The following is a 288,358-nucleotide window of genomic DNA, read 5'->3' as shown; positions in this document are numbered from 1 at the left end:
TTTATTAAATAATTAATGAATACATTAGCACAAAGTATAATACAAGAACAGGGTAAGGGTAGTCACAGGTACCCGGCTCATACTGATAAAGTGCATAGTGCTCATAATCTACATGAGAAGCTCATCTCCCATTCATATCACATATAGCATCACAAGTATCCACACTGTGGTGGCATATCAATATGCAGTTAAATGCTAATATTTATTAGGGGGCTTACCCATAACAGCGTGGAGTGCCGGGCCCGGCACTCCACGCTGTTATGGGTAAGCCCCCTAATAAATATTAGCATTTAACTGCATATTGATATGCCACCACAGTGTGGATACTTGTGATGCTATATGTGATATGAATGGGAGATGAGCTTCTCATGTAGATTATGAGCACTATGCACTTTATCAGTATGAGCCGGGTACCTGTGACTACCCTTACCCTGTTCTTGTATTATACTTTGTGCTAATGTATTCATTAATTATTTAATAAAGTACTTTACATGTTTTGAAAAAAGGAAGATTTGTTTGGACTGAGTACTCCATTGATTTATTTGGTTGTATATGGATATGAAACGTACCTGATCCTCTTTTTCACTAGTGTCCCGTCGATTATGGGGTCCGTATAGCAGTTGATCCCGTGGAGTTCTTTTGGCCATAAAATAACCTCTCTTGATCATTTTCTTGCTATAGCCTCTTTGGGTAAATCTTTCCATCAAATCCAATGATTGTTTTTCAAAGTTTTGTTCACTTGAGCAGATTCTTTTTACTCTTAGGAATTGTCCGATGGGTATCCCTCTTATCGTAGATTTGGGATGTGATGAGTCAGCCCTAAGGAAGGAGTTAGTGGCTGTCGGTTTTCTGTATACATCCGTTACAATTCTACCCGAGATGTCCGTTTCAATTTTAATGTCCAAAAAATCGATGTGCCTACCAGAAACAAATGTAAGTTTAATGTTCAAGTTGTTGTTGTTCAATTTGGACATCAGACACTGCAGACCATCCATATCGCCTTCCCAGATGAACAAAATGTCATCGATGTACCTCATCCAGTTATGAACATCGTTCAGTTCCTGGATGAGGCCATCTTGAAAAATCCCCCTTTCCCATGCCCCCAAAAAAAGGTTGGCATAGGCTGGGGCACATGAGGCCCCCATTGCCGTACCTTGTTTTTGCACAAAAATTTGTGAATTAAAAACAAAGGCATTATGATGCAACAAAAATTCTAACAAGGTGAGTATAAAGGCGGCCAGGGGTCCATCCAAATTGCTAGTCTGGAGGAAAAATTTCACAGCAACCAAACCATCCCGATGTCTAATGGAGGTGTATAGGGACTCCACGTCGGCCGTGACTATAACCATGCCATCTTCTAAGGATAGCTGATCTAGTCTTTGTAGGGCCGACGTGGTGTCCCTAATATACGAGGGGAGAGAGACTATAAAAGGTCTCAAGAAGTAGTCCACCACATCTGAGATAAGTTCACATAAACCCCCATTACCTGCAACAATCGGGCGTCCAGGAGGGTCCTCCGGGTTTTTATGCAGCTTAGGTATTAAGTAAAATGTCGGCAATTTAGGCTTCAATTTCCTCATATTGTCCAAAAGGCCTTTGATATGATATTCTGGTCAAATGCTTGTTCCATTATCTCTATTAATTCCGCCTGAAAAGAAGACAGTGGGTTGTAATGCAGCTTATGGTAACAATTCCTATCCTCCAGTAATTTATTGGCCTGTTTTTCATACAATTCCTTTGGCCATACTACTAGATTGCCCCCTTTGTCCGCTGGCTTATAGATAACGTCATCCCATGTCTTCAGTTCTTCTATTGCCTCTCTTTCCAATCTAGTAAGATTGGAGCCTCCCTTTTGTGAGTTAGCTAGGGACTCTATATCCGCCGTGACAAGTTTAGTAAAAATGTCTATGGCAGGACATAGTCCCAAAGGTGGAAATTTCATGGATTTCGACCCCAAATGTAAGGGTATTGCACTGACCTCTGATGTAGAGCCCAAATTCTCTTCTTCCAATGATAGTAGTGCCTCTAGGGCCTCCTGTTCATCCTTAGAAATTTGTTGATCCGGCATCCCATTTCTAGCATGCAGTTTCTTTAAGATGAGTTTTCTAGCAAATAAATGCGTATCTTTTATGCATGTAAATGCGTCTATAGGGCGAGATGGAGAAAATGTCAAACCTCTTTCTAAAACATTTAATTGTGCTGCTGAGAGTTCATGTTGTGATAGGTTTATTACCTGAAAACGATCTTTCATCCTCTTGCCTTTTTGGTTTTTATTGAACATATCCGGTAATCTTTTTTGACTGCCGCTCCTTAACTGAAAATCCCGTGTGGGTTCACTTTCACTTGCAGATGTATTGCTATCCATGTCTGATGTGCTTGGTGTAATAGATTCATCATGTTTCCTAATTCTTGATTGTGATTTTTTCCCCCTCCTGGGATTTTGCCATCTAAAAATATTGTTAGACTCGTAATCTGCAATGTCTCTTTGAAATTTCTTCAGCTTCTCTTTGCTTACATTATCCTCCCATTTTGTAATATCAATATCCAAATCCTTCGACCACTTTTCAAATTGTTCTTTTGGCATATCCTTTTGGAGGGTTTTTTGTAATTCCTCCAATTTATTGTCCACCTCCTCAAGGGATGCAGTATTGTGGTCTATTAGTATTTGGATGAATTCAAGGGAACACGTAGAGGCTGCTGCTATTTGGTTAGACAATGTAGTTTATACATGATGAGAACAGGGCAGGGGCCTTTATGGTGATTATTAGTGATGAGCGAGTGTACTCGTTGCTCGGGTTTTCCCGAGCATGCTCAGGTGGTCTCCAAGTATTTATGACTGCTCGGAGATTAAGTTTTCATCACCTCAGCAGCATGATTTACAGCTATAAGCCAGCTTGATTTCATGTGGGGATTACCTAGCAACCAGGCAACTCCCACATGTACTCAACCTGGCTAACAGCTGTAAATCATTCAGCTGCCATGATGAAAACTAAATCTCCGAACACTAGCAAATACTCGGAGGTCACCGGATCGTGCTTGGGAAAACCCAAGCCACGAGTACACTTGCTCATCACTAGTGATTATCCTTTCAGGTGTCTCTATCTGACCTATCAACTTTGTACGTTGTTTTCTGTAGCTGCCATGGTGACCAGACATAGAATCATGGTCTGATTCCTGGTTTGATTGCAATTCACTAAAGCAGTGAGGTATTGACAACAGCCTTATGTTCCCAGACCTTAGAAAGGGTCCAATCATTTACAGATGCACAGAATGGTGTATTACCTTGCCTTGTTTCGGTAGTACAGAATTGCAACGCCTGACATTTGATGTAGATCACATACAGTACATCAACTATGAAGCACTATAGACCAGCCTTTTGTGTCCAATTCTGCACAGGGGTCCAATCCTGCATAGAGGTCTATCAGGATAATTAATTCCAGTCAATGTTCATAAACTTCTTGGTTTCATCCAAAATGATAAAAGTGGTAAAGAAAATACCTAGGTGAGGGAACACAGGGCCAAGCAGAGCAAACTTCTGGCACCCCACAGTGTGATACGGTGGTGCAGCTGCACTCGGCAAGCGGATGCACTTATGGACTGTTGTGTTTCCTGGCTGCGATCCAGAGGATACTGTGTGCTGTGCACTGTGTGAGTTTGAACATTAAACACGTTTTTGGTTTGAACTTTGCTGGGTCACTGCCTCATCACTGCACAGTGTGGATACCGCTGCATTACATATGGTGGAGAATGCGGGCAGTGTGAACTGAGGCATACCCAAAGCATTCTGCATGTCAATAATTAAGCCGGGAATGCTACAGCTCAAGCCTGCTGACAAGATGGAGGAGCTGTTAAAGCAGTTGGTCCTTGCTCAGCAGTGGCAACATGAGCAACACCAGCAACACCTGCAGTGTCTGTGGCAGCAGCAGGAGCAGCAGCAATGGCAGCAGGAGATATATAATCAGCAACAGCAGTAGACAAAAAAACCTGTTGATGCAGCAGATTGAAGCTATACAAGATGTCTTTTCTGCTCGGCTATTTATGCCTGCTCTTTCCTTCAGCCAGTGCCACTTGTAAATGGTTCCTGGTTGGATTCACATCTCTTTGGATTTCCCTGTTATCCTGACCAGTTCAGCAAAGCTAAGTTCTTGCTTGCTCTTTTCTGTCCACAGATTGTGGACTTATCCGTTCTGTGCTTTCTATGATTGCCCAGCTTATCAGTATGAATTATCTCTGTGTTGCTGGAAGCTCTGGGAAGCAGATTTACCCTCCACACCTTTAATCAGGTGTGAAGATTTTTGTAATCTCTGCGTGGATTTTTGTAGTGTTTTATACTGACTGCACAGTATTCCATCCTGTCCTATCTATCTAGCTAGACTGGCCTCCTGTGCTCATCCTGGTTTCATTCTGTGTATGTCTTTTCCCTCTCCACTCACAGTCATTATTTGTGGGGGGCTAATCTATCCTTTGGGGATTTTCTCTGAGGCAAGATAGTTTTCCTGCTTCTATCTTTAGGGGTAGTTAGCTCTTAGGCTGTGACGAGGTGCCTAGGGAGAGTTAGGAGCATCCCACGGCTACTTCTAGTGTTGTGTTGAGCTTAGGGACTGCGGTCAGTACAGATACAATTTCCTTCAGAGCTCGTTCCATGTTGCTCCTAAACCACCAGATCATAACAGTACAAGTGGCCATAAATCAATTAAATGCATCTCAAAAAGAAGGAAAAAATTCTGAGCCATTTTTTTTCTGTGCTCTCTTTTTGTCTTTTTTTTTCCTCTTGACCTTTGGGTGGTGCAAGATTTGTGCTCTGGCATGGATGTTCAGGGTTTGTTTTCTCGTGTGGATCAACTTGCTGCAAGAGTACAGAGTATCCAATATTATGTTGTCCAGACTCCGGCTTTGGAGCCTAAAATTCCTACTCCTGATTTGTTTTTTTGGAGACAGATCCAAGTTTTTGAACTTTAAAAATAACTGCAAATTGTTTTTTGCTTTGAAACCCCGTTATTCTGGCAATCCCATTCAGCAAGTAAAAATCATCATATCCTTGCTGCGTGGTGACCCTCAGGACTGGGCATTCTCCCTTGAATCAGGGGATCCGGCATTGCTGAATGTAGACACATTTTTTCAAGCGCTCGGATTATTGTATGATGAACCTAACTCTGTGGATCATGCAGAAAAAACCCTGTTGGCCTTGTGTCAAGGTCAGGAAGCGGCAGAATTATACTGCCAGAAATTTAGGAAATGGTCTGTGCTTACTAAATGGAATGAGGATGCTCTGGCTGCTATTTTCAGAAAGGGTCTTTCTGAAGCCCTTAAAGATGTTATAGTGGGCTTCCCTACGCCTACTGGTTTGAGCGAGTCTATGTCTCTAGCCATTCAGATTGATCGGCGTTTGCGCGAGCGCAAAGCTGTGCACCATATGGCAGTATCCTCTGAGCAGAGTCCTGAATCTATGCAATGTGATAGGATTTTGACTAAAACAGGACGGCAGGAATTCAGACGTCAGAATAGGCTGTGTTTTTACTGTGGTGATTCTGCTCATGTTATTTCTGATTGCCCTAAACGTACTAGGAGGGTCGCTAGGTCTGTTACCATCAGTACTGTACAGCCTAAATTTCTTTTATCTGTGACCCTGATTTGCTCATTGTCGTCCATTTCTGTCATGGCATTTGTGGATTCAGGCGCTCCCCTGAACCTAATGGACTTAGAATTCGCCAGGCGCTGTGGTTTTTCCTTGCAGCCTTTACAGAGCCCTATTCCTTTGAGGGGCAATGATGCTACTCTATTGGCCAAGGATAAACCTCAGTACTGGACGCAGATGACCATGTACATGGCTCCTGCACATCAGGAAAATTGCCGTTTTCTGGTGTTGCATAACCTGCATGATGTTGTTGTACTGGGTTTTCCATGGTTACAGGAACATAATCCGGTGCTGGATTGGAAAACTATGTCTGTGACTAGTTGGGGTTGTCAAGGGGTACATAGTGACGTTCCTTTGATGTCAATTTCCTCTTCCCCCCTCTTCTGAGGTCCCTGAGTTTTTGTCGGATTTCCAGGATGTATTTGATGAGCCCAAGTCCAGTTCCCTTCCTCCACATAGGGACTGTGATTGTGCTATTAACTTGATTCCAGGTTGTAAGTTCCCTAAAGGCCGACTTTTCAATCTGTCTGTGCCAGAGCATGCCGCCATGCGGAGCTATGTTAAGGAATCTTTGGAGAAAGGGCATATTCGGCCGTCTTCGTCACCATTGGGAGCAGGTTTCTTTTTTGTTGCTAAGAAGGATGGCTCCTTGAGACCCTGTATAGATTATCGTCTTCTTAATAAGATCACGGTCAAATTCCAATACCCCTTGCCTTTGCTTACTGATTTGTTTGCTCAGATTAAGGGGGCTAGTTGGTTTACTAAGATTGACCTCCGAGGGGTATATAATCTTGTTCGTATTAAACAGGGTGAGGAATGGAAAACTGCATTTAATACGCCCGAAGGCCATTTTGAATACCTTGTGATGCCATTTGGGCTCTCTAATGCTCCATCTGTGTTCCAGTCCTTCATGCATGATATTTTCCGCAATTATCTTGATAAATTCATGGTTGTATATTTGGATGATATTTTGATTTTTTCCGATGATTGGGAGTCTCATGTGAAGCAGGTCAGGATGGTGTTCCAGATCCTTCGTGATAATGCTTTGTTTGTGAAGGGGTCTAAGTGCCTATTCGGAGTTCAGAAGGTCTCTTTTTTGGGTTTTATTTTTTCTCCCTCGTCTATAGAAATGGATCCTGTTAAGGTCCAAGCTATTCATGACTGGATTCAACCCACATCTGTGAAGGGCCTTCAAAAAATTTTGGGCTTGGCTAATTTCTATCGCCGTTTCATTGCCAACTTTTCCAGTGTGGTTAAGCCCCTTACTGATTTGACGAAGAAAGGCGCTGATGTGACAAATTGGTCCTCTGCAGCTGTTGAGGCCTTTCAGGAGCTTAAACGCCGATTTACTTCTGCCCCAGTGTTGCGTCAGCCGGATGTTTCTCTTCCTTTTCAGGTTGAGGTCAACGCTTCTGAGATTGGGGCAGGGGTCGTTTTGTCTCAGAGGGAATCTGATGATTCTTTGATGAAACCGTGTGCTTTTTTTTCCAGAAAGTTTTCGCCTGCGGAACGCAATTATGATGTCGGCAATCGGGAGTTGTTGTCTATGAAGTGGGCGTTTGAGGAGTGGCGACATTGGCTTGAGGGAGCTAAGCACCGCGTTGTGGTCCTGACTGATCATAAGAATCTGATTTACCTCGAGTCGGCCAAGAGGCTGAATCCTAGACAGGCTCGATGGTCCCTATTTTTCTCCCGTTTTGATTTTGTGGTCTCGTATCTTCCGGGATCTAAGAATGTTAAGGTTGATGCCCTCTCTAGGAGTTTTTCGCCTGATTCTCCTGGAGTCCTTGAGCCGGTTGGCATTCTTAAGGAAGGGGTGATTCTTTCTGCCATCTCCCCTGATTTGCGGCGGGTGCTTCAGGAATTTCAGGCTGATAGGCCTGACCGCTGTCCTGTGGGGAAGCTGTTTGTTCCTGATGGATGGACAAGTAAGGTGATTTCTGAGGTTCATTGTTCAGTGTTGGCTGGTCATCCTGGGATTTTTGGTACCAGAGATTTGGTTGCTAGGTCCTTTTGGTGGCCTTCCTTGTCCGTGCTTTTGTGCAGTCCTGTGGGACTTGCGCCCGAGCCAAGCCTTGCTGTTCCCGCGCTAGTGGGTTGCTTTTGCCTTTGCCGGTCCCTGAGAGGCCCTGGACGCATATTTCCATGGATTTTATTTAGGATCTTCCTGTTTCCCAGAAGATGTCTGTTATCTGGGTTGTTTGTGACCGGTTCTCTAAAATGGTCCATCTGGTAACTTTGCCTAAGTTGCCTTCCTCCTCAGATCTGGTTCCATTGTTTTTTCAGCATGTGGTTCGTTTGCATGGCATTCCGGAGAATATTGTGTCTGACAGAGGTTCTCAGTTTGTCTCTAGGTTTTGGCGGGCCTTTTGTGCTAGGATGGGCATTGATTTGTCTTTTTCTTCGGCGTTTCATCCTCAGACTAATGGCCAAACTGAGCGAACTAATCAGACTTTGGAGACCTATTTGAGATGCTTTGTGTCTGCTGATCAGGATGATTGGGTGTCTTTCTTGCCGTTGGCCGAGTTTGCCCTTAATAATCGGGCTAGTTCTGCCACTTTGGTTTCACCTTTCTTTTGTAATTTTGGTTTTCATCCTCGTTTTTCTTCTGGGCAGGTTGAGCCTTCTGATTGTCCTGGTGTTGATTCTGTGGTGGACAGGCTGCAGCAGATTTGGACTCATGTGGTGGACAATTTTACGTTGTCTCAGGAAAGGGCTCAACGTTTTGCTTACCGCCGTCGGTGTGTTGGCCCCTGGCTTCGTGTGGGGGATTTGGTTTGGTTGTCTTCTCGTCATGTTCCTATGAAGGTTTCTTCCCCTAAGTTTAAGCCCCGGTTTTTTGGTCCTTATAAAATTTCTGAAATTTTTAATCCGGTGTCTTTTCGTTTGGCTCTTCCAGCCTCTTTTGCCATTCATAATGTTTTCCATAGATCTTTGTTGCGGAGATATGTGGTCCCCGTTGTTCCCTCGGTTGACCCTCCTGCCCCGGTGTTGGTTGAGGGAGAGTTGGAATATGAGGTTGAGAAGATTTTGGATTCTCGTTTTTCGAGGCGGAGGCTTCAGTATCTTGTCATGTGGAAGGGTTATGGCCAGGAAGATAATTCTTGGGTTGTTGCCTCCGATGTTCATGCCACCGATTTGGTTTGTGCTTTTCACTTGGCTCGTCCTGATCAGCCTGGGGGCTCTGGTGAGGGTTCGGTGACCCCTCCTCAAGGGGGGGGGGTACTGTTGTGAATTCCGCTCTTGGGCTCCCTCCGGTGGTTGTAAGTGGCACTTTTGTGAGTTCTGCTCTTGGGCTCCCTCTTGTGGTTTCAAGTGGTATGGCTGCTCCTTGGATTTAGCTGTCAGCAGCTGCTTCTACTGATTGTCTTTTCTGCTCGGCTATTTATGCCTGGCTCTTTCCTTCAGCCAGTGTCACTTGTAAATGGTTCCTGGTTGGATTCACATCTCTTTGGATTTCCCTGTTATCCTGACCAGTTCAGCAAAGCTAAGTTCTTGCTTGCTTTTTTCTGTACACAGATTGTGGACTTTTCCGTTCTGTGCTTTCTATGTTTGTCCAGCTTATCAGTATGAATTATCTCTGTGTTGCTGGAAGCTCTGGGAAGCAGATTTACCCTCCACACCTTTAGTCAGGTGTGGAGATTTTTGTAATCTCTGCGTGGATTTTTGTAGTGTTTTATACTGACCGCACAGTATTCCATCCTGTCCTATCTATCTAGCTAGACTGGCCTCCTGTGCTCATCCTGGTTTAATTCTGTGTATGTCTTTTCCCTCTCCACTCACAGTCATTATTTGTGGGGGGCTAATCTATCCTTTGGGGATTTTCTCTGAGGCAAGATAGTTTTCCTGTTTCTATATTTAGGGGTAGTTATCTCTTAGGCTGTGACGAGGTGCCTAGGGAGAGTTAGGAGCATCCCACGGCTACTTCTAGTGTTGTGTTGAGCTTAGGACTGCGGTCAGCACAGATACCACTTCCTTCAGAGCTCGTTCCATGTTGCTCCTAAACCACCAGATCATAACAGAGAGCTTGCTGGGGACCCAACGAGCAGAAGTGGTGGCCCACTTCCTGACAGGAGATGCAAAGAAGGCCTACCTGGACCTCAGTCGGGATGATGCTTTGGACTACGAGAAGCTGAGAGGTGAGATCCTTTCCAGACTGGGGGTTAATACCTATGCACAGGCTCAGCCGGTGTACCAGTGGTCCTTTGCTGAGTCTCATCCCCCCCCAGGTCTCAGGCATATTACTTAATGCTGATGGTTAAAAATGGCTCCAACCTGAAACCTTAACCCCATTCGATAGTAGAGAGGGTGGTGGTCGACTGGCTGGTGAGGGCTCTGCCAGCAGCCATACAGCATTGGGTGGGGCAAGGGGACCCGGGCACTCTGGACCAGGTGGTAGGACCAATTGAACCACACAGGACTTTATACGGGACACTGCTCCATTTCAGCTGTCACATAAGGCCCTGCCAGCTCAGGAGCCTGGGAAAAGTCCATAACCCTCCACAGGGGCCAATCCGGACTGAGTTCGTACTGAGGGGTTTGTTATGGACCTGGTGGTTAGGAGCACCCGGAACGACCTGATGGTTAAACTCACACAGGACAAGCTCTGGGAAGTGGGAGCTCTGCCGACCGCAACCCCTAATCCTATCACACAACTAGAAATAGCCGTGGAGCGTACCTAACAAGACCTAGATGCCTCTTCACAGCCTAAGAGCTAACTAGCCCTAAAGATAGAAAATAAAGCCTACCTTGCCTCAGAGAAATTCCCCAAAGGAAAAGGCAGCCCCCCACATATATTGACTGTGAGTTAAGATGAAAGTCACAAACACAGAAATGAAACAGGTTTCAGCAAAGGGAGGCCAGACTTACTAAACAGACTGAGGATAGGAAAGGTATCTTTACGGTCAGCACAAAAAACTACAAAAGACCACGCAGAGTGTGCAAAAAGACCTCCGCACCGACTCACGGTGCGGAGGTGCCACTCTGCATCCCAGAGCTTCCAGCTAGCAAGGCAAAATCATGATAGCCAACTGGACAAGGAAACAATGAACAAATAATAACTAGCAGGGACTTAGCTTCTGCTGGAGTAGACAGGTCACCAGAAAGATCCAAGAGCGAACTGAACCAGTACAAGTACATTGACAGCTGGCATGGAATAACGATCTGAGTGGAGTTAAATAGAACAGCCAGCCAAAGAATAAACTACGTCACCTGTGGAAGGAACCTCAGAAGCAGCAGCTCCACTCACAGCCACCAGAGGGAGTCCATGGACAGAACTCACCAAAGTACCAATTATGACCACAGGAGGGAGTTCGAAAACAGAATTCACAACACTACCCCCCCTTGAGGAGGGGTCACCGAACCCTCACCAGAGCCCCCAGGCCGATCAGGATGAGCCAAATGAAAGGCACGAACTAGATCGGCAGCATGAACATCAGAGGCAAAAACCCAGGAATTATCTTCCTGATCATAACCCTTCCTCTTGACCAGGTACTGGAGTTTCCGTCTCGAAATACGAGAATCCAAAATCTTCTCCACCACATACTCCAACTCCCCCTCGACCAACACCGGGGCAGGAGGATCAACGGAGGGAACCATAGGCGCCACGTATCTCCGCAATAACGACCTATGGAACACATTATGGATGGCAAAAGAAGCTGGAAGGGCCAAACGAAATGACACAGGATTGAGAACCTCAGAAATCTTATACGGACGAATGAAACGAGGCTTAAACTTAGGAGAGGAAACCTTCATAGGAACATGACGAGATGACAACCAAACCAAATCCCCAACACGAAGTCGGGGACCAACTCAGCGCCGGCGGTTAGCGAAACGTTGAGCCTTCTCCTGGGACAATGTCAAACATGAGTCCAAATCTGCTGCAACCTGTCCACCACCGCATTCATACCAGGACAGTCCGAAGGCTCAACCTGCCCTGAAGAGAAACGAGGATGGAAACCAGAATTACAGAAAAAAGGCGAAACCAAAGTAGCCGAGCTGGCCCAATTTTTAAGGTCGAACTCAGCCAAAGGCAAGAAGGACACCCAATCATCCTGATCAGCAGAAACAAAGCATCTCAGATATGTCTCCAAAGTCTGAGTAGTTCGTTCGGTTTGGCCATTTGTCTGAGGATGGAAAGCCAAACAAAAAGACAAATCAATGCCCATCTTAGCACAAAAGGACCGCCAAAACCTCGAAACAAACTGGGAACCTCTGTCCGAGACGACGTTCTCCGGAATGCCATGCTAACGAACCACATGCTGGAAAAACAATGGCACCAAATCAGAGGAGGAAGGCAATTTAGACAAGGGTACCAAATGAACCATCTTAGAGAAGTGATCACAAACCACCCAAATGACCGACATCCTTTGAGAGACAGGGAGATCTGAAATAAAATCCATGGAAATGTGCGTCCAGGGCCTCTTCGGGACCGGCAAGGGCAAAAGCAACCCACTGGCACGAGAACAGCAGGGCTTAGCCTGAGCACAAGTTCCACAGGACTGCACAAAAGAACGCACATCCCGTGACAAAGAAGGCCACCAAAAGGATCTAGCCACCAAATCTCTGGTACCAAAGATTCCAGGATGTCCCGCCAACACCGAACAATGAACCTCAGAGATAACTCTACTAGTCCATCTATCAGGGACAAACAGTTTCTCCGCTGGACAACGGTCAGGTCTATCAGCCTGAAACTTCTGCAGCACACGTCGCAAATCAGGGGAGATGGCAGACAAAATTACCCCCTCTTTGAGAATACCCGCCGGCTCAGGAACACCCGGAGAGTCAGGCACAAAACTCCTTGACAGGGCATCAGCCTTCACATTCTTAGAGCCCGGAAGGTACGAAACCACAAAATCAAAACGGGAGAAAAACAGCGACCATCGAGCCTGTCTAGGATTCAACCGTCTGGCAGACTCGAGATAAGTCAAATTCTTGTGATCTGTCAAGACCACCACACGATGCTTGGCTCCTTCAAGCCAATGTCGCCACTCCTCGAATGCCCACTTCATGGCCAACAACTCTCGATTGCCAACATCATAATTGCGCTCAGCAGGCGAGAATTTTCTAGAAAAGAAGGCACATGGTTTCATCACCGAGCCATCAGAACTTCTTTGCGACAAAACAGCCCCTGCTCCAATCTCAGAAGCATCAACCTCAACCTGAAACGGGAGCGAAACATCTGGCTGGCACAACACAGGGGCAGAAGAAAAACGGCGCTTCAACTCCTGAAAAGCCTCTACAGCCGCCGAGGACCAATTGACCACATCAGCACCTTTCTTGGTCAAATCAGTCAACGGTTTAGCAACACTAGAAAAATTAGCGATGAAGCGACGGTAAAAATTAGCAAAGCCCAGGAACTTCTGCAGGCTCTTCACAGATGTCGGCTGAGTCCAATCATAAATGGCCTGAACTTTAACAGGGTCCATCTCGATAGTAGAAGGGGAAAAAATGAAACCCAAAAATGAAACCTTCTGAACCCCAAAGAGACATTTCGACCCCTTCACAAACAAGGAATTCGCGCGAAGGACCTGGAACACCATTCTGACCTGCTTCACATGAGACTCCCAATCATCCGAAAAGACCAAAATATCATCCAAATATACAATCATGAATCTATCCAGGTACTCTCGGAAGATGTCATGCATAAAGGACTGAAACACAGATGGAGCATTAGAAAGCCCGAATGGCATAACCAGGTACTCAAAATGGCCCTCGGGCGTATTAAATGCTGTTTTCCATTCATCGCCCTGTTTAATTCGCACAAGATTATACGCCCCTCGAAGATCTATCTTGGTGAACCAACTAGCCCCCTTAATCCGAGCAAACAAATCAGACAGCAGCGGCAAAGGGTACTGAAATTTGACTGTGATCTTATTAAGAAGGCGGTAATCAATACAAGGTCTCAAAGAGCCATCCTTCTTGGCCACAAAAAAGAACCCTGCTCCCAACGGTGATAACGACGGGCGAATATGACCTTTCTCCAAGGATTCCTTTATATAACTCCGCATAGCGGCGTGCTCTGGCACAGATAAATTGAACAGTCGGCCCTTAGGAAACTTACTACCAGGAATCAAATTAATAGCACAATTGCAATCCCTATGAGGAGGTAAGGCACCGGATTTGGGCTCTTCAAATACATCCCGGTAATCTGACAAAAACTCAGGGACTTCAGAAGGAGTAGAAGGCGAAATTGACAGCAATGGAACATCACCATGTACCCCCTGACAACCCCAGCCGGACACAGACATAGATTTCCAATTCAATACTGGATTATGGACCTGTAGCCATGGCAACCCCAAAACGACCACATCATGCAGATTATGCAACACCAAAAAGCGAATATCCTCCTGATGTGCAGGAGCCATGCACATGGTCAATTGAGTCCAGTACTGAGGCTTATTCTTGGCCAAAGGAGTAGCATCAATTCCTCTCAATGGAATAGGATACTGCAAGGGCTCCAAGAAAAAACCACAGCGCCTGGCAAACTCCAAGTCCATCAAATTCAGGGCAGCGCCTGAATCCACAAATGCCATAACAGAATAGGATGACAGAGAGCAAATCAGAGTAACGGACAAAAGAAATTTAGACTGTACCGTACCAATGGTGGCAGACCTAGCGAACCGCCTAGGACAATCGGAGATAGCATGAGTGGAATCACCACAGTAAAAACACAGCCCATTCCGACGTCTGTGTTTTTGCCGTTCAGCTCTGGTCAAAGTCCTATCACATTGCATAGGCTTAGGCCTATGCTCAGAGAATACCGCCAAATGGTGCACAGCTTTGCGCTCACGCAAGCGCCGATCGATCTGAATGGCCAAGGACATAGACTCATTCAGACCAGCAGGCGTGGGAAATCCCACCAAGACATCATTAAGGGCTTCAGAAAGACCCTTTCTGAAAATTGCCGCCAGGGCCCACTCATTCCACTGAGTAAGCACAGACCACTTTCTAAACTTCTGACAGTACACCTCCGCTTCATCCTGACCCTGACACAAAGCCAGCAAGATTTTCTCTGCCTGATCCACTGAATTTGGTTCATCATAAAGCAATCCAAGCGCCAGAAAAAAACGCATCTACATCACGCAATGCAGGATCTCCTGGCGCAAGCGAAAATGCCCAGTCTTGAGGGTCACCACGCAACAAAGAAATAATGATTTTTACTTGTTGAACAGGGTCACCAGAGGAGCGGGGTTTCAAAACTAGAAACAGTTTACAATTATTTTTGAAATTCAGGAATTTAGATCTATCCCCAGAAAACAAATCAGGAATTCGAATTCTAGGCTCTAACATCGGATTCTGAACCACAAAATCTTGAATGTTTTGTACCCTTGCAGTGAGATGATCCACACAAGAGGACAGACCTTGAATGTCCATATCTACACCTGTGTCCTGAACCACCCAGATGTTAAGGGGAAAAGAAAGACAAAAAACACTGCAGAGAAAAAAAAATGGTCTCAGAACTTCTCTTATCCCTCTATTGAGATGCATTAATACTTTGGGCCAGCTGTACTGTTATGGACCTGGTGGTTAGGAGCACCCGGAACGACCTGATGGTTAAACTCACACAGGACAAGCTCTGGGAAGTGGGAGCTCTGCCGACCGCAACCCCTAATCCTATCACACAACTAGAAATAGCCGTGGAGCGTACCTAACAAGACCTAGATGCCTCTTCACAGCCTAAGAGCTAACTAGCCCTAAAGATAGAAAATAAAGCCTACCTTGCCTCAGAGAAATTCCCCAAAGGAAAAGGCAGCCCCCCACATATATTGACTGTGAATTAAGATGAAAGTCACAAACACAGAAATGAAACAGGTTTCAGCAAAGGGAGGCCAGACTTACTAAACAGACTGAGGATAGGAAAGGTATCTTTACGGTCAGCACAAAAAACTACAAAAGACCACGCAGAGTGTGCAAAAAGACCTCCGCACCGACTCACGATGCGGAGGTGCCACTCTGCATCCCAGAGCTTCCAGCTAGCAAGGCAAAATCATGATAGCCAACTGGACAAGGAAACAATGAACAAATAATAACTAGCAGGGACTTAGCTTCTGCTGGAGTAGACAGGTCACCAGAAAGATCCAAGAGCGAACTGAACCAGTACAAGAACATTGACAGCTGGCATGGAGTAACGATCTGAGTGGAGTTAAATAGAACAGCCAGCCAAAGAATAAACTACGTCACCTGTGGAAGGAACCTCAGAAGCAGCAGCTCCACTCACAGCCACCAGAGGGAGTCCATGGACAGAACTCACCGAAGTATCATTCATGACCACAGGAGGGAGTTCGAAAACAGAATTCACAACAGGGGTTATCTGAAAGAAAAGTGACAACAGACCCGTGTCCCCTAAATTGGCACCAAGGTTCCCTCGTGTCGCAGCTATTAAGTGTTGGTGGTGCCAAGGGCCCGGACATGTGGTTGCCAACTGCCCCTAACCACTGAACCCATAGACTACGGGTATACTTGTCGAATGTCTATGTACACCCAGCCCATCTGCACCGCCACCACAGGCACCGCCAGCAGTGAGCCCAAACTGGGCCAGGTACTCGTCAACGGGTACCAAATGGAGGCTCTATTGGACTAGGGAAGCTTAGTGACTCTGGTTCATGGGTCCCTTGTTGCCAGGGACAACCCCAATGGATGTAAAATAGGGGTGATTTGTATCCATGGGGAACTCAGAGAATACCCGACCGCAGACGTTACTTTTTTAACACCATGTGGAGAAATCAAACATGTGGTGGGAGTGGTGAAAACCCTTTCATATGGGACTGTGTTGGGAAGAGACTTGCCCCTATTCTGGTCCCTGTGGGAGACCAGGGTTAACCCTCCCAAAGTAAATGTTATTCCAGGCGCGGAACCCAAAGATCCCGAGTCATGGATACCTGCCATAGGGGTCGCCAACATAGGGACATAGTGTAAACCCTATAGGATTCCCCTAGAGGTATTGGCAGGAGAGGTCGAGGAGACCCCTTCGATCCCCGAGTTGGAGGTGTCCCCTGGTAAGTTTGAGACAGCTCAGCTCCAGGATCCCACCCTGGCCCAGGCCCAAGCCCAAGAACGGGTGGCAGAGATTAATTTAGTGGCTCAGCTACCAGATGCTGAGACAATGTGCCTGCCTTGTTATACACCAGGAGTTGTTATACAGGGTGGATAAAATCCAAGATGAGGTGGTGGAACAGCAGGTGGTGCCTCAATCTTACCGTCGGGCGGTGCTCAACATGGCTCACACTCACATGATGGGAGGGCACTTAGGGGCCAAAAAGATGCAAGAGCGCATACTGTGAGAGAGAGGTCCAGAGGTACTGTGACACATGTCCGGAGTGCCAACTATCCTCACCCACCACGAACTACCGGAGTCCTCTGGTGTGATGTTATGGCCAGGCCCGGATTTAGGGGTGGGCCCAAGGGGCCCGGGCCCTGGGCCACCCACCAAACAGGGCATCCCATCAATATAGGGATAAATATTTCAAAACATGTAAAATACACATCTATTTGCTGTGAACCATTTCTAATGATAAGGAACATTTAACAAAAGAGAAACTATTGAAAGTGTAGAGACCTGGCTACGGTCCTGCATCTGAGTGGCTGGCGCAGAGCGGCAGAGTCATGGCACCTGACCTGCGTCAGCATCCACTGACCTGGCTAGCCTAGCCAGACTTCCTTATTACCCTCCCTGTACCTAATGCTTAGCTTATGGCATGCGGCAGCCTTGTCCGATCCCAACAGAAGCTTCTAGGCGCTACCTATTCACCAAGATCAGATGAGAGTTTGTTCAGCTACTTTCGAGGAGGGAGGCGGAGCCACGATGTTGGCGCTAGAAGAGGATTCTCCATCACGGAGAGTGGCAAGACTTCACTCTGGAATGGATCTTCAGTCACTGAAGAGGTGAAGTGGTTCAGTTTTCACAGTGTTGCGGTGGGTGAGTATGATCTCTGTCTATCTGTGTGTCTATCTGTGTATCTTTCTTACAGCTCCTGTCCTACACAGTACCATACTGTATATACAAGTCCACACTATATCCTGCATTACAGTGTGTCTCTGTATACTGTATGTATATAGTGTGGACCTGTTTACAGTATAGTGCTGTGTATACACTTTATACAGCTCCTCAGCCTCTATTCTATATACAGCCAGCACAGCAACAGCCTCTGATATATACAGGTAAACAACCTCTGATATATACAGCCCTCCTGAAAAATATAGAACAGAAACTTTCTTGCCTATCATTGATCAGTTTATCGCTTCTCTTGACCAACGTCTTCAAGCATATAAAGGTATATCATGCAAATTTAGCTTTTTTAGCCATCTGAAAGAACTGTCTTCAGACGAGCTTAAGGCCGCAGAAGAGCAACTCGTCAGGTCTTATTCAGATGACTTGGACATTACATTTATCTAAGAACTGTGTCAGTTTGTAACATTTGCCAATTTATTCACAGACGAGGAGCCAAAAGATATCAGCATTGAACTTTTCATGTACAAGCTTATCATGGAAAAGGGTGTGCAGGACACTTTCCCAAATATTGAGATAGCTCTAAGGATATATCTAATTTTGATGGTAACAAACTGCAGTGGTGAGTGTTCCTTCTCAAAACTCAAACTAGTTGAAAACCTATTAAGGACATCCATGAAGCAGGAACAACTTGTAAATTTGGCTATCATGAGCATCGAGTCAGATATACTGCATGAATTGGCCTTTAGTGACATCATTAGTGATTTTGCAGCACGAAAATCAAGGAAAGTGCCTGGATTGTAAAAAATGAATGATTTTACCTGAATTAATCTGCGTAAATGATTTTTGTAAATAAACTTGCGTTTGTTTCATTTTGTGTTTTTGCATTACATATTGCAACACCTTGAAAAATGGGATAGAACACATGACTTGAAGCATAGAAATCACAAAAAAGGTACTAAACAAAAAGGTATATTTTATTTACCATAGAAAATTACCATAAAATACAATTAAATGACAATCAAAATCCAAGTATCATGAACAGAGCTATTTGAATATACGGTACAGGTGCACCCATGAAAAAATGTGTTGCACCACAGAAACAGGGTATGGGCACAGAGGTAATAAAGCAGAGGAAGATTTTTTCAATATTACCAGAAATATTAGGATAACAAAGTGCCAGTGCATAATATCCAGAGTGGCTACAGTCCCCTACTAACACATGGGTATGGGGAAACACATATCCCTCAATTCAAAATCAGTCTCGGACCGCAGAGTAAGAAACCCACCATGTAAAAGAACAAGTGTTCCAATTATATATTCTTACCCATATCCTTTTCCATAGGTGTACACACGTGCCCTGACGCGCGTTTTGTTTTCGGCTTCCCCGGGGGGCCAGTTAATACTGCTTGGGCATTGGTGCAGCGGAATACGGATGTATTCTCAGAGCTGCCGAGGCAGACCTCTGTGATACAACATGACACTGTCACCAAGCCCCGGCCAAGGGTACGGATGAAACCGTACCGAGGGCCAGTAGCCCGAAGGCAAGCCATTGCGGCCGAGGTGAAGCAAATGCTCCAGTTGGGAGTCATTGAGGAGTCCTGAAGTGAGTGGGCCAGTCCTATTGTCCTAATTCCAAAACAAAACGGGTCAGTACGCTTCTGTAATGACTTCAGGAATTAAATACGGTGTCAAAATTTGACCTCCATCATGCCAAAGGTGGACGAGCTAATTGAGAGATTGGGGGAGGCCCAATACCTCACCATGCTTTACCTCACAAAAGGTTACAGTCAGGTCCCATTAACAAAGTCAGCAAAAGAAAAGACCATTTTTTTTAACACCAGAGAGTCTCTATCAATATGTTGTCTTGCCTTTTGGGTTACATAGGGCTCCGGCTATATTCTAGAGACTGATGGACATAGTATTAGAACCCCATCGGAAATACGCTTCGGCATATTTAGATGACATAGTCATGTTTAGTGCAGATTGGAACACTCACGTGTCCCAGGTACAAGCAGTACTGGAGTCTCTCCGGATCGCGGGGTAAATAGCGAACCCAAAGAAATGCGCGATAGGACTCACAGAAGCCCTGTACTTAGGTTATGTGATCAGCCGTGGGGTTATCAATCCCCAGGTAAACAAGATCGAGGCCATCCAAAACTGGCCCAAGCTGCTGAGTACCAAACAGGTGAGGGCATTTCTCGTCATCATTGGGTACTATCGCCGGTTTATAACCAATTTTGCGGGGAAATCGGCACCCCTAACTGACCCATTAAAAGGTAAGAAGTCAGTTAACCCTGCTGTTTTGTTTGCATTTACTATACACTTGTAGTGTTCCGGGTCAGTATGACCCGGCTTATTAAACCTTGATTTTAGACACTCTAACTCCATTTTTTTTATACTTTTTGCTTACTAGACTGTTTGTGAACATGTTTGGTAGTAAAAAAGAAAAGAAAAATGAACTAGAAATCTTTTTTTTTGTTTTTATTCTGAAAAAACAGATCCATCCAATGAGCAAAACGAAAATAGAAAACTACACATATTTTGTAAAAAAAACAAAAACAATCAAATCAAACATTTTGTGATAAAAAATTAAAGATAATAAACATTACAATGTGAATATATTTACATGATCATATAAATTGACGGATTCTTGCATGAAAAACAATACACATGATTTTTGCATAGAAATGTTTTACAGCCAGAACATGTTATACTCGTCTTGTTGTCACAAGTAGAAGGGCAATAGCTGCATCTTTTTCTTTTGATGCCGGAAGGGGCCATGGGGGTAGAAGCACACAGCTGCTCTCCAAAGAAACTGAAAGGTAACATGTCTGGGCTAGCATATGTGTACTGATAAGAGCAGAGAAGATAAGAACTCTTCTGAAAACAAGCAGATAAGCCAGGAAGTCGGGGAGAGATTCCGACGCTAGCGTTTGCTGCATTGCACAATGGGTGCAGCAGATGCATTTTTCCAGCGCATCCGCTGCCCCATTGTAAGGTGCGGGGAGGTGGGGGCGGTCCGTCAGGAGAATAAAATGTTACATGTAGCGTTTTTTGCTCCCAACGGTCCGCAAAAGCACGACGCATCCGTCGCTCGACGGATGCGACGTGTGGCAATCCGTCGTAAATGCGTCGTCAATGCAAGTCTATGGGGAAAAAACGCATCATGCAAGCACTTTTGCAGGATGCGTTTTTTCTGCAAAACGACGTATTGTGACGGATTGCAGAAAACGCTAGTGTGAAAGAAGCCTTACTTAGCAAAAAAAAATTATTTGCAAGACTTTACAGCTCAGCTTTACAAAAAAAAACGTCTTAGACAGCGCGTTCTGAGCAGTCCGTCCTGCGCATAATATACACGTGTAGTGCGCACCTAGTGATCTCTCCGGATGCACTCTACATTTTAGAATAGACTGCACACCAAAAATAATCAATATAAAGCCATTTTTATGGTGCGCAGATCTCAATGCATACCCCCGGTAGAGCGCGTGTACGACCCCATTGAAATAATTTAGGAAATAAATCAATTGATATACAATAGTAGATGCAATAAATAGACCCAACTGAGGTTATAACTCCTTTATTTCACTGAAAATATGGCCTCACAGCTGTAAAAAACGATGTCAGGTCACTATGACCCGAACACAACAAGTGTAACTTTTTGCGTGTAACAAAAAGTAAACGAAAAAAAAAAAATACTCATAGGTAGGTCCCCCCAAATGAGGAAAAGTCAAGGAGTCTCAAGTTTTAGAGACTTACAGAAAAAAATCTACATGGCCGCAAAAAGTCTGTTCGGGTCACTATGACCCGAACAGAACAGCAGGGTTAAGGTCCGCTGGAATCCTCAAGCGGTGGAAGCATTCCAGTCTTTAAAGTCGGCATTGTGTGGACAGCCTGTCCTCATCAGCCCCAACTTCAAGGAAACGTTTATCGTGCAGACAGATGCCTCAGAGATAGGTCTGGGAGCGGTGCTGTTGCAAGAGGTGAATGGGGATGAGCATCTAGTCACCTACTTGAGCAGAAAAATTATAGCATAGTGGAGAAGGAGTGCTTGGCGATGAAATGAGCCTTGGAGTCCCTACACTACTGTTTGCTTGGGCGTCAGTTTCGTTTGGTAACGGACCATTCACCCCTCGTCTGGATGAGAAACGCAAAAAAGAGAAATACTCAGGTCACCAGATGGTTCCTGTCCCTACAAAACTTTCTCAGTAAAACATCGGGCGGGGAAGTCACAGGGAAATGCAGATGTCCTATCACAGGCCCACTATATCATAACAAATGTTCAAGCCAACACATTTGAACAGGGGGTAATGTGAGGCAGTGACCGGTGTTATATGCGAGAGTCGCTATGTGTTCCCCAGGATGTGCAAAGAAGCATACGGAGGCTGTGGGAGTGCATTGCAGTTACAGGCATAACTGTGATTGCAATGCAAAATAAGAGTGAGTATTAGTCTTGGGCATGCTATGTGTCTAGGGCAGATATAAGAAAACCTGTTCTGGGCTTTTTTAAATGGACTACAGGACGGCATTGGGGCAGTCCATTTTTTCCCCAGCCCCGGGTTTTCCATGTGGCTGATGGCCACAGGTTCTTTTGATAAAAACCCCTGCAGCAGAGGATTGGGTGTGTCAGTGTGGAGTTTGCGGCAAGAAGAGCAGATGGCTCTGCAAAAGCTCAGCCTGGGTGAGGAAACACAAAGCCAAGCAGAGCAAACTTCTGGCACCCCGCAGTGTGATACGGTGGTGCAGCCATCCTTGGCAACCGGACACACTTATGGACTGTTGTGTTTCCCGACTGCGATCCAGAGGATACCGTGTGCTGTGCACTCTGTGAACTTTGCTGGGTCACTGCTTCATCAATGCACAGCGTGGATACCGCTGCACTATAACACCTAGTTGAGGCAAGTGGCAAAATGATCAATGTGGTGTCTGATTGGTTCCATATTTGCAGCAGGATGACAAGCCCAAACATACTGCCAATACCATTAAAGGGGTTGTCCAGACTTGGAACAAGAGTCTGCATTCACTGTATGTGACTGCTGCACTGTGACAGCTTGGTGGTGTGCACGCTGTTATGATTCCCTGATGCAAGAAAGCGGTCACGTGACCTCATCCATGCAATTTGCATATTCGTGGTCACATGCCAACTTGATATATTTGGCTTCTCTCAATAAAATTGATTTGATTGCATTTGTTGCTTAGTGATAAACTTGAATAAAAACGTGACCTACCAAGGGTTTTGTATTTGCTTAGACGTGAGAGCACCTCTTCAGTGAAAAAAATGGAAGGAAAAAAAATTGAAGGAACTAGAATGACAGATGAGAAAAAAATCTGTCCATTCCTCTCAGATTGTTACACACAGATGTGTGAATCCAGCATCATATTGTCAGCCGAGCACGTTGAGATTGCGGGTCTGGCCGACCTTACCCTAATGCGTATGGGGGACCTTAACATCCAAAGGGAATGGGCACTTTTAGTCATCATTCACACGTCCATGTTTAAACACGTACATATAAAATGGTTTCCTTTTCAGTGTGCGGTCCGTGTGTCCGTTTTTACCATCAACTATCGTCAGTGGTTTTCACAGATGGATAAATAAATGACAAAGCTTCTCCTATATCTTGCATTGTTAATCACGGACAGCAGACGGACGGCACATGGACTGTATACTGATACTATGCGTGTGCTATATGTGTTTTGTCTGGACCCATTGATTTGTGGTATCACTTTTCATATGTTATTCTGGAAAAAATAGACATATCTTCATGTGTTTGGCACACAAAAAAAACACAATTATGTGAACTGCCTCATAGACTATAATGGTTACCCGTTGTAGCTGTGAAAAATACGGATAGAATGTGTGCGTTCAACACTGATGGCTGCATGAAGCCTTTGTCTGACTTACCAACAGGGGCATGACCACTTACAGCGTCTTGGGCAGCATGAATGCAAAATACGGCCCTGCTCATCTATAGTAACAAGCCTTTATAGCTGCTTTCTATTCTGGCTAAATGATGACATTCTTCTAAATAATGGGGTCCTTTCTATTAACTTAAAAGGTATGCTATAAAATGTTATTGGAATGGAGTTACCCAGTTAGGACAATCTCTATTTGTTGAAAGAGTCTTGAATTTTTCTGCAGTGCCATTACAGCGCAAATTAAGCATAACACAATGCTCACTCAAATCAAATGGTTGTCAGTGTAAGGGCTCGCTCACTCGAGCATATAACTCAAACAAGTGCTATCCGATGTTTTATCAGATGGCCCTTGGCCATTGTGATACTATGGGGCAGTACGCATCTTCTATTTTTTCTCATGCCGATTTGACAAAATTTTCAGCATGCTGCAAGTGGCTCCCCAAATTGAAGCACGTGCATCCATACAAGTCTAGGGGTGCGTGTAAAACATCAGAATGTACGCAGACAGTGGAGAAGTTGGATAATGTCACGGGTTTATCGCAACAGAGAGGAGCCCAAAGACCACAGTGCCTGATTTCTACTACTCCTACACTGATTAGAAGCACTTCATCTTCATATTAAACATTGCAGATTTCTTTTAGCAGTGCAGGGGTTAATCTGCTCAGTTGAGAGCTCTTGGAAGCTTTCCTGCATTTAGGCACTCAGCTGGTCACTGTTAGCCACGCCCCTCTCCTATATATTCTGAGCCCTGGCAAGCACTCATTGCCAGAGCTGGCTTCATGAAGCATGGTTTAGGAGATGGTAGTTTGCTGTTGTTGCTTGAGAAGGCATTTAGTGGATTTTTCTGAGACTGTTGCAAGGATTTGGTTTTGTGCAGTAACATAGCTACTGGGGGGCATATGGGGCCGTTGCCCTGGGCTCCATCACATGCAGAGGCCCACTGGGAGCCACAGCCACTTTTAGCATGAGGCCGCGTCTGAGGTGTCAGGGAGAGAGCAGCACAATGCCGGCTCCCCTGCCTGACTGAATCTGCACAGTGGCAGGCTGCAGAGCCTCAGTTTGTGCAGTGCACAATGCTATCTCACCCGAGGAGCTACTTCCAGGCTGGCGGCAGCAGCTGCAGTTAGAGCCTGCACAATAGAAACTGATTGGAAACTCAGGCACTCTGGGTCCTAGTGCCCTCCTTGCATTTAACTGGATGCTTCCTGGTCCTGCCTCAGTGCCTGCAAACTTCATCGGTAAGTGGGGATGAAATTTATTAGATTGATTCAATTTAGGCATGTCATTGTCACTGTCGAATGAATGTGAGAGGATGGGGTATTGTGGGGGCTGAAGTGGAGGTAGGAGACAGGGCACGGGGGGTGAATGTGAGAGGATGGGGGTATTGTGGGGGAAGAGGACAGGGCACTGGGGGTGAATGTGAGAGGATGGAGGTGTTGGGGTGTATTGTGAGTGTTGGGGTGGGAAGGAGGACAGGGCATTGGGGGCTGATTATTATACTGTTTAATGTTATGAGATTTTATGCACTCCATCACATGTAATAGTTGCTATATGTGGGCTGGAGATGGGGAGGTCGTGGGCTTTTTATACTTGTGAGCTGGGTCTTTTATAAGTATTAGTATAACAAGCATAACAATACATGCTAGTAGCGTTAATATTAGGTTAATATTTAAGTATTAGTTTAACAAGGATAATTATTAGGATAAGGGCACAGATAGACAGCCGTATATCTCATGCGAGGATCGCATCGCAATCCTCGGACTGGCCCGACACCTCTCCTGACATGAGCATGACAGCGTGATGGATTACTATGCAGCCCTCATGCTCAGGTCAGGAGAGCCGCCGGTTAGTCCGAGGATTGCGATGCGATCCTCGCATGAGATATACATCCGTCTGTCTGCCCCCTAACAAATATAACAATACAGTAACCACAAGCTGCATTATATTTAATAATTTTATAATAAGCAATTTATGATAAAGTTATAAAAGGCTTGGGATAAATGTCTTCAGTCACTCTGAGACTACAGATTTCCAAGTCATGATAGGGTGCACCTGCTGTCATGAGACCCCAATACCACTGGTGCGGTTAGGTGGTCACGCGACCACGTTTGCTATCTGCAAGTGTCAACTAGATATGGTTGACTTCTCTCAATAGAAGATAATTGGGAGAAGCCGAGAGAGTCATCACACGACCCCCTGCTCATATTTGTGATGCTGGGACCATTATTACTGTACATACGGGGACTCATTGTTAAATATTAAGTAGGCACTAAAGAAGCATTATTATTTGTAGGGTGCTACTGGGTGGCAGGCGGTGCTGAGCTGGCTGTCAGTCAGTGTCAGGGTGCTGTTACAGCCGCCACTCTCTATACACAGAGTGGTGACTGAAAACATTCCGGCGCCACCCTTATGACTGGAAGAGCAAGGCTGCCCAGAGGAATAGAGTTAATTTCCTCCTGGCAGTGGGGCTCTCAGTGCGTGCGCCGCACGGTGTCAACACGCTATTAACCTGCAGATTAACCCCATATCTGCAAATAGCATTATTTTGTATGAGAGGTTCACTTTAAGCTCTGCAGTAGAGCAGCGAGACATTATGTCACTGCACTACTGCTCTCCATTTTCTAGATGACCACAGGTCACTTTAAGCCTGCGGTCCACAAAATGGCAGGGTGATGCACTGGCTAAGTCACCAGTGCATGTAAAGAATGTCATCGTGGGAGCTAACGAGAGGGTCACTATACAGTTTGGGGGCCATCATACTTTGTGGGAGCCCATAGATAGTGTGGGGACAACTGTAGGGGGCCATCATAAAGTGCAGGGACTATTGTGAAGGCCATTACACAGTGTAGGAGCTAATGCGAGGACCATTATACAGTGTGTGGACTATTGTGCATGGCCCTCATAATGTGTGGGGACTACTGTGGCAGCTATTATGAAGTGTGAGATACATTATACAGTATGGGGTCTACTGTGAGGACCAATAAACATTGTCGAGGCTACTGTGGGGGCCAATATACAGTGTGCGAGCCATCATAAAGTGTCAGGACTGCTGTGGGAATCATTATACTGTGTTTTGGGTGAGCAGTGGGGACATAATTCTATGTATAGAGGAACTCTAGGGGACATCATACTATATGAAGGGGAGCTGTGGGCCCATCATACTGTGTATAGGGAAGCTGTGAGCCCATCATACCATGTATGAGGGGGCTGTGGACCCACCATACTGTGTATGAGGAAGCTGTGGAGGCCTTATACTCTATATAGGGCAGTTGTGAGCCCATAATGCTGTGTATATAGGAAAGCTGTGGGCCCATCATACTGTTTATAAGGAAGCTGTGGGGGCATTTTACTGTGTATAGGGGAGCTGTGGGCCCATCATACTGTGTATAGGGGATCTGTGGGATCATCATACTGTGTATAGTGGAGTTGTACATAGGGAACTCAGGGGGCATTACTAAATGTTAAGAGGACACTTAAACATTATTATAAAGAAGGACACTCAGTATTGTTATCATCAAAGTTGCACATGGATTATTACTTTCTAGGGATAAAATGTGGAGGGCACATGCACAGGAATTTAATATTTTCTATGGGGCAATTTTACCATTTGGGGGGCACAAAGGAGGCATTATTACTATGTAAGGGGCACAGTGGGGTGTTACTATGTGGGGCACTAAGAGGAGCTCTGTTTTTGTACCACACAGCAAGTGCAGTAATAGGGACACATATGGCAGATGCGGCTCAGTATTGGGGTATTAGCAGGATGAGGAGGCTGTGCAGGTTGGGAATAGATGGAGAGGGGGCTGGAAGTATGAGAAGTCAGCTGTGTTGTTGTTGTAATCTCTGCAAATGAGTCCTGGCTGGAGAAGTCGACATGTCGGTGTGGGCCAGATGGAAAAAACGGGAAAAGTGAACAACTTTATCAGCAAGAACGTCACCTGTAAGTCACTATCTGTAACTGTACTGTAATCTCTATATGTCCTGTAAGCACCTGTTCAGACCTGATTTATGTTTGGATGTGACGGTCAGTTTTTTAAAATATTTTTTTTAAAAATATTTAAGAAAAAAAAACCCTGGCGGTCCTGAACTCCTCTGGACGCAGACCTGACCCCAAGCCCCATCAGGAAATGGGGCAATTCCGAACATAGGAACGTCCAATTTGTTTTAAGTGCAGGGACAGTGGACATTATGCCCGAGGATGCGCAAGGCGGGGAAGGCCATTTACCCATCGACCGTTAAACTAGTGGGCTCCGTGGCTGGGGACGCTGCCCGGAGCCTGAGCAGCCAAGAAGGAGAGAAGTTAGTCCAACAAGTTTGATTTTCCTGAGTCCTATCGTATGGGCTGAAATGGATGGTCAGGCAGTCCGCTGCCTAGTTGATACAGGTTCCCAAGTGACCACCATGCCAGAGACTTATTTCAGACATTATTTTTCTGAGGCAATGTGGCCTGAATGGGGCCTCGTGATTAAGTTAACAGCAGCCAATCAATTGCCCATCCCGGTCACAGCGGTGATCTGGATGCAAATCACTATGCTCTGCAAAGATGTGGGCCGGAAAGGAGTGGTGCTGACTGCCGGAGACCTTCGCATTGGCCCCACTGTGATGTTGGGGATGAACGTGTTGAAAGAACTCGAGACCATCCTGGTCAGTGAGTCACCAGATGCTTTCCTCAATCAATGGAGCCTCCGCACCCCCCAGAGGAAGATGTTCCAACAGTTGATACGGGTGGCCAAGGCTCAAGAAACGTCAAGTGAAGGAAAAGTCCTGGGGAAGGTGGTAATTCTAGCCAATGCCAAATTCGTCTTACCGCCTGGTCAGACTGTGCTCATGCTGCCCATGCGAGCTTGTACACCCCTAGAAGGAGTGGAAGTCCATATAGAGCCAGCCCTAATGGATCAATTACCTTCAGGGTTCCTCATTGCTCAGACTCTAGCCACCGTTCACGGCGGTACTGTAGTGGTGCGATGTGTCAACCTTGGGAAAGACGATCTCACACTCTCGCCCAATAGTGAAGTGGCGCAAATACAGGGTATGCCAAAAGAAATGGTGCAACCAGAGACCGATCATTTAGTGGTGAAACACGGAGATCCCTGTAGTCACGGAGATCCCTGGACTGTAGCCGTTACCGTGTCCTCAGAGCCTCCATCCAGCAACATGAAGGAGGGGCGCTGAATCCTAAAACAGATGGGGACTGAACTCACGGGACTCTCAGCACAACAGGTGCAGCAGGTGGAAGCAGTGCTGGAGTGTTACCGGGACATCTTTGCCCGTCATGACAATGATTTCTGGTGCACTACAGCCATAACCACCGAGATTCCCACAGGAAGTACCGCACCAATCCGGGAACAATATCGACAGATTTCACCACAAATATACCAAGAAGTGAAAGAAATGTTGGCACACATGCTGCAGAGTGGAGTCATATGGGAGAGTCAGAGCCTGTGAGAAGCACCCATCATTTTAGTTTGGAAAAAAGATGGAACCCTGCACTTTTGTGTTGACTACTGGCGACTGAATGCCTGTACAGTATGGGACTCATCCCCTACCGAGAATTGAAGAGTCTTTGTCCGCCTTGGGAAAAGCAAAGTACTTCTTGTCACTGGATCTGGCCAGTGGATATTGGCAAGTAACCATGGCTGAGCATGACCGGCCGAAGACAGCATTCATATTGCCTATGGGATTGTTTGAATTTAACCGGATGCCCTTCAGCCTTACCAATGCCCCTGGAACCTTTCAGCGACTGATGGAGAGATGTCTAGGAGACCTGAAGAGACAGCATTCAAGGCCGGAGACCGGGTGATAGTCCGAGACAAGCGACTATGAAGCAAGTTAGAGCATCGATGGGAAAAAACTCCATATCAGGTGAAATGCCAAATTGGATCCAATGGTCCCATCTATGAAGTTCAGCCTGAAGGGGAAGAAGGGGACCCTACCCAAGAAGTTCACCATAGTATACTGTGTCCTTGCTTGTCATGAGATCCCAAGACGGAAGAGAGAGCGTCGAGTGTCCCCAAAATTACCACTACAGCGACCTTCGACTGCGGTGAAGAAAAACCATCTGCCTCATCATCTGACCTGGACGGCGCGCTACCCACCGGCACAGGGGAAGTGCGAAAACCTGAAACTCCCAAAATAGCTGCTCCATTGAACTTGGACGCGTCTCCGTCCTCGACTACCCAGTCTGACTCGACCACTCAACATGACGTACGCTGCACTGAACGAAAGACAGATGGAATACCTCCCAAACGTTATGAACAAGACCAATTTATTTGGCAGCAGATTATGCAAGAGATGGAGGAATTTCAACGCCTACTGCAAGAACTCTCGCCCATGGAATGGCGAGCTAAAGGAGTGTAAAGAGGAAGACTGGGCTGCGGGTACCTGTGCCACGCTGGGTCTGGAACTGTCGAGGCTGCGTCCCAGGTTGTCCTGGGGAAAGAACAGAGAACCGGACAGACCCGGTGACTCGGAAGCAGGGGGTGTGGCAAAGAGGAAGCATGCGTGGCAGCAGTCAGTTTTGGCGCGAACAAGCAGCGTGCAGCAGGGTGAGTGGCGTGCTCTGTCCCCTGAGGAATGGTGCTGCGTCGGGTTGTGTTTGCTGGCTCCCATCACCACAAGCGGGACCGGAAGAGAGAGGGGTGCCGTGCGCTCAGTGACCGTGAGTACCGCGCACGGGCAGAGTAGAGAAAGCCGAGTACCGGACACTTTGGAAGTGCTGCGGCCTTGCTTGATTTGGCCGCACAGGTTTATGGACTAGGGGCTCAGCGGAAGGTACCGGAGACTGACCGCTGCCACCAGAAGACGGACCCTCGTTTAAAGGACCCCATTTGAGGACATCTTGCCGGCATTGCAATCCCTGCGGGATCATCTGCGGAGGAGGACCATAAAGGATACAATAAATTTGAGAATTGGACTACTGTTATTCTGCATTTGTTGCTCATTTCATTTCGCTTTTAACCATTCATCTCCCTGCGAGCAGTTTAGTACTCTTAGATTAAACTGTTACATTTGTTAACTCTTGCTCTGCCTCCTGTCCATCACTGCATCCCGCAACCTGCTTACAGTAATACACTACTTCTCCCCTCTTCCCTGGGTGGGGGAAGGGTATAGACTGAGGGCTGATTCATTAGCTAAAGGTACCGTCACACATAACGATATCGTTAACGATATCTTTGCTTTTTGTGATGTAGCAATGATATCGTTAACGAAATCGTTATGCGTGACAGCGACCAACGATCAGGACCCTGCTGGAAGATCGTTGCTCGCTGGGGATAGTCCAGGACTTTATTTCGTCGCTGAATCTCCCGCTGACATCGCTGAATCGGCGTGTGTGACGCCGATTCAGCGATGTCTTCACTGGTAACCAGGGTAAACATCGGGTTACTAAGCGCAGGGCCGCGCTAAGTAACCCGATGTTTACCTTGGTTACCATTGTAAATGTAAAAAAAAAAACACTACATACTTACATTCCGGTGTCTGGTCATGTCCCTCGCCTTCAGCTTCCGGCACTGACTATGGGCGCCGGCCGGCCGTAAAGCAAAGCACAGCGGTGACGTCACTGTGCTTTACTGCCGGCGCTCAGTCAGTGCGGGAAGCTGGAGGCGAGGGACGTGACCAGACACCGGAATGTAAGTATGTAGTGTTTTTTTTTTACATTTACAATGGTAACCAGGGTAAACATCGGGTTACTAAGCGCGGCCCTGCGTTTAGTAACCCGATGTTTACCCTGGTTACCCGGGGACTTCGGGATCGTTGGTCGCTAGAGAGCTGTCTGTGTGACAGCTCTCCAGCGACCAAACAGCGACGCTGCAGCGATTGACATCGTTGTCTAGATCGCTGCAGCGTCGCTTAATGTGACGGTACCTTAAGGCAAGGTATGTGGCTCCGGCATCTTCACCATCAGAAATAATCCGGGGAACAGGGAAAGCTAGGGCGCCCCCAGTGTTAGGGATAGGAAGGAGCCCCTGGTCCCAGGATACCTGAGAACAGAGTCAAGACAGATAAATTATGTTCTCTTCTCCACACCTTTGAGAGAATCGGATCACAGTCAACTGACACTTGGCATAATCAGTCCCATTCTCGCATGTTCTTTATGACTGCTCCATGCCAGAAAAGAGATGGGGTTCCTGAACAGAAGATCCCTCTATACTCACTTAATTAATAGAATTTCTAAAAATGGGCTTTTGGATAATTGGACATTTTTATTTTCTGAAAGAATACAACAAAAGTCCTGTAAAAACTATTCTAAATGTGAAACATTGTATTCTCAGGCATTAAATTTATTTTTCTGGATATTTTTATTCTGAAGCCAAACAGATTAGAAATTATTTGGTGCAGTAATTTACTTAGTTCCAGTAAAGAAACATGTGGTATTCCTGAGCTCTTACAACACTGAGCAGAGATAAGACCTGTAGCTTATCTATGTGCCAGGCTGGGGACAAACTGGCTGTGTCCTTGTTAGATTTCTTCTCAGGACTATACATTGTAAATCTTCTCACTAATGTTTATTTTACTTTTTACAGCCATCAGCATGAGATGAGAATGCTGTAAAGTTTTATGGAAATAGTCTCGCCACAGGAAATAATTGCTGACGCCACCTCTCTACGCACTCAGCTCAGAGTCGTGTGTGACATTATACTTCACTGGGTGTCGGAGAAACAGGGAGGCCTAGGAGCATTGCCTTGTAAAGTCCTTGATAATTTGAAAGAGGCAATATTGAGAATTTATATTGACAATCGATGCATAGGTGTTATTATACTGTGAGATCTATTGTCTAATAATTCAGCCACAACTTCCTTATTACATCAATCTACAAAAAAAAAGTTTAGCAGTACTTTCAAAAAAGTGCAGAATTTACTGGAGATCATCATGCAGCAAACACCGGGTATCAGTGTGCAAAAAGGACTTTGCATCCATGAATGGTGTCTCTTGACAAAGCTCCAAGAAACTTATTTTTATACATACAGTACTTTGATGATTGGTATCTGGATGGGAAATCCGGACTGTTCGGCCATTGTATCAGTACATATTTTATATCTGTTAGTGATGGTGTTTTTTTGCTTTGTAGCATAGTGCCCTTATCCAGCCCAAAATGCCAATAAAGGACAAGATACTTCAAGAAACTTTAAAAGTGCCCTACAACTTAGATAGCGAAAGACTGATAGCTCCTGAGTCCTAACCACTTTATATACATAAAAGTTCAAACAGACATTCATTTTATCTGTTCTCTATGGTAACAACTGAATTAGCAGCTGCCAGATGAGTTTATTAGTTGCTTGCAGTATCTTTTTGGAGAAAAAAAAGGATGCTTAAAAAAGCACTACTCCTCCCATCAAAGTTTTTATTCTCTTAAACCCAGCCTATTTTGACCTTAAAGACCTTGCCGTTTTTTTGCAATTCTGACCAGTGTCCCTTTATGAGGTAATAACTCAGGAACGCTTCAACGGATCCTAACGGTTCTGAGAATGTTTTTTCGTGACATATTGGGCTTCATGTTAGTGGTAAATTTAGGTCAATAATTTTTGCGTTTATTTGTGAAAAAAATGGAAATTTGGCTAAAATTTTGAAAATTTCGCAATTTTCACATTTTGAATTTTTATTCTGTTAAACCAGAGAGTTATGTGACACAAAATAGTTAATAAATAACATTTTTCGAAATGTCTACTTTACATCAGCACAATTTTGGAAACAAAATTTTTTTTGCTAGGAAGTTATAAGGGTTAAAATTTGACCAGTGATTTCTCATTTTTACAACGAAATTTACAAAATCATTTTTTTTAGGGACCACCTCACATTTGAAGTCAGTTTGAGAAGTCTGTATGGCTGAAAATACCCAAAAGTGACACCATTCTAAAAACTGCACCCCTCAAGGTACTCAAAACCACATTCAAGAAGTTTATTAACCCTTCAGGTACTTCACAGCAGCAGAAGCAACATGGAAGGAAAAAATGAACATTTAACTTTTTAGTCACAAAAATGATGTTTTAGCAACAATATTTTTATTTTTCCTAAGGTAAAAACAGAAACTGGACCCCAAAAGTTATTGTACAATTTGTCCTGAGTACGCCAATACCCCATATGTGGGGGAAAACCACTGTCTGGACGCACGACAGGGCTCGGAAGGGAAGGAGTGCCATTTGACTTTTTGAATGAAAAATTGGCTCCAATCTTTAGCGGACACCATGTCGTGTTTGGAGAGCCCCTGCATGCCTAAACATTGGAACTCCCCCACAAGTGACTCCATTTTGGAAACTAGACCCCCCAAGGAGCTTATCTAGATGCATAGTGAGCACTTTGAACCCCCAGGTGTTTCACAAATTGATCTGTAAAAATGAAAAGGTACTTTTGTTCACAAAAAAATTCTTTTAGCCTCAATTTTTTCATTTTCACATGGGCAACAGGATAAAATGGATCCTAAAATGTGTTGGGAAATTTCTCCTGGGTACACTGATACCTCATATGTGGTTACAAACCACTTTGTGCACACAGCAAGGCTCGGAAGGGAAGGAGCGCCATTTGACTTTTGAATGAAAAATTAGCTCCAATCGTTAGCGGACACCATGTCGCGTTTGGAGAGCTTCTGTGTGCCTAAACATTGGAGCTCCCCCACATGTGACCCCATTTTCGAAACTAGACCCCCCAAGGAACTTATCTAGATGCATAGTGAGCACTTTGAACCCCCAGGTGCTTCACAAATTGATCCGAAAAAATGAAAAAGTACTTTTTTTTCACAAAAAATTTCATTTAGCCTCAATTTGTTCATTTCCACATGGGCAACAGGATAAAGTGGATCCTAAAATTTATTGGGAAATTTCTCCTGAGTACACTGATATCTCACATGTGGGGGTAAACCACCGTTTGGGCACGCGGCAGGACTCGGAAGGGAAGGAGCGCCATTTGACTTTTTGAATGAAGAATAGCTCCAATCGTTAGCGGACACCATGTCGCGTTTGGAGAGCCCCTGTGTGCCTAAACATTGGAGCTCCCCCACATGTGACCCCATTTTGGAAACTAGACCTCCAATGGAACTAATCTAGATGTGCGGTGACCACTTTAACCCCCCAAGTGCTTCACAGAAGTTTATAACGCAGAGCCGTGAAAATAAAAAATCATTTTTCTTTCCTCAAAAATATTTTTTTAGCCTGCAATTTTTTATTTTCACAAGAGTAACAGGAGAAATTGGACCCCAAAAGTTGTTGTCCATTTTGTCCTGAGTACTGTGATGCCCCATATGTGGGGCGGAACCACTGTTTGGGCACACGTCGGGGCTCGGAAGGGAAGTAGTGACTTTTGAAATGCAGACTTTGATGACATGGTCTGCGGGCGTCACGTTGCGTTTGCAGAGCCCCTGATGTGCCTAAACCGTAGAAACCCCCCATAAGTGACCCCATTTTGGAAACTCGACCCCCCCAAGGAACTTATCTACAGTCATGGCCAAAAGTATTGACACCCCTGCAATTCTGTCAGATAATACTCATTTTCTTCCTGAAAATGATTGCAAACACAAATTATGTGGTATTATTATCTTCATTTAATTTGTCTTAAATGAAAAAAAACACAAAAAGAATTGTTCTAAAGCCAAATTGGATATAATTCCACACCAAACATGAAAAAGGGGGTGGACAAAAGTATTCACACTGTTCAAAAAATCATGTGATGCTTCTCTAATTTGTGCAATTAACAGCACCTGTAACTTACCTGTGGCACCTTACAGGTGTTGGCAATAACTAAATCACACTTGCAGCCAGTTGACATGGATTAAAGTTGACTCAACCTCTGTCCTGTGTCCTTGTGTGTACCACATTGAGCATGGAGAAAAGAAAGAAGACCAAAGAACTGTCTGAGGACTTGAGAAACCAAATTGTGAGGAAGCATGAGCAATCTCAAGGCTACAAGTCCATCTCCAAAGACCTGAATGTTCCTGTGTCTACCGTGCACAGTGTCATTAAGAAGTTTAAAGCCCATGGCACTGTGGCTAACATCCCTAGATGTGGACGGAAAAGAAAAATTGACAAGAGATTTCAACGCAAGATTGTGCGGATGTTGGATAAAGAACCTCGACTAACATCCAAACAAGTTCAAGCTGCCCTGCAGTCCGAGGGTACAACAGTGTCAATCCGTACTATCCATCGGCGTTTGAATGAAAAGGGACTGTATGGTAGGAGACCCCGGAACACCCCACTTCTTACCCCAAGACATAAAAAAGCCAGGCTGGAGTTTGCCAAAACTTACCTGAAAAAGCCTAAAACGTTTTGGAAGAATGTTCTCTGGTCAGATGAGACAAAAGTAGAGCTTTTTGGGCAAAGGTATCAACATAGGGTTTACAGGAGATAAAAAAAGAGGCATTCAAAGAAAAGAACACGGTCCCTACAGTCAAACATGGTGGAGGTTCCCTGATGTTTTGGGGTTGCTTTGCTTCCTCTGGCAATGGACTGCTTGACCGTGTGCATGGCATTATGAAGTCTGAAAACTACCAACAAATTTTGCAGCATAATGGAGGGCCCAGTGTGAGAAAGCTGGGTCTCCCTCAGAGGTCATGGGTCTTCCAGCAGGACAATGACCCAAAACACACTTCAAAAAGCACTAGAAAATGGATTGAGAGAAAGCACTGGAGACTTCTAAGGTGGCCAGCAATGATTCCAGACCTAAATCCCATAGAACACATGTGGAGAGATCTAAAAAATGGCAGTTTGGAGAAGGCACCCTTCAAATATCAGGGACCTGGAGCAGTTTGCCAAAGAAGAGTGGTCTAAAATTCCAGCAGAGCATTGTAAGAAACTCATTGATGGTTACCGGAAGTGGTTGGTCGCAGTTATTTTGGCTAAAGGTTGTGCAACCAAGTATTAGGCTGAGGGTGCCAATACTTTTGTCTGGCCCATTTTTGGAGTTTTGTGTGAAATGATCAATGTTTTGCTTTTTGCTTCATTCTCTTTTGTGTTTTTTCATTTAAGACAAATTAAATGAAGATAATACCAAAGAATTTGTGTTTGCAATCATTTTCAGGAAGAAAATGAGTATTATCTGACAGAATTGCAGGGGTGTCAATACTTTTGGCCATGACTGTAGATATGTGGTGAGCACTTTGAACCCCCAAGTGCTTCACAGACGTTTACAACGCAGAGCCATGAAAATAAAAACTCATTTTTCTTTCCTCAAAAATTATGTTTTAGCAAGCAATTTTTTATTTTCACAAGGGTAACAGGAGAAATTGGACCCCAATATTTGTTGCGCAGTTTGTCCTGAGTACGTTGATACCCCATATGTGGGGGGAACCACTGTTTGGGCACACGTCGGGGCTCGGAAGGGAAGTAGTGACGTTTTGAAATGCAGACTTTGATGGAAAGGTCTGCGGGCGTCACGTTGCATTTGCAGAGCCCCTGATGGTCCTAAACAGAAGAAACTCCCCACAATTGACCCCATTTTGGAAACTAGACCCCCCAAGGAACTTATCTAGATGTGTGGTGAACACTTTCAACCCCCAAGTTCTTCACAGAAGTTTATAACGCAGAGCCATGAAAATAAAAAATATTTTTTCTTTCCTCAAAAATTATGTTTTAGCAAGCAATTTTTTTATTTTCACAAGGGCAACAGGAGAAATTGGACCCCAATAGTTGTTGCCCAGTTTGTCCTGAGGACACTGGTACCCCATATGTGGGGGTAAACCACTGTTTGGGCGCACGTCAGGGCTCGGAAGGGAGGGAGTACCATTTGACTTTTTGAACGCAAGATTGGCTGGAATCAATGGTGGCGCCATGTTGCGTTTGGAGACCCCTGATGTGCCTAAACAGTGGAAACCCCTCAATTCTAACTTCAACACTAACCCCAACACTCCCCTAACCCTAATCCCAACTGTAGCCATAACCCCAATCCCAACCCTAACCCTAATCCTAACCCTAATCCCAACCCTAACCACAACTTTAACCCCAACACACCCCTAACCATAACCCTAACCACAAGCCTAATCTTAACCCTATTTCCAATCCTAGCCCTTATTCCAACCCTAGCCCTTATTCCAACCCTATCTCTAATTCCAACCCTAACCCTAAGGCTATGAGCCCACGTTGCGGATTAGTGTGAGATTTTTCCGCACGATTTTTGAAAAATTCGAAGGGAAAAGGCACTGTGTTTTACCTGCGGATTTTACTTGCGGATTCCTATTGAGTAACAGGTGTAAACGCTGCGGAACCCATACAAAGAATTGACATGCTATGGAAAATACAACGCAGCGGTATTTTCCGCACCATGGGCACAGCGGATTTGGTTTTCCATAGGTCTACATGGTCCTGTAAACCTGATGGAAAACTGCTACGAATCCGCAGCAGCCAAATCCGCACCATGTGCACATAGCCTAATTCTAACCCTAATCCTAGTACTAACCCTATCCCTAGCCCTAACCCTAACCCTAACCCTAGCCCTAACCCTAACCCTAGTTCTAACCCTAACCCTAGTGGAAAAAAAAATGTTTTCTTTATTTTATTATTTTCCCTACCTATAAAGGGAGGGGGGTCATTTACTATTTTTTTTATTTTGATCACTGTGATAGGTTTTATCACAGTGCTCAAAATATACCTGGAACGAATCTGCCGGCCGGCAGATTCGGCGGGCGCACTACGCATGCGCCCTCCATTTTGGAAGATGGCGGCGCCCATGAAGAAGACGGACGGACGGACGGACACCGGGAGGCTCGGTAAGTATGAGGGGGGATCGGAGCACGGGGGGGATCGGAGGATGGGGGGTGGCATCAGAGCACGGGGGAGCTGGCAGGAGGACGGGGGAGCAGACAGGATGATGGAGGGGAGCGGAGCACCGGATGGAGGACTGGGGAGAAGATCGGTGGCGGTGTGGGGGGGGCAAACCAGTGTTTCCAGCCATGGCCAATGATATTGCAGCATGGCTGGATTGTGATATTTCACCAATTTTCATAGGTGAAATATTACAAATCGCTCTGACTTGGAGTTTCACTTTCAACAGCCCATCAGAGCGATCGTAGCCACGAGGGGTGAAGCCACGCCCCCTGGGCTGAAGTACCACTCCCCCTGTCCCTGCAGATTGGGTGAAATTGGAGTTAACCCTTTCACTCGATCTGCAGGGACGTGATCCCTTCATGACACCACATAGGCGTCACAGGTCGGATTGGCACCGACTTTCATGACGCCTATGTGGCATCAAAGGTCGGGAAGGGGTTGATATATTGCAGCCATCACATTATATAGCACTGTGTACTTACAATTGCTCATTTTGCCTTTCTACCCAGCTAATTCTTCTCTTTCCTGTTTTATGTATAAACAGGAAGTCTCTGGTCCCTGCACTTATGATTCCCCTCATCAACTCCTGACCCAGCTGCCTCTTCCACCTTCACCAGGGACTTTTGCAGTGATTCATGGGGCATGCAGGGAAAATTGACCTCCTGTTTCTACATAGAACTTAGAAAGAATCAGCTAGTCAGTTTTTAATCACTTGATATTAGAGACCTAATGGAAAAGAGAAGAATTAACTATGCAGAAGTGCAAAATGAGCAACTGTAAGTGCACAGTGCCATATAATTATAATATGATGATTGCAATATATTAAGAGCATAAACTTTTTTGCTGGGAGGAGGCGTACTTCTTTAACTCCCTCTAAATCATCTGTTGGGTTAGACCCCATACATATTAGACAGTTTGATAGTCTCATTGAGATTGGTTGGTTCGGCCAACTTTAATGTGTATGGGATGTTATGAAAAAATTACGGTTGCTAAGCACTTACCTCTATGTCATCTGGTCCAACCATGTGAAGAGGCCACTAGCTGCTGCACCCATGGAGTCCGAATGCAGAGTTGGCTATCATCTTTCACTAATCAAGTCTATGGGAGTTATGGAAATAGGGTTCAGCTGAAAATGGAAATTCCTGTTTATGCAACTAGACAGGAATTAGCTAAACTAAAACAGCATATACCAGTATATACAGTGATTTACATAGACTACTATGTGCTGAGCGAAAGCCTCTAGGTGGTAGTACACCGGACATACTTTGTTGGTAAATATGTCAGTTTTTGATCTGTCCCGAAATTTATAAATGAAAACAGGTCTGGTGACATTCCTCCCCATCCCCTCCACCAAATGGATCATACAATTTTCTGAAGATATAAAGTCTTTATGAATACTAGAACTGACTGAGCAATACAAAAGAATTGTGGCACTACGTCAATATGATTTATGATGTGGTTACAATGTGCATTGAAGCTCAGCTTTCCTGATAACAGGTGAGCACATGACATATAGTAGTCTGCACTCATAGAAAAGAAAAAGAACACATTGTGATTTTCAGCCTCATAGAAAATATTGAACTGGAAGGGAATATGGAGAAATGTTGACTGTTAAGGTGCCTGTATACTTTCATTCAATCAACAGCTGTTCCTCCTGATCCCTCCTCTTCCCCCATTCCGTTTCCAAACTTGGTTCAGTACAGTGTGTTCGTGTCTTCAGTGAGGTGTAAGCCAATATCGGACATTTATCCTTTTATCCTGCAAATAATAGGATGGAAATTTGAAATTCATCTTGCTTAATACTTATTTTTCCCTTCATCTGTCTAGGGAGAGTCAGAAGGCCCCCGGAGAATGGGTCAGTGCTTTCAAAATCAACCAGTTTGGCCAACTTCGCTCTAATGTCATTTACTCTACATAAGAAAATGATTTGGGTTTGTGCCATTTTAGTAGTATTTTGAGAGTCAATGGTGTGGTGTTTTTTTTTTTGTTTGTTTTTTTTTTTTTTTACTTAACTTTTTTTTTCTTTTCCAACAGGCTACCCCATAAGACTTGTAAAGTGTGATAAAAATGCATATATATACTATAGTGAAAAAAAACCTATGAAATAGCAAATTAAATATAATTCTTCCACTACCTCAGGAAAACCTAATAGGACAATTTTTGACCGATGTAGTGCAGCGGTAGCACACTTATGCAGGGATGAGGCAGTAACCCTGCAAAGTTCAAAGCAAAACGTCTCTTTAACATTCAACTGAAAAAAAACACAGCACAAGATATCCTGCGGATCACAGCTGGAAACCATATCCTCTAGATTACAGTCACTAAACACACCAGCCCACCTCTGACCATTGCCGTGGGTGACTGCACTGCCGTGTAAATGTCTCTTTACTCACAGCATTACACAGTACACAATATCCTCCGGGTCACAGCCGGGAACCATATCCTCCAGTTTACAGTCACTAAACACGCCAGTCTACCTCCTGAGACCAGTTGCCATGAGCGACTGCACCGATGTGTATGCTGTGAGGTGCCAGGCTTTTCAGCTGCCTAGGCTGTTTGGCTCTGCTGGCCTGTGTTGCCTCACACGTGGAGCACTGCAGAGCCTTCTGCTGTGTACTCCTTCAAACACCAGACTGATACTGACTCTGAAGCTGACGCACCCAAACCCTATACTGCAGGTTTTTTTTAACTTGAATCTGTGGCCTTGAGCCACATGGAAAACCCAGCCCTGAATGAAATGGACTGCACGACTACCATCCTGCAGTCTGTTTCAAAACACAACAACCTAGCAGGATTTCCCTAAATCTGCTTTGGACAACCAACATATCCAAGACCTATACTCACTTTAGTCTGCATTGCAACCCCAGCTACGCCTGTGACTGCAATGCACTCTCATGGCCTTAATATGCCTCCGTGCGCATCCTGGGGGGAACATATAGTGACCCTCACATGTAACATCAGTCACTGCCTCACACCAGTTTCACAGTACCATGAAAAACGGACCATTCTCGTATCAGGAGACCTGACAGATGTGAGTCCCATGCGAGAATTTGAAACCAGAGGTTGTCTATATTGAATCAAAAAGTGAGCCTTCAGCTACATTTGTGGCTTCCATTTAAAATGCTGCAAAGTTAGAATGCTTTATAGAATAGAAGTGTTAATGGTTTATTTTTATCAATTAAAAAGATACAAAGTGAATGAACAAAAAAGAAGTCTAAATCAAATCAATGTTTGATGTGACAGCCCTTAGTCTTCAAAATAGCATCGATTCTCCTAGGTACACTTGCACACAGTTTTTGAAGTAACTCGACAGAGAGGTTGTTCCAAACATCTTGGAGAACTAACTGTAACCATGCCCCAGCACTGACTGACAGCAGACTCAGCATTAGGGCCAACTGTCAATCAGTGTCGGGGTCGCGGTTACCTACCCTTCTCACTATACACAGAGCGGTGATTGAACCCGTACCGACGCCACCCCCGTGACTGAATAAAGTTAATTTCCTCCCGGCAGTTGGGCTCAAAGTGTCAGTACCGAACAGATTCAGAATGCTGTTAACCTACAGAATAACCCTATATCTGCAGGTTAATAGTGTTTTTTTCTTGTGACAGGCTCCCCTTAATTTGGAATTTCTATGTAAACCAAACTCGAGCAACAAATATGTGGCACCCTAGGAGTTCAGGTACCACAGTAGTATTGCCTTCCTCTCGGGGAGGGTAATGCCATGCCTGGAGACAGGAGGAATCCCTTTGGCAGGTAACCTTACATGCAACACATTCTGACTCCAGGCTAGAAGGGGGAGCTCTACACCCAACTTGAGGGGAGCTGCTCTCTCTGGTCGGGAGAATGAGTCAGTTGCTAGGCAGTTGCAAGGCAGACAAGCAGACAGTTGACAGTTGGTAGCAGACAGTGAAGGAGCACAGAGGTACTTAGGAGCTAGAGAAAGACTGCTACTGGGCCTCTCTAAGCTGATCACAGAAACCGGGTACCGAGAGCCCGAGGCTGAGGGGGACTGCAAGCCCCACGGTAGAGCCGGAGGGCAGGAAACTAAAAGGGACTTGCCCACATAATACCTGAGGTATAGCAGAAATCAGAGTCAAGAGTCACCATGAACAGAGACCCAAAAGAGACGGCTCAAGTTGCCTACCATGCATGTACTGTCCCTGGACAGGGAAGAAAGAGGGCTTTGCTAGAGAGCTACAGGCAGCAAGGGACCACAGACCAGCGCATAGTGGAAGGCTCCCAAACTGACCTGTCAAGGGGATTTCCACCTGTCTTCAGGCTACCTGGACTCCAGCTACACCTGTTACCAGTACCCTGGACTGAGGCTGAATACCATCTCAGTAAACCAGGTAAAGACTGCTACGCTGTGTCCTCCAATTATTTGCGGCATTCACCATCCCTGCCAAATACACCAGGAGCCCTGGGGACCCCGCTTCACCTGTGGGAAGCGACACCATCTTAGCTGCAGCATTATCGCCACCAGAGGACCCCTTTAAGCAGCATCGGTCACCTCTGACTGAGAACCACAGGTAGCGTCACAAAGTTTCCTTGTTTCCACAACCTCTTTAAAGACCATCCCTTTTACTTGGTCGCCCAGGGCCACGGACCAGGTCACTGCCATCGTGACCACCCCTTTAATTGCGACCGGACCTGGTACCGAGTACCCCACGGCCCTGACGGGCGACTCATTTTGGCATCACGAACAGGATGGACCGACCCAGAAAACGGGTCTTGTGCGCCTAAGAGACTGTGCTTAAAAGAGAGACTTTAGTAAGTTGTATGCCAGATACTTTAATGGGTTTCTAAAACATCCCCATCAAGACATCGCTGTAACTGCGTCACACCATAACTGCCACCATCACTGCATCACACAGTGCGCGCACCTTGTTTTCAAAATAACCGCCAATAGCTGCCAGAAGGAGCGCCGCGAGGAGCGCAGGAAAAGAGGGTTGTGCTATTGTGGGCAGAGCCTGAAGTGAGAGACGCAAGTGAAGATGCTGCAAAGTCCTGGACAGAGGACCGGAAAGAGTGACTAAGCGCACACAGGATGAACCGCTGCAGACTCCGGAGGAGAGACGTCAGCCAAACTGAAGGTTAGCACAGGGGAATGGAAATGTTGGACCTGGGAGGAGAACTAGCGGCGGTCATAGCCGCAGATCCCATAATGACACCAGGCCCGCAGTACCCGCAGCTCCTGCCAGTTGGCCGGACTCCACCGCAGTAACTGCTCCCATAATGCCGCTATCCATGCCCTATATACCAGGGGCAGCCTGGCTTCCACAATATTCTGGGGAGTCCCATACACTCAGTGACTTTAACCCCTTCATGACCCAGCCTATTTTGACCTTAAAGACCTTGCCGTTTTTTGCAATTCTGACCAGTGTCCCTTTATGAGGTAATAACTCAGGAACGCTTCAATGGATCCTAGCGGTTCTGAGATTGTTTTTTCGTGACATATTGGGCTTCATGTTAGTGGTAAATTTAGGTCAATAAATTCTGTGTTTATTTGTGATAAAAACGGAAATTTGGCGAAAATTTTGAACATTTCGCAATTTTCACATTTTGAATTTTTATTCTGTTAAACCAGAGAGTTATGTGACACAAAATAGTTAATAAATAACATTTCCCACACGTCTACTTTACATCAGCACAATTTTGGAAACAACATTTTTTTTGCTAGGAAGTTATAAGGGTTAAAATTTGAACAGCGATTTCTCATTTTTACAACGAAATTTACAAAACCATTTTTTTAGGGACCACCTCACATTTGAAGTCAGTTTGATTGGTCTATATGCCTGAAAATACCCAAAAGTGACACCATTCTAAAAACTGCACCACTCAAGGTGCACAAAACCACATTCAAGAAGTTTATTAACCCTTCAGGTGCTTCACAGCAGCAGAAGCAACATGGAAGGAAAAAATGAACATTTAACTTTTTAGTCACAAGAATTATCTTTTAGCAACAATTTTTTTTATTTTCCCAATGGTAAAAGGAGAAACTGAACCACGAAAGTTGTTGTCCAATTTGTCCTGAGTACGCTGATACCTCATATATGGGGGTAAACCACTGTTTGGGCGCACGGCAGGGCTTGGAAGGGAAGGAGCGCCATTTGACTTTTTGAATGAAAAATTGGCTCCACTCTTTAGCGGACACCATGTCACGTTTGGAGAGCCCCCGTGTGCCTAAAAATTGGAGTTCCCCCACAAGTGACCCCATTTTGGAAACTAGACGCCCCAAGGAACTTATCTAGATGCATAGTAAGCACTTTGAACCCCCAGGTGCTTCACAAATTGATCCGTAAAAAGGAAAAAGTACTTTTTTTCACAAAAAAATTCTTTTAGCCTCAATTTTTTCATTTTTACATGGGCAACAGGATAAAATGGATCCTAAAATTTGTTGGGCAATTTCTCCTGAGTACACCAATACCTCACATGTGGGGGTAAACCACTGTTTGGGCACATGGTAAGGCTCGGAAGGGAAGGAGCGCCATTTGACTGAAAAATTATCTCCATCGTTAGCGGACACCATGTCGCGTTTGGAGAGCCCCTGTGTGCCTAAACATTGGCGCTCCCCCACAAGTGACCCCATTTTGGAAACTAGACCCCCCAAGGAACTTATCTAGATGCCTAGTGAGCACTTTAAACAGGTGCTTCACAAATTGATCTGTAAAAATGAAAAAGTACTTTTTTTTCACAAAAAAATTCTTTTCGCCTCAATTTTTTCATTTTCAAATGGGCAATAGAATAAAATGGATCATAAAATTTGTTGGGCAATTTCTCCCGAGTACGCCGATACCTCATATGTGGGGGTAAACCACTGTTTGGGCACACGGCAGGGCTTGGAAGGGAAGGCGCGCCATTTAACTTTTTGAATGAAAAATTAGCTCCAATTGTTAGCGGACACCATGTCGCGTTTGGAGAGCCCCTGTGTTCCTAAACATTGGAGCTCCCCCACAAGTGACCCCATTTTGGAAACTAGACCCCCCCAAGGAACTTATCTAGATGCATATTGAGCACTTTAGACCCCCAGGTGCTTCACAGAAGTTTATAACGCAGAGCCATGAAAATAAAAAATAATTTTTCTTTCCTCAAAAATGATTTTTTTAGCCTGGAATTTCCTATTTTGCCAAGGGTAATAGGAGAAATTGGACCCCAAATGTTGTTGTCCAGTTTGTCTTGAGTATGCTGATACCCCATATGTGGGGGTAAACCACTGTTTGGGCGCACGGCAGGGCTCGGAAGGGAAGGCACGCCATTTGGCTTTTTAAATGGAAAATTAGCTCCAATCATTAGCGGACACCATGTCACGTTTGGAGAGCCCCTGTGTGCCTAAACATTGGAGATCCCCACAAATGACCCCATTTTGGAAACTAGACCCCCAAAGGAACTAAACTAGATTTGTGGTGAAGACTTTGAACCACCAAGTGCTTCACAGAAGTTTATAACGCAGAGCCATGAAAATAAAAAATAAAAATAATTTTCTCAAAAATGATCTTTTAGCCTGCAATTTTTTATTTTCCCAAGGGTAACAGGAGAAATTGGACCCCAAAAGTTGTTGTCCAGTTTCTCCTGAGTACGCTGATACCCCATGTGTGGGGGTAAACCACTGTTTGGGCACACGTCGGGGCTCAGAAGGGAAGTAGTGACTTTTGAAATGCAGACTTTGATGGAATGCTCTGTGGGCGTAACGTTGGGTTTGCAGAGCCCCTGATGTGGCTAAACAGTAGAAACCCCCCACAAGTGACCCCATTTTGGAAACTAGACCCCAAAAGGAACTTATCTAGATGTGTGGTGAGCACTTTGAACCCCCAAGTGCTTCACAGAAGTTTATAATGCAGAGCCGTGAAAATAATAAATACATTTTCTTTCCTCAAAAATAATTATTTAGCCCAGAATTTTTTAATTTTCCCAAGGGTAACAGGAGAAATTTGACCCCAATATTTGTTGTCCAGTTTCTCCTGAGTACGGTGATACCCCATATGTGGGGGTAAACTACTGTTTGGGCACATGCCGGGGCTCGGAATTGAAGTAGTGACGTTTTGAAATGCAGACTTTGATGGAATGCTCTGTGGGCGTCACGTTGCGTTTGCAGAGCCCTGATGTGGCTAAACAGTAGAAACCCCCCACAAGTGACCCCATTTTGGAAACTAGACCCCGAAACGAACTTATCTAGATGTGTGGTGAGCACTTTGAACCCCCAAGTGCTTCATAGAAGTTTATAATGCAGAGCCGAGAAAAGAATAAATACATTTTCTTTCCTCAAAAATAATTATTTAGCCCAGAATTTTTTATTTTACCAAGGGTTACAGGAGAAATTAGACCCCAAAAGTTGTTGTCCAGTTTCTCCTGAGTACGCTGATACCCCATGTGTGGGGGTAAACCACTGTTTGGGCACACGTCGGGGCTCAGAAGGGAAGTAGTGACTTTTGAAATGCAGACTTTGATGGAATGGTCTGCGGGCGTCACGTTGCGTTTGCAGAGCCCCTGGTGTGCCTAAACAGTAGAAACCCCCCACAAGTGACCCCATTTTAGAAACTAGACCCCCAAAGGAACGTATCTAGATATGTGGTGAGCACTTTGAACCTCCAAGTGCTTCACAGACGTTTACAACGCAGAGCCGTGAAAATAAAAAATCATTTTTCTTTCCTCAAAAATTATGTTTTAGCAAGCATTTTTTTATTTTCACAAGGGTAACAGGAGAAATTGGACCACAGTAATTGTTGCGCAGTTTGTCCTGAGTATGCTGGTACCCCATATGTGGGGGTAAACCACTGTTTGGGCGCACGTCGGGGCTCGGAAGTGAGGGAGCACCATTTGACTTTTTGAATACAAGATTGGCTGGAATCAATGGTGGCGCCATGTTGCGTTTGGAGACCCCTGATGTGCCTAAACAGTGGAAACCCCTCAATTCTACCTCCAACACTAACCCCCCCCCCCACACCCCTAACCCTAATCCCAACTGTAGCCATAACCCTAATTCCAACCCTAACCCTAAGGCTATGTGCCCACGTTGCAATTTCGTGTGAGATTTTTCAGCATCATTTTTGAAAAATCCGCGGGTAAAAGGCACTGCGTTTTACTGGATTTCCAGTATTTTTTGTGCGGATTTCACCTGCGGATTCCTATTGAGGAACAGGTGTAAAACGCTGCGGAATCCGCACAAAGAATTGACATGCTGCGGAAAATACAACGCAGCGTTTCCGCGCGGTATTTTCCGCACGATGGGCACAGCGGATTTGGTTTTCCATAGGTTTACATGGTACTGTAAACCTGATGGAACACTGCTGCGAATCCGCAGCGGCCAATCCACTGCAGATCTGCAGCCAAATCCGCACCGTGTGCACATAGCCTAATTCTAAAGGTATGTGCACACGCTGCGGAAAACGCTGCGGATCCGCAGCACTTTCCCATGAGTTTACAGTTCAATGTAAACCTATGGGAAACAAAAATCGCTGTACACATGCTGCAGAAAAACTGCACGGAAACGCAGTGGTTTACATTCCGCAGCATGTCACTTCTTTCTGCGGATTCCGCAGCGGTTTTACAACTGCTCCAATAGAAAATCGCAGTTGTAAAACCGCAGTGAAATGCGCAGAAAAAATGCGGTAAATCCGCCATAAATCCGCAGCGGTTTAGCACTGCGGATTTATCAAATCCGCAGCGGAAAAATCCGCAGAGGACCAGAATACGTGTGCACATACCGAAACCCTAGCCCTAACCCTAGCCCTAACCCTAGCCCTAACCCTAACCTAGCCCTAACCCTGACCCTATTCTAACATTAGTGGAAAAAAAAAATTCTTTATTTTTTTATTGTCCCTACCTATGGGGGTGACAAAGGGGGGGGGTCATTTATTATTTTTTTTATTTTGATCACTGTGATAGATTATATCTCATTGATCAAAATGCACTTCGGATGAATCTGCCGGCCGGCAGATTCGGCGGGTGCACTGCGCATGCGCCCGCCATTTTGGAAGATGGCGGCGCCCAGGGAGAAGACGGACAGACCCCGGCAGGATCGGTAAGTATGATGGGGTGGGGGGGAGCATGGGGGGGGGATCGGAGCATGGGGGGGTGGATCGGAGCGCGGGGGGTGGAACGGAGCACGGGGGGGTGGAACAGAGCACGGGGGTAGAACAGAGCACGGGGGGTGGAACGGAGCATGGGGGGGTGGATCGGAGTGCAGGGGGGGTGATTGGAGCACGGGGGAGCGGACAAGAGCACGGGGGGAGCGGAGCACAGGATGGAGGGGAGCCGGAGCAGTGTACCGGACAGATCGGAGGGCTGGGGGGCGATCGGTTGGGTGGGGTGGGGGCACATTAGTGTTTCCAGCCATGGCCGATGATATTGCAGCATCGGACATGGCTGGATTGTAATATTTCACCAGTTTTAATAGGTGAAATATTACAAATCGCCCTGATTGGCAGTTTCACTTTCAACAGCCAATCAGAGCGATCGTAGCCACGGGGGGGGTGAAGCCACCCCCCCGGGCTAAACTACCACTCCCCCTGTCCCTGCAGATCGGGTGAAATGGGAGTTAACCCTTTCACCCGATCTTCAGGGACGCGATCTTTCCATGACGCCACATAGGCGTCATGGGTCGGATTGGCACCGACTTTCATGACGCCTACGTGGCGTCATGGGTCGGGAAGGGGTTAAGGAAAGGCTCTGCAGCCTATCTGAAGTTTATCCTCTGACAGAGAATCAAAAGGTCAGCATTCTAATTGGCCAACTAATTGGCGCAGCCCTAAAAGAGGTAAAATCCTGGTCAGATATAGAAAAAGGCACTGTCAGCAAATCTTTGCCAAACTTAAAATCACCTTTGACACCCGCACCATTGCAGAAATCAAAATGAAGTTTTTCGGGTTCAAGCAGAGAACACAGGATAGCATACGGGACTATGCCCTTAATCTACAGGAGGCACTGCAGGCCATCAAACAAGTTGACCCTAACAGCGTACAGGATGGAGACAAGCTCTTAAAGGGAACCTGTCACCTGAATTTGGCGGGACCAGTTCAGGTGACAGGTTCCCTTTAAAGGAGCAGTTCATTGAGGAATTCCTGTCCAGCACCCACAGGACCCAGCTACGCATCCTGGCCTTGCAAAACCCTAACCTGGACTTTGCGCAATTTAAAGACAGGGCCATCCGGGTGTTGCACGAAAATCAGCCCAGCCGCACAGTGCCCCCTAGGTGTTCAGCCCTCACGTACCACCAGGAGGTGGCATCATATCCTCAGGTCCCCGTTGAGGCCGACGCACAGATCCTGGATGATGATCCTTCCACAGGACTGCGCCTCCAGGTACAGGAACTGACAAAAAGCGTAGCTGCACTAGCCAGGACTATGCAGTCCCTGCAGGAATCTCCGAAAGAAAAGATCAAGCTGGCTGCCAGCCCTGAGGATGTCCTCTGTCGAAGACCAAAGAGGATTCTGCCGACCAGAGGAAGAGATAACGACCGCTATCATCAGGACGGATGACCTATCTGCTGCCGCTGCAACCAGGCAGGACATTATTATTATTATTATTATTATACATTTTTATAGCGCATATTATTATAGGACATATTGCAAGGTACTGTTATTTAAGCAAGTGACCCCTGGGGCAGAGGGCCAACCCCCCAGGAATAAGACGAACAGGTCCACAAAGTTGGCGAGCCAAGTAGGTCGGAGGACGACCGGTCCGTCCCATTGTGATCGACGGCATCCCGATGAATGCTTTATTGGACATTGGTTCTCAGGTGACGACTATGCCTGACATCCTATATAAATGGTACTGGGCTAACACAGACATTACCCATGGCCCAGATAGTGATTTAACAATAGTTGCCAGTAACGGTCAGCCTTTGCCACAGGTGAGGTACAAAGAGGTCACCTTTAAGATGGGGCAGGTAGAATTGAAGGCCCAAGGAATGGTGATTGTTGATATTGATCGACGTGAATGTAACCCTATGATGACCATTGGAACTAATGTCATTGAAAATTGTCTTGCCGAGGTTATTGTCTTGTTACAACAGGTGGCTGAAACTGCTGGTTCCAGTGAGCAACGAGTCCTACAGAAAGAAATCAGAGCTCTGGTGCAAACTCTGAGACAACAGGTAGAGTTATCTGGTGGAGAAATTGGATGTGTCACAGTGAGTGATCCGATCCCCATTGCAATACCACCCAGGAGTGAAATGTTAATATGGTGTTGGGCAGCAATAGGCCTCAGAGGTAAAGACTTCCAGGCCCTGGTGGAACCTGTGTATTCAGATAGTAGGCCCACAATCCTGACAGCCAGAGGGGTGGTTGATGTCCGCAAGAGGAGGGTACCAGTGCCTGTCCTTAACTGTGGAGAGAAAGAGGTCCACTTAACCAGATATGCCACACTTGCCAAACTGTTTGCTGTTGATAATAATGCAATACAGGCAACAGAACCCTTGGTCCCATCCAACCAGGTGGAGGACAATGGCTCTGCAGGACAATTAGATGATTGGTGTCAGAAATTACACGTGGGCACTGACTCTACCCCATCACACCAAAAACAAGGGGCTTACCGGGTGGTTCATGAGTATGAGCGGGTATTCAGCAAACACCCACTAGATTTTGGGCAGGTAAAAGGGGTTTAACATCATATCCCCATGGGAATTCATCTGCCCATTAAAGAGAGGTACCAGCCTGTACCTCCAGCTCACTACCAATGTGGCAAAAGTATGTTACGAGAGATGAAGTTGATTTTCATTATTGTGATGGCTAAACCAAGTAAAATGAGTATATTCCATGTTGAAATTCCAATTCCAAAGTACAGCGATCAAATCTAATGCTTCTTAAACCTAGCCATTAGGCAGCACTTATTTTTGCTCATCTAAGGAATTAATGGAATTAAATTTCTATGAGCTCTCAATATATTACCTGTCTTAAAGGGTAACTTTCAAGTACCTTTTCAGAATAAACTGTCCTGTGTGTTTGCATGAAGAATAACACAATATCTGGCTATTGTATGACTTATATACCATGAATTTTCTATCTTTCTGCAGACTCTACCTCTTAATTTCCAATTCAGCAGCATCTGGAGTTGTGTGGCTGAGGCTCAGCATGATCTGTCTGTTTTTCCCACTGCTTGTTCTATCACTGTGCTCCTCACTTCTCCCCCCCTTCTCTCCATAGATTAAAATGCACTGTGTCACATGACACCCCATGGAGCTGGCAGTCGCCTTGGCTGAGCATGACAGATCTGAGCTGTTTTTCAAAATGGATAATAAATTCAAGATGAAGAAGTGTCGTATAAGTGTGGAAGGAAGCAGACAGCTCTGAAAACATATATTACAAAGGTTATAAGAACTATTGATTTATGCAAAGTTTGTTGAAAGTGCTGTTCCATTTTAAGCATCTTTTGGGGCTCTACATTATACTGGAAACACACATACAGTGTTTACTAAGTCTTTTGATACTGGTAATAAGTCATGTGAATCCATCAGCATCAGCCTAAAGCTGCCCAAAGAGATAAATTAGTTTTCAGTAGTCTTTGCCAATTTCTGTCTGCCTTCCCGAAATAGCTAATATTGAAGTAAAAATAATTTAGACTACTTGAATATTTTCTAATTACCAATACTGAATTCTCTCCAAGGTGTCTGGAATACATCGCACACTAATTGTTATTTGTTTGATGAAACCTGTTTAAAATTGTAGCTATAATACATATACAGCGGGCAAACATACCATCCTGCACATTTCTGAGAACGCCAACAGATGGAGTGCTTTAGGTACCAGTCGCTCTTATAGTGTAAATCTGTAAATTACCTGCACAGTGGACTATCTCATGAGTTAATCTGGCTTTCAAAATCCATGCAAATGAAGAAGAAGAAAAAACGATCCGGCGCAGATTGTGAAAAACGGATGCGACGGATCTGGGTTTTTTTACGGATCCGGCTAGCCTATCTAGATTATTTGATTAAAAAAAAAATTGGAGCATGCTCAGTTTAAAAAACTGGATCAGGCCGCCGGGGCCGGCTTTTTCTGGATCCGACACCTCCCGGCTCCCATAGGGTTCCATTCTGGCAAACAGCAGGAAGCGCCGGATCCGGCGCTTCAGGCTTTTTTCGCCGGAGACAAAAAACATTACAGTAGATGTTTTTTCCAGACGCGGGAATCGAATGTTCGCTAAATCAGGAAAAAAACGGAAGAAACGCTGGGCCATCCGGCGCAATCCGGCGCTAATACAAGTCAATGGGGGAAAAAACGGTTCCGGTTTTTATTTTTTCCGGTTCTGGTTTTTCTCCAAAGAGCCGGATTTAGCCTGAAACAAAAAACCTGTTGTGTTAAAGTAGCCCAAGTTCTGCCGGGGCACGTCTCCACACTGCCTCTCTAGCTGCGGAGTGTGCTACACACCTCTCTCTGTGCTCACCACCGGCGGGAAACTGAGGCCTCTTTCCCACGCTTACTGCTCACCGCCCGGCTTAGCCACGCCCCCTCTCCCCGGGTCATGGGACTTGTCCGGTTCCCCATTCTTTCCCCCCAGCAACACTGGATGCAGCTTTGACAGTTCTGGACCCGGCATAACGCAGGTACCCGCAGCCCGGTCTTCCTCCTGCCCTCCTTTAACTCGCCATTCCACGGGTGAGAGATCCTGCATCAGACATTCACACTCTTCCATTTCTTGAATAATTTGTTGCCAAATAAACCGGTCTTGTTCATAATGAGTGGGAGGTATTCCAGCTGTTGTCAGCTCCGTACAGCATAGTTCAGGTTGAGTGGTAGAAGACGGGAACATATCTTGATCCGATGAATTGGCCATCTCTGGGGTTTCAGGCCTACGCACTTCCCTGGGACAGGTGGCGGACTATCCAAGTTTGAGAACGAGGCGAGTGTCTCTTCCTTATCACAGTCGAGAACCATTAGGGTGAGCATTTTGGTGGTGTTCAGCATGCTCTCCTTCAGGACCCTGTAACAAGCAAGGACACAACATGCTGCGGTGGACTATTCAAGTAGGGGCTCCTTCTTCCCGTTCGAGTTGAACTTCATACACTGGCCCATCGGACCTAACTCAGCGTTTCACTTGACACAGGGTTTTTCCCAACTTGCCCCGGGGCCGCTTGTCTTGGACCAACACTCGGTCTCCGGCCTTGAGAGCTGTCCCTCGAATAGGCATCGTTTCATGGTGTTGAAGATCCCGAAACTTAGCCTGCACCAACCGGTGAAGAGTCTACAGCTGATGTCGATGTTCTGGGACCCAGGAAGACACCCTCGTCCGTGGATAGTCTTCTTCCGGATCCAACTCCAGCTCTGTAATTTCATGTCCTTTTCGCCTAAACAGCAGGGTATACGAAGTGTATCCTGTTATACTGTGCACTCGATTGTTGTACACCCAGACCAATTCAGCCATGTACTTAGGCCACCATATTTTTCGATCTTCCTCCAATGTTCAGAGCATTTGAATTAGCGTCTGATTGAAGCGTTCACAGGCTTCATTCCCCTGAGAATGATAGGGCCTCATCTTTGACTTCTCAATCCGGTACCGACGATGTAACTCCTCCATCACTCGACCTTGGAAACAAGCGCCTTGATCGGAATGGATCCTCTTTGGGCAACCATACACCCAGATGAAGTCTCAACAAATGGCCTGCACAGCTGACTCAGCAGTCTGATCCTGAGTTGGAGTCACCACATCAAACTTGGTAAAGTGGTCAGTCATCACCAGACAATGTTCATATCCAAGATGAGCCGGGCCCATGGTTAAGTAATCGATCATCAATAACTTTAAGGGGGAAGAAGTCATGATGGTCTGCGTCAGGGTTTTCTGCTCCGGAGGTTTGGCTAGTTCACAGCTCTGACATCGCAGACCGGTCTCCTCTACTGCAGCATTCAATCGGGGGTGATATACCGGCTTCAGTAACCACTGGAACATCTTCTCCGGACCAAAGTGAGCTCCTCTCTCATGGGACTTCGCAGCTACTACCCGGATCAACTTCTCTGGGAGCACCACTTGCCAGGTGACCCCCAACTCCCGCACCAACTGCACTTTTCTATACAGCAAGCCATCCTCCAACTGGAGTCTCCCACTGCCTTAGAATCTGCAGAGTCCCTGGGGACGGAGCATCTCTTTCGCACCAGCTGGGAAGTCGCTTCAGTGCCACATACTGTCTCAACTGGACAAGTTCTTTATCTTCTTGCTGGAGTTGTACCCAGTCATCCCAAGGTCACCCCAGCACCTGTTCTCCAGACACCTCTCCGATCTGTCCCTGCTTCACCACCAATGACCTAGTGAGGTCCCAAAAACCAGGAATCTCTTCTGCCTCTAACTCTTCATCTTTGTTGTGTCCAGGCCGCTCATGGGTCACTCTTGACAGAGCATCAGCATGTGTGTTCTCGGCTCCGGCTCGATACGCGATCTTGTACCAATACTTCACCATACGGGCCAACCATTGTTGTTCCAATGCCCCCAATTTTGCATTTTCCAGGTGGGCTAGGGGATTATTATCGGTGCGCACCAAGACTTTGGAGCCTGACAAATATTCGGGGAACTTTTCGGTCATCGCCCACACTAACGCTAGCAATTCCAACTTGAAGAAGCTGTAATTGTCCAGGTTCCATTCCGAGTTGTGGAGAGACTGGCTCGCATAGGCAATCACCCGTTCCTTCATTTCCTGCATTTGCCATAGCACGGCCCCCAGACCATGTAGACTTCCATTGGTATGATGAATGAAGGGCTGTGAGAAGTCCACATAGGTGAGTATTGGGGCCTCAGTCAAGGCCATCTTCAGGCTTGGAAGGCTTCTTCCTGGCTACCTCCCCATTGGAGAGTCCGATTCTTTAAACCAGATTCCCTTTAGTAGTTCCAGCATCGGATTAGCGATGTGGGTGAAATTCTTCACGAACCTACGGTAGTACCTAGTAAGCCCCAGAGAGGCCCGAACGTCTTTTATGGTCTTCGGGGTGGGCCAGTCCTGTACTGCCGCTATCTTCTCACGTGCAGGTCTCACTCCTTCAGCGGATACAATGTGCCCCAGGTACTCGAATTACTTACACAAAAGGTGACATTTTTGGGGCATTCAATTAAATTCAAACAATCCCATGGGCAGTATGAACGCTGTCTCCAGCCGATCGTGTTCAGCCATGGGCACCTGCCAGTATCCGCTGCCCAGATTCAGGGATGAGAAATACTTTGCCTTTCCCAGGGCAGCTAACGAGTCCTGGATTGGGGGTAACGGATAGGAGTCCAACACCATACAGGCATTCAGTCGTCGGTAATTGACACAAAAGTGCAGGGCTCCGTCCTTTTTCCAGATTAAAACAATGTCCACGGGCTCTGATTCTCTCATATGACTCCACTCTGCAGCATGTGAGCCAGCATCTCCTTTACCTCTTTGTACATCTGAGGTGGTATCTGCCAATATCTCTCCTGAACTGAGGCAGCAGTTACTGTAGGGATTTCATGGGCTATAGCCTTAGTGCACCCAAAGTCATCTTCATGACGAGCAAAGACCTCCTGGTAGCGCTTCAAGACAGCTTCCACCTGTTGCACCTGTTGAGGGGAGAGTCCCATCAGTTCAGCCCGCATCTGTTCCAGAATTCAGTAGCCGTCCTTCAGGCCTCCAGGTGGATGTTCCTTTGTCCTCATGACAGCTAGGGTCCAGGGGGTCTCCTTGCATGGCTGCCAATTGCACGGCCTCTGGTTGTATCAGCTCTTCCGGAATTCCCAGCCACTTCACTCTTAGGCGAGAGGGTGAGATCTTCTTCCCCCAGGTTGACGAACCGCATTACTATGTTACCATAATTGACTTTAGCTAATGTCCAAGCGACGAGGAGCCCTGAAGGTATCTGATCCATTATTCTTGGCTTGATCTGCACTTCCACCCCTTTAAGAGCTGTACAAGCTCATACTGGCAACGTGAGCACGGTCTGACCAGGCGGTAGAATGAGTTTAAAAGCTCAAGGGACTATCACCATTTTTAGAACTTTCCCGTCACTTGACGTTTCCTGGGCCTGGGCAACCCGTATCAGTTGTTGAAACACCTTCCTCTGGGGGGCTGCGTGAGCTTCATCAGTCTAGAAAAGCATCTTGTGGTTCGCTGATCAAAAGGGTTCCAAGTTCCTTCAGCACATTCATCCCCAGAGTCACCGCAGAACTATTGCCAGCATCTCCGGCGACTAACACGACTCCTTTCCGGCCCACACCGTAATCTGCATCCAGACCATCCCTGCGACTGGGATGGGCAACTGATTGACCGCCATCAGCTTGATTACTGGGCCCCATTCTGGCCACATCACCTCAGGGAAATAACGTTTGAGATATGTTTCCAGCATGGTGGTTACCTGCGATCCGGTATCGACTAGACAGCGAACGGCTCATCCATTCATCTCAGCCCATACAAGGGGAATCATAGAAATTAAACCTTCGGGACTGCCTTCTCTCCTCCTTGGCCTCTCAGACTCCGGGAGGCATCCCCCAGGCACGGAGCCCATAGTTTAATGGCTGCCGAGCTAGGGGCTGCCCCATCTCACTCACCTTTGGGCATAGTGTCCGGTGTCCCTGCACTGACAAACAAGTCGGATTCCTCTCTGTGTGGAGCTGTCCCATTCCTTGGCGCTTTTCAACTAGCAAGCGGGGCTTGGAGTCACTCCTGTCTCTAGGCACATTTGGAGCTGCAGTCGGGACTCTTCTGAGACTGGATCACTCTTCTCGCATGTCCCATATTTCCTTCCTGATCTCTTGGGCCCACTCTGGTTCTGCAGCAGACGAGGCGGGTACCCCAATGCTCCGGACGATCCCTGCCAAGGCTGCTGTCCACTGCTCCTGCTCTCTATCGCACGCTTCTGCCACAGCTTCGAAGAAGGTCATACGCGGCCTAGCACGCAGGTGCTCCAGCAAAGTTTGCTTAAGCAATGTGTCTCTGAGGCCCACCACATAGTAACATAGTAACATAGTTATTAAGGTTGAAGGAAGACTTTAAGTCCATCTAGTTCAACCCATAGCCTAACCTAACATGCCCTAACATGTTGATCCAGAGGAAAGCAAAAAAAACCCATGTGGCAAAGAGTAAGAGTAAGCTCCACATTCCTTCCCGACTCCACATACGGCAATCAGACTAGTTCCCTGGATCAATGGCCTATCAAGGAATCTAGTATATATAACCTGTAACATTTTACTTTTCAAAAAAGGCATCCAGTCCCCTCTTAAATTTTAGTAATGAATCACTCATTACAACATCATATGGCAGAGAGTTCCATAGTCTCACTGCTCTTACAGTAAAGAATCCACGTCTGTTAGGCTACGTTCACACTAGCGTTGCGCCGCCCTGCGTCGGCGACGCAACGCGCGACGCACGAAAAAACGCGCACAAACGCACGCAAAAACGCGCGCGTTTTGCGACGCGTGCGTCGTTTTTTGACGAGAATCGGACGCACAGAAAATGCAACTTGTTGCATTTTCTTGCGTCCGACGCTAGCGTCGTAAACGACGCAAGTGTCAAAAAACGCCACCCAAAAAACGCACGCGTCCCCTATGTTAAACATAGGGGCGCGTCGCCGCTGCGTCGCCGCTGCATCGCCGCTGCGTCGCCGGCGCAACAGCGACGCACATTGGCGGAACGCCAATGTGAACGTAGCCTTATTATGCTTAAACCTTCTTTCCTCCAGACATAGAGGATGCCCCCTTGTCCCTGTCTCAGGTCTATGATTAAAAAGATCATCAGAAAGGTCTTTGTACTGTCCCCTCATATATTTATACATTAAAATAAGATCACCCCTTTGCCTTCGTTTTTCCAAACTAAATATCCCCAAGTGTAATAACCTATCTTGGTATTGCAGACCCCCCAGTCCTCTAATAACCTTGGTCGCTCTTCTCTGCGCCCGCTCTAGTTCAGCTATGTCTTTCATATAAACCGGAGACTAGAACTGTTCACAGTATTCTAAGTGGTCGAACTAGTGACTTGTATAGAGGTAAAATTATGTTCTCCTCATGAGCATCTATGCCTCTTTTAATGCATCCCATTATTTTATTTGCCTTTGTAGCAGCTGCCTGACACTGGCCACTAAATGTGAGTTTGTCATCCACCCATTCTCCCAGGTCTTTTTCATTGACGGTTTTGCCCAGAATTTTAGAATTAAGCAAATAGTTATGCATCTTATTATTTCTGCCCAAGTGCATGACCTTACATTTATCCCCATTAAAGCTCATTTGCCATTTATCAGCCCAAGCTTCTAGTTTACATAAATAATCCTGTAATATAAAATTGTCCTCCTCTGTATTGATTACCCTGCAGAGTTTAGTGTCATCTGCAAATATTGAAATTCTGCTTTGCATGCCCCCTACAAGGTCATTAATATGTTAAAAAGAAGAGGACCCAATACTGACCCCTGTGGTACCCCATTGCTAACCGCGGCCCAGTCCGAGTGTGCTCCATTAATAACCACCCTTTGTTTCCTATCCCTGAGCCAGCTCTTAACCCACTTACACATATTTTCCCCTATCCCCATTATTCTAATTTTATGTATCAACCTTTTGTGTGGCACCGTATCAAAAGCATTGGAAAAGTCCATATACACTACGTCCACTGGGTTCCCTTGGTCCAGTCCGGAACTTACCTCTTCATACAAATTGATCAGATTTGTCTGACATGAACGATCCCTAGTAAACCCATGCTGATACTGAGTCATGAGGTTATTCCTCTTCAGATACTCCAGCATAGCATCTCTTAGAATGCCCTCCAGGATTTTACCCACAGTAGAGGTTAAACTTACTGGCCTATAATTTCCGAGTTTAGTTTTTGTTCCCTTTTTGAATATTGGCACCACATTTGCTATACGCCAGTCCTGTGGTACAGACCCTGTTATTATGGAGTCTTTAAAGATTAAAAATAATGGTCTATCAATGACTGTACTTTATTCCTGCAGTACTCGGGGGTGTATCCGATCCGGGCCCAGAGATTTGTCAATTTTAGTGATTTTTAGACGCCGCCGTACTTCCTGCTGGGTTAAGCAGGTGACATTTAATTCTCTAAATGCTTTCTTTTTGTCACTTATTGCGCCCCTTACAGCTCTATTTAGCCATATTGGTTTCCTCCTATTTCTAGTATGTTTATTCTCAAACGGTATATATTGTGCACAGGTGCTATCCAGGATGCTAATAAACGTTTCCCATTTTCTTTGTGCATTTTTATGTCTCAGGATATCGTCCCAGTTAATTGCACCAAGATCCTCTCTCATCCGTTGGAAATTTGCCCTCCTGAAATTTAGTGTCCTTGTAACCCCTCTACTACACATCTTATTAAAGGATACATGAAAACTTATTATTTTGTGATCACTATTCCCCAAGTGACCCCCAACCCTTATATTTGCTATACGGTCTGGCCTGTTGGTTAGTATTAGGTCTAGCTGTGCCCCATCTTGTTGGGTCCTTAACCAGTTGTAATAGATAATTGTCTCTCATAGTTGTCAAAAACGGATTACCTTTGCTGAAACTGCAGGTTTCTATTCCCCAATCTATTTCAGGGTAGTTTAAGTCCCCCATAATAATGACTTCTCCTTGAGTCGCAGCTTCATCTATTTGCTTTATGAGGATATTCTCCGTTGCTTCCATTATTTTTGGAGACCTATAACTAACCTCTATCAGTAATTTATCATTTTTTCCTCCTCCCCTTATCTCCACCCACAGGGACTCCACATTTTCATTAGATTCACCTATATTATCACGCAGGATGGGTTTTAAGGATGATTTTACTTATATACACACCCCTCCCCCTCGCTTATCCGTTCGGTCATTTCTGAACAGACTATAGCCCTGCAAGTTAACAGCCAAGTCATGGCTCTCATCCAGCCATGTTTCAGATATCACCACCATGTCATAATTATGATCCAACAACATTAATTCTAATTCATCCATTTTGTTGGCAAGGCTTCTGGCATTGGTATACATGCACTTTATGTATCTCTCTGTACCTCTATTCTTTCTTAAATTATTAATTGTTCTAACCCCACCCCCATGCCACCGCCACCCTCAACTTCCTTATTTTTGCCCAGGTCTCTATCTGCACTATCTTCCCTGTTGTGAATTCTGTGGTCAAGCTCCCTCCTGTGGTCATGAGTGGTACTTCGGCTGGTTCTGTCTATGAGCTTCCTCTGGTAGATGTGAGTGGGGCTGCGGCTTCTGAGTTTCCTTCCTCAGGTGACGAGGTTAAGTCGTTAGGTGCTGCTCTATTTAACTCCACCTAGTTCTTTGTTCCTGGCCTCCAGTCAATGTTCCAGTATTGGTCTTGCTCTCTCCTGGATCGTTCTTGTGGCCTGTCTGCCCTGCATAAGCTAAGTTCTGCTTGTGTTACTTTTGTTTGCTATTTTTTCTGTCCAGCTTGCTATATTGGTTTGTCTTGCTTGCTGGAAGCTCTGGGACGCAGAGGGAGCACCTCTGTACCGTTAGTCGGTGCGGAGGGTCTTTTTGCGCCCTCTGCGTGGTTGTTTGTAGGTTTTTGTGCTGACCGCAAAGCTATCTTTCCTATCCTCGGTCTATTCAGTAAGTCGGGCCTCACTTTGCTAAAATCTATTTAATCTCTGTGTTTGTATTTTCATCTTTACTCACAGTCATTATATGTGGGGGGCTGCCTTTTCCTTTGGGGAATTTCTCTGAGGCAAGGTAGGCTTATTCTTCTATCTTCAGGGCTAGCTAGTTTCTCAGGCTGTGCCCGAGGCGCCTAGGTCTGGTCAGGAGCGCTCCACGGCTACCTCTAGTGTGGTGTGATAGGATTAGGGATTGCGGTCAGCAGAGTTCCCACGTCTCAGAGCTCGTCCTATGTTATTAGTAACTATCAGGTCACTTTGTGTGCTCTTAACCACCAGGTCCATTGTGTTTCTGAACCACCAGTTCATAACAGTACTGGAGGCCCAAAGTACTAATGCTTCTCAATAGAGGGAAAAGAGAAGTTCTGAGACCATTTTTTTTTCTTTGCACTGTGTTTTGTCTTTCTTTTCCCCTAGACATTTGGGTGGTTCAGGACACAGATGTAGTGATGGACATTAAAGGTCTGTCTTCTTGTGTGGATAATCTCACTGCAAGAGTACAAAAAATTCAAGACATTATGGTTCAGAAATCTATGTTAGAACCTAGAATTCCTATTCCTGAGTTATTTTCTGGAGATAGAGCTAAGTTTCTGAATTTCAAAAATAATTGCAAACTGTTTCTGGCTTTGAAACCCCGCTCCTCTGGTGACCCAGAACAACAAGTTAAGATCATTATTTCTTTATTACGTGGTGACCCTCAAGACTGGGCATTTTCCCTTGCGCCAGGAGATCCTGCATTATGTAATATTGATGCGTTTTTTCTGGCGCTCGGATTGCTTTATGATGAACCTAATTCAGTGGATCAGGCAGAGAAAAATTTGCTGGCTCTGTGTCAGGGTCAGGATGAGGTAGAGATATATTGTCAGAAGTTTAGGAAGTGGTCTGTGCTCACTCAATGGAATGAATGTGCGCTGGCAGCAATTTTCAGAAAGGGTCTCTCTGAAGCCCTTAAGGATGTCATGGTGGGATTTCCTATGCCTGCTGGTCTGAATGAGTCTATGTCTTTGGCCATTCAGATCGATCGACGCTTACGTGAGCGTAAAACTGTGCACCATTTGACGGTATTATCTGAGTATAAACCTGAGCCTATGCAGTGCGATAGGACTTTGACCAGAGCTGAACGGCAAGAACACAGACGTCAGAATGGGCTGTGTTTTTACTGTGGTGATTCCACTCATGCTATCTCCGATTGTCCTAAGCGCACTAAGCGGTTCGCTAGGTCTGCCACCATTGGTACTGTACAGTCGAAATTTCTTTTGTCCGTTACTTTGATCTGCTCTTTGTCATCCTATTCTGTCATGGCATTTGTGGATTCAGGCGCTGCCCTGAATTTGATGGACTTGGAGATTGCTAGGCGCTGTGGGTTTTTCTTGGAGCCCTTGCAGTATCCTATTCCATTGAGAGGAATTGATGCTACGCCTTTGGCCAAGAATAAGCCTCAGTACTGGACCCAGCTGACCATGTGCATGGCTCCTGCGCATCAGGAGGATATTCGCTTTTTGGTGTTGCATAATCTGCATGATGTGGTCGTGTTGGGGTTGCCATGGCTACAAGTCCATAACCCAGTATTGGATTGGAAATCAATGTCTGTGTCCAGCTGGGGTTGTCAGAGGGTACATGGTGATGTTCCATTTCTGTCTATTTCATTTTCCACCCCTTCTGAGGTCCCAGAGTTCTTGTCGGATTACCGGGATGTATTTGATGAGCCCAAGTCCAGTGCTCTACCTCGGTATAGGGATTGCGATTGTGCTATCGATTTGATTCCTGGTAGTAAGTTTCCTAAAGGTTGACTGTTTAATTTGTCTGTGCCTGAGCACGCCGCTATGTGGAGTTACGTAAAGGAATCCTTGGAGAAGGGTCATATTCGCCCGTCGTCGTCGCCATTGGGAGCAGGGTTCTTTTATGTGGCCAAGATGGATGGTTCGCTGAGACCTTGTATTAATTACCGCCTTCTAAATAAAGTCACGGTCAAATTTCAGTACCCCTTGCCGCTGCTGTCTGATTTGTTTGCTCGGATTAAGGGGGCTAGTTGGTTCACCAAGATAGATCTTCGTGGTGCGTATAATCTTGTGCGTATTAAACAGGGCGATGAATGGAAAACAGCATTTAATACGCCCGAGGGCCATTTTGAATACCTGGTTATGCCATTCGGGCTTTCCAATGCTCCATCTGTATTTCAGTCCTTTATGCATGACATCTTCCGAGAGTACCTGGATAAATTCCTGATTGTATACTTGGATGATATTTTGGTCTTCTCGGATGATTGGGAGTCTCACGTGAAGCAGGTTAGAATGGTGTTCCAGGTCCTGCGTGCGAATTCTTTGTTTGTGAAGGGGTCAAAGTGTCTCTTTGGTGTTCAGAAGGTTTCATTTTTGGGTTTCATTTTTTCCCCTTCTACTATCGAGATGGACCCTGTTAAAGTCCAGGCCATTTATGATTGGACTCAGCCGACATCTCTGAAGAGTCTGCAAAAGTTCCTGGGCTTTGCTAATTTTTATCGTCGCTTCATCAATAATTTTTCTAGTATTGCTAAACCGTTGACTGATTTAACCAAGAAGGGTGCTGATGTGGTCAATTGGTCTTCTGCTGCTGTGGAAGCTTTTCAAGAGTTGAAGCGTCGTTTTTCTTCTGCCCCTGTGTTGTGCCAACCAGATGTTTCGCTCCCGTTCCAGGTCGAGGTTGATGCTTCTGAGATTGGAGCAGGGGCTGTTTTGTCGCAAAGAAGTTCTGATGGCTCGGTGATGAAACCATGCGCCTTCTTTTCCAGGAAGTTCTCGCCTGCTGAGCGTAATTATGATGTTGGCAATCGAGAGTTGCTGGCCATGAAGTGGGCATTCGAGAAGTGGCGTCATTGGCTTGAAGGAGCTAAGCATCGCGTGGTGGTCTTGACTGATCACAAGAACTTGACTTATCTCGAGTCTGCCAAACGGTTGAATCCTAGACAGGCTCGTTGGTCGCTGTTTTTCTCCCGTTTTGACTTTGTGGTTTTGTACCTTCCGGGCTCTAAAAATGTTAAGGCGGATGCCCTGTCTAGGAGTTTCGTGCCCGACTCTCCGGGTTTGCCTGAGCCGGCGGGTATTCTCAAAGAGGGGGTAATTTTGTCTGCCATCTCCCCTGATTTGCGGCGGGTGCTGCAAAAATTTCAGGCTAATAGACCTGACCGTTGCCCAGCGGAGAAACTGTTTGTCCCTGATAAATGGACGAGTAGAGTTATCTCTGAGGTTCATTGTTTGGTGTTGGCTGGTCATCCTGGAATCTTTGGTACCAGAGATTTGGTGGCTAGATCCTTTTGGTGGCCGTCTCTGTCGCGGGATGTGCATTCGTTTGTGCAGTCCTGTGGGATTTGTGCTCGGGCTAAGCCCTGCTGTTCTCGTGCCAGTGGGTTGCTTTTGCCCTTGCAAGTCCCGAAGAGGCCCTGGACACATATCTCTATGGATTTTATTTCGGATCTCCCCGTCTCTCAAAAAATGTCGGTCATTTGGGTGGTTTGTGATCGCTTCTCTAAGATGGTCCATTTGGTACCCTTGTCTAAATTGCCTTCCTCCTCTGATTTGGTGCCATTGTTCTTCCAGCATGTGGTTCGTTTACATGGCATTCCGGAGAACATCGTTTCTGACAGAGGTTCCCAGTTTGTTTCGAGGTTTTGGCGAGCCTTTTGTGCTAGGATGGGCATTGATTTGTCTTTTTCCTCGGCTTTCCATCCTCAGACAAATGGCCAGACTGAACGAACCAATCAGACCTTGGAGACATATCTGAGATGTTTTGTTTCTGCTGATCAGGATGATTGGGTGTCCTTTTTGCCTTTGGCTGAGTTCGCCCTTAATAATCGGGCCAGCTCGGCTACTTTGGTTTCGCCGTTTTTCTGCAATTCTGGTTTCCATCCTCGTTTCTCTTCAGGGCAGGTTGAGTCTTCTGACTGTCCTGGTGTGGATACTGTGGTGGATAGGTTGCAGCAGATTTGGACTCATGTAGTGGACAATTTGACATTGTCCCAGGAGAAGGCTCAACGTTTCGCTAACCGCAGGCGCTGTGTGGGTCCCCGACTTCGTGTTGGGGATTTGGTTTGGTTGTCATCTCGTTATATTCCTATGAAAGTTTCCTCTCCTAAGTTTAAGCCTCGTTTCATTGGTCCGTATAGGATTTCTGAGGTTCTTAATCCTGTGTCTTTTCGTTTGACCCTTCCGGCTTCTTTTTCCATCCATAACGTATTCCATAGGTCATTGTTGCGGAGATACGTGGTACCTGTGGTTCCATCCGTTGATCCTCCTGCCCCGGTTTTGGTTGAGGGGGAGTTGGAGTATATGGAGTATATAGTGGAGAAGATTTTGGATTCTCGTATTTCAAGACAGAAACTCCAGTACCTGGTTAAGTGGAAGGGTTATGGTCAGGAAGATAATTCCTGGGTCTTTGCCTCTGATGTTCATGCTGCCGATCTGGTTTGTGCCTTTCATTTGGCTCATCCTGGTCGGCCTGGGGGCTCTGGTGAGGGTTCGGTGACCCCTCCTCAAGGGGGGGTACTGTTGTGAATTCTGTGGTCAAGCTCCCTCCTGTGGTCATGAGTGGTACTTCGGCTGGTTCTGTCTATGAGCTTCCTCTGGTGGATGTGAGTGGGGCTGCGGCTTCTGAGTTTCCTTCCTCAGGTGACGAGGTTAAGTCGTTAGGTGCTGCTCTATTTAACTCCACCTAGTTCTTTGTTCCTGGCCTCCAGTCAATGTTCCAGTATTGGTCTTGCTCTCTCCTGGATCGTTCTTGTGGCCTGTCTGCCCTGCATAAGCTAAGTTCTGCTTGTGTTACTTTTGTTTGCTATTTTTTCTGTCCAGCTTGCTATATTGGTTTTTCTTGCTTGCTGGAAGCTCTGGGACGCAGAGGGAGCACCTCCGTGCCGTTAGTCGGTACGGAGGGTCTTTTTGCGCCCTCTGCGTGGTTGTTAGTAGGTTTTTGTGCTGACCGCAAAGCTATCTTTCCTATCCTCGGTCTATTCAGTAAGTCGGGCCTCACTTTGCTAAAACCTATTTCATCTCTGTGTTTGTGTTTTCATCTTTACTCACAGTCATTATATGTGGGGGGCTGCCTTTTCCTTTGGGGAATTTCTCTGAGGCAAGGTAGGGTTATTTTTCTATCTTCAGGGCTAGCTAGTTTCTCAGGCTGTGCCCGAGGCGCCTAGGTCTGGTCAGGAGCGCTCCACGGCTACCTCTAGTGTGGTGTGATAGGATTAGGGATTGCGGTCAGCAGAGTTCCCACGTCTCAGAGCTTGTTCTATGTTATTTGTAAACTATCAGGTCACTTGTGTGCTCTTAACCACCAGGTCCATTGTGTTTCTGAATCACCAGTTCATAACACTTCCCCTCCTATAAAATGAATACCCTCCCCCCATTCCCTAGTTTAAACACTCCTCCAACCTTCTAGTCATTCTCTCCCCCAGCACAGCTGCACCTTCCCCATTGAGGTGCAGCTCGTCCCTAGCGTAGAGCCTGTAGCCAACTGAGAAGTCGGCCCAGTTCTGCAGGAACCAAAACCCCTCCTTCCTAAACCAATTCTTGAGCCACTTATTAACCTCCCTAGTCTCCCATTGCCTCTCTGGCGTGGCACATGATACAGGCAGTATTTCGAAAAAAAAATACCACGTTGGAGGTCCTTGCTTTCAGCTTGCGGCCTAATTCCCTCAAATCGTTTTTAAGGACCTTCCACCTTCCTCTAACTTTGCCATTTGTGCCAATGTGCACCATGACCGCGGGGTCCTTGCCAGCCCCTCCCAGTAATCTGTCAACCCGACCAGCGATGTGTCGGACTCAAGCACCAGGTAGGCAGCACACCTTTCGACGATCCCTGTCTCTGTGACAGATTGCCCTATCTGTTCCCCTAATAATTGAGTCCCCCACTACCAGCACCTGTCTGGCCTACCCTGCTCTCCTATTTCCCTCCTTACTGCAGCAGTCACTCCGTCGGCTTTCAGAGGACATGCCTGGCTGCAGCAGTTCTGCCCCTGTACTGGCACCCCCCTCATCTGCCAACTTAGCAAACTTATTGGGGTGTGGCAGATCAGGACTAGCCTCCCTGGCACTCTTCCCTCTACCAGGCCTTCTGTCACCCAGCTTGCTGCTCCACTGTCCTGCAACTCCATCCTACCATCCCCCCCTCATCTATCCCATTGTGCATCTGCTCAGTGAGCAGAAGACTCCTTTCCATATTGTCAATGGATTTCAGTGTTGCCAGCTGCACATTTAGATTCAGAATCTGGGCTTCCAAATGCACAACGTGCTCACATCTCGCACAGCAGTATGCACCCTCGACCGGCTGCTCAAGGACTGTATACATGTGGCAAGATGTACACTGGATGGCATTAACAATAGTGGAGCACATTTCCTAATGGGGATTGCACCAGACAGAAAAGTTAAATAAAAAATAAATGCAAAGTATTAATAAAAATACAGCTAGCAATTCAGTAATTCCTCCCTTGGAAACTCCCTGAATCCAAAGTCACTGAATCACAAGTCACACACTTACCGCCATTCACACTTATGCTCAGGTCACACTCAGCTCGTTCACACTCACTAAGCTGAAGATTTAAAGAGATTTTATTTTTTTTCTCTTTCCCCTCAGCAGCAATCCACCTTGCTGTTCAATGCACTTCTAAAAAAAAAAAGGATAAAAAAACAAACTGGTCCCTCAATATTACGTCAGGGGGCCCCACTCCTACTACCCCCACATCATCCCGTCAGGTGATATCCGCGTGTATCTCCTGTAGCACATTAATGTATTGCGTCACTGTCTCCCCCTCCCTTTGGACAAGGCTGAACAAGCGCATCTGCAGTTCTCCAACATTGGTGGGATCTCCATGCATCTCTTCCAGAACCTGTAACACCTTGGTTAGCATGTCCTGTTCATGAGGGGGGCGAAACATCGCAGAACATCTTTCCTCACCGTGTAGGGCCATCAGAGAAATTTCTGCCTGCATAGCAGGGGTTACGGGATGCATCCTTAACATGCTCTTAACCCACTCAGTCCAGTCCCACAGCATGATATTGCTCCCGGTAAATTTAGGGAGATTGCTGAGCATGGCCCCCAGAAGCAAGCTGAGCTTTGGGACACCCATGACAGCTTGGTCTGCCGCCTCTGCGCTTGTGGACTGCATCCTGCCGACTATGCCAAATGTAAGCAGGTGCGGGAATGCAGTAACGCAGGGGCTGCAGAACAAGGTTGTATAACAATATTATTTAATTTAATAACAAAAGGGATGGCAATGGTCTCTTGGCAGGAAGTTAATAAACAAAGAGCGAAGAGCAATAAACAAGGGGGTTAAAGGGTTAACTCGACAGTCTGATATTTAAATGGCACTTATCGTAGTCTTCTCTGGTCCTTATCCACATACAGTCTGATGGGAGTTGGAGTACCGGCAACGGACGGCGTGGTGTCCTCAGAAGAATTCCAACAAAGCACGGTCCAGCTTCTGGAAACTGGTTCTGCATGCTGAGCCCCTAGTCCATAAATCTGTGCAGCCTAAGAGGGGAGCGCTGCAGTAGTCTTTGTGCAACAGGTGTGCTGCCGCGCGTCTGTCAGCAATGGGGAATGCACCTCAGGGTCCTGCCACTGGCAGCCACTTCTCCGCGCAAGCACTGCACTCTGCTTGGCCGGGCGCGCGGCGCTCTGAACACTCACTAGCTCACCAGAGCGTTCGCCTAAGTTCTGCCGGGGCACGTCTCTGCACTGCCTCTCTAACTGCGGAGAGCGCCGCACACCTCTTTCTGCACTCACTGCCGGCGGGAAACTGAGACCTCTTTCCCGTGCTTCCTGCGCACTGCCCGGCTTAGCCACGTCCCCCCTCTCCCCAGGTTATGGGACCTGTCCGGTTCCACATTTTTTTTCCCCCCAGCAACACTGGACACAGCCTCGACAGTTGCGGACCCAGCATAACGCAGGTACCCGCAGCCCGGTCTTCCTCCTTACACTTGCACTATTCCATCAGAGGAAAGAGTGATTTTTTGATCCAACGGCATAGTGAAGGCTGTAGTTGTTCAATGGCCACTGTTTGGCTGCAGTGGTCACATGACTTGTTTATTTCAGGATACTGGAGGAGGGCAAAATAAGAATGAGATTGGAAGAACAACGCCCAACTTAAAACTAAGTATAGAGTTATTTTGTTCCTAAACCCTGTGGCTACTAAGCAGATGATGTCCAGTAGTAGACACCCCCTTTAAGATAAGAACAGGAAACCTTTTCTTAGTTTACTGCAATACGGCCTTTTGTAGAGGTTGCACCTTTAAGGTTATGTTTTCCTGCATAAATAGCAAGAATCATTTTATACTATGTACTATACATTCTTGACTATTTTTGAACAAAATACTCAACAAAATTGCTAAGAAGATCATTTTTACCCAACTGTAAAATATGTAGTGTGACCTCTGCAGCTTTTTGGGCCAAAACCAGCAGTAGAATCATGTGGAGTTTGAAATCTAAAATACTTTTCACTCCTGCTGGATCCACTTTAAGCTTCAGGTAACAAAAAAACCATAAAAGCTGTACCTCAAACTACTTAAAACTTCATGTGTGTGTTTCTAGTCTTTTCAGAGCTTCATTGTGACTTTTGTCACCCCTAGCTCAAAGTGACCACAATAAAGGCAACTTCTGTACTCATCACCAGCCCTTAATTCATTGCTGATGCTGACCACTACAGGTCCCATCATATTCTGCTGCTTTCCTACTACTAAACCCACTGATACCAATGATGTCAGTAAGAGCTTGTAGACTATATCCATTGGATATCAGCAGTTACTGGCACAGGAGTAAAGGGCGCAGAAACAATGACTATTTAGAAATTTAAAAAAGATGAATTGTGGGCTTCTAAAGAGTTGGTTCACTTTAAATTGCAGGGGAAGATTGTTTTCATCTTGAGTTGGTCTTATAGATTTCGGGCATTTTTACAGGTGCAACAAAAGTGCCTCGCAAATGCTGTATGGTACCCCCACAGCGAATTCCTCCACAGTACACTCCACATGCACAGTATGATGACCCTACTGTACCCCACCCCACCTCTGGCAAAGAATGGTGACCCCAACACAGTATGATCCCCAACTGTGACCCCCACACAGACTTCAATGCAGTATAAGGGCCCCCACAACTCTCTACACTGTATAGTGGCCCACACTAGCCCTCCAAAAAGTATAATGGCCCCCACATATGTCTCCACACAGTACGATAGACCTCACACAAACCTTCATACTGTATAACTGCTTGCATACAGTATAATGGCTTCACATAGCCCTCCAAATATTGTAATGGCCCCCACATAACCTCTAAATATTATAATGGCCCCCACATAGCCTTCCAAATAATTTAATGCACCTCACATAGCCCTCCATATAGTACAATGGTCACATTGCCTTCCATATAATGAAATGCACCCTATAGTCCTCCATTTAGTATTATGCACTTTATGCACTCCTCATAGTCCTCCATATAGTATAATGCACCCCACAATCCTCCATATAGTATAATGCACTTTCCACAGTCCCTTATAGAGTATAATGCACCCCATAGTACTCCATATAGTATAATTCAATAGTCCTCCATATACAATTGAGTGAAAAAAGTGTTTGTCACCTTCCTGATTTCCTATTCTTTTGCATGTTTGTCACACTTAAATGTTTCAGATCACCAAATTTAAATATTAGACAAACATAACACAAGTAAACACAAAATGCAGTTTTTAAATGAAGACCTTTATTATTAATTGAAAAAGAAAAGTGATTGCCCACTAAACCTAATAACTGGTTGGGCCACCCTTAGCAGCAACAACTGCAATCAAGCCTTTACAGTGCTCTGGAGGAATTTTGGCCCATTCATCTTTGCAGAATTGTTGAAATTACTCCACCTCTATAGTCCTCCATATAGTATACTGCACCCACCATAGTCCTCCATATAGTATAATGAACCCCCCATAGTCCGCCATAGACTATAATTCCCCCCCCCAGGATGCCGATACAGTTGAACATGCTATGACGGGCGAGAGGCCCGATGCTACTGCTGGTGCTGTGCCTCCCTGGGTCACAGACCCCACAGCAGCCGCATGGCCTGCCTCCTTTGGTGGTACGCCACTGCATCTTTGCATGTTTATGGTCGGGGTTAGACTACTTTTTTTCTATAATATTTTATACAGTATTTGGCTGCAATCAGAAACCTACACATAAACAATCTAGATATTTTCACTTCTTAGTGTTCCAGACACACTCTAGCTTTAGACTATAATACTGTCATATGATAGAACACCAAGGTCGGCTTCATACTTAACATTTTTTTTAATGCCACGGCAGCTTTTGATGTACCGTAGTTATTTTTAACCAAAATTAGAAGTGGATTCATAGTGATCTAATGACTTGTCTTTCTTGAAATCAACCCTCAGGGGGACACTGAGCATGCTTCATACGTATACAGTACAAATGTTAGCAGATCCCACCTGTCTGTTGGCACAAGGTAATGTGATTGCCAGCTTTATAAGGCGTACAATTAAGGCAGAACGTGCAGCTGCTCTGGGGCCCGGGTTGCACAGCACCACTTTAAATTTTGTCTACGTCCTCAGTTTTCAGATACTGCTTAATACAATGGAGGAGCAGGGAGCTGTCCATTCACTGTGTCACCATTTACTCTGTGGCCTGTGTGATGCTCTGAGGTCATCGTTCCTGTGTGCACTGAACCCTCAACTGTACAGGCCATAAGCCGCATTCTGAATGCTCCTCATTTCAACCTGGGAACGAGACTAGGTCAATGCAAAATGATTTTTAATATTTTAAGAGCCACTATTTCTGTGTGTTTATATGAATAATGGGGCATCATGCTATGAGGAGTCACGGACAGACTGACATGATGCTTTTTAGGGATGCACTAAGACGGACATCATGCTTGGTTAAGATGCTGGTAGGGCATTATACTTTGCAGAGAGCACAAAAGGAGCTATGTGGGGACTCTAAGGAGGCATTTTGCTTCATGAAAGCATTATACTACGTGGGGGATACAAAAAGGAAATCATACTTTGTGGAAGCACTAATAAGAAGTGATACTAAGTGGAGGCACTGACAGAGCATTGTACTCTGTGAGACATCATACTGTGTGGGGGAAACTAAGTTAGCATCATGCTGTATGTATAGGTAACAATTATGTTGGAGTATTAAAGGGACATTATTACTAAGAGGGGTCACCAAAGTAGCATAATAGCATAATCACTTTGTGGGGCACTACATTGGAAGGGCACCATAGAAGTGGTGGGCACAGCACTATTACTGTGTGCTGCACTAGGGTTGATTTGGGGGGGGGGGGGAGACAAAACAAAACAGTGGGCCCATAGCTAGGTAACCTTGATTACAGCTGGGTGACACACCCTAATAGTGGAGGAGAACCTCAGCAGATGACCGCGCTATTACTGAAGATAATCTCTATATAAAGACCAACAAAGATATTACCACCATATGGTCAGTGGTAGATACCAGTCCTACAGAACATATAAGAGGTTATAGCACAGTTACAGATAATGACTTACCGCTGACGTTCTTTCTGATGGAATCGGTCACTTTTCCCATCTTTTCCATCTGGCCCAGACCGACATGACAACTTCTCCAGCCAGGACTCTGCTGTAGAGAATGCAACAAAGACACGTTTCACTTCTCATATTCCAGCCCCATCACCAGCTATTCCCAACCTCCACAAACTCCTCATCCTACTGGTACCCCAATCCTGAGCAGCTGCTGCCGTATGTGTCCCTATTAGGCTACTTTCACACTAGCGTCGGTACGGGCCCGTCGCAGTGCGTCGGGCCGACGTACCGACGCATGCTGTGAAGTAAAAGCATAACGGGGGCAACGGATGCAGTTTTACAACGCATCCGCTGCCCCATTCTAAGGTCCGGGGAGGAGGGGGCGGAGTTCCGGCCACGCATGCGCAGTCGGAAAAAGCAGACCCGACGGACAAAAAAACGTTGCAAGCAACTTTTTTTTGTCTTGACGGACTGCAAAAACATGTCACATCCGTCGCACGACGGATGCAACGTGTGGCAATCCGTCGCAATGCGTCGCTAATGAAAGTCTATGGAGAAAAAACGCATCCTGCAGGCAACTTTGCAGGATGCGTTTTTTCTTCAAAACAGCGCATTGTGACGTGCGTCGAACGACGCTAGTGTGAAAGTAGCCTTACAAGTCTCCCCCTGTGCAGCTCCCCTATACACAGTATAATGACCCCTCGCTGTATAGTACCACCCACACAGTATACTGAACGCTTAGTAGCCCCGAAACTGTTTAATGGCTCCAACACTGTGTGATGGCCCCCTCACTGTAATCTCCACACTGTATGATGGCCCCCTAGATAGCCTCCATATAGTATAATGCACCAGATAGTTCTCAATATACCCTCTTTCCCCGAAAATAAGACACTGTCTTATATTAATTTTTGCTAAGAAAATTGCACCATGTCTTATTTTCGGTGGGGGGGTCGTCTTATTTTGCAGCCCCAAATATTCCCATCATCCCATTGCAGCCCTCATCATCCCTTTACAGTCCCCAATACAGCACCCCCATCATTCCATTACAGCCCCTATCATTCTACAGTACAGTATTGCAGCCTCCCATCATCCCACATCATCCCACTGCAGCCTCCCATTATCACAGTATCCCACTGCAGCGTCCCATGTGTGTACCGTACACACACACACACACAACACACACACACACCCATACACAGACACACACAAACTTTCACTTTCTTACTGGTTTCCTCTGCGGTGCTGCTTTCAGTGCTTTGGTGGTGCAGGAGCCCTGGGCCAATCAGAGCGCAGGAGCCCTGGGCCAATCACAACCCAGGAACAATCAGAGGCTATGGATGATGTCAGCTGGCCCGTGGTTCCTGCATTGTGATTGGCGCATGGCTCATGGGCAGAGATCGGCACACAGCTCCGTGGCTGTGATTAACTTCTGTGTACAGCGCGGCTGCAGGGGCGGGTACCGGACAGCGGGGACAGCGGGAGTGAGACACAACTGCATGCCCCATGCACAGAACAAGGTACTGTATACAGTTAGGGCCAGAAATATTTGGACAGTGACACAAGTTTTGTTATTTTAGCTGTTTACAAAAACATGTTCAGAAATACAATTATATATATAATATGGGCTGAAAGTGCACACTCCCAGCTGCAATATGATAGTTTCCACATCCAAATCGGAGAAAGGGTTTAGGAATCATAGCTCTGTAATGCATAGCGTCCTCTTTTTCAAGGGACCAAAAGTAATTGGACAATGGACTCTAAGGGCTGCAATTAACTCTGAAGGCATCTCCCTCGTTAACCTGTAATCAATGAAGTAGTTAAAAGGTCAGGGGTGGATTCCAGGTGTGTGGTTTTGCATTTGGAAGCTGTTGCTGTGAGCAGACAACATGCGGTCAAAGGAACTCTCAATTGAGGTGAAGCAGAACATCCTGAGGCTGAAAAAAAAGAAAAAATCCATCAGAGAGATAGCAGACATGCTTGGAGTAGCAAAATCAACAGTTGGGTACATTCTGAGAAAAAAGGAATTGACTGGTGAGCTTGGGAACTCAAAAAGGCCTGGGCGTCCACGAATGACAACAGTGGTGGATGATCGCCGCATACTTAATTTGGTGAAGAAGAATCCGTTCACAACATCAACTGAAGTCCAGAACACTCTCAGTGAAGTAGGTGTATCTGTCTCTAAGTCAACAGTAAAGAGAAGACTCCATGACAGTAAATACAAAGGGTTCACATCTAGATGCAAACCATTCATCAATAACAAAAATAGACAGGCCAGAGTTAAATTTGCAGAAAAACACCTCAAGAAGCCAGCTCAGTTCTGGAAAAGTATTCTATGGACAGATGAGACAAAGATCAACCTGTACCAGAATGATGGGAAGAAAAAAGTTTGGAGAAGAAAGGGAACGGCACATGATCCAAGGCACACCACATCCTCTGTAAAACATGGTGGAGGCAACGTGATGGCATGGGCATGCATGGCTTTCAATGGCACTGGGTCACTTGTGTTTATTGATGACATAAGAGCAAACAAGAGTAGCCGGATGAATTCTGAAGTGTACCGGGATATACTTTCAGCCCAGATTCAGCCAAATGCTGCAAAGTTGATTGGACGGCGCTTCATAGTACAGATGGACAATGACCCCAAGCATACAGCCAAAGCTACCCAGGAGTTCATGAGTGCCAAAAAGTGGAACATTCTGCAATGGCCAAGTCAATCTCCAGATCTAAACCCAATTGAGCATGCATTTCACTTGCTCAAATCCAGACTTAAGACAGAAAGACCCACAAACAAGCAAGACCTGAAGGCTGCGGCTGTAAAGGCCTGGCAAAGCATTAAGAAGGAGGAAACCCAGCGTTTGGTGATGTCCATGGGTTCCAGACTTAAGGCAGTGATTGCCTCCAAAGGATTTGCAACAAAATATTGAAAATAAAAATATTTTGTTTGGGTTATGTTTATTTGTCCAATTACTTTTGACCTCCTAAAATGTGGAGTGTTTGTAAAGAAATGTGTACAATTCCTACATTTTCTATCAGATATTTTTGTTCAACCCTTCAAATTAAACGTTACAATCTGCACTTGAATTCTGTTGTAGAGGTTTCATTTCAAATCCAATGTGGTGGCATGCAGAGCCCAACTCGCGAAAATTGTGTCACTGTCCAAATATTTCTGGCCCTAACTGTATACTCGAGTATAAGCTGACCCAAGTATAAGCTGACCCCCCCCCCCTAATTTTGCCACAAAAAACTGGGAAAACTTAATGACTCGGGTATAAGCCTAGGGTGGGAAATGCAGCAGCTACTGGTAAATGTCAAAAGTAAAAATAGATACCAAAAAGTAAAACTAATTGAGACATCAGTAGGTTAAGTGTTTTTGAATATCCATATTGAATCGGGAGCCCCATATAATGCTCCATAAAGTTTATGATGGCTCCATAAGATGCTCCATATTAAAGTATGTCCCATATAATCCTGCATGAAGGTTAATAATGGCCCCATAAGATGCTCCATAGACACAGTTGCCCAATATAATGCTGCACAAATGTTGATTATGGCCCCATAAGAATGATAAGATGCTCCATACAGACACTTGCCCCATATAATGCTCCACAAATGCTAATTATGGCCCCATAAGATGCTCCATAAAGATATTTGCGCCATATAGTGCTGCACAAACGTTGATTATGGCCCCATAAGATGCTCCATAAAGATATTTGCCCCATATAATCCTGCACAAATGTTGATTATGGCCCCATAAGATGCTCCATACAGACACTTGCCCCATTTGCTGTTGCTGCGATAAAAAAAAAATTCCCATACTCACCTCTCCGTCGCTCAGGCCCCCGGCACTTTCAATATTCACCTGACTTCGTTCTGGCGCGGCTCCATCTTCAGCATCTTCTGCACTGACGTTCAAGCAGAGAGTGCACACTAACCACATCATCACGCCCTCTGACCTGAGCGTCACTGCAGAAGACGCTGAAGACGGAGCGGCGCCGGAATGAGGAGCAGGTGAATATCGTGCTGCGCTCCCCTCCCCAATATACTCACCTGCTCCTGGCATGGTGCAGTCCTTGGTTCCCCGGTACCGCAGCTTCTTCCTGTATTGAGCGGTCCCCGTTACCGCTCATTAGAGTAATGAATTTGCGTCTCAACCCCTACGGGACGTGGAGCCGCATATTCATTACTGTAATGAGTGGTACCATATGACCACTCATGAAGAAGCTGCGGCGCCGGGGAAGCAGGGACCTGCAGGGACTGTGCCAGGAGTAGATGAGTATAATTAGACAGCCTCCACTCTCCCTCCCCTGCTGACCCCTGGGTATGACTCGAATATTAGCCGAGAGGGGGACTTTCAACCTAAAAAAGTGGGCTGAAAATCTCGGCTTATACTCGAGTATATACGGTATGCCTTATTTTCCGGAGGGTGCCTTATATTAGCAGGCACAGTGCTCCCACTAGCATGCCTTACTTTTGGGGGCGCCCTATTTCGCCCTATTTACGGGGAAACACGGTAGTATAATGCACTTCCCATAGGCCTCCATATAGTATAATGTACTCCCCATGGGCCTCCATATAGTATAATGCGCCACCATAGGCAGATCCTATAGTGTAATGAACCCCCCATAGGCAGACTCTATAGTATAATGCACTCCCCCATAGGCACTCTATATTATATAATGCATCCCCTCCCATAGGCAGACTCTATAGTCTAATGCACCCCCCACACACAGGCAGACTCTATAGCAGTGTTCCCCATCTCTGGTCCTCAAGATCCACCAACAGGTCATGTTTTAAGGATTTCCGCTTTTGAGGACCGGAGTTGGGGAACACTGCTCTATAGTGTAATGCACACCCCCATAGGCAGACTCTATAGTATAATGCACCCCCCATAGGCAGACTCTATAGTATAATGCACTCCCCCACACACACAGCAGACTCTATAGTATAATGCACTCCCCATAGGCAGACTCTATAGTATATTGCACCCCTCCCCACACACAGGCAGACTCTATAGTATTATGTTCCCCCCATAGGCAGACTCTATAGTATAATGCAGCCCCATAGGCAGACTCTACAGTATAATGCAGCCCCATAGGCAGACTCTATAGCATATTGCACTCCCCATATGGAGCCTCTATAGAATAGTACACGTCCCATAGGGAGCCTCTATAGTGTAATTCACTCCCCATAGGAAGCCTCTATAGTGTAATACACTCCCCATAGATAGCCTCTATAGTATAATACACTCCCCATAGGGAGCCTCTATGGTATAATACACTCCCCATAGGGAGCTTCTATAGTAAAATGCACTGGCCACCCAACAGTAATGCTCCTTCTTTCATCAATGCGGTCAGCTGTATCGGCTAGATGCCAGTACAGTTGAACCAGTGATGGCAGGCAGGGGGCCCACTGCTGGCACCTGGCCCCCCAACCACTTGCTCAGGGGCCCCATAGCGGCCGGGTGGCAGAGCAGGGAGATCGAGTCACCCTGCTCTGCCACAAAATGTAGCTGTAAAGGCGTGCTGTGCACGACAATACAGTTACAGTAGCGTAGCTCTAGGTGGGCCCCCTCAGAGCACGGAGCCCCTCTGAGACCCCCCCGCCCCCCGGTAGCTACGCTACTGGTGGCACTATTCTATTCCTGGGTTATTTTATTTAATGTACCGGTAACTTGGCAAGAAAGTATGTAGTCAGGTGGGGAGGGGGGTATTTAAAAGTTTACTATGTGACGAAGTCTTTTTTAGTTATACACCTGATGGTATGCAGATTATTATATACCGTACCTATTCCTATTTACATACCATTTTTTGCCCCCATGCTGACCCTCTCCCGCATTAATCAAAAGTTCAATCTTTCCTTCTAGTTATCGATACTTAGAAGTATTAATGATGTAAACCTATGCTTACTTGCGACCAGCCCTTTTATGCACATTTGTTTGTACCTAGTAGATATCTAATTTATTCTGTGCAAATATTTTATTTTGCACTCATGAAGACAGTTTAGAAATGTGCATTCTTATTTCACAATGGTTGTAACTTGGTCTTCTTCTTTTAATGTACCATAAAGCACACAGTGCAACATACAAGTGCAACCTTAAAGACACCCTCCCATGAAGGTTTCTTTTTACTAAATCTATGTATATAACATATGTATTCATTATAGTGTAATGTGAGGGTATTAATATACTCACCTACGGCCTCTTTCTCTGGTATCCAGCACCATTCTGCTCCTCTTCTCAGTGATGTCACTGCTCTTCACACTACAGTATCTAGATAACTAACTGAACCAGAAGTCTTTTTACAATGTAAGTCTGTGGAGCCTTGTTCTGACGTTCCATAGGCTTTCATTTGAAATGCAGAACGCAACATGACCCAGGGATTCTCTAGAGCACTGACATCACTGACAAGAGGATCAGAACGGTGCTGCATCCCAGAGAAGGCGGCGGTGGGTACTACAATACATACACATACTGTATACATAGACTTATTAAATTAAAAACTTGATCGGAGGACTGCTTCAATCTACTGCAAGTTCCCAAGGGCATAAATATATAGGGGGTGTAGGGGTGACAGTCACATCCCAGCCTTGGAGATTATGGGCGTGAAAAGATTTTGTTGGCACTTACGAGAAGACTAACGATATGAAAGACCTGCGATAGTTGTGGGGCATATTGGAGATTTTGCTTCAAGTGACTCCAAAACAAATTCCATTTCAGGCAGTTACAGCTCTGCTACTATTATTCTCCAATGTTTATGTGCGATGTAAGACGCACAGAGATATATAACTGTGCTGTGCTCCATGATGACGTCCTTATGCCAGGAATGTGCTCTATGTTCATGAGTAAATGATGCCATGTTCAGACACACATACAACGCAGTTATGGCTTCTCTCTTTGTATCGTTATAACGATGAGCGGTTACAAAGGGGAATGTTATATCATGTTTTCATGAAAGTGATTGATCAGTCATTAGGACAGGTGTAATGTAGTGTGATCGTACTATAATTTATAAGTGACTTGTGACATTGTGAAGAATACTAACAGTAAAGTGACTGGGTTAAAGAGATTTTCCCACTAAATACTGTACATATACATTTATCACCAATCCACCAGGCAGGTGATAATATTGTAATGTATAATCCCTGGGGGACACCAACAATCTAGAAAACAACAATCCCCAAGTTTCCTGTGTAAATGAAATGGTAGTAGGCATGCATGACCACCACTCCATTCACTTCAATACGACTGATGATAACAGTCGTTCTCTCAGTCCTATAGAAGTCAAGGAAGCGGCTGTCATGCCTGCACACTAAGGGTATGTTCCCACAGTCATAAACGCTGAGGTTTGGACGCTGGGTACAACTCCTGAGCATTCCAGTGGGACAGGGAGTGTGGAGAGTGCCGTGTGCCCAGTTAAACCTAGGACTGCGCTCGTGCAGAGAAACGTGGGCCAGCTACAGGACACTAAGTTGCGGTTCCCTCTGCTGGTCAGCACGCATGAGCCCCCGCTTGGTACTGGTAATTCTGCAGCCCTCTTTACTTTGGCTGCACAGGCTTATGGACTAGGGGCTTAATGGTCAAAAACGGAGATCGCCCGTTGCCACCAGAAGTTGGACCGTTAATTGTCGGACCCCATTTGAGGACACTACATCGGCCGTTACCGGACTACAACCCCCACCTGCATCTGAGGAACCTAAAGACGCAATAAGTTTAATAACTGGACTGTTGTTGCATTGTAATTTCTGTTCTCAAATTGTTAAATTATTATTAACAATAAAGGAGTTCCTTTATTGTTCCAATTAAATTGTTATACTGTTAAACCTTGCTCTGTCACTGCGTCTGCGACACCCGCTAGGGCCGTGGGGTACTCGGAACCATGTCGAACGATTCTTAAAGAGGTGGTCACGGCAGCAGTGACCCGGTCCATGGCCCTGGGCGCTCAACAGAAGTGATGAGGGAATGTTTGTAGGGGATTTCACGTGACACCACCTGTGGTGTTCAGATACAGATGGCTGACGCTGCTTAAGGGGATCGCTGGGGCAGGTGGTGTTGCAGCTGAGATATTTCGGCTCCCCACAGGTGGAGTGGGGCCCCAGGGCTACCAGAACAGTTTATGAGGCATGGTGGATGTTGGAGTGCAGGAATGAGGGTGCAGGAAATGATTGTAGGACACGAGGACTGTAGTTTCTTTACTTTTAATTGCAGACGCAGTCCGGGGCACTGGTGACAAATGATCATGGAGGTCAGGGCAGCCTGGAAGCATTTCAGGATCCACATAGCCAGGTGGATTTGGAGGCCTTTCCCTCTGCGCTGATCCCTAGGTCCTTGCCTTAAGCTCTCCACAAGTCCCTATTGCTGTCTGTCCATGAAATAAAACATTCCCTGCATGGCAGGCAGCTTGAGCCTGTTCCAGGTGTCACTCCCTCGTATGCTCCTGTGCCTCAGTGTGTGAGCTGGGGCCAGTAGACTTGCAATCTACTGCCCTTCAGTTTTAGTTGCTGGGCCTGCAGTTCCCACACAACCATGGACTCCGATTTCTGGTCTTTGGCGCTCAGTCCTGGGGTGAGCGCAGTCGCAGCTCCAATCCCTCAGGTTCTCCTCACTTGCATTCTCTTGCTTCCTCTCAGACTCACACACTCAGACTAACTAACTAACCCCACCTCCAGCCAGAACTTTTAGGGAAGCTCCCCTAAAACGGATGTTAGCGCTCCCCTTTCTGGTCTGGAGTCTGGAAAGGTGTTACATGCTTATGTACCTGGAAAGGGGATCTCTCCTTGCTTCCAGGGATGACATCACCCCCTGTGAGGCAGGCAATGCCACTGTGGCAACCAGACTCTTGGGGTACCACACATCCCGTAACCTGCTTATAACATCACTCACAACATTGCATCAGATGTGCGGAGCGTCAGTGCACACAGCCAGGACTGAACCAGAGCACCGGGGGAACGTTAGCGAGGTACTTGTTTTTGTTTTTTTTAATGTATGAATGTGTGTGGTACTCAGGGCCGGTTTTAGGCAAAGTGGGGCCCTAGGCAAAAGTTTAAAATGGGGCCCCAAATGCTAACATATTGCACACCACACAGAAGCATTTATGTTGTATTTACATGCGCTAAGTTCAGGCTGCTAAACAAGTGTGATCTACAATATTGAAGTTGTTCGCTTGTTTCCCGGCCTCTTTACACCAACTGAGAAAGAATGATGGGAACAGAACAATCACTGTTAGACCAATCTGTCTCCATACAGTATCTTGTTATCAGCAGCACATCTACAATTTACACCGGCGATGTGCTGCTGAGAACAATGATTTTTGTTCCGGCACAAACAATCCAATCACTTGATGAATATGCAGCATTTTGCTTGTTTAGTATAATACACCCCATAGTCCTCCACATAGTATAATGTGAACCACAGTCCTGCATATTTTAAAATACACACCCCATAGTCCTCCACATAGTATAATACTCTCCCCATAGCCCTCCATATAGTATAATACACTCCCTATAGTCCTCCATATATTAAAATACACTCCTCAGTCCTCCATATACAGTAATATTGTACACTACTCATAGTCCTCCATATAGTATAATACACTCCTCATAGTCCTCCATATATTAAAATACACTCCTCAGTCCTCCATATAGTATAATACACTCCTCATAGTGCTCCATATAGTATTATACACTTCCCATAGTCCTCCATATAGTATAATACACTCTTCATTCCTCCATATAGTATAATACACTCCTGAGTCCTCCATATAGTATAATACATTCACAGTCCTCCATATAGTATAATACACTCCTCATAGTCCTCCATATATTAAAATACACTCAGATGCAGCCAAGAGGCCCATGATCACTCTGGATGAACTGCAGAGATCTACAGCTTAGGTGGGACAGTCTGTCCATAGGACAACAATCAGTCATACACTGCACAAATCTGGCCTTTATGGAAGAGTGGCATGAAGAAAGCCATTTCTCAAAGATATCCATAAAAAGTGTTGATTAATGTTTGCAACAAGCCACCTGGGAGACACACCAAACATGTGGAAGAAGGTGCTCTGATCAGATGAAACCTAAATCAAACTTTTGGCAACAATGCCAAACAATATGTTTGATGTAAAGCTCATACACCCTGAACACACGATCCCCACTGTCAAACATGGTGGTGGCAGCATCATGGTTTGGGTCTGCTTTTCTTCAGCAGAGACAAGGAAGGTGGTTAAAATTGATGGGAAGATGGATGGAGCCAAATACAGGACCATTGAAGAAAACCTGTTGGAGTCTGCAAAAGACCTTGAGACTTAGACGAAGATTTGTCTTCCAACAAGACAATGATCCCAAACATAAATCAAAATCTATAATAGAATGGTTCACGAATAAACGTATCCAGATGTTAGAATGGCCAAGTCAAAGTCAAGACCTCAATCCAATCGAGAATCTGTGGAGAGAGCTGAAAACTGCTGTTCACAAACGATCTCCATCAAACCTCACTGAGCTCTGATAGAGACATACCCCAAGCGCCTTGCAGCTGTAATCGCAGCAAAAGGTGGCGCAACAAAGTATTAAGTTAAAGGGGCCGAATAATATTGCACGCCCCACTTTTCAGTTTTTGAACTTTCCACAAAAATTTAAAATAACCAATAAATTTTGTTCAACTTCACAATTGTGTTCCACTTGTTGTTGATTCTTCACCAAACATTTACATTTGGTATCTTTATGTTTGAAGCATGATATGTGGGAAAAGGTTGAAAAGTTCCGGGGTACCGAATACTTTTGCAAGGCACTGTATATAAAAACAAGTGTATGTGTGTATGTGTGTATATGTGTGTGTATCGACGATGATGTCATAATGGTTGCCATGGCCCTGGTGATACTATACTATATATAAGAAGTGGGAGACCTATGTGAGGGCTCATTCTGTATATAAGGGGGAGACCTGTGTGGGAGCTCACACTGTATATAGGGGACTCATGATTTATATAGGGCTTGTGTGTGGGCTCATTATATATAGGGGAGCCATACTGCATATGGGGCCTGTGTGTGAGCTCATACTGTATATAGAGGGGCTCATTCTTTATATATAGAGGACTGTTTGTGGGGATATACTGTAGATAGGGGGCTGTGTGTAAGATTAATATACTGTATACAGGACTTGAGTATGAGGGACCATATTGTATATAGAGGGCTGTGTGTGGACTCATACTGTATATAGAGATGGCTTTTTGTGGTATCATACTGTATATGGGGGCTGTGTATGGACTTATACTGTATACAGGGGTGCTGTGTATGAGATCATACTGTATATATTGGGCTATGTGTGGGCTCATACTCAGGGGCGGACATACCGCCGGTTCAACCGGTGCAACCGCACCGGGGCCCAGAGCGGGAGGGTGGCCCCGACGGCGACGGACATACATGGCATTGTTGTGATACACATACACTGCGTGGATCCTGTAATGAGCGCCGCGGTACCCAGTGACCGCTGGTGAAGAAGCTGCCGTGCCCGGAGTCTGCGGAGACCATCTGTCCACAGTCCGGGAGAAGGAGTCGGGAGCAGGTGAGTATCATATTTACCTGTCCACGTTCCACACGCCGGGTGCCGCTCCATCTTCCGCGTCCTCTGCTGTGACTGTTCAGGTCAGAGGGCTCGATGACGCATATAGTGTGTGCGCCGCCCTCTGCCTGAACAGTCAGTGCGGAGAGACGGGACGCTGAGGACCAGCTGGCAGAGACGAGAGGTGAGTATGTCATTTTTCTTTTTTTATTGCAGCAGCAGCACTTATATGTGGCACAGCGTTATATGGAGCATCTATGGGGCCATAATGAATTGTATGGAGCATTATGTGTGGCGGCACAGCTTTATATGGACTCCATATAAAGCTGTGCCGCCACATATAATGCTCCATACAATTCATTATTACCCCATAGATGCTCCATAGCATCTATGGGGTAATAATGAATTGTATGGAGCATTATATGTGGCGGCACAGCTTTATATGGAGCATCTATGGGGCAATATTCAATAATGAATTGTATGGAGCATTATATGTGGTGGCACAGCTTTATATGGAGCATCTATGGGGCAATATTCAATAATGAATTGTATGGAGCATTATATGTTGCGGTATGGGGGGGGCCCAGGAAGATTTCTTGCACAGGGGCCCTCTGCAGTCTGTGTCCGCCCCTGCTCATACTGTACATAAGAGAGCTGTGTGGGGGCTCATACTGTATATAGATGGGGCTGTTGGGGCTCATACTGTGGATAGGGGTGCTGCGTATGGGCTTGTACCATATATAAGGGGGCTACATGGGGGCTCACACAGTATAGAGAGGAGGTGGCAGCATAATTAATTCTGCTCAATATTAACCCCTCTGTGACCTTAGACGTACTATCCCGTCGAGGTGCCCTGGGCTTATCTGACCCTGGACGGGATAGTACGTCATAGCCGATCGGCCGCGCTCACGGGGGGAGCGCGGCCGATCGCGGCCGGGTGTCAGCTGCTTATCGCAGCTGACATCCGGCACTATGTGCCAGGAGCGGTCACGGACCGCCCCCGGCACATTAACCCCTGGCACACCGCGATCAAAGATGATCGCGATGTGCCGGCGGTGCAGGGAAGCACCGCGCAGGGAGGGGGCTCCCTGCGGGCTTCCCTGAGCCCCCCGCAGCAACGCGATGTGATCGCGTTGCTGCGAGGGTCTCCTCACCTCCCTCCCTGCTCGAGCCCCGGATCCAAGATGGCCGCGGATCCGGGTCCTGCAGGGAGGGAGGTGGCTTCACAGAGCCTGCTCAGAGCAGGCACTGTGAAGCCTGCAGCGCTGCATGTCAGATCAGTGATCTGACAGAGTGCTGTGCAAACTGTCAGATCACTGATCTGTGATGTCCCCCCCTGGGACAAAGTAAAAAAGTAAAAAAAAAATTTTCCAAATGTGTAAAAAAAATAAAAAAAAAATATTCCAAAATAATGAAAAAAAAAAAAAAATATTATTCCCATAAATACATTTCTTCATCTAAATAAAAAAAAAAAACCAATAAAAGTACACATATTTAGTATCGCCGCGTCCGTAACGACCCGACCTATAAAACTGTCCCACTAGTTAACCCCTTCAGTAAACACCGTAAGAAAAAAAAAAAAAAAAACGAGGCAAAAAACAACGCTTTATTATCATACCGCCGAACAAAAAGTGGAATAACACGCGATCAAAAGGACAGATATAAATAACCATGGTACCGCTGAAAGCGTCATATTGTCCCGCAAAAAAAGAGCTGCGATACAGCATCATCAGCAAAAAAATAAAAAAGTTATAGTCCTGAGAATAAAGCGATGCAAAAATAATTATTTTTTCTGTAAAATAGTTTTTATCGTATAAAAGCACCAAACCATAAAAAAATGATATAAATGAGGTATCGCTGTAATCGTACTGACCCGAAGAATAAAACTGATTTATCAATTTTACCAAACGCGGAACGGTATAAACGCCTCCCCCAATAGAAATTCATGAATAGCTGGCTTTTGGTCATTCTTCCTCACAAAAATTGGAATAAAAAGCGATAAAAAAATGTCACGTGCCCAAAAATGTTTTCAATAAAAACGTCAACTCGTCCCGCAAAAAACAAGACCTCACATGACTCTGTGGACCAAAATATGGAAAAATTATAGCTCTCAAAATGTGGTATTGCAAAAAATATTTTTTGCAATAAAAAGGGTCTTTCAGTGTGTGACGGCTGCCAATCATAAAAATCCGCTAAAAACTCGCTATAAAAGTAAATGAAACCCCCCTTCATCACCCCCTTAGTTAGGGAAAAATAAAAAAAAATGTATTTATTTCCATTTTCCCATTAGGGCTAGGGTTAGGGCTAGGGTTAGGGCTAGGGTTAGGGCTAGGGTTAGGGCTAGGGTTAGGGTTAGGGCTAGGGTTAGGGCTAGGGTTAGGGCTAGGGTTAGGGTTAGGGTTAGGGCTAGGGTTAGGGCTAGGGTTAGGGTTAGGGCTAGGGTTAGGGCTAGGGTTAGGGCTAGGGCTAGGATTAGGGTTAGGGTTAGGGCTAGGGTTAGGGCTAGGATTAGGGTTAGGGTTAGGGTTGGGGCTACAGTTAGGGTTGGGGCTAAAGTTAGGGTTAGGGTTTAGATTACATTTACAGTTGGGAATAGGGTTGGGATTAGGGTTAGGGGTGTGTCAGGGTTAGAGGTGTGGTTAGGGTTACCGTTGGAATTAGGGTTAGGGGTGTGTTTAGATTAGGGTTTCAGTTATAATTGGGGGGTTTCCACTGTTTCGGCACATCAGGGGCTCTCCAAACACGACATGGCGTCCGATCTCAATTCCAGCCAATTCTGCGTTGAAAAAGTAAAACAGTGCTCCTTCCCTTCCGAGCTCTCCTGTGTGCCCAAACAGGGGTTTACCCCAACATATGGGGTATCAGCGTACTCAGGACAAATTGGACAACAACTTTTGTGGACCAATTTCTCCTGTTACCCTTGGGAAAATACAAAACTGGGGGCTAAAAAATAATTTTTGTGGGAAAACAAAAAGATTTTTTATTTTCACGGCTCAGCGTTATAAACTGTAGTGAAACACTTGGGGGTTCAAAGTTCTCACAACACATCTAGATAAGTTCATTGAGGGGTCTAGTTTCCAATATGGGGTCACTTGTGGGGGGTTTCTACTGTTTAGGTACATTAGGGGCTCTGCAAACGCAATGTGACGCCTGCAGACCAATCCATCTAAGTCTGCATTCCAAATGATGCTCCTTCCCTTCCGAGCCCTCCCATGCGCCCAAACGGTGGTTCCCCCCCACATATCGGGTATCAGCGTACTCAGGACAAATTGGACAACAACATTTAGGGTCCAATTTCTCCTGCTAACCTTGGAAAAATACAAAACTGGGGGCTAAAATATAATTTTTGTGGAAAAAAAAATATTTTTTATTTGCATGGCTCTGCGTTATAAACTGTAGTGAAATACTTGGGGGTTCAAAGCTCTTACAACACATCAAGATGAGTTCCTTAGGGGGTCTACTTTCCAAAATGGTGTCACTTGTGGGGGGTTTCTAATGTTTAGGTACATTAGGGGCTCTGCAAACGCAATGTGACGCCTGCAGACCATTCCATCTAAGTCTGCATTCCAAATGGCGCTCCTTCCCTTCCGAACCCTCCCATGCGCCCAAACGGTGGTTCCCCCCCACATATGGGGTATCAGCGTACTCAGGACAAATTGGACAACAACTTTTGGGGTCCAATTTCTCCTGTTACCCTAGGGAAAATACAAAACTGGGGGCTAAAAAATAATTTTTGTGGGAAAAAAATTTTGTTTTATTTTTATGGCTCTGCATTATAAACTTCTGTGAAGCCCTTGGTGGGTCAAAGTGCTCACCACACATCCAGATAAGTTCCTTAGGGGGTCTACTTTCCAAAATGGTGTCACTTGTGGGGGGTTTCAATGTTTAGGCACATCAGTGGCTCTCCAAACGCAACATGGCGTCCCATCTCAATTCCTGTCAATTTAGCATTGAAAAGTCAAACGGCGCTCCTTCCCTTCCGAGCTCTCCCATGCGCCCAAACAGTGGTTTACTGCCACATATGGGGTATCAGCGTACTCGGGACAAATTGGACAACAACTTTTGAGGTCCAATTTCTTCTCTTACCCTTGGAAAAATAAAAAATTGGGGGCAAAAATATAATTTTTGTGAAAAAATATGATTTTTTATTTTTACGGTTCTGCATTATAAACTTCTGTGAAGCACTTGGTGGGTCAAAGTGCTCACCACACCTCTAGATAAGTTCCTTAGGGGGTCTACTTTCCAAACTGGTGTCACTTGTGGGGGGTTTCAATGTTTAGGCACATCAGTGGCTCTCCAAACGCAACATGGCGTCCCATCTCAATTTCTGTCAATTTTGCATTGAAAAGTCAAATAGCGCTCCTTCCCTTCCGAGCTCTCCCATGCGCCCAAACAGTGGTTTACTGCCACATATGGGGTATCAGCATACTCAGGACAAATTGGACAACAACTTTTTGGGTCCAATTTCTCCTGTTACCCTTGGTAAAATAAAACAAATTGGAGCTGAAGTAAATTTTTTGTGTAAAAAAGTTAAATGTTCATTTTTATTTAAACATTCAAAAAATTCCTATTAAACACCTGAAGGGTTAATAAACTTCTTGAATGTGGTTTTGAGCACCTTGAGGGGTGCAGTTTTTAGAATGGTGTCACACTTGGGCATTTTCTATCATATAGACCCCTCAAAATGACTTCAAATGAGACGTGGTCCCTAAAAAAAAATGGTGTTGTAAAAATGAGAAATTGCTGGTCAACTTTTAACCCTTATAACTCCCTAACAAAAAAAAAAATTGGTTCCAAAATTATGCTGATGTAAAGGAGACATGTGGGAAATGTTACTTATTAAGTATTTTGTGTGACATATCTCTGTGATTTAATTGCATAAAAATTCAAAGTTTGAAAATTGCGAAATTTTCAAAATTTTCGCCAAATTTCCGTTTTTTTCACAAATAAACGCAGGTACTATCAAAGAAATTTTACCACTATCATGAAGTACAATATGTCACGAGAAAACAATGTCAGAATCACCAGGATCCGTTGAAGCGTTTCGGAGTTATAACCTCATAAAGGGACAGTGGTCAGAATTGTAAAAATTGGCCTGGTCATTAACGTGCAAACCACCCTTGGGGGTAAAGGGGTTAAGAGATACAATTAATCTAAAATAAAAAATATAATTAATATGGTAATAATAGCATTGAGCAGAATTAATTTCAGCCTTTAGGTTCGGACCTCCATAAAAATCATGGTCTCTCATGAGACCTCGGGAAAATTAATTGCGATCCCCTACTATAAGGGCTCATTCAGAAGAATGTATTAAACATCAGTGTGCTGTCCATATGCAAAACTGATAGAATGCGGACATCACAAGGACCAAGGCAAGTCAATGTGCTACTTCACATGTACGTTTTTACATATGAGCTGATGGTTCACACAGCACGCAATACTTTGATCCATATTTGATTCAGACTCCCCCATTTTAAGTCAATGGGTGAGTAAAAGAACAGCTCACATACTGGTCACCATCCATATGTCGTGTGTTTATCACAAAGTGTAATTAGATAGAAAACTGTAATTGGCCTTTATTATTTATTCAATTGTTCATGCGAAAAACGAATGCCTTATGGATGGACAAAACGGATACACAGATTGTATATGGACATAAAACACGGACACGTGGATAGCATACAGATTACATACGGATGACAATAAGATTGAAAAATTGATATTTTATTCTGGACAAAGCCCAGATGAATTTGCACATACAGGTGTATCTCACAAAATTAGAATATCATCAAAAAGTTAATTTATTTCAGTTGTTCAATGCCAAAAGTGAAACCCATATATTATATAGAGTCATTACAAACAGAGTGATGTTTTTCAAGTGTTTATTTCTGTTAATGTTGATGATTATGGCTTACAGCCAATGAAAACCCAAAAGTCATTATCTCAGTAAATTGGAATACTTTATAACACCAGCTTCAAAAGATGATTTTAAAATCCGAAATGTTGGCCCACTGAAATATATATTCAGTAAATGCAGTCAGTACTTGGTCGGGGCTCCTTTGGCATCAATTCCTGCATCAATGTAGCGTGGCATGGAGGCGATCACCCTGTGGCACTGCTGAGCTGTTATGGAAACCCAGGTTGCTTTGATAGTAGCCTTCAGTTTGTCTGCATTGTTGGGTCTGGTGTCTCTCATATTCCTCTTGACAATACCCCATAGATTTTCTATGGGGTTCAGGTCAGGCGAGTTTGCTGGCCAATCGAGCACAGTGATACTGTTGTTTTGAAAACAGGTATTTGTACTTTTGGCAGTGTGGACAGGTGCTAAGTCCTGCTGGAGAATGAAATTTCCATCTCCAGAAAGCTTGTTGGCAGAGGTAAGCATGAAGTGCTCTAAAATTTCTTTGTAGACGACTGCGCTGACTTTGGTCTTGATAAAACACAGTGGACCTACACCAGCAGATGACATGGCTCCGCTAACCATCACTGATTGTGGAAATGTCACACCAGACCTCAAACAGCTTGGATTGTCTGTCTCTCCATTCTTCCTCCAGACTCTGGGACCTTGATTTCCAATGTGTAGTGTAAAGTATCCACAATTAATGATGTTTCGGGAGCCATGTCATCTGCTGGTGTAGGTCCACTGTGTTTTATCAAGACCAAAGTCAGCGCAACCATCTACCAAGAAGTTTTACAGCACTTCATGCTTCCCTCTGCCCACAAGCTTTTAGGAGATGGAAATTTCATTTTTCAGCGGGACTTGGCACCTGTGCATACTGCCAAAAGTACCAGTACCTGGTTTAGAATCAAAAGTATCAATGTGCTTGATTGGCCAGCAAACTCGCCTGACCTTAACCCCATACAGAATCTATGGAGTATTGCCAAGAGGAATATGAGAGACACCAGACCCAACAATGCAGGTGAGATGAAGGCTGCTATCAAAGCAACCTGGGCTTTCATAACACCTCAGCAGTGCCACAGGCTGATTATTATTATTTATTTATATAGCACCATTAATTCCATGGTGCTGTACATGAGAAAGGGGTTACATATAGAGTTATAGATATCGTTAACAGTAAACAAATTTGACAGAAAAACTAATCAATGACAGACTGGTACAGAGGGGAGAGGACCCTGTCCTTGCGGACTTACATTCTATAGGATAGTGGGAAAGAGACAGAAGGTAGGGGCGAGGCGGCGGCTCTGGCGATGGCGAGGCGGCAGAATGGTTATTGCAGGCTGTAGGCTTTCTTGAAGAGATGGGTTTTTTTTTCAGGTTCTGTCTGAAGGAGCTGAGGGTGGTGGATAGTCGGACGTGTTGAGGCATGGAATTCCAGAGGATGGGGGATATTCGGGAGAAATCTTGGAGGCGGTTGTGTGAAGAATGAATAAGTGTGGAGGAAGGAGGTCTTGGGAGGATCGGAGATTACGTGAGGGAAGATATTGGGAGATTAGTTCAGAGATATAGGGAGGGGACAGGTTGTGGATGGCTTTGTAGATCAGCATTAGTAGTTTGAACTGGATTTGTTGGGGAATTGGGAGCCAGTGGAGGGATTTGCAGAGGGGAGAAGCAGGGAGTAGCGAGGAGAGAGGTGGATTAGCCGGGCAGCAGAGTTGAGGACAGACTGGAGTGGTGCAAGAGAGTTAGCGGGGAGGCCACAGAGGAGGGTGTTGCAGTAGTCGAGGCGGGAGATGATGAGGGCATGCACAAGAGTTTTGGTAGATTGTGGGCTGAAGAAGGAACGGATTCTGGCAATATTTTTGAGTTGGAGGCGACAGGAGGTGGCAAGAGTTTGGACGTGCGGTTTGAAGGACAGGGCAGAGTCGAGAGTTACCCCGAGGCAGCGGATTTCAGGTGCGGGAGAGAGCGTGATGCCGTTTACCATAATAGATAGGTCAGGTAGGGGGGATACGTGAGATGGGGAAAGATGATGAGTTTGGTTTTGTCTACATTGAGTTTTAGGAAGCGAGAGGTGAAGAAGGAGGATATGGCTGACAGACACTTCGGGATTCTGGACAGCAGAGAGGTGACATCTTGGCCAGAGAGGTAGATCTGAGTGTCGTCCGCGTACAGGTGGTACTGGAAGCCGTGGGACTTTATGAGTTGTCCTAGGCCAAGAGTATAGATGGAAAAAAGTAGGTGCCCTAGGACAGAGCCCTGAGGGACTCCAACAGAGAGAGGGCATGATGAGGTGGTGTGGGAGTGGGAAACGCTAAATGTGCGGTCGGAAAGGTATGAGGCAATGCAGGACAGGGAAAGGTCTTTGATGCCAAGGGAAGAAAAAATCTGTAGCAGTAGGCAGTGATCGACTGTGTCGAAAGCAGAGGACAGGTCAAGAAGGAGGAGGATGGAGAACTGTCTGTTAGCTTTGGCTGTAAGTCATTAGTAATTTTGTCAGGGCAGTTTCGGTGGAGTGGTTGGGGCGGAAGCCAGATTGGAGGTTGTCAAGGAGAGAGTTAGATGAGAGGTGGGAGGAAATTTGAGCATGGACATGCTGCTCAAGGAGTTTTGAAGCAAACGGGAGCAGTGATATGGGGCGGTAGCTGGGCATAGCAGTTGGGTCAAGGTTAGTTTTTTTGAGGATGGGTTTGATGGTGGCATGTTTGAAGGCCGAGAGGAAGGTACCAGAAGATAGCGATAGGTTGAAGAGATAGGTTAGGGCTGGAATGAGCATGTTAGTGATGTTGGGGAGCAGGTGGGAGGGGATGGGGTCAAGTGCACAGGTGGTGAGGTGCGATTTGGAGAAGAGGCGAGTAAGCTCTCCTTCAGTGATGTTGGAGAGGGAGGTTATTAGGGAAGGGCAGAGGTCTTGTATATGGAGTGGTTGGGGTGATGGAACTGTAAAGGTTAGCCTTGTTTGGTCGATCTTGTTTTTGAAGTAGGTGGCAAAGTCCTCGGAGGAGATGAGGGGGGTTGGAGGTGGCAGTGGTGGGCGGAGGCGGGAGGTAAATGTGCTGAATAGTTCTTTTGGGTTGTAGGATAGTGAAGATACAAGGTTAGTGAACTAGGTCTATTTAGCGGAGGTGAGGCTGACCGTCTCCATGCCAAGCCGCATTGATGCATTGATGCAGTAGTTGCAAGTGCATTTACTGAACATACATTTCAGTAGGCCAACATTTCGGATTTTAAAATCATTTTTCAAGCTGGTGTTATAAAGTATTCTAATTTACTGAGATAATGACTTTTGGGTTTTCATTGGCTGTAAGCCTCAATCATTAACATTAACAGAAAAAAATACTTGAAGTAGAGTCATTACAAGCAGAGTGATCTAATATATGAGTTTCACTTTTTGTATGGAAGAACTGAAATAAATTAACTTTTTTATCATATTCTAATTTTGTGAGATGCACCTGTAGTATTTGTGTTAACACAGCCTAACATTTCCAGTCCACTGAAATCCACAGCAATTAATAGATCCTGATTCATATAGAGTAGTTTTTCTTTTCTCCATTCATGTGTATTGGTGTTTCTCCCATCTATGTATGAAATGACAGCTCTGATCTTTCAGAGATGCCTGGGATCTGAGGTTTCATGCATGGATCACTGAGGAAGAACCTGTATTGCACCGAGATATCTGAAGTGTCTCCACAAAGTATGGGAGTTTGGGGGAAGGGGCTGCAGGAAGAAGCAGCTTTGCACAGTCTGGCCCATTGCTAGACAAGGTGTAGCTGTTGTAGAGCAGAGGAGGAGCCCTGCTGGAGGAGGAGGAGGTTTTCCTTAGCTGGGTGAGAAGGCTGTCTCTATCTACACTGTACACACTGCAGTCACATGAAAGTAAGATCAGATTCTCTCTCTTTCCACCGGCTGAAGCTGTCACCAGCAGTGACTTCAGGAATTGCAGAGAGAAGATCCCAGGTGCAGAACTCCTGGTCCATCCTTCGCAAGTGACATTGTTGCATCTACAGGAACCTCAGAATTGCTGATTTCTTCTTTATTCCTCGGACCTCTGGATAAGAAGATGAAGATCAGCAACTGATTTGCAAGTCCTGCTTTGCATAGCATTTTGCACAAGTGGGGTCATTCCTTGTGTAACATATCTAGTCTAGTTTTCTAGTACTTGAATCTTGATCTGGTTAGTGATTATGTGCCATAAAAAGAGTGCCAAAGCCATGTGCTAAGTGGATTCAGAGATCCACAGGTAATAGGTTTTCTAGGCTCTACAGGTCAGGCAATGGCTGTTAAGTCATATTCTTGGTAAGCCAACTTCGTTTTTAGGTGGAAAGAGGGGCTATGTTTACTGTTGGAGTGCCTTCAACTCAAGCCATGTCTCAGACAGAAGTGGATTTAGCAGGATGTGGTATCTCATTTGGTTCGGTTCTGCCTGAAGATCCAGCCGAACTCTCCACTCTTGCAGCCTTGAGGAGAAGAAGACTTTCAGGCAGGGAGCCTAGAAGGAACTCTTACCAATTTAACAGAAGAAGTTCTGCTCAGTTAGAGCTATTGGGCTATGACCCACCAGGGACTTCTTTCTCCTCATGGTCACCAGAGGAACCATCAACTTTGGAAGAGAAAGTGGACTCTATACCTGAAGTCGTTCCTGCTTCTATCAATCTCCCATCACAAAACACCCTGATAGATATTTTGCCATCTTCAGGAACGTTGGCCAGTATTGCGGACATCAGCTCTGAGTCTGAGGATGAGGCCAACAGAACTCAAAGACCTCCTGTTCCTGCTCCCAAACCAATAGTGACAGAAAACAGAAGAGAACAAGAAGAGATTGATGAGAATGAGACCAAAGCTGTGGCCACCTCACCAGATGGGAGATACTTGAAGTTCAACATTGAGATTGGAAGAGGATCTTTTAAAACGGTGTACAAGGGTCTGGATACAGAAACCACAGTGGAAGTGGCTTGGTGTGAACTTCAGGTAAGACAATAATCCGTCCTCAGGTCAATTTTTAAGATTGCCGATGCTTTAAACAGTGTATCACCCCCTTCATTTAGGAATCACCCAATCTTTCCAAAACTCTGTGTAACATCTCATACTTAAGTTATCAGTTCAGTAGTAATATAAACTTAGCAAATATCATTGTTACCTAGTCCAGTTTCTCTGGTGCCCCTAAGCTGACATGTTGCTATATAACACTTTAGATGTAGACCTGCCTGTTACCTGTCATGTTAATTTTGAGTAAATATCTACATGAACATGATCAGGTGTTTCTGCTGAATCCAGTCTTGTGTTAAACCTATGACAAATTTAGTAATGTATTGCAATAAGACACCACTAAAGGAAAAGAGCGTAACTAAATAAGCAAGACATTTTTTGTTAAATTTAACATATATGATCTTACCAAAAGAGGTTGTTCAGCTGAGAGCAGAGGATGCTTCACTTTAATGAATAGGCCAACGCTGGAGCATTTTCTAGTGCATACAGTAAAAAAGGCTCAAACCCTGTTAGCGAAACACTGATGTGACCTAATAGTTAAAGGGAACTTGTCAACGCACTTTTTAAAGTATGGGAGTAGTGGCATGGTTGTGTAGGCACTTGTCCCCAATTAAAAATTATACCTTATTTATAGAGCTACAGTGTGCCAGTTATGAGAAATCTATAATAAAAGCCATATGTAAATCAGGCTGGAAGTGCATAGGGGCGTGTCAAAGCTCTATACTGCATCTTGCCAGTGAATTAACACACCTACAGTGCACTTGCAGCCTAATACGTATTTGGCCTGTGCACTAGACTTCTCATGAATGGCCAAATACATCTGTAAAAAATGGTATAATTGTTATTGGGCGACAGCGCAAATATACAGCCGTACCAGTAGTTCCATATGTAACAATGTGCGGTCAGGTTCCCTTTAATATAGCCCTAGCTGTGCATCAGTATTAAGGCGATATGATTTTGTAATAAAACCCTAAATATTGTGTGCCCATGTAGAAATGTGCATGCGTGTATATGAATCAACAACAATGTGTAACCATGCCATAGTTGTTGATTGAAACAACATTTTAATTATTTTGATCTTTTTACATATAGACACATTACAGGGTTTGTCCATTCTTAAACTACAAGTCTGCAGTCACTCTATGTGAATCCTTACATTGCACACACTGTGCGTCGTGAGGACTCTCCGGTGCCTACATCGGGAAAGGTGGTCATTTGCCTACTCCCGGCCACAATCCGACTAGACTGTTTCCAGCCTCTCTCGATACACTTGCATTGAACGAGGCCACATTCAACTAGTCTGAATGTGGCCAGGAGTATGTACAGTATATCACATGCTTGTGGTTACATGACTGCCGGCGTCGCCACCGGAGAATCCTCACAGCGTGCAGTGTGCGCAATATGAGGATTCACAAGTCTGCAGTCACATAGAGTGACTGCAAACTTCTACTTCAAGACTGGGCAACCCCTTTAAGGCCTCTTTTACACTTGCCGTGTTTTTGCGGCCCCAATACATTTCTGTGGGGGCCGCAAAAACGGGTCTCAAAAATTTGTCGGAGCGCCGTACGCCATAGGGCCGTATTTACAGCCGTGAAAAAATATTGAGCCTGTTCGATATTTTTCACAGCTTACGGACACGGCCCCCATTGAAAATCAATCGCGCTGCAAAAACAACGGAAGCTTGTTTTTGCGGTGCACCATGAAGACCATATTTGCAGAACTCCGTTTTGGGTTTTTTTCAACACTTTTTCCCTAGTATTTGAAACCAGAAAAACGGAGATCCGCAAGATTTTTGCGGCCCGTTTATGCAGCAGACCGTGAAAATTACGGCAATACGGCCCACAAAAAAGGCCCGCAATAACGGGCTGCAAAAACCACAGCAAGTGTAAAAGCAGCCTAAGGCTTGTATCATCTTTTAAAGCTATATAGGCACCAGATATAATATTAAATCATGTGCCACTGTGACTTGGCAGTACCTGCTTCCACCACTGATGGCAAACCACTAGAACTTGGAAATAAATCCCAGTCCACGACTAGTGGCTGCATCCAAACCAAAACACCTTGCGGACTTCCGGTCTTCAGCCCCGAGGACCAGCAGGCACAAACTTGTGTGTCCTTATGACTGAACCTGGGATGTAGGCTATTTTTCCCAAACTGGGGAAGGATCCAGAAAGAGGACAAAAGCTTTTATCTATATTCAGGCTTTCGGCTTTGGTCCTTGATGTGGTTTTTAAAAAAAAAAACTGCACCAAGTGTGAACTAGCACTTACATTATTAATACTGTGCTGGGGAATTTACTGTAAGACAATGTAATGGGTAAGAGTTAAGATACCGTCACACTGGACGATATCGCTAGCGATCTGTGACGTTGCAGCGTCCTGGCTAGCGATATCGTCCAGTGTGACAGGCAGCAGCGATCAGGCCCCTGCTGTGATGTCGCTGGTCGGGGAAGAAAGTCCAGAACTTTATTTCGTCGCTGGATCTCCCGCTGACATCGTTGGATCGGCGTGTGTGACGCCGATTCAGCGATGTCTTCGCTGGTAACCAGGGTAAACATCGGGTTACTAAGCACAGGGCCGCTCTTAGTAACCCGATGTTTACCCTGGTTACCATCGTTAAAGTAAAAAAAACAACCACTACATACTTACCTACCGCTGTCTGTCCCCGGCGCTCTGCTTCTCTGCTCTGGCTGTGAGCGCCGGGCAGCCGGAAAGCAGAGCGGTGACGTCACCGCTCTGCTTTCCGGCCGCTGTGCTCACAGCCAGAGCAGAGAAGCAGAGCGCCGAGGACAGACAGCGGTAGGTAGGTATGTAGTGGTTGTTTTTTTTACTTTAACGATGGTAACCAGGGTAAACATCGGGTTACTAAGCGCGGCCCTGCGCTTAGTAACCCGATGTTTACCCTGGTTACCGGCATCGTTGGTCGCTGGAGAGCGGTCTGTGTGACAGCTCTCCAGCGACCAAACAGCGACGCTGCAGCGATCCGGATCGTTGTCGGTATCGCTGCAGCGTCGCTAAATGTGACGGTACCTTAACATATAGTCTAAATGTTGCAACATATATATACTATGTACTAATAAGCACATACAAGTATAATATAAATATACACCTAACTATAGCTCATCTATCTACCTACCGGTCTAGTAAGACTATAAGCTTTTATTGTATTGGTGATCACAGCCGGGAATAGCTCTCAGTGCTGCCAGGATCTCATGAATAATTCAGTTATGAGGATTTTTATCTCAGTTTAGTCTTTATATACAATGAGACCGAGCTCCAGAATGATCTCATTTGTGATGATCCAATATACAGTATAATGTAAAAAAGGAACGTGTAGACGGGAAAGGATATGATGGCACTCATTGTCAGTAATCCTCAGGGTCCCTGTAACTTCCCAGCGCTGCACATAGAAGTCAATGCTTTATTTCATTTATTATTGTAGTTATTATTGTACTTCTTCTGATTCGGTCTCACTCTGTGGTGTCATTATTAGCTCTAAATCTCACAGCTCCTTGTGTTGTGCCTTGGGCAGATATCTGACCCTACTTATTATTATTATTATTTATTATTATTGTTATAGCGCCATTTATTCCATGGCACTTTACATGTGAGGAGGGGTATACATAATAAAAACAAGTACAATAATCTTGATCAATACAAGTCACAACTGGTACAGGAGGAGAGAGGACCCTGCCCGCGAGGGCTCACAATCTACAAACTTCACATGATCTCCTGCTAATGCATATGGCATGGTGTATGAGGAAACTACCAACTCCCGATTCCTGGTTTAGCTACTAAACTGCTGATTTATGTCACAGTTGCATATCATAGGTTGTTTCCCTCTGGAGACTTTTTTTTACTTAAAGGGACACTGTCACCTGAATTTGGAGGGAACAATCTTCAGCCATGGAGGCGGGGTTTTGGGGTTTTTGATTCACCCTTTCCTTACCCGCTGGCTGCATGCTGGCTGCAATATTGGATTGAAGTTCATTCTCTGTCCTCCATAGTACACACCTGCACAAGGCAAGATTGCTTTGTGCAGGCATGTACTACGGAGGACAGAGAATGAACTTCAATCCAATATTGCAGCCAGCATGCAGCCAGCGGGTAAGGAAAGGGTGACTCAAAAACCCCAAAACCCCGCCTCCATGGCTGAAGATTGTTCCCTCCAAATTCAGGTGACAGTGTCCCTTTAAATATATGTATTTGGGGCCTAACATAATTTTTGCAATTTAATTTTGCACAAAAATGTTGCACTGTTTTGTCTATACTGCATCTTATTCAACTCTTATGTTGTTCATGGTCATAAATCAGTTGTGAGGAGCTAAAAAAAAGACAGGCAAACTGTTAGAAAATCTTCATTTGGATAGTCAGAGGGCGCTCAATGATAGATTCTCAGTTAACCTATTCTGCCATAGACAGCGTAAAGCTAGAGTCACACCGGTGTATTTTCTCCCATCCGAGAGAATCGGGCAGGTTATGCTAATCACACTCTGATCAGAGTGTGATCCGATTCTTTTGGATGAGGAGAAGAGCAAAAAAATTATCTCCACCTTCTCCATTCTGTCAGTCAGTGGAAATCGGACTGCACTCAGATGTCATCCGAGCGCAGTTCTATGTTTTCCACTGATTTGCATGTCTGAGTGCGATCCGATAATCGGATCCCATTTGGGACCATGGAAAAAAATCCGACATGTATCTAGTCCAAAAGAATAACATTGGTCCAAGTGTGATCCTATGTTTTGCTGGATCATACTCGAACCGAAAATACAGTGGGCCCTTACACAGAGGCTATAGAAGGCAGATGGTGGAAAAATGGTGATGCCACCCAATTGCAGAAATTATTTCTAGCAAAAAAAAAATGCATGCAGTTGTCTCTAAAAGGTGTAAAAACCCAATATTACAGGATGAAAATGTAACAATTCCATTGACTACAAAACCATGCAACTTGGATCACACAGTGGTACAGTATGTATGATGAGGGTCGTGTGTGCCATGTGTTTATATGTGAATGTCTGCACGGCAGAGACTAAGGGTAAAGCTCCGTGGTCCCAATGAAGACCCCGTCCCAGGGATAACTCGCTTATGATTTATAACTCCTGTTTTGTGCCACGGGGGCTTTTGGAAAGTTATAGACATCCTATGCATGAATGATTACAACTTTTTTACATCTGAAAGTTACCCCACAATGGTGCACATTAATTTTTGTAGCTTTTAAAATGTTTTATTTTTAAAAAATACTCTATCAATTTATTTATTATGCTTTCTTATATGGCTCCATCATATTCCATGGCGCTTTTCATACCTAAGCATTACTGTTCGGATTGGGGCTCACAATCTAAATTCCCTATCAGTATGTCTTTGGAGTGTGGGAGGAAGCCGGAGAACCGGGAGAAAACCCACGCAAACACGGAGAGAACATACAAACTCTTTGCAGATGTTGTCCACGGTGGGATTTGAATTCGGGACCCTAGAGCTGCTGTGCCTCATATTTCTCCATATAGTGGTAGCCCCTCCTTTCAGGGTGACAAAGACCCCCTCATATTGTTTTTCCCATATTAAAGGATCAATACTATTTATGAACAGTAGGTAGAGTCCAGCCATAGCATCACTAAATGTGTAATTAGTAGTGATGAGCAAATATACTCATAACTCGAGATTTGGATAGCAGTGTGTCTGGTATAGCATGTCAGTTGCTTCTTGTGGGGATAGAATACTTGCTCTCTAATGTGAAGAAAATGGGGTACCGCAATTTTAGAATACATGCTACATCACTTGTGACACATTGTAGTTAGTTCCGGGACCAAGATCCAGATATCCTATGAGAGGTATAAACATTTTCTAAAAGTTGCAATTTCAGTGTCAAATACTAGTGCAAGGCGGCCTGCAGACTAAGGCTGCCGTCACACTAGCAGTATTTGGTCAGTATTTTACCTCAGTATTTGTAAGCCAAAACCAGGAGAGGAACAATTAGAAAAAAAAGTATAATAGAAACATATGCACCATTTCTGCATTTATCACCCACTCCTGGTTTTGGCTACAAATACTGAGGTAAAATACTGACCAAATACTGCTAGTGTGACGGCAGCCTAATAGGTCTCTGCCTATGTACATAAAATACGTAAGGAGATACCTGTCAGTCAGCTAGAGCAGAGAGAAGCCGGCCGGGGACTTGTGACACATTGCTGCCCGTCCCGGGGTAACAGGCCATAGTATACTGTCAGTCCACACTATACCCGGGGTTACAGCAGCCTAGGCTTGTTTATTCCCTGGGTCTATTATGGCCAAGACCACTTCATGCCCCCTCATGCCGGATTATACCCCCCTTATATCAGCAACCTTGAGTGATATATGTACACAAGAATTGCTTAATTTTTCAACATCTTATTGGGGGTTCAGGTTTGCAGGTAAGTTATGTGAGAAGATAACTGACTTAAATATTAAAGTGCTAAATACATAGACTTTTATTACTTCGACCAGATAAACTTCAATCAGTAAAAATATTTGACTTCCACAAAGAAACAATAAGGTAATGAATCCTGCCGCACTTCTCAGTAGTCCAACATTAAAATCAGCTGTGTGAGTATGATAGAAAGAGATCTGCACACTTTTCAACCAATCAGAGACAGGGAGAGAAAACCAGTGAGGTGATAAGATCAAGTTATAATTGTATGCTGAGGTAAAAGCCCTTATCCTAATGGACAGCAGTGTAACCTCAGATCTAATGACTGTTGCCCGTTACCAGTCACATTGTATTGTAAGATCAATCTTTATCATGTGATTAACAACACGCATACCTTCTCACTACATGTAAGTTCTGCCTAGGACACTTTATTCCCCGGGTTTAATCTGGACAGGGGGTAATCTGGCCTGTAACACTGGGACCAAGATCCAGGTTTGCTATCTGAGAAATAAACATTTTCTAAAAGTTGCAATGACTATACACGGCTAAATAAAAATCTCAATGGTATCAAAGGCCCAGTGGCACATTAAGTACTTGACCACCCAATTAAGGGAGGAGGACATTTTACATGATAACCTGTCACTTCGTCTTGGATGGTGCAAGTGGCTGTTGGGGGCAGTGAACATTATCATGGGGGGAACTGGACAGCATAGTGTGCACAGTTTTAGGAGCCAGCTAGAAAGGTATTGTAGAAGCCCAAAATGCATGGTAATTGGGGCAGCAGATATTTGACATACATTTGTCATATAGTGACAGTTGTTAGTGGTCGTAACCATGGATACCTAAGTTACTGCAATGCCCTGCATGGGGAAATCAGAAGATCTATACTACATTTCTAATTGGAGGTATTTGGCATTATTATTATACCTACTACATATTGGGATAGGATCTTGGAAATAGGAATACCGCTTTAATGATATTAATATATAAAATTTTGATTAAGACGTATAAATTAGTAGACTAATCTGTTCTAATAAGCTAAATGCTGCGTACGGATGATTCGCCATTCAGTATACCTATCGGTTCATTTCCGCCAACTAACCCATATGCTGATGCCAGGTGTTCATCGTTCCTGGATTCAGTGAGTGCCACATTCATCAGTGACATGCAGCAATGTCTGGGCTCAACAGTTAAAAAACCATATTAGGGAGTATTTACCAAGCTGCACGCCAGTATGTCATTACAGTGTAGCCTGTGCCATGCTCCCCGAGACACCATGCATGATATAAGGAATAAAGGGTGGCTACTGATCTAGGTAGCGCCTGGCTTAGGTCTCGACAACTTTTCTGTGCTAAATATGTTAGAAAATTGATATTAAATATTTCCAGTACGTGTCTTTTCTGATCGACAGAGAGTAATGGTTCCTATTCCCATTTTCTAAAAACAGGTCACCAAGCATCCACGGACTCTATTACATTCTATATATAGTCCTGTCAGTGCTGCCATGTGTAAGATATATACCGTGCACGCTCTGGGCACGTGCCATTGTGGTGCAACACCTCTAGACATCTAAAATCATCATTATTTGCTTATTTTCTACCATAAACGTTTTATAAATTGTTTCAACCATGACATTCTTTGGCTGCTTTCCCACGGTGAGTTTTTGGTGAGTTTTTGACCCTCTGTATTTTCCAGAAAACACAAGTAACTTCTATTTAATTGGTGCAGAAATGCTACAGAAAATCAGTAACTCACCAAAAACTCATTGTGGGCACACAGCCTCAAAGGGGTTTTCTAACAACAATTTGTTTTGCTCATATGCTTCCACAGGTTGAAAATAACAAGCAAAGGTTTCTTAACTTGCCCCTGCTCCTTTGCTGGCTATCTGCTGCTGCTCCTGGACATTCTTAAGGTGGTGACATAATGACTACAGTGCACGTGACCACTGCTGACAATCATTATACTCATGCTAACTAGCTCATCATCACGGCTGAGCCCAGTGATTGACTCATGATGCAGGAATGGACATATCTTTAATTCAACCTGTGCATTGGCACAGGAGCCCAATAAGTAATCACAACCGCTTCCCCCTCCAAATCAGCAAGCGGCTCCTCCCATAGACAGAACTATTTGACTGTAACGGGCCCAAATACTGTTTTTGTACTGTGTCCGCCCCTGTTAGGACGTCACCGCCGAAGCTTATAAACAAAGATTGGGAGTGGCAGCAGAGAGCCAGCTTCGGAGCAGGGATCGGTGCTTAAACCAATATTTCTTATTTTTAACCTGTGGAAGTCCATGGGGTAAAGCAAATGTGTTCTTGGAAACCCCCTTTAAATTCTGAAAAAGCTGGAATCTGTAAAATGGTCAATTCAATCTATAACAGACATTAGTCATGAATGTTTTGGTGACTGATGACAAACCAGACCTAAAATGAAGTTGCCAACTTGGAATGGTTCATCGAATAGTCAGACAGAAGATCTTTCCTCTACGAGGGATCACCGGTATTAATGAACATGTATGGCCGGCGGAAATGGCCAATGTGATCTATAATGTGTATGGCTCTGTCTGTGCCGTGCATCAGATGTTCGATTGTTCACTGATAGTTCAGCCACCAGCCTTCTACTATCTAATATGTATGGCCACCTTCAGACTGCCTGGTTGTGACTTGTCTTGTATTCTTTGTAGTTGTGGGAGAAGCAAGAAATAGGCCACGAGTTGGCTTGAGCACGAAAAGTTAAACCTTGACAAGCTGTCTTGCTTTGAGGGTGCCATGTGCCTACTCAAGGGAAAAAGCTTAGTTGTCAGGCAGAGCTATAGATGTCACTGACCACTTCTCTTAATCACTGGATATTGCGCCTGTAGACATCTGTTTGATTTCCAGAGCCAGGGCATCAGGTGCTGGTTATGTTCTTCATTTAACAGATAATCTGAGTGATCTCAGCTGCACATAGAACATGGCAAAAGAAAATGCAGATGCCTGGAAGAAGAATTTTACAGTTGTTGATTATGGCTGACATATGACTTCAAATGCCCTTCAGTATGTGGTTTATGTAATGAGGTACAGAAGACAAGATGATGATGCCTGCTCACAGGAGATGGGTATTTAAAGAGGTTGTCTACGTTATGGATGAAAATCAGGAACTTAGATGGTAAATATGTGCTGGGGAAAGCACAAGTATCTGCATCAACCCCCTGCCTGCTATGCAAAGGCCACAACTGCCTTTTTCTCATTGTTTAAGGGGAACCTGTCATTAGATTCATGCTGCCCGAACCCAGACCCGGAATGCAGCCAATCTGTGGAGTTTCAGAGAAAACATTCCTTGAAAAGTTGACCGGGGACTATGTATCTTGGTTGACTAGTCCAAGTCCAAGTGAACTTCTCCCCACCCTTAGACCAACAGGTCTCTACCTATGTAAATAAAATACATAAGGAGATACCTGTCAGTCAACTGGAGCTGGAAGGAGCCAGCCGGGGACCTGCATTGGTCTAGTCAGCTGAGCTCTGTATCGAGGTGCATGGAGGTGCACATCACTTTTCAGACTAGCCTTATCCATTATTCCAGCACGTCCCTCATCAAAATAGTTGTGAACTACGCTGGTCTTGATGAACCGCAACATAGTCTTTTCAAGGTATGTTTACTGTGAGATACTTAAGCATTTAGAGTAAAGCGTACATGACTGCCGTCTTGTAACCAGTTTCTGATTGATGATGGCTATAGTTCAGGCAACATGAATCTGATGTCTATGTTTGCTTTTAGTAATGTGCCCAACAATCTCCATGTCCATATGATAAAGATAGTGGTAGACTCGTGATTACACCACATGGCTGCCCGAAGGACTCCCAGTTGTGCTCAGCCTCTGAAGCTGTGGAGCACGTTCATGTGATGTAAGCAGAATTGCCTTTATCTTCAGTAAACACTTCATGGTCCTGTAGAGTTTATTGATCAAATAATACTTAAGTTTAAAAGGATTGAGAGACAAGAATCACAAACTGTAGCATATGATCCTTTTTTGAGCCTCCGACTGGCTGGGCGGAATTAAGGAACCCCTAAGAATCAAGAAATGTCTCTATTTTCAGAACAAAATGAGTGTCTAAGCCGAGAAGGAAATATAATGGTATAATGGTAATGAAAATGATATATTTAAGCCCCAATTCATCAAAGCAAATTTGCCAGAATTTGGGGGTTAAGATGCAAAATCTTAGTGTAAATCGTAGTTGTGCAAAAATATTGTGACTTTTCAAGCTTACACACCAGTTTTTCCTCTGCCGAAATGGGTGGGATGGGCCATGACAGGGGCATGGCGAGAGTATGATGTCACAGCTTATCTCATTCATAACAAGCTCTGCCGTTCCTTACACCATCATTCTTACTCCAGTCACTGACTGGAGTAAGATTTGTGGCAAGGCACACAGAACTACACTCAACTCGTCACGAGAAAATCGTGACCATTGTGTTTTAATCAATTGTTGTGTTTGGTCTCCTTTATTCATATATGCTAAAAATGTGCTTGTTGGACCTTTGGCATAGGGTACAAGGTGCTGTGCTTAGTTTGGACATTCATTTTGTGCTGACAGACTCCTTTTAATATGTCTTTAACAGTAGCAGTTCTCTCTATCAGTGTTTTTGCTCGTCCCTTTTGAACACCGGATTCCGATAGATTTCATGAGACAGTATTTTCTCACACGGACACAATGTAAGTTTGAATAGGAGAAGTCTCAGAAGTGTTCAGATACCTATCAACACCAGATGGACACTTTGTATGGTAAACTAGCTGTTTCCAGCCAGCTAACGCTCGGCACGCTCATTGCTGTCTAATTAATTGCTGGTGATTAAACTAAAGTAAATAATGACAACATTCAATAGCGCTTACGCAGGTGGTAAATTAACTAAAAATGAAGTTAATAACAATAATAATCATTACAAATCTGAATAATACTAATTATACATTTTATTCACAGTGTAAAATAAAAAACAAACTGGATTCAGTTAGATGTGCATTGTTTATTCATTCCAGCATCTAAACAGATTTCATAACGAAACGTAAATTACGTTAAAATTTCTCTGTAAACACAATCACATGTGTGAGGATGGAGCCTCGTGAGGTAATGTGCGGGGTCAGAGCCTCATGTGGTAATGTGTGTGGACGGAGCCTCGTATGGTAATGTGAGTGGACGGAGCCTCGTGTGCTAATGTGCGGGGACGGAGCCTCGTGAGGTAATGTGTGAGGACAGAGCCTCGTGTGGTAATGTGTGGGGACGGAGCCTCGTGTGCCAATGTGTGAGGATGGAGCCTCGTGAGGTAATGTGCGGGGACGGAGCCTCGTGTGTTAATGTGTGTGGACGGAGCCTCATGTGGTAATGTGTGTGGAGGGAGCCTCATGTGGTAATGGGGGGGCGGAGCCTCGTGTGGTAATGTGTGAGGACGGAGCCTTGTGTGGTAATGTGTGTGGATGGAGCCTTGTTTGGTAATGTGTGTGGACGGAGCTTCGTGTGGTAATGTGTGTGGATGGAGCCTTGTGTGGTAATGTGTGAGGACGGAGCCTCATGTGGTAATGTGTGAGGATGGAGCCTCGTGTGGTAATGTGTGAGGACGGAGCCTCGTGAGGTAATGTGCGGGAACGGAGCCTCGTGTGGTAATGGGGGGATTATGTGTGGTAATCTGGTGGGGGGCGGGATTATCTGTGGTAATGTGGTGGGGGGAATATGTGTGGTGATGTGGTGGGTGGGAGGTGATTATTATGTGTGGTGATGGGGGGAGCGGGATTGTGCGTGGTGATGTAGTGGGGGAGGGATTGTGTGTGGTAATATGGTGGGGCGGGATTGTGTGTGGTAATGGGGTGGAGGTGGGATTGTATGTGGTGATGTGGTTGGGGCGGAGCTGCTGTGCAGGGGGCGGGATTAGCGAGTAATCACGATGCCTCTTATATATAGAGATTCTGAAGAGGAATCATTGTCTAATGTCTAATAGTTAAAAGTGCTTTACCGGGAACACATTGGAGTATTTATACGTTTCAAGTGTTATTATTACCGGCCGCGATGTTCTGTAATGATGTATGATTCCAACATATTTCATTCATAGTACAATCGAGGATTACAACTAACATGATGTAAACCCAGATGGCTGTCCGTGACCTGAAGGGTAAAGGAAGAGCAAAATGTAGGGAACAGCAGCAATGCCATGGCGTGTTATCTGGAATGGCAACTCTACAGTATATGTATAGCGTTGTATTGCACAGGTTTACAGACAATGGCATAACTGGAAGCTTATAGGGTTCAATGCAAAATCTTCAATGGGGTCCCCAACTAACACAGGTCTTTAGTAGTAATAGGGGCAAAGAGACGTTTGGGGCCCCCTAGTCTCCAATTGTGACCCCTGCACCTATTATAGCTATGCCCCTGCTTACAGATAGTTGTGACCTAATCCTAAGAAGCAATTCCACCATATTTGTGTGACAAATCAGCTAGGATGACTGATTGCAGCCTTACTGTATGTGCACGCTGAGTCTTTTTGCTAAGTCTTCAAAGCAAATACTGACCGGAAATGTCACATTTTTTAGGAGTTTTAAGATTTTGGAATTTTTTTTGTTTAGTTTTTGCTTTAAAAATTCAGCAAATAGGCTATGCACATATGGAGATTGGTGGCCCCCATGTGATGACATGCCGCAGATAGCCAACAAGGTCACAGTAGCCAAAGTAACTTCAAAACAATGATAAACCTTCACCAGATATTGTAGTGTATTAGTAAGTAAATGCTATATTCATTTCCAAAGTACTTGGTGTAATACACTGGCGACTGATTTAATGGCATCAGATCATTAATTGTGATCATAGAGCGGCTAAATAAGGTTTGGAACTAGGAAGGGGGGAACTGAAATCTGCCACCATTGGAAACTAATTCCTGACACTCGCTAACCCCCTCTCACAAATCCTGGTGTCATGCTGCAGATCCCCCCAGGGTGAACATCTCACTGTCCACATAGCTACACACAAACACAGATATAAATAGACCCCCGCTACATGCTGGCGCTCCGGATAAGCCTCGGACATGATCTGATTGCTTAAAATCTCTATTGACAACGTTTATCCTACGGCTTGGTGCAGAGAAGGAAGCTTATTTCATTAGGTCTTTATACAGCCATGTGGCCCCTGTGTTCTGGGGCCCCCAGGATGGCTAAAACATTATGCGATAAGACCTGATCTATACTTTGTAGCACAGACCGAAAACCAGTCACTAGCTTTTATGCATAGGACAGGACCTCCTTCACCGCAAGGGAATATAGGACAGGACCTCCTTCACCGCAAGGGAATATAGGACAGGACCTCCTTCACCGCAAGGGAATATAGGACAGGACCTCCTTCACCCCAAGGGAATTTATCTCATTCATCTAGAAAATATGTCCACTCTCATAGTAACACATTACGTAAAATTTATTTAACAATGACCTTACCTTACTGCTGAGCCCTTTCTGTACATTGATGAGCTACATACATGGTTACATTAAGGCTATGTTCCCACTATGAGCTTTTGGTGACTTTTTGATGTTGCAGATTTTCAGCGCCGTTTCTGCACTTATTACATTAAATGAGTTAGTTGCATTTTTTCAAAAATATGCAGCGTGAAAAACTCATCGCGGGAACGTAGCCTAAACTATTGTTTCAGATCTGCAGGCGAAGCTCATGGATCCAGTGATAGGGAGATTTTCTGACGTGGCTTTCTCATCTGTTTTTCTCTTTTATCTTATTATTAATATTCACATTGAATTAATATTTATTCCTAAGTTTTTATGTTTTGGGTTTTATTTTTAGCATTTTTCTTGGATTAGGAACATTTTTTTTTACGTGGAAGTACATTACAGTGGTTGTTCACTACGGTAACATTGTTGCCCGCACCTCGGGATATGTAATCAATGTCAGATTTGTGGGCGTCCAACATTGGGACCCCCTTCAATTAGCTGTTGACAGCTCCATTGGTGGCCAGATGTACACAGTGAATGGAACAGTACAGCACAGATCCATACACTCTGTAATAACAATTACTGGAAACTGCACCTCATCTCCTATTCATCTGTACATTATTTACATCTGGCTAATGCCAGATCTGATAGGTGCTCATGCAAAGTGGTGGTCCCTGACTGTCTGATATTGATAACCAAGCCAAGAATAAGTTGTCAATATTAAATAAGCACTCCCATCAAAGTTTTTATTTTATTAATATATTGCAGTCACCATATTATGTGGCACTTTGTACTTACAATTGCTCCTTTTACCCTTCTACCCAGTTCATTCTTCTCTTGTCCATTAGGTCTGTAACATCACATGTCTAACTAACTAACTAACTAAAAACTGACTAGCTGAATCCTTCTAAGCTCTATGTAGAAACAGGAGGTCAATTTTCCCTGTATGAGTCATGAGTCACTGCAAAAGTCCCTGGTGAGGGGTAGGATGAACCAGCTAGGTCAGGTGGTAAAGAGGTGAATGATAAATGCAGGGACAAGAGACTTCCTGCTTCTACATAGAGCAGAGAAAAGAGAAGAATTAGCTGGGTAGAAAGGCAAAATGAGCAATGGTAAGTACACAGTGCTATATAATATGATGATTGCAATATATTAAGAGGATAAAAACTTTGATAGGAGGAGTACTTCTTTAAAGCAGTAGACAACCCTTTTAATTATCTGTTATTAAATATTGAGTCTTATCGAGCCTCCTTTTTGTCTTTTTCCTGACGTGACAGCTTATCCTTTTTTTTCTTACTTGCTTATAACTCTTTAAAGAATTTTTCTAGGCTACATAAACCCTAACCACTGGATGGGTGATAGTTGTTAGGTTGAGTGAATCCCCATCTATTGCTAGAACAAGTTGCATCTGTGGTAGTAAAGATATAAAAATGTCAGTGCCATGGACAGAATGGAGTAGCAGGGCACATGCGCAACCAGCCACTCCACTCAACACCTCCTGGCCTCGGTCTGGCAGCCGTAGGAGAACCCCCATTCTGGCGATGCAGTGTCACCCACTGATCTAACATTGTATAGCTAATAAAGTCGGCTGGGATATCTATTTAGGTGCATTCTTTTCTCATGATTATTGCAATATAGATTTTTTTTTTTGCCCTGTGACACGTAGAATCCCATGCGACAATGCAGCTAAACATGCAAGTAGGAGTTTTTGAAGAAAATGATGACTGAAAACACTTTAAAGAGTTATTCTCATTATACTAGCTGGAAAAATTGTAAAGTACATGGAATTAAAATTTGTAATGTTATTAAAAATCCTTTCCATTCTTTCTTTATTTTTTTTACGGCTCATTGCCTAGGTTATCAATCACTGCCGCAGTCACTGGGGTCGGTCTCATAGGCAAGGAGCACAGTGCTTACAGGTTCTTTTCTATAGAGCTTGTAAGCGCTGGATTAAAATGCCCCTGTGCTGCCTTGATGCCTCAGAAGCAAAGTTGGCTCTGCTTGTTAGCGGAACAACCATGCCATGTTTGAACTGTCAATCGGGGAACAGTGCACTCCTGGACTTCAGTTATGAGACAACCCTTTTCAGACACAAAAGTAAACTGCGAATAAGTATCTAACATATAAAATTTATAGAAAATAAGTTCTAGTCCCACTTGGACTGGCCCACAGGAGGACAGGAGAATCCTCCAGTGGTCCCCTGTGCAAGAGTGGGCCACCATCCTCTTATATGCGCAGTACTTGGCACAGTATACTTTCCCATTCACAGCTTTATAATTAAAATCCAGCGGCCAGAGAGTTTTTTTCCCGTCAATTCTGTAAATTGGATGCAATCTACAGAATATTGGAAGGTAAGGCTACTTTCACACTAGCGTCGGAATTCGGCCCGTCGCATTGCCGAGATTCTGACGCTAGCGTTGTTAGCGCCGCACAACGGGTGCAGCGGATGCATTCTCCGGCGCATCCGCTGCCCCATTGTGAGGTGCGGGGAAGTGGGGGCGGAGTTCCGGTCGGAAAAAGCGGTCCGTCTGGAGCAAAAAACGTTACATTTAACGTTTTTTGCTCCCGGCGGTCCCCCACAACACGGCGCAACCGTCGCACGACGGTTGCGCCGTGTGTTAATACGTCGCAATGCGTCGGTAATGTTACTCTATGGGGCAAAAACGCATCCTGCAAACAACTTTGCAGGATGCGTTTTTTCCCCTAAACAACGCATTGCGACGTATTAAAAAAAACGCCAGTGTGAAAGTAGCCTAACTTGTATTTGTTGCTTCACTTGGCCAGTAGGGTAAGATAGAAACTCGCTGTACATGTTTAGCGTTACATTGTTACTGGAATGGCCCCTTTAGCTATTGGAGCAACCATCTAATACCCTGCAGGGAGGTAGAGACTTTCACATTCCCTAGAATTGCTATAACCAGCTTTTCCAGTACCCTGTTGGGCAAACAGCGAGCTGGCGAACTACAGTTTTCTAGATAGTTCTTTTATGTCTACATCAAGTGCAGGGAGTTCGGAATGACCTGCAGGTTGTTAGATTCTACGACAGATTCCAGTATGATATTATATTACATAATTGCTGTTGTTTCCTACTATATTCGAAGATAAAACTGCTCTTTAATAGAGAGTCCGGACTTCTCGATTTCACTTCTACATTGTTATTCTGTGTCACCAATAATGGGTCAGATACACTTGTAGCCCTAATTATAGATCATTTCAGCCGCCATTTTTGCTGTATCCTAGGTGTGTGGTCCCTGTGACTTTCTTTCCTGATCCAATGGCTTTTCTGACCTTGTGTAGGTTGGCTGACTTTCCTTCACGTGGTTTATGAAGTGCCCGAGGCGTCTCAGCCAGTGGTATGCCGCTGTTCTATCAGCCTTGTGGAATGTGCTGGGATCCTAAAAGGAACCTCAATTGCTCACGGCTCTTCTTTGTAATAGATACCTAAATTTACTTACCCTGCGATAGCTTGGGATTATTGATAGCTGACAATGATTTACTATTACAAGGTGTTATAAAACTTTGTTTGCGATATTCATATTTTTTCTTACAAAAATTGTGACAAAAGAAGTATAAAAATATCTATAAATATACACTAAGAGAGAATATGATGATCCCATCGTTGTTGTAGTCTACGTATCATCCTTTCATTAAAGGGACTCTGTCACCTGAATTTGGCGGGACTGGTTTTGGGTCATATGGGCGGAGTTTTCGGGTGTTTGATTCACCCTTTCCTTACCCGCTGGCTGCATGCTGGCTGCAATATTGGATTGAAGTTCATTCTCTGTCCTCCATAGTACACGCCTGCGCAAAGCAATCTTGCCTTGTGCAGGCGTGTCCTATGGAGGACAGAGAATGAACTTCAATCCAATATTGCAGCCAGCATGCAGCCAGCGGGTAAGGAAAGGGTGAATCAAACACCCAAAAACTCCGCCCATATGACCCAAAACCAGTCCCGCCAAATTCAGGTGACAGGTTCCCTTTAAAGGGAGTCTGTCACCAGGCTTTTTCTACCCTATCTAAAGGCAGCATAATATAGGGACAGCTACCCTGATTCCAGTGATGTATCACATACTAAGCTGCTTGATATAATTTTCATTAAATCACAGTTTTATCCGCTGCAAATCTAGCGGTTCTCTGAATGCTGAGCTCTGTGTAACCCCGCCCACACCACTGATTGGCATCTTTCCTGCCATGCACAGTGTGCACAAAAAGCTGCCAATCAATGGTGGGGGGTGGAGTTATACAGAGCTCATGAATATGGCGGACTACATGGTTTGCTAGCAATGTAATGATAATCCTAATCCTAAAGCAGCAGCGCAGTAAGTGACACATCCCTGGAGTCTCTGTCTCTATATTATCCTGCTTTCAGATTAGGTGGCAAAAACCTGGTGACATTCCCTTTAACTCCGTAACCTTTCCTCAAATCCACCCATTTGTTCTGTCATATGTAGTACTTGTCTCAGAATGATGCCGTATGGCTTTTCCCAAAGGATCACACACCGATCTACCCATGAAATAGTCAGAGCTGGTAATATTCTAGATAGTCATGGATACGAAGCACTTCACCTTCACTACATCATTTGTGTATGCTGTCTGACCTTCCTGAAACAACTAACTAAACTGCAGGTAAACAATCGAAAATATGACAATGATCCCTTTTAATAGACCGATCAATAATAACATATTATAACGTGAATCCTCCTTAGCTCAGAAACTGATGACATGTGGCTGCAGGTTCTTTGCTTCACTTCTGGATCAGCGGACACAGACTGCTTTCCTATAAGCTGTAGTTTGCTATCATAAAACTCTCGCACATCATTCAGATTTTTCTCATTCGCAAAAAAATGGAGCAATTTTCATCCGTGTTTTAGATTTTGTTTCCATTTGTGTTTGGTCACTTTATACCATCAGTGTTTCACCAGTGATTTTCTCACATGCAAATAAAAATGTGCCAAGTTTCCCCTACTCATTACAATGGTAAAAACGGACGTCAATCAGATTACGCACTAATGCTGTCTGTGATTTTTTGGGGCCGTAAACATTCGGTCCACAAAGGAAAAACAAATATGTGATTACCCCATAGACTATAATAGGTAGGTGATCAATTCGAGAAAAACAATGATAGAAGACAAACGTGAAAAACGGATATCTGAATGAGGCCTTACAAGCATAGTCACATTGTCCAGAATATCAATCCCCAAACTTAGCGCTTGCTTTATCCTGCTGGGGAATCTCACCGTGGATCCTACTCACTAAAGGCCTGTCAATGTCATCCAAATGGTGTTTCCAAAGAGTCCTCTGCTATGCAGTGTGTCATGTGCGTTACATCTTGTACCTTCCCTTCAGGGTGTGATATATGTCGTTACCATATTTATGAAAACAGTTTCACAGTTCCCAAGACAAAAGTTTATGTTCACAATCTGTCATTCTGTCTTTTCAGCCTAAAGGTACCGTCACACTAAGCGACGCTGCAGCGATACCGACAACGATCCGGATCGCTGCAGCGTCGCTGTTTGGTCGCTGGAGAGCTGTCACACAGACAGCTCTCCAGCGACCAACGATGCCGGTAACCAGGGTAAACATCGGGTTACTAAGCGCAGGGCTGCGCTTAGTAACCCGATGTTTACCCTGGTTACCATCGTTAAAGTAAAAAAAACAACCACTACATACTTACCTACCGCTGTCTGTCCCCGGCGCTGTGCTTCTCTGCTCTGGCTGTGAGCACAGCGGCCGGAAAGCAGAGCGGTGACGTCACCGCTCTGCTTTTCGGCTGCCCGGCGCTCACAGGCAGAGTAGAGAAGCCCAGCGCTGGAGGACAGACGGCTGTAGGTAAGTATGTAGTGGTTGTTTTTTTTACTTTAACGATGGTAACCAGGGTAAACATCGGGTTACTAAGCGTGGCCCTGCGCTTAGTAACCCGATGTTTACCCTTGTTACCAGCGAAGACATCGCTGAATCGGCGTCACACACGCCGATTCAGCGATGTCAGCGGGAGATCCAGCGACGAAACAAAGTTCTGGACTTTCTGCCCCGACCAGCGATATCACAGCAGGGGCCTGATCGCTGCTGCCTGTCACACTGGACGATATCGCTAGCGAGGACGCTGCAACGTCACGGATCGCTAGTGATATCGTCTAGTGTGACGGTACCTTAAGACCTCATTCAGACATCTGTTTTTCTCATGTACGAGAAAAACGGACCAATTATTTCGATCAGAATTTGATTAGATTGTGGTCCGATTTTCATCTGTTTTTTTTTTTTTCGTCTATAGAAAATAGCTTCTCCACCTTCTCCTAAGTAAAAGTTTGCGAAAGTTGGACCCCTCTCGGATTTTTTCATGGACCCATAGACTTGCATTACTTGTTTTGATCCAATACTTGGCTCAAAATCAGACATGCCAAAAAGTCGCAAACATGTGAATGGCCCCATAGACTATCACGGGTACAAGTGCTGTCTGTGAAAATCACAGAAAAATTGGACGTCTGAATGAGGCCATAGGGTTACTATGGTGGATAAATAGTGTTGGCCATTTAACTTGCTGTGATTGGAATAATTATTTATCACTAAACTACTAACACTGACCTACAAAGCCATCCATAACCTTTCTCCTCTGTATATTTCCAAACTAATCTCTCAATATCTTCCCTCACGTAATCTCCGGTCCTCCCAAGACCTCTTTCTCTCCTCCACCCTTTTCCGCTCCTCACCCAATCGCCTCCAAGACTTCTCCCGAATATCCCGCATCCTCTGGAATTCTGTTCCCCAACACGTCCGGGTATCCACCACATTTGGATCCTTCAAAAGAAACCTGAAAACCCATCTCTTCGAAGAAGCTTACAGCCTGTAAAGACCACACGGCCACCTCAACACCATCGGAGCTACTGCAACCCTCGACCTACTGTCTCCTTCCCCACCATCCTGTAGAATGTAAGCCCGCAAGGGCAGGGTCCTCGCCCCTCTGTATCTTTCTGTCATTGCTAGTTGTGTTTACTGTAAGTGATATTTGTATTTTGATGTAACCCCTTCTCATGTACAGCACCATGGAATTAATGGTGCTATATAAATAATAATAATAATGACCAATCCCGCGGATAGGTGATAACTTTCTAAGATGGCAATACTTCTTGAAAATGTGGCACCACAGTGGTTATACGTAGTGCCAGAGTGTGCTCTCCTCCTGGGCACTGAGGCCATTATCCTATGTCTCTGTATCCAGAAGGGAGACCCAGGGCCCAGAACTGCCCGATGGCCAGTCCGGCCCTGGCCAGGGCTGTAGGATGTAGTGTGGTTTTGCAGTGCTGGCTCCCATGGTGAAAGCTGGAAATGTAGGAGACAAAGCAGGACACTCTGTCTCCTACTGCAAAGTAGTGAGCTGTCCACAGAGCATACCACTAATGCTCCATACTGCTATGTAGTAGCACAATCCTGCACATTAATATCAGATATGCCATGATTGCATGATCAGTGATCGGTCCAGCTGCAATATTAGGGACGGCACATTGAGAAGAGCAGTTCTCCATCTGGTAGAACTCAGATGAGGTTGTTCTTGTCCATCCACTATGCCTTCAGCTTCAATTTTTGTAAACCTGGGAAGTTCCAGAGATTAGATCGCTACTTCTTGAGGACACAATAGGACATTTGACCAAAGTTGCATCTCGACGTTTCTTAGAAGTTCTCCAGCCTACCGATTACTTGTGACTCTCAAGCAGTGTGGTCCTCACATTGGTTAGGACTGCAGGAGCACTTCCGTACACTAATTATCCTGAACATAGCAAAAACAGGAATTTTTCTTTCACAGCCAGAAAGCAGCATGGGTGCAGTGATACTCACTTATGAGGGCACTGAGGCATTTCAGTAACTTTCCAAACTGAGAACAGATCTTGAGCACGCTGACTGTTTTTTTCTCGTAATATATTCATTGCCATTTTTGGTAAAATATACAAAGGAAACAAAGACTGCAAATATTACTGTCTAAATCAGTCCTGGATCTGTACGTCTCTGCGCCTATTCATATTCTGGATCTCCAATAATCAAGGGCATATTTGAAGCCCATTTATAGTTAGTCACCATGCATAAACCTAATTTGCTATGTTTTATATTCATTCAGCAATATGCACGAAGACAGAATGAGCTTATAGAGAGAATTCCTCTTTTTAGCAACCTCATGTTTCAGCTAGAGAGGAAAACTACTTGAAAGAACATTTCTCAATATGGAGCACCCATTATGTTTATGTTGCCATGACAGCCCATTGATTCTAAAGAGAGCTGTGCAATGCTTCATTTGGCCTGCGGAGGTGCTGCAGGGAAAAAGAAAACTTTCAGACTGGTTCCTCTGCAGATTACATCAGATCACTGTGGGCCCCTGTAGCGGACAATCTTTGATCAGCTTATGACTCTTCTAACAAAAAGGATTTTCTAAAGTGGATAAAGTCATTAGAATATCTGTGTACAAGTGCAGAATGCCATTTTTATATGTAGCTCCTTCTTTCCAATTTACAAAAAAGCATTTTAGTTTTTGGTTTGCTTACACATAATAATAGGTTTGTATTACTGTGTTAACTCTTGCGTGTCAAATCCATCAGCAGAAAAATTACACCCAAGCCTTGGCTGATTTCTCCTACCAAAAATACAATAATTATTCAGTGTTCGGTGGTAGGAGAGCTAGTTGCAATAAACAGGATTAATTGTCTTCTCTTGTCATGAAGTTTTAATTCAAGCCTTGTAACACTTTGTTTACGTGTATGAAGTACCGTATTATTTCAGTAACTCCATAAATAATTTCCAAGGACAACCACATAATCTTATAATTTATCCTTGGAATTACTTATTTCTGGAAATGTCCCAATTTTCCTGTAAACGCAAGTACATTGTGTTTTAGGTGAACACTTAAAGGGAATTTGTTACCCATATTTATAAATAATGAATCACGCATCTCTTTTCTAATCTGTTTTGGTTTTCTGATTGGATTTTTTTTAATTCTATTTTCTACACATGAATTTGAGGGCTGCCATCTTGCCTGAGCGTCAGTCAGCATCATTCAGAAACAAAATTTAGACCATCTGCATAGACCATAAAAAGAAAAGACTACAGATGCCACATTGACTTATATACGAGAATTTTCTGTGAATTCTCTTTGAAATGTATGCAGATCATTGTGCCGAGAGGGGGAGAAGGTGAGCTGTAACATCACCTACTCTGAATGGTGGATCCTGTGTCATCTATATATTGGTGTTACCTGTCATTGTATTCCTGCCTATGATGATAATGAGATGACTGCTGAAAGTGATCTCTGCAGAAGAGGATGTATCAAGTCTCTAAAACTTCTACATCAGGGCAACCACAAAAAATTCTGCCGTGTCCTGATGAAGAAGTTTTAGAGACTTTGAAACACATAGAGAATAAAACTGCAATTACTCTACAATACTCTGGACTCTCTGGATATCTTTATTCATTTCGACCAACAGTGGAGCATACCCGCATCTCCTTTACTTGATCTCTACATTGGATCTTCCAACCTTCAGAGCACCTGGATTTTTTACTTTTGAGCCCTCAGAAGAGTTGTGATTTCTCACTACCTAATCAGGTAAGCACTGCCTGCCTACTTTTAGGTGAGCACTGCCTGCATACTTTGAGGTGAGCACTGCCTGCCAACTTTGAGGCGAGTACTGCCTGCCTACATTGAGCTGAGTACTGCCTGCCTACTTTAAGGCGAGCACTGCCTGCCTTCTTTGAGGTGAGCACTGCCTGCCTACTTTGAGGCGAGCACTACCTGCCTACTTTGAGGTGAGCACTGCCTGCTTACTTTGAGGCGAGCACTGCCTGCGTACTTTTAGGTAAGCACTGCCTGCCTACTTTGAGGTAAGCACTGCCTGGCTACTTTGAGGTGAGCACTACCTGCCTACTTTGAGGCGAGCACTACCTGCCAACTTTGAGGTGAGCACTGTCTTTCTACTTTGAGGTGAGCACTGCCTGCCTACTTTGAGGTGAGCACTGCCTGCCTACTTTGAGGTGAGCACTGCCTGCCTACTTCAAGGTGAGCACTGCCTGCGTGTTTTGAGGTGAGCAGTGCCTGCCTACTTTGAGGTAAGCACTGCCTGCCTACTTCGAGGTGAGCACTGCCTGCCTACTTCGAGGTGAGCACTGCCTGCGTGTTTTGAGGTGAGCACTGCCTGCCTACTTTGAGGTAAGCACTGCCTGCCTACTTTGAGGTGAGCACTGCCTGCCTATTTTGAGGTGAGCACTGCCTTCCTACTTTGAGATGAGCACTGCCTGCGTATTTTGAGGTGAGCACTGCCTGCCTATTTTGAGGTGAGCACTGCCTGCCTACTTTGAGGTGAGCACTGCCTGCCTACTTTGAGGTGAGCACTGCCGCACTCTTTAACCCTATTTAACCCCATTGTACTTGTTTGTCCCCGTCCCCCCAGCTTTCTCTCAAAAAAATCAAACTTAAAATTATTAAAAATTTGGTTTTAGGTTAGAGGATTAAAGAGCAAAGTTAAAGGGCATGTGTCAACAGAAAATGAATAATATGACATTGTTTAAATTGTAATGAATATCATGTTCTGCTGACACATGCCCTATATATTGTACACTATTGTGAAAGAAGGAACACACATGGGGCCAGGAAATTAGAATTCATTTAAATTTTTGGGATGGATCCTCTGTTCCTTGGGGAATAATCTCCTGACTCCCCCTACTCTTACAGGTATATTCAGTTTACAGGGATATTTATTGGATCAGGACCAAATTATACACACATATACTATTTCACATTTTATTGCAGGCTGTTAGTTTTTTGGTTTTTTTTTAAAGAAAAAAATAATCAGAAAACACACCAACACATTGTAGTCTATGCTTCCACAAATAGAAATATATGATAAAACAAATTAGAGACTAATCCCATTTTAGGTCCATTTTGCAGAACAAACTCACCCATTATAATGAATGGGTCAGATTTTTATTAAACAGCATCCCTGTGCTGTCCGCTTGAAACACAGATATGTAAATAAGGACTAAGTAGATTAAATTATGGAATATCAACTATCCCACTAATTGTACTGAGGTTGGACACAAGAAGACATAATAAAGAGTGCGGCACATACGGTATGTGGCAGTTTCCTTTCCTTTAGTAGCATCGGTCATGCTCACATACAGTAGCACATTGCCAGGCCATTAGATGCAAAAAAATGGTTATACGTATATCGGAATGGCTAAAAATATACTTCTGGTTACTTTATACTTCTTGGGTGTCAGATGTGATAACAGAATTAAACCCTAACTAAAATATAATTTAGTTATTAAGTTAATATTTAGAACTGAGAGTCCTCAGTGGTTGATACCTTTTAATGGCTAACTGAAAAGATGGTAACAAATTGCAAGCTTTCGAGGCAAAGACTGACGAAGAGACCTGTGTAGTCTCGAAAGCTTGCAATTTGTTACCATCTTTTCAGTTAGCTATTAAAAGGTATCAACCACTGAGAACTCTCAATTCTAAATATTTTTCTATCTACTGGCTAACACGGTACCAAGATATTTATCTTTCCTGTAGGTTAATATTAAAACAAATCATAAGGCATCCAATGTATATACACACATGACAATAAACCAACATGGGGATTGTACTCCAAATAAATGCTTGGTCAAGGATCCAATTACTCACTAGACCTATTCCCAATAAAATATTAGGACAACTGGGATAAAGGAAAGGATAAAGGGTTAACAGTAAAGCAATAATACCCCAATGAGACCTAGGTAAGTCCCTAACACTGTTCCCTACTTTACTATGTAGATTGGCATCCTAGGATGCATTATGGTGCCCCCACTTAACAACCGTTGACTCTTAGTGAAGTCCCTATACAAATCCCTGTCCTTCAAAAAGCAAGCAAACAAAAATGCTTAATTGCACATGGCTAATAATATAGTGCTGACAGTATTTGTGTTTCAAGAGTCCCCTTGTGTAGGATCTTCCCAATTAACCAACGTAGAGGGCAAGTATAAAGATTGTTTCTCATCTTGGAGGACCTAACATAAATGTCTCCTCATTTGACATACTCTACCCATTATTTAAGGAAGATTTGTGTAGTGCTTACTTTTATCCTTTAGGGGTGCTGTAGGAAAATTCAACACTTTACACTGAGCTTCTCCACAAATCACAGCTTATAGGTGATGGTCCCATTAAGTTGGACATTATGTGATTACTAAATTGTTCGGGGACCTTTATAACAAAAAAGGCAAAGCCTAAAGTGTACTAACCTTTAAAGTTAAACATTTGTATGAACCTGTGAAGCATCAGTTTAACAGGGGAACAGTTAAGTATATGGTTTGCCATGGCAGATTCTTGTGATCAGTATTGTTCTTCTAAATTCGAATATCAGTGTCCAGATTCCTAGCAGTTTATAGAAGGCTACAGACTCTTGTAACACGGGTATACAGACTGTTTTTCGATCCACCATGGAATATCTGTTTTACTTTTTACAGGAACCAGTTGCTAGGTTTACACATTTCATTGGCATTGCTCATTCAACCAAGTAGGGGCAATCAATCAGAAAGTCATAGCAACTCCATTGTTAGTGCTGAAGTTTTCCAGCGCTGCGTTTGCCTTCTAATAGAAAATTACCGGTGTTTTCATTATGATAACCATTTTTTATACATTTTTTTGAATTTGCCTTTTTTGTGATGTTTTTAATTGCAAAAAGCTAGATTAAAATACAAAGTAAGCATTCACTTACATAATAGGGAGTTCTGCTCTAAAGATGTTGCCAAAATATAGCCATTATGTGAATAGATTTGTTTTATAGGCAGAAATTAATTTGCCAAAAAAGGCACTTAGATATGACATTAATGCTTGTTCTTCATACCTACAAAGTGTATGTGTTAGTAGAGAGGATCTGGCGTCACAGTCTCCATTTAGAAGAACTGTTACCAACGTTTAGACAATTCAGGCCTAGAATATTTTATATTACTGAACCTTTTCTGGTCATTACCTGAGTTACTCATTTTACCCAAAATGGAGTCATTCAGATAGTGCCTGTACATTAGAGAACTGCTGATAATGCAGCTGCCTTTAAAACTAAGGTTGTCACGTGTGAACACTTTGACTCATAGTTATTATGTGCCTTAAAGGATTTTTTAAAGATGTTTTTATATACATTGTCACAGAGTAGAAAACATTTTAAAATAATGAAGTAAGGGTTACTTATCACTTAAATCCTCTCCTCCTATGGCACCACCATTCCAGTGGTCCTCACTGGTACAAGAAGTGGTCAATCACTGGTCTGAGTTGTCACGTTCCATACAGGTGATTGGATGTCTCCAGTCCATTTGTGACCAACGGAGCTCCAGCTCTGGAGCTGCAGGGAATTTACGGTGTAAGTAATTTTTTTTACTTATTTTAGAATATTTCTTGAATTTTTTCCAATTTTCTAAGTTTCCTGAAAAGTCCTGTCAACTTTTTGCCAAGTTCAACCTTTGTTCTTAACATATGCCATGGTTATGTGTTCATGCCATGTCTCTTGGGGGTTCCTAAACAATCCTATCGTGCTGTGCTTTTCATACTTACATTTATGATCATAACCTTGGGGTTACTTTGATATAAATATATCAAGTTAAGACTGGTTAGAGATGTTGAGAACAAGAGCTCTAGAAGACAATTATTTAACCACCGAAAAACCAAGTTTAGTATCCTGGATTTAGTACCCTCTCTTCGACCGACAGTGCCGCCACAGCATGCAGTGCAAAAAAGCAAATTACCGCGCTCCACCCTGAGAGCCCGGCGTTGCCTGGGCATAGTAAATATCTGTGGTTATAGCACGTCACTTCTCTTATTTTCCCATCACGCCTCTCATTTTCCCAATCACGTCTTTAATTTTCCCCCTCACATCTCTCATTTTCTCCCTCACACCTCTCATTTTCTCCCTCACTCCTCTCATTCCTGCCTAACACTTGTCATTTCGACCTCACATCTGTCATTTTCCGATCACTACACTATTTTCCCTCACTCCTCTCATTTTGCACTCACACCTTTTCATTTTCACCTCACACCTCTCATTTTCACCTCAGTATATACATGTTTGTCATCTCCCTTATATATAGTATACACCTGTATGTCATCTCCTGTATATAGTATATACCTGTATGTCATCTCCCCTGTATATAGTATATACCTGCTGTGTGTAATCTCCCCTGTATATAGTATATACCTGTATGTCATCTCCTCCTATATATAGTATATACCTGTATGTCATCTCCTCCTATATATAGTATATACCTGTATGTCATCTCCTCCTATATATAGTATATACCTGTATGTCATCTCCTTCTATATATAGTATATACCTGTATGTCATCTCCTCCTGTATATAGTATATACCTGTGTGACATCTCCCCTGTATATAGTATATATCTGTGTGTCATCTCCTCCTGTATATAGTATATACCTGTATGTCATCTTCTATATATAGCATGTAGAAGTCATACAGTAGAGGCAGCACACCTTTATAGAACTAACACCCACCTTACAAGAACTCACCACCACGATTCTACCATCCAGGTGAGGTTGAGATTGAAAAGAGTATAAGTGTAAATTATCCAATTATCACTTCTCATGCTTCAAGAAAGAGAACCTTGGCAAATTTGAAAATAGGAAATATTAGGTTTTGTTATTTGTGAGCCCACCACTTAATACTGTGCGCCCTACATGGGATCAAATAAATAAAAATGTGTGACCCTCAACAACAGAGATCAGAAGAAAACTTATCCACGGCTTTTTATATGTGACATGTAGCAGGATCCTCTGTACAATGCAATGTGAAAATTTAAGGCTGATACCAACTGTGAAGGAACCCAACGGGGAGAGATAAATAAGACACGAGAGAGGGGAGCATCGCGTTGACCATACAGACTTTCCTCGGAGATTAGCAGGAGATCTGGGAAATATTGATTGAAGTACTGAAACATTCTGTTATTTTTATGACAAGAAGTTCAATAGTGCTGCAAAGTCATAAAAAATGTTGAGTGAGAATGAGAACAACAGATAATAATTGCAGTGAAGACTGCGGGAAACTAAAATATGGGATACAAGGTCTGAGTGTTTTTTACCTTTGGTCAAGTATCCAACTTTTCTTATTTTCCTACATGATGACCTATACAGAGAAGTCACTGGCTAAAATGATATGACTTGTACAATAATAAGTTAGTCTTGGAAACACTATGAATAGGCAGAAAACTATTCCTTCTAATCCCCCATATACACGGAGACTCATCTTAGCCAACAGAGAAGTAGGCCGCCTTCAGACACCGGCTTATCTCCTGTGGAACCAAAGGATCAGGTATGTTGAAATTCACTCCTCTCTTACAACATCTGGGGAAGGTACACAGATTTAATCGTCGGTCGCCTCGGCTGAAATTTGGATTCAGGTGACATACAACTAATTTGGTGGCAATCAAGAATAGAGGAATGACCGAAAATACGTTCTTCTAATTATTTAGTACTACTTCAAGTCAGGTTTGGTACTTTAATAATCCCTTCTGTAAGAAGCTTGAAATCCTGTAATAAGTCCTTGTGAATGTGCACATTTCTGTCTGCTGATCCCTGGCTTTGTGTTCTTTGTGTATGTATAAACATTTCCTTGTCAGTATTACACTCCTGTTGGCTGAGATTTGTAGTGAGCGCAGTTATTGGCACTCATCGAAGTCTGTGCAATGTATTAGTTATTCTCGAAATGTGTGTATATGGCGGAAGCGGGGGTGACACTGTCCATGTGAACCTTGACAGCTGTGGGGAGGTGTAGAAGAACGCATCTCCAGGAAGCGATCTTTCCTATTGCACTAATGCCATGCACCATTATCTAATTGTGTCCTCATTGCTTGTAATGAGCCCTAATCCAATTTCTCACCCATGACGGATCTTTGGCTGGAAAGTTCCAGTGGATGAAGAATACATTTTCTTTTTTTCAGATCTACTAAATCGAAAATAAAATCTCCTTCGTGGAGCTTAAAGCAATTCATCAAATAATAATACTAATTTTATTTATTAAGCGCCAACATATTTCGCAGCGCTTTACAAATTATAGAGGGGACTTGTACAGACAATAGACATTACAGCATAACAGAAATACAGTTCAAAACAGATACCAGGAGGAGTGAGGGCCCTGCTCGCAAGCTTACAAACTATGAGGAAAAATATAAGTTATGTATCCAGAAGAATTTTCTTTAGTAAGCAGCATTACATTGTTTGTCACTTCATTGTTGCTTGCAGCTGTTTCTGTTATTCCTTATTGCTTTTAACTCTGTCATATCCTGTCATTCTCCATGATGCGTTATACAGTATTACGATAACTACACCTTTTATACTAATCTTTAATATAATGACTCTTGATGCCCTTTTAGTTTATTTTCACCACGAACTATATAACACGTCAGAAAAAGTCTATTAAAAATTCCTGTCTGTCTGTAACCCCCCTATAATATAATTCCTGAGGGATTGCGGTTAGTATGTGACCTTCATTTTAAAAAAATGACCTATTCTTTAAATCAGGTTTTTGTGTGACACATTTTTTTTATTTTTATTTTTGTTCGTATTACAATCTATTAAAAATAAAAAAAATAAAAAAATCTTTTAGTTTTCACATTGACCTCTAGAGCTTTTTAAGTCTGTAAACTCCTGTTGTTTCATAAAACAGCACATGTACATTAGCCACAACGAATAGACTGACGTTATGTATTAAGGCATCTAATGAGCGTGTGTAAAGGTCATTATGAAGAAAGAGGGAGCGGGGGGCTGTGACATCACTTACGGTATTTTGATTGGTGGATCCTTTTTTTAGCTGTGTATAGAGGTATTACGTCTCATTGTACTCCTGCTTTTAATAATATGGAGTCTTCTAAAAACGTTTCCTAAAACTGAAAAAGCCCCAATGGTCAGTCTGAAAATTGCACGATTGCAAATTTAGGGTTTTTTTTTCTTAAAGATCATGATATCAGGAAAAAAAAATTGACAAAAATGTGTAAAAAATTAATTTATTCCAAAAACCTAATTTATATAATATGAATTTTATGATGATACCTTCCCTTTGAGTTTATTCCAACTCCTGGTTATCATCTTACTATTGGTGTGTCATCCTTTTGTCTCTGTTTAGGTCTTTTGCCTTTGGTCTTCACACTTCTCTGATGGGATCCATCCATCGTTTTAAAGATTATTTTTTGTCACCACTGGCTTACTCTATGTAAAAAATAATAAAGCTCACTAGACCTCTGCAGCCACTCATTTTGTCTATTAAGCGCTTCTTTTTTTTTAATGGACGTTTCAACAGTTTTCAGTAAAAAAAAGCCAATTTGGAGAATGAGAGTAGTCAATGTAGAATACATTAAAATATGTTGCGGGAGGTATAAGGAAGATGATATTGTGTCCAATAAATAAGGCCATTCTCCTTTTATGTAAGAGAGCTCAGGAAAAGGATTTTTAGAGAAAAGACAAGACAAGGTTACTTTCTTGGTGGCTGATTAGAGTCTTCTAAGGAGTGAAGAGGCCAGGACAAGCAGGCCCGGCCATCTTTTTATTGTTTGACATACGTTGACTATACCTCTAGGCCTTAGGCATAGAGCAGAGCCAACTACATGGAGTCAGTTTTGGGGTACAAAGAGTTTCTTGAGCTCCATAATATGAACACTGATGTTAGGGAAGAATAATTCAGTCACATAATGTTTTCTTAAGAATAGTGCATATGTCTCAGCATGACAACCAAGACACGTTAGAAGCCTGGGGGTGCCAAATGATGTCACTGATCAACTGACAGATTTATGGAGACAGAGCTTTTGAATGTAATAAGATGTTATATTAATGTATATTTGTAGGACATTTTCATTTCTTGACCCTAAAATTTAGGATAGCTCAAATTTTTCCAGAACTTCCATATCTTCTCACATGTCAAGAATGTTCCTGGTGAGAAAATATAACTCACAGCTATATTGGATTAGGATTCTTGACCATAGATACATATCTTTGGGTGTAGACGCATATTAGATAAATAATTCAATAGAAGTATCAAATTCTATGTTTATTTTTTCTTGGTAACCCATACGTTTTTAGACTGGATCTTCTATATGGCCTTGTAATAGAAAATAAATCCTGGTTTGGTTGTACAAAATATTATCTTTGCAAATATTGATTTGATTGCCTTGGCTATTATTCTGTAGATGTTTCTTCTTATAGAAATTCTTCCTGAGACTTTCCAGCATTATATTGTAACATATTTTATACTTGAGGTATATACAAAGAAACCTACTTCTTGTTCTTTGAGTTCTGAGGCTAAAATGAGGAGCTAATATCCCTACTATAAATATTCCTGGCCTCTTAACCAAACCATGTCTCCTGGCGAAGCCAAAGCGGTGAAACACGCGTTGAGGCTCCAGTTGTATGCCCCTTGCGCTCTTGCAATTTTTATACATCATGTCTCACGGTAAATCCATTCATCTACACAGCTTGACTTTTATAATGTTTTGATTTCTTACCCTGAGATAGACCTGTCATATGCATAGCAATCATAGTGATTATGATAATGACCATTCATGTCAATTCCCTTTCTTTTTGTGTTCTACTATACTGGATCCTCTGTTTGGGCTCTCTTCGCTACCACTCTCTTATACTGCCCCTAGATGTATATTTACTACTAGATGGTGGCCCGATTATAACGCATCGGGTATTCTAGAATATGCATGTCCACGTAGTATATTGCACAGCCCACGTAGTATATTGCCCAACCACGTAGTATATTGCCCAGCCACGTAGTATATTGCCCAGTGACGTAGTATATTGCCCAGTCACGTACTATATTGCCCAGCCATGTAGTATATTGCCCAGCCACGTAGTATATTGCCCAGTGACGTAGTATATTACCCAGCCACGTAGTATATTGCCCAGTCACGTAGTATATTGCCCAGTTACGTAGTATATTGCCCAGTGACGTAGTATATTGCCCAGTGACGTAGTATATTGCCCAGTGACGTAGTATATTGCCCAACCACGTAGTATATTGCCCAGTTATGTAGTATATTGCACAGCGAAGTAGTATACAGCACAGAGCCACGTAGTATACAGCACAGCCACGTAGTATATTGCCCAGTCACGTAGTATATTGCCCAGTCACGTAGTATATTCCCCAGTGACGTAGTATATTGCCCAGTCATGTAGTATATTACCCAGCCACGTAGTATATTGCACAGCGACGTAGTATACAGCACAGAGCCACGTAGTATACAGCCCACGTAGTATACTGCCCGGTCACGTAGTATATTGGCCAGTCACGTAGTATATTGCCAAGCTAAGTAGTATATTGCCCAGCCACGTATGTAACAGGTTAAAAAAGAAACATATACTCACCCTCCGAAGGCCCCTTGTAGTCCTGTCACCTGTGTGCGGTGCACGTGGCAGCTTCCAGTCCCAGGGTTGGTACCTGTGATGACGTCATGGTCACATGACCGTGACGTCATGGAAGGTCCTTCTCGCATAGCATCTTTGGAACCGGAACCTGCCGCTTGCACTACCGAGGACAGCACGCACGTCGGAGGGTGAGAATAACCTTTTTTTTTTTAATTATTATTTTTAACATTAGATTGTTTTACTATTGATGCTGCATACGCAGCATCAATAGTTAAAAGTTGGTCAAACAGGGTTAATAGCTGCATAACTGGAGTGCGTTACACCGTGCTCCGGTAACGCTGGCATTAACCCTGTGTCAGGGTTGACTGGATGACTGGAGGGGAGTATGGAGCGGGCACTGACTGTGGGGAGGAAAGAGCGGCCATATTGCCGCCGGACTGTGGCCGTCGCTGATTGGTCGAGGCAATGGTCGTGGGCGTTTTGCCACGACCAATCAGCGACTTGGATTCCATGACAGACAGAGGCTGCGACCAATGGATATCCATGATAGACAGACAGAAGGACAGAAAGACGGAAGTGACCCTTAGACAATTATATAGTAGACTAGCTGAAGAGCCCGGCGTTGCCTGGGCATAGTAAATATCTGTGGTTAGTTATAGCACCTCACTTCTCTTATTTTCCCATCACGCCTCTCATTTTCCCAATCACATCTTTCATTTTCCCCCTCACATCTCTCATTTTCTCCCTCACACCTCTCATTTTCTCCCTCACTCCTCTCATTCCCCCCTAACACTTGTCATTTCAACCTCACATCTGTCATTTTCTGATCACTCCACTATTTTTCCTCACTTCTCTCATTTTGCACTCACACCTTTTCATTTTCACCTCACACCTCTCATTTTCACCTCATCACCTCAGTATATACATGTTTGTCATCTCCCTTATATATAATATACATCTGTATGTCATCTCCTGTATATAGTATATACCTGTATGTCATCTCCCCTGTATATAGTATATACCTGCTGTGTGTCATCTCCCCTATATATAGTATATACCTGAATGTCATCTCCTTCTATATATAGTATATACCTGTATGTCATCTCCTCCTGTATATAGTATATACCTGTGTGTCATCTCCCCTGTATATAGTATATATCTGAGTGTCATCTCCTCCTGCATATAGTATATACCTGCATATCATCTTCTATATATAGCATATACCTCTTTGTCATCTCCTCCTGTATATAGTATATACCTGTGTGTCATCTCCCCTGTATACAGTATATATCTGAGTGTCATCTCCTCCTGCATATAGTATATACCTGCATGTCATCTTCTATATATAGCATATACCTCTTTGTCATCTCCTCCTGTATATAGTATATACCTGTATGTCATCTCCTCCTGTATATATATGTACCTATATGTCATCTCCTCCTCTATATAGTATATACCTGTGTGTCATCTCTTCTGTATATAGTATATATCTGTGTGTCATCTCCCCTGTATATAGTATATACCTGTGTGTCATCTCCTCCTGTATTAGACCTCGTTCACACGTTATTTGCTCAGTATTTTTACCTCAGTATTTGTAAGCTAAATTGGCAGCCTGATAAATCCCCAGCCAACAGGAAGCCCTCCCCCTGGCAGTATATATTAGCTCACACATACACATAATAGACAGGTCATGTGACTGACAGCTGCCGTATTTCCTATATGGTGCAATTGTTGTAGTTTGTCTGCTTATTAATCAGATTTTTATTTTTGAAGGATAATACCAGACTTGTGTGTGTTTTAGGGCGAGTTTCGTTTGTCAAGTTGTGTGTGTTGAGTTGCGTGTGGCGACATGCATGTAGCGACTTTTGTGAGATGAGTTTTGTGTAGCAACATGCGTGTAGCAACTTTTTGTGTGTCGAGTTACATGTGACAGGTTAGTGTAGCAAGTTGTGTGCAGCAAGTTTTGCGCATGGCGAGTTTTGCGCGTTGCGAGTATTATGTGTGGTGCCTTTTGAGTATGTGCAAGTTTTGTGTGAGGCAACTTTTGCATGTGTTGCAACTTTTGTGCATGTGGCAATTTTTCCGCGTGTGCAAGTTTTGCGTGTGGCGAGTTTTTCATGAGGAGAATTTTGCACTTGTGGCGAGTTTTGCAAGAGCCTAGTTTTTGCATGTGGCGAGTTCTGCGCGTGGCGAGTTTTGAGTGGCGACTTTTGTGTTTTGACTTTTATGTGGCGAGGTTGGTGTATTTGTGGTGAAATGTGTGCTGAGGGTAATATGTGTTCAAGCACGTGGTAGTGTGTGGCGCATTTTGTGTGTGTTCATATCCCCGTGTGTGGTGAGTATCCCATGTTGAGGCCCCACCTTAGCAACTGTACGGTATATACTCTTTGGCGCCATCGCTCTCATTCTTTAAGTCCCCCTTGTTCACATCTGGCAGCTGTCAATTTGCCTCCTACACTTTTCCTTTCATTTTTTCCCATTATGTAGATAGGGGCAAAATTGTTTGGTGAATTGGAAAGCGCGGGGTTAAAATTTCACCTCACAACATAGCCTATGACGCTCTCAGGGTCCAGACGTGTGACTGTGCAAAATTTTGTTGCTGTAGCTGCGACGCTTCCAACACTTTTCCTTTCACTTTTTTCCCCATTATGTAGATAGGGGCAAAATTGTTTGGTGAATTGGAAAGCGCGGGGTTAAAATTTCACCTCACAACGTAGCCTATGACGCTCTCGGGGTCCAGACGTGTAACTGTGCAAAATTTTGTGGCTGTAGCTGCGACGCCTCCAACACTTTTCCTTTCACTTTTTTCCCCATTATGTAGATAGGGGCAAAATTGTTTGGTGAATTGGAAAGCGCGGGGTTAAAATTTCGCCTCACAACATAGCCTATGACGCTCTCGGGGTCCAGACGTGTGACTGTGCAAAATTTTGTGGCTGTAGCTGCGACGGTGCAGATGCCAATCCCGGACATACACACATACATACACACACACACACATTCAGCTTTATATAGTAGATGATCCTAGGTTGGCATATATTACCACCATTGCCATTTATACTACCTTGACAGATGCAAAGAGTTTGTATGTTTTCTCCGTGTTTGCGTGGGTTTCCTTTGGGTTCTCCGTTTCCTCCCACATTCCAAAGACATACTGATAGGGAATTTAGATTGTGAGCCCCATCGGGGACAGCGATGATAATGTGTGTAAAGCGCTGCGGAATATGTTAGCGCTATATAAAAATAAAGATAATAATAATAAAGATAATAATAATAATTGTTCAGCCTCAGAAAAGTAGGGAATGCAAGATGAGTGGGACTTTTTTGTCTTTCTTCTGATGTGGTTTACAGTTCCAGCTGTTCCCATGTCAATGTTTTAGCTGCTTCTCTCCCTTTATCCCACATTATTCTTATTATGTGATATTTAATGTTCACTGTTTAATTAAATAAAATATATTTTTGCTAGCTTACTCCTTGTGTTTGATATCTCTATTTCCCATGTATGGCCTATATTATCTACAGTTCCTTTTTGGATTTTGTTTAGATAGAGATTTTCTCTTTTGGTTCTAGGAGGAGCTAATATGTTTGTATGTCAAGTGTAAAAACAATTATGGAGCTTTCTGGAAGAGATAGATATGGTGGTCCATTTTGCATTTGATTTACAAAGTATGTCCATCACCCCTGTGCAGTGGTGGAATCTTACGTTCAGGAACAGCTCTACACTGTTCCATTTTTAAGAATGACGTATGACATAGCACTGCATTCTCCGTTCAGCACAAGAATGTGCGGCATTGTTATTACAACATAGCGTTATACCACCTTGCGGTCCATAAACTGTCACATTTCTTGGACTCATGCCCATAGAGAGAATAAGCAAAGTGCAAGAATCTGAGTGTCTAGAAAACTGTTTAATAAGCAGTGAAACAAACACGGAGTGAAATTGTAAGGTTTGGTCATTCATCTAGATTAATAATAGAATTGTAATCAATGTTTTTTAGAACCAAGGAGTTAATTAAAAACAATTTATAACGATATGACCAAAGGCTTCTAAACTTTGCCATATGCTTTAGACAGCTGGCTCGTACACTACATTATGAATATAGAGCCCTATCCACCTTAACGTGAATCTGTCACGAGGATTTCACACCCCAAACTACTTACGGTAAGTCCGGCAACACCTTTACGTGGCCATTCTGTTCCTTTCTTACTGAGGAATCAGCATTTGAATTGATCTGCAAATGAGGCTGAAGAACTACTTGTAGATCTGAACCCTCTGTCACTCCAGCTCCAGCCATTTCTAATTTCATATTTTTTTCATCCTAAGAAATCTAGCAATGTAGTTGATATATTCTACAAAAATGTTAACCCAGACCCAATTTTATTAAGTGTCCCTATCTGTACATGTATACGATTCATGCCCTTTTTCCGCAGGAAAATAAATGTAAGATAATCAATTTTGTGAACCAGATTATAGCCTAAGATGTGGGACAGATCTAGGCTTATACCAGTAATTTACACTATGAATTGCTGTTCAAACCTCAAGCACAAAGTTGGCTATAAAAGGGATTTTAGTAAAAATATATTTTATTTCTAGGTTTATACAAAAACATGTTCAGGCAGGCCGTGGTTTTGGCAAAGCGAAAGGGTTTTAGTCACCATGGTTACCTTTCGATGTCAAATTGTTCTTGTTTTTCTTAATACACATCAAAAGTGAAATGCTTGGTAAACACTGTAACACTTTCATTTGCCCTGAAGGAGCACGCTAAAAATCTGACATGTGACATTAAATGGCAGTAAAATGTGGTTTGTGCTTAGCTCATGTTACACATTGTGCAAATCCTGGCCCCCCGTATATGACTACTGATTTCATACATGTTAAAAATGTTTTAACGCCTTTAGGAATTATGAAAATAGTTGTAGGTTCAGTAATGTGGTTGGATGGCCATATGGTGACCATGCACTACTGGGGTCCTGGGTTAAAGTCTGACCAAGGACTACCTTTGCATGGAGTTTGTATGCTTTTCCTGTGATGGTGTGGGGATTTCTCTGGGTATTTATTAACTTACTTTCTGGATACCGATTAATTGGCTTTCTGTGAAATTGGCCTTATTGTTGTGTTAAAGATAAGGAAGTTCTATTGAGGACTGGACATGACATGAATGGTTACAATCTGCAGAAAATATTAATACATTTTTAACTGTTATACTATTTGGGTTAGCAAATAGGGGGCGATATCATGGTGTTGGACATGAAAAACAGTAAAGCCACTGACTTCCTTTTTATTTTAACCACTACCTGTAAGTAAAGATCCTCACACATCTAATATATAAAGCTGAATGTGTGTGTGTATGTCCGGGATTGGCATCTGCACCGTCGCAGCTACAGCCACAAAATTTTGCACAGTCACACGTCTGGACCCCGAGAGCGTCATAGGCTATGTTGTGAGGCGAAATTTTAACCCCGCGCGTTCCAATTCACCAAACAATTTTGCCCCTATCTACATAATGGGGAAAAAAGTGAAAGGAAAAGTGTTGGAGGCGTCGCAGCTACAGCCACAAAATTTTGCACAGTCACACGTCTGGACCCCGAGAGCGTCATAGGCTATGTTGTGAGGTAAAATTTTAACCCCGTGCTTTCCAATTCACCAAACAATTTTGCCCCTATCTACATAATGGGAAAAAATGAAAGGAAAAGTGTAGGAGGCAAATTGACAGCTGCCAGATGTGAACAAGGGGGACTTAAAGAATGAGAGCGATGGCGCCAAAGAGTATATACCGTACAGTTGCTAAGGTGGGGCCCCGACATGGGATACTCACCACACATGGGGATATGAACACACACACAAAATGCGCCACACACTACCACGTGCTTGAACACATATACCACCCTCAGCACACATTTCACCACACATACACCAACCTCGCCACATAAAAGTCGAAACACAAAAGTCGCCGCTCAAAACTCGCCACGCGCAAAACTCGCCACATGCAAAACTAGGCTCTTGCAAAACTCGCCACAAGTGCAAAACTCACCTCATGGAAAACTCGCCACACGCAAAACTTGCACACGCGGAAAAATTGCCACATGCACAAAAGTTGCAACACATGCAAAAGTTGCCTCACACAAAACTTGCACATACTCAAAAGGCACCACACATAAAACTCGCCACGCGCAAAACTCGCCATGCGCAAAACTTACTGCACACAACTTGCTACACTAACCTGTCACATGCAACTTGACACACAAAAAGTTGCTACACGCATGTCGCCACACAAAACTCATCTCACAAAAGTCGCTACATGCATGTCGCCACACGCAACTCAACACACACAACTTGACACATGAAACTCGCCCTAAAACACACACAAGTCTGGTATTATCCTTCAAAAATAAAAATCTGATTAATAAGCAGACAAACTACAAGAGCAACAAATGTACCATATAGGAAATACGGCAGCTGTCAGTCACATGACCTGGCTGTTATGTGTATGTGTGAGCTAATATATACTGCCAGGGGGAGGGCTTCCTGTTGGCTGGGGATTTATCAGGCTGCCAATTTAGCTTACAAATACTGAGGTAAAAATGCTGAGCAAATAACGTGTGAACAAGGTCTAATACAGGAGGAGATGACACACAGGTATATACTATATACAGGGGAGATGACACACAGATATATACTATATACAGGAGAGATGACACACAGGTATATACTATATAGAGGAGGAGATGACATACAGGTACATATATATACAGGAGGAGATGACATACAGGTATATACTATATAAAGGAGGAGATGACACAGGTATATACTATATACAGGAGGAGATGACATACAGGTATATGCTATATATAGAAGATGACATGCAGGTATATACTATATACAGGAGGAGATGACACACAGATATATACTATATACAAGGGAAAATAACACAGGTATATACTATATACAGGAGGAGATGACATACAGGTATATACTATATATAGAAGGAGATGACATTCAGGTATATACTATATGTAGGGGAGATGACACACAGCAGGTATATACTATATACAGGGGAGATGACATACAGGTATATACTATATACAGGAGATGACATACAGATGTATATTATATATAAGGGAGATGACAAACATGTATATAAATCTTCCCTTCATCTCTAAACTCCTCGAACGCCTGGTCCACTCCCGTCTTACCCGCTATCTCTCAGATAACTCTCTTCTCGACCCTCTTCAATCTGGCTTCCGCTCTTTACACTCTACTGAAACTGCCCTCACTAAAGTCTCTAATGACCTACTAACAGCTAAATCTAATGGTCACTACTCCATGCTAATTCTCTTGGATCTCTCTGCAGCATTCGACACTGTGGATCATCAGCTCCTCCTCACTATGCTCCGCTCCATCGGCCTCAAGGACACCGTTCTCTCCTGGTTCTCCTCCTATCTCTCTGACCGATCCTTCACTGTATGTTTTGCTGGTTCCTCCTCCTCTCACCTTCCCCTTACTGTTGGGGTTCCTCAAGGATCAGTCCTAGGCCCCCTACTCTTCTCGTTGTATACTGCCCCTATTGGACAGTAGATTTGGTTTCCAGTACCATCTCTATGCTGACGACACCCAATTATACACTTCTGCTCCCGATATCACACCGACCTTTTTAGAAAACACCAGTGATTGTCTTACCGCTGTCTCTAACATCATGTCCTCCCTCTATCTGAAACTAAACCTGTCAAAAACTGAACTCCTCGTGTTCTCTCCCTCTACTAACCTACCTTTGCCTGACATTGCCATCTCCGTGTGCGGTTCCACCATTACTCCAAAGCAACATGCCCGCTGCCTTGGGGTCCTACTTGATTCTGACCTTTCATTCACCCCCTACATCCGATCACTGGCTCGCTCTTCTTACCTGCATCTCAAAAACATTTCTAGAATTCGCCCTTTTCTTACTTTCGACTCTGCAAAAACTCTGACTGTTTCACTTATTCATTCTCGTCTGGACTATTGTAACTCTCTACTAATCGGCCTCCCTCTTGCAAAACTCTCCCCGCTCCAATCTGTCCTGAATGCTGCAGCCAGGATCATATTCCTCACCAACCGTTACACCGATGCCTCTACCCTGTGCCAGTCATTACACTGGCTACCCATCCACTCCAGAATCCAGTACAAAACTACTACCCTCATCCACAAAGCACTCCATGGCTCAGCACCACCCTACATCTCCTCTCTGGTATCAGTCTACCACCCTACCCGTGCCCTCCGCTCTGCTAATGACCTCAGGTTAGCATCCTCAATAATCAGAACCTCCCACTCCCGTCTCCAAGACTTTACACGTGCTGCGCCGATTCTTTGGAATGCACTACCTAGGTTAATACGATTAATCCCCAATCCCCACAGTTTTAAGCGTGCCCTAAAAACTCATTTGTTCAGACTGGCCTACCGCCTCAATGCATTAACCTAACGATCCCTGTGTGGCCTATTTATAATAAAAAAAAAAAAAAAAAAAAGGTTCCTCGCATCATGTTCTCATACACTTTATGCAGTATTAGCCCTCTGTGTCTGTACTGCTACATACTTAGGCAGTTAACTGGTTCATGCAGCTTTACATGAACACCTGAGCCTTACACTATAGCTGGTCCGAATAACTAAAGCAATTGTTACCATCCACCTCTCGTGTCTCCCCTTTTCCCCTTAGTTTGTAAGCTTGCGAGCATGGCCCTCATTCCTCCTGGTATCTGTTTTGAACTATATTTCTGTTATGCTGTAATGTCTATTGTCTGTACAAGTCCCCTCTATAATTTGTAAAGCGCTGCGGAATATGTTGGCGCTATATAAATAAAAATTATTATTATTATTATATACTGAGGTGATGAGGTGAAAATGAGAGGTGTGAGGTGAAAATGAAAAGGTGTGAGTGCAAAATGAGAGGAGTGAGGAAAAATAGTGGAGTGATCAGAAAATGACAGATGTGAGGTTGAAATGACAAGTGTTAGGGGGGAATGAGAGGAGTGAGGGAGAAAATGAGAGGTGTGAGGGGGAAAATGAGAGAGGTGAGGGGGAAAATGAAAGATGTGATTGGGAAAATGAGAGGCGTGATGGGAAAATAAGAGAAGTGAGGTGCTATAACTAACCACAGATATTTACTATGCCCAGGCAACGCCGGGCTCTTCAGCTAGTATGAGATATAAGTCATCTGCATTTCTAATTTCCGTGAGATCAGCCGACCATCTAATGTGAAAGGGAAGCCTATCAACTCTCCTCCAACAAATGATGTTGAAAGAGAAGGATCATAAGATCCCATTGTTAAAATTTCAATAGACAATCCTTTTTTCAGTGTGGAAATAAAGCTAGTTCCCAAAGAGTCTGCAATGGTTCTTGCATAGAGAACACAGGATTTTCAGACGTTCTGTGTATGGGAAATGCTGGAGTGATAGCTGTTTGCCGAATGATCATTCATCCTATCCATTGGTGCATCTATAATAAATGCAGGGGTTGCATTCGTACTTGAGCAATAGAGCCTAAGGGGGCCCAAAAGATGGCTTTGGCCCATATCCCAAATCATTTTTGTACAGATAGATGTCTCGGCTGACTCATATGAGATTGTTTTCCTCCTTTTAGAGCTAATTTGCATACATTTTCAGATGGAGCGTTGGCTGTGAGTATGTCTTTATACATCAGTTTGGTTCCTTCAATAAGAAGCTCCATAGACAGAGGATTTCATATTTGAAGGTACATTCATTTTTTTTATAGAATTTTGAAGCGTAGCATAAATAGACAAAGCATTTATAGAAAATGAAAGGTAGGAATTAAGATGCGCCTAGAGGCATGGGATCACAAAGCCAAGATTAAATTAGGACTCCATTCTGGTATTGAATAACTCCACCACACCACTAACCACCAACACTTGGGTGCTTAGTTGACCCTTTATCTATTTCAGAATCCTTGGGTGAATTCTGTTATTTCAGTGCTTGTGACGAATGGACCTGTCATCCTAGACTGGACCCCTTTCTCTAGAAGCACTATTATTGTGACATGGTCAACCTTTATACTAGGTACATTTTTGTTCATGAAAAGTCAAAATGGTCTATTTGACCTGTCCATTTTCCCTTACATATATTTTTTTTTCCAATTCTGAATTAATGCTTTGAAACTGCTGGTAAGTCACAAGTAGGACACCTGGTAACATGTTACAACTTGCCTACTTTGGACACATCATATCAAGAGAGAAATCACTGGAGGTCATGGTTGGAAGAATAGAAGGAACAAAGTGAAGAGGAAGACCAGCAACCCGATGGCTTGATGTTATTAAGATAACCATGGAGAAGACCCTGGTGGACCTGTCTAGGCTTTCACAAGACAATCTTCCTACAAATTGTTCATCCATTAAGTTACCATGGCTCAAGATCAAGCTGAAGGTTGTTAAATAATAAGTGATATTAACTCTAACATTATGATTTATTACAATGCCCAAATTATGCTATAAAGTATAACACAGTACTCACATTCACACTAATGATCAAGCTTTAATTGAATTTAGTTCTTCACATTCATTCAAGTGTCTCTATTCAGCCACGCGAGTTAATAAAAGCCTAAAAGCATATAGAATTGTGGACTGGACTGATATCATAGCAATGAATGTTGCTTTGTGCATGTCTGTCGCACAGTCTATTGATCTCTAGTCCGTAGACGTCACCTATCAGCTGTAACGGTGAGGAAGGTTCAACCATGACTGAGCTAAGAAAATCAAGAGCATGAGTACAAGTAAAAATTAATTACTCAGTTTTCAGACCTCGCTGTCAGCAAGAAGTTTTGTTATTATGGCTTGTGTAAACTCAACAGCATTTGGCCTTTGATGGGTTAAATCGTCCATATGGGTACAGCAGGGAGCTTGGTATGGCATCGCTAATTACTTAGTACAGATTTGTGAATATGAATGGTTTAATCAGCTCCTGCTCACACAGAGAACCATTCATGTCAAGGGTAAACCGAAATAGCGGAGGTCGAAGGTTTAAAATGTGCCTAGTGGGACTCGGCTTTATTAAACTAGTTCTGTGTGGTAGCTCCTCGAGAGAAAATCCAGCCTTCATTTTTTCTCACAACTTCTTCTTATAAGACCATTATGAACATGGAAGAAAAATAAACATTATTCATGCTAACAGAAGACGGCTTAATGAACGGCAGATTGTATTCATTTTGTAGGATGTAGCAATTTAATTGCTATTTTATCTTCAGGAAAAATTAAAAAATCATTGTAAGTCTTTTTTATTTAGTCACATATTAGACATTGATTTTAATAATTACTTGCAGATTTCTTAGTAAATCTATTCAGTACCTTTGAATGGGTTTATCTCTATAATGTACTGCATACAGAGGCAGAAGAGGGCCCCTGAGCAAGAACAGTATATGGGCCCTTTGCCAGCCCATAGTTCATCATGACCCATTCCTTTATGTGTCTCTGTTCACAGCTTTGGATTTGGAAGTGACCCCTTTACGTTTTGACCTCTGTGTGGCTTCTCTGGTTGCCCCAATGGAATATCCATCCTTGCAATTTTGTGAACTTTAGGGTACATTCATATGAACAAATTTTCAGTCCGTATGCTGCCGTGTAGAAAATGGACCACACAGTGACAGCCCCAATAGTAATCAATGTGGTAGTTTACATGATCGTTTTTCCATGTAGATTGACAGTCTGTGTGGAAAAAAAATTGCAGCAGGGAAAAGTCCCATCCATTTTTTTGGGTGAGACTCATACATAATTTTCAATGGGTGCACATAAAAAAGGATACCATGGGGACCCCATCCCTGTAGGAAACTGTGTTTCACCTTGATTCTTGTTTTGATTATGTATAAAAACAGATTCTAAACAGATTACAAAATTGGACACATGGATGCCAATACAGATGAAACATTTTTCATATCCTCTTCAGAATCCTCTCACCTAGCAAAACCAGATCTCACACTTTGCACTGACGAGGGGCATGACCCCGAAAACTGTGTCTGCAAATTGAGATTCTGGTTTAGCTTTTATCCTAAGTCATGTGACATGGCTCATTAAAGGGTTGACCTTGACTTCTAGGATTGCTACTTCCTATAGGTGGCACTAGAGTTCTAGTCCTCTTTCTCTCTCAAGAGACAATTTGCATATTTCCCAGTGGAGCATTGCGACTTAAAAGCCTCCACATCTTGGCATGCTTAGCATGTTGCTCTCCGTAAGAAGAAACATTACCCCTTGGATTCTGGTCAGACACCTCTCACCTAACCAAACCAGATCTCACACTTTGCACTGACGAGGGGCATCACCCCGAAACATCGTGCCTGCAAATTGAGATTCTGGTTTGGCTTTTATCCTAAATTATGTGACAAGGGTCGACGTTGACTTCTAGGATTGCGACTTCCTATAGGTGGCACTAGAGTTTTAGTCCTCTTCCTCTCTGAAAAGACAATTTGCATATTTCCCAGAGGAGCACTGCGGCTTAAAAGTCTCCACATCTCGGCATGCTTGACATGTCGCTCTCCGTAAGGAGAAACGTTACCCCTTGGATCCCGATTCTTATCCTCTTGCAAGCTCACCCCAGACATCTGAGTTTCACTTGCGAGTTCTGTATGTTTCAAATATACAGCGTGCACATATTTTAGTCTATATGGTAGCCCGCAATAGAAAGAAAAAAATGAGACATGTCATTTTTTTAAATCTGAGTCACAGATCAAACTTTCCAATGCAAGTGTATGATAGTTTTTATTTCAAATTCATTACAATGATACCTTAAAATGATGTGAGCGTAGCCGTACAGTTAGGAAAACTTGAGCAATAGGACTGTGATCCTTTTTTAGCTATGATCTCGAATGAATCTGTGGCTCTCCAGCTGTTATGCAACTCCCAGGATGTTGGCGTATAAGATGAGTATGTGCTGGAACACAGATGTACAGTTGTACTGACATATGGTCCCTGTTTCTTGGTAATGTAGAGCGTTTGCTTTCATCCATATAAATTATGCGTAATGTTCATGTAAACAGAAAAGACCAAAGACTGAGCAGTATTTCCTATATATACAAGTTACATTATACCATAGTGTTATCAAAAAAATCCAACAGGAAATAGAAGAATTTTTATGGCATGTATGTTTTCGTACCCTTAGGATAACATTAGGGCATCCAATCTATAATAAAAACAAACACCGGGGCTCATAGGGTATCACACTGAGCATAACAATAAGAAAATAGGAAAGTTTTGCTAAGTGCACAACAGGGTATAAACTCTTGGAATGAAATGACTGATGCTGCCGTTGGATCTTTTGAGAATATAACGTGTAGAGAAATCCATTGGATGGGAGAGTAATCCACTTCTCCGGAGCTGCTGTTTGGCATTCAACGAGTCTGGTTTGAATCCAGTAGGACAATGCTAGTCATGTGTTGGATGACCAAACGTTCTCAACAAAGATTGTAATTAAGGAGCTGGTTCGACTTTGAAATGTGTTGTACTTATACATATTATTTCACTAATTAGTTGAGAAAATCCAACACATGACCGGCATGGTCTTGCTAGATTGAAAAAAGATTCATTAATTGCCAGACAGCAGGGCCAGAGAAGTGGACCACACTCCATCTATTGGATTTTTCTAATCACCAATGTTTAAGGTAGATTAATTATCTTCCTGGCACATAAGAGAATAGTTGTGGCTGGGCTATGTCGAGGTGTAATAATATCTAATGTCTCTGATATGATATGCAAAAAAAAAACTTTCAAAAAGACAGTCCCTTCATTCAGACCAGATTTTCAATGACAGATTTTATGTCCTGCCTTAAATAATGTATACTGGCCATCTTCTGTGATGGTTCTCTCAATTTTTGGTGGTCATCTCAAAGGTTTCGCTAGACCAAACTATCTAATCAGATAAATCTGTATTTCACTTTTGTAGTATATGCAGATGTTGTATTGAAATGATTGCATATCAAGGCTGTGAACTGTCTTACCCTGTTCCTGTCCCTGCAGACAACACATGCGCTCTGTGAATACCGTTGTGCGGTTTTATATGTAAAACGTTACGTGTGTCTAATGTAATGTATTATAGGGATGTACAGTATGCAAGGTGTTAATGCATAATGTGAATATAGCATTAGAATAAGCTTAGGACAGCATAGGATAATAGTTTTAGCATGTAAGATAGGAAATGTTGAGAATAGGATCAGCCCAGTGGGTTGGCACTAGTGATGATAAAAAAGCGGACACTTCCTTTTTAGAGAGAGTTCAGTGCGTTAGTGAAGTGCCTAGTGAAGGCCAAGTTCAGGTGTGGTGGGTTGCTCGGGGCAGCATTTGTTGCTTGTTCCAGGCAGTGGGTGACAATACTGGGATCCCAAGTGGTCGCTCCTGTCACGTCTGGAGCCTAAGGTCTGGCATAGGTTTGCCAGACACAATGTGTCCTCTAAAGCACAGTGGACAATGGACAGGTGATGGCCGATCCCGGGTTCACTGCCGAGGTGGACGAGAAATCCCTGTGTCTGACAGAATCAGTGGGCTTGGGGGGGTAGTCCAGATCGACAGGACTGAAAATGAGTTGTGCTAAGTAAGAGGAAAATATGAATTCCCATGTCCTATCCCACATGTCACCACCCGATGAACTTGGACTGTTTAGTAAAAGTTTGACTCTTGCAAAGAACTTGGTGTCCCATGCATTGTGTGCGGCAGCTCTAGAGGACGGAAGCCTGGAGGAAGCAGAGGGCCTGTGGCCTTCAAGTGAGTGTGATGCACCCCACACCCTACAGCACACTGGGACTGGGACACCCCTCGCATGTAAAGTGCCAGAACAAAGATACATTACACAAACACAGGACAACTCTGGAAAATGAAAAAAACGTGGGGTATATTTTTAATATTTGAGACGTGTACCAGCAGCTTCAAGCTACACTTCTAGATGTGTCTGGTTACTTTCCGTGAAATAGAACCAGGGTTTCTTCTGTGATCGATCCTGCACATATGAAATATAACAGGTGTCCTGACACTTCACAAGTGTCTACAGGGAGGCTGAAGAAGATCTTCCCTGTCTGCACATAGAAGAGACTGGATGACTGCACATTTACGCAGCATTACTGGACTGGTTCCCAAATCATATTTCTTGGATATAGTGTACCAAGTGAGTGGGCTGCCTGAGCACTTGGCTATTCTGGAGTAAGCAGAGCTGAGGTGTTAGGATGCTACTTAATTTATGATGAGGTCAACACAGTATATCAAAAGGGAGCAACGTGGAAAAAGGCAAAATTACAGAAAAGAGTGTTAGAGAAGTAAATATGGTATGTTGTAAGAACTGAACCCTGAGTACAGACCTTCATGGACACATACCCAATGAGTGATGTGACGTAGGTATTTGCCTTCATTGCAGGTAACTTCCCCAAATGGTATAATTATTATACGAGCTTGGCTCTTCGTACTGTATATGATACATAGAAAACCCTCCTTGTTGTCAGTGTAATCACTGTTCCTATTACTAAAGACTAACGGAATGTGCTGTAATCTTCACTGTGTCCGCCAAGATAAGTATCACTGATGGACCTGATCAGCTTTATACTTGATCTTATTGGACCAGCAAGTGTTACAGGTTTTGTGCCAATTTTCAAAGTTATCCTCCATCCAAATATCCAAAGAATAGGAAATAACTTACCGATTCCTGGGGATCCAACCACTGGGACACCCAGAATCCAAAGAATGAGGATTGTCTGAATGAAGCACAGATTATACATACCCACCTCCACTTTATTCATTTTTTACGGCACTACTGGAAAAAGCTAAGTAAAGCACTCGGCTATTTCAGGCAGTACCGTAGAGAATGAGTTGAGCGAAGGTCATTCAGATAGGGCCCTTCAGAACTATGTTCCCAAGATTGTGTCAGACTCCCATTGATTAAAATGTATGCCCTATCCAAAATATAGGGAATATCTTCATGTCTTGGTACAAACCTTTTAATAGTAATAAATGTGGTGATGTGCCAGAAGAGTAACAATAGGTGAGTCACCCTCACTGACAACCCACCTATTATTTCTCTTCTGACATTTCAACTTTTTTTTAACCCTTGGGTCTGCAGCAGGTGACAAATGTAAATTGGATCCTTGTTGTGTAATACACAATTTTACCAGTTGAGCCTACACCTCATTGTCCTTTACCATCAAATAAGACCCTATTGTTATTTTTGCTCCCCAGCTTTTTCTTAAAATCTGGTAATTTTGTATGGTGAATGGGTTTATGCTAACATCCCTAGTTATTTAAGTAGTGGAGTAATTAATGCCCACCTTCTGGGTGGTCTAGTGTCCTGAACAATTTAAAGTCAAAATATTTATAGGGTTGGATTAGGTTGTTGAATAGGTTAATTAAAATAATTATTAGGCTGTCCGTAGGCTCCAGCCATGTTAAGGTGGAGTGTGGCATGTGAAAACATTAGGTTTCAGGACCCAGCTACAGCTGTAATTGTTGTGTCCCTATAGTTATGCAAACTGGTCAGAATTGCAAAATTACAGGTAAAATCTAAAAATGAACATTGATATTGGTGTATTATAAATACATTGTAATGTTACACAGAAATGAGGCAATCACTATGACTGGGTTATGAGTAATAAGAACAAATCAGCAATGTGTACGGAGATGCCAGCTTATCTTGGATCTTGGACCTGCTGTGGAGTATGTTTCACTTTGGGCCTCAAGTCAAATTCCCAATCATCATTATGATAAGTCTAGCACAATATGGTTGGAAAGAAAAGCACAACAGCCGTTCTCGTGAAGCAACACAGTTTACTCATTACTGAATGATATTTTTAAATATTGAAGTAGGGAGTGTATATTGAGACATATATATGTGTATATACACTGCTCAAAAAAATAAAGGGAACACTTAAACAACAGAATATAACTCCAAGTAAGTCAATCTTCTGTGAAATCAAACTGTCCACTCAGGAAGCAACACTGTTTGACAATCAATTTCACATGCTGTTGTGCAAATGGAATAGACAACAGATGGAAATTATTGGCAATTATCAAGACACACTCAATAAAGGAGTGGTTCTGCAGGTGGGGACCAAAGACCACATCTCAGTACTAATGCTTTCTGGCTGATGTTTTAGTCACTTTTGAATTTTGGCTGTGCTTTCACACTCGTGGCAGCATGAGACTGACTCTACAGCCCACACAAGTGGCTCAGGTAGAGTAGCTCATCCAGGATGGCACATCAATGTGAGCTGTGGCAAGAAGGTTTGCTGCGTCTGTCAGCGTAGTGTCCAGAGGCTGGAGGCACTACCATGAGACAGGCCAGTACACTAGGAGACGTGGAGGGGGCCGTAGGAGGGCAACAACTCAGCAGCAGGACCGCTACATCAGCTTTTGTGTAAGGAGGAACAGGAGGAGCACTGCCAAAGCCCTGCAAAATGACCTCCAGCAGGCCAAAAATGTGCATGTGGCAGTGGGTCAGTAATGGTGTGGGGTGGCATTTCTTTGGAGGGCCGCACAGCCCTCCGTGTGCTCACCAGAGATAGCCTGACTGCCATTAGGTACCCAGATGAGATCCTCAGACCCCTTCCATATGGAGACCATATGCTGGTGCGGTTGGCCCTGGGTTGCTCCAGACCTCATGTGGCTGGAGTGTGTCAGCAGTTCTTGCAAGATGATGTCATTGAAATTATGGACTGGCCCGCTCGTTCCCCAGACCTGAATCCAATTGAACACATCTGGGACATCATGTCTCGCACCATCCACCAACGTTACGTTGCACCACAGACTATCCAGGAGTTGGTGAATGGTTTAGTCCAGGTCTGGAAGGAGATCCCTCAGGAGACCATCAGGAGCATGCCTAGGCATTGTAGGGGGATCATACAGGCACGTGGAGGCCACACACTACTGAGCATCATTTCCTTGTCTTGAGGCATTTCCACTGAAGTTGGATCAGCCTGTAACTTCATTTTCCACTTTGATTTTGAGCATCATTCCAACTCCAGACCTCCGTGGGATATTAGTTGTGATTTATGTTGATAATTTTTAGGTTTTAATTTTTCTCAACACATTCCACTATATAATGACTAAAGATTTACAACTGGAATATTTCATTCAGTGATATCTAGGATGTGGGATTTTAGTGTTCCCTTTATTTTTTTTGAGCAGTGTATATATACTGTGGTGTGAAAAAGTGTTTACCCCCTTTCTGGTTTCCTATTCTTTTGCATGTTTGTCACACTTACTGTAAATGTTTCAGATCACCAAACAAAAATGCAGTTTTTAAATGAAGGTCTTTATTATTAAGGGAAAAAGAAATCCAAAACTACAGGGCCCTGTGTGAAAAAGTGATTGCCCCCTAAACCTAATATCTGGTTGGGCCACCCTTAGCAGCAACAACTGCAATCAAGCATTTGCAATAACTGGCATTGAGTCTTACAACGCTCTGGAGAAATTTGGGCCCACTCATCCTTGCAGATTTGTTGTAATTCAGCCACATTGGAGGGTTTCCGAGCACGAACCGCCTTTTTTAAGGTCATGCCACAGCATCTCCATCGGATTAAGGTCAGGACTTTGACTAGGCCACTTCAAAGTCTTAATTTTGTTTTTCTTAAACCATTCAGAGGTGGACTTGCTGGTGTATTTTGGATCATTGTCCTGCTGCAGAACCCAAGTGTTCTTCAGCTTGAGGTCACAAACAGATGACCAGACATTCTCCTTCAGGATTTTTTGGTAGACAGCAGAATTCATGGTTCCATTTACCACAGCAAGTCTTCCAGGTCTTGAAGCAACAAAACAGCCCCAGACCATCACACTACCACCATATGGAAAAAATATATTGTCCCCAATGGTGAACAACTCCAGGAATCATAGATCCTGCTTTTTTACATCCTCAATGAAAGGAATTTAATAAGTTGTATAGTAGATAACAATTGCAGCCCCCATAGTATGTTATTAGGATATTTACTAGATCCCGTAAGATAAAGAGATCTGTCTAGTGACAAGCTCTATAAGTAGCCTATGTTTCCATGTGAAAAGCTAATCCTTTTAGGAACCGTGTACCGTAATACCCGAGGTTATAAAGTGTATAAAGAATCAGATCAATAACTGTAATTGGCCGGATGCTTTGACAGAAAATATCATCTTTAATTTCTTACCCACTGCTGCAGCTTTAGTTATAGTCTAAATAAAGTGTATGCTGACAAAATAAAGGGATTCTTTCAAGGTGACATTTATATGCTGGGTTCAAATGCATCTGTAGTGCTGTCCCCATTACTTGGGCTAATGTGTTATCTCCATGGCTACGGCTCAAGCCATCATCACTTGTTAATGTGACTTTAGACTCTGGGATGGTTCAGTGACACTAAAAGCCGCTTCTGCAGGAGTCTCCAGAGCCTGGACGGTAGAGCTTGACAGTCCAGAGAAAAAAGAAAAAAGAGACCTTTTTTCAAGAAAAAATATTAATTTCTCTGTCAGATCCTTATTTATCTGATGGCACAGAACAATGAATGTTACTTCACCTTTTTATTTTACAGCACTTTATTAACTCATGCCAAAGACTGATGAGCATTCATCCATCCCTAATTTTACCCTGAGGCAGGACTTGTGTCATTATCACATTACTGCCGCTAAAGCAAGGTCTCAATTTTCCAACCTTATCTATCAGGAAAGTTGCTTCCAATTATGATAACCCATATACAACCATACAGAATATCTTTGACAGTAGTGACCAGACTCATTTTATGTGTTGATGTTGCACCCAGGCTCGGACTGGCCCACTGGAGAACCGGAGGATTCTCCAGTGGGCCCAGGCATTGACACCTGCTGGCATACTGGCAGCTGCCTAGGGTCCCCACTGCTCCAGGGGCCCCCAGCCTGTGGCCCGCCCTGTGCCAGTAGCAGCAGCTGGAGACAGGATCCTGTCCCCACTGCTAAAGTAAAATTAATATTCATACTTCCCCACACCCCTATGGGCGGGGAGAGGCGTAAATACCATTGCTCTTTAATAGCAGGCAGCGTTAGCCACAGGCTGCAGCTAACACTGCCCGCATGTAAAGCCCCACCACCGCACCATACACACGCAAACACACAGCACCGCACACGCAGGCACACAGACTCACAGTCCTGCTTCCTGTCTGAGACAGCCCAGCTGGATGACATCATCATCCAGTGCGCTGTCTCAGACAGAAAGCTTCCGGCAAGGAAGAGGCTGCTGGGATGAGCTGCTGCTGCGGGGAGGTGAGCTGTGCTGTGTGCCTGTGTGTGTGTGCGTGCGTGTGTGTGTGGCGTGGTGAAGGACAATGATATTGGTGGGGGGAGACAATGATGGAGGTGATGGGCAATGATGGTGGTGGGGGAGACAATGATGAGGTGATGGGCAATGATGGTGGGGGGAAGACAATGATAAAGATGATGGTGGTGGGGGTGGCAATGATGGAATTGATGGGCAATGATGGTGGGGGAGACAATAATGAAGGTGATGGGCAATGATGGTGAGGGAGGCAATGATGGAGGTGATGGGCAAGGAGGGTGAGGGGAGGCAATGATGGAAGTGATGGGCAATGATGGTGATGGAAGGCAATGATGGAAGTGATAGGCAATGATGGTGGGGGAGGCAATAATAGAGGTGATAGGCAATGATGGAGGTGATAGGCAATGATGGTGGGGGAGGCAATGATGGAAGTGATGGGCAATGATAGTGGGGGAGACAATGATGGAGGTGATGGGCAATGATGATGAGGGAGGCAATGATGGAGGTCATGGGCAATGAGGGTGAGGGGAGGCAATGATAGAAGTAATGGGCAATGATGGTGAGGGGAGGCAATGATGGAAGTGATGGGCAATGATGGTGGGGGAGGCAATGATGGAGGTAATGGGCAGTGATGGAGGTGATAGGCAATAATGGCGGGGGAGGCAGTGATGGAAGTGATGGGCAATGATAGTGGGGGAGACAATGATGGAGGTGATGGGCAATGATGATGAGGGAGGCAATGATGGAGGTCATGGGCAATGAGGGTGAGGGGAGGCAATGATAGAAGTAATGGGCACTGATGGTGAGGGGAGGCAATGATGGAAGTGATGGGCAATGATGGTGGGGAGGCAATGATGGAGGTGATGGGCAGTGATGGAGGTGATAGCCAATGATGGTGGAGGAGGCAGTGATGGATGTGATGGGCAATGATGGTGGGGGAGACAATGATGGAGGTGATGGGCAATGATTGCGAGGGAGGCAATGATGGAGGTGATGGGTAATGAGGGTGAGGGGAAGCAATGATGGAGGTGATGGGCAATGATGCTGTGGGGGAGACAATGATGGAGGTGATGGGCAATGATGGTGAGTGGAAGACAATGATGGAGGTGATTGGCAATGATGGTGGTGGGGGAGGCAATAATGGAGGTGAGGGGAGGCAATGATGGAAGTGATGGGCAATGATGGTAGAGGAGACAATGATGGAGGTGATGGGCAATGATGGTGAGGGAGGCAATGATGGAGGTGATGGGCAAAGAGGGTGAGGGGAGGCAATGATGGAAGTGATGGGCAATGATGGTGAGGGGAGGCAATGATGGAAGTGATGAGCAATGATGGTGGGGAGGCAATAATGGAGGTGATGGGCAATGATGGAGGTGATAGGCAATAATGGTGGCGGAGGCAATGATGGAGGTGTTGGGCAATGATGGTGGGTGATGGGGGAGGCAATTATGGAGGTGATGATGGAGGTGATGAAATGGACAATGATGGTGGGGGAGGAGGCAATGATGCAGGTGGTGGAATGGGCAGTAATGGGGTGGTGGGGGAGAATGATAGGGGTGGTGGGGGAGAAGGCAATGATGGGGATGAGGACAATGATGGGGTGGAGAGGGGCTGCATTATACTTTATAAGGGGGCTACATTATATTCTGTGGGGGGACTGCATTATTCTTAGGGGACTACAGTATATTATGGGGGCTGCATCATAGTATATGAGGGTGCTACAGTATACTCTATGGGGGGGTGCTGCATTATATTCTGTGGTGGGGCTGAATTCTCTCAGGTGACTCAGCGTTTCTTCACTGGGGCAAAGATTTACTTTTCTACTCTGTACAAAGGAAAGTGAGTGCACACCAGTACCAGGGGCGCAAGTCTTTCTCCCCCTGACATTTTTTCCTTTTTAAAAAGTAAGATCTTCATTGTCTGAACTGTATGTGCCATTCACATTTGGGTGAAGCACTCATAGCACTTGTCTGAAACTGAGATAGAGCTCATTTATTAAAAATAATATATGTATAAAAAAAGAAAACTTTTTTAATAAGAAAAAAACCATACCAGTATAAAATAAAGATTACTGAAATTTTGTTATGTTAAGAAAAAAAGAATATAGAAATAATAGAAAATAATATAAAATACTCATGTGCTTATAATTTTCTAAGCCCACCCTCAAAGTAAGAAGGAAAACTGAAGCCTACTTTATTCTATAACTGAAGCTTATATGTGAGAGAAAAAATGTGCTGACATGAGGAAATGTATCATGGTGAGCGGTAATCCAGCGCTTGTTGCACCAAATAGCTTAATAAGGGGCCATCGGTGTTCAGCACTAATCCAAAAGGAGCTTCTATTGTCTGAAGGATACGCCATGCTTGTAGGGTACATTATGTGGAATGGGATGACATAAACCAGCCATATAAATGTATAGCTAATAAAATGCTGTCCCTGCTCTGTTAGAATGCCTCCGCTGCTGTTTCATATAGGGGCTTAGCGACTGCTGGAACCAACGTGATGTCAGTGCTGAGGACATTCGCTGAAATGTATCAGGGTTTATCCTAGTATTTGTTACATTGTTGCTTGTGGTTTTCTTTACAGATTACTGGGCTATCCCCAACCATAATCCACATCTGACCATCAGGAGCAGGTTCTTTAACACGGCAGGCAGGCTTGGACAGGCCCACAGAGGGATAGGTAAATTCCCGGGTGGGCTCCTGTGCAGGTGTGAGCGTCCAGCCCCACACTTTCCTACATGAGCAGTGCTTGGAACAGTACACTTGATGCACTCACTACAAAGGGAAAGGCACGCTGTAAAGGGAAGTGTCTAGATAGATAGATAGATAGATAGATAGATAGATAGATAGATAGATAGATAGATAGATAGATAGATAATAGATATATTGGCATGTTAGCCCATGTATGCAGATATATATATCTATATATACAGTGGTTTATGAAAATATTCACCTCCCTTGGCATTTTTTGTATTTTGCTACCTGGAGTTTCACTGTTTTCTTTGAGGGTTTGCATCAGTTCATGTAAAGAAAATGCCTACAGCTTTGAGCATTCGGTTTTCTTTTTATTGTAAAGTAAACAACAAATAGGACAACATTTCTGAAAACTTTTTTATGCGTAACTATTCACCCCCTAAAGTCAGTACTTTGTAGAGCCTCCTTTTGCCGCAATTACAGCTGCAAGTCCCTTTGAATACCGTATATACTCGAGTATAAGCCGACCCGAGTATAAGCCGACCCCCCTAATTTTGCCACAAAAAACTGGGAAAACGTATTGACTCGAGTATAAGCCTAGGGTAGGAAATGCAGCAGCTACTGGTAAATTTCAAAAATAAAAATAGATGCTCCATACTGTTCATTATTGCCCCATAGATGTGCCATAGAAAGCTCTGCCATATAGTGCTCTCCACCGTTCATCATTGCCCCATAGATGTGCCATATAAAGCTGTGCCATATAGTGCTCTGCACCGTTCATTATTGCCCCATAGCTGTGCCATATAGTGCTCTGCGCCGTTCAGTATTGCCCCATAGCTGCCATATAGTGCTCTGCGCCGTTCATTATTGTCCCATAGCTGTGCCATATAGTGCTCTGCGCCGTTCAGTATTGCCCCATAGCTGCCATATAGTGCTCTGCGCTGTTCAGTACTGCCCCATAGCTGCCATATAGTGCTGTGTGCCGTTCAGTACTGCCCCATAGCTGCCATATAGTGCTGTGTGCCGTTCAGTATTGCCCCATAGCTGCCATATAGTGCTGTGTGCCGTTCAGTACAGGCCCATAGCTGCCATATAGTGCTGTGTGCCGTTCAGTACTGCCCCAGAGCTGTGCCATAGAAAGTTCTGCCATTGCTGCTGCTGCAATAAAAAAAAAAAATGCCATACTCACCTCTCTTGCTTGCAGCTCCCGGCGTCTCGTTCCGGCGTCTCTGCGCACTGACTGATCAGGCAGAGGGCGCCGCGCACACTATATGCGTCATCGCGCCCTCTGACCTGAACAGTCAGAGTGCAGAGACGCCGGGAAGATGGAGCGACGCCCGGCGGCTGGAACGCGGACAGGTGAATATTACATACTTACCTAGTCCCAGCGATCCTGACGCTGCCCCTGCCCATCACGCGGTCTTCGGTGCCGCAGCCTCTTCCTCTATCAGCGGTCACCGTTACCGCTGATTAGAGAAATGAATAGGCGGCTCCACCCCCATGGGAGGTGGAGCCGCCTATTCATTTCTCTAATGAGCGGTCCCACGTGACCGCTGAAGAGGAGAAGAACTGCAGCGCCGAAGACCGTGGGACGGCAGGGGGAGCGCCAGGATCGCTGGGACTAGGTAAGTATGCCTCAGCGCCCTCTCCCCCTCACCCGCCGACCCCACCGCTACCGTGACTCGAGTATAAGCCGAGAGGGGCACTTTCAGCCCAAAATTTTGGGCTGAAAATCTCAGCTTATACTCGAGTATATACGGTAAGTCTCTGAGCTTTCCATCACTTGCCATTGGGATTTTTGTCAAATTCTCAAGGCAAAACTTCACCAGCTCCTTCAGGTTAGATAATTTCCTCTGGTGAACAGCAATTTTCAAATCTTACCACAGATTCTCAATTGGATTAAGGTCTGGGCTTTGACTAGGCCACTCTAAAATGTTTGCACTTTTCTACTTAAACCCCTAGATTGTTGCTTTAGCAGTATGCTTTGTATTATTGTCATGATGGATGATGAACCTCCATCCCAGTCTCAATCACCGACAGACTGAAATAGGTTTTGCTTAAAAATATCCCTGTATTCAGCATTATGCATCTTCACCTCGACTCGGACCATTTGCCCTGTCCCTGCTGTTGAAAAACATCCCCACAGCATGTTGCTGCCACCACCATGTTGTGGGGATGGTGTTTTGGGGGTGATGAGCTGTTTTGGTTTGGTGCCAGTCATAGCATTTATCTTGGTGCCCAAAAAGTTAAAATTTGGTCTCATCTGACCACAGTACTTTCCACCATACATTTGGGGAGTTTCCCACATGTCTTTTGGCAAACTCAAAATAAGCCTTACAATTTTTGTGTGTAAGTAAAGGCTTTTTTTTCTGCCAACTCTAACATAAAGGCCACCTCTATGGAGTGTACGGCTTATTATGGTCATATTGTCAAATTCTCCTGTCTCTGCTTGTGAACTCTGCAGCTCCTTCAGGGTTACCTGTGGTCTCTGTGCTGCCTCTCTGATTAATGTCCTCCTTGCATGGGCTTGAAAGTTTTGGTGGGCGCAGAGCAGTGGTCATGAGCTCGGTACTCATATTTCGTGCCCTAGTAAGCTACCTGAAAGTGGGGGTCCTAACTGGGTGAGATAACTTTACCTGTGGGAGTGCTACACCCTTGTAGACCGCATGATGACATTGACTTTGGCTGGGCAGGTCCAGATGTTGTAGAGTTCAATGAGAAAGGCCACCACTCAAAAATAAACTGTCTTTTACTGAACAATAAAGTGGGAAATATGTACAGTGGATAGCGTGTGTATAACTTCATGGACATTTGTCTCATAAAATAGAACACCTTCATACATATTTCCCTTCCTTCCTGAGCTCGCTCTACCTCTGTCCTCTAGCCTCTCTCGCTAGCTTCACCACCACCCAGTACAACACTTCGGGAGCTTTACTGGAGTCCCCAACAATAGCATCACTAAACACAAGTTGAAAGCCTTATTCTTCAACCCACGATTCTGCTTCCGTTTCCCCTTAGGGGATCTACTTATGCCACTATGGCCATTACGTCTCTGCTTACTGACACCTTGGAACTACCACATGGGCACTCTCTCTTCGTCCCGCTTTCCTTCTCAGCACTGCTCCGCCACTTGACTGTTAAATAACTCCGTACTGTCCCGCTAGGCTTCCTGCCCCAGACCCTGTCCCCAGGGAATGACTCACTCCTTCTAACACTTTTCCTTTGTTTCTACTCTGAATCACGTTATACGTTGCCTCAGTCTCCGCTCATATCTGTGACTCTGACTTTATGTGGTTCTGTTTCTTAGTCAGGCCGTATGTCTGCGTCTGCTGCAGGCTAGCCCCTATCTTACTTCTGACAGGACTTGTCTGCTGTCCCTTCACGTTAGCCTCTCCCACTCTGGGCTAGTCCTAACTATTAACCCTATCTCTCCCTTTTAACCCCCTGCTGTTGGGTAGGACACAGCCTCATTATATAACAATGTAAACACTCAATCATCATAACACATTACAACAATACCCGTGTACCCGTGTCTTCAAGGGGAAATGTGGGCACCATTTTGACCTTCTTACACTTGCACTACACAGCTGTCTTTATATTTGCTGTAAATGTACGGAGAATGTATTGGCTGGAATATTGTGAGTATTATGTGTATATAGCTGTAGAGTGGGCCATCAGAATTAATGTTACCAGTGGACCCTGGACCCATGGCAACCCAGTCTGACACTTTCCACAGGCATATACCTCATGTTAGGCAGCAGTTTTGTAATACTCATTCTAAGTTGTTTGTGCTAGAAAGAAACTTTTAACTAAGCAGAAACAGTTTCTTATCACTTACAAAATAATCCCAATGAAGGAAAATTGGCAAAATATTTCAACCCGATTACCGTACTCGTTTTTTGGTCATGTAGTGAAACTGTTTTTTTTATGCCAACATAACATTGGTTTGTTTGAGAAAGTGAAGGAATGCTTGAATTCTGTGAAGCCGCTCAGTATGTCCATTTTCTTTTATCTTTTTGCAACTCACATAAAATGGAAGAACTGTAGTCCTATTAAAGTTAACCCATGAAGTACTGGAATACTAGGCGCCCTTGAATGGTTTGAGATCTTCTACTTGCATAGCACTGGAATGATCTTCTTCCAGACCAAGGTATTAAGGTAACGTAGTACTGGTTCCCAATTTCTGGATTTGGAAAAAGGTAAAAAATAATTAAATTACTAGTTTTTGTCTTACCTATAACAAAGCACAGCTAAATGAGATTGCCAACGAGTCAATTGTAATAGAATGTCTTTAAAATAAGGTTATAAAGAATGTATAGATATTGTACTGTTTGAACTGTAAAACAAATCTGGCCTGCAAATATGTCAGGGTCATATAAAATAAAGCTGGAAATACAAAGTACACTATCTCCTCCTCCTATACATGCTTCGTAGGCATCTGTTCTCAGTCGGAAGAGTGAAATAAGCCATCTCATGGAAATGTCCTTAATGCACGATACTCTTCTCCCCGCAATGGGATTGCAAGAGGGTCCTTCCATCCTATCATGCGGGGTTATTGTGGTGCAAAATACATGTTGCTCCTAAGGAATAATGTTCTGCAGGTATGATGCTGTTCTGAACACTCCGCTAAACAGGCTTTTTTTTAGTCTCATAGGATGAGTACATAGACAAATGTCAGTAAACATGATGACATAGAAGAGCTGAGTCACAGACGAACGTTATTGGAATGATGATATACTGAGATATATATAAGAAGCTATTTTTTCACTAATGTCCATCATCAAATATGCATTAATGCTAGCTTATATAAGCTCGTCTACACACACACATACTTATATACATGTACACAATGCACAGAGCCCAGCTAACAATGACACTAAGTAATGCACCGCATGGGGAGTGAGTGGGCTGAGTGTGCACAGACGCACAGTGGTGTAATGTGGACTTTCTGCACACTGAGCCCTCTGTATGTGCGATGGAGTCTGTCTGTACAAATGTCACTTTGCAGCATGAGTCACCCAGACATACGCACCGCGATGCTCCATGCTGCATTACATATCCATGGCGCAAAGGAGAGTAAACAGACCCTTAATGATTCCCCATGTATACAGCTGACTGCCCAAGCTGATTGAAGGTGGGTCTCTTTTTAGATGATTAAACCTTTAAAGTCACATAACATTTATAAATTTTAATGAGACGCCGTCAGAATGATTCACCGAAAAAACTGTTTTTATGGTCATGTTTCTCTCTGAAAGGTAATGTCATCCACACTTTTATGACTCATTCACATGTCCGTGCACATCGATCCGAGATGAAACCGTTAATTCACGGACTGGTTGAGGGTCTTCCAACCCAAGCGGGGTAGCCTCATAAAAATCCGACAAGCTGTCACGCTCGGGTGACCTCATACAGTCCGTGCATTAGTGGTCTGATCTCGTTTCAATGAGCCTTTACTGATGCAATTTGTTTTAATTCATATGGCAATGACATTAGGTGCTCTGGGCATGGCAAAAGCACTTCCCACCTTCCCTACTCTATTTCCCACCTAGCCCCAACTTCCTATACTTGACTGGCAGCTCACTGGCTTGACTACACAACGTAAGCTGACAGTCAAGAACAAGATAAGAGAAGGCATAGGCTTGGCAAGTGCTTTGATACACCTAGAGCACTTAAGCCTCATTTTCATATGAGTTAAAACTGTTATCTTTCATTCAGGGAGGAACAGATTGCATGAGTAAAAGTGTGGATGACATTATCTTTCAGAGCACAACATGAGCATATAAAACATTTGGGGGCTGAATTGTGCTGTCAGATTCCCTTTAAAGTACGCAGATAATAAAAGAACAAAAATGGGTTACAAAAACGGGTCCAGCTGGAGACTTATTTTGGGCTACAGGTAAGTAAAACATACCTTTTAAGATATAATTCTTATACAGATGTTGAAAATGGATCTTATTTAATCTTTCTGACCTAAAGAATAAGATTATGAACATTCAGGACTGAGCATTTAATGTTCTCTAACTTTGTATTATGCTTTACAATATAGTTCAGTCCCAAACATGGTCCTTGGGGACTATGGCTACGGGAAGGGAGGAAGCAATTGTTTATATATAGACGTCCATCCAGTCAGTCTTTAGAATGGACATAATAGCACATTGATATGTCTGCAGATATCATACCAGTAGCACCTTATTTGTATGTGTATGTTGAGCAACCTTGCTCCCTTCCTAACCTTAGTCCCCAAAGCAGTACGAGACACTGTCCACCGCTGCCCCTGCACCACTGTTCTCTACTAAATGTGAGTGGCTAGTCAGTTTGCAGTTGCTGACATGATATCTTCCCTCTCTGTGGCAAGTCTATTTGGAGACCTACAGGTAGCCGTGGAGTCCAGGTATAGTAGAGGATCACTGGCGATCTTTGATGTCTTTGATTACAGTATTCAGTAATGATTATCTGCTGACAAATGACACAATTGTAATTGTACCTCAGAAACAGACGGGCATTGTTATAGGGGCTGGTGGACATGGGTTCTGGGTGTTGGGGCACCAACAGCCACTCAAACTGCAAATTTAGGCTGCAGTTTGGCTGATTGGAGGTTACATTTATAACAAGGATACTGTTCTAAGAATGGGCCAGGATTTTTAGGAGGTAACTTTGCACGCCTCACGTTCAGACATCCAGACAACAATATTGTGAGCTAGTGAATGTATGGAGAAGAGTACTGTAAGAAAAGCCACATCGGGGCTAGGTAAGAACAGTAACAAGGATCCATAGTTACAGTTGATCATGGCAAGAAGAGTGGTGACCATAAGATACAATGGGGTGGTTTCAAACAACCTCCTACATTATAAACCTGCTCTGGACTGCTGTTATTAATGGCCCTGCTGCAGTAAATATCCTGTAAATATTGGTTAGCCCCGAATTTTGCAGGTCGATGCTCATAACTTCCAACCTGACTCAAGAGTTCCCAAGACATAGAAAGATTAAGCCTGCTAAGCCCAACAACCACCTGTTGTGAGTTAAATTGTGAACTGTGTTACAGACTGTTCCTATTGACGCTGGTGACCACCTAGCTTTGTGCCACAACTCTGTGGAGTAACCACCAAGCTGTGTACCACAACTCTGTGGAGTAACCACCAAGCTTTTTGCCACAACTCTGTGGAGTAACCACAAAGCTTTGTTCCACAACTCTGTAGCGTAACCAGCAAGCTTTGTGCCACAACTCTGTGGAGTAACCACCAAGCTTTGTGCCACAACTCTGTGGAGTAACCACCAAGCTTTATGCCACAACTCGGTAGAGTAACCAGCAAGTTTTGTACCACAACTCGGTAGAGTAACCAGCAAGCTTAGTGCCACAACTCTGTTGCGTAACCATCAAGCTTTGTGCCACAACTCTGTTTAATAACCACCAAGCTTTGTGCCACAACGCTGTTGAGTAACCACCAAGCTTGGTGTCTCTGCTCTGCTATGTAGCCACCAAGCTCTGTGCCTCAACTCTGCTATGTAGCCACCATGCTGTGTGCTTCAACTCTGCTGTGTAATCACCAAATTCTGTGCCTCAACTCTGCTATGTAACATCCAAGCTCTGTGTCTCAACTCTACTGTGTAACCACCAAATTCTGTGCCTCAACTCTGCTATGTAACATCCAAGCTCTATGTCTCAACTCTGCTGTGTAACCACCATATTCTGTGCTTCAACTCTGTTGAGTAACCACTAAGCTCTGTGCCTCAGCTTTGCTATGTAAATACCAAATTCTGTGCCTAAAGTCTACCGAGTAACAACCAAACTCTGTGCCTCACCTCTGCTGTATAATCACCAAGCTCTTTGCATCAACTCTGCTTTGTAACTGCATAACTCTGTGCCTTAACTATACTGAGTAACCACCAAGCTCTTTGCCTTAAAGGGATTTTCCCATCTCCAAGATCTTATCCCAATATGTAGTAGGTGTAACAATATTAGCAAATGCCTTTAATTAGAAATGTAGTATAGTTTTTCTGAATCGCTATGTCTGTTTCCTCATGTTCAGGCATTGCAGGACGCTATGTATCGTTGTTTGCGACCACTGATATAGTGACAATTAGTTGACTAGTTGCTAGTGGGAATAATTATGGATACCGAAGGTCCTGCAATACCTACATATGAGGAAAGCGACATTGTGAATCATAAAAGTTATACTACATTTCTAATTGGAGGTATTTGCTATTATTATTATTACACTTACTAAATATTGGGATAGGATCTTGGAGATGGGAATACCCCTTTAACTCCGCTGTATAACTGTCAAGTTTTGTGCCTCAACTCTTCTGTGTCACCGCCTTCATTTTGTTGCGTAACCACAAACCTCATGAGAGAATATAATCACTTCTTAGATGTCTCATATTTACTAAACATTTTTTCCAATTGAACCTTGCTGCGTCCGTGTGAGTCGTTGCACCATTCTCGAGTGGGCTGCCAAGTTAAGGATCATGGGCCTGGCATCCAAAACTGAGCCTCATACATGATCATATGCCTAAAGGACAGACTGAACAAAGATGGTTATTATATAAAATATGTAATATATACATATACAGTATATATATATATATATATATATATATATATATAGGATATATATCTTGGTACCGTGTTAGCCAGTAGATAGAAAAATGTTTAGAATTGAGAGTCCTCAGTGGTTGATACCTTTTAATGGCTAACTGAAAAGATGGTAACAAATTGCAAGCTTTCGAGACTACTTAGGTCTCTTCAAAAAGTCTTTGCCTGATGAAGAGACCTGTGTAGTCTCGAAAGCTTGCAATTTGTTACCATCTTTTCAGTTAGCCATTAAAAGGTATCAACCACTGAGGACTCTCAATTCTAAATATTTATATATATATATATATATATATATATATATATATATATATATATATATATACATAAATATATATATATAAATATATATGTATATGTATATATATATTATAAATAATATATATATTCTACTGATGTAGAAAAACTGCATTTGTTATATTACTAAAATACAAGAATATTTCACCGTCTATATAATTTGCCGCTTCTGGTGTCATTTTTTTAAAGTAATTTTCCATTTTATTACAGGATACACTTAGGCAACAATTTTCTTCTTCCTCGTTTCTTCTATTTGTAATTATAAAGATGCAAATCATACAATGCTTAACGTTCTGCTCGTGTTTGTGTATGCGCTTGACGCAAGCACGGCACATTACCGTGTCCTCATCCTTTGGTTACATTCACCTAAATCAGGAACTGTTTAGTAAATACGGGCTATATCCAGCAGATATATACTATATGTAGGTCACATAGTAATTTTCCAGAAGAAACGGTGATTGCTGTTATTAAACAGTAAGGTGTTCCTTCTTTGTGTGCACTGCTACAGATATATACAAATAAAGTGTTGAAAGTTTTCGAAATCATGGCAACTTCAATCATGTGCATTGTATGTGAAGTGGAGCTCGCATTCTCCCGCTCGCCTCCTCTAAGAGAGCTCTGTGTGTAGCGTCATGTTGCCCCCGGCCCTCATATAAACACTTCTCTCTACGCCATCTGTACCTGCTTGTCAGGAAAAACATACATTATTGTGCTGCCGTCCTCCCCCTATCCACCTCCTCTGATACTTGTGTAATGCCCAAGGCTGGTTTTAGTTATGGGGAGATTTCGTTAATGCACAGCCCCCTTAAATGTCAATGCCTCTGGGGGAGCCGCTCTGGAATGAGCCAAACATTTCTTGGAATCAGACTGAGAAACTGAGACCTATTGATTAACTGTACTGTTTTCTAAGGCCAGGTAAAATGAGGCAGGTCTTCTGAGGTGTACTGGAGCCTATGTAAGCGGCAGGGTTAGGCATGGAAATTCATATATTACTATGACTTGGATTTCCAACCTTGGAAAATATGGAATTAAGTAAAACGCTTGGTAAACATGAAATTTGCTTTTTTTTTTTGCTGTGGGTTCCTTCAGTGAATGTCCCAGATATGTCAGTTCACTCATGTTTTGTGTACAGTTTTCCAGATCCTATCATATACTATTTGTAGTATTGTCATTGTGCAACTTGCCAAGCCGTGGCATCGACCATCGATGGCTAATAATGTGCAAAATAATCTGGATCAATATAGCTAAACTCTTAAAGGAATGGGTTGTCAAAAATAACTTATTGTAAAGTTGTTTTTCTTTTATTTTCCCTGTAACTTTTTAGATTTAAAACAAAATTCTGGAATCTTCCAATTTTCACTATGGTCAATGATAGTTTTTATAGGCTGAGACTATCTGTTTTGTATAGACACTTTACCGCGGTCTAAATTATCATCAGAGGCTGGATTACAATGAAATGTATCACTAATATATAGATAACACAGGGTCTCCTATCGCAATTTGTGATGGTCACAGCTCCCTTCCTCACCCTTCTTGCACAATGGCCTTTCTACAGATCACAGAACTTGCCTAGAACATTCACCCATGGTAGTCAATGTGTCGTATCCAGCCTACAAGTTCCTATGGTTCATGTAGCTGCTGTAAATCTGAATTCTGCTAACAATAGCCGAGGCAAGATGGCAGCCCCCAAATTTTGCCTATAAAATAAGATTTAAAAAATCTGCATTCAGGAAAAAAAAGATTAGACAAAATGTATACTTTTTACTATTATTATTTGAATTAGTAAAAAAAATGTAGGTGATTCGTTATCTATAAAATACCTGGGGCATAATATAGTTGGGCAGTTGTGTTAGGGCTTGACTCCTAAACCCATGCCTGATGTCATCAGTAGATCAGATTCATTTCCTCTCTGCTTAGCTTTGGTTTATCAGTTAGGATACAGAGCATTTCAGTCTTTATGCCAATGGCTGTCTTAATTTGGTTTTACATTAATGCCGTAACCGAAATCCCTTCCTTAACGTGGTTGTTCAGTGACTCTTTGCAGCAGCTCTCTCCACAAGTGAAGTCTTCTCCATGACGTGCTTGCGCCCCAACGTTAGGCATCAATAGCAACTTTAGGGCACTGTTAATGCAGTTGGGAAAAAAGTATTTAGTCCGCCACCAATTGTGCAAGTTCTCCCACTTAAAAAGATGAGAGAGGCCTGTAATTGACATCATAGGTAGACTACAACTATAAGAGTCAAAATTAGAAAACAAATCCAGAAAATCACCTATTTTGCAAATTATGGTGGAAAATAAGTATTTGGTCATTAACAAAGTTCATCTCAATATTTTGCTATATATCCTTTGTTGGCAATGACAGAGGTCACACGTTTTCAGTAAGTCTTCACAAGGTTGGCACACACTTTTGGTGGCATGTTGGCCCATTCCTCCATGCAGATCTCCTATAGAGCAGTGATGTTTTGGGCCTGTCGCTGGGCAACACAGACTTTCAACTCCCTTCAAAGGTTTTCTATGGGGTTGAGAGCTGGAGACTGGCTAGGCCTCTCCAGGACCTTCATATGCTAAATTATGAAGCCACTGCTTCATTGCCATGGCGGTGTGCTTGAATTATTATCATGCTGAAAGACCCATCCACGTTTCATCTTCAATGTCCTTGCTGATGGAAGGAGGTTTGCATTCAAAATCTCACAATACATGGCCCCATTCATTCTTTCATGTACATGGATCAGTCATCCTGGTCCCTTTGCAGAGAAACAGCCCCAAAGCATGATGTTGTCACCCCCATGCTTCACAGTAGGTATGGTGTTCTTTGGAATGCAACTCAGCATTCTGTCTCCTCCAAATACGACGAGTTTTGTTTCTACCAAACAGTTCTACTTTGGTTTCATCAGGCCATATGACATTCTCCCAATACCCTTCTGGATAATCCAAATGCTCTCTAGCAAACTTCAGACAGACCCTGACATGTACTGGCTTAAGCAGGGGGACACTTCTGAGAATCTGAGTCCCTGACAGCGCCGGGGACAGACAGCGGTAGGTAAGTATGTAGTGTTTGGTTTTTTTTACTTTTACGCTGGTAACCAGGGTAAACATCGGGTTACTAAGCGCGGCCCTGCGCTTAGTTACCCGATGTTTACCCTGGTTACCAGGGGACTTCGGGATCGTTGGTCGCTGGAGAGCTGTCTGTGTGACAGCTCTCCAGCGACCAAACAGCGACGCTGCAGTGATCCGGATCGTTGTCGGTATCGCTGCAGCGTCGCTTAATGTGAAGGGGCCTTAAGGAAGCCCAAAAGATGGTTTGTCACATAAGAAGACACCAGCATTATAAGTGGGGAATGCTTTGTTAGGGGGAAACCTTGTTATAGATTTTGCTCTGGGGCCCAGGATTTTCTACTTGAGTAGATCATCAATTTCAGTATTTGTTCCCATAGCTACTATATAAGCATAACAAGCCATTGTAAAAAAAAACAAAAACACTCTAATGGTTTATGAAAAGTGAAGATATTTTTAGAGGTACATACTAGTTATTGTATGGTTTCCCGGAAACAGGATTAGTAAAATAATTTTCATTTTACCTTTACTTTATCTTTCATGGGTTGAACAAAAGCCTTCGATTACCGTGGTTGACTTATAGATTTAGATATTTCAGAAAAGGGTACAGAGGTAGCAGTTGTACTTGAGATTTGATTAAAAGGGAGCCCAAAGATGAGTCTGCCACATAAGAAGACACCAGTATTGTAAATGAGGAATCCTTATTATTGATTTTGCCTTGGGGCTAAGGAACATCTTCATTCTTTGCACAATGAGTAGATCATCAATTTCAGTACATGTTCCCATAGCTTCCAAATAAGCATAACTAGCCATTGTCAAAAAAACCATAATGGTTTACGAGAAGTGAAGACATGGTTCCTTTGTGAGCTACTTATTATTTTATGGTTTCACAAGGACAGGACTATTGAAATAATTATTATTTTACTTTGAACCTGGCTAAGAGGAAGTGATGGCTGTCTGGTAAGTTTAATTATGCAATGGGCTGTAGCATTTTCAGGGAATGCTAAAAATCAGGTTATTGCAACATGTTGTTTGGGCAAAAAGAAGAGAAATAGTATGGCAGCAGAAAATACCGTTACTTTGGTTAATATGGTGTGGGTCAATAAAGCATTATTTCACAGTGAGAAAATCAGCATAATTCAGCGTGGAATAAATGCACATGGAATGTCTAGAGCTCCATGGTCCTGAGCCAAAAGGATTCCAATTGAGTCCATAGAAGAACTGTGCACCTAGCTCTGCAATATGCATGAAGCCTAAGGAATGAAGTAGCGGTCACCATTTAAGGTTGTCCACTACTTTCAAAAATTTCACAGAACATAAGAATCCTTCTAAGGGCTCATACGCGAGAAACTCAGATGAGTCTAGCACGTCAATACCCAACCCTGCACCTGGCACTCAGGAGCGGAGCGTTCAGCTTCATGTATTGCTATGTGACCGCACGCTCCGCTCCCGAGTGCCGGGTGCAGTGCCGGGTATTGACGTGCGAGACTCATCCGAGTTTCTCTCAAGTGAGTATGAGCCCTAAAAGTAAGAAACAACTAATACGATTGAATTTCCCACCGTTCAAGCTCTTGGTCTCCTCCCGGACTGGAAGTGATGATGTTCCAACCACCAGTCTGCTGACCACCGATCCATGGACTTCTCATGCCTTCAGGTCAAGCTCATAAGGGGAATAACCTTTGGCATCTCTTTGCCTATGTCTTCCCAGTTATAACGCCTGATGAAGTGTGATTTACCTTACTTTCTCTGAGCTGAAATATCCTGCATGTCTATTGCTCCAGTCCCTGACAGCAAGCAGCTTGGATGGTAAACATATCATTCATTCTCTGAGCTGAAATATCCTGCATGTCTATTGCTCCAGTCCCTGACAGCAAGCAGCTTGGATGGTAAACATATCATTCATTCTCTGAGCTGAAATATCCTGCATGTCTATTGCTCCAGTCCCTGACAGCAAGCAGCTTGGATGGTATCTGAGTCATTCTATCTTCGGCATTGAATCCTGCATGTATCTATATATGTTAGTCATCCTATTATGCGTTTGTTTGTGTTTATAGATATTTAACTCACTTTTGCATGTCCTTACTCAGAGAGATCACATAACTGTTTCAAAGTGCTTTATGATCCATGTAGACCTGGACATTTGTTTATCTGATCACTACATTTATTGTGTCCTGTTGTCTCAACTGAGTTAGATTGATTGCTAACGAGCTTTAACACAAAAAAAAAAAAAAAAAAAGAGATCTAAGGGCTAGCCTTCTATAAATGTAGATGTAGCTTGGGGATGCATTCGTGCAGGGGTGCATTCGTGCACTGTTATTCGTGTATTTTTTATTCAAAGTACTTTTTTTTCTAAGTACTCGGCAGTTATAACATGGCAATTAGACAGGGCAGGAGACAGGTAAGAAAAACTAAATCTAATCCATATTCACTTGAAACAGCACAAATACTCACCATATTTATTTGTATAATCTATATTCTGGCTGCTGCATTCACTCACATTCACAGCCCTCGCATTAACTCTCTACACTCCATCCATATCGGCCCCTCTGTCCTTGCCTCTCCTATGTATAGCACTCATGCTCTGTCCACATTGCTTAACAGCACAGATCCATTCAGTCCCAACATCCAACACAAGAGACGCTCTCACAAATCACTTAACCATCTGCTCACTCTTTCGATCCTCCTTCTCCTAGTCGCTGGAGACATATCTCCAAACCCCGGCCCCCCATGTTATAGCCAGTCAAACCTCCCAATTGCTACACCCAGAAACCCCTCTAACCTTATTAATATTCCCTGCATGCCTGCTGTCTCTTTCAATTGTGCCCTTTGGAATTCTCGCTCTGTGTGTAATAAACTCTCCTTCATTCATGACTTCTTCCTTTCTAATTCTCTTAATCTCCTGGCTCTTACTGAAACCTGGATTCAGCAGTCAGACACCACCGCTGCTGCTGCTCTTTCATATGGTGGACTACACTTTTCTCATACCCCAAGATCAGACAACAGAGCAGGTGGAGGCGTTGGTCTGCTCCTTTCACCCAAATGTACTTTCCAAGTTATCCCCCAAGTACCCTCACTTGTCTTCCCTTCCTTTGAGGTCCATGTGGTCAGACTCTATGTCCCCTTCTCCATGCGAGTGGCGGTGGTGTATCGTCCTCCCGGCCCCTCTCATCAGTTCCTGGATCACTTTGCCACCTGGCTTCCACACTTTCTCTCCTGTGACACCCCCACCATTATCATGGGTGATTTCAACATCCCCATTGCCTCTCCCCTCTCCCCATCTGCTTCTCACCTTTTATCTCTATCCTCCTCTTTTGGCCTCTCGCAGCATACTAACTCTCCAACACATGAAGATGGAAACTCCCTTGACTTGGTCTTCTCCCGACTTTGCTCAGTGGATGACTTCACAAACTCCCCTCTCCCGCTCTCTGACCACAACCTTCTTTCATTCTCTATCAAGAACTGCCATCCCGCTCAGGTCACCCCCACTTTCCACACCTATAGAAACATACAGGCCATTAACACCCAGAAACTTATGATGAACTTGCAGTCCTCATTGGCCCCTATTTCCTCCATCTCATGTCCTGATTCTGCATTGAAGCATTACAATGAAACCCTGCAAAGTGCTCTGGATGAAGCTGCTCCTCCTATACATAAAACAACTCGGCACAGACGGCAACAACCGTGGCACACGCTGCAAACACGTTTCCTGCAGCGGTGCTCCAGGTGCGCAGAACGTCTGTGGAGAAAATCTAATCTACCCGAAGATTTCATCCATTATAAGTTCATGCTAAAGACATACAATTCTGCCCTTCACCTCTCCAAACAAACCTACTTCAACACCCTCATCACCTCCCTGTCCAATAACCCTAAACGTCTCTTTGACACGTTCCAGTCCCTACTCAACCCAAGAGAGCAGGCCCCAACCACGGATCTCCGTGCTGACGATCTGGCCAATTACTTCAAAGAAAAAATTGACCACATTCGACAGGAAATCATCTCCCAATCTCTTCATACCATGCACTGTCCTCCCTCCCCCACTGCATCTAGTTCACTCTCTGACTTTGAAGCAGTTACAGAAGAAGAAGTAAGCAGGCTCCTTGCATCTTCTCGCCCGACCACTTGCACCAGTGACCCCATTCCGTCACATCTCCTCCAGTCCCTTTCCCCGGCTATCGCCTCTCACCTAACAAAAATATTCAACCTTTCCCTCACTTCCGGTATTTTTCCCTCCTCATTTAAGCATGCCATCATACATCCATTACTTAAAAAACCATCCCTCGATCAAAACTGTGCCGCTAATTATAGACCTGTCTCTAATCTTCCCTTCATCTCTAAACTCCTCGAACGCCTGGTCCACTCCCGTCTTACCCGCTATCTCTCAGATAACTCTCTTCTCGACCCTCTTCAATCTGGCTTCCGCTCTTTACACTCTACTGAAACTGCCCTCATTAAAGTCTCTAATGACCTACTAACAGCTAAATCTAATGGTCACTACTCCATGCTAATTCTCTTGGATCTCTCTGCAGCATTCGACACTGTGGATCATCAGCTCCTCCTCACTATGCTCCGCTCCATCGGCCTCAAGGACACCGTTCTCTCCTGGTTCTCCTCCTATCTCTCTGACCGATCCTTCACTGTATGTTTTGCTGGTTCCTCCTCCTCTCACCTTCCCCTTACTGTTGGGGTTCCTCAAGGATCAGTCCTAGGCCCCCTACTCTTCTCGTTGTATACTGCCCCTATTGGACAAACAATCAGTAGATTTGGTTTCCAGTACCATCTCTATGCTGACGACACCCAATTATACACTTCTGCTCCCGATATCACACCGACCTTTTTAGAAAACACCAGTGATTGTCTTACCGCTGTCTCTAACATCATGTCCTCCCTCTATCTGAAACTAAACCTGTCAAAAACTGAACTCCTCGTGTTCTCTCCCTCTACTAACCTACCTTTGCCTGACATTGCCATCTCCGTGTGCGGTTCCACCATTACTCCAAAGCAACATGCCCGCTGCCTTGGGGTCATCCTTGATTCTGACCTTTCATTCACCCCTTACATCCGATCACTGGCTCGCTCTTCTTACCTGCATCTCAAAAACATTTCTAGAATTCGCCCTTTTCTTAATTTCGACTCTGCAAAAACTCTGACTGTTTCACTTATTCATTCTCGTCTGGACTATTGTAACTCGCTACTAATCGGTCTCCCTCTTGCAAAACTCTCCCCGCTCCAATCTGTCCTGAATGCTGCAGCCAGGATCATATTCCTCACCAACCGTTACACCGATGCCTCTACCCTGTGCCAGTCATTACACTGGCTACCCATCCACTCCAGAATCCAGTACAAAACTACTACCCTCATCCACAAAGCACTCCATGGCTCAGCACCACCCTACATCTCCTCCCTGGTATCAGTCTACCACCCTACCCGTGCCCTCCGCTCCGCTAATGACCTCAGGTTAGCATCCTCAATAATCAGAACCTCCCACTCCCGTCTCCAAGACTTTACACGTGCTGCGCCGATTCTTTGGAATGCACTACCTAGGTTAATACGATTAATCCCCAATCCCCACAGTTTTAAGCGTGCCCTAAAAACTCATTTGTTCAGACTGGCCTACCGCCTCAATGCATTAACCTGACGATCCCTGTGTGGCCTATTTATAATAAAAAAAAAAAAAAAAAAAAAAAAGGTTCCTCGCATCATGTTCTCATACACTTTATGCAGTATTAGCCCTCTGTGTCTGTACTGCTACATACTTAGGCAGGTAACTGGTTCATGCAGCTTTACATGAACACCTGAGCCTTACACTATAGCTGGTCCGAATAACTAAAGCAATTGTTACCATCCACCTCTCGTGTCTCCCCTTTTCCCCATAGTTTGTAAGCTTGCGAGCAGGGCCCTCACTCCTCCTGGTATCTGTTTTGAACTGTATTTCTGTTATGCTGTAATGTCTATTGTCTGTACAAGTCCCCTCTATAATTTGTAAAGCGCTGCGGAATATGTTGGCGCTATATAAATAAAATTATTATTATTATTATTATTATTACCTGAAATGTTGCTTAAAACACAAGTTTTAAGAAAGCTTAAGAAATAGTAAAGAAACATTTGGGAAAACCTGAACATTATGGAGTATTAGTCTTTCTGCATATACTGGTAGTCTGAATGCCATCACTTCGGGTCCTGGCAGAGACCATCAGAGTGGAGGGGATTTTAGTGGTAAACATTTTTTTATTTTATCATGGACAAGCCCTTTAGTGACAACTTTAAACGTCATAGGAATAGGTCTTATCATCATGGAACATTCATTTTATACTAGATAATCCTAGAAGTGGAGCACTGAAATCTTCCTTTAAAACTTGCATTTTACAATTATAATATTATGCATTTCAATGAGCATTTAACTCCTATCCATCTTTTATGTTACCTTAAAACCAGCACGAAGCTGTGCGAGGCCTTGATGGCTGATCTGCTCTTTGCAGTACCTTGGTATTTATAGAACAGATCCAGTTCTGTGTTGAGGGTGTAAGGTTGCTTCGCTGGTGATAAGACTTAGCTTAGTTCCATTTGTTGCTCGGCTTGGTCAGGTTACTCATGAAGATAGCTCCATAGCTTAATCATGTGAAAGGAAAATCTGCCATATCCCTAGAGTTTCATTACAAATGTTGTACAAACATGATGGGATCTATTCCACACAAATTAGGTCATTAGTTTCATTGATTTTCTAATACATTTTAATGTAAATTTTCTGATTCTTTCCAGTGCATAGTGACATCCAAGAAGTATAATATCTCCTTGCGGAGATTGACATGCTAAGCATGCCGAGATGAGGAAACTTAAAGCCTTAAAGCCGCAATGCTCCTCTGGGAAATATGCAAATTGTCTCTTTGCACTGAAGAGGGGCAGTACCCTGAAACACAGTGTCTGCAAATTGAGATTCTGGATTGGCTTTTATCCTAAGTCATGTGACAAGGGTCGTTAAAGGGTCGACATTGACTTTTAGAATTGCTACTGCCAATAGGTGGCACTAGAGGTCTAGTCCTCTTCATCTCTGAAGAAAAAATTAGTACATAGTGAAGAATAAGGAATCATCATTTCTATAGGTTCGGAAGGCGGTTTATGAGCTCTTTTGGCATTGTTAAACTGCAGGCACAACTGTAAATATAAGGTAAATTTATCCACATTTCTCTCATGCCATGCGCCAAATCCCCTGCTTACTGTTACACAGTGATAGGATTACAGGGTCATTCCTAACACAGACACTAATGACATCTCCTGATTTATAGTACTTAACCACAAAGTTATCCAAGTATGCTATTAAATTATTATTATTATTATTATAGCACCATTTATTCCATGGCGCTTTACATATGCTTGTAAATATACAAGCATATAAATAAGATGTACAAAGATGTAAAACGAAGGAACGTAGATATTGTAATATTAAAGACTGAACTTGATGGTTATGTGTGCCTCTCTACAGCATGTTTCACTTGATGCTCTTTCAAGGAAATGCTCCCTTTATATATACAGTGGGGCAAAAAAGTATTTAGTCAGTCAGCAATAGTGCAAGTTCCCCCACTTAAAAAGATGAGAGGCGTCTGTAATTTACATCATAGGTAGACCTCAACTATGGGAGACAAACTGAGAAAAAAAAATCCAGAAAATCACATTGTCTGTTTTATTAACAATTTATTTGCATATTATGGTGGAAAATAAGTATTTGGTCAGAAACAAAATTTCATCTCAATACTTTGTAATATATCCTTTGTTGGCAATGACAGAGGTCAAACGTTTTCTGTAAGTGTTCACAAGGTTTCCACACACTGTTGTTGGTATGTTGGCCCATTCCTCCATGTAGATCTCCTCTAGAGCAGTAATGTTTTTGGCTTTTCGCTTGGCAACACGGACTTTCAACTCCCTCCAAAGGTTTTCTATAGGGTTGAGATCTGGAGACTGGCTAGGCCACTCCAGGACCTTGAAATGCTTCTTACGAAGCCACTCCTTTGTTGCCCTGGCAGTGTGATTTGGATCATTGTCATGTTGAAAGACCCAGCCACGTTTCATCTTCAATGCCCTTGCTGATGGAAGGAGGTTTGCACTCAAAATCTCATGATACATGGCCCCATTCATTCTTTCATGTACCCAAATCAGTCGTCCTGGCCCCTTTGCAGAGAAACAGCCCCAAAGCATGATGTTTCCACCACCATGCTTTACAGTAGGTATGGTGTTTGATGGATGCAACTCAGTATTCTTTTTCCTCCAAACACGACAAGTTGTGTTTCTACCAAACAGTTCCAGTTTGGTTTCATAAGACCATAGGACATTCTCCCAAAACTCCTCTGGATCATCCAAATGCTCTCTAGCAAACTTCAGACGGGCCCGGACATGTACTGGCTTAAGCAGTGGGACACGTCTGGCACTGCAGGATCTGAGTCCATGGTGGCGTAGTGTGTTACTTATGGTAGGCCTTGTTACATTGGTCCCAGCTCTCTGCAGTTCATTCACTAGGTCCCCCCGCGTGGTTCTGGGATTTTTGCTCACCGTTCTTGTGATCATTCTGACCCCACGGGGTGGGATTTTGCGTGGAGCCCCAGATCGAGGGAGATTATCAGTGGTCTTGTATGTCTTCCATTTTCCAATTATTGCTCCCACTGTTGATTTCTTCACTCCAAGCTGGTTGGCTATTGCAGATTCAGTCTTCCCAGCCTGGTGCAGGGCTACAATTTTGTTTCTGGTGTCCTTTGACAGCTCTTTGGTCTTCACCATAGTGGAGTTTGGAGTCAGACTGTTTGAGGGTGTGCACAGGTGTCTTTTTATACTGATAACAAGTTTAAACAGGTGCCACTACTACAGGTAATGAGTGGAGGAAAGAGGAGACTCTTAAAGAAGAAGTTATAGGTCTGTGAGAGCCAGAAATCTTGATTGTTTGTTTCTGACCAAATACTTATTTTCCACCATAATATGCAAATAAATTGTTAAAAAAACAGACAATGTGATTTTCTGGATTTTTTTTTCTCAGTTTGTCTCCCATAGTTGAGGTCTACCTATGATGTAAATTACAGACGCCTCTCATCTTTTTAAGTGGTGGAACTTGCACTATTGCTGACTGACTAAATACTTTTTTGCCCCACTGTATATTTGTATATTTAATAGCGATACTTGTCCAACTTTGTAGATTGTGAGCCCTCGCTGGCAGGGTCCTCTCTCCTCCTGTACCAGTTGTGACTTGTATTGTGCAAGATTATTGTACTTGTTTTTATTATGTATATCCCTCCTCACATGTAAAGCGCCATGGAATAAATGGCGCTATAATAATAAATAATAATAATAGTAATAATATTAATAACTAATGTTCCCTTTCTAAAGTAGTGTGTTTAATAAGAGTCACTTTTTTTCTATTACTCCAGAACTATCTTCTCTGCTATGCAATGTCCTTGTCTGTCCGTATTCTTCATGTTTTTAACTGATCTTTCATGAAGTGTCGTACTAACGTTATATATATATATATATATATATATATATATACTGTATATGTACGTATGTGTGTTTGTGAGTGTAAATAAATATATATATATATATATATATATATATATATATATATATATATATGCAGTATAGACCAAAAGTTTGGACACACCTTCTCATTTAAAGATTTTTATGTATTTTCATGACTATGAAAATTGTACATTCACACTGAAGGCATCAAAACTATGAATTAACACATGTGGAATTATATACTTAACAAAAAAGTGTGAAACAACTGAAAATATGTCTTATATTCTAGGTTCTTCAAAGTAGCCACCTTTTGCATTGATGACTGCTTTGCACACTCTTGGTATTCTCTTGATGAGCTTCAAGAGGTAGTCACCGGGAATGGTCTTTCAACAATCTTGAAGGAGTTCCCAGAGATGCTTAGCACTTGCTGGCCCTTTTGCCTTCACTCTGCGGTCCAGCTCACTCCAAACCATCTCGATTGGGTTCAGGTCTGGTGACTGTGGAGGACAGGTCATCTGGCGTAGCACCCCATCACTCTCCTTCTTGGTCAAATAGCCCTTACACAGCCTGGAGGTGTGTTTGGGGTCATTGTCCTGTTGAAAAAAAATTATGGTCCAACTAAACGCAAACCGGATGGAATAGCATGCCACTGCAAGATGCTGTGGTAGCCATGCTGGTTCAGTATGCCTTCAATTTTGAATAAATCCCCAACAGTGTCACCAGCAAAGCACCCCCACACCATCACACCTCCTCCTCCATGCTTCACGGTGGGAACCAGGCATGTAGAGTCCATCCGTTCACCTTTTCTGCGTCACACAAAGACATGGTGGTTGGAACCAAAGATCTCAAATTTGAATTAGTCAGACCAAAAGCACAGATTTCCACTGGTCTAATGTCCATTCCTTGTGTTCTTTAGCCCAAACAAGTCTCTTCTGCTTGTTGCCTGTCCTTAGCAGTGGTGTCCTAGCAGCTATTTTACCATGAAGGCTTGCTGCACAAAGTCTCCTCTTAACAGTTGTAGAGATGTGTCTGCTGCTAGAACTCTGTGTGGCATTGACCTGGTCTCTAATCTGAGCTGCTGTTAACCTGCGATTTCTGAGGCTGGTGACTCAGATAAACTTATCCTCAGAAGCAGAGGTGACTCTTGATCTTCCTTTCCTGGGGCGGTCCTCATGTGAGCCAGTTTCTTTGTAGCGCTTGATGGTTTTTGCAACTGCACTTGGGGACACTTTCAAAGTTTTACCAATTTTTCGGACTGACCTTCATTTCTTAAAGTAATGACGGCCACTCATTTTTCTTTACTTAGCTGCTTTTTTCTTACCATAATACAAATTCTAACAGTCTATTCAGTAGGACTATCAGCTGTGTATCCACCAGACTTCTGTTCCACACAACTGATAGTCCCAACCCCATTTATAAGGCAAGAAATCCCACTTATTAAACCTGACAGGGCACACCTGTGAAGTGAAAACCATTTCAGGTGACTACCTCTTGAAGCTCATCAAAAGAATGCCAAGAGTGTGCAAAGCAGTCATTAAAGCAAAAGGTGGCTACTTTGAAGAACCTAGAATATAAGTAATATTTTCAGTTGTTTCACACTTTTTTTGTTAAGTATATAATTCCACATGTGTTAATTCATAGTTTTGATGACTTCAGTGTGAATTTACAATTTTCATAGTCATGAAAATACAGAAAAATCTTTAAATGAGAAGGTGTGTCCAAACTTTTGGTCTGTACTGTATATATACTGCATATCTTTGTGAATCAACACTATATTCTTTCTTTAGGTACACAGCCACAGGTATTTTTCTAGTGTTGGTGAGTTGGTATTGTAAGGTCGCTACCGAACACATAGTTGATGGGAGGTATGTATCACAAAGGTGGATGACCTCTGTGATGTAAACCTAATGCTCCAGTGCACATGGTGCTAAGACGCTTGTTTCGTGCACCTGGGTTAGGTTGAGAGGCAGCCTGAGAGATGGGCGAGTCTGGCTGCCCACATACCCCACTTCTGGGTGTAGTTCATATGATAAAATGGGGTCTGTTTCTTTGATACATGGTCTATGTGTGGAGGTAAGAAGGCCTCCTGTGAGATGTCTCCAGACTGAATCAGTATGCTGGATACTATCCAGCCTGTGTGTCCTGGATTATCTCTAAAGTGACATTTTTGGAACTGTTTACTTTGTTTTGCCTGCACTGAAAGGCCTTTAATTTTCCTTTGCTTGTGGCATGGATTATGAAGCACCAATAAACCAGCCTGAATATTTAAATGGAAACAGTTCCTGTGTTACCTCACCAGGCACTCAAGTGAGTAGTATTCCCACATTATATCTAGTCTGGCATATGCTTGATAGATATGGCAGGGGCGGACCAACGGATATACTATTGGTGCAACCTGTACAGGAGTAGGGTCCAACCTACCAGACGAGGAATCTGACAAATCCAAGGGTAGAATGAATATGCATTATTCTGTCCATTCACTTCTGTGGGAGTTAGAGAAACAGCCAAGCACAATAGGAAGCTTACTAAAGATGGACCTATTCTTAAGGTAATTTAATCCTCTGTAAGCTGCTCCTCCTAGTGGCGGCTGCTGGCACATGTACTGTATAAAAAAGATATTTATATAGAGTTCTACTATCTGTAAACTGACGATGTTGCACTTTTTATTAAAGGAGTTGTCCCAACTTAGCAACTGATAGGTGAAAACTTGCTGATTGTTGGGAATCCTGGTCACTAATCCCAAGAATGGGCCTCTGACATGCCCCATCTGAATGAAGTGATGGGTACATTAGCCTCATTCATTCTTTCAGCCTGTACAATAACAAATTATATTGTGGTACCGTGTTAGCCAGAAACATCAATATGAATACTCTTCTGCCCAATGATGACAGAAATATTTTCGGAGTGATACCTTTATTGGCTAACCAGAAAATAACATATGTTTGCAGCTTTCAGAGCACAGTGGCTCCATAATCCTGCCTGAAGAAGGGACCTCCGTGCTCTGAAAGCTGTAAACATATTATTTTCTGGTTAGCCAATAAAGGTATCACTCCGAGAATACTTCTGTCATCATTGGGCAGAAAAGTATTCACATCGATTGTTTCAGCCTGAAATAGTTGAGTGCTGTACCGAATTATTTTCAGCAGACAGTTAATGGAAAGTTGCATATGCATGGCATGACTTGTAACGGAGCACTTCAGATCCCCGGTTTTGGATCGTTGCTTGTGACCACCGTTGATAAGCAGGTTATCACCTACTATGTGGATAGGTGATAATTTGCTAAGTTAGAAGATCCCCTTTAAATGTAACTTATAGCATGTTGTTTCATCTTCTCTAAGTTATTCACTTACATAATATATTTGTTTTCACTGTACTGTACTTAAAAAAAGAAATGCAGCCCCCATTATGGAACAGCTTGGACAGAACCAGGTTCAGTAGCCATTAAGTTATTGTATGCCCTTTTTGTTTGGTGCATAGCTCTGCTTTCTGCTTGCACCATGCAATAAAGCCTCCTATTATACATCCAACACTCCGCAGCCCTATAGTTTGTCTTTGTGTAAAAGCGCACATGGCACAGGTACAATGAAGAGGTTAATTATTGTGCGATTATGTGAGCCGCACAATTCATCCCGACTCTTTGCTGGGTCATCCTGATCTGGGTGATAATTGGGCAGTGCATGTTCAGGTATTTGCGGCTCAGCAGATCATTTATTATATTACACAGTAGTTTTACATCATGTGCTTATGGGAGTTATCCGCGTCATCCCGGCTTTGACAAGTCATGCGTTGTATGTTCACACCAGCAAGGATCCACTTGAAATAACATAGTATATAGTATTATTTTTATAACACTGCTTATGCCCGTGGGTGGATTAGATACACCCTTTACACTATTAATTAATGTTCGCCTTTACTTAGGATGATTGTTAGCATCCTATACAAGTTATGCAACTGGGCGAAGGCCTCTGTTGGGCATCCCTAAAATGCTTTTCGAAGATAGGTTGAATGGAAATCGTCCAAGACTGTAGATACCATACAGGCAGCCAGTGCATCTGCTGTGACACCCATGAGAATATGAGACCCACCTCAGGCTGATCTGAAAGCTGCATAATGGGGAGACAGAAAACCTATGTGTCACTTACTGGGCTGCTTGCTGTAGTTTTGATAAAATCACTGTTTTATCAGCAAGAGATTACTAGAGGACCAGTAACCTGCTGCCAAGTAGTCCAACCGCACCCCCACCCACTGATTGGCAGCTTTCTGTCTATGCACAGTATACACAGGGAGCTGCCAATCAGTGGTGTGGGCGGGGTTATACAGAGCTCAGCATGCAAACAACTGGTAGATCTGCAGCAGAAAAGAACTATTTTTTTTTGTAAATTCTTTATTTAAACAAATAACAAGAACACAAAAGTCAGGACGAAACATCCCCAATACATATGGCATTAAAGTAGTTTATGATATACATCCAGTAGTGCAATCAATAGATGAAATCCAGGTGACATGTATAATATAACTTGAGTTAGTCTGTAAAATAAGTAGTACGGGAAGGATCCATGACTCGATAGGAAAAATTCTCCTAATTAGTCTGCTAGTTAGTCTCACATTTATTATATGAGATGGGAGTGAAAAAAGTGAAAAGGAGATTTAAGAAAAATGGGGGTATAATGTAGGTGAAGAATAGCCCTGTTATTGAATAAGATTAGGAGTCTGGCAGGGATAGATCTCCATACTCCCTGGAGTGTTGGAATTCCATCCAGTGGTATCAAGTTTTGTAGAAACAATCCTGTCTATTATACGACGTTAAATATTCCATCTGCATGAGATAAAACAGTTTTTGATCAGCACTGCAGCACCAACTAAAGTAATCGATCCATCACTGGAATCAGGGTCTCTGCCTCTACATTATACTGCTCTCAGATGGGATAGCGAAAACCTGGTGACAAATTCTGTTTAAAAAAGATTGGGCAAGTGACTCGTGTAAACCCTCAAACACGTTTTATAACATTATGAGTTACATTTTCTAGAGCTTTACTTTTTAGCCTTTTACTGAGGCTGACCATGCCTTATAAATACAAGAACGACTGTGCAAGGAATGTTACAAGTCGTTACCAGAATATAGAGAAGCATAAAAAGGTTAATCATTGAAAAACATGGGATATGAGTTTTTTTTACCACACAATAGTTTCAAGGACAAAAGGATTTTGAACCAAAGTAAAAAAACAAAAACAACAATATTATAGGCGGCTCAACAACGGAAATGTAGTATTAGAGGTCAGCGGCGGTCTCTATTGTCCTGTATATTCTTGGTTCACACGGTGTGTAAGCAATGTGCAGTGACATGTGTAAGGCTGGTTTCACGCATGCGTTTTAAAAAAAAACCGCTTGGTGAAAAAACGCATGTAAACGCGCGCAGACGCTGCGTTTTTTTGACGCATGCGTTTTTGCATGTGGTGAAAAAAACGCGGCGTTTTGACGCGTTTACATGTGTTTTTTCATGCGTTTGCGTTTTTTAAACGCATGCAGATAAATGTGTGACAGCTGCCAATCATCAAAATAAAGTAAAAAACCCACTATAAACAGAAAGAGCTAGGGTTAGGGGTAGGGTTAGGGGTAGGGATCCTAACCCTAACCCTAACCCTAAAGGGATCCTAACCCTACCCCTAACCCTAACCCTAAAGGGATCCTAACCCTAACCCTACCCCTAACGCTAACCCTACCCCTAACCCTACCCCTAACTCTAACCCTACCCTTAAAGGGATTAGGGTTAGGGTTAGGGGTAGGGTTAGGGTTAGGGTTTGGGGTAGGGTTAGGGGTAGGGGTAGGGTTTGGGGTAGGGGTAGGGGTAGGGGTAGGGTTAGGGGTAGGATCCCTTTATCAATTTTATGGTGTGGGGTGGTTTATCAGTGTGTTTTTATGGTTAGGGGTAGGGTTAGGGGTAGGGGTAGGGTTAGGGGTAGGGTTAGGGGTAGGATCCCTTTATCAATTTTATGGTGTGGGGTGGTTTATCAGTGTGTTTTTATATATTTTTTTTAAAAACGCATGCGTTTTTAACGCATGCAAACGCATGCACAAAAAACGAATGCGTTCCCATTGACTCCAATATGTTTTTTGACCCCCCAAAAAAGCATGAAAACGCATGCGTTTTTTTGTGTCCAAAAAACGCCTCTCAAAAATACTACAAGTTGCATTTTTAAAAATGAACGCATGCAGTAAAAAAACGCATGCGATTGAAAACGCGACCAAACGCGTACACAAAAAAACGCATGCGTTTTCAATGTTAAATATAGGGAAAAAAACGCATGCGTTTTTTTGTGCAAAAAACGCTGCAGACAAAAACGCAAGTGTGAAACCACCCTAAGACTTATATTATTATTATTATCATTATTACTATTTATTTATATAGCACCATTAATTCCATGGTGCTGTACATTAGTAAGGGGTTACATACAGGGTTACAGATATCATTTACAGTACACAAATTTACGATGACAGACTGGTACAGAGGGGAGAGGACCCTGTCCTTGCGGACTTACATTCTTCTTATGTCTGGGTGATATGAGCAGTGCAGGCCAAGAAAACAGTTGTATTCTACAGAAATATCCTGGCTCCTTGCGCTGTGCTGCATTTAGACTAACATGCTGCCTTGTCCCAACCTCCGTGCTATATATATCTAGAGCCCACTACTAATTTAACCGCAGCACACAGGTCTAATTCTAGGGATAGAACAGAGACATGTGGGACACAGACCCATCTCAAGTATCAAAGCATTCATTCCAGTGGATGTCTATGCAAGTGTAGAGGAAGAGCGACAAAGATAGGTGGGATAACGGTAATCTAGTAATACAAGGAGAGATCTACAAAGATAGGTGAGATACGGTAATCTAGTAATACAAGGATAGATCTACAAAGATAGGTGGGATAACGGTATTCTAGTAATACAAGGACAGATCTACAAAGATAGGTGGGATAACGGTATTCTAGTAATACAAGGACAGATCTACAAAGATAGGTGGGATAACGGTATTCTAGAAATATAAGGATAGATCTACAAAGATAGGTGGGATACGGTAATCTAGTAATACATGGATAGATCTACAAAGATAGGTGGGATATGGTAATCTAGTAATATAAGGATAGATCTACAAAGATAGGTAGGATACGCTAATCTAGTAATACATGGTGTGATGCAGTGACCCCTGTGACAGCTAGGGGGCGCTGTGTCTGCTCCTTGGTATGTGCATGGAGGCAATATCTATTGTAATAATCGTGGTGAAACAGTGACTGGCTGTGTTGTGAATGGCCGATATGTGTCGCAGAGGGAATCTGCGTGGTAAGTCTGATGCAATGTTGTTGTTCTGGGACCTGTAGTCCCTCAAGAGTGTGTATATGTATAGTGTTGTTGTAAGGGAGACTTACTAGGCTAGTTGTGTGAGATGGGCGGGACAAACTAGCCACACATCCACACTCCCACCCAAGGGAGTGGTTAAGGGTATATAATGTGACCAGGGTGTGGGTCACGTATTCCTGTGTGGTTCCAGTGCAAGGTCCTGGAGAGCCTGTGTGTTGGGAGGTCCTGGGAGTAGGACCGGATCCCTGAATAGCACACTGAACCACCTGTGTTGGATTTCCTGATAGTAGGAGTCCTGAAGAGCACGTGGTGGGGCTTTGGACCTGGTGGCCTGGGGTGTTGGACAGAGGTCCTGAATAGCACCTGGACAGGTCACATGCTGGTGTGTTGGATTTCCTGGGAGTAGGAGTCCTGAATAGCACACTGAACAACCTGTGTTGGATTTCCTGGGAGTAGGAGTCCTGAAGAGCACGTGGTGGGGCTTTGGACTTGCTAGTGGCCTGGGGTGTTGGTCTGATGTCCTGAATAGCACCTGGACAGGTTATATGCCTGGGGTGTTGGACGAGGTTCTGAATAGTACCTGGACAGGTCATATGCCTGGGGTGTTGGACGAGGTCCTGAATAGCACCTGGACAGGTCACATGTGCGGTTCATGTGAGGAAGAGATGCCAGTGTGTTGGATTTCCTGGGAGTAGGAATCCTGAATAGCACACTGGGCAACCTGTGTTGGAAGACCTGGGAGGAGGCTTCCTGAAGAGCACTTGATGGTGTGTTGGGAGGTTCTGGGAGTAGGACCGGATCCCTGAATAGAGCACAGTGACTGTGGTTCTGGATGTTCTATATTGGGGAAGTTACCGTCCTTCGGTGGGTCTGGACTGACTAAGATATGCCGCCCAGGCAAGTTGGTGATCCCTGTGAGGCAGCTTTCCCGGAGGAGTGGACTGACAAGGAGTCAGCAGGTGGAGCAGTAGCTCCCGTCAGGTACCTGTACAGATTGTTGGTGCTTGTAATGTTCTATGAACTGTGTGGTCTCCCACGGTGACTGAATGGAGTGAGGTTCGGCGTGTTTAGAGACCGCGACACAGTGTCATATGCGCTGTATGTGACTTGGGACATTGGTGAACTGTACGGCGTACGGACACCCATGGTAACTGGGCGAAGTGAGAGGTCCAGCATGTTTAGTGTCCGTGAAACAAAGCCGTAACTGAAGTGTTTAAGACAAAGCTGCAAGTTAATATCACCAGTTGGTGCCTATTGTGTTTGATGAAATGTATAATGTGAACTGTGCACAACCCGGTTTATGACACTTTAATAAATCGTATAGACTGTGTTTAAGCGAAAAAATCGTGCCTGACTATGTTAATCCCGCGTCAAGCAAGTGTCCCCCAATACACTTAGTGAGAGCAATCTTACAATGGATAGATCTACAAAGATAGGTGGGATAACAGTATTCTAGTAATACAAGGATAGATCTACAAAAATAGGTGGGATAACGGTAATCTAGTAATATAAGGATAGATCTACAAAGATAGGTGGGATAACGGTATTCTAGTAATACAAGGATAGATCTACAAAGATAGGTGGGATAACGGTATTCTAGTAGTAATACATGGATAACTACAAAGATAGGTGGGATAACGGTATTCTAGTAGTAATATATGGATAACTACAAAGATAGGTGGGATAATGGTACAGTTACCATAGAAATCGATAGGATATCTCTTTATTATCCTCCCTAAGGCAATGTTCACATTACTCTATTTTTGGTCAGATATATCACAATTCTTAAGATAGGAAACTGTATTTTTTTGGCTGATATATAGAAACAAATGCCATACAGAAGACAATACAGATGAAAATCCTGCATTTTTGGGGGGATGAAATATGTTTTTTTTATTATAGGTCCCGCTCTGTTTCTGAATTTGATTTTGCTAGCAGAATCCTAAAACTATGGCGCCCTCTAGAAACGTAGAATTCACTAATTGGGATTTGCATTTGCTTTGTAAAGCAGACACTTCATCCAGATATTCCATATACATGCTGAGCTGCTGTGCACATTGATTCCATTTATAAAGAGTCTTTATTTCTCTGGATGACGGAGATTACTACGAAGTCTGTAATATTCCAGGCTGATTTCCACCTTCTGGACAATATTTTGGGCTGCCGTGCAGTTATGGAGACTGTCGCTGTAATCTGCATATCCTGAGCTTAACTTTAAGTCTGATTTCACAAAGTAGATTATAGCAGTGCTGCGTTTAACATTTGTTACATAAGAGGCATCTCTTGACATGGCAAGAAACAAGTATGAGCACCCTTGTAAGATGCTTACAGGTCAAAACTGTGGAATTGAGATGACATTAAGCCCTGATCCTTACCTTGCTTTTATGTTGTGGAAAGCCACGCTTGAAAACATTTGCAACATGCCATTGAAGGGTTATTTCCATTACACTTATAGTATTCACCTATCCTTACGATAGTCCATCCATATGATTTGAGGATGATTGACATCCGGCCTATATTTAACATGGGGGGCGCATGGACATGCATTGTCTTGCGTTTTGTGACACACGCGTCATTTTGGTGCAACTGTCAGGGCGCAGAGGATGCTGCATGATGCAGTTTTTTCTGCGCCAAAAATCATGCAAAAAATGAACGCATGCATCACAAAACGCTGCGTTGTGCATGCGTTTTGCATGCGTTGTGCGTTGTGTCGCCGACGCTGCGCCGCACAACGCAAATGTGAACGTAGCCTAAATTGTACAGAGCTGTCACACCACCGATCTTATATTGTTGACCTATCCTGAGGACAGCCTCTTTAAAGGGAATCTGACAGTAAAATCAACCCTCCTAAGCCATCTATATGGGCATGTAAGTCCGAAAATGTTCTCATATGTAAATGAGCTGTTCAGAACTATGGGCCAGACACAGATCTGCATTAGAATCTGCCTCTAGAAGATATTATAAATGAAAGAAGGACGTTACCAGCTTGAGACATGTAATTAACACCGAACAGTACAACTGAACTTTATGTCACAACCAACACATTTGCTGCAGCTCTCACAGCTCTGCTGTACTGTGACACTATTGCGAACCTGTCTGCCTGTGAGAGGAACCTGCAGAAAGCGGCCATTACACATCTCAGTGGTTACTCCACCTTCATGTATAATAAGCTCTGGAGGCAGATTCTCATGCAGATCTGTGTCTGCCCCAGAGCCTGGGACAGCTCAGTTATATATAATTTACTCTGATACAAGACATCAGATCGCAGATCTCAAGGTATCATTTTATTCAGCTTCCTATGACCTACATGCCCATATAGATGGCTTAGTAAGGTTGATCCTACTGACAGATTCTTTTTAAAACCAGGTTCACATCTGTCTTTTGTGGTTCCATGTAGCCCCATTTTTTAGGTAAAATGACAGACACCAACCAACTCCTTATAGTATTTGAGATCCATGGGGCACTATTGTTTCTCTTTTTAGGTTTTCTGCTCCCATCAAAACTGGAAACGTCTAGCGCAAATGTGAGCCTAGGCTAAACTGTTTGATCTCAGCTTATATTGAACGTGCCAGATTCCAATCTATTAATTCAGATAACAAGTAAGCACCCAAATTCCTCTAAGGGTACCGTCACACTAAGGGACGCTGCAGCGATACCGACAACGATGTCGATCGCTGCAGCGTCGCTGTTTGGTCGCTGGAGAGCTGTCACACAGACAGCTCTCCAGCAACCAACGATCCCGAGGTCCCCGGTAACCAGGGTAAACATCGGGTTACTAAGCGCAGGGCCGCGCTTAGTAACCCGATGTTTACCCTGGTTACCAGCGTAAACGTTAAAAAAACAAACACTACATACTTACCTACTGCTGTCTGTCCTCCGGCGCTCTGCTTTCCTCTGCACTGTCAGCGCTGGTCAGCCGGAAAGCAGAGCGGTGACGTCACCGCTCTGCTTTCCGGCTGGCCGGCGCTGACACAGGATGCAGGAGGAGTGCAGAGAAGCACAGCGCCGGAGGACAGACAGCTGAAGGTAAGTATGTAGTGTTTGTTTTTTTAACGTTTACGCTGGTAACCAGGGTAAACATCGGGTTACTAAGCGCGGCCCTGCGCTTAGTAACCCGATGTGTACCCTGGTTACCAGTGAAGACATCGCTGGATCGGTGTCACACACGCCGATCCAGCGATGTCCACGGGAGATCCAGCGACGAAATAAAGTTCTGGACTTTCTTCAGCGACCAACGATCTCCCAGCAGGGGCCTGATCGTTGGTCGCTGTCACACATAACGATTTCCTTAACGATATCGTTGCTACGTCACAAAAAGCAACGATATCGTTAACGATATCGTTATGTGTGACGGTACCTTAACACTTTATACACACAGCCATATTAACACATTCCATGTTGCATGGAGCATAGAGGGGCGTCTGTGGGGCGTCTGTTAAGATTTCATACAGGGGTTCCACTGGCCACTGTATTATGGCGCCATTCTCCAACGTATAGCATCACACGGAGTCCATCCTTTTTAAATTCATCGTAGGGCGATATAACATTGCCATTTTATTAACCTTTTATGATTATTTTATAGATGCTCTTCTTTATAGTGCCAATATCTCATCACATATATTCACAACTATTAGTAACACTTTTCCCACTGATTAGCACCTATATAGATCAGCCCTATGGGATTGCTAACTATAAAATTCATTAATGGGATTACTGATACCTGAAATCTAAGAGGAATAGGAAAATGTCTTCACTCATGTATAACATCTCTTTTTTTATACGTATATCTGTAAAGATACTTCCAAGTTGTGATATTAATTAGCCATGAGGTTAAGTGTTTCCTGTATCCTCTATGTCATATAACTAACAATCGGCAGAGTACAAAATCCTTAATTTTTCTTAAGTGAGATTACCGAACTTCAGAGGTCACGCTATATGATATAAGTAATTAGGGGAGAATGCAGATTAATCTTCAAATGACCAGAAGGATCAGGTCATTAATTCGTCAATTTCTCATCACTTAACTCAAGACTTTTATTAAAAAAAGGTTTCATTATATTAGTTAAAATGACTTATCTGATTTATAACAATATGGCTTATTATACGTTTTATTAAAAAGCACATATTACATGAAAAAAAAAATTATACCTGATCAACGTAGCGTGTGAACATAATGGCTTCATGCATGAAAGCATTTAAGAAAAATGTGACCCAGTGACCCATGACATCCATTTCCCAAAACTGAAATGATCAAAAGAGAAAGACAAGTCCATGAACATTTATGCCAATGAATCAAATGCTGTGAAGAAATTAAAAAACCCTATTCCACAAATAATATCAAATAGCACTGTGGCCAGTGATTGACTGCAGTGGTCTTTTATCAGCCATTTGTAAACAAAGACAGGGAGGACCGCCAGAACATTGGTGTGACTATTTTTTATTTTAAAACCTTTTCTGGAAGTTACCCCATTGGGGCAACTATAGTTCAGTGGCCCATACATACATCATAGATGAAGAACCCTCACAAACCCTGCAGCCATTTCTACTGAGATCAGATGGGGCAACCCTTGTAAAGCTAAATAACTTATTCCACCCAACCGGTAGTCTGCCAACCAATTTGGAAGCTAAATACTGCATAATTACTATGGCTTCTGGCACGTTTTGCTTGTTTTAGCAAACCTCTGTCATTATGTAGAGGGAGTGTGTGCTCATTTCTGGCTATTCTGCAGTCACATGGATACATATGTTATATAACACCCTGAAGAAAATACTGAACACACATATAATTACGTCTGTAATTAGCAAGGCCGGATTTATGAATGGTACCTATGCTTATAGGAAAGAGTGGATGTGTTGTTTTAGGTGTACCCATTCATTGTGGTACTGTATTATTATAAAAGTGATACTGTAGAAGAAGTTCACGTTTTTGCCATACACCTGCGGTATCATGTGCGATTCCTTATCTCACGCTACAATACACTTCTGTTGTTGCAACGACGAAGCTTCTCCTTGTGTAAAACTTAATGAGGTTTTATAATCTTGGCGCTATAATAATAAATAATAGTAATAATCTTTGTTATTTAATATGTTACGTAAAACGGGAGTCATCAGAAAGCTAAAGCACCCAAAGAAACAAGACTTGCTTCTACCAATGAACAATATGTCGCTTGTAATTTAATCTATTTAATCTATTAGAATAAATAGCTTTTGTGGGCAATAAAGTATTTAGGAGCCACCATATAAGTGCCCAGTGTGCCTTTAAGGGGTTTCCATCTAAAAGGATCCTCAGTTTATAATTTTATGAAAAATATGACCCCGATTCATGAAATACTTTTTGATAAAATTCTGGTCTAAAATGTAAAAATGTAGCTAAGATTTACACGACTAGTGACTTTTGGCATTTTTACACCAATCCTGCCTACATTTTGAAAAGTGTGTGAAGCTTAGCTGAGACGGGGGTGGGGTGTTAAATACATCCAACAAATTCATCACAATTTTTACCAGAAAAGTAGTGAAAATTACAACTGAAGTGTACTCAAGTCCCTGACATGTCTTATGGTGGCGCACAGCAAAGGAAAGATGCACCAAATTTGTCAAGAGGAGCATGCCTAATAATGAATTTGCTGCATGTGCACTCTTCAGCAAGACTGGTGTTCAAAATGTCCATCTTGATGAACCGAGGCCTGTGTGTTTTACTGACTGGATAGAGTTTGTTGGTCGGGGGCATATAGAGACTTATTTACAAGATGCTCATAGGAAAAAAATATGCAAAAAAACCTCTCCTCCATAAGGACACGTGGTTTTGATAAGTCAACCAAACCAAAAACACCTCCAAAAGAAAAAGAGATCTACCGTATCTAAGTACAATCTACCTGAAGGGGTATTCTCATCTCCAAGATCCTATCCCAATCTGTAGTAGGCGTAGTAATAATAATAATAATCAAATACGTCCAATTAGAAACGTAGTATAGTTCTTCTGAGTCACTATGTGGCCTACTGCGGCATGCATCAACCATATGCATTTTCTGCATTTTACATTGCAATCCAATGGACACCAAAAGGGCATTGCTGGCCTTTGTCCGTAAATGGAGCATTATGGATATTTTTATGTAACAGTTTTGTTTGGTTTATTCCGTAATCATATGGCGGAGTCACAATGTACCTTGAGCCTCACAATCTTCACAAGTCTTCATTGAACATGTGCATGTTTTGGATAATACCAGCTCAAGAACATTTTTCACAAAAGCCACAATTACAGGCATACAGCTCATCATATATAAAGAAGCAATATGTGTTTACATCACTTATAGTTAACGGACCAATCCTGATGTAAACTGTCTTATTTTCCTAGTATTCTGTAAAAAAAATCAGTTTTCACAGCCGGTTTCTTGGAAATTCTTGATAGTTTCTTTAATACCTGTTTATCAGGAATCATGACGCCATTTGCTTGTTTCTTTACTGTGTTACAGCTAGTACATGCGAGTTATAAGTTCATAGTGTTGTAATATCTGTTTTTTTTATTGTGATTTAATTAAACTATTTAATGTTTTTTATTTTCGTAATAAATTATTGAAATGACAAAGAGAGGGTACTTAATGAAGCCATGAAATTATTACTAAAATGTTCCCTTAGACATAAGCTAAAGGGTGTCCTCCATTTAGGGATCCCAGTGATCAACTGTAATCTGTGGAAAAACTCTGCAGTAATTGTGTAATTTTCCTGTAGCGCCACCATGAGGAAAAGAAGCATTGCACAGTTCTTATTAAAATTAGTGAGTGAACACTGAGAGATGAAGGGAGAGAGCATAGTAACATAGTAACATAGTAACATAGTTAGTAAGGCCGAAAAAAGACATTTGTCCATCCAGTTCAGCCTATATTCCATCATAATAAATACCCAGATCTACGTCCTTCTACAGAACCTAATAATTGTATGATACAATATTGTTCTGCTCCAGGAAGACATCCAGGCCCCTCTTGAACCCCTCGACTGAGTTCGCCATCACCACCTCCTCAGGCAAGCAATTCCAGATTCTCACTGCCCTAACAGTAAAGAATCCTCTTCTATGTTGGTGGAAAAACCTTCTCTCCTCCAGACGCAAAGAATGCCCCCTTGTGCCCGTCACCTTCCTTATCCAGCAGATAATAAGTAGTGATGAGCGAATATACTCGTTACTCAAGATTTCCAGAGCACGCTCGGGTGTCCTCCGAGTATTTTATAGTGCTCGGAGATTTAGTTTTCGTCACCTCAGCTGAATAATTTACATCTCTTAGCCAGCTTGATTACATGTGGGGATTCCCTAGCAACCAGGCAACCCCCACATGTACTTATGCTGGCTAACAGATGTAAATCATTCAGCTACGGCAATGAAAAATAAATCTCCGAGCACTAAAAAATACTCGGAGGTCAACCGAGCGTGCTCGGGAAATCTCGAGTAATGAGTATGTTCGCTCATCACTAATAATAATAATTAAAAATAAATATTCCAGCACTTATAATTCAGGCAAAATTCTGATAAAGAGAAGCTGCCTGCTTAAAAAGAGTGGAACAGTTCTTGAACAGCAAGAACATGACTGTTCACAGGTTTTGTGCGAAAGGACAGATAAGCTGCACCAAAAATGTATTAAAAAGTGCCTCAACTTGCCCATAAGTTGATAATATATCAGATAGAATAGTTTATAGTTTAATAACAGCTGTGTGTAGTCAATTCTTAATCAAACACATTATTACTACAATTCTATAGCTCTCACACCGCCACTATATGATCCCCATATACTGAATTGATAGGTATATATATCAATTTATAAGACTGGATTGATGTTGGGTGTAAAGTTTAATTCCTGCCGTTAGTACTAATGTGTAAAAGTGGCATATCCATCATATAAATGTGATTTAGAGCAGAGCCAACATGACTCCTCACATATATGGAGCTTGTATCACTTCCCAAATGTTCTGTTTTCCACCTTCAGAATGTTCTGGGGGTGAGGACTCAGGAGGTCTCCTGCAGAGCATGTTTATTTTGGTTCACATTTTGCATATCAAACTGTTTATTTTTGGTTGCTTCATCCTTTTGTTTCTCAACCAGCTGGAAATCTATTATGTGACTCTTCTAGTTACATAAAATTTTATATTACTTGAAATCAATTAAGGCCAAGTTGACTTTTTGAAAGTTATGCTATTTGCAAATTAGTCATAAGACCCCACAAACAGATTACAGAGCTTTTGGGCAATCATTAGTTTGGCTGATATCTATTTTCCTTCAACTCCTCCTCAGTACACATCAAAACTCTGCTCGTAAAGTGTTCCTGTGTTATGCCAGGGTCTTCTGGGAGCGGCTAATCTCCAGGGAATAAAGGATGGGCATTTGGAAATCCAACACCGCAGATTCTTTTTTCTTCCCACAAAATCTATTGGGAAAGAGACAGGAGGGTTCCATACACATAAGATTGTTGGCCTATTCAACCAATATCAGCAAGTTTGACCAAGTTTAGTCTATAGAGACAACATATTTTTGAATTGGGGAATTGAGTGATGGGATTAGGATTCCAAATCACTTGATTATTGTAAGTGCATTCCCTACAGTCCTTCCGAGCCATGAGTGAAGCATACTCTACTGAAACGGAACATGTTATCAGGTTCCCCTGTTGTAAATGGCTCACAGTGCTATGTTGGGACTCCAGTGTTCTTCTAAAATAGGATTTTACCTAAAATAAAATATGTTAATCTTTGTCCCACGTAGTATTTAAATATTGGACCTGGGTTCAATGTGCTTGCAACTACCTCAGCACCTCTGCAGTCTTTTATAATCCAACCCGCTTGCATTTATTGATGGCAATGACGTCACTTGCAACATTCACATCACACTGTTTTATCTCATACTCTCATGCACATCTGAACATCACCAGCACAGGTAAATCCTCTCAGCAATGCATATGAGCTGGTTTTGGGCTGTACACGAGACCTGCGATTTCACTGTTGCTCAGGGTCAATTTATAATCCACTCTAAAACAAAATCCTTTACTACCTTATTGCCAGATTGCATTATCTCTATCTCAAAAACATTTTGATACTTTTTACCTTGACATTCACAATATTGTTTTATCCATTCATAAACGTGCCCTTTGCGTTATATTGTAACGCATGTAATTTATTATTCTGTTTGTCTTCATGCCATTTTGATTTTCCTTTGCTCTTTTCTAACCATGCGAGAACATTTCTTGAATGTAATAAATGTAGAAAATGAAAGATGAAACATAATCCTTTATTTCACAACGTGCCACAGTTCTGTCAAATGAGTTGGGCAGAGTGTTTCTTATCTTCTGCCACCAGCGATTTTCCTAAGTTATCTTTATCTACTCTAAACACTTCTAAACATTAACTTGTAAGACTTTTTTCATCATTTTGCCTCAGGTGAGGGAAGGCATCAGTTTTACCTCCTACAACCCCATGAATGTAAGCTGACAATTCCTACTTGGGATTGTTGTAGTAGACAAAAAAGGACAAAGTCATTGGGTCTCGCCCTTTCCAAACGCAAGCTTCACAGGGCATAGTCTGATGCCAGCATCGCTCACATGGCAGAATCACCTTCAAGGTTTAATTAAAGCTGTGCGCAGAGCAGTGAAACATGAAATATCCATTAATTACAGCTCACGTTGAAATTTCACACAAAAGGCTTTCTTTCAATTTGTAGGAACCATTTTGCAACACTGATGCCTACTCTATATGTGCACAGATCCTTCTTTGTTTTCTTTTTTACATTGCAGTGGAAAAATAAGTGTACATTGTGAAATTTTTCTTGCATACATCTATTGCCAATTTAATTCATTCTGCATACACTGTATAGTAAGACATTTTTTCCTATTAGTTTGAATCATTTGATCAAAGAAAATCACATTTCATACACCTTAAATAACTGTAGGACGAATGCTTGTTTGGACAACAGATCTGTCTGCCAGTATGCTCGAGCGTGCACAATTGGAAAATGGGAGTAGGCCAGTCTTGGACACTTTTGGAGATGGCTTATCTCAGGGAGAACAAAACAAAAAATCTGGCAGATTAATTCTACAAGCTTGATCCTTCTATCCCTGGAAATTGCCTGACAGTAGGTCCCAATACACATTACATGGTTGCCCAGTTCTTCTGAAGTTCTTGGTTCAGCTGACATTAGTCTGACGTCTATGGAGCCTTTCAACCCTTTATATAAAGACTAACATTTCTATGATCTCCATCTGTGGTTATGATTCCTTTTTTCTTTCCTTAGTTTTCTTCTCTGCCCACTCACCTCTGTCATCAGAAAACTGTACTAGAGTTAAAAGAGAAACACCTTCAAAAAAACTTAATGATCACAGATAATCTCTGAAGACCCTGACCGGAATATTTGCACTAGTTAAAACCAGAAATCATTGATTGCTTTCTATTTTATTCTGTGACCTTGGATAGATTTTTACAAATGAGGTGTTACTTGGCACAATGACTTTTTGCATTTGGCCCATTATCGCCCTGTTTACTTACAAATTATATTTGGACAGTAAGAAGTTAATTTAGTTACCGTACTTTGGAGAGCAAGAGAAGGACAGAAAAGATTGACTACGTTTCAGAATATCCAAGACAAAATAAAGAGATTACAAATAATAACACAGTCCAACTAGAGAAACATTTTGATGATGTGGATGATAATATTCTAATCAATATTCACAAATGTAAAAGTGGTATTCTATACAGTACATGGTTGATATAGTGGACAGTTGATTAAACTTTTAATAGGAAGTTAAACTGGCCATACCCATGACATAGCTATTGGCTGCACATTCATGTGTTTTCATGAGAGAGAGGAGAAAACAAAATGATTGGCAGATTAAATTTTAATTGTCGATCTTCTAGGATCGGCAGCGTTGCCGGAACAGATGGTTGGCCAGTCATGATGAAATTTGCTGGTTTGGAAGACTTTAATTGGTATGGGGCCTTAACAGTTTTTGAAGTACTACATTTTTTACACATAGGTATATATTGTTTATTTAATGGTTTATCATATGAAGGTCCCCCTTCTCTAACTTAATCCCAAGAATCTTGGTGACCCTTCAATTGGCTGTTTCGAGCAGAGGAGTCTCAGAACACCCATTGAAATTGATAGACCTCTATGCTGTCCATTCTTCAAAGTGGGCAGATTTGAGATCTTTCCATCTATAGAAGGATTTAATGAGAAATCTATATAAATGTGACACTTAGGATCAGACTGTGTAATATATTAGCAGTACTGTATATCTCGGCATGCTCCGTGGCTGTTGACTTAGAGTTGAGGTAAGGCTTAGAGAGAAAATGTTGTATTTACCAATGTATTAAATGAGAGAACAATCCAAAATTTGCTCCACGTAGATTAACTTTGTTCTTAAGGCACTTTGTACACATTTAGTACTAACTGGAGACTGACCAGGCTGTGTCACATCTCATACCATGTGCCCGGATGCAACCTTATTTGAGTACATAAAGTTCTTCTCTTAATTCTTTATGTTCTGGTTGGCTTCAGTTTGTAAAGCAAAGATTTCAGATCAACTAGTATCACAAGTTTCTTTATTAGATCATCATTTATAGATATCTCAATAGCACTGATCATATGATCTTAATTTAAAGGAAAAATTCAGGTAAAAATGATCGTTCAGTATGCTATAGATACATGTCAGGAGGTCACATCAGCGGTGCTCAATTTACAGATTAAAATGTATTTAAAGCTTTGGATTTACCTCATGGGCTGGATCATTTCATATATTATGTAATAGATATAGTTATAAAGAAAAGACTTTATTGGCTAAATAGACTTACTTGAAGAATAGTAAAGCCGGTAGCTTGGCATAGATTCTGTCCCATTGGCCAACGATTAAAATCTAGACCCAAGACCCAATGTGGACCATTCAAAAATGTGTAATTTTATAAATGCTCTAGCATTTACCGGTAGGTACAGAGAAACATTAATAATATCTGTAGCTATTTCATACATCGTTTTTGAATCTCAGAACTCATATTTACCTATCCCTTAATTAAAAAAATGTACTATACAATTGTTTTCAATAAGGAAAAGAAATTACATCCAGATGCTGGATTGCTGAATATTTTTAGCAAAGTCGTTGTACGATATGGCTTACTCTTCCTCATAGTTTACTAATCCTGAAGATTAGCTAGAGCACTGTATTGCTATCCTTTTTCATCTTTGCCATCTTTCCAATCCTCTTGGGACTCTCATAGGCTCCTAATGGTCTCTGGCATAGGTGTGGGTCATGGCACCACACTACTTTGCTTTTTTGCCTAGGGGACACAATGTTCTCAGTTTGGTGCCAATGAACAGATCACAGCGACATTGTTTACTATGTGGCAGTCTCCATTTGGAACAGTCTTTGCTTTTTCTATTGGAGATTACAAGTTTCTTAGTAATTAACATCCGCTTTGCAGATATTGCATGAGTTTTACGTGTCCTTAGTCAATTACTTTACTATCTGATGCAGGATTTATTTATTTATTTTACTCATTTAGATAGCGCCAATAATTCCAGAGCACTTCACAGAGATTGTGACTGTATATCTACCTCCCAACTATTGAGAAGAAGAATTTTATATCTTTTTTTATTTAGAACTAATCCCATCCCATCTAAAAATTATTTCTAGTCAGATGCTTACCTAACACTAGGGAAACCTAAAATAAATTCCAGTGGAAGTTGTGTACCCCCAATCAAACTAACCGAGTGTTACGTCCATTTAATAAAAACTTGAAGAGAAAAAAATATTGGTAGGTAGGTGCTGGCTGGAGAGAACTGCAAAATTGTTAATTTGGTTTGCCAAGTTTTTTTTCTTACAAAAGATTTGCCTCTACAGTTTTGTGGATGTCCATTTATACTTTAGAGCAAGGATGGGCAATCTATTTTGCCGAGGGACAACATGAGAGATTGTGACTGTTATGGAGGGCAGAACCAATAGATTGAAATTATTCCTGTTCAACATTTTTACTCATATTAACATAATATTATTTTGTATTAATATTCATTTTGATGCTTAGTATTGAGCACAATATAGTCTATTGACTAGCCACTACTGCTAATACATGTTTAATGCGGCTTATTGTAACATGTATTCTTACCTGTAATAATAAATCAAAAGCATATAATTTACTGCTTTTTCTAAAGTTTATAAATCATAATCCTATTGTTTGTTATTCACATCTTGTACCTTGATCAACAGCTTCCCCCGCATAGTATGATGCCCCCAGTCTCCTTCCCAACAGTATTATGGTCCTAACAGTTCTCCCCCACACACAGTATGATGTCCCCTAAATAATATGATGTCCCACATAGTCCCCCGCACAGTATGATGTCCTCCGCACAATATGATGCTCTGCTCAGTCCCCCACATAGTGTGATGTCCTTCCCAGCCCTCTCACATACACAGTATGATGGCCCCAAAATACATCCCATCATATAATTACACCCAATTATCTTTATATACATTCATATGATGATATCTAATTGAAAATATTTCCCAGAGTAATTGCTGCTGTAGACATGCCTGGGCAACAGTGACAAGTCTCCATGGAAAATCTATACTGTATATCTGTATAGCCTGTGGCAGTAGAGACATACTGTATATATGGAAGGTTGTTGGAAGGAAGTTATATCATCTTTTCATCTCTCATACTGGTTAGATGGTTAATATCAGGAATGGCTACCAATTGGACTTTTTCTAATACTCATTGACACATATTGTCCATCAATCTTATGACATCTATTACTCTCCTGAGTATATGCCCATGTCTAAAATATTATCAGTGATAAACTACAGTATCTCCTTTGAAAGGCAATAATGACTTTCTGTATACAGATTGTCTACCTCGTTACTTTATAGATGGGACGAACCATTGAACCATTATTACCCCTATAGGCTATTTCTATTTCTTCATAGATTTGTAAGCTCTCACTCCTCTTGGTATCTGTTGAATTATGTGTTACTCTGTGATGTCTTTATTGTCTGTTCAAGTCCCCTCTAAAATGTGATGAAGAATATATTAATGCTATGGAAAAAAAATGATTCTTAATTATTATAGGCTATCCTATTTTCTGTTTGCAGTTTGTCCAGATGGGAACAAAGAAAAATTGTGTGCTATAATAAAAACATATTTCATAAATTAAAACGAGATCACAATAAATCATTATTTAGTATGTGCTATGTTATGGACCAATTAGCGTGTCTAACAATTTCTTATTATTCTTACACAAGACTTGTACTATTAATTAAAAAGACAATATAAAACATGTTGACAGGTTCCCTTTAAATTGCTCAAGCATTTTGGCAAGAATGCATAGTCCTTTATTCCATAGTCCTTTATTCCTTCCAGTACTGGGCTATAGGATTTGGCAGGAATTTTGATGGAAACTGATGTATTGAACCGGTGAGAGTAGAATGATGTACCCAAAACAAGATTTCATTGGTTGGCTCCTGGCAGCTATATTGGCTCCTGGCTGTCACCTATGTGCCTCTTGATACCTTTTTCCAAAAGAACAGGGTATTCCAATAGTTTTGGACACTGTCACAATGCGTCCTGTGTAGTTGAGTTGTGTAACAAGGCACTGGAAACTTTCATTGCGTACTGCTGACAGAGACCGTTTGTCGCAACTTACCTCATTGTACTGGACAATTGACAAAGGGTTTTGGGGAGGATAAATTCTGAAAGAGACTGATTGTAATATATAGGTAAATTATCAACTCACTATATAATTTGAAGACAGAATAGCCAATAAAAGAGAGACAACGACACTTTCTATTTGCTTTCTCCTTACTGAATATGTTAAATCTGAAGCTTATTTTGTACTATTACCACGCTGATACGTGATATGTTCCAAAGATGAACTAATCCTGTATTTTTCAGATTAGTTTTATGGTTCTATACGATAATGGGATGTTGCATTGTTGTTTTCGCACTATTGTTTAACATCACGTTAAGTTAGACATGATGTTGGCAGGAAACAAAGGCCGAAATGAGCTCATAGTCACGTCGGTCAACTTTGACTTCAAGGAGTAAGTGGTGGACTAGGTTGAGCAATGTCCTCCCATTTATTACTATTGTAAGGTAAGTGATGACTATATGATTTTGTCATGTATTAGGGACCATGTACATGGCTATATTTCTACTCCATAAAGAGTCATTTTAGGCAATAAAAAAAGAAACCTATGGGGTAATACCCTGTATGAAAAAATGAGCAGTTCATCAGCTCACCGGTGTTGAAGATATATTGATGCAGGACGCGGTGCACGGAGGGATCAGGCTGGCTACTGAGCTGAAACCATGGAAGAAATAGTGGAAAAATCCAGCAATCACAAAAAAATATATTGTGCCAAGACTAAGAGCCTGTAAGGTATACTTGATAAAGACCATTTGGTCGAAACGTTGTATGATGGCGGAACAAAGTTTTTTCCAATCTTTTACCTGGACTGGATGATGTTCCATATTTTATTTTGGAGTTACTACGTCCAATTGGGTCTGTGGACTCGGAGCGTGCGTCTTTTTTTCTGATGTGCTGTCAGCTGTCTTTTTTTCTTTTTTTTCTAAGAGCCTGTAAGGCTCAAAACGTGAAGGACCAGTGTTTACCATGTTATTTTATACTTTCTGCATTTTTTCTTTGTTTTTAGCCACAGCCAAATAAATGTGGTGTTTTATATATAAAACATACTTTTTTTGCGGTTCCTGGATTTGCCCACTATGTCATACTATGTATGCATTTGAATTTGTATAGAACCATACAATTTTATATATATATATATATACATATATATATATATATATATATGTATATATATATATATATAAACTCATCTCTCTCACCCACAAAGCTCTCCACAGTTTTGCACTGACTTATATCTCCTCTCTCATCTCTGTCTATCGCCCTACACAAGCCCTCCGTTCTACAAATGACCTAAGGCTAACATCCCCCGTAATCCGAACCTCACACCTCCATCTCCAAGACTTCTCTCGTGCTGCGCCAGCTCTCTGGAATGCACTTCCCCAGACGATCAGACTGATACCTAGCCCCGACCTATTCAAGCGCGCTTTAAAAACCCATCTCTTCAAACAAGCCTACCAAATCAACTACTCAGTAAACTAACTTTGCCCTGTTCCCTCCTTCCAAATATTATCTGAATGTGAATCTGCACCCTACTATTCATCTGTCTCCACACCCTCCATGCACATGATAACTGCACTTGATACTTGACTATTGCACTTAAACACACGGGCTGATGACCGGATCATGCAGCTTTATATGAAAATCCCTATTTATTATAATTGCCAGCAGGGCTCCAACTAGAAATTTCGGGGCCCCATACTGGCAACATTTTCGGGGCCCCTTGAGACTCTGCCCAGGCTCCACCCCAGCCCCGCCTCCAGGCTCCACCCCTCAAACTGTCCACAGTCCCACCGCTCTCTCTTGGAAAAACTCCACTTCTCACCTATCACACATTAACAGTTCCCATCACCAGATCACATACATAGCCGGCAGCTTTTGTTTTGGCCAAAAGATTTTTTAAGCCGCCACCATAACACGGTAGACACTTTTGGCCGGGCCCTACTCTGCTGTAACCTATTAAATATTTGTTAAAATATGCAATACGCGAAAAAAGCAAATCTAGAAAAATCCACAGTAATAGAAATAAAACAACAAATCCCACCAAAATTAGGGGAACATAGCTATAGTAGGAATATAAAACATAACCTTTAATATGTATAAGGTAAAAATAAATGAAGAAATATCACCCCACAACAATATATAATGGTACTAAATGGTGTAGCCTAGATGAAGAAACACCATTAATATATGATACCAAAACATGTTTATGAGAACAGCCTAAACACGTACAATGTGCTGTCCCACACTACCAAGATACCACTAGTTGTAAACATAAGCACACATGGGTGCAAAAAATGTTTAGCCGGGTAAGCTTGTATGTACAAATATTGGCAGGTATCAAAGACAAACAAATAAAGCGGGCAGGAGGGGATAAGGCAAAAGAAAAGAGATATCATATAACAACAAAGGTAGTTAAAACAGGAATGATCTCACCAATTGCCATAAACGAAGTAGGTGAAGCCCGCAATGCACTGAAGAAAAGTCCATATAGCAGCAATGCCGGGAGACAATACCCTGTCAATCCCTAGGGGGCTATACATACACCTACAAACCCAGACTCCCGCCCTTACAAGGGCAGTCCACAGCTACCCCTGGACAATATCATGCCCTGCACTCTCCCTATTGAGATGTCCCGACGCGTTTCTTCGCAGGCTGATTCATCAGGGGACTTGCCTGCCTGGGAGATAAAGTGCACGAGTGCTTAGAAAAAGGACATAAGGACCTGCCACCCTCCAAGTAACACTGAGGAGACATAAACATGTTTTGGTATCATATATTAATGGTGTTTCTTAAAATATGCAATACAATTTAGGTATATTTTTATTTATTTTTCAATTTTTAAAATGACCAATAATATCACATACAAGGAACAAATACCGCTACACCATGACCAGATGACATATTACCACCACAGTGATCGAATAATATCACATACAAAGAACAAATACCGCTACACCATGACCAGACCGCATATTACCACCACAGTGATCGAATAATATCACATACAAGGAACAAATACCGCAACACCATGTCCAGACCACATATTACCTAGCACATAGTGACTGAATACTACAATTCTGATCAGTAATTTAAAAAAAAAACACCATACTATCACCATAAATGCCATTATACACAGGAGATCTGTACTTAGTATGCAGTATCTGTGTACAGATAATACAGTGATCACTAGTAAAATTATACACAGGAGCTCTGTATAGAGTATACAGTGTATAGTGTCAGTGTATAGGTAACACACTGACTCACCAGTGACGTCTCTAGGTGAAGTCCTTCATCTTTCATCCAGCACAGACCGCCATAATTTCATCCAGCCAGGACTTCTCTCTGCAGAAAATAACACAGTTATCTTGAGCTCCGCTTGTAGAATACATTACTTAATTTTTCCCAACTTCTACATTACACCACATGAAGAAAAAGAGGCGACATAGTGTCACTCTACACAGTAACAGGACCGCCCCCCCATTTAAAACCGTGTCCTCAAAAAATAAAATAAATATATCACTGCAGTAATAATATCCCTAAATTAGCCCCTATGGTAATAATATTCCCCATCCTGGCCACCGTGTGTCTCATTCCTGGCGTCAGCCACATGTTCTCCCATCCTGCCTTCATGAGTATCCATTCTGCCCCATATGATCTCCCCATCCTGCCCCATATGATCGCCCCATGTGATCTCTCTATCCTGCCCCATCTGTCTCCATCATATCCATCCTGCCCCATGATCCTGCACGATCTGTCTCCAATTCTGCCCCCAGTGTCTCCAATCATGCCCCATGTCTCCATTCTGCCCCCTATGTCTCCAACCATGCCCCCATGTCTGCAATCCTGACACTTGTCTCCAATCATGCCCCCTGTGTCTCCATTCTGCCCCATCTGTCTCCAATCCTCCCTCATCTGTCTCCAGTCATGCCCCCATGTCTTTCATCCTGCCCCGTGTCTCCAATCATGCCCCGTATCTCCATTCTGCCCCGTGTCTCGCATTCTGCCCCAATTTCCAGTATTCTGCCCCAATGTCCAGCATTCTGCCTCCGAGTCTCACAGTCTGCCCCTGTGTCCAGCATTCTGCCCCTGTCACTGTGTCCAGCATTCTGCCCCAGTGTGTCCAGCATTCTGCCCCAGTGTGTCCAGCATTCTGCCCCCGGGTCTCACAGTCTGCCCCTGTGTCCAGCATACTGCCCCTGTCACTGTGTTCAGCATTCTGCCCCACTGTGTCCATAGCATTCTGCCCCAGTGTCTATAGCATTCTGCCCCACTGTGTCCATAGCATTTTGCCCCAGTGTCTATAGCATTCTGCCCCACTGTGTCCATAGCATTCTGCCCCACTGTGTCCATAGCATTCTGCCCCACTGTGTTCATAGCATTCTGCCCCAGTGTCTATAGCATTCTGCCCCACTGTGTCCATAGCATTCTGCCCCACTGTGTCCATAGCATTCTGCCCCACTGTGTCCAGCATTTCTGCCCCACTGTGTCCATAGCATTCTGCCCCAGTGTCTATAGCATTCTGCCCCACTGTGTCCATAGCATTCTGCCCCAGTGTCTATAGCATTCTGCCCCAGTGTCTATAGCATTCTGCCCCACTGTGTCCATAGCATTCTGCCCCAGTGTCTATAGCATTCTGCCCCACTGTGTCCAGCATTCTGCCCCAGTGTCTATAGCATTCTGCCCCACTATGTCCATAGCATTCTGCCCCACTGTGTCCATAGCATTCTGCCCCACTGTGTCCATAGCATTCTGCCCCACTGTGTCCATAGCATTCTGCCCCACTGTGTCCATAGCATTCTGCCCCACTGTGTCCATAGCATTCTGCCCCACTGTGTCCAGCATTTCTACCCCACTGTGTCCATAGCATTCTGCCCCACTGTGTCCATAGCATTCTGCCCCACTGTGTCCATAGCATTCTGCCCCACTGTGTCCATAGCATTCTGCCCCAGTGTGTCCATAGCATTCTGCCCCAGTGTCTATAGTATTCTGCCCCACTGTGTCCATAGCATTCTGCCCCACTGTGTCCATAGCATTCTACCCCATTGTGTCCATAGCATTCTGCCCCAGTGTCAATAGCATTCTGCCCCACTGTGTCCATAGCATTCTGCCCCAGTGTCTATAGTATTCTGCCCCACTGTGTCCATAGCATTCTGCCCCACTGTGTCCATAGCATTCTGCCCCACTGTGTCCATAGCATTCTGCCCCACTGTGTCCAGCATTTCTGCCCCACTGTGTCCATAGCATTCTGCCCCACTGTGTCGGGATCGCTTCTCTCACAGAAAAAAAAAACAAGAGTTCTTACCTGGCCATGCTCCTGTGCCGGGCGAAGCTCCCTCCAGGCTCCACGCAGACGCACTCGCCGGGCCCGGCGGCTGACAATGACGTCAGACGCCGGCGACGCCGGCGAGTGCGCACTGCGGCCCTATTCAGCTGCCAGCCTCAGACTGGCTGGCAGCTGTTAACTATTGATGTGCGGGCGCGGGCCCGTACGTCAATAGTGTGCCGCAGCGCCTGCAGGGGGGGCCCGGTGAGCAGATGAGACGGCGCCCGATGCGTGCCCCCTCTGCTCATCGGGCCCCATACGCCAGTCACGGCTGTAATGCCCTGATGGCGGCCCTGATTGCCAGACCTGAAATAACAAGCACTTTTCACCTATTGTGTCCCCCCCATTTCCTTGTAGATTGTAAGCTTGCGAGCAGGGATCTCACTCCTAATGTCACTGCTTAAATTGTCTTAACTTATACTGAATTTATTGTCTGTACATGTCCCCGCTTAATTGAAAAGTGCTGCGGAATATGTTGGCGCTATATAAATAAAAATTATTATTATTATTATATGGAATCTAGTAGAATGATCCATTAAACAGATCTCTAGATCAGGAGCGGACACATACAGAAGAGGCCCCTGAGAAAGAACAATATATGGGCCCTTTTCTCTTGGGCCTACATTGCGGACCTTGCAGTTTTCACCAATTGCACTTCTGCTTCAGCACTAGAGAATCCATTCGTAATTGTATTTAATTTTTAATTGATGTGATGTGTAGATAATTTTACCATCAATTAAGCGAGCATGAATCAAGTGTGAAAAATAGAAAGTCAGCTTAGTGGAAATCTAATATCTAGTTTTTAGTGACTTTGGCAGCATAAAATGGAAAAATGTTCCAACAGAATACAGCACAGAACAGTTGTTTTGTTGATATTTTGAGTCCAAAAATACTTTTTTTCACAGCCAAATTTCTATGTAGTGTTTTATTTAGTACCAGCATGTCCTCCTGGAAGGGAGAAAGTACTTATTTGCAAAATTAGACATAGGCTAGACATACGGTAATATTCAACACTTTCCCACCCAAGAATGACAGCGCCATATAAGCAGACCAAATGGCCACTATACGGCTTATGAAGTGAAAGAGCCTCAAGTCAGGTTGTCCTCATCCACCCACCCTATACAGTAAGTGCTATGAACCAACAAAGTTATCCTACTCTGTACATGCCCCTCAATGGACATGGGAGATGTTTACAGTCCTGACAGTCGTGACAGGGAAGGATAAGGGGAATAAGTTCTAATTCTTTTTGTACCCCACCTCCATGCTATAGTAATTAAAATATCTTGGGGTATTTGGAATATCTCCAAACTTATGTGTAGTCATTCATTCACCCAAAGAAATTGGAGTCCTAAAGATATTGTGCATATCATGGTAGGAACCCGATCTACCGTTCACATATCTCAATAACATCTTGACTACTTGAGCCTTTAGTAACAAAAGGTCCCAAGAATGACACTTTGATTGCTCCTGCTTTGAGCCACTTATGGTTCCATGTGGCACTTTATGAGTTGAACAAATGATGTTTCCCTTCTTATTGTGTGTATAAGTACATTTAGAACATTATGTTGTTATAAAGGGTGTGGATCATACTTTCCTCTGAGAAAGTGAGGTTGTGCGGAATAACTAGAAAATCTTGTAAATCCTATGATACTACATTAATACTCTTCATTATTCTTTATTGTATGATCAAACTCATTGCCAACATCATGTGCAACATTTAGCGCTATATAATTAGCTCTCTTCCTGCCTTCATAACTCAGAGTTATAAGATGCTCAGATGTGATTTATGAGCTTTTATATGTCATAGACTACCTGCAAGTTTAATCAATGCAGCAGCCCTAAACTGTCATTATCTTCTTCTTTATGCGCTAATTATTTTACAGAATTATAAACTGTAATCTTTGGAAAGCTCAGTAATGTAATAAAAATTGCCCTTCTGGCCATCAGCTCCTTTATAAAAGATACACGTGAAAGTAATTGTACCTGCTTAGTCTGTTAGATAGGCTGCTAATTATAGCTTCCTGCTAATAGCTACAAGTCTTTCTTACACATGTATACTATAATATTGTAATGTTTACATTTAGGAGTATTTTTTTTTTATTTTACCAAGTTCAGTCTGCTAATTTTTATAGTTATTTTTCACCTTATAATTTGTCATCTTACTGTATTAAATCTGATGTAAAAATACACCTTAGGTGTTGGTTGTCCAATAAGACACTAAAGGTCTTCATACACATTAGCCTAAAGTTGGCCAAACCCGCCAGTATCAACATCATTGGCCAAAAGTATAATATGTATGTGGGCCTCCTGACTCATCTAATGTGTGAGAGTCAGGAAACCCATGTAGATATTGGACTATTAGCCCATATTAACGACATTGTCGGTTTTGGTTGACTTTAGGATAGGCCTTTAGAGTGTATTATTGGACAATCAATGAAAAAGGATAAACATGACAATATCAGCATTTTAGGCTGACTGTCTAATATGTATGTGGGCCTCTTGACTCTCATTTGTTGTGTGAAAATCAGGTTGTCCACTTTCATATTAGACTGTTGGAAAATCCCTCCAATATGACAGAACCTTTTTGGCACTGTGTGCATTCCGTAAGCCGTTCACGTGAAGCATCACGTGCATGTGACGTCACGCGAGGTCCTGCAAACTTCCTGCACCTCGCCGGCAATCAACGTGTGGAAGCGCCGTCTTGCGCTGAAGATCAGGTAACAACACTTGTGAGGCAGAGGGTGTCTGTCACCGGCCGGGACAGGCTTTTTTTACACCCTCCCCTCACATACTTGTTTGAAAGCAGAAGATTTCTCCACCATCGGGCAAACATTTGGGAATTCCGGATTAGGAGACACCTGCATGTTAATATCCGGTAATCATTTACATCTTATATGCAAGTTAAATGCTGCAACATTTCCCAATATGGTCACTGCTTATTCATGTTAGGATAGATACTTTATTTAGAAAGTTTTTCTATGATTATGTTTGGATCCTACGGTACCTCCAGCGCGGATATAGATATATATATAATCCCTCCAATATTAACCGGTATGGCCGACATTAGGCTAATGTGTATGGAGGCCTTTAGTGTCATATTGGCCTACCGGTGTCTAATCCTAACTAGGCAGAAAAAGGTCAAACATGACAATATCAGCACTATTGGACAACAGTCTAATATGTATGTTAGCCTCCTTACTCATCTATGATGTGAAAGTCAAGAGGCTCGCATACTTATTTGATATTTTGACTAATGTGTATGGAGCCATTTGGTGTCTTATTGACCAACCAATGCCTAATACTCATTTGGCAGAAAAAGGATTCACTAAAAACCTTGTAATCTTTATTTTTATAATAATCTTTATTTTTATATAGCGCTCCGTATTTTTTCTCAGGCGTATTCGACGTGCATGTAAAATTTCAGCATGCTGCGACTGTATGCGTATATCATCCGAGACTCACCAATGCAAGCCTATGGGTGCGAGAAAAACTCGGATGCCACACAGACCATTCATCTAGCTTGTGACAAATACACATTTTCCTCATTTCAGCCCATTGAGCAATTTAATTCAATGGGGAAATTCAATGAGAAATGTAAAGCCATACGCATGTCATACATATACATGGGTGGGAGAAAATCACATCATCGCATTGAAAACACATTACACACGGATGACCATACAGAGAACACTTGTGCGACTCTCGGCAGGGAGACTCGGACCGATTTTTCATACGTTTAGTGTGACTCCAACCTAAAAGTACAACTCTGCACTAGGTAGGGCTTCACTTCTCTATGTATGTGTCTGTGCCTCTAATTACTCTATGTATATATAATGTAGTCATGTTTGGGTTAAGGATCTGATGAACCAGGAGATACTCATTATGAGTCGTGGCTGTCCAAGTTTTGGATCCACTGTAAAAGATTGATTTCTCAAAATATGAATTACTTTGATAACATTTCCCAATAATTGATAGATGAGTTTTATTTCAGCTGTTAATAACTTCTGCTGGCTAAATGTATGTAGCCAAAGGCTATATACCATAATTGATGCATTGACAAGGTCTGGTAAATAAAAGGTGGACCCACTAGCTCACTGCTTTTATCACCCCTGTGCTTCAGAACTTGTCTTGTTCCGGTAGATAAAGTGGCATTATCCACACAGGATCTTATTCAATATATTCTTATATATTCCTTCTAAAGTTTTAATAAAGCAGTGGCAAACCTACCAACATGAAAATAGTCAAATCAATATATTTATGCTTCACATTAGAGACACCCCCAAATTCCTATTCTTGGGTGAGGTTTACATAAGCCCCACCTCTTGAGGTCCAGTACATGGGATTATCCTGCCAAAATTAAGACAGTTGGCAGATAGGAGGACATCCAAGATGAGGTCAGTGTATTGTATTTCTCTAAGTACTTCAGGAATGAGAAGTATGCTGTATAGATTTAATGTGCTGGATTAGAGGTTGGAAGGTTAATCAGAGCAAGAAGATCCACTGGTGTGCTCTTATTAAAGATTGGCATTTTATTAGCAGGTAATAAAATGTCGAAAGGTTCTGCCAATAATTTTCATAGTAAGTAAACCAGACTCATTGGGCCTAAATATCTATGTAAAAATTAGATCCCCTTTACGTATAATATTTCTGACAAGTTTGATATATTTTATGTCACATAAAAACATCTACTATATAATTGTCTAATGGTCAGTTCCATCTTTCTGTCTGTCCTTCTGTCTGTCCTTCTTTCTGTCACGGATATTCATTGGTCGCGGCCTCTGTCTGTCATGGAATCCAAGTCACTGATTGGTCTCGCCAGCTGCCTGTCATGGCTGCCGCGACCAATCAGCGACGGCCACAGTCCGATTAGTCCATCCCTACTCCCCTGCAGTCAGTGCCCGGTGCCCGCTCCAAACTCCCCGCAGTCACCGCTCACACAGGGTTAATGCCAGCGGTAACGGACCGCGTTATGCCACGGGTTACTCACTCCGTTACCGCCACTATTAACCCTGTGTGACCAAGTTTTTACTATTGATGCTGCCTATGCAGCGTCAATAGTAAAAGGATCTAATGTTAAAAATAATAAAAAAAATAAAAAATCATTATATACTCACCTTCCGCCGCCTTTCCAGCTCCTCGAGACGCTCCGGTAACTGCTCCATGCAAGCAGCAGGTTCCGGTGGCAAGGATGGTATGCGACAAGGACCTGCCATGACGTCACGGTCATGTGACCGCGACGTCATCACGGGTCCTGCGTTACCAACCCTTGGACCGGAAGCTGCCGAGTGCACCGCACACAGGCGACATGACTACAAGGGCTCCCTCGGAAGGTGAGTATATGTTTATTTTTTATTTTTTAACCTGTGACATACGAGGCTGGGCAAAATACTACATAGCTGGGCAATACACTACGTGACTGGGCAATATACTACGTGACTGGGCAATATACTACGTGACTGGCCAATATACTACGTGGCTGTGCAATATACTACGTGGCTCTGTGCTGTATGCTACGTCACTGGGCAGTATACTACATAACTGGGCAATATACTACGTGACTGGGCAATATACTACGTCACTGGGTAATATACTACGTCACTGGGCAATATACTTCGTCACTGGGCAATATACTACATGGCTGGGCAATATACTACGTGGCTGGGCAATATACTACGTGGTTGGGCAATATACTACATGGCTGGGCAATATACTACATTGCTGGACAATATACTACGTGGTTGGGCAATATACTACGTGGCTGGGCAATATACTACATTGGCTGTGCAATACACAACGTGGACATGCATATTCTAGAATACCTGATGCGTTAGAATCGGGCCACCATCTAGTTTATACATAAACACCACTATACTATATTTTGTAGTTTTTCCAGTACATGTTATTTTCTCTGTAGAATCAGACTTTCTAGAATAAATTACCGGTATGTTCACATAACAAGGTGGAAAAAGCTGTATGTTAAAAATATAGTGAAGCCTGCCTGGCTTCACGGACAATTAAGCATGCTAATGATGGAGACAGATGTCTCTGGGCTTGGCCTCACTGAGTGAGGTAGAGTGCTTGCAAATTGCAAAATGTGCAGCTCTTGGTGTTAAATGGACGTCTGCAAGTTGTTTATATCATTAACAAGGACAAATTATCTGCGGGAAATATCATCCTGATGAAAAATGTAGTGGGAAGCATAAAGATATGTAAATGGGAACATGCAGGGTTCCCATCACAGAGTCACATAATTCATTAAATAGTTGTTAAGTCATCGCAGGGAGTTTATAGAGTTTGAAGGTATACTTCTAGAACATTTAAGAGACAACTAAAAATAAAATGAATAGTTGTTAATTCTCATGTTTTTGTCTTTTAGATTTCCATATGTATGTATAATACATTATTTTATTACAAGTCTTGTAAAGCACCACCCAGCGTTTTTTTTATTTTAGCGCTGGAGTGGTACAAGCCTAAGTTCCCTGACCCTAGTATTATAATTATCAGCTGCCATTTTCAACTGTTTCAAGCGCCGCTCCGGTCCTGTTCCGCCATCTTGTGACCGCAACTTTTGACTGACCGGTAGTCAGAAGTAACCATCATAAGTTCTCAATGTAAGTCTATGAGAGACTTGTACTGGTCTTGAAGTGGCTCCCAAAGACGTATATTGAGACGTGATCTCCGGCTCGCCCAGCAAACACTGGAGCGATCCGGCAGCCGGCAGGTCACAAACTGCAAAAGTCAACTGGATCTGCGCTGATAAAAGATGAAGATGGCGGCTGGTAAGTATGAGACTAGGTGCAGGGAACTTAGATTAGTGGCACCACTCCAGCAATGCAGTAAAAAAAGTTGGGGTGGTGCTTTAGGCTTCAAATGTTGTTGAGGAGCCCATCATAGATACATAACAATGATTTTTTTTTGTTTTTCTGTTCCCTTTCATACAGACCAGAAAGCTGACTAAAGCAGAGCGCCAGAGGTTTAGTGAAGAAGTAGAGATGCTGAAAGGACTACAACATCCAAACATTGTCCGCTTTTATGACTCTTGGAAGTCTATTGTGAAAGGGCAGATATGTATAGTCCTGGTTACCGAACTCATGACTTCTGGGACGCTGAAGACGTAAGGATATCATTATTTTTTTACACTTACATTGATTCTGAAAAGTAAACGTATTTTTACAGCTTTTAGTTTTACCTTTTCAGTTTATATAAAGTGAAAACTGCATTCACTATAGTGTTTTCTGTCATTTTTAGTAGATGACCTAGCCTTTAGTGTATGATTGGGAAGGGGGTGGTCTAACCTTGGGACTCCGGCCAATAGGTAGGACAAATGATCAGCAGCCAACTGGAACTCCGTGGCTCCTGCAAAACCTGGCACAGATATGTCCATACAAGGGTGAATGTGTTCGGTACTGCAACGGAGCCTTATTTTTCCTCCATAATCACGCCTTGATAGCCTACCCTAAGAATGCTGCAAATAATTATTTGTAATATTTATAAGTCCTCTCTAGAAAAGCCCCAAATGCTGTCCATTGTAAATATAGAATAATCCAACTTGTGTGTAATATTACATTTACAATAGAGTATTAGCAGAGTAGTCCAATGAGAATATGAAGCCTCCTGACCCTACACTTATTACTTGTGTTTTCCATAACTGATTTTCTTGCGCAGAGGATTTTCTTCTTCGCTTCTTTTCTAAATGAGCTTGATTCTTCCTAAAATTGTCTCACTGTTGATACTTTAGCTACTTGAAGAGATTCAAGGAGATGAAACTGAAGGTTTTACAAAGATGGAGCCGTCAAATCCTGAAAGGCCTGCACTTCCTCCACACCCGATCTCCTCCCATCATTCACCGTGACCTTAAATGTGACAACATCTTCATCACGGGGCCCACAGGCTTTGTAAAAATTGGTGACCTGGGACTTGCCACGTTAAAGAGTGCTTCCTTTGCGAAGAGCGTTATAGGTAAAATATTAAGATCTAAGGTTTTTAGATTCAGAAATGTAGAACATGTGAATCCTCCCTGGTTTCTGTAGTGACACCTCTACCATCCTGAGTCCATGGCAGAAGAGGAGATAGATCACCTGTTAACGAAATGAATTACTGTAGAGCTGTATTTGTAGGCGGACTCGGATTATACTGCCCATCGTGGTAAACATTCATTGTCTAGACAAGTACATTAATAATCTCAAATTATATCATTATATCATTATTACTGGCAAAAACCTACATTTCCAGATTGCCAGTCTGGGCATGAATGTGCCATGTGAGCAAGTTAACAGTAATTTGAAATAATTAAAAACTAATATTCGCTCTTAAAAGTTTTTCTTAAAACATGAATTTAATGTGTTTAATATCCGCAGGCACGCCAGAATTTATGGCCCCAGAGATGTATGAAGAGAAGTATGATGAAGCAGTTGATGTCTATGCCTTTGGCATGTGCATGCTGGAGATGGCCACCTCTGAATATCCCTATTCTGAATGCCAGAATGCCGCTCAAATATACCGCAAGGTGACCTCAGTGAGTACCCACGACCAGATATATTCACATATAGGTGATCGTAAATGTTGAAATTCTTGAGAAAGATTTGGGAGCAAAATTGCAGTTCAAAGAATAGTATTAAATATGTTTCAGAATATGTTATTGCATAAAATTATCCATATGATTATCACATATAGCACATATTAAAATATTAAACCATGTCATCCACTAAACCTATGTGCAGTTTAGGGTAGGGGAACTACACACATTGTATTTGGTTACATATATAAGTATGTATGTATAGATAACATTTATACAGTCAGACTTGTCATATTCAACTAGTTTACATTCCAGAAATCCTTAGCAGATGCCGTCCGTGCTGACTCTTTGCCCCATCAGCTGTTTGAAAAGGAGGACCATTGGCGATCCATAGTATCCTATGTTTAGTCAGTGCATCCCGCCGTCCCCAATAGTTTTGTTGAAAATAACTTTGGCTTTAGTTAATGGTGAGAGACCTGGGTATTGAACCACCTTCTATTGGTGGTTGTGGTCTCCTGTAGATATTTCCTATTAAATTTTGCTCACCGAAAGTATTTTCAATTGTCCCTTCAGGTATTGCAGAAGAATTTTAGATATTTGATATGTTTATAGAAATACAATTACAGGTGTCAGTAATATTAATCCTCAGGCCTCGCACGCAAAGAAGGAGCACATGGAATCCCTCCCGTACAGAGCCTTAGGCCCATTAAAAAACCTCCTTATATAAAATTTGAGCCATGCAGAGAACCAGCAAAGCTCCATGGTCTTCTATTATTGCCATATTCCAACATTGTACAAAGCCACAATACAACAATGTCCACTTGCCGCTCCAGTTAGGTGCGCAGATTTTCATTTTCCATGGTTTCTACGTTTTACGGTAGTGGCAGGTGGAAATTCTGCTGCGTATCACAGTACCAACACTGATCCATCTTCGGGCACATTGGGTGCGAAATTTAGAATGAAAAAAATCCAACATAAAAATTTCTATAATCGACCATTAATCAAGGTTAGGAATTTTTTGCTGGTATTGATGTTGTTCTGGTGACTGAAGCTGTATAATATTTATACTCTGTCTGCGGACTATCTGCGTAATTTGCATGCATAGCCTGCGGCAGGCAAGAGCGAGGATATATGGGCAGTGTAAATACATACCGTTAGTATTATAGATAGTGCTTTCTTAGGATGAAGGATGTTTTATTTCCCTGTGTATATGACGAGAAATGTTTTATAAGTTTGGTGGCGAGTGGCTATGGTTATTGCATTGCACAGATGGAAGATTTCACCGCATTAGTCTAATGAAACTGTTAGTAGAAAATGTAATTAAGACTCGATAAGAATATTAGATAAGGGGAGAAAGAAAGGTTTGTTCCCTCCATGGTGTACAATGTTCTAGGGTAGGAGAATGGCTGCTTCATACAAAGTAAGAGCTAACTAGTCAGATGCTCGCTGGCTGTGTCACAGGAAAGAAGTCAAATAAGTCAAAGTAGATTTACAGAGATAATAAACCCAAAAAGACAAATATAGCAACCAAGTCACATTTCACGTAATTCCATCAATGAGACATGGGTTAACCGCTTAAACTTTAAGCCTTAAAGGAACACTAAACACTGAAAATCTCCCAACAATTCCTCCATTAATCTTCTCCTTCATATCCTATTTTTATCCTAATTTAAAATTAAAACTGAAAAATATGTAAAAAAATCCTCTATTTGTGACTCAAGAGCTCAGCCATGCCCCCATTCCTTCTCACTGCCATGTATGTCGCTATAAGGCTACTTTCACACTAGCGTTGTTTGGCGTATGTCGCAATGCGTTGGAGAAAATACGCATCCTGCAAAGGTGCCCGCAGGATGCGTTTTTCCTCCATAGACTTGCATTAGCGACGCATTGCGACGTATTGCCACACGTCGCATCCGTCGTGCGATGGATGCGTCATGTTTTGGCAGACAGTCGGCACAAAAAAACATTACATGTAACTTTTTTTGCGTGTCAAGTCCACCATTTCCGAGTGCGCATGTGCGTCCGGAACTCCGCCCCCTCCTCCCCGGACATTACAACGGAGGAGCGGATGGTCCAATAATGAAGAATGAAATCTAGCTCTATGAACAGATTTTTCTTTATTCAAAGTTCACAGAGCATGATTTCCTCCTTCATTACTCAGTTATCTAGACCGTACCAGAACCAGTGTCAGAGCCCAGAACAGATTGGGTTAATATCAACGGTGAGCTTGAATCCATGTCATTTATTACTAGATAGGTCCACCAGGGTCTTCTCCTCCATTATTTTGATTTTATCAAGCCATTGAGTTGCTGGTCTTCCTCTTCAACTTGTTTTTTTTTTGTTTTTTTTTACCAATTAAGCCATATAGAGACATGAATGGGGTTGCCAGAAACAGCCAAATCACCATTTCTATTCCTAACACTCTCACTTAAGTCCACAGAGAAAGACCAGGAATGCTCGGGCTGCTCTACAGATATAACTGGTGTAAGATTGTAGTAGCATCGTATGCAGTGAAGAGGCAGTGACCCACAAAGTTCCAACACAAAAGTCTCTTTAATGTGTTTCCTCAGACCATTAAAGTCCAATTCACACAAATGCATATAACTTCAGGGTATATTATCAGTTTACACCAGTTCATAGCAATACATATCATATGGCTTTAGATTGCGGTCCCTAAACAGGCCAGACTTCCCTTGTCCAGTTTCCCTGGGCGACCGCACTCCATATTACAGTCTCTATACACACAGCCTCATATGTTGCAGACATTACACACACCAGCCTTCCTCTGACTAGTTCTCGTGGGTGTCATGCATCGCTGTATCACAGTCTCTTTACTCACACAGTCGTACACAGTCCAGGATATCCTTCGGATAGCAGCCGGGCACCATATCCACCTGTTTGCAATAAATTACACATGCTAGTCCTCTTTCGGGCACAAGACATCCACCTCCGGGCACAGGACTGTCCACATCCGACTCCTTCGGGCACAGAACATCCACCTCCGGGCACAGGACTGTCCAAATCCGAGACCAGTACCATGGATGACTTGCATCACTGTATACACTGCGGGTGCCAGGCTTTTCAGCTGCCCTGGGTGCTGGCTCCGCTGGCCTGTGCCTCCATGCACTTAGCCAGCGCTCTGCAGGCCTCTGCTCTGCACAGCAGCACACACCAGACTGACACTGACGTGTACCTCACACACCTGACACATTTATACCCCTTACTGCAGGGCTTTTAACACACACAAACCTTTGGCCTTCAGCCACATGAAAAACCCGGATCGGAAATCCGTGACTCCCATGTACACCTATGGACTTCATCCGTCTGCACGCACAACCTGGGGAGAAGACACAGCGACCCCTATTTGTGACATGAGTCACTGCCTCACACTGGGAATTACGGCTATTTTTCCTACCATTATTTTACATTAGGGGTACGGTAGAAGTTTACATAAGGGGTTTTTGTTTTACAGTAGGGATCCCATTATTTTTATCGCTCTTCTGATTTTCAGGTTATAAAAGAAAAAAGGCGATGTTGTAAGGCAACCCAATTAAAGACATTTTCAAAGGCAAGATGGTTAACAAGCAGTGAATGATGGATAATTTTACTTTCATTAAACAGAATAATTTCCAGAAATATTTCACCCTTTACTGACCCCTGTAATCTCGTAATTTGTGGCCCTCCATATCCACCAGGTCTCCAGTTCCATCTTGTTATTGATTTAGGTTTAGTCCATCAGATGTCTTTTGTACAATCAAGGCACATAAGTTTGATTAGTGGAGCAGAGCGAAGCCAGTTTTCATGGAGAATTCATCCCAAGCCAGATGCAGCAATGGCTATTATCTGATTACACACTGCCTGATTTTATTAACCTTGCATTAATGAATGTATGAGACCATGCTGGTATCTGATTATACAATATGCAGAGCAGATAACAATTATCTCTCAAGCACAGATCCTTGTTGCTTGGCATTTTAGAAGAATGTGAAATCTAGCTCCATTTTAGTTTATCTTATCCTGAACGTTATTAAAGGGATTGTCCACTTCTGGACAACTCTTTACTAATGGGGCCAAGGAGGTGAAGTAAAAGAAAAAAGCGGACTACCGCTGTCTGTACTCAGCACTGTAACCCTCAATTGTCTCCTGGCATTAGCATCTGGCGGGGCATTATGTGAGCACTGCACCCAATCAGCGTTCACATCTCGTCTGAGCAGAAGAAGCAGCGTTTTTTCCAAGAGGACAATTAATGCACTGCAACCAATTAATGGCTGTAGATCGGCATCAAACCTAATTTGATGCCATCACCAGATATTGATCATAGGAGACTGGCAGGAAATGCAACACTAAGTACATAGAAGCCACCAGTCCAGGAAGTGAGTATGTTTTCTTTTATTTTTTTTCACCTCCCTGGGCTTAAGGACAGGCCATCAATTTTAAAACCTTTGATAACACCTGTAAAATGAATACATATTTTACAGCTTATGAAGTAGAGCTGTGAATGGGTAATAGTGTCCATTTGTAAGTCTCAAGATCAACCTGCAGTCTACACTTACTAAAATCGTAGATTCTCTCATCCAAGAGAATTAGGACAACTATACAAATGACACTCTCATCAAACTCTTTTCCGAGTTTGATCACAATGTGATCACAGTGTGATCCAATTCTCGTGGATGAGAAGATGGAGAAAAAAGTGTCTCCATCTTCTCCATTCTGTGAGGCCTGGAACTCGGACTGCACTCAGATGTTATCCAAGTTCGGTCCAAAGGTTTCAACACATTCATGGACGAGCATGTCCGACTGCGATCCAAATATCGGATCAAACTCAAGCATGCAGCAATTTTTTTTTTTTGGACCTTGGTCAAAACATCAGATCGCACCTGCCCTTTGCGTGATTTTCTCACTGGTCCTGATGAGGGGTGTGGTGGAGTCAGATGCTCCTGATTCATGAACAGGTGTGCGGCATACGCTCCTGTGCACCACTCCAAAAATTCTATTCTAGTCTATAGCTCCAACTGCAGTAAGGTTTCTGGCGTAAGGAGCACCCGTAGCTCATCATGAATTCGATGAGCTGTGGAATCGCGCCCCGTTCCACCCATTTTGGTTGAGCTAGGAGAAAGTGGCGTGAAAACTCCAAAAGTTGCAAAAATCTTGCGCAACACAAAGTTGCACCAATATTCTGTGACTTTTCAAAGCAAATTAATCGTGAAATTGCTTTGAATTGGAGCCACTGTACCTTGCCTGCTTGCCTTGCTGGCATGTAGACAGTGTGAGGCATAGCTGGAGTATTACTCCAGGCCTTTGTCTTTTTTTCTCAAATATTGGAGACAAGAGTATGTAGGCCACGTATGCCATGTTCATACCAAACAAGAGGAATGTCAGCTAATTAGAAAAAGCATACCCAGACAAACCGAATTCGCTGTCCATCCCCAACACTGGAGAGAGGATAGAGACTGTGGTCAAGTTCAATAATATGCATTATATTATTAATATGGGAGGATACATGTGCCAAAAACAGTGTCTTTTCCATATTTGCTGAGTCGATCTTCTGTCTCGTTAGCTATTCAGTCATTATACTGTTTCAGAGGAGTATTTTTCATAGTGACAGACAACACTACAATATATTCTAGATTTTTTTTTCTTAAAGGAGTCATTTGTTCTTCATCTCAATTTCTAACCTGGCATCGAAAGGGTTTTTCTGGCAAACACCAAGTTTTTATACTTTGCGTCCGTTCCAAAACAAACTAACCCTGGAGCACGGCTGTAATTACTTATTAATGGAATGGAAACTTCAAGCCTATATATTTTGATGCAATCAGCTTAATAGCCTGCAGTTCGGAGAAAATGCGGATGTGTGTGTGTCTGCTTGGTACTGCTCCGAGAGCAGTAAGGACCAGTCTAATGCTGATTGCTCCTGAAGTTGGCACAGACACAGAAAGCGCTCTGTAGTGCCGTCTCATGTTGCTGGTAAGCCCTAGATCTGCCATTCCGACGAATATGGGAGTAGAATAGTGGGCAGCACATTTGTCTTTTGCCGTAACAAGAAGTAATTTAGACCCAAGGGAAAAATAAAAAACATTGGGAGAGTTCTAAGTAGTCTTTAGATAATCTTTTAATCTTCTACTGGCAGAGATTTAATCAGTAATTAGGACACAAAAGAAGAAATTATGGCAACTTTATTTGATACATTCATTAGCCGTGACATTGTGCTTTAAATCACTTAACGGGAATGGGTCTTTTTTTTTCTTATGTTTTGTATCTTTGTATTAAAACATAATGGATTTTTTTAGAACAACAATACAGTATATGTGATAAATGGAAGGTGTCACATGGATTGTTCCGATAATATAAATAAAAGCCATATAGAGGTATATCAATAAAACACCGCCACCTAGTGACCGTATCAGAACAACTCTAAAATGATATATATACCTATAAACAATATTGTCATTTTAATATATTAGCAAAGCCACAAAAAGAGGAATAAAAATTCCACCAAAAATTCAAGGATTAACACAACAGAAAAGGACAACAGTATTTATTTGCCCAGGTCTCTTTCTAATATAAAGTCATTAAATACGTAAGACGTATATTGTGAAAATACAAAACAGCTTTATTCGAATCAAGAATTGGAGACCACCCCTGAGGATCTATTGAATGCTAGAGGCCCTCCCCCCCCACTGAGAACCTCCTAAATGAAAGTGGTGCCCACCCCTGAGGAGCTCCTGAACAACACTCTTTCAGGAGGTCCTGTTTCAGATACACTACCATCTGTATTACCTCTATCTACAGTAATCAATATTTTCACAAATACCACTGGGTACTTATAGTTGTGATCTTATCTGTTTTACTATTTTTTTATGGGTTTCATCCCAGAATGTGGCTAGATGGTCATTGTTGTTATTCATACAAAACAGGCCTCCTTTTTCTATATTTCATTATTTATTCAGCATGTGCCCCTGTCTCTCTTTATTTCCGCTGCGCACCAATTCTTGATTCTAATAAAGTTTTGTATTTTCGCCATATATGGTTTAAGTATTTAATGACCTTATATCAAGTCTGGCATGAGACTCACCCATTCAAGTCTATGGGTGAGTTAAAAAAAAAAAAAGATCCCACGAGGAACATTGAGTGGCATCCGATTTTTTTACCGATTCATTTCTATCATAAACCTGGAAAACTGTATTTGATAATGTACATTTTTTAGTGTAGATGTATGAAAACAGATCTCACTGATGTAAAAAAAAAAAGGGACACACGGTTGAAAGTCAGTTGAAAATCGTCTGAGTTTTCTTGATGAAACTCAGATGATTTTTCATACCGACCTTATTCTTTAATTTCGCAAAATTTTCTGAATGGAGAAACTATTGGTCACATAGCCTAACCTAATCTGTGCATGGTACAAACACACTGCTAAGTATATGATCGTTGTGATTTTTTTCGTGTCTGAGCATTGTAGTTCTGCCGGTCTGATGTCATTTGACAGAGTGAGGATGAAGTTCCCATTTTTCACACTAATTTTCTGTCTGCCATTCTGAGCTGAAGAAGAGAAGGAAAGTTTTAGGCTATGTGCACACGTAGAATGGTCCTCTGCGGATTTTTCCGCAGCGGATTTGATAAATCCGCAGGGCAAAAATGCTGCGTTTTTCCTGCGGATTTACCGCGGTTTTGGTGCGGATTCCATTGCGGTTTTCTATTATGGAGTAGGTGTAAAACCGCTGCGGATTCCGCACAAAGAATTGACATGCTGCGGAATGTAAACCGCTGCGTTTCCGCGCATTTTTTTCCGCAGCATGTGCACTGCGGATTGCGTTTCCCTTAGGTTTACATTGTACTGTAAACTCAGGGAAAACTGCTGCGGATACGCAGCAAAATCCGCAGTGTGTGAACATAGCCTAATCTGACAGTGAGTTTGGAGATTTTCCTCCTTCCTTGTGAGCAGCTGATAAATGGCATGGAAGGCTTTTGTAGCTGTGGGAAGAAGCTCCGAGCAGCGGCAGGGGAATCATATTTGGAATGCCGTGTTTACAGGAAAAGGTCCGACCAGGTTTGGGAAGTTCAGGACAGGAAAGCAGGTTTGGATGATAAACATTTATAAATAGACCATAAATGAAAAGCGGGAGAAAGCTCGGCACAGAGACGACCTTCTCTGCTTTATCAGATTTTAATTAGTCCCTAGCCATCCGCGCACCTGGAGACCGGGCTTTAAAGCTGCAGCTGTGGACTGTTGCAGGTTTGGCAATATCCAACCACATATATTTCAAGATTTTTGCAGAACGTACAGAAATGGAAGCAATTTATCATGTATTAGCAAGAAAGTTGGAAATAAATCAAATTTATGGGGAAACAAAGAACTCTTTACCTAAAAGTGTATATGTTGTCTAACCCAGAGGTCCCCAACTCCAGTCCTCAAGGCCCACCAACAGGTCATGTTTTCAGGATTTCCTTTGCATTGCACAGGTGATGCAATTATTACCTGGGCAAGACTAAGGAAATCCTGAAAACATGACCTGTTGGTGAGCCTTGAGGACTGGAGTTGGGGACCTCTGGTCTAACTGACCAAACGTTGGGATTCAGCAACATAAGTCATGTATGGTTCTACACAGGGGTGGACATACAACAGGGGCCCAAGAGGTCGGGGGCCACACTACACCTCCAAAACACTTGGAATTGTGCATCATGATGAGATATTAGACCACAAAGGCCCCATATAAAGTGCTTACACAGGTGCCCTCTTCTGTTTGTGGCCACCACTAGTTCTACTCTATCAATCATGGAAGGTATCTGTGAATCCGAGGATGAAAATAAGTGTCGAATAATACCAGAAAAAAATATCATGTCCTGTTAAGCATCTTGGAAAGTCCTCTGCAATGCATTTATTACAGGAGTTGTACTACCTTGAGACCGTGTCATGCAGCGTTTTTGCAGCTTTATTTCTGCAACCAAAACCTGCTGTCTTGGCAAGAAAAACACTGCATCCAAAATGCAAATTTTTGCTGTGTTTTTACAGCCTTTTTTGTACTTGGTTTTTATAGAGTTTTTTGGGGTGCGGATTACATGTGAGTTTTTTCTACACTGCATCTTTAATAAATTTAGTTTTATTGGCCTTAAACACTTTAAAAAATGCAGTGAAGAACACCATTGTGTTTTTTTTTCACTTTCTCATTGCTTTCTATGGGCAAAAAAAACTCTGCAAAAACAGTGAAAAAATTGTCATGAGACAGATTTCAAAAACTCAGTCTTCTAATACAATCAGGAAAAGAAAAAGCAAACGTGTGCATGGTTTAAAAAGCAAAACAGCTTTTAAGTTGCAAAAAAACTGCAAAAAAATGCTGCAAAAACACAATGTGTGAACATAGCCTAAAGGATTATTTATATACCCTATGCACAAAACCCCCTGTGATCCTTAAATTGGAGTTTTGAAACCTCAGTAATGGGGCTCTATGAGCCAAATTCTTGATTTGGAGGTATACAAGCATGACCTCCACCCCATTCATTTTCTATTGGAAAGACGAGCACTGCATTCAGCTTTTTCAGACAAACTCATAGACAATGAATGGAAAGGAGGTGCGTTGAGGTGCATTGAGCGCATGTGCATTGCTCCATTCAAAATGGGTTCCCAGCAAAGGAGGGATCAATTCATGGTGGGATCCCAAGAAGAGCCTCAGCGATTGGACCCCCAGCAGTCAGCAAGCCTCCCCTAGCCTTTGCTAGAGGTTATATTGTTTTTTGCAATAACTCTTTAATTATATGTAATACACCAATAATGATTATTGCAACTTTTGAGTAAATTCATACCAGCTTGAACTAGACCAAGTAAAGGCTGTTTGCACCGCGGCACCAGGGGTATGTGTTTTATGTGCTGGTTTTCCAGGGGTGAACATAGTGCTGATATCGCGTTTCACGGAAAACAGCGGCATATCAAGAGCTGAAACGTGGTAAATATTACAAGAAATGCCAGCTAGATATGTAATTACTTTAGCCATTAATCACAAAGGATTCTTCAGCTCATGCACCAACATAAATTAAGTCTGTAATAATTTAGACAATTATGATTATTTCATCTTCTTCTTAAGATCCTCTAATCACGTCATTCAGATCAGTATAATTTGATTCCAAGAAGTTCTGAACCCTAAGAGCCGGTTGCAACTTGTCAGATCTGCAATAAATTAAATTCCACGTGAGGTGATATTTTTTTCCTCAAAATTGAGCTAGAAAAATGTATGTCTTTTCCTATTAGAGTAGAGTAGACCGCATTATAAAGAATGCAACTGTTGAAAAATTGAAAGGGTTATGAAAAACTATATTAATTAGGAGTATGATTCTTGCTTAGGGTGCGATAATTCCCAGGTTAAAATCCCGGATGAGCCCTGCCCGTTCTCTGAGCAGCTAGGAGGGATAGCTAACACTAAACACTAAGGCTATGTGCACACGTTCATGTCTTTTCGCGTTTTTTCGCTATAAAAACGCGGAAAAAAAACGCTCCCCCGGCAGGCTTCCCGCTCCTCGCGACGCTCAGCTCCCAGTAATGCATTGTGAAAATGACCTGTGATGACATAGCGGTCTCACGAGACCGCTACATCATCTGGGGTCATGCCGCAAAGCATTACTGGGACTGGAGCATCGCGAGGAGTGGGAAGCCTGCCGGGGGACGCCAGAAGGTGAGAATATCATGATTTTTTTTTTTTATTATTTTTAAAACTCTATCTTGTACTATTGATGCTGCATAGGCAGCATCAATAGTAAAAAGTTGGTCACACTTGTCAAACACTATGCCTGACAAGTGTGACCAACCTGTCAATCACTTTCCAAGCGATGCTACAGATCGCTTGGAAAACGCTAGCATTCTGCAAGCTAATTACGCTTGCAAAACGCTAGTGCTTAGCGGGAAAACGCATGCCAATTCCGCATGCGATATACATGCGGCAGGAGTTGCATAGTTGCCACGGAAATTTCCGCGGCAATTCTGCAACGTGTGCACTTAGCCTAAAGAAGACAGAGTAATGATTCAGCAGGATCTACAACCCCTGGCATAAATTATGGAATCACCGGCCTTGGAGAATGTTCCTTCAGTTGTTTAATTTTGTAGGAAAAAAGCAGATCACAGACATGGCACAAAACTAAAGTCATTTCAAATGGCAACTTTCTGGCTTTAATAAACACTAAAAGAAATCAAGAATAAAAAATGTGGTAATCAGTATTTGTTACTTTTTTAGAACAAGCAGAGGGAAAAAATTATGGACTCACTCAATTATATGGGAAAAAATTATGGAATCATGAAAAACAAACAAACAAAAAAACACTTCAAAACATCACTAGTATTTTGTTGCACCACCTCTGGCTTTTATAACAGCTTGCAGTCTCTGAGGCATGGACTTAATGAGTGTCAAACAGTACTCCATCAATCTGGCTCCAACTTTCTCTGATTGCTGTTGCCAGATCAGCTTTACAGGTTGGAACCTTGTCATGGACCATTTTTTTCAACTTCCACCAAAGATTTTCAGTTGGATTGAGATTCGGACTATTTGCAGGCCATGACATTGACCTTATGTGTCTTTTTTCAAGGAATATTTTCACAGTTTTTGCTCTATGGCAGGATGCATTGTTATTTTGAAAAATGATTTCATCATCCCCAAACATCCTTTCAATTGGTGGGATAAAAAAGTGTCCAAAATATCAACATAAACTTGTGCATTTATTGAAGATGTAATGACAGCCATCTCCCCAGTGCCTTTACCTGACATGCAGCCCCATATCATCAATGACTGTGGAAATTTGCATGTTCTCTTCAGGCAGTCATCTTTATAAATCTCATTGGAACTGCACCAAACAAAAGTTCCAGCATCATCACCTTGCCCAATGCAGATTCGCGATTCATCACTGAATATGACTTTCATCCAGTCATCCACAGTCCACGATTGCTTTTCCTTAGCCCACTGTAACCTTGTTTTTTTCTGTTCAGGCGTTAATGATGGCTTTCATTTAGCTTTTCTGTATGTAAATCCCATTTCCTTTAGGCGGTTTCTTACAGTTCGGTCACAGACGTTGACTCTAGTTTCCTCCCATTCGTTCCTCTTTTTTTTGTGCATTTCCTGTTTTGGAGACATATTGCTTTAAGTTTCCGGTCTTGACGCTTTGATGTCTTCCTTGATCTACCAGTATGTTTGCCTTTATCAACCTTCCCATGTTGTTTGTATTTGGTCCAGATTTTAGACACAGCTGACTGTGAACAACCAATATCTTTTGCAACATTGCGTGATGATTTACCCTCTTTTAAGAGTTTGTTAATCCTCTCCTTTGTTTCCATTGACATCTCTCATGTTGGAGCCATGATTCATGTCAGTCGACTTGGTACAACAGCTCTCCAAGGTGTGATCACTCCTTTTTAGATGCAGAATAACGAGCAGATCTAATTTGATGCAGTTGTTAGTTTCGGGAATTGAAATTTACAGTGTGATTCCATAATTTTTTCCCACATAATTGAGTGAGTCCATAATTTTTTCCCTCAACTTGTTCTAAAAAAGTAACCATTACTGACTACAACATTTTTTGTTCTTGATTTCTTTTAGTGTTTCTTAAAGCCAGAAAGTTGCCATTTGAAATGACTTTAGTTTTGTGCCATGTCTGTGATCTGCTTTTTTCCTCCAAAATTAAACAACTGAATGAACATCCTCCGAGGCCGGTGATTCCATAATTTTTGCCAGGGGTTGTAGATAAGCTTGAACAATTTGCAGCGACTAATAGAATGGTATTTAACACGGAGAAATACAAGATTACATCTACAGAATGGGAGGAATAGGGCTAAGCAACAGTACATGTGAAAAAGACTTGAGTATAGTAATAGAACAAAAAACTGCACATGAGTCAACAGTGTGATGCAGCAGCAAAACAGGCAAACACAGTTCTGGGATGTATTAACAGAAGCATAGAATCTAGGTCATACTGTGTCCAGTTCTGGGCACCACATTTAAAAAAACACAAAAAAAGTGGAGCAAGTTCAGAGAAGAGCGACCAGGATGATGAGCAGACTGCAAACTATGTCCTATGAGGAACGATTAAAGGATCTGGAAATGTTTAGCTTGCAAAAAAGACATCAACAAACTGGAGCAAGTTCAGAGAAGAGCGACCAGAATGGTGACCGGTCTGCAAACCATGTCCTATGAGGAACGATGAAAGGATCTGGAAATGTTTAGCTTGCAAAAACGAAGACTATGAGGAAACTTAATAGCGGTCTGAGAATATCTGAAGCGATGTCACAGTGTAGAGGGATCATCCTTATTCTCATTTGCACATGAAAACACGAGAAGCAATGGAATAAAACTGAAAGGGAGAAGCTACAGATTAGATATTTAGAAAAACTTTTTGACAGTGAAGGTGATCAATTAGTGTAACAGGCTGCCACGAGAGGTGGTGAGTTCTCCTTCAATGGAAATCTGTCTCAGATGGTTTAGTGAATCTTGCATTGAGCAGGGAATTGGACCCGATGACAGAGGATGTCGCTTCCAATTCTAACATTATATGATTTTATGTCTTGGTGCCACCTCCAATAAGCATATACACCCATAAATTAAGACAACAGAGCACACGTTGACTCTGTTCTGCATAATTATAGTCAATGGCCTATCTTGCGGGGGGAGGGTTAGGACTTAAGCCCCGACAGGGACCAATTGTAGCAACAAACACTATGTCAACCGACCCTAATCCATCTCGAGCTGAAGAGATACTAAGACAGATTAATGGAAGTGATGCAGGTCTTTGTCTCTCGGTTCTAGTTTCTTGTTATAGAGATAGGAGTCAGCTCAGGGCAGGACAGCTGTTGGACGAGGGCAAGAGCAATGTATGCTGGCAAATTAGGAAAGTTCCATCTCTTATAGTGCTGGTAGAATGTTAAAGAAAAGTAGATGGCAAGTTATAGAACATGAGAAACAGATCAGATTATTGTACAAATTGGACTGTATATGTGAACCAAAAGTAGTTTAGCTCGTGGGGTCATGGTAACAGGATCACACTTTTCTACAGGCTTTGTATAATTTTATCAGATTCTCGCCCTGTAAGAACGCAAATCCTAATAATGATAAAATAGGAAATAACTACATGTGCAGTTTAAGAAAGTGTTAAGTCTTAGTATATTCCAAGTGTATATAGTGGTTATTAGTCTTGTGCATTGAAAATGTAATATTGAGGTAAGTGCTCCTTTATTTAGCGTGTTACTGGACTATGTAGGATCAGTTCCACTACTTTTGTTAGGCGTAGGTAGACTTATGTCTCTGTTATGGTTTCCTGCATCAACAAGTAGGCAGCTCTTGACACTCCCTCCCTCTCACCAATGATCTCCTGCTCTAAAACCCATGAACCACTCTATTAACCGAGGCAGCACAAGCTGCGCATTCATCCTGAGCTTTAGGTTGCCAGAGAAAACAAACCATAGAGAGAGCTAAAAAATATTGTTTACAGGGACTGGACTGACTGTGCTGTTCTCCGAATTATCTGAGGCCAAGTGAGGTGCATACAATTTAGAGGTCAGCCCTTCTCACTAGCCCTAAGACTATTCTTGTTTATATAATACCCTGTACATTAAAGTTGATTTAGGACAGTGTTGTTTTTTTATACAAGATTTCCAGCTTAATGTTGCGTAAAGGGTTGTTCAGTTGCTTTAAGATTTGACTTTGAAGTCTAAGCCTTGTCAATCCAAGTTTTTCTTCAACTTTACTGTGAGCCAAGATTGGGCATTTAGATTTTTTACTGAATCATATGGACAGACCACATATTTTTCAGGAACGTTAGCTGTTACAGCAGTCGGACCAGGATATACTCAGCCATCTTTAATGTATAAGGTGAATCAACAGTACCCGTAAATATAGGAAAATAGTCACTCTGACTTTAATTGTAAAACATGAACCTGTCTGGTGTTTTGTGCATATTTTCATTCTGAAAGTGTCTTTTGGGTGAATTTTGCACTTCAAGTAATGTAACATGAAGCTCATCGCCCCCAAAGTAAAATCTTCCACAAGGCCCCCAACTATCATTGGTCTTCAAAAGTATTGGTGTTACACACCTGTCGTGAGTATCCTGGGCTCGGCTTCCTTCACATCGGTCTTCTGCCATCTTTTATGCTTCACGTTGCGTTTTGCAGGTTGCCCAGTGTGGCTCAGTGACGTCATCTCCATGAACCTATTTAAGCCCTATTAGGACACTCACCTGTGTCTTTGGATTGAGATTCAAGACTTTAGTTTGGTTTATTTCAGCTTTTGTATACACCGTTCTTAAAGGGAACCTGTCACCCCATGTATGCTGAGAAATACATTACCAAAGTCGCCGTTTTCGCCTGTCAATCAGGCTGGTCTGGTCAGGTGGGCATGTTCACAGCGCTCTTTTCTTCCCCAGCTTTCCGTTGGTGGCGTAGTGGTGTGCGCATGTTCAAGGTCCGAATTCCCTGCGCCCACGTGAAGACACAGCGCGCGATCTGCGCTGTAATCCCTTGCATCGGTGGGGGCGGCCATCTTCCTGGGGCCGCTCGTGCGCAGATGGAGTGCTCTGTTGCACGGGGCTTCAGGAAAATGGCCGCGGGATGCCGCGCGTGCGCATTAGAGATCACGGCGGCCATTTTCCCAAAGCCAAGATGCAAACTCGGCTTTGGGAAAATGGCCGCCGCGATCTCTTCTGCGCATGCGCGGCATCCCGCGGCCATTTTCCTGAAGCCCCGTGCACATATAGTTATTTAACCATTATACTATTTCTAGAGTTTTAACTCGGGGTGAGAGATCAACATCGTGGTCCTGGATTGTGTGATGTTCCATTATAAAAAAATGGAAGCGAGTGAAAATACTGAACTTATAAGAAATAATAAATAGTAATTGCATTGTTGTATATTCTTGTGCATTGTATTATCCTGTGTATTATCCTGTGCATTGTATTATTCTTGGAAATTTAGAAACTGTGAAACCAAGTTACTTGGTACCACTTTATTAAAAGATTTTTTTAAAATGGTGGTTCTCTTTTAAATAGTCTCAGCCCAAAGTTTATTAAAACAAAAGATCTTTACTTTTCTTTTGTTAACACACATTGATACAAAAAGATTGATAGCTTAATGGAGACCTAAGGCACACACACTTGGTGGATGCAGTTTACTCTAGAAGACAACTTGAACAGTCTTTGGCGTACAGTACTTGTAACTTTTTTCCTGTAGTCCCTGATATCTTCCCAAAAGCCTCTGATCTTTGTCATCCCACACTGACTTCTAAACAGCGATGCTTCACCTTTGTTTGTAGAACTTGTAATACTGTAACACATCAACTTTGCAACAAAACTTTCAGTATGGAGGAGGGTCACTTCTATGCATGGCCCTTTTTCTATAAACACTCCTACTACAGTGGCGCTTAGTCAATGGCACCACAGGACTGAACTAACCAGACTTCACTACAGGTCTCAGAACAACGAACTCCCTACTACATGCTGTTCCCATTTCCTTCCTGGCTGATGTCTAACACTGCATCTCACCTAAAGTAGCTTCCTCTGGATATAGGTCTATCACCATTCAATCTTCTTTGGCTTCCCTGCTTCCTAATGTCACTCATATTCCCACAAACTCCCTGTAGTGACCCTTTCCAGGCTGACAATGTGCCCAGCCAACACTGCTTCAGTGGCAGCTTGTGCTGAGTTTCGCAAGCTGCTGCTTTTCACAGCTAGACTAACCAAGACCACAACTCTCAAGGGATGACAGATCTCTAAGCTATCTCTCTATCTGCTTATAGTGACACTCTTCAGGCTTAGCCACATAAGGGTGATAACTCTTGTTCAATGGAGATCCCGAGAAGAGCTAGTTGGACTATGGACAGATGTACCATTGGTGCAACATGCGCAGCCGCACAGGGCTCAAGAGCTAAGAGGGCCCACTGCTTTCCCCAAAGCAGGTGGAAGTGTGTTTTATGAAGAGATTTTGGACTGCAAAGGGCTCGTATACTATTCTTGAACATGGGCCCTCTTCTGTCTGTGTCCACTTTTGAGTTGGACCACTGTGCAGCATTTCCACCAACCTTGCATCACATTCTCTCCATGTTCCAATCCATTTCCTTCTGCGATAGACAAGCGACTGCTGCCACCAATGGTCCAACGATGAACAAGCCCACACTGGCCTCCAGTTCACTTACTCTCCTCAGACAGACAAGTTCCAAGCTAAAGACTGCACAGATCAAATGTAGGTTACTGTTTGCACTCTGCTCCCTTGGCGCAAGTCCCTTTTATTAGGCCCTCTGACACTATGCCAGTCTTGATGAAGAGTTTACTGGAGTAAGACACACTAAATTCAATAAGACGCGTGCACCTCAATGATTGTGGCATATCTTTTGGCTGCCATTCGCCACCACAAGGAATATACTCCTTCACGGCTAAGCTGCACCCACTTTTAAAGAATGACTGGAATGCCAAACCTTCGAGCAGTGCAACAACTCTGCAACAGTTTAAACAGTTTTATGGTAGAATTCTGTTGAAAAGTGTTTGGTGAATCAACCGCAAAGTCTTTATACCTTAAAAAAGGGAAAAGGTATGTTCAGTGCCCTTACAAATTCACATAATATTTTATTAAAGAGAAATTACTTATTGACATTTTATGTACTAGCATAAATCAATGTGCTTCATAGAAAGAATGTAAGCATTATGAAGGACAAGACAGCGGGTCATAAATGGAACAAATTGGACCTCACATTCACACCCTCTAGAAATGTGTAAGAAAAATAGCTGCTACTTCAAGAACCCTCAAAGGTAAATAATTGAACTACAGGGATTAAGATTTATTTTCACAATACAATCCCCATAAGATTCCTCCTGTCAGTCTGTGTTTTAAGTGCTATGCATTATGTAAAACCCAGTGTGCTTCTGCAGATTGTCTGTGTGTTTAACACATCAGCACTAAATTAATTAGGCCAATAAAACAGCTTTAAGCTCCATTGGTCCTGAGTAGTCTTCAGTTACCGCGCGTTGCCACGGTTACGGTGCTGATAATATACATGTAGTCATGTGATACACAACACAGATCCATAGGAGTCTCATATGGCATTAGCTGAGGGAACTGTGGAGAGGATTCGGAGCCGTGATCTGCACTCACAATGAGGGTCTCTAGGGACCGTGTAAGCGTTTAGAGAACAGGCTGAGTAAATATAAAGGTTTATTCTATATTGCAGCAGTGTGTTTCCTGCACACAGTATTCCAGTATCAACAGGTTGTCTAGCCTTAGGCTGCAAGTCTCTAGTTACCTTATGAAACTGAAGACTTGTGAACCCTCACATTGCACGCTGTGAATATTCTACGATGCTGGCACCGAGAGCGGCAGGTGCGTGACTGCAGGTATGCGATTTGCATACATGTGGTCTTGTGCCGATGAGATGTGCGCAGCTTTGCTTAATGCAAGGGCATTGATCGAGGCCACATATGTCTAGTCTGAATGTAACCGGGACCATGTAAATGACATACTTTCAGTCGGAGAATCTCCAGTGTGCAATGCGCAGGTTGTGAGAATTCACAAGTCTGCAGGTACATTTAGTGACCGTATTCTTGCAGCCTACGGCTGGACAACCCCTTTGAGGTCCATTTCCTCTGAAAAAGTATTGCGAATATTTCACGATAAACTTTCAGACTAAACAGGCTGCTGATCACCAACTAACAAAACACTAATTTATCAGGTGAAATGAGCTTTTGCGCTGCACATAAGATCCTCGTTCTCGACAGCACAGGACTTGCACTGCCAAGAACAATGGCAGCCTATGTGCCTGGATTCCTTTATTATTGATTGCTTAATGGACATCCTTAAGATTAGACTGCCTGTGTAAACAGCCTAGTAGTTGACCGTGGATTGGTAAATATTTCACGATCGCGGTAGGTTATTGCCTCTGGTCAGTGTTAGGGTTGGCGGAATGCACCGAGTATATATGTATTATTAGTTGCGTTCGCAACCCGGGGTCCACCGTGCAGGAGAGGAACCTGCTGCTGGCAAATGGCGGCGCTATATGGCGGTATAAGCAAACTCTGTTAACTCCACAGAGTCGCTAGGAACAAGATGCTGTGCCCTGTTACCCTCCCAGAGGTACACAGCTACCAACCAGAGCCAACTGTGGTCATGCAGTCAGAGAAAACAGACAAACAATTCCTCACCGGAGGTGCCGGTATTCTAGTGGCTTATTTCAGCCAAGGTCCTGAATACACTCATACAAACTCCTCACTGGAGGTGCCGGTATTCTAGGGGCTTATTTCAGCCAAACCCTAACCGCATCCAGACATGACCACACTGGCGCTGAGCTCATAGACATTGGTTTGATGCTAGCGCATGGCTGTGTGGCCATGCAAACCTTTTATAGCTGCAACAACTTCAGGACCTTCCTAGAGGACCAATGGGAGCTGCTACAGTACCTGAGCAACTTCAGGACCTTCCTAGAGGACCAATGGGAGCTGCTGCGGTATCTGAGCATGTGATCCCTGACTTCCAATGAGAGGTCTTACCCTGGGCATGCTCAGAAGGGGAAAAGCAGGACTTAGTCCCAGAGACGTCTGCTCGCCGCTGACCAGTACTGACTACAAAGGCAGAGCCTGGAAGAACAGTAGTAACCAGTCTCCCAGTATCAGCCTGAGCCAGATGCTGAGACCAACATCTCCGCTGAGCAGGCTCCACTGCGGCTGGAGAAGAATGGGAGACTGCAGCGGAGGTGGTTCGAGATTCCCCCTGTGCAGAGGCGGGAACTTGACACCTAACAGTCAGTTTGTGTAAATGAACGCTTAGACTTCATTCACCACTGAATCTAATCCTCCATTGCTGATTCCATTATTTTTGCACAAAGAAATAGCTCAAAATGCTGCATTATTTCTTCCAGTAAGATGATGGACGCCATGACAGAACCTGACAAACACTGTTTGTGTCCATCATGTAATTTATTCATCAACTAAATTAATTTTATTTTTATGTTCCTATCACTCTAAATTGAAGACTTACAGGGAGTCTGACAAGGCTTGTTAAAGTTTCAACATTGACTGTTAGGATTGCTACTTCCTATAGGTGGCACTAAAGTTCTAGTCCTCTTCCTCTCTGAAGAGACAATTTGCATATTTCCCAGAGGAGCATTGCAGCTTTAAGTCTCCTCATCTCGGCATGCTTAACATGTCACTCTACACAAGGAGAAACGTTACGTCTTGGATATACAATGACTCAAAGTAATGACTTAAAGTAAAATGACTTAAAGTAAAGCCCAGGTGCTCGGTGACTTATGTAACATCAGAGGTGTCAGTTAGGAAGATGAGGGCACAAGTATGTGGGAAGGTGCATTGAACTGCTTGGCCATGCCAAGGGTGCGCTTAGTGCCTGTAATTGGTTTTAACAGTTTTTTTGTGCTGATATACTACCTTTAAAAAAAGCCTGTACAACACAGAAGAGGGAAGTCTCCTGATCTCTGGGTACATTGTCTAATGTATAGACCCATCAGAGTGTTTTTTTCTTCTTGTTGCAGGTAGACTCATACATTGCAATCAAAATGTGTTACTAAATTCAGTAGTAATAACATTTAAAATTGTTGCTGTATAATTTCGTTAGTTTCGGAGTCACAGCAGATTTGCTCATGCACATTTATTTTACTTTGTTAAGTGTGTTTAAAAATGTTTGTAACATTGGCATAGCCGCTTCTAAGTAGTGTTAAAAGTGATATCCACGGCTGGACATTTATAACAGCTAAATGGTCCATCATAAAATAAAAAAACATATATTTACTTTTTGATGCAGTCAGTTAGCGGCCACTGATCCGCTCTGACGGAATACTGAAAATTGTAGCTAATCAGTGGCCGCTGATTAGTTATAGCGTTCACATGACTTAAGAACGTCATATGACCTCCAGGAGACTGGAAGTGAACAACCGCTCTAACTGGTGGAGACCTGGGTCCTTATATACCCACTGATTTGTCCAATCAAGGAGTTGAAGCACTTGGTTTATCCTCAAGCACAAGTGGAGTGGTGTACACGCCCAATAGAAGGTCGACGGATCCGTAAACCACTCTACTTATCCTCAATGATATACGGAGATTTTTCACCTCTTGATTTGAGCATTCGGTATGGGTCTCCAGATCTGGACCCCCATGAATTAACACTAATAAGCAGTGGCTTTAACACATAATAAAAATATATATTTAAATGTTTAGCTAACCTTACAAATGTAACTCCTAACTTTTTACAGAATCTTCATCATCCAGTTACAAAATACTAAACTACAAGAATGTGCTTGTACTTTTAGTGCCTAGAACATGGTGTTTTGTGAATGTTAGTTATATATAGAAGAGAACAAGTTCTGTTTAACCCGAGCCCCTGGCATCCAGTCTTGCTTTATGGTCACCCTCATTCTGTGTGCACAGTCTGCAGGTTGTCAGCATGTTACTATTTCAGCCTTTCCATACAGAACTATGCTTGGCCAAACCTTTCTGACCTGACGTTATGTTTCTTTTCATCGTCTTCAGGGCATGAAGCCAGACAGTTTCTATAAAGTTAAAGTCCCAGAGCTTAAAGAGATCATCGAGGGCTGTATACGCATGAACAAGAATGAAAGGTAAATTCTCCTCAAAAAGATGAGTAACTATACTGACCTGATCAGAGCACAATAGGCGCACAGACTTAGTGGAGAGGTGTGGAGAGGCAATCAGGGAGTTGTCCTTGTGCAATCAAAGGTTCAACTTTGGTGTGAACGTCAGCGAATGATTTTATTTACATTTATTCTCACTTTAAAGCTCTGATGTGGCATCACCTTAACCCACCCCATAAGTGAATGGAATCTATATACAGTACTTGTCTCAGATAGATGTTACGTATTATCGTATATGAAGAAGGACAATAGAGAACAACTGAAGAGTACTAGTGAGACATAAGTGTTCTAGGTTTATAAAGGTGGCCACGATTAATCTTGGAAAATCTGCTGATTTCATCAACCAATGTCATTCGGCGGTTACCCTGATTGTCCTTCAAGATGTCACAGAAAGAAGGGTTAGACGTGGTGAAATCCAACATGCTTGACCCTTCCTTCTGTGACTTCGCGGAGGAGAATCAAGGCAACCACTGAATTACATTGGTTGATGAAATTAGCAGGTTTCTCCAAGATTAATCCTTTTGCTTCCAATTCTTTTGTTCTTTGTGGAGGTGAGCCGACCCCAAAGGAGTCTGATGGCAACTTATGCCTCTCTTCCTATTCAGAACACATACAAGCATGGCTTAGCCAACAATGTATGGGGTAAATAGAAAGGTCAGAAAGTGTATGTGTGTATGGACAGCAAAAGTGTTCAAAAAAATAAAACCACGTTTTTGTTTTCTGTGTCCAGTCTGTGAATTATTGTTGTATTTTCTTCCACCATCTATTGACCACATAGACTGAGCTAGTTAAAACAGATGAATAAGCAATTTGGAGTTTTCACATTCCTGCTGTTTCACATACTGTCATTTTACAAGATGTCACCAATAAATGACTATCAACCTTGACAGATATACCATCCAGGATCTGCTCGAACACTCCTTCTTTCAGGAGGACACTGGAGTCCATGTTGAACTTGCTGAGGAGGATGATGGAGTTAAACCAGCCTTGAAGCTTTGGCTAAGGATGGATGACACCAAAAAGTTGCATGGCAAATACAAAGATAATAATGCTATTGAGTTTCTCTTTGACCTTTACAAGGATGTTGCTGAAGAGGTGGCTCAGGAGATGGTAAGAATTTTAATAAGCCTACATTTTCATATAGAAAAATGTAATTGAATGGAAAGTTTAACCCTTTTTCTCTCCAAAATAGTCAGATTGTCACCTATTAAGTGGCGATAGAGACAAAGAACATCATCCACTTATGTCGTAAAAATCGTATTTACTAGACTATACTTGTATTTTGCGGTTAACGGTTGTTAAGAGGCCTCACCCTTAGCAGCTGTCAACTCTGCAAACTTCCCATTGTTTGGAAGATTGGTTATGATTATGTCATAAATTACTAAACTTACATCTCAACGGTTACATATATTGTTTAAGTGAATGGGAGATAAACTGCAGTACTGAGCAATGTACAGAGCTGTGTGTTCAGCTCCATACATTACTTACATCTGGCCCCTACAAGCACATATCAGCTGATCAGTTGATGTACCAGGTGTATCTTGAGATACATGAGAGAAGCAGATCACGGGGCCCCACAAATTCACAGATAATGTTGGGGTAAAATAAGGATCAGGCTAGTTGAATTTACACACCTGATCCTTTTAATGTCAGTGAAGATATATCAAAACTACATGTACCGCTGAAGTGAGCAAGTATGTGTATCAAGAGTTTGGGAGAGAAAGCTGTTGGATAGAAGAGTATTCTTCCTACAGATATCTAGAGTGTATGGGCTACTTAACAAATCATTGGATTTAAAATTATCTCTCTATATGTCATATCATTTTAGAAAATGTAAAACAGTTTTGACAGAGAGATAGATGGATGTAGTGAATTAACAGTGAGTATATTGTTATGTGTTTCACAGGTGGTGCTTAACTTTGTTTGTGAAGCTGATTACAAAATTGTGGCAAAAGCCATCCGAGACCGGGTATTAGCCATAAAACGTAAGCGTGAAAAGGTGAGACGTGCCCAAGCGGAACTGAAGAAGAAAGAAGAGGAGAAGCAGCAAAGCATTCTCAAACTTCTTGAGCAGCTGAGAGGCCCTCAAAGCACCACAACCATTACTACTTCTGATGTGGCATCTGGTCCTACATCCTTACCAACAACTTCAGACTCTACTGAGTCAATCAGCAGTGGTACATTTTTGCCTGAACCAGAGGAGCCAGAGGCAGATCAGCATCATCCATTTAACTTCAGACACTCATGTTACTCATCTGCTACATGTAAGCTATATATTTATGCCATGTATACTGAGCTAAATATTCAAGTAAATGCCATGTATTTATATGTGGTTATATTATGACAGTGTAGATTGAAAATGGCTGGTTGGATACACATGTCAACATTGGTTATTTATCCCAAATGGAGAAGTTACAAATAAAAATGAGTCTTAATCAGTAGAGTGAGGCAAGCTGGTAAATTTGTAAAGATGATCACTCACATTAGATAGTTATTGTTCCTTGGATGAGGGAATATACATTTGGTAAGCAATCCTATGAAGTTTGCCTGTGACTGGAGTCTTCTGGATTGAAGTGACACTCCACTGGTCCTTCTCTTCCCAATATCAACTGTCATGGGTGAGTCGGAGTACCCGATACACGTTAGATGTACAGACGTTACTGTCAAAATTAGAGAGTTTGGGAGTCTTAATTATATGTAAGGGATAGCAAGATTATACCTGGCAAGTTCTAGTTGAAATCATCTATTCACAGAATATTTAGTCTAATATGCTTGGGCATCTTAAGGAGGCAGATCTTGTGAAACACTCATCAAAGTTGTTGTAATCTTTAACATGTGGCAAATATAATGTGCCGTGGTTGAAATGTATGGTCTACTCCCATCTCTTATATTTTCTATTTTCAAAATAAATTAGTTAAGTCTAACTTGACATCTGTTATTTCAGCGGACTGTGAGACAGATGGGTACCTAAGTTCTTCTGGCTTTATGGATACTGCAGATGGGCCGCAAAGACCTTCAAGTGATGCTTCTCAAGAAGATCCCAATAGCCCGCCAGGCACTCAGCCAGAGATATGTTTTCCTGGGGTAAGAAGTACAAGAACTTTAGAATTTATAATCTGATTGCACATTAGTAGTAAAACATACTAAATTATGTATACTTTTAAAGGGGAAATCCAGGACTTTGTAAAAAAAAATGCGCTTAAGCACTGCATGGCGCAGTTCTTTCCCGGAAAAGAGTGGTCACACACCGCTTCTGCCGGCAATTCAGAAGTTTCTGCTGACGTCAAGTCAACAGAGCGGCGGCTTCTTTTCCACTCTGATCTGTTGACAAGGAGGGACTACCGACATGCCGATTGACAGCCGGCTACCTGCTGCCTAACTGGGGGAGCCGGGGCTGTCAATCAACATGGCGTCAACACTCACACCCCATCCACAGAGCAGCCCGGAAGAAGAAGAGCTGTTCAGTTACGGTAACTCAAAGCAGCTGAATCGCGTCAGGAGTAGTCAGTGACCCCTCTGTGCTGGCGGTAGGTACAACAGACAGATAGCTGCCTCTGTCGTGAACTAGCTGCCTGTTACTTTTTTGACACATAGTAAAAAAACAAAAAGTCCCAGACATCGCTTTAACGTTGTAGACTTTTTTTTTATTAAACTTGCCGTTGACTGCTTTTGGAGAATTAATTTATTACAGTGTTTATTGTGAGTTGAGAATTAATTAATCTTTCAGTATCTTGTTTTCACAGAGTATTGCAGTAAGTGTGAATTCAGACCTAACTTCTCCTATTGCACCACCTAGTGATGTCTCCTCTCCAGTAGATAGGTGAGCAAACACTTTGGAAAAAAAATTAGATTTAATGGAACGGTGTTTAGAATTAATAATCAGGCCAAGATTTTCATTTGTTTGCATAGATTTTCTTACACTTTCCTCAGTTTGCGATGATCTTTGGTGAGGATGAATGTCTCCCTTTCACTTGCTTAATATCATGTTATAAGCGTGTTAAAATATCTTTTCAGTTATGCATCTGATGTGGCCTCAGGGCTCAGTGATGGCTGTGAAGGCCTCTCTCCTGTAGAGCGGACTGTCAAGTCCCCCGTGAAGAGGACTCCTGCTAAACTTCTGCGACGTAAAGCAAGATCAAGACTGCGTATAATCAATGTAAGCATTCTACCTGAAGCTCACTGTGCATTTATAAAACAGTTTTAAGGAGATTTGTAAAAGACATATTTCTGAAGTGAAGAACCATTGCTGCCCTTACTTGCAATGCTTTATGCCTAAAGTGCTCTTCACATGGTATAGCTGTTTAGAACAATCTGACTTTCTTTATGAGACACAGTAAAAGATTAGTTTATGATAACTATGAATAGCACTGGTATTTCCATGAATCCACCTTTTACATAGCAAAAATATGTTAATAAAAGTTAATTCTATAAAAAATAATTAACTTACTGTAGTTATCATTGTGCAATACACAAGAAATTATCAGGTTTTTACAGTCAAATTTTTCTTTTTTTGTACAGATCTCAGATAAAAGTGATCGAGTTGTAGAGTGCCAGCTGCAGACCTATAATGGTAAAATGGTCACTTTCAAGTTTGACCTGGATGGGGATAACCCAGAGGACATTGCAGCAGTTATGGTAAGTAACAGTGTATTCTCAACTAAGGGTATGTGTCCACGTTCAGGATGGCCGGCGGCATCGTCGGAGCGGCTTAGCCGCTCTGCGGTAAGCCCCGCCCCCTTTCTGGGACGCGATGATGCCGGATGTGTTCATAGCACACATCTGGCATCATCGCTCCCCACCATAGGGCCCTGTGATATACGGACATGCTGCGATCTGAAAAGACGCGCAGCATGTCCGGAGTCGCAGGGCCGCCGCGTGCGTGTTACCACGCATAGTGGAGACGGGATTTCATTAAATCCCCTCCACTATGCTGTAACATCTGGACGCTGCGTGTTTGACGCTGCGTCCCTATGCAGCGTCAAACACGCAGCGTTTACTGCACGTGGACACATACCTTCAGGCTATGTTTTTGCAGCATTTTTTTTTCTGCAGCCAAAACTTGCTCTCTTGACAGTAAAAATGCTACGTTCAAAATGTATGTTTTGTTGTATTTTTTGCAGGGTTTTTGGGTTGCGGATCGTATGTGTGCTTTAGCTACATAATATTTTTACTAAAGTTAGTTTTATTCCCCAAAAAATGCTGTAAAAAAGCTGAAGCATTGGCATGCTGCAGATTTAAAAAAAAAAATAATGCTGCAGTTCTCAAGTTCAATAAAAAAAAAGAGTGTGCGTTAGATTTCTAAAATCTCATAGCTTTTGTTGGTTCGGTAAAAAAAAGCCTCTGAACTTAACCTAAAGTGTACAGGGAAAATAATATAGTGTAGTAGTGTCACAACATTTTTCCTAAATCACCGCTGGTATCAATGTTCTTGGGGCAATAATTGAGTTGGATAGATAGAGTTCAATATCATCATCATCCAAGTAAGGATTACTAGATTGTCCCAGAAACTGGGGAGTGACAAATTATTTTGATCTCTACGTTGTTTACACTGCCTAGAAACACTTGGTGAATCTAACATAGAATTTAGAATATAGAAACTTGATAAATAAAGGATGTCTTCTCTGTAGATTTATTACCCTTCTTAAAGACAGGTAGCATAGCCTGATGAAGTTATATCCGGTCCTGAAACACGTTACCTCGATAAAGTGACTGTGAGCCAAGGAAAAATTAAAAAGAAACAAAATCAAGCTTCCGGGATCATCCAAAAGTTTATTAATCAAAAATTAAACCGTCATAACTCCATGCAAAGATTAAAGACACTGTCTGAAAACACGTTTGCTCCTTTCATTGCGGTGTTATAGTTGTGACTATTTTAATTTTTCTATAATAAATTTTTATTTATTTATTTGATGACCCTTGAAGCTGGATGTTTTATTTTTTTCCTTACTGCCTCTCATTGCACTACGAACTTCTTATATAGCTACTCATGAGCCGTCTTTTCTTCCAGCAGCGCCCAGTGGGTCCTTGTTTTTCTTCCACACCCTGCATTAGACCCGAGAAAGGCTGGCTCTTTATCTATATGAGACACAAAAATCCAATTTTGAAGTAAAATTTTAAATAAAAAAAAATTGCTTCTGACAGTCAGGCCATTTTTATTTTACACCTGTATGAAGTAGAATTGCTTCTTTAAGAAGAACAGAGTTAAATGTGATCATGCATCTTTGCCTTGTTTTGTGGTAGTAAAATACTCACATTATTACCTGGGTTGAACAGTGACACCTGTATATATACAGTATGGACAGTGTTTTACCGTTTCTCTCCAGATAGTGATTTAAGATAAGAGATGCTGATTATTGTCTTTCAAGATCCCGTTGAGACAATGCACGCCATAGCTCCCTCACATGCCCAGCAGTAGCAGTATCTGTGTGTGTCTCTGCCTCCTCTCTCTGCGGCCGCTCCTTCCTCTCCTCTTTTTTTTACTTCTATGTAAAATAAAGTACATAGGATAGAGACTTAAGTTTCTTTCTTTTTTTTTCCCCGCCTAGGTAAACAATGAGTTTATTATGCAGTCGGAAAGAGAGAGTTTCACCAATAGGATAAAGGACATCATCAACCGTGTGGAGACGCTCCTGAAAAAAGAGACTAATGGAGACCGAGAAGATGACATTGATAGACTGACTACTGGTCCATGCACTGCCTCTCTGCCTAATTTACAGGTATGTGAGACTCCATGTATTTATCAATGATTTTAAAGGTAATGTTGACAAACATTTGAGGTGGCATAACCATAATGATAAAAAGCATTAGATAGATTCAAGTGAAATCATAAGCGATATATTAAAAGACCACTTCCATCAAAGTTTTTTTCCTCTTAATATATCATAGTCATCATATTATATAGCACTGTGTACTTACAATCGGTCATTTTGCCTCTCTACCCAGCTAATTCTTCTGTTTTCACTGTTCAATGTAGAAACAGGAAGTCTCATGTCCCAGCATTTATCATTCCCCTCTTTACCGCCTGACCCAGCTGCTCCCTCCTCCTCCTGCTAGGGACTTTTGCAGTGACTTATGGATCATACAAGGAAAATTAACCTCCTGTTTCTACATAGAGCTGAGAAGGATTCAGCTAGTCAGTTTTTAATCATGTCCTGTCATAGACCTAATGGAAAAGAGAAGAATTAACTAAATAGACAGGCAAAATCAGAAATTGTAAGTATATAGTGTTATTTGATGATGTGATTCCGAGTCACTTCCTATGGAAAAGCTGTGGGTACGTCATAAACAGACAGAGGAGACAAAGTCTTAATCAAGTAATCAGCAAAATACAAGAAACTGTCCACGCTTAGCTGAGGCTACGGCTAAAGGTACCTTCACACTCAGCGACGCTGCAGCGATACCGACAACGATGTCGATCACTGCAGCGTCGCTGTTTGGTTGCTGGAGAGCTGTCACACAGACAGCTCTCCAGCGACCAACGATGCCAGTAACCAGGGTAAACATCGGGTTACTAAGCGCAGGGCCGCGCTTAGTAACCCGATGTTTACCCTGGTTACCATCGTAAAAGTAAAAAAAACAAACACTACATACTTACCTTCCGCTGTCTGTCCCCCGGCGCTGTGCTTTCCTGCACTGACTGTGAGCACAGCGGCCGGAAAGCAGAGCGGTGACGTCACCGCTGTGCTCTGCTTTCCGGCTGGCCGGCGCTCACAGTGCAGAGAAGCACAGCGCCGGGGACAGACAGCGGAAGGTAAGTATGTAGTGTTTGTTTTTTTTAACTTTTACGCTGGTAACCAGGGTAAACATCGGGTTACTAAGCGCGGCCCTGCGCTTAATAACCCGATGTTTACCCTGGTTACCAGTGAAGACATCGCTGAATCGGCGTCACACACGCCGATTCAGCGATGTCTGCGGGAGTCCAGCGACAAAATAAAGTGCTGGACTTTCTGCAGCGACCAACGACATCACAGCAGGATTCTGATCGCTGCTGCGTGTCAAACTGAACGATATCGCTATCCAGGATGCTGCAACGTCACGGATCGCTAGCGATATCATTCAGTGTGAAGGTACCTTAACAGCTGGACTGCCAGCTCAGTTAAATAGCTTAGCAATTATGCTATCTGATAGCACCTGACGAGAGCTCAGCAACTCAAAGACTCAGATTGGACTGTCGAGCTGTCAATCAAAACACAGACAGGTCAGCACGCCCCTGCACCAGACTGAACAACTGAGCTGTCAATTACTATACAGACAGCTCAGCACTAAGGGGTGGAATCGTTACAGACTGACTGCAGTATATTAAATGAATAAAAATGTTGATAGGGGTTCTTCTTTAAGTGATATAAAGGGTATGATGCTTAGATGTACAAAGACTGAAAGTGAAACATTTGGGGAAATTGCCAACTTGTCATCTCAATATTTTCCTGCAGGCTGATCTTCAACTTCAAGAGTTATCACGATCCTTTTCCTCTTCTTCGCTTAGTGGTAAGTACCTAAAATGATCTTCTTCTTACAGATATTAGTAGTTTCCTTTATTTTCTATCACCCAAATTTACATTTACATTAAGCTTTACTTTTCTTTCTAGATTTAGTATGTACAAGTCCCAGCAAAGGAATTGGTTCCCCTGGCCAAGTCTACCAGAGCAGTCCTGTTCTAGACAATGATGTGTTTGGTCCAGCTGGACCTCTAATGGGTGCACCAGACCATAGAACGAAATCTCTTCCTCCTGCTATGACCATAGGTAATTCTTTAGTTGCCGTTAAATAATGGAAATCACTTATATCTACTCCTTGTATAACAATTAACTAATGTTATAGTTCAAATTTAATAGGCCTCATCCTTCTTTATCCTCAGTCTGGAGAGTTGGGAAGCCCCATGCACATTAGATATTTCCAGTCCCACTGAAAACAGGCTACAGTTAAGACTACTTTTCTTTAATGAGTATGAGAGCTTTTAGTTACCAATGTATCTGCTCTCCTCTGCATATACTTTTATTGTGGCACACTATTTGTTAGACGTTTTCCCTTTGCTCATGGTGACAAATACACTATATGAACAAAGTATTGAGACGCCTACATGTCATACCTACAGCAACTTGTTATATACTATTGGAAATCCGGGAGCATTAATATAGAGTTGGTTCACCTCTTTACAACTATAAAAGCTTCTACTCTCTATGGAAGGCGTTTTATAAGATTTGGAGTGTATGTGTGGGAACTTTTGCTCATTCATCCAAAAGAGAATTTGTGAGATCAGATACTGATGTTGGACGGGAGGTTCTGGGCCACAATCTGCGTTCTAGTTCATCCCAGAGGTGTTTGATGAGGTTGAATTCAGGGATTTGTGAGGGCAGTCATGTTCTTCCCCTTCAAACTCACCCAATTATGCCTTCATGGACCTTGCTCTGTGCACTTGGGCATAGTCATGCTGGGATAGAAAGGAGCCTTCTCCAAATTATTCCCACAAAGTTGAAAACATACAAATGTCCAAAATGTCTGAGTTATAGTTATGTATTGTCATCCCAATTTCATTCTTCCAAGATGTAAAACATTTGAACTATACAAATCATATTCTTTAGAAATTACAAAATTGATGTATCTTCTACACATTATTTTCCATGAATACATAAGCAGTGAGCAGAGGATGTGCTGATCCTGTAAATGAACTTACATGGTTCTATGGGGACAATTGAATTAAGAAAATGCTACACTGCATTATACATAAAATTTTCCAGTTTCTGTTCTAGGTTGAAGATCATTTGGTTGAAACTTGAAAGTAACAACATTTTATTTTGAGTCGTTGATTCCAGATGTTACTGTTTGCCTTAGGTTTGCTGTTTCAAGTTCTTAAAACTTTTTTTTTATTACGCCTGTTTGATTTTCAGGTTCTCCAATGTCAGCAAGCAGAACCTGGCCTTCTTTTGAAACAACATCCAGTCCCGCTGTACCTTTCTCAACCAGCTATTCCATGCCATCTTCCCATACTTTTCCGCCAGCAACATACAGCTCCATGCATAGTGGTAACTACTTTTCAACTTTACCCCAACACTTGATGCCTTCATCTTCAGCAGAACATATGAGCTCCCAAAATCCCTTATATCCAAACATGATCAATTCTTCTGTAAATCATGGAAATGCCTTGCAACACATGCTGAATAGTGGTATGGTGCCACAGACTATGACTAATGCTTTAGCATCTAATGTTCCACCTGCCACCCAGTGGTCTGCAACAGCGCCTATGTTTTCCTTAGCCAATGTATTATCTTTGGCTATGAGTATGGCTCAAACCTTGTTACCAGTGGCATCAACTGCTACAACACAACCTCAAGGGATGCCTCCTGCCTTTCCTCAGCCAATGTCTGGACATCTCCACACTCCTTTGATGTATCCCTCAAGTTACTCTCAACCTCAAAGTCCAGTCAAAGATTTCCGTGGTCAGTGCCCTTATGTATACCCAGGCTCCCCTCACACCAGTGGGATGTATATTCAAAATATGCCAGGCCAAACTTTATCTAATGTGAGTGGCAATTTCTCACAACCCTTTGCACCCCAAGATTATGTGCCACAGAGTGGAATGTTTCCGCAGCAAGTGCCATCTACAAGCATGCCAGGATACCTTCAACAGCCAACTCAGCAGCTGGAAGTGCCACCTTCTCCAGGGATTGTTAAGGACTTGCCTGAGCTCCAGCCAGTGTTAGGGGGCTTCAACGAGGTTTCTTCTTCTCCTACTGGAAATCAGGTTTCAGAAGCTACTGGATGTGTGGTGGGACAGACCATGAACAAACCTGTAAGCATTAGCTTTTAACGTGTGAGGTGATGTAAATTGTCTTGTTGGGACGTGGTTCAGTCAACAAATTAATTAAAGGGATAAGTTCCTGCTAGATTCTCCAAATAAATCAGAGAGAACTGATGATTATTGTGCTCCAACCTTGAGTTTACCGTAAGTACTGTTGTGAGCTGATCATAAGTTTAACCAAATTATTAAAAAAATGTCCTGACAGCAGGGTATAAAATAAAACAATATAAAGTGTAAAGGGCAACTTCCTCACTCCTCCAGCACTACCACTCCAGTGCTCTGCCTGTCTTGGTGGTGATGTTTTGACTTTGTATATGACCACTACAGCCAATCCCTGGACTAAATAATAATTGCTAAATCCATGTTAAGCCTAGTGATTGGCTGAAGTGGTCATGTAATGGTAATCTGAGCATCATGACTGCAGCAGAGCTAATAAAGGTTGGTGGTGGCAAGACATTTTCTGATATCATAATGTATCCTCTGCTTTCTGGCTATTAAAAAAATCCTGAATAACCCCTTTAATAGAAATCAATGCACTTTAAATGAATGGTCTGCACAGGTTCTTAGACCCTCTAGGGTCTAACAAAAAAAAAACTGCATATGATTGGCGGTTACTTATAAATGTAAATATAGGGGTAATTCAGCATATATACAGTGTACTGCAGATTGAGGGTTTTTTTTGCAATTTCATCAGTTAGTGATATTATTGCATCATACATTTATAAAATAGGGACACTTTCGACATTTCAGTGCTATTGGTTTCATTTGGAACTAGCAGGGAATAAACCTTTATTTTTACAAATTCTATGTTATGTGTTATAACTTATGTGTAATATTCCGTTTTAGGCTCATACTCACCATACACGTGGGTGCCAAGTCCTGGCACTGATACCTATATGTATGAACCCAGAGAGGGTATCTTTAAGAAAAGGCTACCTGTCTCAGGAAGGATTTAATAAGGGAAATCTTTAAAACTACCTGTATACTCTATAAGGCACCTTTCCTAACCATTATTTTGCTTTTAATGCTGTTTACTTTCCTCAATCTTCTCTCTCCATGACTGATCTCTTACGCAGAAGGGAAGGAAGAGGTAGACTCACAGGGTATTCAAAAAGTTTTGAGGAAACTTTGCTGCTGCTTTTCTAATCACTGTTTAAACTATTTACTTTTTTAATGTGTCTTCTACTTTTCTATAATAATATATTTTTTTAATAATATTATGTATGCTTTAGTTTATTTGAAAAACAAAATCCAGCTCACCATACCGACATTCCCAGGAGCTCGGAGCACGGAACCGCTGTGTCAGGGCGTGGACGAACAGGAAAGAGAAGGAGATCCAGCTCAACGAAATAGTGAAAAATCCATAATTTATTTCACTCAAAATACAATGAAAGGACAAAACATCAGCATACAGAAAAAATTATAAAAACAAGGTCAACGCGTTTCCGGTGACTAAGCACCCTTAATCATGATTAAGGGTGCTTAGTCACCGGAAACGCGTTGACCTTGTTTTTATAATTTTTTCTGTATGCTGATGTTTTGTCCTTTCATTGTATTTTGAGTGAAATAAATTATGGATTTTTCACTATTTCGTTGAGCTGGATCTCCTTCTCTTTCCCGTTTAGTTTATTTGACAAGTTGGTATTCCCAAAGCTGAATCCATTGGGAGACATTAGTTGATAGTGTCAGGACGAAAGGAGAAATTCTCTAAATTGCTCCAGTCCATAGAGACTAAACAGACAAGTTACAGGTGGAACTGGCGGAATTTAGGCTATGTCGTGTGATTATTATTTTGGTACGTAGACATAGAAAATGATTTTTTTAGCCAAAGTTATTTCGCTTTTTTTTTTCTTTTTATTACAATTTAACAGCATCATATGGAAAGACATTAACATACAGTTTCCTTGAGCATGCAAAATATTTCATTCCGTAGGTTTCCAGCCTAAAATGTGGGCCATTGTGAGGGAATACTATTCTACCAGCAGCAGCAAACCATTGTTGCACTTGTAATAGAAGATATTTATACTTTATATTGATGTCGGAACAATACATTGTCGTGACATCAATGCCCTCATGGAAAAGGGTCCAGTCTTTGATAAATAGTTGACTTGCTAATCTCATAATCTGTTCATAAGAAATGGAAATTAAAGGGTATTCCCATCTTATTAATAATGTAATCAGTGGAGGTTCGACCTCTGAGACTGTCATCGATCCTGTGCAGGAGAAATGCAGTATGGCTCTATGGCCGGGATCACACATGCGAGAAACACGTCAGTGTCTCGCATGTGAAACCCAAGCTGTGGCGCTGGCACTTGGGAGCGGAGCGTGCGGCCGCATAGCGACACATGGAGCTGCACGCTCCGCTCTGGAGTGCCGGCGCAACAGCTTGGGTTTCACATGCGAGACACGGACGTGTTTCTCGCATGTGTGATCCCGGCCTATCCTAGTAAATGGGACAAGCTGCAAATCAATGGAAAATCGGTAAGGAGGATACAATGATGAATAATTCCAGCACCCACATCATTCTCAGAACTGGTGGGGGTCCCAGATATACCATTGGTATATGAGCTGGCCAAACCCTTTTAATAAATTTCCCTTACCTACCGTATTAAAAGGGAAAATCTCTGAACAGAACCAGTGAATTTCAACCATTTTATAAGTGCTCAGACCCCCTTCACTAAGGTCATGGGCCGGTGACAACTCTTTGCATACCATTTAGGTATACTTTTATTCTATCTAACTGATAGAATAGATAAAAAAAAGAGAAGAACTCCATGAACTAACAAAATTAGTTGTATAATATAGTAGGGTTTTGTAGGACTTATCAAGTGATGTTAAAGAGGACCTGTCACTAAGTCAAAAGTGGCCAGTTCTTGTTATTTTATTCCAAGTAACCCAGTTTGTAATCACATGGTCATACGGATCAAGAGATACGGTCCTCTTTATCAAATGTTAATTTGTTTGGTCTTTCCCAGGGAGCATGGCTTCCTGGGGGCGTGTCATTAAGCTGAGTTGCATAATTAAGCTATGAGCACTGCCCCCTAGTTAACGACTATAAAAGTTAGCATTGAATAAAAAGTCCCATTTCTCTGAAACCGTATGGCAGATTAAAAAAAAAAAAAAAAAAGACAGATTACCTAAGGGAGCAGTAGCAATAAAATTAGAGCAAAAGAAAAAAGAAATACCATAACTGCCCGCTTTTGACTAGGCCATAGGTCCTTTTTTTTAAAAGCAAATCATCTCTATTTAAAATAAAATCATCTCTATTTTTTTATTATAATTGTTCTAAAAACTATGTTGATTACAATAGCACAACACTGTACTGAGGTCTCCGCAAAACAATGAATGTACCGGCATTTATGAACTTGCTTTATTTTTTTATACAAGACTTGAAAACTACGGTAATTACAAAGAAAACTGCTTATGGGATATTTTACATAAATTCCCATTTTTTCCTGTAGTTACTATAAAAATACATACAGTAATAAAAAGCAAGTAGTTTTTCTTTTTTTTAATGGACTATCGCAGTTATATTTAAAAAAAAATAAAAGGCTTTAATATTCAAATCTAAGCTTCACAAACCAACACTGCCTGTAAGTTACTTATCCTACTGTACATAATATATACAAAAAAAAAAGATACATCAATATATTAAAAAAAAAAGTAAGTTAAAGCTATATGGAACATAATATAATTTTAGCATAAGAAATATTTTTTAACTATAGTGTTTGAATTATAAAATGAAGCAAGATGTATTTTTTCTATTTTTATATCTACACGGTTGCGTCCGTAAATTTTCTTCCCTGACTTTGAGAACCAAAATAGTAATTATCATAATACTTTATTAGGTGACTACCGTATATACTATTTTTTTGTCCGGTGTGCGATTTATATATATATACTATATAGGATTATGATTCCAATTACTAAATCCTTAATTATTTTATGATATACAATTGGCAGAAACATTTTAATTTTTAATGAAAATTTAGCAGGGTCGTATTTAAGGATTTGAGAATGCGTTAACATTGGGAGATTTAATCCATAGCATTGCCTTGATTGCTCTGTGAACTCGGAGCCTGGCCTCTTAATCATCTTTCAGTACAAATCCTCGTTACAGTGGACATAATAGTAATGCTCTTAGCATGGGGCGTATGTTTGCCCCCCGAATCGTAGGTTATACTGGGTTAATAAAAGTAACCAGGCTGCTTCCCTTTGTTTTACCCTGTAAGGCCGGTTTCACATTAGCGTTTTGAGGAGCTGCGGAGGGCTGCGGACTTCCTCCATCAAGCGCCGCCCTCGGCCGCACCTCCGCCGCTAGCACCGCCTACAGCATGCGGAAGCATCCGCATACAGCCGCACAACCTGCGTACCTAATGTTAAAGATAGGTACGCAGGCCGCATTCAGAAGTAGGCGGAGCTAGCGGCGGAGCTAGCGGCGGAGCTAGCGGCGGAGGTTCGGCTGAGGGCGGGGCTTCACAGAGGAAGTCCGTAGCCCTCCGCAGCTCCTCAAAACACTAGTGTGAAACTAGCCTAATTTTGTGACAAATATTTCGGGATGACAGTCAGACCCGTCTGTGATCCTTATTTCGGAGTGTCGGCTCTTCTCAGTGGCGTTGTTCCTCTGAGCTGAGGGAAAGGAATGGTTAATAACAGTCTAATAATGGGGTCAGGGAGCCCAATTACAGATCAGCTTGTCTGCAGAGTGTGGCTTCCTTTAACTCTATCATTTCCAGAGCATCCGCTGTAGAGTGATGGCTGGGCGAGGTGCCTTGGACGAATACCCAAACAGCTGTCTACAGACTTCGGCCTGGTTTGGCTAGCTACATATCAGTGCTGCTTAACGGCATTGGACCTTGACTTACAAGATAGCTACCTACAAGTGGCACTACAGAGACACTCTCCTTCTTTTTGAAGGGTAGCTAATGTTTGAGTTTTTGTCTGTTAGGCTTCCTACACCATCTAGATCTGATCCGTGAAAACCAGTGCAGCCCATAACCAGTGAAAGAAAAATAAGAAATATTACAATTACACTATATTAGGTCACTAAAGTCAACCTATTACGTTAGTTGCATCAGTCCTATAGATGTGAACGGAGCAGTGGCTAAGCATATGCACTAATTCTGCATATACACAGGAGACTTTGGAACCCAGTTCTTTTAATCAGTGGGGCTTCCAGTGGTGGAACTTCGAGTGCTGGTTAGGTAATAAATTTGTCACAAAGTTTTTGCCACGTAAACTTAGAGCAGCATAATGTAGAGACAAAGACCCTGATTCCAGTGAGGTGTCACTTACTGGGCTGCTTTCTGTAGTTTTGATAAAATCAGTGTTTTATCAGCAGAAGATTATCACTAGAGGACTAGTTACCCTGCTGTCATGTAGTCCTCCATACTTATGCATTCTGTATAACCCCGCCCCCACCACCAATTGGCAGCTTTCTGCCTATCCAGAAAGCTGCCAATCAGTGGTGTGGGCGGGGTTATACAGAGCTCTGCATTCAGAGAACTGCTCGATCTGCAGCTTGCAGTTTAGTACTGTAAGTGATTATTTTGAAATGGTGAGAAACATTTTGATGCATGGCGGTGATGGTGGATGCTTGGCCAGTGGATACGATAACTTCAATCTCCTGATGCTGTTAATCTTCTAACAAACGTTTTAACACATTCAGGCGAGGAGTAATAGCGCTTCTACGCAATTAATGCTCAAACGTGTGCATCATTTTGACTTTATGGGTCAGAGCTTTTTTTTAATTCTTTTTAAAAAAAACAAGGCTTTTAGTTATCTAAAAAGAAATATGGTATGTCCTTTCTTTCAAAACTTTCTAACAGTAAAAATATCTGTGTTAGCCATTGGAACTAGTCAAAAAGAAATGGAAAAATGAAAGCGGAGTTCTGATTGGTGGCAGTTGACAATGCAAATGATCCTCCTATTAGACAGTTTTGATGGCCCATACAGTTAAATGATAAAATTCTAGCTGCCTTTAGCCACCTCTAGGTGGCGCTTGAGAGCTTGCTGCATACAGGATATACAATGGAGTCAGTAGTAAAGCAGTAGGCAGTAGTTTGCTACAGATAGCCATATTGCTACCTTTACCATCACACAACTGTAATGATATTAATTAAGCGGATTTTTAATGGAGGGATTTAGGGCTTTGTGCGAGGAAAACAGCTCTGACGGCTCTAAAATGTGCTCAGAAATTAATCGGCACAGAATGTTCAGCGGGGAAACAACACAGTGTAAAAATGGACAAGATGTGCACACGAGTAAATAACAAGTCTACAAATAGAAAACCCCTTAAATAGGTCTGATTTTGACGTGTATACATATGCGTCAAGGATCCAAAACACCCGACACAGGAAGTAAAAGGTAAAGAGCCCTGAGTGTCAACACTTTCCATAAATAACAAATAAAAAGCATAGCAACTAATACAAATCATCACCCCCGTTCACTCTTCTATGTCAGTTTTGAGGGTAAAAATTTAAAGGGAATCTGTAAGTCGATTCATGCTGCCCAGACTATGGTTCCCTCTAAAATGCCCCCTTATTTCAGGGAAGAGACGGATGGGGATTATACGGAGAGACCTGACCCCGGCTGACTTCTCCCCTAGTTGATTGACAGGTCTCTCGTGTGTACAAACTATTCAGATATACTTTCGATATTTGTTTAGAATGAAACAATTGGATTATTAGACTCGTTCTTCATTGCGATTGAAGAAGGCATTGTGTGGGTGGAACAGATCTCGCTGCTGTGTTCTCACTGACGTCATGGCTTCTGCTTTTACCTGATCCATGGCGGACATTATGTTTTTTTTTCCCTTCCTATTGACTTAGCATGGGTCCATACATTTTTTCTAAAGGGAATCTGTCACCAGGTTTTTGATACTCCTTCTTGAGACCAGCATGATGTAGGGGCAGAGACCCTGATTCCAGGGTGTTATCACTGGGCTGCTTGTTGTATTTTTTTAAATAAAATCACTGTTTTCTCTGCTGCAGATCTACCAGTGCTCTGAATGCTGAGCTCTGTATTATCCCGCCCACACCACTGATTGGCTGTTTTTATGTACACTGAACATGGGCAGAAAGCAGCTAATAAGTGGTGGAGGCGGGTTTATACTGAGATCATGACTATGCTTGACTACCTGGCAACAGGTTTAATAGTCCACTGGTGACAATCTCCTGCTGATAAAACATAGATTTGATCAAAACTACAGCAAGCAGCCTGGTAAGTGACACATCCCTGGAATCAGGGTCTCTGTCTCTACACTACGCTGCTCTCAGATTAGGTGACAAAAACCTGGTGACAGATTCCCTTTAATAGCTAAAATATGCTACTGAGTTTTGTGAACTGAGCCTAAGTCACTTCAAAGAATTAAGAGCAGAGCCTAGTGACCTTTATGTGCTTGTAACGTTCATGTCCACACTGATTTCATATATTTAATGGGTCAAAGATGCTTGAATAGAAATAATGAAATAGTTGTGTCCTGAGCTGGGGTAGGTGTAGACATATAGACATATCAATTGGTAAGTGGATGTAAAATATGGAGTAATTTCCACAAATAATCAATTTATATGTGTCTATTCCAAGGCATCTATTCATTGGCAGCTTGTACCAGTAAGATAACTGCTAGAGTAAAATATCGCACTTTATGTATGATAAAAAAACCCTTTAGCTTCAGTTTTGTAGGTGTACATACCAGAGAGGCTGCTCCAATGGGGTATATAGACTTTTAGAGAGGAGTCCGAGACCTATTGTCTTGGGTTTTGGGACCTGACGCTGGGTTCCCCATTGTCTCCTTTCTCCATGCGTCCAGCTTATGGCCTGCTCTATGTTTCTACAGGGCACCAGGGAGGGTAGTTAAGAAGTACTTAGGGAACTGGCCCTTGATCAGGTCTACTTGTAGTATGTGGGGTACAATGGTGAAAGTGATTTCCTACTTGGTCCCATTTTACATTATCAGCGTTACTGCACCTTGCGCATGTTTGCACATTGGACCTGTAGAGGTTTAGGCCACATTCACACCTTCTGTTACATCATTTTTTCCTCGAAATCCATTGAGCATGAAGGGCCTAGTGTGAACAGTGCCAGATTTTTCCTGTTTTGTTTTTTTTTTTTAATATCATGTTGTCCAAAATGTTTCGTACATTTTTAATTTAGTTGTTACATTCTCTTTAAAAATAATGCAGCGCCAATATTATATTTTATGATCTAATCGGTTTGGATCTTGAACACAAGCGGTTGTCCCAGTGGTTGACATTTTAGATTGTAAGCTCTGAAGGGCAGGGATCGCCCATATATTTGTGTCTGATAAGTGGGCACCAGATCTGGTCTTAGTAGTGAAGGGTACAAGGAAAATTGGTAATTGGCGGCTGCTTAACTCTAAGCCAAGGACCAAAATGTGCTCGGGAGGACCCAGATGAGGTAGATGGACTTCTTAGGCAGATGGATGTGCTGCTTTTTCTTTTCTATGTTCTGTTGTATACATGTGGGTGCCCGCTCATCATATATGTGAAATGGGAGTTTGTGGTCTTATTAGCTTTTACGATTTAATTTAATGCCATTGTGACACGTATTGGACAATCTCATCTTAACAAATGTTTTTACTTTTTGCAGAAATAATTTTCTGAATAAAATCTAGAACAAAGTTGACTGTGATGTTTGTCTTACATTTAGAATAGTGCTAATGGTAGGGGGAGGAGGGCATTTGTCTGGTGAGGCCCATTTACACGGACAGATGATCTGCTCATTACAAGCATTTCTCTCTTTTTTAAAATTGTTTTTTAAAATGTTCAAAATAAAATCGAAATTTTACTCAAAACTGGATGGGCGTGCTGGAAACTCCCTTCCTTCTTCCTCACGATCGGCAATATACTCGATCACCACTTATTTTCTTCCATAAAATCTGTCAACAGTATTAGTACGGTCGTCCCCATTTAGTTTCTTTATTGTCGGCCGCACATTCCATGTTTACCCAATGGGGATGTGCTGCAGATTATTTTTATGACTACATTTAATATGCAATCAAGTGATTCTTCATTTAATTATTGAACATTTTTTGGACTCAGTCAGACGGCCATATAAATTGGAGCGAAATCGAAACTCACGGACTGGCTGGCGGCTCTCCCCACCTGGATGTGACAGATCATGTATTTCTATGCAGCTGCCATGGTCTGTTCAGGAGAGCCGCCAGCCAGTCTTGGCACTGTGTTCCGATCTCACTCCAATTTCTACACCGTTCGACTACGCCCTTTTTCTGGGCAATGATGAGGAACAAACATGCCAACAAATGCTCATTTGACTAATCATTGTCTTGTCTAAATTGGCCTTTTTAATTATTTAACTATCAAAAATTATGTGGCAAAAACCAAGTGGACATCATTTTGACCTTATAGCCAATGGACAGAAAATCTAGTGTGCAACCATTCAATCTCCATAGACAAATGTTGGTTCGTACTGAAGAGCAGAAGTGACCATCATCTTGGTCTTTAGGAGGCCAACTTTCCAAGTTACGTAGTTTAATTTCCGCGCTACAAAAGCTGCAAGAGCGACAGTTGAGCTGTGAAGAGTATGCTCATTATACGACATCATGGATGGGTTCTCCATGGCCGAACAGCCACAGACAAGCCATGAACGATGAGAAATTGGAGTGATATTAAGGTGCCCACAACATGTAAGAACGTTGTCTGACCATTTCATGTGAATGGGGATAGCCGGAGTCTTTACAGGCGTCAGATGATGGAGACAGAAGTTGGATTTTGATACCTATAGGCCGCTGAGAGAGGTGACTGCCATAGGTTTCCTCGCTCCTCACAAGGAACACGTGTCTAGAAGTGGGGGGAATTAGGAAGAATTGCTGTCAATTGCAGGGGCATTTAGCCAGCTAAGGGTATGCTTTTCCCTTCTACTCAGCTAAATCTTCTCTTTTCCATTAGGTCGATGACATGATGTGATTAAAATCTAACTAGCTAAATGCTCCTGAGCTCTATGTAAAAAGAGGGACTCTCATTTCTCTGCATGAGTCATGAGTTCCTGCAAAAGTCCCTGGCAGGAGGGTGGAGCAGCTGGGACAGGAGGTGAAGAAGGGGATGATTTATGCAGGGACAAGAGACTTCCTTCTTCTACATAGAGAAAAGAGAAGAATTTGCTGGGTAGAAAGGGAAAATGAGCAATTGTGAGTACACAGTTCTATATAATGTGATGACTGCAATATATTAAGAGGATAAAACTTTGTTGGGAGGAGGAGTGCTTTTAAAAAAAGGGAACATCTCGTGTCGGCAAATGCTACTTTCAGTACAGCTTCCAGGAGAAAATGAACTTTACTCCTCTCTGGAGCCTCGGATTTCAGTCATCCAGGTGCTCCAGCGCCGCTACAGTTACCGCAATGTGAGTGCTGCTGTGAGCACGCTCCAGCATTTTGACTCCAGCTTTACACTGATGCACTGCAGCCACACTGGCACACCTGTAAAACTGAAAGCTGGCGGCTCCTGGGAGGAATAAAGCTCATTTTCTCCCAGGAACTACTGCTTCAGTACTGTGGCCGGGCAGTTTTCTAACGCTATTAAAGTGCAGATTAACCCTATATCTGCAGGTCAACCGCATTGTCCGACCTGACAGGTTCCCTTTACTGATTCTTACTTATTGATTATGAAGGGAATATCTGTTTAAATGTTTAATATACCTTACTTATAACATGCGGCATGCAAAGAAAATAGGCATTTTTAGGGAAACAAGATGAATGAGCACAGAGCAGCTGATTTTACCATTTTTTTTCCAAACTTTGCCCAAAAATAAGACTAGCATAAAAGGTTACAGAGAGGGATCTAGGAAAGTATAATATGGTTCTCAGGTAGTGTGACCAGATGTCAGCACTCAGTATTCTGAGCAGGGTTTGAAATAGCTGGGAATAGGGACCTAGTAATCATAGATACAGAGATCCACCATGCCATTAAAGCTTCATCATTCATTAAACAAATGCCATTCTTTGTATAATTAAATTATTTATATATATTATTCTTTTAATAATATTTTTTTGCACCACAACTAATTATAGAATTAGATATTTATCATCTGTGCATTGGATATGGGATAACTTGCTGGTGTTTGATCACTTTGACCCCCAAGGATTTCAAGGTCAGGACTCTGGGACCCTGAAAACAAGCTATAGAGCCCCATTTCAGAGGTACGCTCGACCTCTGCTCCATTCATTGGCAATGGAACTGTCGGAGAAAGCTGAGTGCTATACTTGTCTATCTCTGAATGTCCTAGTGACAAAGAATGGAGTGGAGGCAGAGCATGCGCAAGTCCGCTGAGATCAAGACGTGGCTGCTTGTTTTCGGGGTTCCAGAGCCTCAATCTTGGGATTGCTAGAATCCAGAGATCAGCAAGCTATCCACAATCCTGTAGATGGGGGGAAAAATAGTTTTTTGGGGGAGAATAACCCTTTAATTTATTATACTATGGAAACAGTTGAATGGCAGTCCTACGATACGTCTACTCTTCTAATGAACTACGATCCCTGATGTAAGGTGGTTTGACACATTCACATCTAGCAGGAGCTGACACAGACCGAGGAGGGCCATGGTGTAAGAACAGTATATGGTCCATATTCAGAACAAAAGCTCATCATAAGGCAAGATTCCACCTGCTTGGATGGTGAAAGTGGCCCCCTTACCTCTTGGGCCCTTATGCAGCTGCCTAGGTTGCACCAATGGTATGTCAGCCCCTGACACCTAGACTATTATGTCATAGGATGTGTAGCTAACGGACTATGACCCTGTCCAATCAGTGCTGAGAGTGAGAAAGTGTCAAGATACTCCTCCTCGGGAATGGTTTTAGTAATTATTGGTAGTCCTCATGACATAATGATTCTGGAACATCTTTCCTTCAAACTGTTTGTTGTTCTGTTCTTCTGGTAATCCTTCCAAAAGTTTCAAAATAAATTGACAACTGAGTGCTACCAGGAAAGTGGTATCCCCACACTGGCGGCAATGACTGGACACTGCCCGTATAGGGATATACCCCAATGGCATCACCCACTTGTCAATTTATTTGTAAACCTTCTAGGAGACTTTACAGAGGAATAGCACAACACGTCATATTAAGAAATGATAATCCAGAATAGTTATGTCCTGAAGAATACAAGTAATTACCAGTATGGGAGAAATGACTGGTCCTCAATAAAAGGCAGTGTTATCCACTCATGAAATAATATGTGGCAGAGTTAGTGAACCCAAATACATCTCCGTATATTATTACGGCCTATGTCTTACAGCATTTTCTGAAGTAACAACTAAAATACAATTATTGTTACCTAAAGTGTCATTCCATAGTGATAGACCCACATCAGGAGCAGGAGTGATCATTGGAAGTCACTATCCCTGGGGACCCTGGTGTGACAAGCCCCATAGTGGTGCATTCCCAATGTTATATACTAACTGTAACCTTAGTAATTATCTAGATGTTTGCATTGGTTAGACTGCCACGTTATCCTTGTTACTAGTTTGCATTGGTTAGACTGCCACGTTATCCTTGTTACTAGTTTGCATTGGTTAGACTGCCACGTTATCCTTGTTACTAGTTTGCATTGGTTAGACTGCCACGTTATTCCTTTTACTAGTTTGCATTGGTTAGACTGCCACGTTATCCCTTTTACTAGTTTGCATTGGTTAGACTGCCACGTTATCCTTGTTACTAGTTTGCATTGGTTAGACTGCCACGTTATTCCTTTTACTAGTTTGCATTGGTTAGACTGCCACGTTATTCCTTTTACTAGTTTGCATTGGTTAGACTGCCACGTTATCCCTTTTACTAGTTTGCATTGGTTAGACTGCCACGTTATCCTTGTTACTAGTTTGCATTGGTTAGACTGCCACGTTATTCCTTTTACTAGTTTGCATTAGTTAGACTGCCACGTTATCCCTTTTACTAGTTTGCATTGGTTAGACTGCCACGTTATCCTTGTTACTAGTTTGCATTGGTTAGACTGCCACGTTATTCCTTTTACTAGTTTGCATTGGTTAGACTGCCACGTTATTCCTTTTACTAGTTTGCATTGCTTAGACTGCCACGTTATTCCTTTTACTAGTTTGCATTGCTTAGACTGCCACGTTATTCCTTTTACTAGTTTGCATTGGTTAGACTGCCACGTTATCCTTGTTACTAGTTTGCATTGGTTAGACTGCCACGTTATCCTTGTTACTAGTTTGCATTGGTTAGACTGCCACGTTATTCCTTTTACTAGTTTGCATTGGTTAGACTGCCACGTTATTCCTTTTACTAGTTTGCATTGGTTAGACTGCCACGTTATCCCTTTTACTAGTTTGCATTGGTTAGACTGCCACGTTATCCTTGTTACTAGTTTGCATTGGTTAGACTGCCACGTTATTCCTTTTACTAGTTTGCATTAGTTAGACTGCCACGTTATCCCTTTTACTAGTTTGCATTGGTTAGACTGCCACGTTATCCTTGTTACTAGTTTGCATTGGTTAGACTGCCACGTTATTCCTTTTACTAGTTTGCATTGGTTAGACTGCCACGTTATTCCTTTTACTAGTTTGCATTGCTTAGACTGCCACGTTATTCCTTTTACTAGTTTGCATTGCTTAGACTGCCACGTTATTCCTTTTACTAGTTTGCATTGGTTAGACTGCCACGTTATTCCTTTTACTAGTTTGCATTGCTTAGACTGCCACGTTATTCCTTTTACTAGTTTGCATTGCTTAGACTGCCACGTTATCCCTTTTACTAGTTTGCATTGCTTAGACTGCCACGTTATTCCTTTTACTAGTTTGCATTGCTTAGACTGCCACGTTATCCCTTTTACTAGTTTGCATTGCTTAGACTGCCACGTTATTCCTTTTACTAGTTTGCATTGCTTAGACTGCCACGTTATTCCTTTTACTAGTTTGCATTGCTTAGACTGCCACGTTATTCCTTTTACTAGTTTGCATTGGTTAGACTGCCACGTTATCCTTGTTACTAGTTTGCATTGGTTAGACTGCCACGTTATCCTTGTTACTAGTTTGCATTGGTTAGACTGCCACGTTATTCCTTTTACTAGTTTGCATTGGTTAGACTGCCACGTTATTCCTTTTACTAGTTTGCATTGGTTAGACTGCCACGTTATCCCTTTTACTAGTTTGCATTGGTTAGACTGCCACGTTATCCTTGTTACTAGTTTGCATTGGTTAGACTGCCACGTTATTCCTTTTACTAGTTTGCATTAGTTAGACTGCCACGTTATCCCTTTTACTAGTTTGCATTGGTTAGACTGCCACGTTATCCTTGTTACTAGTTTGCATTGGTTAGACTGCCACGTTATTCCTTTTACTAGTTTGCATTGGTTAGACTGCCACGTTATTCCTTTTACTAGTTTGCATTGCTTAGACTGCCACGTTATTCCTTTTACTAGTTTGCATTGCTTAGACTGCCACGTTATCCCTTTTACTAGTTTGCATTGGTTAGACTGCCACGTTATCCCTTTTACTAGTTTGCATTGGTTAGACTGCCACGTTATCCTTTTTACTAGTTTGCATTGCTTAGACTGCCACGTTATCCTTTTTACTACTACTCTCCCATCTCCATGCATATGACTACTTAAAGGAATCAGTCGCCAGGTTTGTGCTATGTAATCTGGGTGCAGCATGTTGCAGAGATTGAGAGCCTGATGTCAGCACTATGTCACTTGCTGGACTGTTTGCTGTGATTTTGATACAGCCACAGTTTTCTCTACTGCAGATCTACCAGTGTTCAGAAGGCTGAGCCCTGTATAACCCCGATATATCACTGATATGACAGTAAGCTGCTAAACATTGGTGGGGGTGAGGTTACACAAAGCATTGACTAGGAGGCATGAGACACCTAGTCCTTTAGTGATAATCTCCTGCTGATAAAACTGATTTTATCGAAACAGCAACACAGCCTAGTAAGTGACCCATCACTGGAATCAGAGTCTATACCCCTATATCATGCTGCTCTCAGACTACATAACAAAAATCCGCTGACAAATTCCTTATAGATCATAGGGGGGGGAAAGTCTTGACTACTGCAATACTTTTCCTATATAATCTATCCAGATGCTACTTGTACAGGACTGTTGTGCTGCCCTTATGAAATGCAGAATGGATTACTATAGTCATGAAGAAGTTGGATCTTGGCTGATCACATTGCAGTTATCACCGTGGCCCATGTGTCTGTTTAATGGAGGTTTAACTTGAGTTTCCTGAGTGCAAAACCACCAAAGTTGTCATGTACCTCCGCGATATTTGATGTTATTTCCAGCCTCAGACATCTGTATGCCATTCGCCTTATGCCACTGAATTACTGGCTGATTTGGTAATTCTGTAATACTGGCTGTCATCAGAAAGATAGTAAATGATGATGATAACATTATCGCACAATATGCTGGAAGCCTGGTATACTTATTATGGTGATATGTAAAGGGTGGAAATGTGAAGAGCTGTCATCATCACATAAAATGAGATAAAATAAGTGTGATCTACAATCATCCCGCACTGTCCTATAAGGCCTCACTGGGAAATGCTGCTATGTTTCAGTACTAAATCCCTCGGCCTAATGATAGATGACTGTGTCCATGAAACTCAAATATTGTGCTGATTTGTTACATTATGTGAGACCAATAATCTTACAACATTATTTAAAGTCCATCTGCCACCAGATTTTACAATACAAAATTGCTCACTATTAATTAGATCTCTTAGTCTAGATGACGCTGGTGTACTTACTATGAGAATACAGGTCAGAACGCCTAAATGTTTCCCTACCTATTCTTAAAGCCTCTAGCTGGATTTGAAAAAAAAAAAAAGAAAAAAAAAGCTTTTTTTATATATACGGACTATACAGCAATTGAGACATTGATTTTAAAAGTAAGTTTACCAGCCTCATCAGGTATAATATATCTATTTAATAATATATGACATTTCTATTGTGAATTCTGGTGCAGATCCACTTTAATCGTCCAAAAGTAATTTGAGTATAGTATTTTTACAGATACTAGTATTTATCCAGCATTTACTAATGTGTTACTAGCTCCACAGATGATAGCAATAACTTGATCAGTAATTCAGATACATCTGTCATGCACATGATTGGCATTCTACTGTATATTTATAATGGGGTTACTAAGGCTCTTCCTCCTATGAGAACCTCCGTGTGGGTAAATATGAGGAACCTACATGAAACGGGCTTAACCCAATTAGAAGACCATTCTAGCTATAGGCCAAGGATTGGATCGGGGCTATAAGTCTCACACTAGAGGACCAGGTATATCCATACGTTAGAAAGACGGACAGGAGACCAGTCTCAGCAGCAGGATGCTCTATAATCAGCTTTTAGCTTTTTATTCAAGCCAATAGGGGTTATTTAAAGGTGCAGACCAAGAACAATCAGTGGGTGTACCACCACTAGGGCATCACCAGTTGTGAGAACAGGGCAGAGGCACTGCTATCATGAGGCAAGTTGAATACTTTGCCTCAGGCGGCGAAGCATCCTTAAAGACAGGGGGTGGCTGAGCGGCAGTCAGAACACGTGGTGCCGACTCTCCCTGTAATCCCTGCTCTGACACTTGATGACAGTGTAGTGTCACAACAACCTAACGTGCGGCGTACCCTGCAGGTGAATGTTACTTACAGGCTGAGGTGCAGAGGCGGTGCCCAGTCTCCTGACCTGCTGGGACACACACATTGCTGGGAGTCGAACTAGTCGCAGAGCAGTAACCGGCAGTAAGTAACTGTAAAAAACATCACTTGCCCCCACCGGCCCCACATGCTGCTGCTGCACAGCTCTATCACGGTTCACAGCTTCCCTCCATCAGACTGTCAGAAGTAGATAAGCTATGTTAACCAGCTGGGGTTTTCAGATCTGAAAGCAGTAAAGAATTGGGATATAGCAGAGTTGGTGTGTGTTACCCTATGTGGATGAGCTGAGGTTGTCAGATATGGTCCTGCTAAGACTTATTTGTACTGATTTTACTACGAGGGGGGGCGCCGTTTTGCGGTTCGCCTCAGGCAGCAGAGAGGCTAGGTTCACCCCTGGAACAGGGGTCTAATGCCTCTATTTGAATAGAGTGGTGGCCAGGTATGTGAAATACCACTACATTCATTGGCTATTGGACTGATGGACAAAGCGGAATATAGAGCTCAGCTATTTCTTTCAGTCCATAAGTTAAAAAAAATCTTGTTCATAGGTTCACTTCTTCAAAGGGGTTTTCCAGTGAAAACGAATTATCACCTCTCCATAAGAGAGGTGATAAGTAACTTTCTGATCGGTGGGTGTCGCACAGCTAGGACATGCACCAATTGGCAGATCTGTGAATTTGGATCCCCAGATCTTGAAGACAGACTTCCAACCACTGCACTATTCATTCTCTATGAGGCTGCGAGAAAAAAGCTAGATGTGGCACTCAGCAGCCATAGAAAATGAATGTGGCAGAGGTCAATTATGCCCACTGTTGTTATATTCTAGGTTCCCTGCTCTGCGGTCAGACCCCACTGGTCGACAAGGTTTTCGCCTATTCTGTTGATGGGTGATCATTTGTTTTTGCCGTAAAACCCCTTTAGGTCCGAAAGTTGTCGTCAAGAAACGCTAATGATGCGACATCTTGTGGTCAGATTGGGAAATGCAAGAAATTGAAATAAAAATTAGAAAAACAAATTGTTTTTGAATAATTTTTCTATTTCCGTTCAAGAGTTGAGTCATTACAATGCCTGAAGTTTTCCATGTTTTAATATTACTCCTTTTTTTTCTCAAGGTACAACCTCCTTCACCGGTTCCTCCACTGACTCCTCAACCAAGTGCCATCTCTATCGGTAAATTTCTGTTATTTCTATCCCACTTTGTGGTTATATAGATATCCCATACCTCGGATAGGGAACAGGACAGCAAAAATATCTATCCATATATGTAAATGTGACTTTACCTAGTTCTATAGCACTAAAGGAATATATCTTATATTGGATGGGATATTGCTCTTGCACCACCCTTCGAAATGTTAGAGAGTGGCCATGGATGGGATATTGTACCACCCTTCGAAATGTTAGAGAGTGGCCATGGATGGGATATTGTACCACCCTTCGAAATGTTAGAGAGTGGCCATGTAAGCAGCTACAGTAAATTACAACAATTTACGGTATCAAAAAAGGATTTCTACCATTGAAAATCATCTTTTTTTTGGTCAATTCACAGAGGCCAAGCCGAAAGTTGTTGGGAGATTTCAAGTAACGACCACGAAAGACCCTACTGAAAACGACACGGCATGGAGCCTCAACAGCAGCCCTGAAGTGTCTCAGACATCCGACACGACACCTGAGCTCTATGAGACCGCTTCCTCCGATACAGACTTCACCACGGATGAAGAGACAGAGGGGAATTTCTCCGAACCTGAGAGACTTACTCCCAATGTTAATATGGACACGGCTACATGGGACAAGCCGCTCAGTTGTTCAGAATCTGACACCTGCAGCCAGGATCTGGGGGATCTTCGTGATGACAGGGAAGGCTATACCCCAGTGAGTAATTACGGAGGTAAAGCAGACCCTTGTGTCCTCAACAACAATACTATGAACCTCGATGGCAGTCTCGATAACTCCACCACTGAAAGCCTTATCCAACATGGCAGCACTGTGAATGGAGAAAATACTGTGGACAATACTAAAGTAATAGCAGTAAGTGATGGGAAGGATGTGGACACGCGGGGTTCTAGCGGGGAAGAGAACACTGAGAAGACCCCTCAGCAGATCTCCACGGTTCAGGTGTGGCTTCACTACACGAGAGGCATCTCCTATGTCAGCAGCGATGACACTGAGAGTGAAGATGAGGAGATCTTTGAGGAGCTTCAGCAACTGAGACAGAAGTAAGTTTCATAGAAAAGCGAGGGTGGCCACTGCTACCATAAGAAAAAATAATACTTATCTGTTAGGGCTGGGTTGCACTCATCCATGTTTCACAATTGATGTTTTTTGAAGAACCATGAATGTGGTGGTCTGCGCCCAAAACCCAACTGTCATCAAATTAGTTTTAAACGACTGTCCTACCTTCTGCTCTAACAAAGCACAAAAATAGGTAAAAGACAAAAGAGGAGAATCTTTCATTATGTGTAATATTCATTAACCTTCAAATGCTGTTTTGAAGAATTTGGCACAAAAAACAATGATGTATACCACAAGACATGAAAGTCGCGTAAAAAAAAAGCTAATTATGAATCGAGGCTGAAATGTTTCCTAAATTTGACACTCTTTATTAGTGGCGTAGTGTAATAAAGTTTGAGAATAGAAGTTGTAAGGTTTCCATTACTCAGGTCTGATGTAAATTAAATGTAATATCATCCAAAAATAATAGTAATATCCAGCTGTCCTAGTGATTGCAAACAAAGGGCTCACGGGAGCACAGTAGAGAGTATGGAGACGAATTGTATGGATTGGAGTTTACTTTCTAGGGGTCTTTTTCTTAGAATTACTTTGTTCATCCAGGACTTTTCTTCAGTCTACAACATTGAAGCTTTGTCTTGGATTTTCATGCCACAGTGTAACTTATCGATATGAGACATGTATGGTGACAGAGCTGATCAGAGTGTATGGTGATAGAGCTGATCAGAGTGTATGGTGACAGAGCTGATCAGAGTGTATGGTGACAGAGCTGATCAGAATATATTTGACAGAGCTGATCAGAGTGTATGGTGACAGGGCTGATCAGAGTGTATGGTGACAGGGCTGATCAGAGTGTATGGTGACAGAGCTGATCAGAGTGTATGGTGACAGAGCTGATCAGAGTGTATGGTGACAGAGCTGATCAGAGTATATGGTGACAGAGCTGATCAGAGGGTATGGTGACAGAGCTGATCAGAGTGTATGGTGACAGAGCTGATCAGAGTGTATGGTGGCAGAGCTGATCAGAGTGTATGGTGGCAGAGCTGATCAGAATATATTTGACAGAGCTGATCAGAGTGTATGGTGACAGAGCTGATCAGAGTGTATGGTGATAGGGCTGATCAGAGTGTATGGTGACAGAGCTGATCAGAGGGTATGGTGACAGAGCTGATCAGAGGGTATGGTGACAGAGCTGATCAGAGTGTATGGTGACAGCTGATCAGAGGGTATGGTGACAGAGCTGATCAGAGTGTATGGTGACAGAGCTGATCAGAATATATTTGACAGAGCTGATCAGAGTGTATGATGACAGAGCTGATCAGAGTGTATGGTGACAGGGCTGATCAGAGTGTATGGTGACAGAGCTGATCAGAGTGTATGGTGGCAGAGCTGATCAGAGTATATGGTGACAGAGCTGATCAGAGGGTATGGTGACAGAGCTGATCAGAGTGTATGGTGGCAGAGCTGATCAGAGTGTATGGTGGCAGAGCTGATCAGAATATATTTGACAGAGCTGATCAGAGTGTATGGTGACAGAGCTGATCAGAGTGTATGGTGATAGGGCTGATCAGAGTGTATGGTGACAGAGCTGATCAGAGGGTATGGTGACAGAGCTGATCAGAGGGTATGGTGACAGAGCTGATCAGAGTGTATGGTGACAGCTGATCAGAGGGTATGGTGACAGAGCTGATCAGAGTGTATGGTGACAGAGCTGATCAGAATATATTTGACAGAGCTGATCAGAGTGTATGGTGACAGAGCTGATCAGAGTGTATGGTGACAGGGCTGATCAGAGTGTTTGGTGACAGAGCTGATCAGAGTGTATGGTGGCAGAGCTGATCAGAGTATATGGTGGCAGAGCTGATCAGAGTATATGGTGACAGAGCTGATCAGAGTGTATGGTGGCAGAGCTGATCAGAGTGTATGGTGGCAGAGCTGATCAGAGTGTATGGTGACAGAGCTGATCAGAGTGTATGGTGACAGAGCTGATCAGAGTGTATGGTGACAGAGCTGATCAGAGTGTATGGTGACAGAGCTGATTAGAGTGTATGGTGACAGAGCTGATCAGAGTGTATGGTGACAGAGCTGATCAGAGTGTATGGTGGCAGAGCTGACCAGAGTGTATGGTGACAGAGTTACAGATCAGATGTGGGATCAGAATTAGAAGATGTTACATATGCTGTATTGTATTACACTACTTAGCATTTACTGATTCATAATGAACATGAAAACACACTATACGGAAATTAGAGACCTGACATCCTAGTTTCTGTTTTGTAGACATATGTCCGAAGTGCAGCTATTACAAGCTCTGCAGAAGAAAGAGATTGAGGAGCTGTACTACAGGATGGGAAAAGTGCCTCCACCAGGAATTGTCTCTCCCGCAGCCATGCTCTCCAGCCGACAAAGGCGCCTTTCCAAGGGCAGCTTCAACCCATCAAGAAGAAACAGTTTGCAGAGATTAGACTTCCTCCCAGCAACTGGTAAGCTTTGATTCTACTTTACACTTCAATAATACTAATTTAATACATTTTCTTACAAAAGTTATGCTGTTTTTGAGAATACTCAAAAAATTGCAGTTTTCCATAAAAAAACACATTTTTCTCAAACTCTTGATAGTGAAAACTACATGATGTTTTGGCTGTGCTACAATCATTTCACTTAAACAGTAACCAGTGTTTTAATTCTTCTTCATAATTTAATAGTTATAAGTGAAATTAAGAAGCTGTGCAATGTATCTTATCAGATTCTCTCTTTCTGGGCTGATCATTTATTCTCAACATTCTCAATTCCTGGGTAAAATCTGTCTACAGTGTATACAGACGTTCCCATTATTGAGATAGGAGATAACTGTTGGTGCCCATTAAGTTCTATGAAGAATTGTACCTAATTTCAGGATACTGTGCAGCAGAATGTCGGTGTCTGACTCTAGTCCCTCCTGCTTCCTCTTCATAGAATCTTTTTAGCACCAACTGTTATCTCCTATTTCAGTAATGGAGAAATCTGTCTTCATTGAATACAGATTTTATCCATTAACTGAGAATGAAAGATCATTCCAGGAGGAGAAAGAAGCAGATTTCTTTGATAAGATGTATCAAAGTTACTTATTTTTATGTGCGCTATTGATTTATTAAATGAAAATGTAAACACGGTGACCATATTACAACATATTTAAAGTGTTTTTGCTGTTTTCTAATCAATTAAATAATAGCTATTATTACATATCATATAAACAGGAATTAGGAAGAATTCAATCGGAGGAAGCAGTACTGGATCACAGGATCAACGTCCAGGAAAAGGGATCACATTTACGGGAGATGTAACGAGAATGGTGAGTAGACACGTTGAATTGTCAGCATGCTAGTGCCATTATTTTACGACTGATAGAACATGTCTGTGTCGTCTCTTTATAGAGGTTGTCCACTACTCGGACACCCCCTTCTCAATCTCTATGTTTCCCCTAAAATAATGACACTCGGGTGCTGGTGCCGTTCCTGCAATATCAGCATTGGCTCTCCTGGGGCTCAGGTGACATGGTAATGTAGCGCGATCTTTTCTGCCAATCACTGCTGGCTTCACTCTCCCTTCCTTCGGACAAATCAGACATCTGCTCTCTCATCTCTTCCAAATGTCAATTGTGTCTGTAGCAGAAGAGAATGAAGCCATCGCTGATTGGCTGCAGGGATAACTTTACATAACAATGTCGCCAATCCACGGGAGAGCTAGTGCCAACATCTCCGGAACGGCGCCAGCACTGCAGGTGAGTTCAAGTTTTATTATTTTACTAGGGGGAAACATAGGCTTTGTCTAAGTGGTGGACAAGCCCTTAAAGCTTTATGGGGCAAGCAGCTTTGGTAAAGCATCCAAAGAAACATATTAGAAGAGTCATCATACCCTTTTAGTAATGCTCTGAGATTTGTATCACATTTTAGTAAAAATTTGTTTTTCTTGTCTGATTGACCATGAAGTGAACTTGTAATCTCCAAAAATGCTATATACCTGCAGATATAGTCTTTATCTGCAGATAAATAGCGTTTAAATCATGCCTAGCAGACTTACTGTAGAGGCGGCTACAGGGAGAAAATAAAGTTATATTCTCCCTGCAGCCTTAAAAGGCTATGTTGGCTGAAAGGTAAAAAAGCTATGGTTTTTGGAGCAAACAGAGGAACACAAAAACAAAACCGTAAATATGAAATAACTGATCATTTAGGGGTAAAAGTGGAGATGAAAAGTCGAAAGTGAAAAAATGTCTGAGTGCCTAAATTTCTCCATAAATAAATTATTTTCAAGGTAGTAGAACAGCATCAAACATTTGGCAATCTGATTAAGTGTAACCCCTCTTCCTCCCAAACATGCATACTGTACATATACATTTGTGCAACCTAATGAAAATAAGTAACAGATAAAAATGTCTACACAAAATTTTCTGTGTGATCGCCTAACGTGTTTCCTGTTATGTTCTAACTTTTTTCTTGCAGAACTACAGTCATGGCCAAAAGTATTAACACCCCTGCAATTCTGTCAGATAATACTCAGTTTCTTCCTGAAAAAAATTCTTTGGTATTATTATCTTCATTTAATTTGTCTTAAATGAAAAAAACACAAAAAGAATTGTCCTAAAGCCAAATTGGATATAATTCCACACCAAACATAAAAAGGGGGTGGACAAAAGTATTGGCACCCTTCGAAAAATCATGTGATGCTTCCCTAATTTGTGTAATTAACAGCACCTGTAACTTACCTGTGGCACCTAACAGGTGTTGGCAATAACTAAATCACACTTGCAGCCAGCTGACATGGATTAAAGTTGACTCAACCTCTGTCCTGTGTCCTTCTGTGTACCACATTGAGCATGGAGAAAAGAAAGAAGACCAAAGAACTGTCTGAGGACTTGAGAAACCAAATTGTGAGGAAGCATGAGCAATCTCAAGGCTACAAGTCCATCTCCAAAGACCTGGATGTTCCTGTGACTACCATGCGCAGTGTCATCAAGAAATTTAAAGCCCATGGCACTGTGGCTAACCTCCCTAAATGTGAATGGAAAAGAAAAATTGACAAAAGATTTAAACGCAAGATTGTGCGGATGTTGGATAAAGAACCTAGACTAACATCCAAACAAGTTCAAGCTGCCCTGCAGTCCGAGGGTACAACAGTGTCAACCCGTACTATCCATCGGCGTCTGAGTGAAAAGGGACTGTATGGTAGGAGACCCAGGAAGACCCCACTTCTTACCCCAAGACATAAAAAAGCCTGGCTGGAGTTTGCCAAAACTAACCTGAAAAAGCCTAAAACGTTTTGGAAGAATGTTCTCTGGTCAGATGAGACAAAAGTAGAGCTTTTTGGGCAAAGGCATCAACATAGAGTTTACAGGAGAAAAAAAGAGGCATTCAAAGATAAGAACACGGTCCCTACAGTCAAACATAGCGGAGGTTCCCTGATGTTTTGGGGTTGCTTTGCTGCGTCTGGCACTGGACTGCTTGACCGTGTGCATGGCATTATGAAGTCTGAAGACTACCAACAAATTTTGCAGCATAATGTAGGGCCCAGTGTGAGAAAGCTGGGTCTCCCTCAGAGGTCATGGGTCTTCCAGCAGGACAATGACCCAAAACACACTTCAAAAAGCACTAGAAAATGGTTTGAGAGAAAGCACTGGAGGCTTCTAAGGTAGCCAGCAATGAGTCCAGACCTGAATCCCAATAGAACACCTGTGGAGAGATCTAAAAATGGCAGTTTGGAGAAGGCACCCTTCAAATATCAGGGACCTGGAGCAGTTTGCCAAAGAAGAATGGTCTAAAATTCCAGCAGAGCATTGTAAGAAACTCATTGATGGTTACCGGAAGCGGTTGGTCGCAGTTATTTTGGCTAAAGGTTGTGCAACCAAGTATTAGGCTGACGGTGCCAATACTTTTGTCTGGCCCATTTTTGGAGTTTTGTGTGAAATGATCAATGTTTTGCTTTTTGCTTCATTCTCTTTTGTGTTTTTTCATTTAATACAAATTAAATGAAGATAATAATACCAAATAATTTGTGTTTGCAATCATTTTCAGGAAGAAACTGAGTATTATCTAACAGAATTGCAGGGGTGTCAATACTTTTGGCCATGACTGTACAGTAGGATTCCTGCTGGCTGCGGTAACCTGCAACACTAATGTTTCTTTTCCATTGATTTTTATACCTGACCTACATAGAAATAATAGTTGCAATATTTTGATTTGTTTTAGGTGACTACTGGGGGAATTCACAGTGACTCTTGTGATCAGGACGAGAAAGGGAAAGTAAAGGTAATCTAATAGTCAAATGTACATTTTTAAATAACAGGTTTGATGAAAAAATTCTAAGTGGAAATGCTGCTAAAATTAATTTCAGATTAACAAGCAACCACAGGTACACCAATCGCTTGATTGGCAATGATAAAATCAACACAAAATAGACTATATATTTTAGTGCCCGTGACTAGTGTCCTGTGGAGAAGAGTGTGGCAAACACCAACGTACCAGAGGAGAGCAACCACAGCCAATATGAAATAATCCAAGAAGAGCCACCAGGCAGGGATGAGATATAACAATGTCTTTATTATATATAATTGGCAATTTTAACAATAATGATAAAATACCGAAAAATGTGCGCACACAAGGACAATATAATACATAAAAAGTCAAAAGAATTATTTAAAAAATTGGTACAGGCTGACCCAAAACAAATATATAATAAATATATAATAGCAGGTACATACAACCCCCACAGAAAGTATATAAATAGCTAACATAGTATGGCCCAGAAGTTACACATACCCATAATGGACACTCTATACTGTAATATGTGCAAATTATAGCAAGAAAATAATAAATTTGGTCACAATTGCCAAGTTACACGTGCAAAAAAACTGCAATATAAAGTGCCAAAAAAAGGGAAAAATTTAATATATCAAAATGAATAAAAGGTATATTGAAAAATAGCATACAATTCCCCTCTATTGTGCTTCATTGGCCATATTGGCACATGGTTCATACTGTGGTATTTTGGCTGCAGTGTAGACCGGGTAGTGGCAACTCCCTTGTGTCTTTATATAGCAGTTACATTCCTTGCTGTGCAACTGCACAAACGTCTAGCTATTACGTGTGGTCACTCTATTGGCGCTTTTGCACATTGCAGTATTGTTGCACATTACTATTAAAATAGCAATTGCTTAGTTGTAGCAACTCTTTGAGGAAGTTATAAATCCTACGGTCTTCGCACATTTTTGCACTTTGCACTTTTTTTGCATGATACACTTTATAGCGTATTATAATATGACATATTAATTATTTTATTCATTTTGATATATTACATTTTTCCCTTTTTTTGGCACTTTATATTGCAGTTTTTTTGCACGTGTAACTTGGCAATTGTGACCAAGTTATATTATATATTTGTTTTGGGTCAGCCTGTACCAATTTTTTAAATAATTCTTTTGACTTTTTATATATTATATTGTCCTTGTGTGCGCACATTTTTCGGTATTTTATCATTATTGTTAAAATTGCCAATTATATATAATAAAGACATTGTTATATCTCATCCCTGCCTGGTGGCTCTTCTTGGATTATTTCATATTGGCTGTGGTTGCTCTCCTCTAAAATTAATTTCAGTGATGTTAGAAGAAGTAGATCTAACTATTTTCTATCATTGGAAGGAGCCATACTGTTCAGCAGGAGTCTGAACTCTCAGACATATCAAAATGGTTTAAAGGGAACTTGTCACCACCCGAAATGATACTTAATTGTGTGAGCGGGGTAATCTGCAGGTAAATAGCATTTAAACCATTCCTGGTTGCCTTACTGGTGCAACGGCTGCAGGGAGAAAATTAAGTTATATTCTATCTTCAGCCACTTGCTTTGAGTCATTGCGATGGTGTAGGGAGCTGTTAGAACATACAGTACGTGTGTCTAGATATAAAGCCTGTTCTGTAAGTGCAGACTGTCAAAGTACTGATCAATGATTACAGAGGGCCCATACTTCATTGAGCTTTGAGGGTAAGTGCTCCCTGCAACCCCAATAACTGGAAGCGAGTGGCTGCAGAAACAATATAGTCGCATGTAAAAGTTTGGGCACCGCTGATGAAAATTAGCTTGCCCAAACTTTTACATACCACTGTAGCTTTACTTTCTCCTTGTAGCCGGTGCTCCAGTAAGGCAGCCAGGCATAATTTAAATGCCATTTACCTAACAGCGTTTCTGGATGTGACAAGTTAGCTTTAAGCTAGGTGTTATTTAATAAGTATATTAAAACTGACATGAAAAAATATAAGATCATATTGCTGAAGTGTGCAATTATAAGAAGTAATGACATAAACCTAGTGCCATCCAGCGCATACAAAGTTAGTAAATGGAGCTAAGGACAATACACCTCATTTTGCTGTGCATGCGCCGTATGATGTCTCCCGGCTTCTGGAATGTCCTTGGGAGATCAGGACCACTCAGCAGACTTTTCAAACATAGCCCACACCACCTTACTTTAAAACATTTTTTCCTTTATGATGCAAAGGTCATTTCAGAGATTGACATCTTTGGAAACCTATTACCATTCTCTCAATGATTTGTTGGTGATTTAAGAGATGTAGATGGATAACAAGTTCCCTTTACAACATTCCAGCACTTTCCCAGTAAATATTCTTAAACACCATTGGATTGGCATTATGACTGAGTAAACCTGCTCTTACTTACTTTGTCTTTTTTCTTCTTCACAGTAAAGTCTTCAACTCATCTGAACACTTGAAGATGCTGAGATAAAAAACAGACTACCTCAAGCAGACCTTTTCTGCTAGCTTCTGCCATGTTATGGTTGAGACTTATCCAACAAGACCTATTGATTGCTGTGGGGAATTGTGCAAACAGCTGAGAAGTGAAAGGATCTGCACCTTGCCTTGATGGTCATCATCACCCAACACATGGGTGTAACGGACCATGGTTGCCTCAGTGACTGCTCATTTAGACTTTTCATTTGATAATCATGAATGTCTCATTTTATTGTTCTGGGTTTTATTCCCAAAAGGACATTGCAAGATTATTCACAAAAATTAACTGCTTGAAATGTGAGGACCCACTGGAAACAGCGCTCAGACATGTTGTTGGCTTTGGTTGGATGTTCTCCATTCTTAGAATGTGAGTTCCATGACCTTGCACTTTGGACTTCTTCAGAGATGAGATCTGGAAAGTCACCTGCCAACACTTTTTTTGCCATTTTGCATATTATTTTTTTCTTTTAACTTCAGGCTACAATTAACAATGAATGTGCATTATCTCTAAAGCTATAGCAATACAATATGAGATTTAGATATGGTTGAATGTGGAAAATGTGAATGAGACTTGTAGATATTACACATGGAATGTGAATAAGAGAAGTTGTATTAAACTGTGGTCCTCGAAAACTGTCAGGATCTAAAGATTGTACAAAGCAAAGCTAAGTGCTTTAAACTCAGTAAGTCCTGTCTTGGAGGAAACCCTTATCTATGTCTGTCACTTTTAGAACTCAAACATAACTCAGATATGGGAGATGTTCTTGAAAATTGGTTGCTGGCCTTGTTATGTGTAACTACGAAAGGGCCACACTGTATAATATAATGTGAAATGATACTGGGTAACTTTCTGCTGACATATAGATGTTATATATATATGATTTTATATAGTATATAGTAAAAAAAATCTGGCATCCAATAATGCAGAACATCTTATAATATGGATCCTATTTCCTGGGTAGAAATGCAATATAATGTGGGAGGCTAGAAATAGAAAGGTGACCTCTGATCATCAATTAGGAAATTCTTCCGATTGGGTTAACCAAATCATAGTAGCAGATTTCAGGTTTCGATAAACTTTAGAAAAAAATCACAAACCAGTAGATTTTGGCGAAACCTCCAAAATCTTCCCTGACGTATGATGTTTTTCCGGTTCTAAGGGGAGACGTCTGACAGTGGTTTAATCCCCTCTCACCATTAAAACACGTGCAAGCTTGGACACACTGAATGTTCACGTATACTGAGGTCAAGAGGAATAGCTGTTGGAGGAATGATTGATTGGCCAACAGCTATCATTAGAAGTGATATTTCTCTGCTTCTCTATAACCACCCGAGTACAGAATAACTCATGACCAGCACCTATCATTTCTTATTGATGCCAAATTAAAATATTTTTTTTTCTGTATCATGTAATAAAGCTCAACATTATTAACATGATTGGCTTCTTTGTATACAGGTTATACTCCATGTGACGCTAGTCACAACCCACAGTCAGGCTCTGAGTCAGCAAAGTAAAATGTTCTGGGGTCAATACCAAAAGAGCACGTAATAAACCAAGGGAAAATACGAAGTCGTAAGTCAGGTCACATTCCAGGGTCAGAATACCAGAGAAATAGCAGATAAGCAAAGGGGCAATAACAAGCAGGTAGTCAGAACACGGTCCAAAGGTCAGCAGCAGAAGATCAGAAGCAATGGGGCAATATCAAACGGGTAGTCAGAACATGGTCCAAAGGTTAGCAGCAGAAGATCAGAAGCAAAGAGGCAATAACAAATGGGTAGTCAGAACATGGACCAAAGGTCAGCAGCAGAAGATCAGAAGCAATGGGGCAATATCAAACAGGTAGTCAGAACATGGTCCAAAGGTCAGCAGCAGAAGATCAGAAGCAAAGGGGCAATAACAAATGGGTAGTCAGAAGATGGTCCAAAGGTCAGCAGCAGAAGATCAGAAGCAAAGGGGCAATAATAAATGGGTAGTCAGAAGATGGTCCAAAGGTCAGCAGCAGAAGATCAGAACTTACAGCACAGGGATGAGGCGAACACACACCAGGGAGCACAAGCTTTTGACTGGCAATAATCTGGGCCAGACAGCTCATCTAAATAGCAGGGCAATTACCAAGAACAGAGAGCACCTGTGAAAATCTCTGCACCTCCCAGTCTCAGATTGACCGCTCGGTTGACCTATCAAAGCAATGACAGGTCAGCACGCCCCAGCACAGGATAGGATGATGTCCATCACAGAGTCCAGACACTCTGAGCAGAGGAATCGCGACACTCCAACAAAATAACATAACACAAACCACATACATTTTTGGTTTTTCAGGATTACTTAAACAAATACCAGCATAAAGTTTGTACTTTGGCAGGAAAAGGCTGAAATAGTGGAAATGAGTAATAGCCATTTCTCATTACATAGCTCTTGTAAGTAAATTGCTAAGTAATAAGAGTCTATGACTTATTCCTCACATTTCCCTTCTCCAATGCTAAGATAACTACAGAATAAATGCATTTTCCCAGAGGTCATACTGGTCATGTAATCAGGGTTGTAGCTATTATATAATGCCATGAGAGTAACTTAGGTATTATTTTTCAGAACATGCACACATGGTGTTAAAACTTCCAGCCTCCTCCTTGAGCTATCCATTTCAGCACCAAAATTTGTGCATTTTTCACACCAATATTTCCTGTTATAAAGGATAAAAGACAAGAAAGCACCTAATGGAACGGAAAATCCAGTTTTTTGGTAGGAAGAATAACTACATAGTACAAATACTTACTAATTGTGTCTCTGTACAGTATGAAAGTTGCAGATTGTGCCAGCATCCTTTTTATCCAATGATGTGGTAATCAGACTTGTTCTTGCTGAAGAAATGGCCATTCTTTAAAGCACCACTCCAGGGCTTTTTTTATTGCACCACTGGAGTGGTGCTTTAAATGTAAGTCCCCCGACCCTTGTCTTATATTCACCTGTCATCCCCTTCATTCTTTTCCAGCGTTGCTACGATCAGTCTGTGGTGAAAAGTGACCTGCCGGCGCGATCCAGTGTCTGCTGGAGTGCATCGGAGGTCACTGTTCAATGCAAGCCTATTACAGCCTTGTTCTGGCTCTCATAGACGTGTATTGAGAGCTTGTGATGTAACTTATGACTTCCGGACAGTCAGAAGTTACAGGCACAAGATGGTGCCACGAGACCGGGGCGGCGTCGGTAAAAAGTGGAGCCACCGAAAGGTAAGTATAAGAACTGGGGTAGGGGACTTAAAGAGCGAAAAATAAAAGCTGGAGTGGCAATTTAAGAGGTGTGTGCAAATAGGTAATGCCCATCTCTCTCTAAACGTGTTGTAGCACAGTCCCAACTTTTGTGCAGTGCGCTATTCTTTTCATCCATTGATCAGTGCGTTCTTCCCATATGTCATCAACGGACTCCTTTCATCTTCTTGGTACTATTCTGAGCCACATTGCACGAAATTATTTGGGCACAATATTGATAGTAAAGGAAAGTGAGTTGCCATCTCACCAATTGACAAGCGTGTAAATTTTCTGCGCCATCTCAGGCCATTAAGAAATAATTTAACAACATGTATGTTAGTCTTCAGGGCATGCACACATAGTGTTAAATAATCCAGCCTCCTCCAACAACTTCAGCTGTTCATTCGATCTCCAAAATTGGTGCATTTTTCACAATAATATTTCCTATTATATAGGATAATACAACTACAAAGCGCCTAATGGTACAGGAAATCTAACATTTCAGTAAGCTGAATAAATTCATCACTAAGACCAAAAAGAAAATTAAGGTACTTTTAGAGAACATGACCTTGCTGAGGAACTGGTCACTATACTCGTATAAAGGCTAGATGTGCAAAAAGGTTGAGTCCAATACTTCCTAATGGAGTCTCTCTACAGTACGACAGTTGCAGAATGTGCCCTCGTCCCTTTTATCCAATGATGAGACTTTCTTCGATTGTGTTATCAGGGTACTCCAGCTTTAGAGAAGTTCAACACATGTTAAAAGACTTCTTCTTGCTAAAAAAAAAAAGGTAATTCTTTAAGAAGTGTGTGCAAATAGGTAGTGTCCATCTATGTCAAAACATTTTGCACCAGTCCAACTTTTGTGTGTTGAGTTGCTATTCTATTCATCCATTGATCACTGTGTTCTTATCATATTTCATCAATGGACACCCTTTAGCTTCTTGCCATCAAAAGTCGCCTATCATGTCCTATGATTTGAGAATCATACAGACAGTATTGTATTATCATTGTGTTGTTATAATGTGCTGCTTCGTTGCTATTCAACAAGGTTTGCCCTCTTTAGAAGTTTGTCCTTCTTCTCTCCGTCTCTCTCTGATGTAGCTCTGATGTCAGTATCCCCGTCTTTCTTCTGCACTCTTCTTCCTCATTCACTGTCTGTCAGCCATCTTAGAAGCTCATGTGTATGCAGTCCTGTTTCTGAATAGTCTTTTTTACCTACTGTATGTGTGCATATCTACAAGAATTTAGCTGGAAAATAAACCTTCTTTTGGAATGGTAATACGTGCCTCCTGCAGTCAAGTTCAAGCTATCTGATGATATACAGTGGGGCAAAAAAGTATTTAGTCAGTCAGCAATAGTGCAAGTTCCACCACTTAAAAAGATGAGAGGCGTCTGTAATTTACATCATAGGTAGACCTCAACTATGGGAGACAAACTGAGAAAAAAAAATCCAGAAAATCACATTGTCTGTTTTTTTTAACATTTTATTTGCATATTATGGTGGAAAATAAGTATTTGGTCAGAAACAAAATTTCATCTCAATACTTTGTAATATATCCTTTGTTGGCAATGACAGAGGTCAAACGTTTTCTGTAAGTCTTCACAAGGTTGCCACACACTGTTGTTGGTATGTTGGCCCATTCCTTCATGCAGATCTCCTCTAGAGCAGTGATGTTTTTGGCTTTTCGCTTGGCAACACGGACTTTCAACTCCCTCCAAAGGTTTTCTATAGGGTTGAGATCTGGAGACTGGCTAGGCCACTCCAGGACCTTGAAATGCTTCTTACAAAGCCACTCCTTCGTTGCCCTGGCGGTGTGCTTTGGATCATTGTCATGTTGAAAGACCCAGCCACGTTTCATCTTCAATGCCCTTGCTGATGGAAGGAGGTTTGCACTCAAAATCTCACGATACATGGCCCCATTCATTCTTTCATGTACCCGGATCAGTCGTCCTGGCCCCTTTGCAGAGAAACAGCCCCAAAGCATGATGTTTCCACCACCATGCTTTACAGTAGGTATGGTGTTTGATGGATGCAACTCAGTATTCTTTTTCCTCCAAACACGACAAGTTGTGTTTCTACCAAACAGTTCCAGTTTGGTTTCATCAGACCATAGGACATTCTCACAAAACTCCTCTGGATCATCCAAATGCTCTCTAGCAAACTTCAGACGGGCCCGGACATGTACTGGCTTAAGCAGTGGGACACATCTGGCACTGCAGGATCTGAGTCCATGGTGGCGTAGTGTGTTACTTATGGTAGACCTTGTTACATTGGTCCCAGCTCTCTGCAGTTCATTCACTAGGTCCTCCCGCGTGGTTCTGGGATTTTTGCTCACCGTTCTTGTGATCATTCTGACCCCACGGGGTGGGATTTTGGTGGAGCCCCAGATCGAGGGAGATTATCAGTGGTCTTGTATGTCTTCCATTTTCTAATTATTGCTCCCACTGTTGATTTCTTCACTCCAAGCTGGTTGGCTATTGCAGATTCAGTCTTCCCAGCCTGGTGCAGGGCTACAATTTTGTTTCTGGTGTCCTTTGACAGCTCTTTGGTCTTCACCATAGTGGAGTTTGGAGTCAGACTGTTTGAGGGTGTGCACAGGTGTCTTTTCATACTGATAACTAGTTTAAACAGGTGCCATTACTACAGGTAATGAGTGGAGGAAAGAGGAGACTCTTAAAGAAGAAGTTACAGGTCTGTGAGAGCCAGAAATCTTGATTGTTTGTTTCTGACCAAATACTTATTTTCCACCATAATATGCAAAAAAAATGATAAAAAAACAGACAATGTGATTTTCTGGATTTTTTTTTCTCAGTTTGTCTCCCATAGTTGAGGTCTACCTATGATGTAAATTACAGACGCCTCTCATCTTTTTAAGTGGTGGAACTTGCACTATTGCTGACTGACTAAATACTTTTTTGCCCCACTGTATCTACAGTTCAGTACTGGGATTATACTGAGGCAGCCTAGAAATGGTGTCTCAAGCGCCCAACACTTTCAACTTAGTCAGTCAGCATAGTAAAAAAAAGGCTGTTGTCCGATAAATCTGTAACGTAAGTCTACAGCTACTATAAAACTACAGAACATACAACAGAACATTTGCTTACAGCATATAAGAAATCATCCAGTGTGTGTAAGCATAATCACACAGCCGCTCCTCCAGCTTCCAGAAATAAGCAGCTCTAATCACAGCTCTATTCTGCGTGTGAATTACAATGGCTGAGGCCGGGAAACATTACACTGTCTTTACCAGATCCATTCTCAGATGAAGAATGTGCAGCGTTTCATCCACAGCCCAGTGAGAAGGCTAAACGCTCTACAAAGCTTACATGTAAAGTTAGAGAGAACTTTGAAAGCATTAAACATGAACTTTTTTTGTGATATAACAGACTTATAGTGGAAATTTCTGAGTCACATCAACAGCATCTCCCAGCCTGCTTCTCACGAATTACCACTAGAGGAAGCCCTAGCACAACTGTGTTCAGTTTATGACATCTATACCAGAAAGGCGACAAATACATTACAATTCTGCAGAGTGTAGTGCTGATGTCAGCGTCCTTGCATGGTGTCTCGTTCCCTCTCCATGTAGGGACGCTGGCATACACACCACCCCACCCCATCCGTTCCTAGTATGCGCATGGGCACGTGCCCCTGTTCTTAACTCCTTCCCGGCATGAACCATATATATACTGCTCTGCGTTCCAGTAAACCACCATACATATAATTCTTCTCGATTGCGTGGGCCCACGCTGTGCACACCATATCAAGTGTGGGTGTCAGCTCTATATGAGAGCTGACACCCTGCAGCAACCCCCACAATTGGTGCTAGCACCAATTGCAGCCTCTCTGATACCGTTGTCAATAGTGACAGAGATATCAAGGAGCATCGTACAGGGAGGGAGCTCCCTGTCTGCTCCCGTTAGCATAACGCGATGTGAACGTGTTGTGCTGATGGTCTCCATGGTGACCCCAGGCCGCAAGATGGCCACGGGGTCCTTAGGGTCCTTCAAGAAATGTGGCATGTGAGTATGCTGACATGCCGTCTCCCTGCCTGTCAGACGCTGCTTTGATGCCCTGCAGTGCAGAATTGCAGAGAAACCGATCAGCAGTCTGTAAGTGTAAAGATGATGTCCCATACTGAGACAATGTAAAAAAAAAACAGTTATTAAAAATTGTAAAAATATTAAAAAACAAAGAACAAAAAATATTAAAATATTATTCCAATAAATGAACAAAAAAAGTGCACATATTTGGTATCGCCGTGTTTGGAATGACACAACCTATAAAACTGTCCCACTAGTTAACCCTTTCATCAGGTGACTCGGGCCACAATCCACAGAATGGAACAAGAGACTTAGATCTGTCCACATCAGTAATCCAGAGGCTGGTCTCATGGCTGCATGGGAGAGACTAGAATGAAGCTGCGGTAGTCTTGAAGCCATAAAAAATGCGCTTTTCAAGCGACTAGAAGATTTTCCAAAAGTATCCATTAAGGACAGTTGAAAATACCAAGAGCTCAGCGACCTACTATTAGAACTTCAGCTGGCCAAGACAGACATGCACCTACCTGGCCTCGGCCACCTGGACGCTGCTCACGGGGTAAACCCAATAGTCTCTAAACTGCATACCAGAAAAGGAGGCTACAATTGGGTCAAGATACAAAAGAATCAACCAACTCTCTTTTTTTCCATTTTCCTACTTCTGTGAGTATATCAAGGATATTGCAGAGTATATGACTAACCCATGCCTTTCCTTCGGAGAATCTAGCGGCCCTGATTCCTCGCCTCCAAAGTATGAGAATCCACATTCTAACATCAGAAACTACAACAGCCCAGTGATAGTTAAAAAGACACCCCCTAAAAAGTGCATCAGTTTCAGAAACAAACCTCTCCAGGAATGCAAGGATATTCTAAAGATGTTTGGGATACTTTACAGATGTTGTGCTTTTACTGAACATTTTGCTAAGACTGTAGAATTGCTATTAAAGGGCCACTGTCACCCCTGTCACGACCTGGCCGTGATCGTTGGTAAGTCGTTGTGGTCGCTGGGGAGCTGTCACACAGACAGCTCTCTCCAGTGACCAACCATCCGGGGAAAGACTTCGGCATCGTTGAAACTGTCTTCAACGATGCCGAAGTCCCCGGGTAACCAGGGTAAACATCGGGTTACTATAAGTGCAGGGCCGCGCTTAGTAACCCGATATTTACCCTGGTTACCATTGTAAAAGTTAAAAAAAAAAACAGTACATACTCACATTCCGATGTCTGTCACGTCCCCCGCCATCAGCTTCCCGCACTGACTGTGTCAGCGCCGGCCGTAAAGCAGAGCACAGCGGTGACATGACCGCTGTGCTCTGCTTTACGGCCGGCACTGACAGTCAGTGCAGGGAAGCTAACGGCGGGGGACGTGACAGACATCGGAATGTGAGTATGTGTTTGTTTTTTTTTACTTTTAAAATGGTAACCAGGGTAAATATTGGGTTACTAAGCGCGGCCCTGCACTTAGTAACCCGATGTTTACCCTGGTTACAGGTGAACACATCGCTAGATCGGCGTCACACACGCCGATCTAGCGATGACAGCGGGGTGATCAGCGACCAAAAAAAGGTCCTGATCATTCCCCACGACCAACGATCTCCCAGACAGTTGGTCGCTGTCACACATAAAGATATCGTTAGCGGGATCGTTGCTACGACACAAAAAGCGTGATGTTGCAACTATATCGTTAACGAAATCGTTATGTGTGAAGGTACCTTTAAATGTTCGAGATCACCAAACAAATTTAACACCTCAATGATCGCCGATACGCCTTTTACCAGCAGTAGTTAAAGGGACTCTGTCACCTGAATTTGGCGGGACTGGTTTTGGGTCATATGGGCGGAGTTTTCGGGTGTTTGATTCACCCTTTCTTTACCCGCTGGCTGCATGCTGGCTGCAATATTGGATTGAAGTTCATTCTCTGTCCTCCATAGTACACGCCTGCACAAAGCAATCTTGCCTTGTGCAGGCATGTACTACGGAGGACAGAGAATGAACTTCAATCCAATATTGCAGCCAGCATGCAGCCAGCGGGTAAGGAAAGGGTGAATCAAACACCCGAAAACTCCGCCCATATGACCCAAAACCAGTCCCGCCAAATTCAGGTGACAGGTTCCCTTTAAGGGTACTTAATTAACGGCGTTGTGAAAAAAGTGTATAGCGCCCACTTGAGTCAGAATTTCTCTGGGGTCCCGTATAATGGCGACCACAAAAAAAAGTCAGATTTGCCATTTAATTTCTCGCTTCTTTGATATGATAGCACATCAGAGGAGAGAGAAATAGGGTCCCCAATCCCCCAGTTACCTTCTGGTGTCCCTGGGTCCTCCTGGCTCCACCACCAGCATCTTCTTCCGGTAAGAAAATGGCGGGTGCATGCACAGTGCGCCCACTGAGATCTGCTGGCCGGCACCCGGCAACAATAGATTTTTCCTATTGGTTCATTTTGATCACTGTGATAGACCCTATCACAGTGATAAAAAAAAGTAAATAAAACCCCTTTTTATCACCCCCTTAGTTAGGGAACAATAATGAAATAAAAAATATTATTTCCATTTTTCCATTAGGGTTAGAGTTGGAGTAAAATGAGTTGGGCTAAAGTTAGGGTTAGGGTTGGGATAAGGGGTGTGTTAGGCTAGGTTCACACTACGTTAGTGCAGTCCGTTCAACATATCCGTTAAACGGACTGCACTAACGCAAGTGCCGGCACTTGCACAGCGCTAGCGCAGATGGAGCTTCTGCTAGCTCCATCTGCGCTAGCGGCGAGCTAGCAGTGACGGGCCCAGAAACGCTGCAGGCGGCGTCTCGGGTCCGTCACTCAATGACAGCACATCGCTAGCGCACGCCCATTGTGGGCGTGCGCTAGCGATGCGCTCGCCATTGCTTGTAATGGCGGCGTTAACGGACTACGTTGCACCGCGTTATGCCGCGGTGTAACGTAGCCCGTTAAACGGGTTCACACAACGCAGTGTGAACCTAGCCTTAGGGTTGGGGCTAAAGTTAGGGTTAGGGTTGGAGCTCAAGTTAGGGTTGGGGCTAGGGTTAGGATTACATTTACGGTTGGGATTAGGGTTAGGGTTGGGATTAGGGTTAGGAGTGTGTTGGGGTTAGGGGTATGTTGGGGTTAGGGTTGTGCTTAGGGTTGGGATTAAAGTTAGGGGTGTGGTTAGGGTTATGGTTAGAGTTGGGAATAGGGGTGTGTTGGGGTTAGGGTTGGAGTTAGAATTTGGCGGTTTCCACTGTTTAGGCACATCAGGGGTTCTGTTATGTTTGCTAATGACAGGTGTTATGAAGGCAATCCAGAAACACAGTGTGCTTAGCGATCAGAGCGCACACAGTGATCTGACAAATACCCAAAAATACAAGAACGAGCTCTGAGACGTGGAAACTCTGTAGACTGCACACCTGATCCTATCCTAAACACAACTAAAAGCGGCTGTGGATTGCGCCTAACAACTACCTAGGCAACTCGGCACAGCCTAAGAAACTAGCTAGCCTGAAGATAGAAAAATAGGCCTGACTTGCCCCAGAGAAATTCCCCAAAGGAAAAGGCAGCCCCCCACATATAATGACTGTGAGTAACATGAAAAGACAAAACGTAGGGATGAAATAGATTCAGCAAAGTGGGGCCCGATATTCTAGGACAGAGCGAGGACAGTAAAGCGAACTTTGCAGTCTACAAAAAACCCTAAAGCAACACCACGCAAAGGGGGCAAAAAAAACCCACCGTGCCGAACTAACGGCACGGCGGTACACCCTTTGCGTCTCAGAGCTTCCAGCAAAACAAAAGACAAGCTGGACAGAAAAAAAGCAACAAAAAAGCAAAAAGCACTTAGCTATACAGAGCAGCAGGTCACAGGAACAATCAAGAGAAGCTCAGATCCAACACTGAAACATTGACTAGGAGCAAGGATAGCAGCATCAGGCGGAGTTAAGTAATGAAGCAGTTAACGAGCTCACCAGAACACCTGAGGGAGGAAGCTCAGAAGCTGCAGTACCACTTGTGACCACAGGAGTGAATTCAGCCACAGAATTCACAACAGTACCCCCCCCTTGAGGAGGGGTCACCGAACCCTCACCAGAGCCCCCAGGCCGACCAGGATGAGCCGCATGAAAGGCACGAACAAGATCGGAAGCATGAACATCAGAGGCAAAAACCCAGGAATTATCTTCCTGAGCATAACCCTTCCATTTAACCAGATACTGGAGTTTCCATCTAGAAACACGAGAATCCAAAATCTTCTCCACAATATACTCCAATTCCCCCTCCACCAAAACCGGGGCAGGAGGCTCAACAGATGGAACCATAGGTGCCACGTATCTCCGCAACAACGACCTATGGAATACATTATGTATGGAAAAGGAGTCTGGGAGGGTCAAACGAAAAGACACAGGATTGAGAACCTCAGAAATCCTATACGGACCAATAAAACGAGGTTTAAATTTAGGAGAGGAAACCTTCATAGGAATATGACGAGAAGATAACCAAACCAGATCCCCAACACGAAGTCGGGGACCCACACGGCGTCTGCGATTAGCGAAAAGTTGAGCTTTCTCCTGGGACAAGATCAAATTGTCCACTACCTGAGTCCAGATCTGCTGCAACCTATCCACCACAGAATCCACACCAGGACAGTCCAAAGACTCAACCTGTCCTGAAGAGAAACGAGGATGGAACCCAGAATTGCAAAAAAATGGAGAAACCAAGGTAGCCGAGCTGGCCCGATTATTAAGGGCGAACTCAGCCAACGGCAAAAAGGACACCCAATCATCCTGGTCTGCAGAAACAAAACATCTCAGATATGTTTCCAAGGTCTGATTGGTTCGTTCGGTCTGGCCATTAGTCTGAGGATGGAAAGCCGAGGAAAAGGATAGATCAATGCCCATCCTACCACAAAAGGCTCGCCAAAACCTTGAAACAAACTGGGAACCTCTGTCAGAAACAATATTCTCAGGAATGCCATGCAACCGAACCACATGCTGAAAGAACAAAGGTACCAAATCAGAGGAGGAAGGCAATTTAGCCAAGGGCACCAGATGGACCATTTTAGAAAAGCGATCACAGACCACCCAAATGACTGACATCTTTTGAGAAACGGGAAGGTCAGAAATGAAATCCATCGAAATATGTGTCCAAGGCCTCTTTGGGACCGGCAAGGGCAAAAGCAACCCACTGGCACGAGAACAGCAGGGCTTAGCCCTAGCACAAATCCCACAGGACTGCACAAAAGTACGTACATCCCGTGACAGAGATGGCCACCAGAAGGATCTAGCCACTAACTCTCTGGTACCAAAGATTCCAGGATGACCAGCCAACACCGAACAATGAAGTTCAGAGATAAGTTTATTAGTCCACCTATCAGGGACGAACAGTTTCTCTGCTGGACAACGATCAGGTTTATTCGCCTGAAATTTTTGCAGCACCCGCCGCAAATCAGGGGAGATGGCAGACACAATGACTCCTTCCTTGAGGATACCCGCTGGCTCAGATAAACCCGGAGAGTCGGGCACAAAACTCCTAGACAGAGCATCCGCCTTCACATTTTTAGAGCCCGGAAGGTACGAAATCACAAAGTCGAAGCGGGCAAAAAATAACGACCAACGGGCCTGTCTAGGATTCAAGCGCATGGCAGACTCGAGATAAATCAAGTTCTTATGATCAGTCAATACCACCACGCGATGCTTAGCTCCTTCAAGCCAATGACGCCACTCCTCGAATGCCCACTTCATGGCCAGCAACTCTTGATTGCCCACATCATAATTACGCTCAGCGGGCGAAAACTTCCTGGAAAAGAAAGCACATGGTTTCATCACTGAGCAATCAGAACCTCTCTGTGACAAAACCGCCCCTGCTCCAATCTCAGAAGCATCAACCTCGACCTGGAACGGAAGAGAAACATCTGGCTGACACAACACAGGGGCAGAACAAAAACGACGCTTCAACTCCTGAAAAGCTTCCACAGCAGCAGAAGACCAATTAACCAAATCAGCACCCTTCTTGGTCAAATCGGTCAATGGTTTGGCAATGCTAGAAAAATTACAGATGAAGCGACGATAAAAATTAGCAAAGCCCAGGAACTTTTGCAGACTTTTCAGAGATGTCGGCTGAATCCAATCCTGGATGGCTTGGACCTTAACTGGATCCATCTCGATAGTAGAAGGGGTAAAGATGAACCCCAAAAATGAAACTTTCTGCACACCGAAGAGACACTTTGATCCCTTCACAAACAAAGAGTTAGCACGCAGGACCTGAAAAACCATTCTGACCTGCTTCACATGAGACTCCCAATCATCTGAGAAGATCAAAATGTCATCCAAGTAAACAATCAGGAATTTATCCAGATACTCACGGAAGATGTCATGCATAAAAGACTGAAACACAGATGGAGCATTGGCAAGTCCGAACGGCATCACTAGATACTCAAAATGACCCTCGGGCGTATTGAATGCAGTTTTCCATTCATCTCCTTGCCTGATTCTCACCAGATTATACGCACCACGAAGATCTATCTTAGTGAACCAACTAGCCCCCTTAATCCGAGCAAACAAGTCAGATAACAATGGCAAGGGATACTGAAATTTAACAGTGATCTTATTAAGAAGGCGGTAATCAATACACGGTCTCAGCGAACCATCCTTCTTGGCTACAAAGAAGAACCCTGCTCCCAGTGGTGATGACGATGGGCGAATATGTCCCTTCTCCAGGGATTCCTTCACATAACTGCGCATAGCGGCGTGTTCGGGCACGGATAAATTAAATAATCGACCTTTAGGGAATTTACTACCAGGAATCAAATTGATAGCACAATCACAATCTCTATGCGGAGGTAGAGCATCGGACTTGGGCTCTTCAAATACATCCTGATAATCAGACAAGAACTCTGGGACCTCAGAAGGGGTGGATGACGAAATCGACAAAAATGGAACATCACCATGTACCCCCTGACAACCCCAGCTGGATACCGACATGGAATTCCAATCCAATACTGGATTATGGGTTTGTAGCCATGGCAACCCCAACACGACCACATCATGCAGATTATGCAACACCAGAAAGCGAATAACTTCCTGATGTGCAGGAGCCATGCACATGGTCAGCTGGGCCCAGTATTGAGGTTTATTCTTGGCCAAAGGTGTAGCATCAATTCCTCTCAATGGAATAGGACACCGCAAAGGCTCCAAGAAAAACCCACAACGTTTAGCATAATCCAAATCCATCAGATTCAGGGCAGCGCCCGAATCCACAAACGCCATGACAGAAAATGACGACAAAGAGCATATCAAGGTAATGGACAGAAGGAATTTGGACTGTACAGTACCAATGACGGCAGACCTAGCGGACCGCTTAGTGCGCTTAGGACAATCAGAAATAGCATGAGTGGAATCACCACAGTAGAAACACAGACCATTCAGACGTCTGTATTCCTGCCGTTCAACTCTAGTCATAGTCCTATCGCACTGCATAGGCTCAGGTTTAACCTCAGGCAGTACCGCCAAATGGTGCACAGATTTACGCTCGCGCAAGCGTCGACCGATCTGAATGGCCAAAGACAAAGACTCATTCAAACCAGCAGGCATAGGAAATCCCACCATGACATCCTTAAGAGCCTCAGAGAGACCCTTTCTGAACAAAGCTGCCAGCGCAGATTCATTCCACTGAGTGAGTACTGACCATTTCCTAAATTTCTGACAATATACTTCTATATCATCCTGACCCTGGCACAAAGCCAGCAAATTTTTCTCAGCCTGATCCACTGAATTAGGCTCATCGTACAGCAATCCGAGCGCCAGGAAAAACGCATCGACACTACTCAATGTAGGGTCTCCTGGCGCAAGAGAAAATGCCCAGTCTTGAGGGTCGCCGCGCAAAAAAGAAATAATAATCAAAACCTGTTGAATAGGATTACCAGAAGAATGAGGTTTCAAGGCCAGAAATAGCTTACAATTATTTTTGAAACTTAGAAACTTAGTTCTATCTCCAAAAAACAAATCAGGAATAGGAATTCTTGGTTCTAACATAGATTTCTGATCAATAGTATCTTGAATTTTTTGTACATTTATAACGAGATTATCCATTGAAGAGCACAGACCCTGAATATCCATGTCACACCTGTGTCCAGAATCACCCAAATGTCTAGGGGAAAAAAAAAAAGTGAACACAGAGCAGAGAAAAAAAAAAAAAAAATGATGTCAGAACTTTTTCTTTCCCTCTATTGAGAATCATTAGTTTGGCTCCTAGTACTGTTATGTTTGCTAATGACAGGTGTTATGAAGGCAATCCAGAAACACAGTGTGCTTAGCGATCAGAGCGCACACAGTGATCTGACAAATACCCAAAAATACAAGAACGAGCTCTGAGACGTGGAAACTCTGTAGACTGCACACCTGATCCTATCCTAAACACAACTAAAAGCGGCTGTGGATTGCGCCTAACAACTACCTAGGCAACGCGGCACAGCCTAAGAAACTAGCTAGCCTGAAGATAGAAAAATAGGCCTGACTTGCCCCAGAGAAATTCCCCAAAGGAAAAGGCAGCCCCCCACATATAATGACTGTGAGTAAGATGAAAAGACAAAACGTAGGGATGAAATAGATTCAGCAAAGTGGGGCCCGATATTCTAGGACAGAGCGAGGACAGTAAAGCGAACTTTGCAGTCTACAAAAAACCCTAAAGCAACACCACGCAAAGGGGGCAAAAAAAACCCACCGTGCCGAACTAACGGCACGGCGGTACACCCTTTGCGTCTCAGAGCTTCCAGCAAAACAAAAGACAAGCTGGACAGAAAAAAAGCAACAAAAAAGCAAAAAGCACTTAGCTATACAGAGCAGCAGGTCACAGGAACAATCAGGAGAAGCTCAGATCCAACACTGAAACATTGACTAGGAGCAAGGATAGCAGCATCAGGCGGAGTTAAGTAATGAAGCAGTTAACGAGCTCACCAGAACACCTGAGGGAGGAAGCTCAGAAGCTGCAGTACCACTTGTGACCACAGGAGTGAATTCAGCCACAGAATTCACAACAGGGTTCTCCAAATGCGACATGGCGTCGAATCTCAATTCCAGCAAATTCTGCATTGAAAAAGTAAAACGGTGCTCCTTCCCTTCAGAGCTCTGCCGTGCGCCCAAATAGTGGTTTACTCCCACATATGGGGTATCAGTGTACTCAAGATAACTTGAACAACAGCTTTTGCAGTCCAATTTTTCCGATTACCCTTGTGAAAATAAAAAAATTGGGGACTAAAAAAATTATTTTTGTGGGAAAAAAAAGATTTTTTATTTTCACAGCTCTGTGTTATATACTTTAGTGAAACACTAGGGGGTTCAAAGTTCTCACCACACATCTAGATAAGTTCCTTGGGGGATCTGGTTTCCAAAATGGGGTCATTTGTGGGGGGTTTCTACTGTTTTGGCACATCAGTGGCTCTGCAAACGCAACATGACGCCAGCAGACCATTCCATCAAAGTCTGTATTCCAAAACGTCACTTCTTCCATTCCGACCCTCGACGCGTGCCCAAACAGTAGTTTTCTCCCACATATAGGGTATCACCGTACTTAGAACAAATTGACCAACAACTTTTGGGGTCCAATTTCTCATGTTAACCTTGTGAAAATGCAAAACTGGGGGCTAAAAAAATCATTTTTTGGAAAAAAATGATTTTTTATTTTCACGGCTCTGCGTTATAAACTTTAGTGAAACACTTGGGGTTTCAAAGTTCTCACAACACATCTAGATAAATTCCTTGAGGGGTCTAGTTTCCAAAATGAGGTCACTTGTGGGGGGTTTCTACTGTTTAGATACATCAGAGGCTCTGCAAACGCAACGTGACTAGTGATGAGCGAATATCCTCCGAGTATTTTTTAGTGCTCGGAAATTTAGTTTTTCTTGCCACAGCTGAATGATTTACATCTGTTAGCCAGCATAAGTACATGTGGGGATTCCCTAGCAACCAGGCAACCCCCACATGTACTTATGCAGGCTAACAGATGTAAATCATTCAACTGCGGCAAGAAAAACTAAATCTTTGAGCACTAAAAAATACTCGGAGGACCCCCGAGCATGCTCAAGAAATCTCGAGTAAACGAGTATATTCGCTCATCACTAAACATGACACCCGCAGACCAGTCCATCAAAGTCTGCATTCCAAAACAGCGCTCCTTCCCTTCCGAGCTCTGCCATGTGCCCTAATGGTGGCCCCCCCCACCCACATATGGGGTATCAGGGTACTCAGGACAAATTGCACAACTTTTGGGGTCCAATTTCACCAGATATCCTTGGGAAAATAAAAAATTGCGGGCTAAAATATCATTTTTGTGGAAAAAAAAAGGATTTTTTATTTTCACAGCTCTACATTATACACTTTAGTGACACAATTGGGGGTTCAAAGTGCTCACCACACATCTAGATAAGTTCCTTTGGTGGTCTAGTTCCCAAAATGGGGTCACTTGTAGGGGGTTTCCACTGTTTAGGCACATCACGGCTCTACAAACGCGACATGGCGTCCAATCTTAATTCCAGCCACTTCTACATTGAAAAAGTCAAGAGGTGCTTCTTCCCTTCCGAGCTCTGTCATGCGCTCAAACAGTGGTTTACCCCCAAATATGGGGTATCGGCATATTCAGGACAAATTGCACAACAAGCTTGGGGTCAAATTTCTCCTGTTACCCATGGTAAAATAAAAATTTGGGGGCAAAAAGACCATTTTTGCATTTTCACAGGCTTCTGGATCGTGGGGTTTACACTCCACATTGCATTACTCGCTCTTTCGAACTCCATCGCTTCTTGTCTCTGCTGTGCTCGGTGAGCAGCCTCCTGCTTATACTCCTGAGAGACGCCTGGGCCCAGAACCGCCATCTCTTCTTCGTACCACAGCACCCACTGGCTTTTTGAGGTGGGGGTCCGTGTCTCCTGCGCTTGTCCTTCAGACATGGTGGTAGGTGGTCTGGCTAGCACCCACCAGTAGATCAACTAAGGCCTCTTTAGTCAGTCCCTGGCAGTTCAGGCTCTCTCTTGTAAACTGGATACAGTCCAATTTCTGTACTCACTCTGTGTGTGTTTCTCCATTTGGTTATGTTCTGTTGATCCCAGTGCTGCCACCAGTTGTCACAGGGTCCTTCTCCGGTATCACACAATCAACAGGGCAAACAATCCCAAGACCTTTATTTAGACACAAATACAAAAAGTCCATATACAATCCACTACACAAAGGATAAGATAGTCCAGAATCCAAATGCAGTTCAGTAACAGGATAAAAGCCCTGGGAGATGAGAGTCCAACAATCCAGCAGAGGATAACATAGTCCATATACTCTTCTTTCTCTCTGAGGTGCTGTGTTCACATCATAGTTCTACACAGGATCAGATCTTGTGTCTCGCCTCCCTGATATTTTAAAAGTCCCCCTCCTCAATCACAGGTTCAATATGTCATTAGCAAACAACATGATTCACTGACCTGTGGAGAGATAACTACAGTACTGTGGGGGGTGGATATCAGATGGCAACAACAGCCATTCATCAATTAACAAATAACAACTCATCCTACAAGAGAGCACCATGAACTTCAGTAAAATATGAATACAAACAAAATGATACCCACATACCATATCCCACCATCACAACCGGCACAGTATATGATGGGAGATATATGTCACTGCACATAATGGCATCAGTGATGTGAAACAAGAATTTTCCTCCAGCACAATATGTAGAGGTTGTGGACAACTGCATATCCTGGGTAAAATCCGCCATCCAGCACGAGCCGTCAGACAGCATGGAGGAGCTTGTGAAGCTTCTGGTTCAGGCCCAACCGCAACATCAGCTTGCCAATCAACAGCAACATATAGCGTAACAGGAGATAAATAAACTGTTGGTACAGCAACTTCAACAACAACAGCAGCGACA

The 288,358-nt window shown here is 42.9% G+C and overlaps 1 protein-coding gene across 1 annotated transcript; it reads left to right on the top strand.

Moving 5' to 3' along the window:
• The first annotated feature begins 93,590 nt into the window (after nt 1–93,590).
• On the top strand, nt 93,591–270,617 carry WNK4 (WNK lysine deficient protein kinase 4). Its single transcript, XM_069751905.1, has 21 exons — nt 93,591–94,705; nt 207,563–207,735; nt 208,360–208,580; nt 208,979–209,136; nt 230,614–230,702; nt 231,626–231,845; nt 232,642–232,999; nt 233,680–233,819; nt 234,479–234,555; nt 234,750–234,891; nt 235,254–235,370; nt 237,281–237,451; nt 239,165–239,219; nt 239,321–239,476; nt 240,620–241,521; nt 259,295–259,352; nt 259,729–260,395; nt 262,689–262,891; nt 263,645–263,739; nt 266,630–266,689; nt 269,134–270,617. The coding sequence occupies exons 1-21, from the start codon at nt 94,070–94,072 to the stop codon at nt 269,134–269,136; spliced, it is 4,701 nt and encodes a 1,566-aa protein (XP_069608006.1). The 5' UTR covers nt 93,591–94,069; the 3' UTR covers nt 269,137–270,617.
• The last annotated feature ends 17,741 nt before the right edge of the window (nt 270,618–288,358 follow it).

This window comes from Ranitomeya imitator, chromosome 2 (assembly GCF_032444005.1).
Source record: "Ranitomeya imitator isolate aRanImi1 chromosome 2, aRanImi1.pri, whole genome shotgun sequence".
NCBI lineage: Eukaryota > Metazoa > Chordata > Amphibia > Anura > Dendrobatidae > Ranitomeya > Ranitomeya imitator.
This window is presented reverse-complemented; position numbering and strand designations above follow the sequence as displayed.

Bases quoted from the DNA above. Each gene is read 5' to 3' on its own strand.
- WNK4 (XM_069751905.1), top strand. From the start codon at position 94,070: ATGTTTACTGTTGGAGTGCCTTCAACTCAAGCCATGTCTCAGACAGAA. The intron at 233,820-234,478 runs GTAAGAAGTACA...TTGTTTTCACAG, and splicing joins CAGAGATATGTTTTCCTGGG to AGTATTGCAGTAAGTGTGAA. The intron at 234,892-235,253 runs GTAAGCATTCTA...TTTTTTGTACAG, and splicing joins CAAGACTGCGTATAATCAAT to ATCTCAGATAAAAGTGATCG.